At 39.8% G+C, this 288,358-nt stretch overlaps 7 protein-coding genes across 9 annotated transcripts in view; 3 read left to right on the top strand and 4 right to left on the bottom strand.

Annotated features, from left to right (window-relative positions):
- HDAC6 (histone deacetylase 6) overlaps nt 1-37,893 on the top strand; it is a 151,873-nt gene extending 113,980 nt beyond the window's left edge. Inside the window, exons 23-33 of the mRNA XM_070086084.1 lie at nt 1,090-1,272; nt 1,546-1,703; nt 1,891-2,086; nt 2,495-2,616; nt 13,689-13,956; nt 15,946-16,081; nt 19,526-19,725; nt 21,152-21,295; nt 21,547-21,675; nt 33,172-33,265; nt 36,034-37,893. Coding sequence (XP_069942185.1) covers nt 1,090-1,272; nt 1,546-1,703; nt 1,891-2,086; nt 2,495-2,616; nt 13,689-13,956; nt 15,946-16,081; nt 19,526-19,725; nt 21,152-21,295; nt 21,547-21,675; nt 33,172-33,240 — 1,605 coding nt within the window. The 3' untranslated portion in view covers nt 33,241-33,265; nt 36,034-37,893. The remainder of the gene's footprint in view (nt 1-1,089; nt 1,273-1,545; nt 1,704-1,890; nt 2,087-2,494; nt 2,617-13,688; nt 13,957-15,945; nt 16,082-19,525; nt 19,726-21,151; nt 21,296-21,546; nt 21,676-33,171; nt 33,266-36,033) is intronic.
- An 18,202-nt stretch (nt 37,894-56,095) lies between these two features.
- LOC128689309 (arginine/serine-rich protein PNISR) lies at nt 56,096-79,391 on the bottom strand. Its single transcript, XM_070086083.1, has 11 exons — nt 79,192-79,391; nt 78,271-78,367; nt 74,973-75,188; nt 74,474-74,613; nt 67,158-67,382; nt 63,997-64,134; nt 62,549-62,803; nt 61,729-61,831; nt 61,011-61,067; nt 58,441-58,803; nt 56,096-57,711 (listed from the first exon to the last, which is right to left on the bottom strand). The coding sequence occupies exons 1-11, from the start codon at nt 79,378-79,380 to the stop codon at nt 56,813-56,815; spliced, it is 2,682 nt and encodes an 893-aa protein (XP_069942184.1). The 5' UTR covers nt 79,381-79,391; the 3' UTR covers nt 56,096-56,812.
- A 5,627-nt stretch (nt 79,392-85,018) lies between these two features.
- Nucleotides 85,019-90,781, top strand: LOC128689310 (diphthine methyltransferase). 2 transcript variants are annotated; one of them, XM_053777456.2, is made up of 2 exons: nt 85,019-85,255; nt 89,667-90,781. In XM_053777456.2, exon 2 carries the CDS (start codon nt 89,671-89,673, stop codon nt 90,760-90,762), a length of 1,092 nt encoding a protein of 363 aa, XP_053633431.1. In that variant the 5' UTR covers nt 85,019-85,255; nt 89,667-89,670; the 3' UTR covers nt 90,763-90,781. The 2 variants fall into 2 exon arrangements, with proteins under 2 accessions (XP_053633431.1, XP_053633430.1); XM_053777455.2 differs by having other exon boundaries at nt 85,022-85,279.
- Nucleotides 90,782-101,283: 10,502 nt separating this feature from the next.
- LOC128689311 (G2/mitotic-specific cyclin-B3-like) lies at nt 101,284-119,963 on the bottom strand. Of its 2 annotated transcripts, none has more exons than XM_053777457.2 (10): nt 119,868-119,963; nt 117,860-118,104; nt 112,937-113,232; nt 106,293-106,446; nt 105,043-105,135; nt 104,343-104,480; nt 104,052-104,207; nt 103,683-103,857; nt 102,602-102,707; nt 101,284-101,843 (listed from the first exon to the last, which is right to left on the bottom strand). In XM_053777457.2, the coding sequence occupies exons 2-10, from the start codon at nt 118,097-118,099 to the stop codon at nt 101,792-101,794; spliced, it is 1,410 nt and encodes a 469-aa protein (XP_053633432.1). In that variant the 5' UTR covers nt 118,100-118,104; nt 119,868-119,963; the 3' UTR covers nt 101,284-101,791. The 2 variants fall into 2 exon arrangements, with proteins under 2 accessions (XP_053633432.1, XP_053633434.1); XM_053777459.2 differs by lacking the exon at nt 119,868-119,963 and adding an exon at nt 119,695-119,833 and having other exon boundaries at nt 101,640-101,843.
- A 19,653-nt stretch (nt 119,964-139,616) lies between these two features.
- On the bottom strand, nt 139,617-150,541 carry Rpt2 (26S proteasome regulatory subunit Rpt2). The gene is made up of 9 exons (XM_053777460.2): nt 150,404-150,541; nt 147,605-147,758; nt 146,881-147,005; nt 145,991-146,176; nt 142,454-142,553; nt 141,740-141,954; nt 141,326-141,523; nt 140,972-141,181; nt 139,617-139,958 (listed from the first exon to the last, which is right to left on the bottom strand). Exons 1-9 carry the CDS (start codon nt 150,404-150,406, stop codon nt 139,824-139,826), a joined length of 1,326 nt encoding a protein of 441 aa, XP_053633435.1. The 5' UTR covers nt 150,407-150,541; the 3' UTR covers nt 139,617-139,823.
- Nucleotides 150,542-155,725: 5,184 nt separating this feature from the next.
- Pp4-19C (protein phosphatase 19C) lies at nt 155,726-177,854 on the bottom strand. Its single transcript, XM_070086082.1, has 7 exons — nt 177,741-177,854; nt 168,115-168,301; nt 167,819-167,971; nt 166,893-167,066; nt 165,290-165,416; nt 159,754-159,943; nt 155,726-158,821 (listed from the first exon to the last, which is right to left on the bottom strand). Exons 2-7 carry the CDS (start codon nt 168,262-168,264, stop codon nt 158,692-158,694), a joined length of 924 nt encoding a protein of 307 aa, XP_069942183.1. The 5' UTR covers nt 168,265-168,301; nt 177,741-177,854; the 3' UTR covers nt 155,726-158,691.
- Nucleotides 177,855-179,456: 1,602 nt separating this feature from the next.
- Nucleotides 179,457-274,731, top strand: Flo2 (flotillin-2). Its single transcript, XM_070086081.1, has 11 exons — nt 179,457-179,859; nt 243,436-243,530; nt 244,266-244,467; nt 249,377-249,495; nt 254,142-254,255; nt 255,912-256,031; nt 257,483-257,590; nt 258,331-258,444; nt 261,613-261,789; nt 262,262-262,408; nt 263,915-274,731. Exons 1-11 carry the CDS (start codon nt 179,811-179,813, stop codon nt 263,987-263,989), a joined length of 1,320 nt encoding a protein of 439 aa, XP_069942182.1. The 5' UTR covers nt 179,457-179,810; the 3' UTR covers nt 263,990-274,731.
- The last annotated feature ends 13,627 nt before the right edge of the window (nt 274,732-288,358 follow it).

Below are 288,358 nucleotides of genomic sequence, written 5' to 3'. Positions count from 1 at the left end.
TATGTTACTAATGTCAGCTACGGTCTGTATAAGTTGTATCATGTACAGTGGACCCCCGATTAACGATATTTTTTCACTCCAGAAGTATGTTCAGGTGCCAGTACTGACCGAATTTGTTCCCATAAGAAATATTGTGAAGTAGATTAGCCCATTTCAGACCCCCAAACATACACGTAGAAACGCACTTACATAAATACACTTACATAATTGGTCGCATTCGGAGGTAATCGTTATGCGGGGGTCCACTGTACTTATAGAAATAAAAACTATTATTATTATTATTATTATTATTATTATTCAAGGATTATGTATGTATTTATACCCTTGCAGAGGTTTGAGCCTGGTGGTGCCTGTTACTGGTACTGGCCTATGCCGGGCTCACAACAAATATTTTTTTTAATAATGGAAACAAGATAGTTCCCAACAACAACCTGACTTTACGGTGTTATACTTAGTTAATAATCCCAACAGTATCTAGGCTGGACATCTTCCCAAGATGCAGAGTCATGCGAGTGGCTTTCTTTTGTGCATAACAATATTTCATTACACGTAAACTACATTTTTATACAGCCTCTCCTCACTTAGCGACGTACTCGTTTACCGACGCCTCGGACTTATGATGGCCTCTCTGACCCTTATTCATACCTAAATAATGAATATTAGAGCTGATTTCCTCTATTCTGTTTATTTCAATATACAGTACACTACTGTATAAACATTTAAAAATCTACCAGAAATGTTGTAAATGGTACAAAGGTGACATTAAAACAATATTAAAGATGGTTGACACAAACTCACTACCATTATAGTATGCTCCTCACTTAGTGACGAATTCGTTTAACGATGTGGTCTTGGGAACGGAACTCCATTGTTAAGTGAGGAGAGGCTGTATTGCACAAAGAAATAAAATTTGTTTGTTTTACATATAAAATAGTTTAGTCTTTGTTAAAGTCTGCTACAAATTTAGGAAAACTTCAAGATTATAACAAATATAAGTTGCTTACTAATTCATCAATAATGTAACTTTTTTTCGTTTTTAAATTAAAACGTACGATTATTATTACATGCTTAATTTCTTACTTCCCTTAGGCAAGGAAAGCATCAGAATATGAGTTGGAAACTGCACATTCTTCCAAGCACATCAATTTCATGTCAACCCTTAAGGCTAAGAAACCTCAGGAACTCCTGTGCTTGCAGAATAAATTTGAATCTGTTTATCTTCACCGCTGCACCAATGATGCTGCTCTTGTTGCTGCAGGCTCCCTACTTGCGGTAATTTTACAGTCATTATATTTGCTTTAGCCTAGACTATAAAATGCCTAAAGTAGATTCAATGTGTTAATTCTTGATTTAATGAGATCAAATTTGTGTTCTAAACAATACAGCTATAAGACATTTAAAAGTTTATGCTAATGAGGATATTAAAATTTCAACCTGATGGTCATTCAGTGGGCTTATCATGATGAAGAATACTCATTGCAATATTGACTCAGTATAGTGTATTTATGTGTGTTTAATGAGGTAATGCTAAACCTTGGTCATTAGGCCGTGGACAGTGTTGCCTCAGGTGAAAGTCAGCGTGGGGTAGCAGTGGTACGTCCTCCTGGTCACCATGCAGAAAGAAATAAACCATGTGGCTTCTGCTTTTACAACAATGTGGCTATTGCTGCCAAACATGCTATTAGTTCATATGGGCTGCAGAGGTAAGGTGATTTTAACATACCTTAAAGAATCTCAGACTCTTAGGATACAGTAAGTTGTCTGCAGAGCCTTGAGATCACAAGAGATGTATTTATTAAGCTATAAACCACTGAGGAATGCATTACAGTTTTATTTCATTTGTGTGATATTCATTCGTTTAAATAATTTCATGCAATTTGTAACCAACAGAATACTAATCATGGATTGGGATGTTCACCATGGGAATGGAATTCAACATACGTTTGAGGCAGATCCACAGGTCCTCTATATATCAATCCATCGCTATGACAATGGAAAGTTCTTCCCAGCCAGTTGTGATGGAAACTACAATAAAGTAGGCATAAAGGAAGGGAAGGGATACAATGTGAATATCCCATGGAACAAGGTAAAGTGCCACAACACACCCTTTTGATTTGCTGCTCTGTATATTTTAATCATTGTCTTGTAAGATGGATGGATGAGACCTCTGTGTCTGAAAATCTGGGAGAACAAATGTTAATGAATTTGGTACATGTGAGGGGAAAACTATAGATGAGATAGAGGATGTGGAAATGATTAACTGAAAGATGTATGAGGGAACTTTTATAAAGATTGTGGAAGTGTGGGAAATGAAGGAAATGATGTTCATCTGTTTGAGCATGAGTAGTACATCAAGGAAGGGTGCAGGTCCTCATCATTTGTTAGAGAGTACCTTACTGTAGTTACACTGCTCAGCCTTTTAGGGCCATAGAAGTATACTGCATGAAAAGAGTGTTATTTCCTTATTTAATTTTTATTGTTCATATGTTTTTAGAGAGGGATGGGTGATGGTGAATACATGGCAGCCATGCTGGAGGTGGTGCTGCCTATTGCTTATCAGTTCAATCCCCAGCTTGTACTGGTCTCAGCCGGCTTTGATGCTGCTGTTGGCCTTCCTTCCACTACAGACTGGATCCTCTTGCACCACTCACTCTTTTTCCCTCATCAATTCTATGATTCACCTCATCTTTCATGCTGTGATGCTATCTCTGCAACTTCTCTTCAGAATCTGTGTCATCAGCAAAGAGCAGCTGTGACAACTACTTGCATTTACTTCTCTTCAAATGTTTACTGGTCTGCTTTGACTTGCAACATCTGCCACATTGCCCCCCTATCCACCCTGTTGTCTTTTACTTACTATAATTTTTGCACTCTCTTTTATCTGTTATGCAGCCAATTAGGTACCTTACCCTCTTCCATACATTTATTAAACAATTGCACCAACCACTCCAAAACTATATCCCCACCTGTAACTTTTATCTTTATCCCATCTTCAAGATTTATATATATATATATTTTTTAAACTGTAGTGAATTACATATTCCTTATTCTGCACTAGTTTAAAATTCAATTAGGGTTTGAGTAGTTTTTGTTATGTAATAATAAATGCAACTTTTTTTGCTTCTGTATCTCTTCAGTGCTGCAGTTTCTTCTCTCAAATATAATCTGATTATGGCATAGCCTAAGATTTGAGTGTAACAAGTAGTTTGATTTTAAACATAATTGAGAAATGCATTGTTTCTGTTGAACACTGTTAATGCAGCTTGATTGGGGTGAAAAGTGATCGTGAATGACTTCAGATCTAGTATAGAAAAATGAAAAGCTCGTAAGGGGTGGGTAAAAGACACCAAATACTGTAGTTGTCCTCTTAAAAGTACCCTTGAACTCTATATACATCATGTAAGGGGAGTAACACTTGTGGGAAATGCATAATTATAGCATACTGGCTGTGCAAGAGTGATTGCTGGTCAGATCCTGATTAACACATCATAGTGTCATCATGTGGCACAAGAATCGCACTTTATCTGGCTTAACACATTTTATGACTCCCCTCACACTTTTATTAACCCTTTCAGGGTTGGTGCCATACTAGTATGGCTTGCATGCCAGGGTTGGTGCTGTACTAGTACGCATAAATTCTAGCTCCTTCAAATCTAGCGAGAGAAAGCTGGTAGGCCTACATGTGAAAGAATGGGTCTCTGTGGTCAGTGTGCACAGTATAAAAAAAAATCCTGCTGCGCACAGTGCATAATGAGAAGAAAAAACTCCAACCGTGTTTTTGCTTTAAAGCAGCGACCTTGCAGTGTATTTTCGTATGCTATTTATGGTTGTATTCTAGTTTTCCTGGTCTCATTTTATAGAGTGGAAGACATATTTCAAAAATTGAGATGATTTTGATTGGCTTCACAATGAAAAGCACCTTGAAATTGAGCTCAAAGTAGCAGAAATGTTCGAGTTTTGCCAAAGTTCAAAAGTAAACAAATCATGCCACACGTCCAATACATGTCAACTGGTGAGTCTTATATTCTTTCACAAGTGTGCTGATATTATTTATGCCATTTCTACACTAATGCAGTAGTCTGCATAACAGTAAATCTATTGTTTTGTGAGAATAAAAATTGAGAGTGGAAAGCAAATGAAATGTAAGAGAGGCCTGGGGACGTGACTAATGAACAGAAAAAAAAATTATTTTAGTGCCAGGAATGTCTTTCTTGTTTATTCTGGACCGTATTTGGAAATTGGCATCTTTTGAAATTTGTGTGAAATTTTCAAAATTGCCAATTTCTGACCACTTTATTGGATAATTGAAATTGGTAAATGGGTGTTTTTTTTGTACTCATTTGATAGAAAAAATGGAGTTCTAGCAAAATAGTTATGATTTTTGTCAACTTGTGCATTGGAATTGGTCGAAAATAGGGCTCAAAGTGGGCGAAATCGCCGATGCGTAAACATCGTCGAGACCACTAACTTCGCGAGAGCATAATTCCGTAAGTTTTCCATCAAATTTCATACTTTTGGTGTCATTAGGATTAGGAAAAGATTCCCTATCATTTCATAAGATTTTTTTTTTTTTTTCAGAAATAATTTCCATGCATTTTTATAGTCATCTCTCCATAAAACATGAAATATAGTACAATATTTTAGTAGCAATTTGTTGAAAACACTGTCTCTGGAAGTGTGAAGTGTGAATCTACTGTATATTATCCGAGCAGCTAGGATAAACGTTCATATATTTATGGTGTTTGACTGTATGTACTATAAGAATAGATTGAGATGAAGAAAAATTATACTGTAGCTGTGTTTACAGAGAACTATTACAAATCATTATGAGTAGAGTAATCAGCTGCAAAGTCAAGTGGCCTTCAGAAGTGTCTGCACTTTTGAAAGTTGGGTGGGAATTTTGTGACTTGGGTAATCATTTGACCATGATGTCATTGTCCATCTGTAAAGACAGCTTCAGAGCCAGTGTTGGCGAATCGTTTTTCTTCTTCGGTCGCGCTGCCTTGGTGGAGAACAGCTGATGTGTGGAAAAAATCATTATACCCTTTGAAGTCTTTCACTGTAATAAATTTCTCATTATCCTTGCATTTATACAGTTGTCTATACAGTCTCATGGAGAGTTACATTCCTAATGGTCCCACAAAAGTAGAAACTGCAAATAACATAAGATTTAATTCTGCATAATAAGTTTTGTTTCAGATTTGGGTTAATTTTGTATTTCAGAGATATGTTCGTAATATATCTCTGATCTAGTTAATATTGCCAGTCATAAAAAAAATAACAAAAATAAGAGAGATTTGGGTATGGAAAAGACAGTGAGCAAGAAAAACATTGAATACTTGAATCTGTTCACATGTTGCCCATCAGTAAAAATGTAGGTTAATCAAAAGTTGTCATTGTGGAATGTTGCAGTTTTTTATAGTTGACTGTATTTCTGTATATTTAAAATAAAAGGGGTAAAGTTTGTTTTAAATGTACAAAAGTTTAGATATTTGTCATTTCTGCTTCATCTTTTCAGTGTTGATATTAGTGAGTTCATAAACCTGTCAAATACTGTGTTGTAAAATGTGAGGGGAAAATGTGTATACTAATCCTAACATGAACATAACTACAAATTCAAATTTTTATACAGCAGAATGTTGATCATTCATTATTCTGAATTCAAGAAATTCCCAAGAAAACAAAAAGTTAAAATTACCATTATTAGTTTTTTCAATTTGATAAGTACTGTATAGTACCTTGAAATTTGGAAGAGCCAACTGTAGTTTCTGGTGTCACTTCTGTGGTTAACGTGGCTGCTGTTTATACATTTACTTTTCCAAGCTCATTGCAACATGTATGAGAGATCTCTACATAATTATGAAATACTATATTGCTAAAGCCTAGTTAAAATGAGCAAACTTCATAAAAACATTATTTAATTGTAGATGCAGGTACTAATGCAAACAATTATTTATTTTCAAATGTGTTTACATAAACATGTATTATAAGAATTATAGTAAAACCTCCCATTAACAAATTTCAGCAGTTTTAGGCAAAAAAAATATTGGCTGGATAAATATTGGAATTAGCAGACAAAATGGACATAAGTCCATAATTCTGGATTTTATCCTTAGTGATAGTGTCTGGTTGTCATCTGAAGTATTGGACCAAGCTCAGTGACTGAGAAGTTTGTCCTGTATGAGCCATAGTGGCTGTGTCCAGAAGTTGTCTGTGTTCATTGCTCCATGAACCATAGGCCACCCTCACCATTTGTTGTTTGTGCTCGCTCACACATACACTCATCATTCTGTCTCTAATTTTTCCTGAATTTAGATTGTTTTGTGTAACTTTATTAACATATTAAGCAAAATGTAATTAATAATGGCTTCTAAAGCAAATGGTGATGCCAAGAGGAAACGTGGTTCTCAATGTTAAGCAGAAACTTGAACTAATAAAGAAGGTTGAGTCTGGCATGGGTAGGTAAGGAATATGGTGTTAAGAAATGGTGTCTGATGTCCATAGAAGGAAGGATAGACTACTCTTAAGTTTATTGTAGATTCTAGTGGAGCTTTACAGCTCCTATCTTCACTATTAATATTAAACAGCAGTTTACACCCCAATTCTCCATCGTGAAATGGTAAGTAAAATTACTGTAAATTATGTACAGTTCTATAAAACCACTATACAGTACACTACTGTACTGTAATACTACTGGTTACAATACCTATACCTCTTCAAGGGGGGCTCCTTGGCGTGGTGAAGAGGCTCTTGGTCTGAGGAATTAGACCTGTCGGTCTACTTCCTCAGACCGAACCTAATTACCCCCCAATCCCCCGTTCCTATCCCATCCTCCCTTTTTTCCTTTCCTCCTCCTCCTCCCCACCCTTCCCTTTTGCCCTTCCTACCTTTTTTTTTTTTTTTTTTTTCCTTTCCCCACAGGCACGCTAGTTCCTAGGTAGGGGAAAGGGTACCGGGATCCATCCCATTCCATTGAGGTTCTTGGCGGTGGCGTAGCCTGCCGTGGAATCTGGATTGCCTGGGAATGTCCTGATCCCTCTCCGGTATCCCGGAGGGTGGCTTTGGGTGTCTCTCGGGCGACGGGTGTATCTCTGGAAGCCACCTTTCGGATTCTGGGGGTGGTGGCCGAAGGAGGTATGCTTTGTGGCGGATTTCCGGCCGCCCTCTCTTTTGTCCACCGAGGTAGCTCGGCAGATGTGAGGTTGCTATCCCGGATTGCCGGTTTACTGGCATGATGGGTAGGGCATGGCACGGGTTCCATGCTGCATCTGCGCTACTTGCGGTGCTGAGGTCCTCTTGGGCATGGAGGGAGATTTCTGGCCCTTTCATTCCTCCTAGGAACTATCCCTCCCCGGTCCCCCCTTTTTTTATTCTTTTTTTTATTTTTATTTTCTTTTCTTTCTTTATTTTTCTTAAAAACAAAAAGAAAGAAGTAACCTAACCATGGCAGCCCTAGTCCATGAACCTGCTACCCCCGGGCCCCTTCTTGATACTGCACCCCGTTCTGACCCCGCCTCGTCTTTGGACCACTCTTCGGACACTCCTCATGCCTCTGTACCTCTTGCCGGTGCTGTTTCCTCACCCGCTTCAGGTACTGAGGCCTCGACTGACTCCTTCGATTTATCTGACCTTCGCTCTCCTCTGACTATGCTTCCGGCCTCTCCCTCTACAGTGCGGCAATTTTCGAATCGCCGGCCCGTTCCACGTCGGACCAACTCTGGTCCCACGCCTAAATGCCAACGACAATTACCTGCTGATGATACTTCTCCACCTTCTCGTTCTTCTCAGAAAAGATCGACACGTCCTTCACTACCTTTCCACGCTCAGTTTCAGACTGCACAATGGACTAAATTCTTCACTTTACGACCGACTTCCTCTAATGCCTATCGTTCTGACCACAGTATTGGCAAGGCACTCCTACGCCATGTTGGTAAAGATATTTCTTTTCATGCTCTTAAGAGCGGTACGCGCATCATCGCCGTACAGAATGCTACCCAGGCTCATGAGCTTTCTCGTCTTTCCCATATTGATACTGTTCCTGTCACTGTTGAAAAGCATCATTCCCTCAATTCTTGTAGTGGTACCGTCATTCTGCCCCATACCATAGTTCAACAAAATTTCCAGACATGTGGCACTGACATTCTTGAACAGCTGGAACTCCAAGATCTCCCAATCCTCAAGGTAGACACTTACGTTCTTCCTGCCCGCGGGTGGAGACGATACCCTAGCAATGTGGCTCGTTTAACTTTTGACAGCCGTGAACTCCCATCCTCAGTTTATGTAGCAGGACATCGGTTACAAGTTTGAAAGGTGATCCCTACACCGCAACAGTGTAGAAATTGCTGGCGATTTGGCCATCCAGCGAAATATTGCAGATCTATCACCGAATGCCCAGTCTGTGGTGCCGATGACCATTCTAATATGTCTTGCAATCGACCTCCCTCTTGCCTTAATTGTCATGAGGCTCACCCTTCGTACTCTCGCCGTTGTCAAGTCTACTTAAACGAGCGGGAAATCCGTTACCTCAAAGAGGCAGAAGGTCTCCCTTATGCCATGGCAGTTTCTCATCTCCGCCTCCAAGGGAGACTACCTCGTGTTTCTTATTCCCGTGTTTCAAAATGTCCCCCCACTTCTGGTATCCCATCTTCTGCACCCACCTCTGTGGTTACCTCTCCCATAGTCACTCCTGTAGCTAATTCTTTTGCTGTCCTCGGCTCAGACGTCCCTACTTCAACGTCTCAGTCTGATCTCGCTTCTTCGTGTTCTCTCTCACAAGCCTCAGTAGCGACGAGATCTCGTATGACACCTCCTCCCAATCATCCCTCTACTTCTCAAAAGTCAAAAAAAGGTCCGTTAACACCTCCTACCCATCTTCCACCTCCTCATTTTCCCTTCCCTGTCTCTGTACCTGGTTCTCCCCCTCTCACTGGCTCTGTTACAAATGTAGAGGTTCACCCTCCTCCTCATACTGTACCTTCCTCCCCTGTTCCCTCCCAAGTTTCTTCCTCTTCTGCCACCTCCCAGGTTTCTGCCTCTTCTGTCCCCTTCCACGCTTCTCCAGTTCCCTCCGCCCTTTCACCCCCCCCCCTACCTTGGTACAGTCCATTACAGTTCCAATCTTTACTCATCCTCCCCCTACCATTTCCAATATTGTCTCCCATACAACGTCTCTGAATTCTGAAACACTTGAAGCAATCTCTGAATATATTGCAGAGACCAAACCATCAATGGACACTGATCCACCCTCCGCTCCTTCTCTCTCCTCTACTCCATCTGCGCAGCTCCTTTCTTCACAGCACACCGTTCCTTCGCTGCTTGAACGTTTTCCACTGCCTCCGCATGTGGACTTTTCTAACCCCTCTAGTCCGTAGGAACCCTTGCCTGCGGATTTCAGGTATCTTTATCATTGCCAATCATGGCCTATTTACACTGGAATATACGCGGCCTCGGGTAATCGGGGTGAGCTTCAGATGTTACTCTACCAGTTTTCCCCTGTTGGTGTTTGCTTACAAGAACCAAAATTACACTCTGCTGTTATCTCTCCCATCTCAGGCTATAATTTATTGTATTCTTCAGATCCTTTTCCTGATGGGACCTTTAATGAAAGTGCCCTTCTTCTATGCACTGATATTCCGTACCATCAGCTATTTGTTCGTACTTTGCTGCATTACACAGCAGCCCGTATCCACTTGCATAGGTGGTATACGCTCTGTTCTTTATATCTCTCTCCTTCTCGGGCATTATCTATTCCGGATATTGCCTTTCTTGTTTCATCATTACCACCACCGATTCTGTTACTTGGTGATTTTAATGCCCACCATTTCCTCTGGGGGGGTCTCACTGTGATTCCCGTGGCATTCAGTTAGAGGCTTTTCTTGCCACCCACCCCCTCCATGTTTTAAATACAGGTACTCACACCCATTTTGATCCTCGGGCTCACACTCTCTCTTGCATCGATCTCTCAGTCTGCTCCTCCTCCGCCGCATTAGACTTCACTTGGTCTTTTCTTCGGGACTTACATGACAGTGATCATTTCCCAATCATTCTTACTTCCCCTTCATATTCACCACCTCTTCGCATCCCACGCTGGCAATTTGATCAGGAAAATTGGAACCTTTACTCACACCTAACTGTTTTTAGAGAGGTTCCTTCTTCGTCCTCCATCAATGAGCTTTTACACCTCTTCTCATCCTCCGTTTTAACCGCAGCTTCTCATTCTATACCCCAAACTTTAGGCAGGCATTCTCAGAAATGCGTGCCTTGGTGGTCTCCTGCTTGTGCTCGTGCAGTACATTTGAAACGCGCTGCATGGGGCAGGTACCGGTACAATAGAACCACAGAGAGACTTCTTGATTTTAAGCAGAAGCGTGCGATCGCTCACCGTGTCATCCGTGATGCTAAACGCACTTGCTGGCGAGATTATGTCTCCACCATCACCTCTGCTTCCTCTATGAGTGCAGTCTGGAAAAAAGTACGAAAACTGAGTGGTAAATATTCTCCTGACCCGGCTCCTGTTCTGCGGGTTGCCAGTGTTGATATAGCAAACCGTATTTCTCAGGGACTACATCTATGCCCCTCATTTCTTTCCTCAAAGTCTGCCAGAGAGTTAGCACCCTTGGACTTTTCTTCTCTCAGAGAAGAACAGTATAATGTGCCTTTTACACTTCAAGAACTGCCGATCATCGGCAGCTGGGCCCGACGACATTCATATTCGTATGCTACAACATTTACATCAGTCAGCCCTTGCAGTCCTGTTACGCCTGTACAATCTTATTTGGTCACAAGGAGTTCTTCCACAGCTGTGGAAATCCGCCATTGTTCTCCCTTTCCGCAAACCAGGCACTACGGGACATGAAACCTCCCACTATCGTCCCATTGCTCTTACCAGTGCAGTTTGCAGAGTGATGGAACGCCTAGTAAATAGACGTTTAGTGTGGTATTTAGAGACACAACAGTCTCTCCACTCGTCAATATGGCTTTCGTAAGGGACGTTCTACCATAGACCCCTTACTACGCTTGGATACGTATGTTCGTAATGCCTTTGCGAATAACCACTCAGTTATTGCCATATTTTTTGACCTTGAGAAGGCATATGACACAACTTGGAGGTATAATATTTTAGCCCAAGCCCACCCCTTAGGCCTTCGAGGCAATCTACCATCCTTCCTTAAGAACTTTTTTAACTGCCAGGCATTTCCGTGTTCGGGTTAATAATGTGCTCTCCCTGGACTTTATCCAAGCTGAAGGTGTCCCCCAGGGATGTGTTCTGAGCACAACACTTTTTCTCCTTGCTATTAATGATTTGGCCTCTAGTCTTCCATCAAATATTTGGTCATCACTCTGTTGATGACTTCGCTATTGCCTGTGCAGGCGCTGACTGTCACCTTATTACAGTTTCTCTCCAGCATGCAGTCGACTGTGTTTCCAATTGGGCCACCACATGTGGGTTTAAATTTTCCAGCACTAAAACCCACCAAATTACTTTCACTAGACGCTCTGTCATCTCCAATCATCCTTTGTACCTCTATGGCTCCCGTATCCCTGAACGTGATAGTCAAGTTTCTGGGCCTCCTCTTTGATCGTAGGTTATCCTGGAAACCTCACATTACCTCTCTGAAGGCAACTTGTCACAGCCGGCTGAACCTTCTTAAAACCCTTGCTCATCTTTCATGGGGAGCTGATCGTCGAACCCTCCTTCGCCTACATTCCACCCTTATTTTATCGAAACTTGATTATGGTGACCAGATCTATTCAGCGGCATCTCCTGCTACTCTCTCTAGCCTTAACCCCATTCATCACCAAGGATTATGTTTATGCCTTGGTGCTTTTCGCTCTTCCCCTGTCGAGAGCCTCTATGCAGAAGCGAACGTTCCATCCTTATCCGATCGCCGTGATGCCCATTGCCTTCGCTACTATGTACGCTCTCATGATCTCCGCAATCCTTCCATTTATAGAATGGTCACTGATATTAGTAGACATTCTTTATTTGTTCCCCGCCCCTGTTTACTCCGTCCCTTTACTTTTCGCCTTCATTCGCTCTTGTCTTCTCTTCAATTACCACCTTTCTATGTACATGTAGCATCTCACTTTTCCCTACCCCCCTGGGAAGTTCCAGCTGTTCGAGTCTGTTCTTTCTCTCTCCCTTGTTCGAAAGCCCAACTGTCTACGGTCGCTTCCCGCTCTCTTTTTCTTGATCACTTTCACTCTCATTCTCATGCCATTGCTGTGTACACAGATGGCTCTAAGTCTTCTGATGGCGTAGGATTCGCAGCAGTGTTTCCGGACAGCATCGTACAAGGGCATTTACTATCTTCGGCTAGTATTTTTACTGCTGAATTGTATGCCATCCTTACAGCACTTATCCGTATTGCATCTATGCCTGTGTCATCATTTGTGGTTGTCTCAGACTCCCTTAGTGCTTTACAGGCTATACATAAATTTGATACACCTCACCCCTTAGTCCTCCGTATCCAACTTTGGCTACGCCGCATCTTTACCAAGCATAAAGATATTGTTTTTTGTTGGGTCCCTGGTCATGTTGACATACAGGGCAATGAACAGGCAGACACTGCTGTGCGGTCAGCAGTACATGACCTACCAGTTTCATGTAGAGGTATTCCATTTACGGACTATTTTGCTGCAATATCTTCCCACCTTCACACTCATTGGCAACAACGTTGGTCTACTATGCTCGGCAACAAACTTCAATCTATTAAACCGAGTATAGGTTACTGGCCGTCTTCTTATCACCAGTGTCGAGGTTGGGAGACTACTCTCTCTCGTCTTCGCATTGGCCATACTCGTCTTACTCATGGATATCTCATGGAGAGGCGCCCTGCTCCTCTCTGTGAGAATTTCCAAGTTCCATTATCAGTCAGCCACATTCTGTTGGACTGCCCACTTTATCAACGAGCACGCAGAATTTACCTCCGTCGTCGTCTTCGCTCCGCTGCTCTCTCTTTACCTTCCCTTCTCGCTGATGGACCCACCTTTCATCCAGACTCTTTCATTGACTTTTTGACAACAACTGACTTACTTCACAAATTCTGATACCTTCAGCCCTTTCTACTTCAATCTCTTGCTATCCTCTACCCCCGTTCTATCCCCTGCCCCACTGTTTTCTGAACCTACTGATCATCCCTCCTCCCTTCTGCCATCCAATACCCTCGCTTCCTTCCCTACCCTGCAGTGCTGTATAGCCCTTGTGGCTTAGCGCTTCTTTTTGATTATAATAATAATACAATACCCATATTCCTAGTGTCTGGTTGTCCTCTGTATCAGCAGAATAAGTCCACTAAGTTTTGGACAGTTAGCAATATCATACACTCCCTCCCTTCTATTGGTTCATTAATGAGAGGGTTCACTGTATTATAAAAAGTAGAATTGTAAACAATCATATAATTATAATGTTTATAATAATAATAGTTGTCTTTGTAATACTCATTTGTGCTAAATTGTTATCTGTTTACAATAATGTTTTTACCACTGAATATATCATTGCTTAGTTAATCTTAAGTTAATTTTAAGCCTGCCCATAATGCTCTGCATACAAGTGGCTTTGGCATGTTGCACTTTAATAACTGTATTCCTTTGTACTTCTCTGTATCATGTTCAAATAAATAAATAAATAAATAAATAAATAGTTAATGTTATTTCACTGAATTTGTTTACATCAGTGCCAAATAATTTCTCCTAGGATGCAACGTGACACCAGAGTGTTACGGCCACATGACAAGGTTGCTGACGTGCTTAGCTGAGGGTCGCGTTATTGTGGCTTTGGAGGGTGGTTATAATCTGAGTACCATGAGCTACTGCATGACTATGTGTGCCAAGGCTCTGCTTGGAGACCCTCTCATTCCTCTGGCTCAGAATTTAATGCCTTGTACTAGTGCTACAGAAACACTGAGCAGTGTTGTTGATGTACATAGAAAATTTTGGTCAGCACTAAACTTTAAGGTAAGCCATCAGCTTATTGTCATCATTTTGTAAAACTGTGGGATACTTTATACTCAGGACTTGCAGTGTTTGAGACTATGTCAAGATCTATATCAGGAGCAGCTGTAATGTAGCAGGTTATGACTAATATTACCTCATTTGCAGTAGAAGAGAAGGGTGCTGTTGGATGAGGGACAGATGTAATGCATGTAATTATTTTGTAGGTATAGTGAGATAGAGAAAGTTGTTGAGAAAATGAGAGTTTGAAGAATGAGAATGAGGGAGAGTAGAATTAAGTAGAGGGACGGAAATGTATCTAGTAGTAGAGAGGGTTATGCATAAGGTTAATGTATGCATGACAGATTTTTAGCTTCTTGAGGTTGAAACTGACTCCTGTCCATGAAGGTTTGGAGTAAAGGTGGAAGCTGCATCTGACATATGATACATGAATTAGAAACCGAGGGAGGAGAACTGGAGGAATCTTTAAGAGTTCATTTGAACTTTATGCTTAGGAGAATGTAGGTTAGATGAGGATGGACATACCACTGCCACTACCACGAAAGTAACGTAGGTACTTACACCTAAGGGATAGAAGGAAAAAAGCTGGTTGAGTATAGTAGATGATTGAATAGAAGTTAATAACCAATACAACTAGGACTGAAGGTGATGTTGTATATCCAGGTCAATAGATATTACAAGTGTACAAAAATGGTATCAAGCTGTTTTCACAGAGGAAGATATATATCATATGCTTCCTCTCCTTCAGTTGATAGAGTTCATGTTCACAGAGGAAGGTAAATCACTGATGGGAACAGGAGAGATTTTGCTCAGAACAGAAAAGCACTTGCAGGAGATGTGATTTGGGTCATTGCAATTGGTACCTTGTGGGTGAAGTGGTGATAATATTTTGCTAAATGGCCTAAGAGCCAGCATTTAAGAAATTGTTGAATTTGAAAATGTTTAAAGGGTCTAGGAACGACCTGTTAAATAAACTCTTGGGGGAGCTTATGGCAGTCAAAAGTGAGTTTGATGATAATAGAGTTTTGTAACTGGTAGTAAGACAGTGAATATCACTTTCATCTTCTGTTGAATAGTCTGGTGACGAAGGAAGACTGCCCTGCAAATCAGAGATGGGCTTCTTGACAAACTGTGATGATCCCACAGAGATGGGCATGGGGACAAACTGTGATGCTCCTGCAGTCTCCATTGATTTGTCTGATGCTAATCCCAAATTAGAAATTGTGTGTCTTATTTCTTAACTGAAGTCATTCTGTGGCACAAACTACCAGCACAGGAGACACCATTGTTTTCCAGCACTTCAAAAAGTGATTTCAGTATTATTTCCCAATAATAGTTTTTTTTTTTTTAACACATTGGCCATTTCCCACTGAGGCAGTGTGACCCAAAAAGAAAGAAAAAAGAAAAGAAGGAAAAAAACTTACATTCTATAATTTCTTCACTGGCTATGCATCACTGAATGGGCAATTTTTTCTTTATAGTGGTAAGTCTTCATAAAATCATTGTTAACATTATTATGGAAATTTGTCATCAGTGTTGCAATACCTTTCATAAAATCTCTACGTAAGTTGAAGTTATTACTACTAAGGTACGTATAGGAAAGGATGGAGGTAGGGGGTAAAGGAGGTTATGTGTGCAAGGGGCTTGGACATACAGCAGGCATGTGTGAGAATGTTAGGAGTGAGTGGAGACGAATGGTTTTTGGGATGAGCTGTTGAAGTGTGAGCAGGGTAATATTTTGTGAAGGGATTCAGGGAAACTGGTTAGCCGGACTTGAGTCCTGGAGGTGGAGAGTACAGTGCCTGCACTCTGAAGCAGGAGTTTGGGATTTCTACTGTTTAAACTGTTATATCTGCATGCCTCTGGCAACAGTGATAGTGTGAATGATAGTGAAAGTGTTTCTTTGTTGGGTCACCGTGCCTCAGTGGCAGATGATTAATGTGTTAAAAAAAAAAATAGTGTTTTCACAAAAGCATAATACATGTATTGTAGGATGAAGCTAAATCAGCCATGGGTCAAATTTCATCGCCCAGAAGGAATGGAAGTACACCAGCCATCCAACAAGGGGATTACATTACCTCAGCTTCTTCACACTCTTCAAATAAGAGCTCTGAAGGAAAGTGTACAGGTATGAAGAAAGTGAACTTGATTGCTTCATGTGAAATAAATCAACCTAAGCAGATAATATTACTAGTGTTGATATTTAAGTCTACTATAGTACTGTATAAATAATCATAGAATTATATAACTAGAATCTTGTTGGTAGTTTTTTAAATTTTAGAAAAAAATCATGAATAGGCTGTTCTTTTAAACTAGTTGGTCACAAAACATTATCAAAAGCCCCGTCCCCTATCACAAAGACTGGTTGTAAAAAGACACTTATTAAGACATTTATTAATACATTAAATCCACCGAGTGAAATTAATTAATAAATGGTTACTTTGCTGAAAAATATCTTTTTTTAACACCGTGTGTTTGCTCATAACCATTCCTTAACCATCACATGGATTATCATCATCATTTGATGAGAGTAAAGTAGATTCCTACCTTATTGGCCCATATTAGTGAAATTCAATATGTATTTTTTTTTACACCAGCAGTCACTATTTAATCATTACTTCAAACTTAAAATTGTTTCCATCTCATTGTTTTAAATTGTGTTAAGTTGTGATACTGTATTTTTTATATACTATATCAAAACTGTATTCTTCTCTACCTAGTTTATTAACCCTTTGACTGTTTTGGTTGTATATATATGTCTTACGAGCCAGTGTTTCAGACGTATATATACTCAATAATTCTAGCGGCTTCAAATCAAGCGGAAGAAAGCTGGTAGGCTCACATGTGAGAGAAAGGGTCTGTGTGGTCAGTGTGCACCACATAAAAAAAATCCTGCAGCACACAGTGCGTAATGAGAAAAAAAAAATGATCGTTTTTTTGGATTAAAACGCAGACTTTGAGGTGTATTTTTGTATAGTATTTATCGATGTATTTGCGTTTTCATGGTCTTAGCTGATAAAATGGAAAACATATTACAGAAGTAGAGATGATTTTCATTACTTTGACGATGAAAACGACCTTGAAACTGAGCTCAAATTAGCGGAAATGTTCGATTTTTACCAATGTTCAGGAGTAAACAAATCACACCACACGTCCAATACACATCAACTGGGGAGTCTCATATTCTTTCGCTAGTGCACTGATATTATTTATATCATTTTTACAATAATGCAGTTGTCTGCATAACAGTAAATTTTGTATTTTTTTGTATGAATAAAAAGTCAAAATAGAAAGCAATAATAATATAAGAGGGGCCTAGGGATGTGACTAATGAACAGAGGATATGTTATTTTAGTGCCAAGAATGTCTACCTTGTTTATTCTGGACCCTATTTTGAAATTGGCATCTTTTTTAGTTTGCATGAAATTGGCCAAATTGCCAATTTCTGACCACAATATTGGGTAGTCCAAATTGGTAAATGGGAGGTTTCTTGTACTCAGCTGATAGATAAAATGGAGTTCTAAAGAAATAGCTATGAGTTTGGTCAACTGGAACAACGGAATTGGCTGAAAATAGGGCTCAAAGTCGGCGAAATCGCCGATACACGTCGCCGAGACCGCTAACTTCGCGGGAGCGTAATTCCATGAGTTTTCGACCAAATTTCGAACTTTTGGTGTCATTACCATCGGGAAAAGATTCTCGTATCATTTCATAAGAATTTTTTTTTTTTTTTTTTTTTTCCAAAAAAAATTTAGCGACATAGAATGACAGTTTCAGAAAGGGGCCTGAAACAGTCAAAGGGTTAAAACCATATAGAGTGAGCCAATAGAATATTCAGTTTTCTTTTATTCATTGTAACTGACCAAATGACCATATTTACAATTACAACACTGTTATTGCCTTATTAATCTTAAGTTTGCCCAAAATGTTCTGCATATAAAGGGGCTATTCTGCATATAAAGGGGCTATTCTGCATATAAAGGGGCTATTCTGCATATAAAGGGGCTTTGTAACTACTATTATTATTATTATTTGTAACAATTATTATTATTATTATTATTTGTAACAATTATTATTATTATTAAGGTATGGTGACCCAAAACACTTTCACCATCACTTAATCCATCACCATCTTGCCAGAGGCATGCCAACACTACAGCTCAGCTTTTCCCCCGAGACTTAATGCACTGGTCATCGTCCACTGAGGTTGGGTAACAACCTCCCCCCCCCCTCCCCCGTGAAAAAATGAAACACAAAGCACATTCACCATTGTTTATTAAATCACTGTGTGCTGCCATCGCAAGAGCATCCCCACCCCTCCTTCAAAGTGAACATATGGCATTGCACACCTCCAGCACTCAAATTTATATACCTTACTAGTCATATTATTTTGTTCCATCCTCTCTAAATACCCAGACCACCCCAGCAAACCCTTTGCAGCCCTCTAAATTATACTTTTGGTAACCCCACACCTAATCTCCATGCTCCAAATTCTCTGCATAATATTCACACCACACATTGTCCTTAAACACATCTCCCTTGCCTTTAGCCTCCACCTAGCTACAGGACCTCATACCCATATGACAATGTTGGTATTGCTATTCTCTGGTTTATCCATAAGTTCTTTTTTTTTTAGTCATAATAGGTGTTAAATTTAAATTTGCCCAGTTATTCAATATGTTCTTTGAAGCCAAATTCTTTGTTTTTTATATTACATTGCTTGTCATCATTATGTAAGGCTGCTGCCTTCTCTATCTTTTTCTTATGATATATTGCTGAAATTCAGTCACTGCTACTCATTGACCAAATTTTGATAATTCACATCTTAAGAAAAGTGCTTCCTGACACCAGTTTCTTACTAACACTTTCGTGTGAAATATTTACGCAATTATTCCTCATATACGTACACTCACCATATCTACCACATACTTTATTACCCTCACTTACATAAACTGCATCACCCAATCTCACCCATACACTCCTCAGTCTTAATCATCATTAGCTTTTACATTCCACATCTCCTTGTTTCCATTATAGATTCTTTGTAACTTAGCATCACGTGTTCTTCTAGTTGCATATATATGTTGCTTTCTTTATTTTTTCTTGCACATGCCATAACATAATATATAAAGTTTGTAGGTAGTAGGTCGGTAGACAGCAACCATCCTGGAAAGTACACTACTGTCCTGGGAAAATGTGTGAAATGGAAACCTGCAAATGTTTTTATTTCCTCTTATCTCTATGGGGAAGTGGAAAAGAATTCTTCTTTCATAGGCCATGTGTGCCATGAGAGGCAACTAAAATGTCGGAAACAAGGGGATAGTAACCCTGTCTTCTGTATAAATTACTAAATTTAAAAAGAAAAAACTCATTTTAATTTTTAAGTCACCCTGCCTCAGTGGGATATGGCCAGTTTGTTGAACAAAAAAATTAGTTTGCTATACTGTACAGTGCAGTAATCAATTCTATTATTTTTTCATTATACTGTACACTTAAATTCACACTTGTCTTTAAATCATTTAATTTGCACTCTCATTTGGTTGACACTAATTACTTGCTATGTGTTTGCCAGGATTGGAAGAGCTGACTGGCAACTTTAGCCGAGTAAAACTGGATGACGTGGCCACAAGTGTAACAGCAGCCTCTTGTGAAACTAAGCTACCAGGAAATGAGATCACAGAAGAAGACATGGGTGCTGTGGGAGGATCTTCTGGAGTCTCAGCAGGTGGAAACATCACTACTTTCCAGCTGTCTGAATTTGCTACTGGTGAGGTATATACCCAGTGACAATGTATTGGCTTGTAAGGAGTATTTATTTATTAATTTGATGCAGGAAAACAGTGAATGAGAAAGAAAATCCATGGTTTAATTCCCACCAACAATGATTTTTTTTTACCTAAACAGTCGTTTCCCATCATAGTAGGCCAATTCAAAAAAAGGAAACACATTAATTTTCACTCATTCATTTGCTGTCTTGCTATCCCAGCTATATATTCCTATGCTTACCATGTACTCTTTATATTAACCCTTTCAGGGTCCGTGCTTTAGAGCTACGGCTTTACGTTGAGGGTCCAAACCGTAGATCTACACCATGAGCTCAGCTCACTCTGATAAGCTGTGAGTGGTAAATTTGGGCCTAGATATGAGAGAATACGTCTGTGTGGTATGTGTGCACCACATAAAACAAATCCTGCAGCACACAGTGCATAATGAGAGAAACAAAACCGAGACCGTAATTTTCGACTAAAACAACGACTTTGCAGTGTTTTTTGTATGTTTTTTATAGTTGCAGTTGTGATTTCTTGGTCTCATTTGATAGAATGGAAGATATATTACAGAAATAGAGATGATTTTGATTGGTTTTAGTACTGAAAATAGCTTGAAACTGAGCTCAATGTAGCAGAAATGTTAAATTTTTGCCGATGTTCAAGAGTAAACAAATGACCTCGCACATCTAATACATGATAGCTGGTGGGTCTAATATACATTCATAAATGTGGTGATATTATTTATACAATTATTACAATATTGCATAACCGTAAATCTTCTATTTTTTGGTTTGAATAAAAATTCATTGTGAATAAAAAATCAAAATGGAATTCATTTGTAAAGCCTGAAAATGTAACTAATGAACAGAGGAAATGTTAGTTTAGTGCCAGGAATGCCTGCATTGTTTATTCTGGATCCTATTTTGAAATTGGAATATTTTGGACTTTGCAGTAAATTGGCCAAATTACCAATTTCTGATCACTTTATTTTGTAGTTGAAACAGTTGACTTGGTGATTTCTTGTGCTCAGTCGATAGAATAGAAGTAATACTAGTGAAATTGCTAAGATTTTGGTCAACTGGAATAATGTAATTGGCCTAAAATGGGAGTCAAAGTCGGCAAAATCACTGATGCGTAAATATCTCTGACACATCAAAATTCACGAGAGCATAATTTCGCCAATTTTCCATCAAATTTTGTACTTTTTGTTTTATTACCTTCAGAAAAAGATTCTCTACCATTCCATTAGGAAAAATAACAAAATTATTTTTTGAAAATTCTTGGACCCTGGTGCATACTTTGAAATTTGGCCTCTGGACCCTGAAAGGGTTAAAAACCCTAATCTCTCAGCAGAACATGTTGTTAAGGGTTTCCATTTTGCCATAGTGTCTTTATCAGGATTAAAGTTGATAGATGACATTATTCCTCAGCAAATGTTTGCAGTGGTTCCAAGAACATGGTGTCCCCATCTTGAAGAAATTAATCGTGTGCCTAGTAGTGGGTTGAACACTGCTAACCCATGTGAAGAATGTCAAGATTCATCAGAGAACTGGGTCTGTCTTACTTGCTACAAGGTAGGAATGTTTTTCCATAGTACCTTATTTTACTCCTGGACGTAGGATTTTTACACTTAAAGATAATCATAACTTTTCGGGTAAGGAAAGGGTGACTAGATTACCAGTAAGGACAAATTTCCCACAATGCAGGAACTGAAACAATATTTCTAAGTTTATAAACAAGTCTGGTGTAAGTTAGAAATTAAATTAGCTAATGCTCCAGATCACAATAATGAAGCTAGATTTTACCTGTATTTCTCTTTCTATAGGTATTATGTGGAAGGTTTGTGAGAGAGCACATGCTGATGCACAGCTTAACAGAGGAACACAAGATGGTGCTAAGCTATGCTGACCTGTCTGTCTGGTGCTATGCCTGTGATGATTATGTCCACCATCCAGTAAGACAACTGTTAAATGTAGCTTGTAAATCATTGATACAATTTCAGTGAACTGCTTCAGGTTAATAGTTCTCCACTGCAGAAGCAGGTTAATCTGATTAAGACCTATAAATTTAATAATGTGGTTTAGCAGTAGAGTTGGAGGATGTAGTTATTGTAAGTTTTCTTTATCCATCCTATCATATGCCTTTTCTAGATCCATAAATGCAACAAAAATTTCTTTACCTTAAATATTGTTCACTTGTATATCTTCTTTCAACAAACCAGCCGTATCCCACCAAGGCAGGGTGGCCCAAACAAAGAAAAACAAAAGTTTCTCTCTTAAACTTTAGTAATGTATACAAAACAAGGGGTTATTAGTCCCTTGCTCCTGGAATTTTAGTTGCCTCTTACAACACGCATGACTTACGGAGGAAGCATTCTGTTTCATTCCTCCATGGAAAACTTTTTTGTGTGTACACACACACACACACACACCAATAGGTATACTATTTTATTACATAATATGGTACAGAAGATTTAAGAGATACATTGCTGAAACAAAGATGGCACATACAGTACATGAGGTGTGAGAGATGCATGTCTAGTTCATATTGGTACGTGTTTGTCACTGGTTATAATGCGAAAATGAAAATCTCATCCAGCTCCTCAAAGTTGGGGGCGTGTGCCCAAAATACAGCAGCCATTACCCCTCTGAACAGGTGCACTGAGTCGCTGGAACAGAATTTAGCTGCCCTGGGATCCCTAGTTACCCTGATGAGTCTTTTACCTAGCTCCTTAAGGAACTTAGATGCACTCTTTCCCCATGAGCCCCTTGATTGAACTTTGTATAGAAAGAGGTTTAGTTATGAGTAATACGTATTTTAAGAAAGAGGATAAATAAGTAGACAAGATATGATGTAGGGCATAATGACAGCCGTTTGTTGGACTATGTATTGGTAGATAAAAGACTGTTGGGTAGACTTCTGGATGTACATGTTTATAGAGGGGCCACAGATGCATCAGATCACTTTCTAGTAGCTACAGTGAAAGTAAAAGGTAGATGGGATACAAGGAAAATAGAAGCAGCAAGTAAGAGAGAGGTGAAGGTGTATAAACTAAAAGAGGAGGCAGTTAGGGTAAGAGATAAACAACTATTGGAGGATAGATGGGCTAGTGAGTGTAGGCAATGGGGTCGAAGATGTATCGGGTAGGTTTAAGAATGTAGTGTTAGTGTTCAGCAGAAGTTTGTGGTTACAGGAGAGTGGGTGCGGGAGGGAAGAAGAGCGATTGGTGGAATGATGATGTAAAGAGAGTAGTAAGGGAGAAAAAGTTAGCATATGAGAGGTTTTCACAAAGTACAAGTGATACAAGGAGGGAAGACTACAGTGGAACCTCGCCTAACGAACGCATTGCATAACGTTAAATCCGCCTTGCGATACATTTTAACACAAAAATTTTGCGTTGGCTAGCGCTAAAAAACTCCCTCAACACGGTTCGTTCGAGACGCGTCCACGTGCGGCCTGAGCCCACCTCGCTTGTTCCTTGGGTGCCAATGTTTACAAGCCAGCCACCGTGGTCGCTTCCAAGCATACAGTCGGAACATTTCATATTATCACAGCCTTTTTAGTGATTGCACCTGCAAAATAGTCACCATGGGCCCCAAGAAAGCTTCTAGTGCCAACCCTACAGCAAAAAGAGTGAGAATTACTATGGATATGAAGAAAGAGATCATTGCTTAGTGCGTGTCTCCGAGCTGGCCAGGTTGTACACAAAAACCCAATCAACCATCGCTACTATTGTGGCCAAGAAAACGGCAATCAAGGAAGCTGTTCTTGCCAAAGGTGCAACTTTGTTTTCGAAACAGAGATCGCAAGTGATAGAAGATGTTGAGAGACTGTTATTGGTGTGGATAAACGAAAAACAGATAGCAGGAGATAGCATATCTCAAGCAATCATATGTGAAAAGTCTAGGAAGTTGCATGACGATTTAATTAGAAAAATGCCTGCAACTAGTGATGTGAGTGAATTTAAGGCCAGCAAAGGTTGGTTTGAGAGATTTAAGAATCGTAGTGGCATACATAGTGTGATAAGGCATGGTAAGGCTGCCAGTTCGGACCACAAAGCGGCTGAAAAATATGTGCAGGAATTCAAGGAGTACATAGACAGTGAAGGACTGAAACCTGAACAAGTGTTTAATTGTGACGAAACAGGCCTGTTTTGGAAGAAAATGCCAAACAGGACGTACATTACTCAGGAGGAAAAGGCACTCCCAGGACATAAGCCTATGAAAGACAGGCTTACTCTGTTGATGTGTGCCAATGCTAGTGGTGATTGCAAAGTGAAGCCTTTATTGGTGTATCACTCTGAAACTCCCAGTGTGTTCAGGAAAAACAATGTCCTTGAGGCTAATTTGTGTGTGCTGTGGAGGGCAAACAGTAAGGCATGGGTCACTAGGGACTTTTTCTATGACTGGTTACACCATGCATTTGCCCCCACTGTGAAAAATTTCCTAATTGAAAAGAAATTAGACCTTAAGTGCCTCCTGGTATTAGACAATGCTCCTGGTCATCCTTCAGACGTGGCAGAGCGACTTTCTGCAGAAATGAGCTTCATTAAGGTCAAGTTTTTGCCTCCTAATACCACTCCTCTCCTGCAGCCCATGGACCAGCAGGTCATTTCCAACTTCAAGAAACTGTACACAAAAGCTATGTTTGAAAGCTGCTTTGTAGTGACCTCAGACACTCAATTGACTCTAAGAGAGTTTTGGAGAGATCACTTTAGCATCCTCAATTGTGTAAACATTATAGGTAAGGCTTGGGAGGAAGTGACTAAGAGGACCTTGAACTCTGCTTGGAAGAAACTGTGGCCAGAATGTGTAGACAAAAGTGATTTTGAAGGATTTGAGGCTAACCCTGAGAGGCGTATGCCAGTTGAGGAATCCATTGTGGAATTGGGGAAGTCCTTGGGGTTGGAGGTTAGTGGGGAGGATGTGGAAGAGTTGGTGGAGGACAATGAAGAACTAACCACTGATGAGCTGCTAGATCATCTTCAACAGCAAGAGGCCACACCTGAGGAAACTGCTTCGGAGGAGGGGATTGAGAAATTGAGGAAGTTGCCTACTTCAAAGATTAAGGAAATGTGTGCAATGTGGCTTAAAGTGCAAAACTTTTTTGATGAAAATCACCCTCACACAGCTATTGCAAGCAGTGTTGGCAACCTGTACACTGACAATGTTGTGAAACACTTTAGGAATGTCATAAAGGAACGGGAGATACAGGCCTCTATTCAAATTCAAATTCAAAGTTTATTCTCTATAAGGATTACAATGCTGAGTTTACAGAATTTGGTTATTGTGTGGTTTACATGTAGTAAAATAATAATTACAGAGTGTACCACTAGAACACCTAACATGGCTAGGCATTTCGGGCAGACTTAGATTAAATCTTAAGTTTAAAATATTACAAAATTATGAGGTAAGTTGGTATTATGGCTAAGTGACTAAATACTAGTTTGTGAGTTTAGCAATGTGAATGCTTTTGTTTTGGCACTATACATAGTTTCAGTATTGGAGTATCACAGGCCAACTTATGACTAGTTAAGATTCATTATTTTGAGATTGAGATTGATATTTCTGTTTATGGTCAAATGGGTGAGTGAGTGTGTTAACCACCAGGTGGTATGCGTGTAATTAGTTGACAGGGTGTATCAGGGAGATAAGATGTTTTCTGATGGTAGTTTTGAAGGTGATGAATGTGTCTGCAGTTTTAGCATTTTCAGGTAGGGTGTTCCAGATTTTAGGGCCTTTGACATACATTGAATTTTTGTAAAGGTTTAGTCGGAGACGGGGAATGTCAAAGAGATGTTTGTGTCTGGTGTTGTGCCTGTGGGTTCTGTCACAACTATCAAGAAAGCGTTTTAGGTCAAGGTTAATATTGGAATTTAAGGTCCTGTAAATGTAGATTGCACAGTAGTAAGTGTGGATGTACTGAACAGGGAGTAAGTTTAGATCTATGAAGAGTAGGGGGGGGGGGGTGTTGCCAGGGATGGGATTTAGTGATTATTCTTACTGTGGCTTTTTGTTGGGTTATTATTGGGTTTAGGTGTGTTGCTGCAGTTGAACCCCAAGCACAGATAGCATAGGTGAGGTATGGATATATAAGTGAATGGTATAGTGTGAGAAGGGCAGTTTGCGGCACGTAGTATCGTATCTTGGAGAGGATCCCAACTGTTTTGGATACTTTTTTAGTTATGTGTTGGATATGGGTGCTGAAGTTCAGGTTGTTGTCGAGGTATAGGCCTAGGAATTTGCCCTCATTATGCCTGGCAATTAGAGTGTTGTCGATCTTAATGTTAATTTGCGCATCTCCTGCTCTGCTACCAAACATAATGTAGTAGGTTTTGTAAGTGTTAAGCGTAAGTTTATTGGCTGTCATCCAAGTCGATATTTTGATCAGCTCCTCATTAACAATGGTGTTGAGGGTGGCAAGATTAGGGTGAGAGATGACATAAGTCGTGTCGTCAGCAAAGAGAATGGGGTTCAGGTGTTGAGATACGTTTGGAAGATCATTGATGTATATGAGGAAGAGCAAGGGACCAAGGACACTTCCCTGTGGAACTCCAGTATCAAGTGGCTGTGTTGTTGATGCTGTGTCTTTAATGGTGACATACTGATACCTATTAGTAAGGTAAGATTTGAAATATGCAAGCGCATGGCCTCTTATACCATAATGGTCAAGTTTGTGGAGTAGGATGACGTGGTCTACTGTGTCTAAAGCTTTTCTTAGGTCAATAAAAATTCCTAGTGGATATTCCTTATTTTCCAATGCTGTGTAAAGCAGATCTAGCATTTTTATGATTGCATCGTTAGTGCTTTTATTTTTCCCGAATCCAAATTGGCAGGAGTTGAGTATGTTTTGTGCCGTTATAAATGAATATAGTCTCCTGTGCACGAGTTTCTCAAAGATTTTGGATAGCAATGGTAAGTTTGATATTGGCCTATAGTTGTTTAAATCTGTAGGGTCACCACCTTTATGTATTGGTGTAACCCTTGCCGTCTTGAGTAGTTTCGGGAAGGTGCTAGTTTCTAGTGACTTGTTAAAAAGTAATGAGATAGCATGCGAGAGGACATGGGCCGCTCTCTTGTACAATAATGGTGGGACATGAGACAGATTCCCTGAGTTATTTTTAAGTGACTTTATAATCTCGGTGACTTCCGTGGGCTCAGTTGGAGCAAGATAGAAGGAATTTGGGAAATTCCCATCTAGGTAGTCCCCGGCATGGGCATTGGTACGTGGGATTTTATTGGTGAGATTAGAACCTATGGTTGAGAAGAAGTCGTTTATCTTGTTAGCTGTGTCAGTGTCATTAGATTTTTTTCATTTGTTTTTTTTCAGTTTGTGGGTCCCTAGAATCTGAGAGTGTTTTCCAGGTCTTTTTTATATATCCTCTTGTGTCAGTGAATCTACTGGAGTAGTATAGTTGTTTGGCTTTCTTTATTACTTTGGTGAGGACTGATGAATAGTGTTTAAAAATATCTTTGTGTATTAAGCCCTGTCTATATTGCTTTTCATATTGGTGTTTCTTATCAATGGATTTCAGAATGGTGCTGGTTAGCCATGGGCAACCAAGCCGTTTGTTTGTGATCTGTTTCGTTTTTATAGGACAATGTTTGTTGTATAGTCTAGGTAATTTGTTAAGAAAAATGTCTGTCCAGTCATCAATACCATTGGCCTTGGAGAATTCTGTAGGCCAGTCAACAGTCTCTAGGTCAGCTGTGAACTTCCTTATTGAGGCCTCATCATGGAGTCTAAATGAAACTTTGTTGTATTCAAGTGGTGGTTTACTAATGTTTGTCAAGAGGAAGGTAGGGTAGTGGTCTGTAGTGCTATCTGTGATTATCCCTGATTTAAGGGGGGCTAGTATATTGGTCCATATGTGGTCTATTATGGTTGCACTTGTTTCAGTGAGCCTGGTTCGTTTAGTTATTGTTGGTATGAGAAGTGTGTTGTTCATATTGTTGATGAAATCAGTTACAGGCTGATCATCTAGTAGGCCAAGGTTGATGTTGAAGTCTCCAGCTAAGAGAAGGTGGTGCTTATTCATTTGTCTGTTTGTTATTAGTGACTTTAATTTCTCACTGAAATTTGGGATGTTTGTGTGGGGTATCCAGTAAATGGCACCGATTGTTATAGGCGTCTTAAGGTTTTTTACAGTAAAATTAGCAAAAATGTATTCTCCATATTCATCACTAAAGCAAGTGGTGCTAATACAAGATAATTGGTTAGAGTAATAGATTGCAATTATAGGTAGTAGGTTGGTAGACAGCAACCGCCCAGGGAGGTACTACCGTCCTGCCAAGTGAATGTAAAACGAAAGCCTGTAATTGTTTTACATGATGGTAGGATTGCTGGTGTCCTTTTTTCTGTCTCATAAACATGCAAGATTTCAGGTACGTCTTGCTATTTCTACTTACACTTAGGTCACACTACACATACATGTACAAGCACATATATACACACCCCTCTGGGTTTTCTTCTATTTTCTTTCTAGTTCCTATTCTTGTTTATTTCCTCTTATCTCCATGGGGAAGTGGAACAGAATTCTTCCTCCGTAAGCCATGCGTGTTGTAAGAGGCAACTAAAATGCCGGGAGCAAGGGGCTAGTAACCTCTTCTCCTGTATATATTACTAAATGTAAAAGGAGAAACTTTCGTTTTTCCTTTTGGGCCACCCCGCCTCGGTGGGATGCGGCCGGTGTGTTGAAAGAAAGAAGAAATAGATTGCAATACCACCCCCAACTTGGTATGGTCTGCAGTTGTGGATTGCTGTGTATCCTGGTAGATGGTAGATATCTATTGTGTCCTGCTTAAGCCAGGTCTCAGCAAGAATAATGCAGGAGAAGGGCATCTTTAGTGATTCAAGGAGTGCCAGGAGGTCATCATAGTGTTTGCTTAAGGACCTGATGTTGTAGTTAAGTACTGATAGACTTTTAGCATTGTTTAGGATAGTGCTGGCTTGTGATGCTGTGTAGTAAAGGCAGTTACTTTCCAATAGGTTTTGATTGTGTGTCAGATTATGGAGGTTTAGATCAGGGTCAACGTGATCAATCATCTTCTAGGTTTAAATTATGGTTATTTATATCCTGAGTTGTGTGTTTTAGTACTGATATCTGTAGTGGTGGGAAGATATGTTGTGTGACAGAGGTCCAGTGACTCTCAAGCTGGTCCTAGTGGCATTAAAAGAAGGGAAGTAACCCCGGAAAAGGACTTGCCACCTCAAGTCCTAATGGAAGGGGATTCCCCTTCTAAACACTAACACCACCAACACTCTCCCCTCCTCCCATCCCATCAATCATCACCAGATCTTCAATAAAGGTAAGTGTCATGTAACTGTGCATGTCTTCAGTTTGTGTGTATTAAAATTAATATTTCATGTGGTAAAAATTTTTTTTTGTTCATACTTTGGGGTGTCAGGAACGGATTAATTTGATTTCCATTATTTCTTATGGGGAAAATTAATTCAACTAACGATAATTTCACCTAACATTGAGCTCTCAGGAACAGATAAATAGCGTTAGGCGAGGGTCCACTGTATATGGAGAGAAAAAGAAAGGTTGAGAGAGTGGTGAAGCAGTGTAAAAAGAGAGCAAATGAGAGTGGGTGAGATGTTATCAACAAATTTTGTTGAAAATAAGAAGAAGTTTTGGAGCAAGATTAATATGTTCAGGAAGCCTAGGGAACAAATGGATTTGACAGTTAAAAATAGGAGAGGAGAGTTATTAACTGGAGAGTTAGAAGTATTGGAAAGATGGAGGGAATATTTTGAGGAATTGTTAAATGGTGATGAAGATAGGGAAGCTGTGATTTCGTGTATATGGCAAGGAGGAATAACATCTTGTAGGAGTGAGGAAGAGCCAGTTGTGAGTGTGGGGGAAGTTCGTGAAACAGTGGGTAGAATGAAAAGGGGTAAGGCAGCTGGGATTGATGGGATAAAGATAGAAATGTTAAAAGCAGGTGGGGATATAGTTTTGGAGTGGTTGGTGCTATTATTTAATAAATGTATGGAAGAGGGTTAGGTACCAAGGGATTGGCAGAGAGCATGCATAGTTCCTTTGTATAAAAGCAAAGGGGATAAAAGTGTGTGCAAAAATTATAAGGGAATAAGCTTGAGTATACCTGGTAAATTGCATGGGAGAGTTATTCTTGAAAGAATTAAGAGTAAAACGGAGAGTAGGATAGCAGATGAACAAGGAGGCTTTAGGAAAGGTAAGGGGTGTGTAGACCAAGTGTTTACAGTGAAACATATAGGTGAATAGTATTTAGATAAGGGTAAAGAGGTTTTTGTGGCATTTATGGATTTGGAAAAGTCTTGTGACAGGGTGGATAGAGGGGCAATGTGGCAGATGTTGCAGATATATGGTAGAGTAGGTAGGTTACTGAAAGCAGTGAAGAGTTTTTACGAGGATAGTGAGGCTCAGGTTAGGGTATGTAGGAGAGAGGGGGATTATTTCCCAGTAAAAGTAGGCCTTAGATAAGGATGTGTGATGTCACCATGGTTGTTCAATATATTTATAGATGGGGTTGTAAGAGAAGTGAATGCTAGGGTCTTGGCAAGAGGTGTGGAGTTAAAAGATAAAGAATCAAACACAAAGTGGGAGTTGTCACAGTTGCTCTTTGCTGATGACACTGTGCTTTTGGGAGATTCTGAAGAGAAGTTGCAGAGGATGGTGGATGAATTTGGTAGGGTATGTAAAAGAAGAAAATTAAGAGTGAATATAGGAAAGAGTAAGGTTATGAGCATAAAAAGATTAGGTGACGAAAGATTGGATATCAGATTGGAGGGAGAGAGTATGGAGGAGGTGAATGTATTCAGATATTTAGGAGTGGACATGTCAGCAGATGGGTCTATGAAGGATGAGGTGAATCATAGAATTGATGAGGGGGAAAGGGTGAGTGGTGCACTTAGGAGTTTGTGGAGACAAAGAACTTTGTCCATGGAAGCAAAGAGGGGAATGTGTGAGAGTATAGTTGTACCGTACCAACACTCTTGTATGGGTGTGAAGCATGGGTGATGAATGTTTCAACGAGAAGGCTGGAGGCAGTGGAGATGTCATGTCTGAGGGCAATGTGTGGTGTGAATATAATGCAGAAAATTCGTAGTTTGGAAATTAGGAGAAGGTGTGGGATTACCAAAACTATTATCCAGAGGGCTGAGGAGGGGTTGTTGGGGTGGTTCGGACATGTAGAGAGAATGGAATAAAACAGAATGACTTCGAGTGTATAAATCTGTAGTGGAGGGAAGGTGGGGCAGGGGTCGGCCTAGGAAGGGTTGGAAGGACAGGGTAAAGGAGGTTTTGTGTGCGAGGGGCTTGGACTTTCAGCAAGTGTGCGTGAGCGTATTTGATAGGAGTGAATGGAGACAAATGGTTTTTAATACTTGACATGCTGTTGGAGTGTGAGCAAAATAACATTTATGAAGGGATTCAGGGAAACTAGCAGGCAGGACTTGAGTCCTGAGATGGGAAGTACTACAGTGTCTACACTCCGAAGTAGGGGTGTTAATGTTACAGTTTTATGACTGTACTGTAAAGCACCCTTCTGGCAAGACAGTGATGGAGTGAATGATGATGAAATTTTTTCAGGCCACCCTGCCTCGGTGGGAGATGGCCGACTTGTTAAAAAAAAATATATATACTTATGTATGTTTTTTTTGTTTTAACAAGTCGGCCATCTCCCACCGAGGCAGGGTGACCCAAAATGAAAGAAAATCCCCAAAAAGGAAATACTTTCATCATCATTCAACACTTTCACCTCACTCACACATAATCACTGTTTTTGCAGAGTTGCTCAGAATACAACAGTTTAGAAGCATATACGTATAAAGATACACAACATATCCCTCCAAACTGCCAATATCCCAAACCCCTCCTTTAAAGTGCAGGCATTGTACTTCCTATTTCCAGGACTCAAGTCCGGCTATATAAAAATAACTGATTTCCCTGAATTCCTTCACTAAATATTACCCTGCTCACACTCCGACAGCTCGTCAGGTCCCAAATACCACTCGTCTCCATCACTCCTATCTAACACGCTGACGCACGCTTGCTGGAAGTCCAAGCCCCTCGCCCACAAAACCTCCTTTACCCCCTTCCTCCAACCTTTTCGAGGATGACCCCTACCCCGCCTTCCTTCCCCTACAGATTTATACGCTCTCCATGTCATTCTACTTTGATCCATTCTCTCTAAATGACCAAACCCTCTCAACAACCCCTCTTCAGCCCTCTGACTAATACTTTTATTAACCTCACACCTCCTAATTTCCACACTCCGAATTTTCTGCATAATATTTGCACCACACATTGCCCTTAGACAGGACATCTCCACTGCCTCCATCCGCCTCCTCGCTGCTGCATTTACAATCCAAGCTTCACACCCATATAAGAGTATTGGTACTACTATACTTTCATACATTCCCTTCTTTGCCTCCATAGATAATGTTTTTTGTCTCCACATATACCTCAGTGTACCACTCACCTTCATCAATTCTATGATTAACCTCATCCTTCATAAATCCATCCGCTGACACGTCAACTCCCAAATACGTATCTGAAAACATTCACTTCTTCCATACTCCTCCTCCCCAATTTGATATCCAGTTTTTCTTTACCTAAATCATTTGATACCCTCATCACCTTACTCTTTTCAATTTTCACTTTCAACTTTCTACCTTTGTACACACCCCCAAACTAGTCCACTAACCTTTGCCGTGTTTCTTTAGAATCTCCCATAAGCACAGTATCATCAGCAAAAAGTAACTGTGTCAATTCCCATTTTGTATTTGATTCCCCATAATTTAATCCCACCCCTCTCCCAAACACCCTAGCATTTACTTCTTTTACAACCCCATCTATAAATATATTAAACAACCATGGTGACATTACACATCCCTGTCTAAGACCTACTTTTACCCGGAAGTAGTCTCCCTCTCTTCTACACACCCTAACCTGAGCCTCACTATCCTCATAAAAACTCTTTACAGCATTAGCAACTTACTACCTATTCCATATACTTCCAACATATACTTGCATTCATCCTCTTATTGCCCAGTTCCTGGGCTTTTTAATATGCTCTTTTATTAACATCCATAAGATGAATATGAGGTGCACAGTAATGTGCCACTTAAATAGCCAAATCTAATAAAACTAAGCTTCTAGAACTAACAGATTTAGTCTGTACATATTTTCCACTTATAATTTCTGTTTTGATTTTGTCCTGGTAGCAAACCTCTGTACAGTATTTTTGTCTGCTTTTTATTTTGTTAAGTTTACAAGTGTTCATCTATCAGCCCCCAAAAAAGATGGGCAAGAATTTTTAGGAGGTTCGGCCACCTATGGCAAGTTTCTCTCAGGAAAATGTTTTGTAAAGTTCTTTGAATGGTTGTTTTTCAACCATACTTGTAACATGTCTTTGGAGTGACTGTTTTTATTCAAGAATTGATGAACCCCCTCTCTCTTCAGATCTTGGACGAGGCAAAACGTGTAGCTCATCTGGACAAGTTTGGAGAAGATATTCCTGAGTATTCATAAAGATGTTCATTACTAGTGGGAAAAGGTATGGATTTGATATTGTTTAAGTTCGTTAAAATGAAAAATATATATACATATAGATTTCAAGAGATCATATTTGATGAAAATAACTGATACATATTTTGTATGGTTGTCATCAAGAACAGTACTCATTTATTTTTATCTGTTTAGTCATTAGTGTGTGACACTAAATTGCTGAAATAGTATTATTAAAAGTGCTCATTAGTAGATAAAAATCACTAAGCAGTTAACCAAAATAATAGCTATTATCCATTGCTGTTTAACCCGTAAACGGTCCAAACGTATATATACGTTTTATGTGTCATACATTTAACATTGCCACGATAAGCCTGAGTCACCTAGACATGAGAGAATGGGTGTGAGCACTCACTGTGTGCCATATTAAAATAATTGGGGATGCCTGGGTACCATATGCTTTTTTTTTTTTTTTTTTTTTTTTTTTTTTTTTTTTTTTTTTTTTTTTTTTTTTCTCAAAAAAGTTGGGGCAGTATGGTAGTGAACGTATATATACGTTTGGACCGTTTACGGGTTAACAATCAGTGTTTACTGATAAAAAAAATAAAATCATTTTACAGTGATGAACAGTGTTCACGCAACCTAAATTTTCAGAAAATTGTATTGAATGTCCTTATTTTAACCCTTTCATCTGTCCAGAGAATCTTTTTCTGAAAGTAATGACATCAAAAGTATGAAATTTAATGGAATTATGTAGACACAAAGTTAGCAGTCTGGGCAGTTTACACATTAACAATTTTGCCCACTTTGGGTCCTATTTAAGTCAATTCTGTTGCTCCTTTCAACCAAATTCTTAGCTATTTTGCTAATGTACTTTTCATTCTGTCGATTAAGCACAAAAAACTGATAATTTCAGCTATTACAGTTACCTTATAAAGTACCCAACAGTTAATAATTTGGCCAGTTTTACACAAAATTAAAAATACCAATTTAAAAATAGTGCAAAATAAGCAGTGTAGACATTCGTGGCACTAACATTTTCTCTATTCATTAGTCACATCCCCAGGCCTCTCCCATATTACACATTTTGAATTCATAATCACAAAAGCGATAGATTTGCTCCTGTTTCCCAGATAAACAATTATAACCCGGAATGATTGGTTATGATTTATAGCATCCCAGTAATTGAATCAGACTTATTATAAACCATAAAACAGACTGGAGAGTGTAGGGGACCTTAGCCATCCTTGAGAAAATTGGCAAAAAAAAAAAAAAAAAAGCCCAATTTCAAGTTACTTCTAGTCCTGAAACCAATCAAAATTCTCTATTTCAGTAGTATGTAGTATGTCTTCCATTCTGTCAGATGATGCCAAGAAACTGCCAATAAAAACCATAAAAACCATCCTAGAAAACATCATAAATTTGCTCTTCTAAACTAGGTGCATGATCACTTTTGCTTTTCTCAATCATGCACTGTGTGAGGTAGTATTTTTTTTTTTTTTTTAAATCCTGTAACACACTTTTTTTTTTTATACAAGTCGGCCGTCTCCCACCGAGGCAGGGTGACCCAAAAAGAAAGAAAATCCCCAAAAAGAAAATACTTTTATCATCATTCAACACTTTCACCTCACTCACACATAATCACTGTTTTTGCAGAGGTGCTCAGAACACAACAGTTAAGAAGCATATACACGTACGTATAAAGATACACGACATATCCCTCCAAACTGCTAATATACCGAACCCCTCCTTTAGAGTGCAGGCATTGTACTTCCCATTTCCAGGACTCAAGTCCGGCTATATAAAAATAACCGGTTTCCCTAAATCCCTTCACTAAATATTACCCTGCTCACACTCCAACAGATCGTCATGTCCCAAATACCATTCGTCTCCATTCACTCCTATCGAACATGCTCATGCATGCCTGCTGGAAGTCCAAGCCCCTTACCCACAAAACCTCCCTTACCCCTTCCTTCCAACCTTTTCGAGGACGACCCCTACCCCGCCTTCCTTCCCCTACAGATTTATACGCTCTCCATGTCATTCTACTTTGAATCGTTCTCTCTAAATGACCAGACCACCTCAACAACCCCTCTTCAGCCTTCTGACTAATACTTTTATTAACTCCACACCTTCTAATTTCCACACTCCGAATTTTCTGCATAATATTTACACCACACATTGCCCTTAGACAGGACATCTCCACTGCCTCCAATCGCCTCCTCGCTGCTGCATTCACAACCCAAACTTCACACCCATATAAGAGTGTTGGTACTACTATACTTTCATACATTTCCTTCTTTGCCTCTATAGATAATGTCTCCACATATACCTCAACGCACTGCTCACCTTTTTTCCCTCATCAATTCTACGATTAACCTCATCCTTCATAAATCCATCCGCCGACACGTCAACTCCCAGGTATCTGAAAACATTCACTTCTTCCATACTCCTCCTCCCCAATTTGATATCCAATTTTTCTTTATCTAAATCATTTGATACCCTCATCACGTTACTGCACAGCTTATGAGCAAGCCGAGTTCATGATGTAGAATTACACAGGGGGACCTTGGCCTCAATGACACAGTTCTGTGTGACAGCCACTGAAAGGGTAAACTAATGTTTGTTATTCTTTATCTGATATTTAGTCTTGGCCATAAAACTCTAGAGAATTTTCCTTAAGCATTAGAGCTTAATGGAGAGAGAAAATATATGGTTACCCATAACAACACATCAAATTAAAGTTAGTGGATAAATTGAGTACTTGGTTCATATATTTTTATTGATAAAGTAATATAAAAATATTTTTCATTTCAGTGGATCAGGTCAGCATTGTAGCCAGTGTAGTTCAAATACAGCTTACTTTAAACTTCATGTAAATCTTTCATTGTTGACAAAGAAAATTTTACAAAATGTAGCCCTTAAACCGGTGAAGTGTGAAAAGTACATAAGGAGTTACTACAGCAAGCCTTGTGTTATTCTTGATCTGACGGAAAGGATGTCACTTGAAGATATCAAACTACTTAACTTCTACATTGGGAAAAGAATTTTTTTGACTGAAAAGTGTACACTTATAGCTAGGTTAAATATAAATAACACTTTTATACCTTATTTATGTTACAGACAGCCTTATGTAAAATAGCTTTAACGTATGAACTGCAGCTCATGTTTCCTCAGTATGAGTTTGAATTTTCACGTTATCACCATATTATTTACACTAGAGGCATTACATACATTTTTAAATGTTTTAGCCTTTATTGTATAAATTAATAGTTATACAGTGGACCCCCGCCTTGTGATATTAATCCGTTCCTGAGAGCTCATCGTAAGCCAAATTAATTTTCCCATAAGAAATAATGGAAATCAAATTAATCCGTTCCTGACACTCCAGAGTATGAAAAAAAACTTTTTTACCACATGAAATATTAATTTTAATACACACAAGCTGATGAAGACATGCACAATTACTACTCTACTAAGAGAATACATGACACTTGCCTTTATTGAAGATCTGGTGGTGATTGAAGGGATGGGAGGAGGGGAGTGTGTGAAAGTTATTGTTTAGAAGGGGAATCCCCTTCCATTAGGACTTGAGGTAGCAAGTCCTTTTCTGGGGTTACTTCCCTTCTTTTAATGCCACTAGGACCAGCTTGAGAGTCACTGGACCTCTGTCGCACAACAGATCTGTCCATAGAGCTATGTACCTCCCGTTCCTTAAAGACTTTCCTAAAATGGGCCATAACATTGTCATTGTACAGGTTGCCAACACGGCTTGGAGTAGCTGTGTCAGGGTGATTTTCATCCGTAAAGGTTTGCAGTTCAACCCACTTTGCACACATTTCCTTAATCTCTTTTTTCAATTCCATACTAATTCTCGCCCTTTTTATCACAGGGATGGCACTAGAAGCTTTCTTGGGGTCCATGGTGACTTATTTTGCAGCTACAAGCACTAAAAACACTGGGATAATGTGAAATGTACCGAATGTATGCGTAGATGCGACCGCACTGGCTGGCTTGTAAACATTGGCGCTGAGGCCACACGTGGGACGTGTCCCAGACGAATAACGTAAGGCGAGTTTTTTAGCGTGAGGCGAGGCAAAATTTTTGCGTTCAAATGCTTCGTATGGTGGATTTAACGTAACGCGATGCGTTCGTAAGGTGGGGGTCCACTGTATATGTGTATATATATTCACAGGGAAGTGTTAAGCCCATAGAGATCTGAAAGCGCCTGAGGAATGGGATGTACAGTGGACCCCCGGTTAACGATATTTTTTCACTCCATAAGTATGTTCAGGTGCCAGTACTGACTGAATTTATTCCCATAAGGAATATTGTGAAGTAGATTAGTCCATTTCAGACCCCCAAACATACACGTACAAACGCACTTACATAAATACACTTACATAATTGGTCGCATTCGGAGGTAATCGTTATGCGGGGGTCCACTGTAATTAGGAGAGGGGGAGCTCAAATTCCTTAAATTATGTCATCCTGCATCCCATAATTTTTCTTCTGAATTTTGATCTTCCAAAAGAAATCTTTAAGAGCAGTCACTTGTAGATAAAAATATTTTTCTTCAGATACTTAAATACTTGCCAGATAGTTTGGCATATATGTAATACATATTGGTTACAATGGTGTGCATGCACAATGCAAGTTTTTCTTTTTTTTGTGTGTGTGATAAAAAGTATTTTAATTAATATGTCTAGTATGTAGTTCATTATAACTTGCATAACACTAAATGCTTGTAACTATGATAAAATTTAGAACCCCCAAGAATTTTGAGTACTGTAAGATTATTTTTTGTCTGATCTTTGTTTGTTGCTTTTGCACAAAACTAGCAATATTACCATTAAGGCCTGAAATTAGTGACAATTTCAAATGTATTCATATCTAAATCTAGGTAACGTAGTGATTACTAATACCTCAGGTTAGTAATTTACTGCTGTACGTGATTTTTTTTTTTTTTTTTTTTTTTAGCCAACTACTCATTGTATTCATGGGGAAAACGCTAAACTCATAGGCATTGTACAGCATCAGGGGAATATTAAACTTGTACTGCTGGTAGATAGCATTAGTATTGCTCAACTCAAACCAAATGACTAAAACCAAAGGGCAAAAAACAAGCAATTTAATTCACTCTGTTTTCTTATTCAAGAATTATATTTACACTGCATCCTAGAGGTAAATATTTTGTCTAATATATTTTCTTACATTTACTTCTCATGTTATGTACAGTATATTATAAATCATAAGGCCAAGTATTGACAAATATTTGTAACAATGTTACTCATATGTTGCATTTTATCCTTTTTTTTTTTTTTTTTTTATTATTTACTTGAACCAAAAAAAGTTATTGTTTTACCCTAATAATTATTTATTTTATTCACAAAAAAGTGCTAAACCTGTATGGGTCATTCAGCTATTTTACTTTAACCTAAGCTGCTAGTTCAATTGCTGTATAAACTTACTAGGGTCAGCAATTTGTAGACTTAATGTGACAATAGCTGATGTCAAGTGATTTTATACAGATTGAGCTATAAAATAGCTGAATGTAAGTGTGGATCATTCATAACCTATGGTTAATAGACAGATTAGAAATGCTCTCAAATTGAATCACAATAATGTTATTTTGCTCTTTTTAAATAAAATTTTGTTGGGGGGGGGGAAGCAAGTTGTCATAAAAGCCATTAAAAAAAAATGTATTCATTAACTCAAGGTAAAATGACTTGAGACCTAATTTCTTGAATGATACTGACTTATCCATGAATGGTATATGAATACTTTAATATAGTTTTCTCCTGCATATTAAATATTAATTGGGGATATGATCACCAGATTGACTTAACATTCATTTTTATGTAGAGTACTAGTGTCCTACAACTGTCACTGCATTTCACTTAATGTACCACATATTCACTTATGTAGCCTAGGGAGAGGAATTTAGTGCCCTTCACATTATTATTATTATAATCAAAAAAGAAGCGCTAAGCCACAAGGACTATACAGCTCCCTTCACATAAGTGGCAGGTATCGTACGATTCACTTTAACCACCTTTACAGGAAGGAATTGGTCACGATGGTAGCATCTTAGGCTATGGTTTCAAATAAATTAAAAATACATGTATATATTTAATACACACATTGTACTATACAACTATCAGTACTTGCCAAATTAGAACTGTGTTGGCAGTATAAATTGTCCTTTATTTTTTTTTTTTTTTTTTACCGCCTGTTCAGTGATCGTAGTTAACCCTAATACCAGATTCTGTATTTTATTTTTTTTTTTTTTTTTTTTTGGATGTAACAGCTGTCTCCCACCAAGGCAGAGTGATTATGGTATATAAATTAATATTTGGCTTAATACTCAATAATAATATACAGGTCATTTTTAAAAAGTTTATATTATCCATCGTAATTTTCTGTAATTGAAGAAATGCCACATTTACATGGAGTATTTACACATTTACAGATCACATATTTAGCATATATTTTATAAATTAGACACTGATTTTTCTATTTGGATCAAATAGTTTTTGACATTAAAAAAGTAATCCTTATCCAATAATTACTTTATCCAGAATGCAGTTTCAAAAGGTGAAATTCACCCTACCACTATATGATGTGCATTACTTTATTGGCATGAAATAAACACTTACCTGTCTGCCTATTTTTATTTCTCCCCGTGCTACACATTTGCATTATTTCTTTGCGACTATCGATATCTAAATTGTCTGGAGCAAAGAAAGCCCCAAAGTAGAGCCATCTAGTCTGTTCCTTCGCACCAACTTAACTTTACAGAAAGGGTTTGTGGTTAGGTTTAATGCCAATCAACTACACAACGGTCATTAAGGTTGCTTTTCACCAGTCAAGGATACTTTAATCTTAATAGTTATTAAAGTAAACAAAGTATATATACTGACATACACCCCTGCAAGTGTATATACACTTGTGCTTACATATACACTCAGAATATATACAAAGTCTACAGTAAATTTTAATTGACAGCTAAATGAACGTAGGTGTAATACAGTTGACCATCAGATAACACGGTAGTTCCCTTTCTGAAAATGCCTTGTAATAACCCCCCCAAAAAAAAAAGTAATTGTGGGTCAATGTGGTGTGTCAAAGATACTAAATCCACATCTTTGCAACTGTATAGGGGTTTATAAAGGTGGGGTTGGGATGTACATGGGAGGGGTTAAACCAGATGAGATTTAGGGGATTTGGCATGGGGGACCAAACGGTGAATAGGTGGGGGGGAGGGGGCAGGAGCTGGAGATTGTCATTAGGAGGTGGAGGATGCTGGGCAATGGAGGCTGGAAACAAGTTGGTGTGATGGTGACTGTGTGGGTGGCAGTATCCATGACCTGGTATTGGTGGTGTGGATGATAGGTGGGTGGGTAAGTGTGTAGTTGTTTGGATGGCTATGTGACTAGTTGTGTGGATGGCAGGTTAGTGTGGGCCATGAAAGATGTGGTTGTCAGTGGCCTAGTGTGCATGATGTAGATGATGGGCGAGTGAAGTTGTTGGTTAAGAAGGTGGTAATGAGAGTGGTGGGTGACATGTTTGGATTACAAGTCATGCAAGGTATGGACATCAGGTGAGAAAATGGTGATGTTGGGCTGGGAAAGGTGTTACCTTGAGGCAGTAGAGGAATGGTGTAGGCATGTGGCCATGGGGTATATTGTATGGGTAGGTGGGGGAAGGGAAGGGGGGGAAGATTATTATTATTATTATCAAAAAGAAGCGCTAAGCCACAAGGGCTATACAGCGCTGCAGGGCAGGAAAAAAGCAAGGGCATCGGGTGGCAAAAGGGAGATGGATGAGTAATAGGTTACGGATAACAGCGGGCCAGTGGATGGCGAAAGGGTAAAGGGCAGCAAGAGACTGACTAGAAAGGGCTGAGGGGAGTGCGAAAGGTATCATCATCAGAGTTTGTGGAGTAAATCAGTCGTTGTCAAGAAGTCAATGAGAGAGTCAGGATTAAAGGAGGGTCCATCAGCAAGAAGGGAAGGTAAAGAGAGAGTAGTAGAACAAAGACGACGTTTGAGGTAAATTCTGCGTGCTCGTTGATAGAGAGGGCAGTCTAACAGAATGTGGCTAATCGATACTGGAACTTGACACTGCTCACAGAGAGGAACAGGGTGCCTCTCCATGAGATACCCATGAGTAAGACGAGTGTGGCCAATGCGAAGGCGGGAGAGTGGTCTCCCAACCTCGGCACTGATGACAAGAAGACGGCCAGTAACCTATGCTCGGTTTAATAGAATGAAGTTTGTTACCGAGCAGTTGACCAACGTTGTTGCCAACGGGTGTGAAGGTGGGTAGTTATTGCAGCAAAATAGTCCAGAAATGGAACACCTCTATAGGAAGTTGGTAGGTCATGTACTACTGACCACGCAGCAGTGTCTGCCTGTTCATTGCCCTGTATGTCGACATGACCAGGGACCCAACAAAAAATAATATCTTTATGCTTGGTAGAGATACGGCGTAGCCAAAGTTGGATACGGAGAACTAGGGGGTGAGATGTATCAAATTTTCGTATAGCCTGTAGAGCACTAAGGGAGCCTGAGACTACCACAAATGATGACACAGGCATAGATGCGATACGAATAAGTGCTGCAAGAATGGCATACAATTCAGCAGTAAAAATGCTAGCCGAAGATAGTAAATGCCCCCGCACGACGCTGTCCGGAAACACTGCTGCGAATCCGATGCCGTCTGAAGACTTAGAGCCATCTGTGTACACCGATGGCATGAGAATGGGAGTGGAAGTGATCAAGAAAAAGAGACAGGGAAGCCACCGTAGGCAGTTGAGCTTTCGAGCAAGGGAGTGAGAAAGAACAGACCCGAACAGCTGGAACTTCCCAGTGGGGTAGGGAAAAGTGAAATGCTACATGAACATATAAAGGGGGTAACTGAAGGGAAGACGAGCGAATGTAGGCGAAGAGAAAAGGGACGGAGCAAACAGGGGCGGGGAACGAATAAAGAATGTCTACTAATATCGGTGACCATTCTATAAATGGAAGGATTGTGGAGATCGTGAGAGCGTACATAGTAGCGAAGGCAATGGGCATCACAGCGATCAGACAAGGATGGAACATTCGCTAATGCATAGAGGCTCTCAACAGGGGAAGAGCGAAAAGCACGAATGCACAAACGTAATCCTTGGTGATGGATGGGGTTAAGGCTAGAGAGAGTAGCAGGAGAGGCCGCTGAATAAATCTGGTCACCATAATCGAGTTTCGATAAAACGAGGGCTGAATGTAGGTGAAGCAGAGTTCGACGATCAGCTCCCCAGGAAAGATGAGCAAGGGTTTTAAGAAGGTTTAGCCGGCTGTGACAAGTTGCCTTCAGAGAGGTAATGTGAGGTTTCCAGGTTAACCGACGGTCAAAGAGAAGGCCTAGAAACCTGACTGTATCACGTTCGGGGATACGGGAGCCATAGAGATACAAAGGATGATCGGAGATAACAGAGCGTCTAGTGAAAGTAATTTGGTGAGTTTTGGTACTTGATTATTATTATTATTATAATCAAAAAGAAGCGCTATTATTATTATTATAATCAAAAAGAAGCGCTAAGCCACAAGGACTATACAGCGCTGCAGGGCAGGAAGGAAGCGAGGGCATCAGGTGGCAAAAGGGAGATGGATGAGCAACAGGTTACGGATAACAGCGGGGCAGTGGATGGTGAAAGGGTAAAGGGCAGCAAAAGACTGAACCAGAAAGGGCTGAGGGGAGTGTGAAAAGTATCATCAGAGTTTGTGGAGTAAATCAGTCGTTGTCAAGAAGTCAATGAGAGAGTCAGGATTAAAGGAGGGTCCATCAGCAAGAAGGGAAGGTAAAGAGAGAGTAGGAGAACGAAGACGACGTTGGAGGTAAATTCTGCGTGCTCGTTGATAGAGAGGGCAGTCTAACAGAATGTGGCTAATCGATACTGGAACTTGACACTGCTCACAGAGAGGAACAGGGTGCCTCTCCATGAGATACCCATGAGTAAGACGAGTGTGGCCAATGCGAAGGCGGGAGAGAGTGGTCTCCCAACCTCGGCACTGATGACAAGAAGACGGCCAGTAACCTATGCTCGGTTTAATAGAATGAAGTTTGTTACCGAGCAGAGTTGACCAACGTTGTTGCCAACGGGTGCGAAGGTGGGTAGCTATTGCAGCAAAATAGTCTAGAAATGGAACACCTCGATAGGAAATTGGTAGGTCATATACTGCTGACCGCGCAGCAGTGTCTGCCTGTTCATTGCCCTGTACGTCGACATGACCAGGGACCCAACAAAAAACAATATCTTTATGTTTGGTAGAGATACGGCGTAGCCAAAGTTGGATACGGAGAACTAGGGGATGAGATGTATCAAATTTTCGTATAGCCTGTAGAGCACTAAGGGAGTCTGAGACTACTACAAATGATGACACAGGCATAGATGCGATACGAATAAGTGCTGCAAGAATGGCATACAGTTCAGCAGTAAAAATGCTAGCTGAAGATAGTAAATGCCCTCGTACGACGCTGTCCGGAAACACTGCTGCGAATCCGACGCCGTCTGAAGACTTAGAGCCATCTGTGTACACAGCGGTGGCATGAGAATGAGAGTGGAAGTGATCAAGAAAAAGAGAGCGGGAAGCCACCGTAGGCAGTTGAGCTTTCGAGCAAGGGAGTGAGAAAGAACAGACCCGAACAGCTGGAACTTCCCAGGGGGGTAGGGAAAAGTGAGATGCTACATGAACATATAAAGGTGGTAACTGAAGGGAAGACAAGAGTGAAAGTAGGCGAAGAGAAAAGGGACGGAGCAAACAGGGGCGGCGAACGAATAAAGAATGTCTACTAATATCGGTGACCATTCTATAAATGGAAGGATTGTGTAGATCGTGAGAGCGTACATAGTAACGAAGGCAATGGGCATCACGGCGATCAGACAAGGATGGAACATTTGCTTCTGTATAGAGGCTCTCAACAGGGGAAGAGCGAAAAGCACCAAGGCACAAACGTAAGCCTTGGTGATGGATAGAGTTAAGGCTAGAGAGAGTAGCAGGAGAGGCCGCGGAATAAATCTGGTCACCATAATCGAGTTTCGATAAAACGAGGGCTGAATGTAGGCGAAGCAGAGTTCGACGATCAGCTCCCCAGGAAAGATGAGCAAGGGTTTTAAGAAGGTTTAGCCGGCTGTGACAAGTTGCCTTCAGAGAGGTAATGTGAGGTTTCCAGGTTAACCGACGGTCAAAGAGAAGGCCTAGAAACCTGACTGTATCACGTTCGGGGATACGGGAGCCATAGAGATACAAAGGATGATCGGAGATAACAGAGCGTCTAGTGAAAGTAATTTGGTGAGTTTTGGTACTTGAAAATTTAAACCCATGTGTGGTGGCCCAAGTGGAAACACGGTCGACCGCATGCTGGAGAGAAACTGCAATAAGGTGACAGTCAGCGCCTGCACAAGCAATAGCGAAGTCATCAACATAGAGTGATGACCAAATATTGGGTGGAAGAACAGAGGCCAAATCATTTATAGCAAGGAGAAAAAGTGTTGTGCTTAGAACACATCCCTGAGGGACACCTTCAGCTTGGACGAAGTCCGGGGAAAGAACATTATTGACTCGAACACGGAAATGTCTGTCAGTTAAAAAGTTCTTAAGGAAGGATGGTAGATTGCCTCGGAGGCCTAAGGAATGGGCCTGGGCCAAAATATTATACCTCCAAGTTGTGTCATATGCCTTCTCAAGGTCAAAAAATATGGCAATAACTGAGTGATTATTCGCAAAGGCATTACGAACATACGTATCCAAGCGTAGTAAGGGGTCTATGGTAGAACGACCCTTACGAAAGCCATATTGACTAGCGGAGAGACTGTTGTGAGTCTCTAAATACCACATTAAACGTCGATTTACGAGGCGTTCCATCACTTTGCAAACTGCACTTGTAAGAGCGATGGGGCGATAGTGGGAGGCATCATGTCCTGTAGTACCCGGTTTGCGGAAAGGGAGAACAATGGCAGATTTCCACAGCTGGGGAAGAACTCCTTGTGCCCAAATAAGATTGAAGAGGTGTAAGAGGACTACAAGGGCTGACCGATGTAAATGTTGTAACATACGAATATGAATGTCATCAGGCCCAGCTGCCGATGATCGGCAAGCTGAGAGCGTTGCCTCCAGTTCTTGAAGTGTAAAAGGCACATTATACTGTTCTTCTCCGAGAGAAGAAAAGTCCAAGGGTACTAACTCTCTGGCAGACTTTGAGGAAAGAAACGAGGGGCATAGATGGAGCCCTCGGGAAATACGGACCAGATGTGTGCCAAGTTCAATGGCAACGTCGAGAGGGTTTGCTATATCAACACCAGTGACCCGTAGAACAGGAGCCGGGTCAGGAGAGTATTTACCACTCAATTTCCTCACTTTTTTCCAGACTGCACTCATAGAAGAAGCAGAGGTGATGGTGGAAACATAGTCTCGCCAACAAGTGCGTTTAGCTTCACGGATGACACGGCGAGCGATCGCACGCTTCTGCTTAAAATCAACAAGTCTCTCAGCGGTTCTATTGTACCGGTACCTGCCCCATGCAGCACGTTTCAAACGTACTGCACGAGCACAAGCAGGAGACCACCAAGGCACGCACTTCTGAGAATGCCTGCCTGAGGTGTGGGGTATAGAATGAGAAGCTGCGGTATAAACTGATGTCGAGAAGATGTGTAGGAGCTCATCAATGGAGGATGAAGAAGGAACCTCACTAAAAGCAGTGAGGTGTGAGTAAAGATCCCAATTTGCCCGATCAAATTGCCAGCGAGGGCTACGGGAAGGTGGTGAATAGGAAGGAGAAGTAAGAATGATCGGAAAATGATCGCTGTCATGTAAGTCTGGTAGAACAGACCAGGTGAAGTCTAGTGCTGTGGAGGAAGAGCAGACTGATAGATCGATGCAAGAGAGAGTATGAGTACGAGGATCAAAATGGGTGGGAGTACCCGTATTTAAAACATGGAGGGGGTGAGAGGCAAGAAAAGCCTCCAACTGAATGCCACGTGAGTCACAATGAGACCCCCCCCAGAGGAAATGGTGGGCATTAAAATCACCAAGTAACAGAAGTGGTGGTGGTAAGGATGAAACAAGAAAGGCAAAGTCTGGGATAGAAAATGCTCGAGAAGGAGAGAGATATAAAGAACATATTGTAAACCACTTATTCAAGTGGATACGGGCTGCAGTGTAATGCAGCGAGGTATGGACAAATAGTTGACAGTACGGAATATCATTGCGTAGAAGAAGGGCACTTTCATTAAAGGTCCCATCTGAGAAAGGATCCGAAGAATACAATAAATTATAGCCTGAGATAGGTTGGAAAACAGCCGAGTGTAATTTTGGTTCTTGTAAGCAAGCACCAACAGGGGAAAACCTGGAAAGCAACATCTGAAGCTCACCCCGATTACCCCTGAGGCCGCGGATATTCCACTGTAAATAGGCCATGATTGGCGATGAAGAAAATATCAGGAATCTGTAGGTAAAGGCACCTACGGACTAGAGGGGTTAGAAAAGTCAACGTGTGGTGGCATTGGAAGATGTTCAAGTAGCGAAGGAACGGAGCGTTGCGAAGAATGGGGTTGTGAAGATGGAGGAGAGGGAAGAGAAGGAACAGGAAGTGAATCAGTGTCCATTGAAGGTTTAGTCTCTGCAATATATTCTGAAATGGCTTCAAGTGTTTCTGAATTCAAAGATGTATGGGAAACCATATTGGAGATAGGAGGAGGAGGGTGAGTAAAGATTGGGACAGTAATGGACTGTACCAAAGTAGAGGGGGAGGGAAAAGTGTAAGGGACTGGAGATGAAGTGTGGGGGGGGACAGAAGAGGTAGAAACCTGGGAGGTGACAGAAGAGGGAGAAACTTGGGAGGGGACGGGGGTGGAAGGCATAGTACGAGGAGGAGGGTGAATCTCCACACTTGTAATAGAGCCAGAGAGAGGGGAAGAACTAGGTACAGAGACTGGAAAGGTAACGTGTGGAGGTGGAAGAAGGGAAGGAAGGGGCAAAGAAGATTTGAGCAATGTGGATTTTTTGGACTTCTGAGTAGAGGGGCGATTGGTATTAGGTGTCGTACGAGGTCTTGTCGATACTGGGGCTTGTGAGGAAGGACGCGAAGATGTGAGAACAGACTGAGTTGTAGTCGGGACGTCAGAGCCAAGGACAGCAAAAGGATTAGATGTCGTAATGGCTATGGGAGGGGTAACAACAGAGGAGGCTGCAGAAGATGGGACCCCAGAAGTGGGGGGATGTTTGGAAACACGAGAATAAGAAACACGGGGTAGTCTCCCTTGGAGGCGGAGATGAGTAACTGCCATAGCATAAGGGAGACCTTCTGCCTCTTTGAGGCAACGGATTTCACGTTCATTTAAGTAGACCTGGCAACGGCGGGAGTACGAAGGGTGAGCTTCATTACAATTAAGGCAAGATGGAGGTTGACTGCAAGATGTATTAGAATGGTTGTCGGCACCACAGACTGGGCATTCGGCCATAGATCTGCAATATTTCGCTGGGTGACCAAAACGCCAGCAATTTCTACATTGTTGCGGTGTAGGTATCACCTTTCGAACTTGTAACCGATGTCCCGCGACATATACAGAGGACGGGAGTTCTCGGCTGTCAAAAGTTAAACGAGCCACATTGCAAGGGTAACGTCTCCGCCCCCGGGCAGGAAGGACATAAGTGTCTACTTTGAGGATTGGGAGATCCTGGAGTTCCAGCTGTTCAAAAATGTCATTGCCACATGACTGGAAATTCTGTTGGACTATGGTATGGGGCAGAATGACAGTACCACTACAAGAATTGAGAGAAAGATGTTTTTCAATAGTGATAGGAGTAGTATCGATATTCGAAAGGAGAGAAAGATCATGAGCTTGGGTAGCATTCTGGACAGTGACGATGCGCGTACCGCTCTTGAGAGCGTGAAATGAAATATCTCTGCCAACATGACGCAGGAGCGCTTTGGCAATACTATGGTCAGAAAGGTAGGCAGAAGAAGAAGTTGGTCTTAAAGTAAAGAATTTAGTCCATTGTGTGGTCCGAAACTGAGCGTGGAGAGGGAGTGCTTGACGTGTCGGTCGTTTCCGAGTAGAATGGGAAGGTAACGACGGAGCATCATCAGGAGATTGACGTTGGCGTTTAGGAGTAGGACCGGAGTTGGTCCGGCATGAAATGGGTGGGCGATTCGAAAATTGCCGTACCGTAGAGGGAGAAGCCGGAAGCATAGTCAAAGGAGAGCGGAGTTCAGACAAATCGAAGGAGTCAGTCGAAGCCCCGGTACCTGAAGCGGGTGAGGAAACAGCACCAGCAAGAGGTACAGGGGCATCAGGAGTGTCCGAAGAGTGGTCTAAACACAAGGCAGGGTCAGAATGGGGTGCGGTATCAAGAAGGGGCCCGGGGGTAGTGGTTTCATGGACTAGGGCTGCCATGGTTAGGTTACTCCTTTGCTTTTTGTTTTTAAGAAAAAAAAAGAAAGAAGAAAAGAAAATAAAAACAAAAAAAAGAATAAAAAAAGGGGGGAGCGGGGAGGAATAGTTCCCAGGAGGAATGAAAGGGCCGGAAATCTCCCTCCGCGCCCAAGAGGACTCGACACCGCTAGTAGCGCAGATGCAGCATGGAACCCGTGCCATACCCTACCCTTCATGCCAGTAAACCAGCAATCCGGGATAGCAACCTCACATCTGCCGAGCTACCTCGGTGGACAAAAGAGAGGGCGGCCGGATATCCGCCACAAAGCATACCTCCTTCAGCCACCACCCTCGGAATCCGAAAGGTGGCTTCCAGAGATACACCCGTCGCCCAAAAGACACCCAAAGCTACTCCGGGATACCGGAGAGGGATCGGGACATCCCTAGGCAATCCAGATTCCACGGCAAACTACGCCACCGCCAAGAAACCTCAACGGAATGGGATCGACCCCGGTGTCCTTTCCCCTACCTAGGAACTAGCACGCCTGTGGGAGAAATCACGAAGGCTAAAAAGAGGAAGGGCAAAAGGGAGGGGTGAGGAGGAGGAGGAGGAATGGAAAAAGGGGAGGATGGGGAGGATGGGATAGGGGAGGGGAGAATGGGGGGTAATTAGGTTCGGTCTGAGGAAGAAGACCGACAGGGCTAATTCCTCAGACCAAGAGCCTCTTCACCACGCCAAGGAGCCCCCCTTGAAGAGGTTTGGTACTTGAAAATTTAAACCCATGTGTGGTGGCCCAAGTGGAAACACGGTCGACCGCATGCTGGAGAGAAACTGCAAGAAGGTGACAGTCAGCGCCTGCACAAGCAATAGCGAAGTCATCAACATAGAGTGATGACCAAATATTGGGTGGAAGAACAGAGGCCAAATCATTTATAGCAAGGAGAAAAAGTGTTGTGCTTAGAACACATCCCTGAGGGACACCTTCAGCTTGGACGAAGTCCGGGGAAAGAACATTATTGACTCGAACACGGAAATGTCTGTCAGTTAAAAAGTTCTTAAGGAAGGATGGTAGATTGCCTCGGAGGCCTAAGGAATGGGCCTGGGCCAAAATATTATACCTCCAAGTTGTGTCATATGCCTTCTCAAGGTCAAAAAATATGGCAATAACTGAGTGATTATTCGCAAAGGCATTACGAACATACGTATCCAAGCGTAGTAAGGGGTCTATGGTAGAACGACCCTTACAAAAGCCATATTGACTAGTGGAGAGACTGTTGTGAGTCTCTAAATACCACATTAAACGTCGATTTACGAGGCGTTCCATCACTTTGCAAACTGCACTAGTAAGAGCGATGGGGCGATAGTGGGAGGCATCATGTCCTGTAGTACCCGGTTTGCGGAAAGGGAGAACAATGGCAGATTTCCACAGCTGGGGAAGAACTCCTTGTGCCCAAATAAGATTGAAGAGGACTACAAGGGCTGACCGATGTAAATGTTGTAACATACGAATATGAATGTCATCAGGCCCAGCTGCCGATGATCGGCAAGCTGAGAGCGTTGCCTCCAGTTCTTGAAGTGTAAAAGGCACATTATACTGTTCTTCTCCGAGAGAAGAAAAGTCCAAGGGTACTAACTCTCTGGCAGACTTTGAGGAAAGAAACGAGGGGCATAGATGGAGCCCTCGGGAAATACGGACCAGATGTGTGCCAACTTCAATGGCAACGTCGAGAGGGTTTGCTATATCAACACCAGTGACCCGTAGAACAGGAGCCGGGTCAGGAGAGTATTTACCACTCAATTTCCTCACTTTTTTCCAGACTGCACTCATAGAAGAAGCAGAGGTGATGGTGGAAACATAGTCTCGCCAACAAGTGCGTTTAGCTTCACAGATGACACGGCGAGCGATCGCACGCTTCTGCTTAAAATCAACAAGTCTCTCAGCGGTTCTATTGTACCGGTACCTGCCCCATGCAGCACGTTTCAAACGTACTGCACGAGCACAAGCAGGAGACCACCAAGGCACGCACTTCTGAGAATGCCTGCCTGAGGTTTGGGGTATAGAATGAGAAGCTGCGGTATAAACTGATGTCGAGAAGATGTGTAGGAGCTCATCAATGGAGGATGAAGAAGGAACCTCACTAAAAGCAGTGAGGTGTGAGTAAAGATCCCAATTTGCCCGATCAAATTGCCAGCGAGGGCTACGGAAAGGTGGTGAATAGGAAGGAGAAGTAAGAATGATCGGAAAATGATCGCTGTCATGTAAGTCTGGTAGAACAGACCAGGTGAAGTCTAGTGCAGTGGAGGAAGAGCAGACTGATAGATCGATGCAAGAGAGAGTATGAGTACGAGGATCAAAATGGGTGGGAGTACCCGTATTTAAAACATGGAGGGGGTGAGAGGCAAGAAAAGCCTCCAACTGAATGCCACGTGAGTCACAATGAGACCCCCCCCAGAGGCAATGGTGGGCATTAAAATCACCAAGTAACAGAAGTGGTGGTGGTAAGGATGAAACAAGAAAGGCAAAGTCTGGGATAGAAAATGCTCGAGAAGGAGAGAGATATAAAGAACATATTGTAAACCACTTATTCAAGTGGATACGGGCTGCAGTGTAATGCAGCGAGGTATGGACAAATAGTTGACAGTACGGAATATCATTGCGTAGAAGAAGGGCACTTTCATTAAAGGTCCCATCTGAGAAAGGATCCGAAGAATACAATAAATTATAGCCTGAGATAGGTTGGAAAACAGCCGAGTGTAATTTTGGTTCTTGTAAGCAAGCACCAACAGGGGAAAACCTGGAAAGCAACATCTGAAGCTCACCCCGATTACCCCTGAGGCCGCGGATATTCCACTGTAAATAGGCCATGATTGGCGATGAAGAAAATATCAGGAATCTGTAGGTAAAGGCACCTACGGACTAGAGGGGTTAGAAAAGTCAACGTGTGGTGGCATTGGAAGATGTTCAAGTAGCGAAGGAACGGAGCGTTGCGAAGAATGGGGTTGTGAAGATGGAGGAGAGGGAAGAGAAGGAACAGGAAGTGAATCAGTGTCCATTGAAGGTTTAGTCTCTGCAATATATTCTGAAATGGCTTCAAGTGTTTCTGAATTCAAAGATGTATGGGAGACCATATTGGAGATAGGAGGAGGAGGGTGAGTAAAGATTGGGACAGTAATGGACTGTACCAAAGTAGAGGGGGAGGGAAAAGTGTAAGGGACTGGAGATGAAGTGTGGGGGGGGACAGAAGAGGCAAAAACCTGGGAGGTGACAGAAGAGGGAGAAACTTGGGAGGGGACGGGGGTGGAAGGCATAGTACGAGGAGGAGGGTGAATCTCCACACTTGTAATAGAGCCAGAGAGAGGGGAAGAACTAGGTACAGAGACTGGAAAGGTAAAGTGTGGAGGTGGAAGAAGGGAAGGAAGGGGCAAAGAAGATTTGAGCAATGTGGATTTTTTGGACTTCTGAGTAGAGGGGCGATTGGTATTAGGTGTCGTACGAGGTCTTGTCGATACTGGGGCTTGTGAGGAAGGACGCGAAGATGTGAGAACAGACTGAGTTGTAGTCGGGACGTCAGAGCCAAGGACAGCAAAAGGATTAGATGCCGGAGTGGCTCTGGGAGGGGTAACAACAGAGGAGGCTGCACAAGATGGGACCCCAGAAGTGGGAGGGATGTTTTGAAACACAAGAATAAGAAACACGGGGTAGTCTCCCTTGGAGGCGGAGATGAGTAACTGCCATAGCATAAGGGAGACCTTCTGCCTCTTTGAGGCAACGGATTTCACATTCATTTAAGTAGACCTGGCAACGGAGGGAGTACGAAGGGTGAGCTTCATTACAATTAAGGCAAGATGGAGGTTGACTGCAAGATGTATTAGAATGGTCATCGGCACCACAGACTGGGCATTCGGCCATAGATCTGCAATATTTCGCTGGGTGACCAAAACGCCAGCAATTCCTACACTGTTGCAGTGTAGGTATCACCTTTCGAACTTGTAACCGATGTCCCGCGACATATACAGAGGACGGGAGTTCTCAGCTGTCAAAAGTTAAACAAGCCACATTGCAAGGGTAACGTCTCCGCCCACGGGCAGGAAGGACATAAGTGTCTACTTTGAGGATTGGGAGATCCTGGAGTTCCAGCTGTTCAAGAATGTCATTGCCAAATGACTGGAAATTCTGTTGGACTATGGTATGGGGCAGAATGACAGTACCACTACAAGAATTGAGAGAAAGATGTTTTTCAATAGTGATAGTAGTAGTATCGATATTCGAAAGGAGAGAAAGATCATGAGCTTGGGTAGCATTCTGGACAGTGACGATGCGCGTACCGCTCTTGAGAGCATGAAATGAAATATCTCTGCCAACATGACGCAAGAGCGCTTTGCCAATACTATGGTCAGAAAGGTAGGCTGAAGAAGTCTGTCTTAAAGTAAAGAATTTAGTCCATTGTGTGGTCCGAAACTGAGCGTGGAGAGGGAGTGCATGACGTGTCGGTCTTTTCCGAGTAGAATGGGAAGGTAACGAAGGAGCATCATCAGGAGATTGACGTTGGCGTTTAGGAGTAGGACTGGAGTTGGTCCGGTGTGAAATGGGCGGGCAATTCGAAAATTGCCGGACCCTAGAGGGAGAAGCCGGAAGCATAGTCAAAGGAGAGAGGAGTTCAGACAAATCGAAGGAGTCAGTCGAAGCCCCGGTACCTGAAGCGGGTGAGGAAACAGCACCAGCAAGAGGTATAGGGGCATCAGGAGTGTCCGAAGAATGGTCTAAAAACAAGGCAGGGTCAGAATGGGGTGCTGTATCAAGAAGGGGCCTGGGGGTAGTGGGTTCATGGATTGGGTTCTCCATGGTTAGCTTACTCCTTTGCTTTTTGTTTTCAAGAAAAAAAAAAGAAAAGAAAATAAAAAAAAAGAATAAAAAAAGGGGGGAGCGGGGAGGAATAGTTCCCAGGAGGAATGAAAGGGCCGGAAATCTCCCTCCGCGCCCAAGAGGACCTCAGCACCGCTAGTAGTGCAGATGCAGCATGGAACCCGTGCCATACCCTACCCTTCATGCCAGTAAACCAGCAATCCGGGATAGCAACCTCACATCTGCCGAGCTACCTCGGTGGACAAAAGAGAGGGCGGCCGGATATCTGCCACAAAGCATACCTCCTTCGGCCACCACCCCCGGAATCCGAAAGGTGGCTTCCAGAGATACACCCGTCGCCCGAAAGACACCCAAAGCTACTCCAGGGTACCGGAGAGGGATCGGGACATCCCCAGGCGATTCAGATTCCACGGCAAATTACGCCACCGCCAAGAACCTCAACGTAATGGGATGGACCCCGGTATCCTTTCCCCTACCTAGGAACTAGCGCGCCTGTGGGAGAAATCCCAAAGGCCAAAAATAGGAAGGGCAAAAGGGAGGGGTGGGGAGGAGGAGGAGGAAAGGAAAAAGGGGAGGATGGGATAGGGAGGGGGGGATTGGGGGGTAATTAGGTTCGGTCTGAGGAAGGAGACCAACAGGTCTGATTCCTCAGACCAAGAGCCTCTTCACCACAGCAAGGAGCCCCCTTTGAAGAGGAAGGGGGAAAAGAGACTTGATTGGGATGGTGTGGGGTGAAGGCATGTGGCCATGGAGAGGAGTTGCATGGGAGTGTGCATCATTCTTTTCATTGTACAAGCTCTTATCTTTGCCTCATTCCAGCCATAGGCTCATGCCATCTCCACATGTATGCACTCTTATCTCTTGAATTTCTTTGAAATGCCAAGACTTTCATGTTTTTTGTTTCTTTGCAGTTCCAGAATCTTTCTTCTTGGTGCCATAGTCACTATCCCGAGATGGGATGACGAAAAGATCAAAAGTTGATTCACTAACAGAACAAGTATGGTAATGGACATGTACGAATGAAACACTGAGGGAGGCTGTGTACATTATGAAGTACTTTCCTTGAAGACAATGGACTTGCCAAGGCTTACTGTGATACGGAGGGGAAAGAACGCATTTTCTATGTATACCTCACTGCGTAAACCTAGTCTGACGTTGTCTTCATGAAAAATATGCTGTAATTTTGTAACCATGTTTTAGCGAAAACATGTTAACAGACTGCGTATTATCCAATGGTCTACTGTACTTTTAAATTAATTCAATCCTCAATGTAATTACTTAGCATTGATAAATAGCAACATTAGCTACACCAGGTCATTTGAAACACCTGTTTTATTCAGATAAATAAGTGCTAATCCAATTTAAACCTTTGACTGTTTTAGTCGTATACATACGTCTTATGAGCCAGTGTTTTGGACGTATGAATATGCATAAATTCTAGTAGCTTCAAATCAAGCAGGAGAAAGCTGGTAGACCCATTCTCTCACATGTGGGCCTGTGTGGTCAGTGTGCACCACATAAAATCCTGCAGCACAGTGCATAATGAGAAAAAAAAAAGTGACCGTTTTTTTTGGGGGGGGATTAAAACGCCGACTTTGAGGTGTATTTTCGTATGGTATTTATCATTGTATTCTCGTTTTCATGGTCTCCCGTAATGAAATGGAAAACATATTACAGAAATAGAAAAGATTTTGATTCCTTTCACAAAGAAATTGACCTCAAAGTAGGTCAGGAGTAAGCAAATCACACCACACGTCCAATACATGTCAACTGGGGAGTTTAATATTCTTTCACTAGTGCACTGATATTATTTATACCCTTTTTACAATAATACAGTAGTCTGCACAACAGTAAATTTTGTATTTTTTGTATGAAAAAAAAAAATATATTACTATTGCTTTCTAAGAGGGGCCTAGAGATGTGACTAATGAACAGAGGATATGTTATTTTAGTGCCAAGAATGTCTACATTGTTTATTCTGGACCCTATTGTGAAATTGGCAATCTGGCCAATTTCACAATATTGGGTAGTTCAAATTGGTAAATGTGCGGTTTCTTGTACTCAACTGATAAAAAAAAAAATAGTTCTAAAGAAATAGCTATGAGTTTGGTCAACTGGAACAACGGAATTGGCCAAAAACAGGGCTCAAAGTTGGCAAAATCGCTGATACGTACATGTCACCGAGACCGCTAACTTCGCGGGAGCGTAAGTCAGTGATTTTCAACCAAATTTCGTACTTTTGGTGTCATTACCATCGGAAAAAGATTCTCTATCATTTCATAAGAAAAACTATTTTTTTTTTTTTCCAAAAATTTTGTGACAGAATGAGTTTCAGAAAGGGGCTTGCAACAGTCATCGGGTTAAGTCACAAAAATCTTGCAATTCCTACATTAGGTTATTTATGACCTGAAGTTCAAAGATCTGCTTAGTTTTTGATATTTCAGGGTGAAATGATATATTATCAAGGCAATAAAATATTCATCTCAAAAGCAAACCTTTGAGGAAATTACTTTTATACCTTTGCAAACTGGAAATACTTGCCTGAATACTGCTCTGGTTAAAAAAGTGTAACAAACAGGAGTCAAAATACTAAAAATAAAGTCTTAATTTCTTTATTCTAAGCTACATGAGCAAGCTTTTCAATTACAGAACCTGAAAAGTAAAAGGTGACCAATCTTTTGAACATGAGCTATTGATCATGAGAATATATGTGAATGACTAATAAAAAATTTTCCCATACATTCCAGATTCATGTTCAATAGAAAATACAACTTTTTTTTTTCCTGTCCTGGAATAAGAGACTCGTATTGAAAAACAAATATAATAAATTATACAGCTATTTTCATTAGAAAGTACTATTCACAGATGTGACCGATCTTTGGATACACCAGTGTCAAAATATGACATAGGTTGGAACTTCAAACGATGGGCAGTGCAAGGCAGGTGCTGAAAAGGAGAACAAACCATAAAAAATATAAAGCCTATTTTTATAGGTGTAAACTTCATGACATAGGCACTAAGATATGATAGAAATTATAAATGTAATGCATCAATTAAAAATTATCACAACTACTCTCATTCCTCTTTTTTTTTTTTTTAACTTGGATGACTAAAATGCATACCAAACAAATTGAAGTTGCCTGCTTTCTTTCTCTTCGAAATAATTAAATCCTGTCCCCTCACACCGTTGAGAAATTTCACATGGTGGGCGACAGCTGTTGACCTGAAAGTGTACACAGACATCTTCACAGAACACAAACAACTTACCTTGTTGTGGTCTTACCACAGCACTCACGATAGGACCTTCACTTGCCTACGATGACGATCGGGATCTTCTTCTTGACTTCTTCGGAAGTGATATAGAAGAACTTATGGAACGGGAGCGACGACGTTTCTTTGATCTTTTTGGAGTTCTTGACCTGGAGCGAGATCTGGATTGATAGCGATCTCTCCTGTGTGAATAATCTCTGCTCCGACTTCTGCTTCTACTGTATGTGGGAGAGCGCCTTCTACTACTTCTTCCTGATCTACTATCCTCACTCCCATCTCTATAACTTCGTCTATGATCCCTTCCTCGAGACCTACTTCTATGACGGTACCCAGATCGACTCTCATTACTTTTGTCCCTATAATGTTTTTTGTCCCTAGATTTACTACTTTTCCTACCACGAGACCTACTTCTTCGCCTATCTCTAGATCTATCCCTTGACCAGTCCCTTGTTCCATTTTTTCCCCGTGGCTTATCTCTACCTTTAGATCTAGAACGATCCCGGCTGTAGTGCCTACGAGAACTTCTTTCCTCAAATGGACTTAGACTTACATCTCTCTTCCTCTTATAGCTCTCTCTGCTCTTACTTCTACTTCTGTATCTACTATATTCTTCAGAACTTCTACTTCTGCTCCTACTAATCTCTTTACGTTTCTTTTTCTTCTTGTGTTCTCTCTTTTCCTCCCTTTCCCTGCTCCCTGATCTACTCCTTTTTCTTCCCTCTTTTTTCTTTTTTTCCTTTTTGGATTTCCTTCTCTTTTTTTTCCTTCCCTCACTAGAATGAGAGTGATCACTCAAAGATGACTTAGAGTCTTCTTCAGAGTCTACACTATGTACAGATTCCTCATCCCCTTTCTTAGAATCACTTGGGGTGGCACTATCTGGCTGTGTGGAATCTACCTCAGGATCTTGAGGTGGTTCAAATTTCATAGGTTTCACATTACCTGCAAAAATAGCAATAATTAAGATTCCTCATAAATGATAGTGTAAAGGCTGAACAGGTCCAATACAAAAAGTGATTTGATTCATATTTAGCATAGTACAGACTCATTGTAAATAAATTATTTTTTAAGTTACAATTTGTCTATAAACTAAAATTAAAATTTGCCTCTTTCTAAAAACTAAGATTAAAAACTAGTTTCTTTCTTAACTAGGATTAAAACCAAATTTTTGTTAAGAATCAGCCCATTATCACTTCCCAAGTTGATAAATGTCCTGGATGGATTTAAACATCTAGTTACATCTCTATTCATGAAAAAGTTGTGAATTGGTCCTAAATTTTTTATTAACACATTGGTCGTTTCCCACTGAGGCAGGGTAACCCAAAAAAGAAGAAACACTTTCATCATTCAGTCCATCAATGTCTTGCCAGAGGTGCCTATACCACAGCCCTCCTTCAGAGCACAGGCACTGTACTTCCCACCTCCAGCACTCAAGTCTGAGGAACTGGTTTCTCTGAATCCCTTCATAAAGGTTACTCTGCTCACATTCCAACAGCACATCAAGTCATAGAAACCATTTGTCTACACTCACTCCTATCTAACATGCTCCCACATGCTTGCTGGAAGTCCAAGCCCCTTGCACACAAAAAGTCCTTTACTCCCTCCCTCCAACCTTTCCAAGGATGACTCCTACCCCACCTTCTCTCTATTAATTTTATATATCTTACTTACTAGGGCTTAAAGATGGACTGGCATCTTCCTCTGAGTCTTCTTGGGTCTGTGGTTGTTCCCCAAGCCTGTCCCCTTCCCCTTCCTTGCTAGCCCTTCTCTCCTTTGCGCCCTCTGATTCTCCCTCCCCAGCCTCTTTATCATCTTCATCATCTGAATCAGAGTCATTCGTATCAAACTTCTTTTCCCGTTCTGCCATTTCTTCAGCTTGCAAGCGCTGAAGTATATCCCTTTCTGTAGCTTGAAAATCTCTCTGTTTACGTCTGATGATCTGTCGTAATTCCTCGTCACTGTCGCCTCGGTCACTGCTTCCATCACCGTCAGAGCCCTCGCCATCACTGTCACTGTCACTGTAGATGCCAAGCCCTGTAAAATAATTTCTGGTTAAGGTATATTAAAAATACACTAAAGTTACACCTTTATATTATTTTTCTATGTCTCACTGATTTAACATTTGCTCTTAAAACTCATGAAAGCATTAGTTTCAAATCTGATGAAAGAAAATTTTCACAGATTAATTATTGCAAATTTCAGTTGTAGTATTAGGAATCATCAAATCACATGTAAAACTAAGAACAAAATGTGAAATCACAGTGAATTTCTAAACACTACCAAAGTAGTTAATTTTCTACTTTGTCAAAATCTTTTACTACACATTTCCAATTTTTATAAAAAATTAAAATACTATAATTTTGATTTGACTTTCCTCCCTTCATGCATGTTTGGACACTGACTTTTTTAATTATCACATACGGTAGACCCTCATATTACACGGATTTATTTGGCACGTTTTCGTTATTACAGCATTGAAAACTTGCGGCGTAATTTTATGGAACACCTTGTAAAATTAACTTAACACAATTCGGTTTGAGGGAGGGAAAAAATATAGAGCATCGCCCTTGGGATATTTCTCTAGCTCAGGCTGCCGCCTGGCTGTGGGCGAGACCACTGTCTCCGTGGGGCTGCACCGGGCTTCAAGGCAGCAAAGGATCGCTTCACCTTGCTCCTCTGCAGTAATGCGTCAGGTGATTTCAAGTGTAAGCCCATGGTGATTTACTGCTCTAAGAATCCTCGTGCTTTGAAAGGTGTAGATAAAAACACATTACCAGTAATTTAGAGGTCAAACCAGTCAGCATGGATGACAGAGGAAATATTTATTGACTGGTTTAAGCATCACTTTATTCCTGAGGTCAAGTTTTACCTGCACAGCAAGAACCTTGCATTCAAGGCTCTCTCTATTCTTGAAAATTTCCATTCTCATCCAGAAGCTTTGCTGGATGTGACCCCACATGTAAAAGTTGTATTTTTACTTCCAAATACAACACTGGATCGAAGAGTTATTAAAGTCATTAAAGTTTAACTACACAAGTGATGAAAAAAACTAGTTGCATCAATGGACTCTTGACTCCAACTTGGCAGTACCAAGCTTCTGGAATAATGTATTATGTACTGCAGAGTAAAAGAAGCCAGAGATCCATTACAGAATTTATGCACACTCCAATACAACCATTGACTTTAGTACCAGCACCTCAACCATCCACCTCAGCCCAGTAGGGCCACACCATGCATCTCCACTCTCTTCACAATCACTGACATACACCAGCAACCACAATTTAAGGTAAATATTATTATTTCTGTTGCAATTATCTTAAGCAACAAAAACATTATCATTTTTATTTTTGTAAGATCGGGATGTCTAAATAAAAGTTGTTTGGCTTTTGGGGGAATCCCAGGAATGTAACCCTATTTTTCCCATAAGTTCTTCATGAAGTTTATATAACACGGATTTATCTAACACAGCATTTTCAGGAACATAACTACTATATAATATGAGGGGTCTACTGTATCTGCATTCTTGGTAACTAAATACAGTATAATAACTACAGAGCAAGTAATATATTCCTTAAATAAACAATCATAATGTTTTAAATTAAATTTTCATTCTTGAGTCATCAGTTTTCAGCACTGGCATAATATATCAAAAAAAAAAAAGTCTCCAAACACTTCGAAAAGGTTGCCAGGTAATACTGCTTACTAGGTGGTGTTCTGAAGTCTACACAGATTTTCTAGGTCCTCAGCTATTTGTATTCTATACAAGGGTATGAGGCAAAATTCATCATATAGTAATAAGAAATCTGGCTACTACATCATTCTTCAACACCAGGTTATACTGAAATCTGTGTAACCATAACCCATTTCAATCAATGCTTTACAACCAGGTAATTCCTGAAACTTCAATTTACAATTCACAGGAAGAATGCTGCCTTCTTCCAGATATTAAGAAAAGCTTGTAAATGGTTGCAATTATGCAGTAAAATAAAAATTATACAGTAACTTTATAACTACAGCATTTTCTCTGAAGGCACACAACATACACTGATTTTTAAATGGGAGAAGACAGCATAGCTAAATTCAAAAGATGAAGTCTTACAAATTCTGGGACAATGCCTCACCCACAGCATAATCATAGTTTAGAAGTGTGTAAGCAATGCCCAAGGCTCCTTAAAAAGTAAAGGAAAGAGAAAAATAAAGCCACAATATTACAAAACAGAAAAAGGTTGGTTTTAACTTACCAATGCCGCCCGACAAAGAGGCTAGGGCCGAGCTCTTCTTGACCTGAACTGCCGGAGCTTTAGACAAACACAGGAAGTTTAGTGTTGCGGGAGACCCCGGCAGACCAGCCTTACCACACTAAGCAGAGACAAGCTCACCTCTATAAGGGAATTGACTGTTTATTCAGAGGGAAGAGGCCTCCACAACACTCACTACTTGATGTCCATTCCACAACTCAAGGGGTGGTCTTAATGGATCTTACTCACTTGCTTTCTTTTAACTTAACTTCATTGAAGATAAAAACTGATGATACCAATCACAAAGTTGTCTATGGAGTTCAGTACATAGTTCACAAGCCACTATGCTCTGGATACAAATGACCATGTAGACCTCTCACTGAAACCTCTTCCCTTACTTTCTTTTCATCGTAATTTAGTAAAATAACTTAATAAAAAGAAATTAATTATTATATATAAATATATCACTAATACTAAAGCTTTATGAAGTAACTGGGATTGATCATGTGCTTTTCACATTTCAAAAAACAAAAAATAATATTCATAAGTTTCATTATTAATGATACTTTCATTGTTACGATCTATTCATAGAAACTTGAGTTGGCCAATCGAAGGGAAGTTCAAAACTATACGGGTACAAGCTGTCAGCTAGGCTGATGCTTTATTATTTGGATAACGTAACAACTTCCTAACCAGAAACTTAGTTCGGGTAATGATATACCTTTCATACGGGCACGACTTAGCACCTCGGAACACACTTCTTCCATCATGCTGGTTGTCACATCTAACAGAATTTCAGTCATCCAACGTCTCAGCTTCAACATCTGGGAAAAAAAAAAAAAAAAAAAAAGGGCCAATGAAAAGAGCTTCAGTACATCAATTAAATTTTCAAACATGCCAAACACAATAAATTAACAGTTAATTAATTAAAACCTTCAATTGCAGATCCAAGTGTTCAACCACTTTCTTGACTTTTAATCTCTCCATTATCTTGAATGGTATACATTTCAGCAAGTGGCCTGTAATTCATTGCCTCTTGCCTATCTTTCTTAAATACAGGTTCTACATTTGTTGTCTTCCTAATATTCTGAATTTTCCCCACTACTGTATTTGGAAAATTCTAAATTCACAATTATTGCAACTTCAACCATTCCCTGAAACTGAGAGTATTCCACATAATGATAACGATTTGTAATAATACAGTAAAACCTCAATTTAACAGACTTTGGATTTAAAGGTAATATCTGTGGCCGAACATCTGAAAAAAAAAAAAAAAAAAAAAAAGACAGACAGACATCTATTAAATATCCAGGCAGCTTGATAAGATGATTTTTTACTTTCTGTATTTAATAATGAATGTAATTGTTGTGGGGTCTGGATTTAATGGACAAAGTCTTAAATCCAGAATAGTCTATTATTATTACAATCATAGAAAAATCAATTTTCTTATTCAGGTTTAGTGGGAAACTGGCTTTAACAGACCTGCTCCCCATTAGTCCTTTAAATCGAAGGTTTACTAAAATACAACAAGTTCTACACACCATCTCCTGCATTTTCTCTTCCTCTGTCTTAACAGGTTCAGGGGAGGGCACCCTTCTAATGCTTTTACTTTCTTCCTCTTCTTTTTCTCCATCATCATTCTCATCTTCATCCTTTACATCATCCTCATCTTGCATTTCTCCCTGCCCATCCCGAGGTTCAAACCTTGAACGACGTTTTCGTGTCATGCCCAATCCTTGCGTGGACATTTCAGGACTTGCAGAACGGCTATGGTCAGATATGTCACTATCACTGTCCTATGACCAAATACAGAATATTTACATTTATTTACCCATAAAGGAAATTATAGAGAATCAGCTTCAATAATTACAAAATAAATTTAGTAATAAGGCAATTTTACCAATCTAGACAATTATTCAAGAAGGATTAAGGTCAGTATGGCAGTATCAAAGGTGCCAATGGACTTGAAAAAAAATGTTAAAAGGTAATTCTTTTCCTTGAATCAGTTATGCATGATATCCTTCAAAATTAATACTTAGGTGAGGTTTCTAAGTTAGGTTTGATCCAAAAATAAAAGATGTTATATTACAGTCAATGAAAAGAATATACTATCAGTAAAAAATTTTGCCTTGCCGATCTTGCCTATTAGGCAAGATCAGCTTATTAAAAAATCTTGTAGGCAGATTACAGTACAATATACCAGTAATAATAATACTAACCATTAAAAAGTACCCTAAAATCCCCTAAGATTCTAACTAATACCCCTGGAAATATTAAAACCATGCCATTACCTAAGAGATCTAAGCTACAGGCCAATGATTAAAATATGCACCAAACTCAATATCAGGATTCCCAGCAAAGAAGTGTGCTATACAGAATCATCTCAATGACAATTTGTTGAATAAGGAAGGTACAACACCACCTGTCCTGCTGAACCATACACAATTTGCTCTATCTACCAGGCCTATTACTTCCCAAAGACAAACTGATGATTATGGCCTATAAATTACTGAGAGCCATAAATCTGCTACGGAGCACCCTCCACTTCAGGATCTGTCCATTCATCACCAAAGATGTCCCTGTCTTTGTGTTAGGTCTGGAGTTTGGCAAGCCTAATATTACTATCCTTAGGAACATAAAGAGTGCATTGGATATTAAACAGGGCAACCAGTGTATGAAGTCACAGCAGAAAGTAACTGGGAATAACTATAACCATCAATCAAGAAGAGATATGAAGAGTGATATACTATAGTAACTTAAGATTTGACCTATTTCTTCATAACTTCCTTGGTTCAAGATTAATAAGAAAGTTTTATGAATTTATATATTTTTAAGCTACTAATTCTTGGCCTTGCAGCTTTAATACAAAGAACTCTTTAAAGAATGTGGCCATAAGAGAAAAGCCTCAGTACAGCCGTATTTACACATCTTTCATGTCTGACAAAAAAAAAAAAAAAAAAAAAAAAAAAAAAAAAAAAAGTACACTTACAAATTTGCTTTTCCTGGGTATCCGAGGTTTGCCATCATTAGCAAGGTCTTCTTCCAGGATGCGTCTTGCCCTGGCTTCCTCCTCTCTTTTTTGCCTCAATATCTCCTCCTTTTCAGACATCTGCCTCTCTTTTTCTAACTGCAGCAATAACATAACAAAACTTCATAGTTCATACATCAAAACCTTTTTATTTTTAGAAAGACATGTCAAAACACTCAACACAAAACCTAACTTTCTTCAGTTGAACTTAAAAATAAAACAGTATTTCCTTAAAATAGGTATAATACTAACATTCGGTCTTATTAGCTCACAGAGTATTGTAATATAGTTAATTCAGCCTAACCATTATATCCTTTCATACAGAATAGCATACAAGACATTATTATTCTAGATGTAATAGTCCTACCTAAGTATGCATTGAATAAAAGTGTCCTACCAAAAATATTCTTAATTATGTCACAATTATCTCACCTCAATCATTTGTAAACTGTATTCTAGTTTTAAGTTATTTGGCACCATAGCATTTCTTCTTAAATTATTTGTAAGCCTGGTGCTATAAAAAATTACTACAGCCCTGTATTAGTTCTAAATTATTCTGAAATATTTCAAGATTAGGTAGAATTGCCAATCACTGTAAATCCAATACAAAACCAACTTTATATGTACCTGTACATTCCATCTCTTTAATGTACCTGTACATTCCATCTCTAGTTGTCTCAAGTCTGATTCCAGCCAATTTTCAATCAATGGTACACACAGCACATGTAAAACAAATGAGCTGTCTCTTAGTTTCAAATGCAATTTTACTGATTTATCAAGTGAACCAACATTAGAACAATTATTTAAGTCAGTCCTTAACCCTTTGACTGTTTCCGACGTATAAATACGTCTTACGAGCCAATGTTTCTGACGTATTTATACGCATAAATTCTAGCAGCTTCAAATCAAGCAGGAGAAAGCTGCTAGGCCCACATGTGAGAGAATGGGTCTCCATGGTCAGTGTGCACCATATAAAAAAAATCGGTGAGCCAGTGGTGCATTGTGGGAATGCCATTTCAGTTGTCATTTTTCAGCATGTCTAGTGGTAAGAAATATGTGATTCCCCAGCAAATCTGGGACTCTTCTCTTCCCAAGTGATGCTCTAACACAGATGGAAGTGTCAGTGAAGATCAATTTCATGATTTGGAGGAGTTTGAGACCAAAAGCAATGGAGGAGGAGGAGGGGGAGGAGGGGAGGAAGAGGAGGAGGAGGAGGAGGAGGAGGGAAGGAAGAGGAGGAGGAGGAGGAGGAGGAGGAGGGAAGGAAGAGGAGGAGGAGGAGAAGAGGAGGAGGAGGAGGAGGAGGAGGAAGAAGAAGATGTAATAATATTGTTCCCTTGAAGCAAGAAAAAAAAAAGTCCACCCCATGACAGTGACAAGATAAGGGGAGATAACATCTGATAAGAGCTGACTTTGATGAGCGTAAAGGAGGGTAATATTACATGACCATCGCCTCCCTTTGTTTTTGCTGGTACACAAACATTTCTGTCTGTCTATTTGTCTGTCTGTCAAGCTCCCTGTCTGTCCATCTAGCTCTCTGTCTCAGAGAGAGCCACAAGACTGTGTCATCACGTTTACTCACATCTTCAAGCAGAGTATAGCACTTTGTCTGGATTTCTTGGGTTATCCTAGGTAATTTACACTATGTATACTTGTATTTATGTGTACCTGTGAGACAGAGATAGGCAGACAGAAAGAGAGACAGATTGAAAGATATAGAATGAGGGAGAAAGATAATTAGATAGAATGGAGGAGGGGAAGCAGCATCCGACCCCATTGTTTTGACAGGGGTAGGGGTAGTGACTAATGAGACAATATGTCACTTTGACAGCTGCCGACTTCTGACTCAAAACAATTATAAGCCACACACTCGCACACAAGGAGGAGGAGGAGAAGGAGGAGAAGGAGGAGGAGGAGGAGGAGAAGGAGGAGAAGAAGGAGAAGAAGAAGGAGAAGAAGAAGGAGAAGAAGAAGGAGAAGAAGAAGGAGAAGAAGAAGGAGAAGAAGAAGGAGAAGAAGAAGGAGAAGAAGAAGAAGAAGAAGAAGAAGAAGAAGAAGAAGAAGAATTGTTTGTTTGTTTGTTTGTTTGTTTTTGTAAACAAGTTTTGTAAACAATATATTGATAATTATGTTTGTGTGCTTATTGTGTTGTATACAACGAGTGTATATATATACATTGCACCTTACTTTGGTCTCATAGGCCACATAAGTTATGTGAAAAAATAAAATAGTGAAAAAAACAACAAACCTTCAAATACAAGTAAACTAAAGTTTACCGGGTGAGCAGCAGTCGCCGCTGTTGCCATACGCGGCTCATTTTCTGCAAACTTCACGGCTCTATATCTCGGTAAGTACCGATGGCAAAAATTTTTTTTTTGGACTAAAACACTCAGAAAAATAATCTTAACATTTTCATAAGAAAAAATAATTTTTTTTTTTTTGAATATTTGGCGACATAGAATGACAGTTTCAGAGAGGGGCCTGAAACAGTCAAAGGGTTAAATGCTGAATAAGTCTAGGCGAGAGAGCAAGGGGCTAGTAACCCCTTCTCCCATATAAATTACTGAATGTAAAAAGAAGAGTTTAGTTTCTTCTTTTACAGGTCACCCTACTTTGGTGGGAGATGACTGGTGTTAAAAAGTCTAGGCAATAACAGATTTATCATACTATGAATATACAGTGTATTTAGATATCTGGGAGTGGACATGTCAGCAGATGGGTCTATGCAGGACAAGGTGACCACAAGAATACATGAAGGGGAAAAGAAAGATGGGTGGTGCATTGCAGCATTTAACAAAAGAAAAATTTATCTATGGAGGCTAGAGATAGTGGGGATGTTATGTTTGAGAACAATGTCTGGAGTGAATATCATGTATAAAATTTAAAGCAGAGAAATTAGAATTTTGTGTGTGGTCACCAAGGATATAATTCAGACCTGTGAAAGCGTTGTTGAGTACTTTGCAAATGTAGACATGATGAAGAGGGTATAAAAATCTGGGGTGGAAAGCTGGAGTAAAAATTGTCCCAGGAATTGTTAGAGGGAGGGGGCAGAAGAGGCTTTGAGTTTTAGGGGCTTGAACATCTAGCAGGATTACTGAAAACCTGATATTCCAAATACATACCTTTCTCTGCTTTTCCCTCTCCATTTTCTCAAGACCTTCACGGATCCAAGCAGGGAGTTTTTTTCTCTGGGCTGCGTCTAACTGGAAGTCTGCCTCCTTAGCAGCAGCTCGGTCCTGATCCATGGCACCAACCTGGAACTCCCTTCCACGCCTGTCCCTTCCATCATTTCCCATATAGTCACCTTGGGTAGAATCACTTCCCAACATGGGCCATCCATATTCACCCTAACATGAGAAAATTTTACATTAAAATACACATCAGTCATTCTAGGCATTTCAATTAATCTGAATAATTTCTAACTTGGGGAAATATACAAAGGAAATTCAGAGTGATTATCATTACATTTAGAAATAAGGAGACTCAAATAAGCCAATTTTCTATTTTTTTTGTCAAAATCTTTTACTACACATTTTCACACAAAGACTAAGTAAACAAATACCAATTTATCAGCTATATATACACCACAAAATATATCAATCTGAAATCTTTGCAAGTCTCCTTACTGAGCAAAATTCACTCAACTCATATTTATCACTCAACCTTATAAAACTATTCACCATAAAATGCTCGATATATCCACCAAGTAGTGTAGAATAATGCACCTTATCAATCACTGCCTCATTACAACATAACATGTACATAAAAACACAAACTCTCTAGCTAATTATATAAAAAAAAAGGTACCAAACCCTTATGGGTCAAACAATTGGCTAATAGACTTGCAAACAAGCAGGTGGTTCAACAAAATTTTAAGCTACAATACCAATGCTGGAACACTTTACAATTAACTCATAATTTAAAGAGAAAACTTTAGATAACGTTTCCTGGACCATTATCAAGTCTCAAGTGAGAGAAAATGAGGAAAAAAATCAGCAAAGGGATCTTGTGAAGAATTGAGATAACCCAGTTTCAGAGAAGTGAGAAGACTGCCAACAAGTCAATACTAAGTGAATATTAAGAGCATCTGACAATGTATGGGAAAGGGCAAGCATGAACAGAAACAAAACTGGCAGGGCTTAGAATCATGTTAGGAATGCTTTGTAGAGAAGATTTGACAAGGCATCTAGGAATACAAAAAACAGCAGAGTGAGCCATTTATTACTTTTTTTAACTAAAATATGGCCTTTTCAATCCTCCTAAAGCTTATTTATGCCAAAAAGTTGTTTGCTATGTGTTTTATATTCCTATTTTTGTTAGCTACTCACCAATCACTACAAGATGGAATCTGTAATGCCATGGCTTATAACATGACAAAATATATTGTTAATATAAGCATTCTTGAATTCTTCTTTTGTGTTCCTCAAGCCTGTCAGCAAGGGAGCTTCCAATTTCCCCAATATATTACAAAGGTCAAGAGAAGCAGGACAGACAGCAGACAATGAGGTATTGGTGGGAGAAGTATGAACCAGATTGCTAAGATGTGTATTAATTTCATGACATACAAGCTTAATATCCAGAGGACAGTGGGTGTAAATTAGACATACAGAGAAGGCAAAGTACAGAAGTATCATAGGCAAAATGAGTTTAGGAGTAAATGTCTTAAGCATGAGAGTAGTCAGCAGTTATGAAACTGGGAGAATAGCTCAGATTGAACATTAAAATGGTATAAAATACCGACAGGTTGTTAGGTAAGACACACATGCAACAGTTAGGTATTTTATACCATTTTAATGTTCAATCTGTCAGACGCTGCAACACAAGGGTATCTTGGTACAGACCTGCAATCAACTTCGACAACCTCTACTAGTGAGAACGGCTGGATTTGAGAGGGACCTGACCTCCCAACATCTGCGTTCTTACTTCTACTAGTGACCTACGTCTCGCATCCTGGCGCTATATAAGGCTCCATCCTGTCACTTCAACTCCATATTGTTTCAGACTATGAAACAATGCTCTTCTCCAGACTGAGGGACTGACCACCTTAAAACTTTAAGGGTGATGGACTGATTACATCGTCTTCAAGTCTCTTCTGCTTCTATCAACTTTTCTGTACTCGACTGAAGAAGCCTACTGTGTAGGCGAAACGTTTCGAAATAAAGATACCTAACTGTTGCATGTGTGTCTTACCTAACAACGAGAATAGCTCAGACAGACAATGAACTACAATAAACGGAAAATTCAGGCAATAAATTAAAGGCTACAGATGGGCCCTCCACATCTGTGATCCTCAATCTCTTGACCCTGCAGTTTCAATTCTTTCTGCGACATCCAATCTCTTACTGCTTACATTTGCACTTCATTATTTTGTTCTTTTCTATGATTATTTTATATTTTCTATTACAAACTCCTATATCATCCTCTTCAACCCATACAAATCCAACCAAATTCAACTGGAAAATATTCCTTCTCTGCTACATACTCTAACCTGAGCTGCACTCCTTCAACCTTTATAACTTTGAAAAACCTATCTATTTCACAAATTTGCAACACTTGCCAAATCTCTACCCCATTTATCCCATCTTATACTTACAACAAATCCACAAACACCATCTTACTCTTATCTACTTTATATGCTTTAAATTGCAAGCCACCCTGGTCCTCAGTAATTTTACTTCCCCTAGCTTATTCAATAATCTCACAAAAATTTACATGTCACCTCACAGCCTATCATCCCCTAATCAATGTCAATACGTTACTCTGGCTGAAGACCATCAGTGTGTAATGCCAATACTAGAATGGAAAGACGATTATTTGATAGTTAATTGTATAGTCCACTCAAGTGAGTCCCCATTTTGTTTGTACTTCGAAAGTTTTATTGTCTTTATGTATTACTGCATTCACTGGTCACTGTGGTACAGTAAGTTACAACTGGTTAATTTTTGTAAATATTGTTGATAACACTCTAACCTAACCAAGCCTAATCTAAATGGCATGTATCAAGAAATTTGCTTAAAACAATATACAGCATACCTACCAGCAGCATACCTCTAACTGTCTTGTGTTTCACAATTATGACAAGACAAGCACCTCCCAGTATATGAAGAACAAACACACAGAACAATAAACAACTCCTGGGATGTGAAAAAATTGCATACTTTGTAAAACACGTATTTTTTGAAACAAATTCTTGATCTGTCTAGATCATTATGAAGTTGTAATTTGATAAATATCTTGACAAATCAAATATAGTCCCACTGAAAGTTCATTCTGCAGAGCCTCTATTTTCTTCACTACTGCCAGCAGAATGGCATTTACTGTAGCTCCACCTTCATCAATGGTTGCTGTCTACCAAAAACCATTTGCCTCCCTTAGTATTCAATGCCTTTTACCCACTTCCTCCAGTCCTTCCTGGGATGACCCCTATCCCTCCTTCCCTCCACTCCAGATTTATATATACTCTCCTATTCATCTTACTTTTACACCATCCTTTCTGAGTGACCCAACTATCTCAACAACCCCTCCTCAGCCCTCTGAAGACTGAAAGAACCTCACTTAACATACAAAGGTAAAAAATAACAGTATACATAGGCTGTAAGTAAAGTGTGAGTTACATGTAGTGACCTGATGAAAATGCAAGTAAGGTTTTTTGATATGGCATTAGGTAGCCCATGAAGTCACATGGTTTTTATATTAAGAGGTTGGCTGACCTTAGTCTGGGTATCACATATGCCAGTTTTTTTGATATTCAACCAGACTAAGCCCAGCCTACCTCATAACACAGAAATCACATGATCTCATGGGCTACCTGATGCCACCTCAAACTTCACTTACATTTTCATCAGGTCATTACGTGTCACTTAACCCCCCCCCCCCACATGCAACCTATATATACTGTTTTGTACATTAGAAATTATCGAAGTTCCAAGCCTGAAGCATTTTTTAATATTCATGTCCTAGTGTTTACTTATGTAATTTTTTTAAACCACTTTGATGGTATCAATTACAAACGTTTATTTCTGGTAAACCCACACCTTCCTTCCAAGTTCTGACCTCCCCCCATAATATTTACACTACCTTGCCCTTGAAGATGACATGTCCACTGCCTCCAGACTCCTCACTATAAGGTTTAAAATCCATGCTTCCACCCATATAACAGTGTTGGTACCACTATACTCTGGTACATTCCCTTTTTCTTTTTTTTTTAACACATGGATAAAGCTCTTGTTTTTTTTTTTTTTGTTTTTTTTTTCAGAAGCCACTAAATAATTATTAACATTCTAAGTAAATTTATACACAGTGGAACCTTGACTTACGAGTGTCCCAACATACGAGTTTTTTGAGATACGAGCCGTCAATCCGTCAATTTTTTGCTCTGAGTTACAAGCCAACATTTGAGTTACGAGCCAGCTCTCCCCCACTTCCCCCTCAACCCAAAACCTGGACACCTCTCTTGTTTATCTATGATTTCATGCTTTAATTCCATGGAAATCATCCTCTTATTCTTACCAGCACTGTCCTTTACAATTACTTTCTTAGGACCCATGGTTAGAAAAGCAAAATTTGGCCAAATGACTGTCAAAAATGTAAGCAAATCAGGAGAGAACTGTTCCCACAGTGAGGTAAACGGGGCACCGAACTGACTTCGTTCTGAAGCTCTCGTTATAATAATGTATTATTATTATTAATTTAGGGAACTGAAGCTCTGTTATAATTATTATTATTATTATTATTATTATTAATTTAGAGAACTTGAGCACATATCCAGTTACCTACATCAAGAGCCCCTTACCAGCATCAAGGTTCCTTGACACTGGTGAGGGTCTCTTGATCTAGGGAACTGGATATATGCTCGTTCCCTAAATTAATAATGATAATAACGACGGAGCTTCAGTTCTCTAAATTATCAATAATAATAATTATTATTATTGCAATGACAATAGAGCTTGTTCCCTAAAGTAATAGTAATAATAATTATTATAACAATAGAGCTTCAATTCCCTAAATTATCAATAATAATAATATTTATTTTACAATAACAACAGAGCTTCAGTTCCCTAAATTAATAATAATAATAATAATAATTACAGGTAGTAGGTTGGTAGACAGCAACCGCCCAGGGAGGTACTACCGTTCTGCCAAGTGAGTGTAAAACGAAAGCCTGTAATTGTTTTACATGATGGTAGTGGCTAACTGGTCTAGTGGCTAACGCGACGGGCTGGAGTTTTGAGACTCTCTGACCGTGGGTTTAATCCCGGCCGGGGTATGGTTTATGATGGTAGTATTGCTGGTGTCCATTTTTCTGTCTCATAAACATGCAAGGTTTCAGGTACGTCTTGCTACCTCTACTTACACTTAGGTCACACTACATATACATGTACAAGCATATATATACATGCACCCCTCTGGGTTTCTTCTATTTACTTACTAGTTCTTGTTCTTGTTTATTTCCTCTTACCTCCATGGGGAAGTGGAACAGAATTCTTCCTCCGTAAGCTATGCGTTGTAAGAGGTGACTAAAATGCCAGGAGCAAGGGGCTAGTAACCCCTTCTCCTGTACATATTACTAAATGAAAAAGGAGAAACTTTCGTTTTTCCTTTTGGGCCACCCTACCTCCGTGGGATACGGCTGGTGCGTTGAAAGAAATAATAATAATAATGTACATAATACGTACGGAATAATAATTCAGAATCCTGCCGCTAGCTGGCGCAGCTGATGTTTACATCGCTGTCGAAGCAGTTCTCTCCTGATTTACTTACAATTTTGACAGTCATTTCGCCAAATTTTACTTTTCTAACCATGGGTCCTAAGAAAATAAGTGCAAAGGACAGTGCTGAGAAGAAAAAGATGATTTCCATGGAATTAACACGTGAAATCATCAACAAACATATGCAAGGTGCACGAGTTGTGGATTTAGTCAGACAATACCAGCGCAGTACATCTACAATATGTACCCCTCAAAGAAGGTTCCTTGATGTTGGTGAGTGGCCCTTGATTTAGGGAATTGGATCTGTGCTCCAGTTCTCCGAATTAAGCCTGAATGCCTTCCACATCCCCCCCCCCCAGGCGCTGTATAATCCTCCGGGTTTAGCGCTTCCCCCTTGATTATAATAATAATAATAACAACAATAATAATAATAATCTACTATATGTACGATACTAATGCAGCAACAAGAGTCGATAAAGGCTATAGTGCCAGCCAAGGGAGTTACAATAGTGTCTAAGCTGCGGACCTCTGTCCATGAGAAGATGGAGAAGCTACTGCTGACGTGGTCGAGAGAGAAGCAGCTCACAGGAGATACCATATCAGTTATGTTCAGTGGTCAAACAAAACAAACTATCAGTTATGTTCAACGTGTAAGTACATATACACTTTATATAAACGGTTTATTATTTCTTTACATTCTGTAGTATATTATGATTTACTGTGTGCTTATATATAATATTTCCAATGTTTTCCTAAGAAAAATAGTGATGTATTGCAGTTAGCCTCAAAAATACGGTTTTCTCTTACAATAAGAGCACAGGAAGATACTCTCAGTATATACACACAGGAAATGGCGGACACTTTCGCCGCTGCCTCTGCCACTGTATTATGGCCTATTTTATTAATTCTAGAGTATATATCATGTCTCTGTGTTAATTATATTGTTTATTATGTCATATTAGATGAATTGTGATAGACAAATAAGCCATATAGTTGATAATAGTGTCACATTCAAGTGTTTTTTTCTTGGCTCTCCAGAGTTCAGGAACGGATTAATGGCTTTTCAATTAATTTAAACGAGGAAAATTAATTTGATATACATGTACGAGTAAATTGAGTTATGAGCTAGCTCCTGGAATGGATTAAACTCGTAAGTCAAGGTTCCACTGTACTAACATTTATGTACCACTGAAAAAATTTCTCCAGGTTGCCCTATAGAATCCTTTAAACTGGACAAGTTTAAAGTCAACATACTATAATATTGATGAAATAAAATATTACATATGCCTACACAATACACTTGACAATGCAACCAGCTGATAACTTAAATAACTTTGCTATACATTCAAACTCAAGCGCAACGTCAGCTGAGAAGGGGAACTTTTATATTTACCAATAAGGAGTTAAAGACTATGACCTACACTAATGTGTATCAATAACTTCAGAACACAAAACTAAAAAGTTTAAGTGTCTCAGAATCAACTTATAATTTTTCAGCCATTTGTACTCCAATTATTTTAACTTTCATTTTCTTCAGAATACAAAAGATTTAAAATTATTAGTTTTAAACATCAGTGATCATTTTCACCACCAATGATACAAGAGCAGAAGAACGAACACCTAAAGCGCAGTGCTGGACACGAGCAGCAGCATCCAATACGCACCTGCACAGCCATGCCCTGGATGGCTGAAAACTCATTACCATACATGGTATATCCTGCCTGGCTTACGTCTTTTCCGCTATACTGGTGAGCAACGTCTTGGTTGCCAGATGCATTCTGAGAGTACGAGTCTACTGGCCAGCCCCAACCCCAGCCCATCCCAGATTGAGTTGGTGCCCATTCTCCACTCCAGCCTGCCCATGTGTCTCCTGCAAGAAATTTTTTTTAGTTTGCAACTAAAGCATGTGTATGTGCATCAATTTTCTTGCCATTTATACAAAAAAGCTTTAATGTGCTCATAGTATGAACAATTCTCCCCCAAACTTATTAATACATAGAAATTATGGTGCATGTCAACAAACAGGCATAAATTTTAATAAAGCTCCATGGGTCAAATTTGGAATGCTGCCAAAGCATGTTAGACTTCAGCAAACAATACATATACGCAGGCATGAACAAACACCCCTGACATTCATACTAATTTTCTGGCCATTTCCTATCTTTTCTAACTTTAAGCAGAAATATGCCAGGTATACTTAAAAAATAGTCTAGCATATAAAAAAAATACCATTTTGCTGCTCTGTGCAATTTGCAGAAGGTCCTTTATCATCTTCTATCTCCATGTCCATCTCCCCTCCACCTGTGGTAGAATCATCTGCCGAGTGACTTGGTGTAGTGGTGACGGGGGCTGGAGGTTGCTGTGGTGGCTGAACAGGCTCCTCAGGAGCCGTCTCCTTCATCTGAATCCATTGCTTTGCTAGTGCAGCCCAGTCCACTGATGATGCTATTAGCCAAGCAATAATATTAATACTACTGTATGTACTGTATAAAAAAAAATTTGTAATGCCAATTTTAGCACATGTGTATTAGTCACGAGAAATGGGGAAGGAAAAGAACTGTTAGTTCCCTTACTCTAACTTATACAGTACTAAAATTATGTTCATCAATATTTCATAACCCTCTGACACATATCCCACAATGTTCATCAATATTTATGTTCACCAATATTTCTTAACCTTCTGATATATATCTAATAATGGCAAGGTGGGCTCATAGTAAGGCTTAATTTTTTTTTTTTTTTAAATTCCTGCAACTCTCATGTCATCTGCCAAACATATACTCAATCATATGTATACTACAAGGGGTTAGTAACCCCTTCTCCTGTATATATTACTAAAGTCAAAAAGAGAACCTTTTGTTTTTCTTTTTGGGCCACCCTGCTTCAGTGAGATACGACAAGCTTGTCGAAAGATGACGACGTATATTGTTGCCATACAAGATTGAGAGTTACTTGCCTTTTCCTAAAAGAATACACTTACATAAACTCTCTCCAGGTAAACTCCAGGTAATATGACCATTATTATTGTTTCAGTGAGGAGGGGAACCCATAAACAACATTATAATGCTCGGTGTCATTAAACCTATTAATCCCTTACTCTAAATTATACTGTACTGTACTAAAATTATGTTCATCAATGTTTCAAAACCCACTCTCAGACTATCAACTGTATGAAAGGCAATGTGGGCTAGTAACAGAGATGGTTTCTTGAGATGCAATCTAAGTCTTCAGACTGGCCTCAAGGCTTCATTTTAAGGTCTTGGTTTCTGGTGGTCTGATCTGTCTTGGCAAGTTGGATTTTCATCTTATGGAAGTCAGCATGCAGACTGGTTGTTCATAAAAATTTTCAAGACTATTTAATTTCTTTGATTATTATATATCCTTTATTATCCTTCATAATTTGCATGGTTGGCTTAATTGGCAGTGCACTCGGCTCACATGCCTAGTGTCTGTGGTTCAATCCTCGGAATGGGTGGTAACGTTGGGCACGTTTCCCCACGCCTGCTGTCCCTGTTCTCCTAGTAGTAAGTAGGTACATGGATGTTAGCTGACTGTTGTGGGTCACATCCTGAGAAACAAGATTTAAGAACACCACTGGAAATAAGTCCCCCCAATGATGCTCTGACTTTATTGGGTTATCCTAGGTGGCTAACCTTCAGGGTTAAAAATCTCAACAAAATTTTATCTTATACAGCATAGCAGGACTTGGAGAACTGTATCTTCAAATGAAGGTAGAGCTCTCGTACTATTAAATCACAAAATCGGTAGGGTTCGAACCATACCACACTAAGTCTTCCGTACCATTGGAAGCCCTGCTTCCAGTGGTATGGATGACTTAGTGTGGCACTATATAATAGTATTACTAATTATTTGAATGGTAGAGGATGATTCTGTGTGACAAATTAGAACTAGGTTTGTTTGTGAGAGCTGAGGATTTTGAATACAAGTATAATGCTGCTGACTGTGCACAAGTCTGATGTTTATGACTGTGAATAAATAATGCTGGCAAGTTTACAATTGTACAGATAATGATGGTGACTGATCATCTTAACTATTGTAAAAAAAAAAAACTAAAACACTACATAATGTTGCTGCTTCAGGCTCAATTTTTTTTTTTTTTGGTTGGGTAAAGTATACACTTTGATGTATTTATCATTGCTGCTACTGACGATTCCTGAAACGCATGTTTGCCAACAGTTAAACAGTATACAATATACTTATCATAAGGACAGGAACATGCCACATAATTTAAAGAAAGTACCAGTAATAAAAGCAATGTTATTTTCGTATGGTATTTATTGTTGTATTCTAGTTTTCTTGGTATCATTTTATAGAATGGAAGACATATTACTGAAATTGAGATGATTTTGACTGGTTTTACAATGAAAGGTGCCTTGAAATTAAGCTCAAAGTAGCAGAAATGTTCGATTTTTACCAAACTTCAAAAGTAAACAGATCGTGCCAAGCATGCAATACACGTCAACTGGTGAGTCTAATATTCTTTCACAAGTGCACCAATAATATTTATACCATTTTTTACACTAATGCAGTAGTCTGCATAACAGTAAATCTTATATTTTTTGTGAGAATAAAAATTCAAAGTGGAAAGCAAAAGAATATATGAGGGGCCTTGAGACGTGACTAATGACTAGAGGAAATGTCATTTTAGTGCCAGGAATGTCTATCTTGTTTATTCTGGACCCTATTCGGAAATTGGCACCTTTTGAAATTTGTGTGAAATTGGCAAAATTGCTAAATTCTGACCACTGTACTGGATAGTAAAGATTGAGATGCAACATATGAGAATCTTTATTAATGAAGTGTTAAGTAAAAGGACACAAATGCAACTAATGTGACATTTTATTGTGGCAACGTTTTGCTCTCCAGGAGCTTTATCAAGCCATTACAAACAAAACATGGACACAGAGGGTATATATAGGCTTTGAGTGAGGTGTTATACTAGAGGTAGTAGTAGTAGTAGTAATATTAGTTGGAGTATATTAGTTGTAGTAGTAGTAGTAATACAATACAGTAGAACAATCAACTTGCACATGGGTAAAAGGTAGCACAAAAATAAGTTAGACAAATATTGGCAGTTGGATTTGAGAAGGTCTGTTTCAGTGTTCCTCCTCTGTAATGAGCTTGTGTAGTAGTATTAGCAGCAGAGACTATGTGATGGTAGGGTTTACTGTTTTCAGGAGGGTTCTTGCTAAGACCTCACAGATCTTTATCTGTGAGGTCTTAGCAAGAACCCTCCTGGGAGGTCTTAGCAAGCTGCCTTTGTTTAATTTAACTGTGACAAAACATATTAATGCTGATTCAAGGCACTTGTGTCTGTGGAAATTAGGTTCTTTGATCACTAGTCGGGTGTCCCTGAATTTCATTAGATGATGATGAATAAGCATCTCAATCTTCAACTTGTCGGTTTCCAAACCAATTATCACAAAAGCAAAGTCAAAAACGTTTTTTTTATTGTGAAGACAGGATGTGTTTTGAATTAGAACCAAAACAATAATGATGTAGTTACCTTCTTCTGGCTTCATGTTTTGATAGTGTTGAGGCTGCAGGGCCCATGATGCCCACTGTGGGGCACCTGACCACATACTTGTGTCGCCCACCACAACCTGTGAAGTCAACATATAGTTAAGAATAAAGGCATAATACCATGACTGGAACAATACACAAATACCCCACACATATAGTTGCCAAAATTAATTTGAGCCACCAGTCCACCAGCCTGGTCAAGCACTGGACCACAGGGGCGTTGACCCCCAAAATACCCTCCAGGGAGGCAGGCAGGAATCAATTTAGTTATATATTGTACCCAGTGGAATAAAACTATCATTACTGTATCACATATTTATGGGGAACCCATAATCTCACGAGGGCCATAAAACACCTGAGGAATGGGAGACACTCTGGATGATTTAGAATACTTCCAATCACTTCATTTACAAGGGGAAGGAATCTACAAGTCCTTGAATCAAGAGCACTTTGCCAAAATCAAGGCATCTCATTTGAAGGTTACTATACCCTAACAATCTTCATTACATTCAAGAGGAGCGCTAAATCCGCAGGGATTATAGAGGACCAAGAATGGCAGGGATTCAGATTCAAAGTAGGGTAGATCCAGTTCCTTGTATCAAGAGCCCCTCACTAGCATCAAGAAGCCACCCTCGTGGAAATATTTTAACCCTAACAAAAGATCAACACATTAATAACAAATAAATTATCAACCATAAATAATATCAACAAATAATCATAATCACTACAAATCTATATTTCCTTTAATAAATTATTACAAGTGCCTCCATCACACACACATTCGTGGTTACTGAGTATTTAAGAACAAAACTATACTGCAAATACAAGACTATGGCAACCATGGCCTCAAGAGCCCAGTATATTTCTGGGTTTGCCATGGCTGCCTGACTCCTCCCTCACACACCTTGTGTAAACTTCCTCCAGCTGGAAGACTCACCAGCAGCTTCAAGTGAATAATGCCAGGTTGATCTCTGTATCTCAAGTGTGAGATAAAGTGTCCCAAGGCAGTAATATGAGGCGCCTGGCCCCACCTTGTCTCACTCGTGCAGCACAATGGCGACTGGTGGCGGCTGCTGTATAGACGCAGCAACATCACACACCAGACGCCGCCATCACCCTCACTTAACATAAGAACATCTCTGATGCTTTAATAAAACTCTTTACTCATACAATATTTTACTTAGTATTAAATTCCGGGTCCGCTCTGTTCGATTTGTTAATGCTAAACTCTGGAAATTTTAACTAATAAAGATTTAACAAGGTTTTTTTTTAAGAAATTCTGTAGGTCTACTTAGCCTCACAGTCTACACTGTAGCGAATACTTTTGTATATCAGTTTACTTAAATACAGCAGTCATTCACCCAGGATATTGTGTACACAACACGAAATGTGAAGAAATATTCATTAACAAACTAATTCCGCTAAGTACTTTCCAAAACCTAGAATTGTGAAGTGATTAGAAAGAAGAAAGAGAGAGCAAGGTCTGTGTTTCTCACAGGTGTTGTTTCCCTTCATGTAAGGCGACCATATCCTCAAGGTCACCTACTCGAGGTTCACTCCACATCTACTTCACTTTTCTGCCAGTTCTTTCCACCTCAGCTTGCTTAAATTATTTTTTATTTCTTATTGAGTAAGACTAATTGTCTACCATACTTTCAGCTCCTCGTCAGTTTTCCGAATTCTCATTTTTTCAAAATTTCTAAACTATATAAGTATATAGTAAGTTTATTCGGGTATAGGTACATATGATGATAAATTAGACACATGTGCAACTCTTGGGTATCTTTATTGAGGAAACGTTTCGCCACACAGTGGCTTCATCAGTCCATACATAGGAGAAACTTGAAGAACAGGAGGAGAATGAGGTAATAAGTCCCTCATTCTCCTCCTGTTCTTCAAGTTTCTCCTATGTATGGACTGATGAAGCCACTGTGTGGCGAAACGTTTCCTCAATAAAGATACCCAAGAGTTGCACATGTGTCTAATTTATCAACATGTCGGTTCTCTGAACCATTCATCTACAAATAGGTACATATAAATAGTTACATCATTTATCATACATAGCAGTAAATGTGTAGATAACCCATGACAAGGTGAATTATCTTCTATTGGGGCCCTTGTAATATCTTACTAAAACCTTAAAGTTAAAACAGTTCAGTAACTCAACTATGTGAAAATCAGCTACAGTGAAGGGAGATATACTAGAAATAAGGTAAATCAGTTATTTATATTAACTTAAAGAATGAATCAGATCACAGTATGTTATCTGTACAAGAACTCATTTCAGCAGAGCCTTCAACACAGGAGGGATGTGGGTGGCCTTACTGTTATGTACAAGGCCAATATTGTCAAAGTACCACACTTGGATCCACTTCGAGGACAGCGTGAAACAAGCTTTTATGCCACAAGACGGGCAGAAAGCAGCAACTTCACTCTGGCTGTAACCTTCTCCAGAACATCACTCCATCTGAGATCATATATACCCAGGATGACTCGAGTATGGAACACATTCGTACAGCATAATGATGTCAACGAGATAAAGTCAGTTGATCAAATGAAAATGCTGGCCCACAGATGGCTCCAACTTCATCCTGTTTCCTACTTGTATGTCTCATAATAATAAAAATGCTTTCAAATGAGCTGATGTAGGTAACAGCTCTTAGCTTGCCAATAAAGTTAGGAATCCTTAACCTGTAAATAGCTTGTCAATAAAGCTAGGGATCCTTAACCTTGTCAAACTCTGTGTAAAAAAAAAAAAAAAAAAAACTCTCCTCCCTTGCTATCGCTACATTCATTAGGTACCTCTTGGCTCTTCCTGAACTGTGTACGAATGGTATATAATACCGACAAGATGAGATTAAGACACATGTGCAACATCTGGGTATCTTTATTGTAGACGTTTCGCCATCCAGTGGCTTTATCAATACAAATTCTAGGACATAACTTGAAGACAGTAGAACTATGTACAGAAGATGAGGTAATCAGTCCCTCAACCTAGGAGTAGGTGCGAAGAGCACCATGCTCTTCGCACCTACTCCTAGGTTGAGGGACTGATTACCTCATCTTCTGTACATAGTTCTACTGTCTTCAAGTTATGTCCTAGAATTTGTATTGATAAAGCCACTGGATGGCGAAACGTCTACAATAAAGATACCCAGATGTTGCACATGTGTCTTAATCTCTTCCTGAACTGGCTCATGCTATGGCTATGGCAGGTTTTTGACATGTGCTGGCAGCCCGTTACATGTTGTACGATAAAAACGTGTCAGAAGCCTGACCACCTGTTGTGGGTACACAGTGAGGTGTCCTCACACAGTGTCCGTGGTTCGATCCCCGGCAGGGGTGGAAACATTGAGTGTTTTCTTACACTTACTGTCCCCGTTCACCTAGGAAGTAATTGGGTACCTGGGTGTTAGTCGACTGGTGTGAGTCGCCTCTTGGGGGACAAGACTGAAGGACCCAAATGATGCACTGCCTTTCTTGGTTTATCCTGGGTGGCTAACCCTCCGAGGTCAAAAATCGACCTTTTTTTCTCTCTCTCCCTTTTCCTCTAGTTCTACAATTGCTCCGGTTCCCAGCCTTGACAAACTTGGCAGCAAGATATTCTGGACACTACTTGTGAGCAATTTTATAAACGTTATTAACTTCACTATTGTTCCAGTCACGGCATTGTGCCTTTTTGTTATTTATTTACTCTTTCTTCAACATTCAGCATATCCAGTTGTTGTAATTCATCCTGACCTACATGTTCTTTTGGACCCAACTACAGCATGAATCTCACCATTATGTTCTGGGTGATTTGTAATCTATCTTTCAGTTTTTTTAAAGGCAAGAGTAATTTATATGGTATAGTAGAAGATGAAGACAGAGTCCTGGCAGCCTCAGTAGGTAGACACTGTGCTTGTCTGTAGAGGTAATTTGGTGGCCTTGTGGCCTGGTGGCTAAACCTCCCGCTTCACACACGGAGGGCCCGGGTTCGATTCCCGGCGGGTGGAAACATTTCGACACGTTTCCTTACACCTGTTGTCCTGTTCACCTAGCAGCAAATAGGTACCTGGGTGTTAGTCGACTGGTGTGGGTCGCATCCTGGGGGACAAGATTAAGGACCCCAATGGAAATAAGTTAGACAGTCCTCGATGACGCACTGACTTTCTTGGGTTATCCTGGGTGGCTAACCCTCCGGGGTTAAAAATCCGAACGAAATCTTATCTTATCTTATCAAGCCTGGCATTTGCTTTCTTTACTACACAGTTCCTTATCAGTTCTGACATGGTTGGGTCAAAGGGGATTCCCAGATATTTCACTAATGTCTAGTGTCATGGGGTCCCCACGACACTGGACATTAGAATTATTTACCCTTTTCAGTTTATTTTCAGTGCTGAAGAGTATGCCTTCATGAATATAAGTCACAATGACCTTAGTGGGCTATCTTAGGCTATTTTTTTTTCCATAATTTATTAGTAAACCATTGTTAAAGGTGAAAAATTGTCTGAGGCATAAATAAACACCTTTGTGATACGCTGATGGTTTCTGACTTAGTACCTCTACGACTCTGGACTCTTCAATTTATTCTCCTTGATTATCGAAGCTTAATTATTTGTCATCTACGTTAATACTCGATTCTTACATTTTCTTCTAATGATGATAAAACCTAATAACTTATGTTAAGTTCTAAACACATCAAAACAATTATAAAGCAAAGTAACATGGATATAACTTCTATGAGTAGCTGCTCAGATGTATACAATATTATACAAGCTAAGTAAGGTTTCCTAAGTAACACCCATCACGTAGAGGTTTTAAGAGGCTTTCTTTAGATTAGTTAACCCTAATGAGTAATTGTTTCTGTTGGACTCCTTAATTTCCATTGAGTTTCCTGATAAACTCCATCACAGGATGGTTTTGTTGTTACATTCCATCACAGGATGGTTTTGTTGTTATATTCCATCACAGGATGGTTTTGTTGTTACATTCCATCACAGGATGGTTTTGTTGTTATACTCCATCACAAAGAATAAAAAGTACAGTACTGTGACTGTAATACACAATAACCTGCACATAGGAGACACACTTACGTTACTCTAACTTAATCATGATGGGTGACGAAATATAACATGAAAAGCATAAAAAGTTCCTCCCTGGACACCGGGAGACAGAGTTAGATACAGAGTAAACTGGAACTTGTTCCTTAATCCACTAACAAGAACAAAGAGAAGGAGAACATAATCTAGAACAATGTCTCAGTGCCCAAACAATTATTATTTTTATCATCATGGGAGCGCTAAATCCATAGGAATTCTGAAGCGCCTGTTGAAGGGAGGGGATGGAAGGCATTTAGAGTTATTTTAGGGAATTAGAGCACAGATCCAGTTCCCTAGATCAAGTGCTTCTGACTAACATCAAGGAACCAACCCCTTAGGGGTCCAAACATTCAACCTTCCATGGGAACCCTACAGGATATGGCAAAACATTTCATTTGGTCCCCCGTGGCCTGGTGGCAAAAGTTCTCGCTTCATGCGATGAGGGTCCGGGTTCGATTCCCAGCGTAGGGGTGTTTCCTTACACCGGTTGTCTATGTTCACCCATCAGTAAAGTGGGAACCTGGGTGTTAATGAACTGGTGTGAGTCGCATCCTGGGACAAAACTGACCTAATTTGCGGGAAATGCTCAGCATAACAAGCGACTTTCTATATAGTAGTATGTCACTGATGTCAGCTATGGTCTGTATACCTTGTACATGTACTGGTAGTAAATAAAGATATTGTTATTATATTATTATTGTTAATGATAAAATATCTAAAAATCTTGAGACAACCTACACTTTGTACTTACTGGATAAATGAATCAATCTTGAGACAGCCCTATAACGATTAATGTTTTAAGTGGTAGAAAGATACTTCAGTGTATTTCAGACTATAACTCCATAGTGTATTGCGTTTATTAGCTCCATGAAGAAATTATAAAATATGAAATGATTGTAATATATTTTTGTGTGTGTGATGTAATTCAAAGTTTATTCTCTATAAGGATTACAATGCTGAGTTTACAGAAATTTGGTTATTGTGTGGTTTACATGTAGTAAAATAGTGATTACAGAGTGTACCACTAGAACGCTTAGCATGGCTAGGCATTTCGGGCTCATTGTGCTCATTGGTGTCTGATAAAGACCCATTATGACCTATGTAATCTGTGCACCCACAGTTCACAGGATGAGCTGCAGGTGCACAAAAAACTAGCCACTCAGGCTACACAACTGACTAAAGCAGAACATTTTATTTCCAATGAGAATGACGGCCTTCAGTGTCAGCCTCAGTGAGTGAAGCTTCTGGCTCTGCTGGTGTATAGGCCTGGGAACCACCTGACCTTGGGGCTTCTGCACTGATATCTCGCCCCACCTTGTCTTAACCATCAGTAACGAAAAATTCCGTTTTCTTTTCGTAGGATATTTGTCATCATCATCATCAATCTTCTGGGCAATTGGTCGGAGTCATTCACAAGCTTCTAGGCCATCAGAAAGCCTGCATTTGTTGATTCAAGTGCAGTTGTATGGGCTTCTGGCTCTTACCTGGAGAGGGTTTCGGGGTTCAACTCCCCCTCGGTCCGGTCTGAGACCAGGCGGATCAGGCTCTGATCAACCAGAGTTTAGGCAAGGTGTCCGCCTAACCTAATTAGGAATTGCATGTTACCATTTCTCTTTCAGAGGAAACTCTTTGCTTGATGATTCACGCCCATAATTGAGTAACATTTCTGCCTGACCTGGGAGACTCAGCTCCATAAGGCGTACGCTGCAGTTACCCTAAATATCCCTAACAACATCAACACTGCAACTTTTAATATTGTTGTCCTGAAGAAATATTTTATAAACTGGTTTTCCCTTGCTGCCTCACTGTTCTATTGGGACGTCAGAGATCCTTGTGTTTGTTCTGTGAGGAGAATTTTCACTTGGGAAGAGACAGTCACTGGTCCGAGTGAGTTGCGAGTCTTCCTCTTGTGTAAGGATCATTATCATGTTATAATTATTATTGGTAATATTCCCGGGATAGAACCCCATTAACATTACATATTTACTACAACAAATCCATAAGAGGCAACACATATATTGTGAAGCTGTTGTTTATCAACATAGCCATAAGAACAATAGTATACCTGGAGAGGGTTTCGGGGGTCAGCGCCCCCGCGGCCCGGTCTGTGACCAGGCCTCATGGTGGATCACAGACCGGGCCGCGGGGGCGTTGACCCCCCTGAAACCCTCTCCAGGTATACTATTGTTCTTATGGCTATGTTGATAAACAACAGCTTCACAATAGATGTGTTGCCTCTTATGGATTTGTTGTAAATATGTAATGTTAATGGGATTCTGTCCCGGGAATATTACCAACAATAGTAGTAATAGTAATAAAAATAATAGTAAACATTTTTTTATTAACACATCAGCCATTTCCTACTGAGGCAGAATGACTAAAAAGAAGAAACACTTTCATCATCATTCATTCCATCACTGTCTTGCGAGAGGCATGCCTACACTACAGTTAAAAAACTGCGACATATGAAGACCCCTCCTTCAGAGTGAAGACATTGTACTACCCACCTCCAGGACTTAAGTCCAGCTAACCAGTTTCTCTGAATCCTTCCTTAACCCTTAAATGGTCCAAACGTATATATACATTTTTTCAACATCTGAAAGTATGTAAAAAATGTAGATCTTCTTTTTTGTTTTACATTTGAAAACCTGTAAAAAAAAAAACTTTTATCTACATTATTTTTTGTTATATTTGAAAATATGTAAAAAATAGTAGATCTACTTTTGTAGCACTATGAATTTGAACGTTGATCTGTTTGGACCGTTTAAGGGTTAAATGTTGCTTTGCTTACACTCCAACAGCACATCAAGTCATGAAAACCATTCATCTCTACTCACTCCTATCTAACATGTTCATGCAAGCTTGCTGGAAGTCCAAGCCCCTCACACACAAAACCTCCTTTACCCTCTCCCTCCAACCTTTCCTAGGACGACCCCTACCCCACCTTTCTTCTACTACAGATTTATATGCCCTCCAAGTCATTCTACTTTGTTCCATCTTAAATGTCTGAACTGCCTCAACAACCCCCTCCTCTGCCCTCTGGATAATACATGTAGAAACCCCACACCTCCTTCTAATTTCCAAGTTATAGATTCTCTGCATTATATTCACTCCACACTGCCCTTGGACACGACATCTCCACTACTTCCAGCCTTCTTCTTGTTGCAACATTCTCTACCCATGCTTCACACCCATGTAAGGGCATTGGTACCACTATACTCTCATACATAATAAATCATAACAATAATGATGCGATTCGGCGGTGGTGGGCCACTGGTCTCTGGTCATAACTTTACCACCAGCAACTCTCACCCTGACCGCCTCACTACCTTTCATTATTTAACCGAACTGAACCTAGAATAAATATTGACAGATGAAGTGACGAAAGACAGTGAGTGGTCGTACATAGGGTCACTGTTTTATATACTGGTCCATGTGGGTTTAGGGTTGGGGAGTGGGTGGTGTGTGAAGTATGTCAGTGTCCCCATAACACCTCACTTCAAGACATAACCTATTACCTGCTAGTTGCTATTACTTACCTCGTTTTCTCTTTTATAAAAGAATTTGGACTATCAAACATTCTTAACCAACTGATAATTGACTTACTGTATGTCCTATGTTCTACAATATATGTACAGTTCGGGTGAGATATAAGCGACTATTGGCAGAAAGGTGGGCTAGTGCAAAGATGAGTAGTGGGGGAGTTGAAGAGGGTTGGAATAGTTTTAAAAATGCAGTATTAGAATGTGGGGCAGAAGTGTGTGGTTATAGGAGGGTGGGGGTAGGAGGAAAGAGGAGTGATTGGTGGAATGATGAAGTAAAGGGTGTGATACAAGAGAAAAAGGTAGCTTATGAGAGGTTTTTACAAAGCAGAAGTGTTAAAAGAAGAGCAGAGTATATGGAGAGTAAAAGAAAGGTGAAGAGAGTGGTGAGAGAGTGCAAAAGGAGAGCAGATGAAAGAGTGGGAGAGGCACTGTCAAGAAATTTTAATGAAAATAAGAAAAAATTTTGGAGTGAGTTAAACAAGTTAAGAAAGCCTAGGGAAAGTATGGATTTGTCAGTTAAAAACAGAGTAGGGGAGTTAGTAGATGGGGAGATGGAGGTATTAGGTAGATGGCGAGAATATTTTGAGGAACTTTTAAATGTTAAGGAAGAAACAGAGGCAGTAATTTCATGCACTGGTCAGGGAGTTATACCATCTTTTAGGAGTGAAGAAGAGCAGAATGTAAGTGTGGGGGAGGTACGTGAGGCATTACGTAAAATGAAAGGGGGTAAAGCAGCTGGAACTGATGGGATCATGACAGAAATGTTAAAAGCAGGGGGGGATATAGTGTTGGAGTGGTTGGTACTTTTGTTTAATAAATGGATGAAAGAGGGGAAGGTACCTAGGGATTGGCGGAGAGCATGTATAGTCCCTTTATATAAAGGGAAAGGGGACAAAAGAGACTGTAAAAATTATAGAGGAATAAGTTTACTGAGTATACCAGGAAAAGTGTACGGTAGGGTTATAATTGAAAGAATTAGAGGTAAGACAGAATGTAGGATTGCAGATGAGCAAGGAGGTTTCAGAGTGGGTAGGGGATGTGTAGATCAAGTATTTACATTGAAGCATATATGTGAACAGTATTTAGATAAAGGTAGGGAAGTTTTTATTGCATTTATGGATTTAGAAAAGGCATATGATAGAGTGGATAGAGGAGCAATGTGGCAGATGTTGCAAGTATATGGAATAGGTGGTAAGTTATTAAATGCTGTAAAGAGTTTTTATGAGGATAGTGAGGCTCAGGTTAGGGTGTGTAGAAGAGAGGGAGACTACTTCCCGGTAAAAGTAGGTCTTAGACAGGGATATGTAATGTCACCATGGTTGTTTAATATATTTATAGATGGGGTTGTAAAGGAAGTAAATGCTAGGGTGTTCGGGAGAGGGGTGGGATTAAATTTTGGGGAATCGAATTCAAAATGGGAATTGACACAGTTACTTTTTGCTGATGATACTGTGCTTATGAGAGATTCTAAAAAAAAATTGCAAAGGTTAGTGGATGAGTTTGGGAATGTGTGTAAAGGTAGAAAGTTGAAAGTGAACATAGAAAAGAGTAAGGTGATGAGGGTGTCAAATGATTTAGATAAAGAAAAATTGGATATCAAATTGGGGAGGAGGAGTATGGAAGAAGTGAATGTTTTCAGATACTTGGGAGTTGACGTGTCGGCGGATGGATTTATGAAGGATGAGGTTAATCATAGAATTGATGAGGGAAAAAAGGTGAGTGGTGCGTTGAGGTATATGTGGAGTCAAAAAACGTTATCTATGGAGGCAAAGAAGGGAATGTATGAAAGTATAGTAGTACCAACACTCTTATATGGGTGTGAAGCTTGGGTGGTAAATGCAGCAGCGAGGAGATGGTTGGAGGCAGTGGAGATGTCCTGTTTAAGGGCAATGTGTGATGTAAATATTATGCAGAAAATTCGGAGTGTGGAAATTAGGAAAAGGTGTGGAGTTAATAAAAGTATTAGTCAGAGGGCAGAGTGGGGTTGTTGAGGTGGTTTGGTCATTTAGAGAGAATGGATCAAAGTAGAATGACATGGAAAGCATATAAATCTATAGGGGAAGGAAGGCGGGGTAGGGGTCGTCCTCGAAAGGGTTGGAGAGAGGGGGTAAAGGAGGTTTTGTGGGCAAGGGGCTTGGACTTCCAGCAAGCGTGCGTGAGCATGTTAGATAGGAGTGAATGGAGACGAATGGTACTTGGGACCTGACGATCTGTTGGAGTGTGAGCAGGGTAATATTTAGTGAATGGATTTAGGGAAACCGGTTATTTTCATATAGTTGGACTTGAGTCCTGGAAATGGGAAGTACAATGCCTGCACTTTAAAGGAGGGGTTTGGGATATTGGCATTTTGGAGGGATATGTTGTGTATCTTTATATGTGTATGCTTCTAGACTGTTGTATTCTGAGCACCTCTGCAAAAACAGTGATAATGTGCGAGTGTGGTGAAAGTGTTGAATGATGATGAAAGTATTTTCTTTTTGGGGATTTTCTTTCTTTTTTTTGGGTCACCCTGCCTCGGTGGGAGACGGCCAACTTGTCGAAAAAAAAAAAAAATTTATGTTCCTTTTTGAGGCAGGGGAGAGTGGTAGAAAGAAAGTAAAAACCTTACACTTTTGCCTCAGCCTAATACATTGTTTACTATATCTTATAAATCAATAAGCTATACAATAGTTTGGCTGGAGATGTAGTTCATAAAATAGTTAAGAAATTGATGGCTGTTTTATCTTTCAAGTCAATTCAGTGTTTGTTTTCAGAATCATGACTTTTGAAGTGAAAAAGTTGTTCTCCTGGGACACTCAATACAGTGCTGATTCAGTCGAATTTTGTCCTGTGGACCCATATCAAGATTACCTTGCAGTAGGCACCTACCAGCTGGCAGACCAAGAACAGAGTTTCGAGATATGTGAACAAGAGACTGTGAAATCAAACCTACTGTCCAGTGATGTGCCAAAGAAAAGACTGGGGCGCCTTTATCTGAAGAAAATGATAAATGAGAAAGACTTAGTATTGGTTCAGCAGATTGATATGCCTGCTATTCTAGATATGAAATGGTGTCATCACAAGATACATGGTTACCCAATACTTGCCATTGCAAATGCTTCAGGTCAGTTAATTTTGTACAAGTTAGAAACTGTTAATGATGGAGCAGTAAAGTTAAAATTTTGGATTAAATACTCAATAAATGAGGAAGACACCCTTGCTCTGTCACTAGATTGGTCAACGGGGAAAATTCACTGTGAAAATCCATCAATTTCAGTTAGTGATTCAAAAGGGAAAATTAGCATGTTGCAGCTTCAAAATCAAGAACTGATACTCCAGGAAAGATTTGTAGCTCATGAGTTTGAAGCATGGATCACTGCTTTTGATTATTGGAATCCGAACATAATTTATACAGGGGGCGATGACTGTAAGTTTCGGGGATTTGATGCAAGAGTCAATCCGGCCACTCCTGTATTCACTAGCAGGGCACACAATGCAGGCGTAACAAGTATTCATAGAAATGCAAATTCTGAGTATTTTCTAGCAAGTGGGAGTTACGATGAAAATGTGTGTTTATGGGACACTAGGCAGTTAAAATCTGCATGCTCAGCAACATCCCTTGGTGGTGGAATATGGCGTCTGAAATGGGAACCACATGGTAGAGATCTATTACTGGCTGCTTGCATGCATAATGGATTCCACATCACAGATACTTCCATCTCTAACATACAAATTGTTGCTTCCTTCACAGAACATGAGAGCCTGGCTTATGGGGTGGATTGGTGGCCAGGTTCAACAGGTTTAAGTAATATCATTGCTTCAGCATCCTTTTATGATCATTTACTTTGTTTGTGGAAATTTGTAGTGTAATAAAAATTTCTTTGTTACAGGTGTAGTTTTTGATTAAGACTTAAAATTAAAGGTTCTCTGTTAAGTTTGTATAATTTTACCAGAAAAATTATATACCTGGGTATTTTTACTGCAGGCAGTGTGTTGAGTCCAGCTTGTCAGCTTTCTAGCCTGTTACTATCAGTACTGGGAGATGGCTTGGATGTAACTTTTAGGCAATAGCAATTTCACGAGCCTTTCATATACGTACGTAATGTGTTTCACTCATAGGATGCCCCAAGATTTTGTTTACTACAGACAGTGTACAAACAAGATGGCTGCAACTACGGAGGTACCATCATGGATAGAGACATGTTTAAATGTAACATGGCTCTGAACATTAAAATGGTATGAAATACCGACAGGTTGTTAGGTAAGCCACATATGCAACAGTAAGGTATCTTTATTTCGAAACGTTTCGCCTACACAGTAGGCTTCTTCAGTCGAGTACAGAAAAGTTGATAGAAGCAGAAGAGACTTGAAGACGATGTAATCAGTCCATCACCCTTAAAGTTTTGAGGTGGTCAGACCCTCAGTCTGGAGAAGAGCCTACTGTGTAGGCGAAACGTTTCGAAATAAAGATACCTAACTGTTGCATATGTGGCTTACCTAACAACCTGTCGGTATTTTATACCACTTTAATGTTCAATCTGTCAGACACTGCAACACAAGGGTATCTTGGTACAGACCTGAAATCAACTTCGACAACCTCTACTAGTGAGAACGGCTGGATTTGAGAGGGACCTGACCTCACAACATCTGCGTTCTACTAGTGACCTACGTCTCACCTCCTGGCGCTATATAAGGCTCCATCCTGTCACTTCTACTCCATATTGTTTCAGACTACGGAACAATGCTCTTCTCCAGACTGAGGGACTGACCACCTCAAAACTTTAAGGGTGATGGACTGATTACATCGTCTTCAAGTCTCTTCTGCTTCTATCAACTTTTCTGTACTCGACTGAAGAAGCCTACTGTGTAGGCGAAACGTTTCGAAATAAAGATACCTAACTGTTGCATATGTGGCTTACCTAACAACATGGCTCTGGCATGTCTTGTCTGTATAGCACCATATAGCAGCCTCCATAGCAACTGGTGTAAAGTTCCGATATCGCCTTCCCCTCACTCTGATAAGCTCAGTTCATGGCCAGTCTTGGTGTGGTAGACATGCACACAATTGAGCAGTGTGTTCTTAATTAAATCGTGTTGGACTATGGGTTCATTCAAGGTTACGTGCTTAAATTTCAGAAAACGGTTTATTGTTGCAGCGCCCTCAACGAGTACAAAACAGAAGATGGTGAGATAACTGGAGAAAATAGGCATATTGGTAAATGTCCATGGGGGCAGCTGCCCTGCAATGACTGAGGAAACGTGCAGGATGTGTGTAACAAATTGCTTAACTCACCAAGTATTTATGATGCGGTATGTTGAATATCTCTCAATGTACTGCCAGAATTACATTTGCCTACATTGTATATTGTCTGTAGTAAACAATAACTCGGGGCCTCCTACCTACCCAAGTAGGTACACCCTCCAGGTCTACAGGTATCTATGGTAGTGTAGTACCATAGATACCTGTCATACTCTTTCCTTTCACTGAGTTAGGCATTTCTTTTAAAACTTCATAAAATTCCATGAATGCAGTGTCCATATCCCAACAAATAGAGACAACTTTTTTCCTATGATTAATATTGAACAGGATTTTATTTAGCAAACTTTCACAAAAAAGCACAATATTAGAATTGTTCTTTTAGGCAATATTACCCATATTGAAAATAAAATTACTGTACGCAAATACAATGAAACGTTTCATTAACGGACCAATAGGAAGAAGGGGGTGTACAATAATGCCACACAAATCCTGAATTATGAAATTAATATTTCATGATCGTCTAGTTGTCTTCTGAAGTAGTGGACTTAGTGTCCAGTTGTCCTCTGCATCAGTGAACTAAGAACATGGGTATTGTAACCTGTAGTACTACAGTACGGTTGTCACCTTGTATCCGTGGGTGATACGTTTCAAGACCTACTGCTGATACACAAAATCATGGATAGTAATAAACCCCTATACAGTGAACCCCCGGATTATGACATTAATCCATTCCAGAGAGCGTGTCTTATACTGAATCTGCCGTAATCCAAATTAATTTTCCCCATAAGAAATAATGGAAATCCAATTACGTAATCAGTTCCAGACACCCAAAAGTATTAAACGGAATATTTTTTTACATGAAATATACATTTCTCTACACAGAAAACAATGAGACATGCAGAATAAATAATAAAATGACACCTTTATTGAAGACTTATTGAGTGATGAGACGGGAGAGGAGAGGATAGAGTTGTACAAGTGTTTGGAAGGGGATTCCCCTTGCATAGAGACTTCAGGTACCAAGTCCTTATCTGGGGTTACTTCCCTTCTTTGTTTTGTAATGCCACTAGGACCAGCTTCAGTCACTGGACACTTGTCACACAAAATATCTGTCCAGAGCTGTTTCTGGCATCTCTTAAGATTTCCCTAAAATGGGACACAAAATTATCATTGTAGATGTTGCCAGCACAGCCTGCAACAGCTGTGTCAGGGTGATGTTCATCCATAAATATTTGCACAAAGCAGGAACACTGCAGCAGGCCTGTTGGCCCATACTAGGCAGGTCCTTCACAAACCATCCCACTAACAGAATCGTATTTGCCCAACCCAATTTTCAATGCTTCCCAAGCAATAAACTGATAATTCTATTCACTCATGTACAAGTCCTAATCAAACCAAATCGTGTGTGTGGGGAAGTACCGTGGCTGGTGTGTGGGGAAGTACCCTCTACCACCACCACTTTTGTATCTTTCTACAAACTTTTTCTTGAATTCTATAGCGTTTCTTGCCCCCTTTACCACAGGGCTGGCACTAGAAGCTTTCTTTGGGCCCATGGTGGCTTATTTAGCAGTTACAAGCACTAAAAACAATGGAATACAAAATGTATCGCAAGTACGTGTGGAATCGTCCTCACTGGCTTGTAAACAATGGCACACTAGCTGTACATGGAGTGTCTGGGCTGCTCATGCCACGTGGACACGTTCGGGACGAATGACTAACCGAGTTCCGTCATTAACCGAGCCAATATTTTGATGCAAAAATGTTAATCTGATTTTTACGTAATCCGATGTCGTAATCTGGGGGTCCACTGTATACAAGCCGATTTTTGTTTATATACATACCTACAATGAAGTTTAATCGATAAATTATGTGAAAGACATTACGATGTTGATGGTTGGGGAGTGCTGATAGTGGACATGGTTCGGTTTTCAACCATTGGAAAAACATTGATAGGAAGTCTGTTCTTTCTTGTCAGCTTGTCAAACACTTGCTGGAAAGGTTCAAATGCTTCTATCATTATATGGGATGACTTTAATGCTGCGTTCCATCATAGGATTGTAATCAGTGATTTTTTCTCCTGGAATTTTCCATTTAATATTTTTGGGTCATGGTAAACCTCGGGTAACAAACTGTGGATAAGAGGTTCAGCTGTATTGTATATTAATTTTTTTAGTACGCTACATAATTGCTAAAGTGGGTAAAAATGTTATGGAGGGAGTAGTAGGTAAATTTGGGGTGCCAGGGGTAAACGTCAATGGGGAGCCTTTAATTGAGCTATGTGTAGAAAGAGATTTGGTAATAAGTAATACATATTTTATGAAAAAGAGGATAAATAAATATACAAGGTATGATGTAGCACGTAATGAAAGTAGTTTATTAGATTATGTATTGGTGGATAAAAGATTGATGGGTAGGCTCCAGGATGTACATGTTTATAGAGGGGCAACTGATATATTGGATCATTATTTAGTTGTCGCTAGAGTTAGAGTAAGAGGTAGATGGGAAAAGAGGAAGGTGGCAACAACAAGTAAGAGGGAGGTGAAAGTGTATAAACTAAGGGAGGAGGAAGTTCGGGTGAGATATAAGCGACTATTGGCAGAAAGGTATAGCCCTTGTGGCTTAGCGCTTCTTTTTGATTATAATAATAATAATAATAGGCAGAAAGGTGGGCTAGTGCAAAGATGAGTAGTGGGAGGGGTTGAAGAGGGTTGGAATAGTTTTAAAAATGCAGTATTAGAATGTGGGGCAGAAGTTTGTGGTTATAGGAGGGTGGGGGCAGGAGGAAAGAGGAGTGATTGGTGGAATGATGAAGTAAAGGGTGTGATAAAAGAGAAAAAGGTAGCTTATGAGAGGTTTTTACAAAGCAGAAGTGTTATAAGAAGAGCAGAGTATATGGAGAGTAAAAGAAAGGTAAAGAGAGTGCAAAAGGAGAGCAGATGATAGAGTGGGAGAGGCACTGTCAAGAAATTTTAATGAAAATAAGAAAAATTTTGGAGTGAGTTAAACAAGTTAAGAAAGCCTAGGGAAAGTATGGATTTGTCAGTTAAAAACAGAGTAGGGGAGTTAGTAGATGGGGAGATGGAGGTATTAGGTAGATGGCGAGAATATTTTGAGGAACTTTTAAATGTTAAGGAAGAAACAGAGGCAGTAATTTCATGCACTGGTCAGGGAGGTATACGATCTTTTAGGAGTGAAGAAGAGCAGAATGTAAGTGTGGGGGAGGTACGTGAGGCATTACGTAAAATGAAAGGGGGTAAAGCAGCTGGAACTGATGAGATCATGACAGAAATGTTAAAAGCAGGGGGGGGATATAGTGTTGGAGTGGTTGGTACTTTTGTTTAACCCTTTCAGGGTCCGTCCCGTAGATCTACGGCTTTACGGTGAGTGTCCAAACCGTAGATCTACGCCATGAGCTCAGCTCACTCTGATAAACTGTGAGTGGTACATTTGGGCCTAGATATGAGAGAATACATCTATGTGGTATGTGTGCACCACATAAAACAGATCCTGCAGCACACTGTGTATAATGAGAGAAAAAAACTGAAATCATGATTTTTCGATTAAAACAGCAACTTTGCAGTGTTTTTTCGTATGTTTTTTAAAGTTGTATTTGCGATTTCTTGGTCTCATTTGATAGAATGGAAGACATATTACAGAAATAGAGATGATTTTGATTGGTTTTAGCACTGGAAATGGCTTGAAACTGAGCTCAAAGTAGCAGAAATGTTAAATTTTTGCCGATATTCAAGAGTAAACAAACGACCTCACACGTCTAATACACGCCAGCTGGTGGGTCTAATATACATTCACAAATATGGTGATGATATTTATACAATTATTACAGTATTGCATAACAGTAAATCTTCTATTTTTTGGTGTGAATAAAAATTCATTATGTGAATAAAAAATCAAAATGGAATTTATTTGTAAAGCCTCAAAACATAACTAATGAACAGAGGAAATGTTAGTTTAGTGCCAGGAATGCCTACATTGTTTATTCTGGACCCTATTTTGAAATTGGAATATTTTGAACTTTGTGTTAAATTGGCCAAATTAACAATTTCCGATCACTTTATTTTGTAGTTGAAACAGTTGACTTGGCGATTTCTTGTGCTCAATCGATAGAATGGAAGTAATACTAGTGAAATAGCTAAGAATTTGGTTGATTGGAATAATGTAATTGGCCTAAAATGGGAGTCAAAGTCGGCAAAATCGCCGATTCGTAAATATCGCTGACACATCAAAATTCGCGAGAGCATAATTTCGTCAATTTTCCACCAAATTTCGTACTTTTTGTTTTATTACCTTCACAAAAAGATTCTCTACGATTTCATAAGAAAAAATAACAATTTTTTTTTTTGAAAATTCTTGGACACTGGTGCGTGACTCCAGATTTGGGCCTTGGACCCTGAAAGGGTTAATAAATGTATGAAAGAGGGGAAGGTACCTAGGGATTGGCAGAGAGCATGTATAGTCCCTTTATATAAAGGGAAAGGGGACAAAAGAGACTGTAAAAATTATAGAGGAATAAGTTTACTGAGTATACCAGGAAAAGTGTACGGTAGGGTTATAATTGAAAGAATTAGAGGTAAGACAGAATGTAGGATTGCGGATGAGCAAGGAGGTTTCAGAGTGGGTAGGGATTGTGTAGATCAAGTGTTTACATTGAAGCATATATGTGAACAGTATTTAGATAAAGGTAGGGAAGTTTTTATTGCAATTATGGATTTAGAAAAGGCATATGATAGAGTGGATAGAGGAGCAATGTGGCAGATGTTGCAAGTATATGGAATAGGTGGTAAGTTATTAAATGCTGTAAAGAGTTTTTATGAGGATAGCGAGGCACAGGTTAGGGTGTGTAGAAGAGAGGGAGACTACTTCCCGGTAAAAGTAGGTCTTAGACAGGGATGTGTAATGTCACCATGGTTGTTTAATATATTTATAGGTGGGGTTGTAAAGGAAGTAAATGCTAGGGTGTTCGGGAGAGGGGTGGGATTAAATTTTGGGGAATCAAATTCAAAATGGGAATTGACACAGTTACTTTTTGCTGATGATACTGTGCTTATGGGAGATTCTAAAGAAAAATTGCAAAGGTTAGTGGATGAGTTTGGGAATGTGTGTAAAGGTAGAAAGTTGAAAGTGAACATAGAAAAGAGTAAGGTGATGAGGGTGTCAAATGATTTAGATAAAGAAAAATTGGATATCAAATTGGGGAGGAGGAGTATGGAAGAAGTGAATGTTTTCAGATACTTGGGAGTTGACGTGTCGGCGGATGGATTTATGAAGGATGAGGTTAATCATAGAATTGATGAGGGAAAAAAGGTGAGTGGTGCGTTGAGGTATATGTGGAGTCAAAAAACGTTATCTATGGAGGCAAAGAAGGGAATGTATGAAAGTATAGTAGTACCAACACTCTTATATGGGTGTGAAGCTTGGGTGGTATATGCAGCAGCGAGGAGACGGTTGGAGGCAGTGGAGATGTCCTGTTTAAGGGCAATGTGTGGTGTAAATATTATGCAGAAAATTCTGAAAAGGTGTGGAGTTAATAAAAGTATTAGTCAGAGGGCAGAAGAGGGGTTGTTGAGGTGGTTTGGTCATTTAGAGAGAATGGATCAAAGTAGAATGACATGGAAAGCATATAAATCTATAGGGGAAGGAAGGCGGGGTAGGGGTCGTCCTCGAAAGGGTTGGAGAGAGAGGGTAAGGAGGTTTTGTGGGCAAGGAGCTTGGACTTCCAGCAAGCGTGCATGAGCGTGTTAGATAGGAGTGAATGGAGACGCATGGTACTTGGGACCTGACGATCTGTTGGTGTGAGCAGGGTAATATTTAGTGAATGGATTCAGGGAAACCGGTTATTTTCATATAGTCGGACTTGAGTCCTGGAAATGGGAAGTACAATGCCTGCACTTTAAAGGAGGGGTTTGGGATATTGGCAGTTTGGAGGGATATGTTGTGTATCTTTATATGTGTATGCTTCTAAACTGCTGTATTCTGAGCACCTCTGCAAAAACAGTGATAATGTGCGAGTGTGGTGAAAGTGTTGAATGATGATGAAAGTATTTTCTTTTTGGGGATTTTCTTTCTTTTTTTGGTCACCCTGCCTCGGTGGGAGACTGCCGCTGTTGAGAAGAGAGAGAGAGAGAGAGAGAGAGAGAGAGAGAGAGAGAGAGAGAGAGAGAGAGAGAGAGAGAGAGAGAGAGAGAGAGAGAGAGAGAGAGAGAGAGAGAGAGAGAGAGAGAGAGAGAGAGAGAGAGAGAGAGAGAGAGAACATAATTTAGTAATTTTACCTACCTTTTCGTGGAGAGACGAGGTGTAAACTGCCATGACCAGCAGTGGCAAGTCAGAAAAACATTTATTCCTAGTCAGAACTGAAAAGCTCTTATTTGTCAACTTTGAACAAACATTGGAGTTATATTACCGGACTGTATATTTAGGGAAAGTGCTAGACCCACAGGGGTCATACAGCACCTAAGAAATGAGAGCTAGGCAGAGTCAATCCAAGGAAATGGAGAAGTCAATTCCTCGGACTCCCCTCTGCCCCCTTCCTCTTTCCCAATTATTACATTCATAGGTCAGTGCTAAATCCATAGGAGTCATACAGCACCTGGGGATAATGACAGGCATTCAGGTTTTATTCAAGGTAAGCACAGGTCCAAAAGCACAAATGAAACTATTATTATCACACTATTTTATTTCAAGACATTATACATGCAGTATAATACAGTAATTTGAAGCCCATAATATGCACAGCATTTTGGGTAAACATAAAAAAATTAAATTCTTAATGACAAATTGTTAAAGGCTGAGTTTTAATTTATGAAAATACTATACAATAATAGATTAGTTTCCAATTAAAGTTTAAAATGATAGAAAGTAATTACAATTTTATGTGCAACAATAGTTCCCACCTCCAAAACTAGTCTGGCTTACCAGTCTCTGAAATTCATTCATAAAGGCTATATTGTTTACACTCCAGTATAACAAGTATGAAGAAATACTTCTCTTCTCCATTCTAATATGTTAAATCTCTCTACCCCTTACATCCTTCCTGGGATGTCCCATATATGACCTTCCGGCCACACCAACAGTATATGTACTTCGTAATCTTGTCCCATCCTTTCTAAATGGCTAAATCAGCTCACCCCTCCACTTTTATTCTATACATAATATTCACAGTACACTGACCTTAAACTAGACATCTTCACTGCTGCCTGACTGCAACATTAAAAAAAAAAAAACTTGCCTCACACTTATGTTTATACCTCTACACACTGGTACATAGTGCTTAACACTCAAAAAATAAAAAAGGTAGGAGGGGAGGGGGGAACACTACACATAGGGAATAGAAAGTATACCATTGAAGGCTTTCAAGAGTTTTCCTACTTCCAGCCCAGCCCTGGGCCAGCTCATCTGGTGCATAGTCAGGCTTGATTCAAGGAAGTGGAAGATAGGTCCAGTTTCTTGTACCAAGCCCCTTAATAGCTTTAAGGAACCTCCTTTTGAGAGGATTCTGCACAAAAATATCTTTAGATAATTATTATTATATTCTCAGGAAAATATTAAGTATCTGATTTAGAATGTTGCTCTAATTTGGTTTTAGTTTTTCCATACTCCTCCCACCGTGTATGTCAAGGAATTTCAGTGTTAAAAAATGTCGACCACAGATTTACCTATAATGTTTAAACGTGTCAAAATATAAAAGTGGTAGTACAACAGCAGCCATGAAAACATAACTGCCAATTTTTAACAGGAAGCTTTGTCTAGGTTGTAGCAAAGCTACAACCCATAACAGTAACATCCATGTACCTACAGTACACAAGATAGATCACCCCTCAAGGGAGATTCCTAGATACCAGTGAGGCGCTCTTGATCCAAGGAGTTTGATCTGTCGTCCTCCTTTGATCAATCCTAATTACCCATTATTCTCTACATGCTGTATGACTTAATAGATTTAGTAACCTCCTTCCCTATTATAAAAATGTGAAAATGGTCAGCTGGTGTATGAAGAGTTCAGAAAAAGAATCGAAATTTAATTTTATATTAACTTAACCCGTAAACGGTCCATGCAGGTCTATGTTCGCATGCATAGCGCTCCAAAAGTAGATCAGTTTTTTTTACACGTTTTCAAATGTACAAAAAAAAAAAAAAAAAAAAAAAATTACATACTTTCAAATGTTGAATAAACATTTATATACGTTTGGACCATTTATGGGTTAAGGGATAATTTCAGTTCAGGCAAATACAAGCAGGCCCCACTTTACAGTGTTTCACTAATACGTACAGCATTTTTCAGTTATACCCATTCTTCATTTATTCAGACGACCTACAATAAATATATTCACCACTCACTATAATCTTAGGACAGAAATATTTTGAGGTAAGTACATAATGTGTATAATGTGCGTATATGCCATTTTTAGGCCTAGCTCTTGCTCATTTAATAAGTGATAGTGTCAACACGAAATCAGGTTTTTTATATGCATATGAAAGTAAAAAAAAAAAAATTCACTTTACAGCAGTAGCCCAGAACCTAAACTGCTGTATAAGCGGGGCCTGCCTATGCTATTTTCATTTATGGCAACATTGTAAATCAGATTTATCCCTAAGTCAGTCACAGGTTCAACAAGTACTTTGCTCACCAAAAAGTACCGTCTTTGTAATCGTATACAAATTTGTTTAACTAATTTACATTTGAATCTGAAGTCTAGTACTATGTCATTTTTGTTAGCTAGTATATTTCAGCAAATTTATCAAAATAAAGAATTTTATATAATTTTTATTGACTTTTTAAGCGAGAAGTTGGGCACTAGAAGACCTCAATACAACATTATAAGTAAGGGAACTGATGTTTACAAATTATGATGCATTATTTTTTTAGCAATCTCCATGGTTATCTTTAATGCTTCTTACATGTACACATTTTTGCTAAGCATTTTTATTACCAAAAGCATTACCATCATTATACCCATCTAGATTAATGTTATCTCTATTGCAGCTTATCTATCTGTTTTAAGGATTATTTACCCAATTCTCAAGTTTAAACCATGCCATTACTACAAAGTTTGCAAGTCACTGGGGATGATTATCCCCAGAACAATTAACAGGTACAAACAGGTAAATCAAATACTGTGTAACTGTGAATGTTTGTCTTTTAATACATTTTTAATCCAGTGATCAACACATTACAAAAAGTATTATCTTCAGGACAAGTCTTACGCTAGACGGATATCATAAATGGGTCATGAGTACAGTAAAAGTATTTTTGTAAAAATGAGCAATGAGTTTTAAGACCTTATATAATACCTTAACTACATATATTTACAGTATATCTACAACATTCACTCAGTCGCCAACACTGAATAAAAAGAATGGATACCATGAATTGGTACAGAAAAAACTAAAAGATGTGATATGCATCTGTTGCTTAATCATAACAGCTTAAGTTAAGAGTGAGAACATCATGTCACCATGAGAACAATCACAAAATACATAATCTGTACTTATGATCACAAAACTGTCTCCTGTGGTCTAGTACCACTCAAGTCAGTAATGTGATAATATGGCTTTAAGCCAGTTTTTGTCAACACTTAAAAAAGAAATATTTGTACACAATCTCCAGCAGGTTCCATATATCTTACCTTAGAATTCTAGCTTCTCTGGAATGGGGATTTTTGCCACTTCAAAGAAGACTCTGTAAATTAAATATATCTTCATGTATAATATGCCAATCAATTACTGATATGTTAAAGGACCTAGTATAAAATGCAAGAAATTTTAATTATTGCTTGTTGGAATAGAAAGTGTTATATATATATTTTTTTTTTTTTTGCATTACAACAGTATATAGGATAGTCTGTAGTTATGTTAAAGAATATTTTTTTTTTTAACACACTGGCCTCCCACCCAACCTTGGATGCCCCCTTAAAAAAAAAAAAAAACATTCACTCATACTATCACTGTCTTACCACAGGCACACAGGAGGTACTTCCCACCTCCAGGACTTAAGTCTGGCTAACCGTTTCTTTGAATCCCTTCAGAAAAAAGAATATACAGTGGACCCCCGACTTACGCTGGCCTCAACCTACGATAAAACTGACTTGCAATGCTTGTCAGCGTACAAATTTGACCCTGACCTACTTTGAAAAACTTGACTATGCACAATATATATTGTGCATGTATCCTTTTTGTGTGCAGGAAAATGCATATTTCATGTGGTAAAAAATTTTTTTTTAATGCTTTTGGGTGTCTTGAACAAATTAATTTGATTTCCATTATTTCTTATGGAGAAAATTAATTCGACTTACGATGTGCTCTCTGGAACGGATTAATATCGTAAGTCGGGGGTCCACTGTACTATAGTTTTTGCTTGGGGATAGACCATCTTTAGTGGGATGTTATTTAAAATGGAAGAAAAAGTATACATGTCAAAAAATCTAATAAACAACTTACTTGTGTGAGTATTTATTCCTGATAGTCTTCAAGTGTTCTTTGGGTGGCTGGCAAATCATGCTATGGAGTAAATGAACCGTATGGTACAGATCCTGCATTTGATATCCTGCAACAATATTAAAGACAGCTAGAAAAAATTAATTTGTGCCCCACCAAATCACTGCTTATATGTAAGTGCTATATGTGCACTTAGCATTAAATATCCAGCCTCACTTCAGATGAACTGTGGATAAATCTTTTTATATTATATGCCTTTCTATGGAAGCTAGCAAATGGCAATTTGCTAGTGTGGAAATAAAGATACCACCTGCCTGGATTAGTAAGCAATGTGTGCTAAGCATAAGGATGGCATTAAAACATTCAAGGCCCTCCATAGCCCTATAACAGTGAGAAAGTACAAGGGAGGCACAAGGACGCATAATCAGTATCTAAGGAAAGGGCAATATGGAGGTAAAGAGAATGGGTAATGCCACCTCATTCAAGTTAGATTACTTATCCATTCAAAATTCTGTCTAATCCTAACCTTACTGATTTTTTAAAAATGTTAGCCAATCGCATTCTTACAGTAAAAATATCCATTTACTATGATAAATCCACTTTACATAATTATTAGCCTTTGGAGTCTCTCAATAGTCATAACTTAAAATGAATGTAGTTAGACCTTCATAATGCATTCCAAAATTTTTCATCTCCTATGTGTATTCTCTTAAAGGGGTTTGCTTTTGAAGGGCTCTTGATTAAAAATATTGCAGCCACTCTCTCCTGTGGATTAAATCTGATTCCCTCTCATTTCCTAGGTGCTATATACCCCCTACAGTTATAGTTGTTTACCTGTCTGAAATGGTGGAACTGGCATGGTGATACTGACAAGTTTGTATATAAAAAAAAATACATATGCACTGATGAAGACATTTAATAAGGAAGCATTCTGCCATGAAAGAAGCCGTGCATGGCAAAAAGTTTTCTTAACAAGCTTCTTGAACAGTGCTTAAGTGTCTTTTACCTACAGTTCTTCACTATAAAACAAAATTATAATCTGCCTGGATGAAGCTTTTATTACATGTCAAGTAGTTGTTCGAACCTGAGTAATATTGTAATGTGGGGGTCCAAGTGGGCTCTCCTTTAATGATTCTGGTTAGCAGAAGAGCAGCAGCTGCAAGAGCAGAATCTGCCAAATCTACCAGTTCATAATCCATTAAACTCATCTCTAAGATGTAGCGAGTAAACGTAAGGTCCTCCATGTTCACCTTGGCACACTGCAATGAATTAAAAATTAACCACAAAGAAAGTCCCAACTATAACAAGAAATCAAATTAGTCATTACAAAATCCGAATATTTACAAAACCCAGTCTTATACAGTATACCACATTGTAAATTTAGAAAGTTACTTCTGTATGTTTTTAATTTTTACCTCTGATAAAACTAAAATTATCTTCTGGAAAAACATACCCTGGCATATCTTCGTAAAAATCTATAGGAAAGCGGAATTCCCAAGTCAAAGCCGACCACTTTAAGAATCTTTATCTCCATAGATATTAGCTCCTTCCTCTTATACGCATCATCACAGATGTACAGGAAGTCATCAACATAGGGTGGGGTCCTTTCCTGTGAAATACAGGACATTTTATATATAAATTATTTACTGGGAAAATATGTTGCTCAAGATATAATGTAGAGTATTGTAAACAATAACCAACAATATATTTTTAAGATCCAAAATAGTATCTGTTAGTAACTTACATCAAATTTACAAGCAATGAACATGGCTGTTGATCCAATTAATTGCAGGACATCACGCTTTATTACAACTCTGGACAGGTATAGATCCACTAATTTTACAGCAAGGTAAAGGGTTTCATGATTCAGTTCAAATGATTCCTGAAGAGAAAAATAAACATTTGTTAACTCACCAAAAAATAATGAACTTATTTAATACACACAAACATGACTGTACTATTTGATTTAGCAGGAAAAGGGGGAAGGACTATGTTCCCACTTCTAAATTTTCAACTGAATGTGAAATAGTCCTGTTATACTTATTCTGGAATACCAGTCTACATCTAATGTCAGTCACTTCATTCCACTTTTGTTTTAGAAGTTAAAGAAAGGTTTCTAAATACATTACCCACCAAAGCCACTATCAGCAAACCCATCCACATGTAAAGACACTTACCATGAATTTCTAATTTAACTAACTTCCACCAACCACCTGCAGCACTGACTTCTGTTTTTCTAACACTATTTCATGAAAAGGCAAGTTAACCCTAAATAGAAAACCATACATTATTAGTCATTCCCAAGCTATATTTCTAGAATAGTACAAATATAACAGTTCAAATTATTCACAAAACTGCAAGATTTCCACTTCCAGCGCACAAATGCAACTAACCAGTTTGCCTGAATCTCTTCTTAGATATTACCTTGCTTACACTCCACCTACCTGAACCTCAACCATCCAGTCAATCAAGATTGCTCTCATGCTCCGAGATACATCTGGTTGTCGTTCAATATACTTGTCAATCTGAAAGTTTTTCTGAAAAATATAAAAAATAAATAAATACATAAATTAAAATAAAAAAAATATATAATTTTTTACCTAAGATGCTGGCTGTCTCCCACTAAGGCAGGGTGACATATGTATAAAAAGTATCTTATTGTAACTTCAGTAAGAGTAATAAACTTATCACCTCTGTCTTACTCAAAAACTGCAGGAAACCAAACATTAGTCAAGCAAACTTTAAACACATTTAAAAAAATATCAAGCTTTACTCCTTTCACACTGATATTTTTTTTTAACACGATGGCCATCTCCAAATATCTGAACACATTCACTTCTTCTATACTTTCTCTCCAAATATCTGAACACATTCACTTCTTCCATACTTTCTCATTCCAATGTGATATCCAATTTTTCCTTACCCAACTCGTTTGATCTCCTCCCTCATCACCTTACTCTTATCTATGTTCACTTTCAACTTTCTTCCTTTACACACCCTCCCAAACTCTTCCAGTAACCTCTGCGACTTTTGTTCAGCATCTCCCAAAAGCACAATATCAGCAGCAAAAAGTAACTGTCAACTCCCATTTTGTATTTCAATCTGCATAATTTAATCCCACCCTTCTCCAACACTTTGGCATTTACTTCCTTAACAACCCCATCTATAAATATGTTAAACAACCATGGTGCCATTACTCATCCCTGTCTAAGACCTACTTTTACTGGAAAGTAATCTCCCTATCTCCTACACATCCTAACCTGAACCTCACTATCTTTATGAAAACTCTTTACAGCATTTAATGACTTGCTATTTATTTCATACACTTGCAACCTGTCACATTGCTCCCCTATCCACCTTATCATATGTCCTTTCTCAATCCATAAAAGCAACAAAAGCTTCCCTACCTTTAACTAAATATTTTCACTTATATCTGCCTCCATTTCGTCCTCTTCATTTAACAAAGATGAAGCTGTTAGAGTACAAGTGGGTAGTGTGTAATGCAATTAGCAGCAGCACAAGCATCTGCCAATCACTGTGCCAAACAACCCACTCTGATCTCAAGATCTACTAATATTACTATTAGTACACAAATTTTAATGTTGAATATTTGTTTAAAAACTATTTAAAATTTATAAAATAGTCACTAATACGTATACCCTGCAGCCCTTACCCTATCTTACAATATGCTTACTTCTCTTTCTTTGTAGTAAATGAAAATATCAGAAGCATAAATGGAGATGGCAAAAGGGTCGCCCACCATCTCCTCATCATAATCTTCCACCCCATCTGGCAACCGAGGCTTCTCTTCCACTTTATTTAATAATGAAGATCTTGTTATCAGTGGGCTGGGGATATCAGTAAAGTATGATTACAGTAAACATTGGAGAACATACAGAGAAGGATGACTAAAATGATTCACTGTATAAGGAATCTCCCAAATGAAGACAGACTTAGATCCTTGAATCTTCATTATTTTGAGAGACGAAGAATGAGAGGAGATATCAAAGCGTACAAGTGGATGATGGGCATAAACAAAGGTGATATTAATGAAATACTGAGGATATCGACTCGGGTAAGAACCAGGAATAATGGAGTTAAGTTGGATAAATTTATTTGAAAAGGACATAGGCAAGTACTGGTTTTCAAACAGAGTGGTCAATGCATGGAACAATCTTCCAAGTAGGGTAATTGAGGCTAGGACCCTGGGTAGCTTTAAGAAGAGATTGGACAGATAAGAGTGGGACAGGCTGAGTTTGATTGGTGTCGTGAGTACGGGAGTAAATTCTTGGGTAGCTTTGGAAAGGGGTGGTTTTGATAAGAAACTGCCTTGTATGGATCAGTAGGCCTTCTTCAGTGTTCCTCTATTCTTATATTCTTACATGAAATTTAATATAATGCAATATAATATGCATTAATTAATAAAGCTTACTCATGAAATGTCAATTAGAGCAATTTAGAAAACATATTTTATTAACCCTTTGACTGTCCCAACCCCAAATCCTGAGGTGTCTCCTGGTGTCGAATTTTTTTTTGGGGTGGGGGGGAACATGAAATGATAGAGAATCTTTTCCTGATGGTAATGAAATTTGATCGCAAACTTAAAGAATTACGATCTCGCGAAGTTAGCGGCTGTGGCGATATTTATGAATTGGCGATTTCGCCCACTTTGAGCCCTATTTTCGGTTAATTCCATTGTTCCAATTGACCAAACTCTCAGCTATTTCTTTAGAACTCCATTTGTTCTATCGACTGAGTACAAGAAATCGCCCATTTACTGATTTCAACTACCCAATAACGTGGTCAGAAATTTGCAATTTGACCAATTTCACACAAATTAAAAAATATGCCAATTTCAAGAAAGGGTCCAGAATGAACAATGCAGATATTCCTAGCTCTAAAATAAAATTTTCTTTCTTCATCAGTCACATCTCCAGGCCCCTCTGATATTACTCTTGCTTTCTATTTTGGATTTTTATTCAAACAAAAAATAGAAGGTTTACTGTTATGCAGACTACTGCAATATTGTAATAATTGTATAAATAATGTCAACTCATTCATGACTGCATATTAGAATGGTTGGACAATTATTGGGCAATGATAATGAGGTTAATCATAGAATTGATGAGGGAAAAAAGGCGAGTGGTGCTTTGAGGAATATGTGGAGTCAAAAAACGTTATCTATGGAGGCAAAGAAGGGATGTATGAAAGTATAGTAGTACCAACACTCTTATATGGGTGTGAAGCTTGGGTTGTGAATGTAGCATCAAGGAGGAGGTTAGAGACAGTGGAGATGTCCTGTAAGGGCAATGTGTGGTGTAAATATTATGCAGAAAATTCAGAGTGTGGAAATTAGGAGAAGGTGTGGAGTATATAAAAGTATTAGTCAGAGGGCTGAAGAGGGATTGTTGAGGTGGTTTGGTCATTTAGAGAGAATGGATCAAAGTAGAATGACATGGAGAGCATTTAAATCTGTAGGAGAAGGAAAGCGGGGTAGGGGTCATCCTCGAAAAGGTTGGAAGGAAGGGGTAAGGGAGGTTTTGTGGGTGAGGGGCTTGGACTTCCAGCAGGTGTGCATGAGCGTGTTCGATAGGAGTGAATAGAGACGAATGGTATTTGGGACCTGACGATCTGTTGTAGTGTGAGCAGGGTAATATTTAGTGAAGGGATTCAGGGAAACCAGTTATTTTTATATAGCCGGACTCGAGTCCTGGAAATGGGAAGTACAATGCCTGCACTCTAAAGAAGGGGTTTGGGATATTAGCAGTTTGGAGGAATATGTTGTTTATTTTTATTATTATCACACTGGCCGATTCCCACCAAGGCAGGGTGGCCCGAAAAAGAAAAACTTTCACCATCATTCACTCCATCACTGTCTTGCCAGAAGGTTGCTTTACACTACAGTTTTTAAACTGCAACATTAACACCCCTCCTTGTAAACTGTTGTGTTCTGAGCACCTCTGCAAAAACAGTGATTATGTGTGAGTGAGGTGAAAGTGTTGAATGATGATGAAAGTATTTTCTTTTTGGGAATTTTCTTTCTTTTTAGGTCACCCTGCCTCGGTGGGAGACAGCCGACTTGTTGGAGGAAAAAAAAAAAAAAAAGTAAAGGTTTGCAAGAAGACTCGTTCCAGGGCTAAGGCAAATACCCTATAAAGAACGGTTAAGGAAAATTGACCTGACAACACTGGAGGACAGGAGGGTTAGGGGAGACATCATAACGACATACAAAATACTGCAATGAATTGACAAGGTGGACTGACAGGATGTTCCAGAGATGGGACACAGAAACAAAGGGTCACAATTGGAAGTTGAGGACTCGTCTGAGTCAAAGGGATGTCAGGAATTATTTCTTAAACAGAGTTGTCAGGAAGTGGAACAGTTTGGCAAGTGATATAATGGAGGCAGGAACCATACATAGTTTTAAGACAAGGTATGATAAAGCTCATGAAGCAGGAAGAGAGGATCCAGTAGCAATCAGTGAAGAGGCGGGGGCTAGTTCTGACTTGACCCCTGCAACCACATATAGGCGAGTACGTATGTACGCACACACGCACACACACAGTAAGCAAGCTCATGAGACTTCTTATCACTCGCGTCAAGTTCCTAGATAGAATGTAATAGCTAGTAAGTTCATACAAGTGCAATGAAGGAAGCTTATGAAAGTAAACCATTATTCTTGAATGAAAAAGCCATAATTACAGATTCACTGGCATTTTTTCCATCTCTAACCCATTTATGTCTTGAGAAACCACAATGCTTGCACAGAGCATGCACCGCTCAATGGTCACCCACTCTTTGAACACATGCAATTACATAGTATCTAGATTGTTCTACAAATACACTTGCTACTTTTGGGACATGCAGAGCAGGGACCTTGTTTATCAAATATTTTTGCCTATATACAGTGGAACCTTGGTTTTCGTATGCCCTGGTTTTCATAGGACTCAGTTTTCGATGACTTTTTGTCTAAATTTTGTCCGTTTTCATACATCTGCTTGGTTTTCGTAGAGTCGACAATGGTCTGTACCAAATGAGTCTGATTGCCCATGCCCACACAAAGCATCCCATGCATTCTGACTCAGTCTGGCGTTGTTTCTCATTGAGTGAACATTACCGCGCGTCAACTCCCAAGTATCTGAAAACATTCACTTCTTCCATACTCCTCCTCCCCAATTTGATATCCAATTTTTCTTTATCTAAATCATTTGACACCCTCATCACCTTACTCTTTTCTATGTTCACTTTCAACTTTCTACCTTTACACACATTCCCAAACTCATCCACTAACCTTTGCAATTTTTCTTTAGAATCTCCCATAAGCACAGTATCATCAGCAAAAAGTAACTGTGTCAATTCCCATTTTGAATTTGATTCCCCATAATTTAATCCCACCCCTCTCCCAAACACCCTAGCATTTACTTCCTTTACAACCCCATCTATAAATATATTAAACAACCATGGTGACATTACACATCCCTGTCTAAGACCTACTTTTACCGGGAAGTAGTCTCCCTCTCTTCTACACACCCTAACCTGAGCCTCACTATCCTCATAAAAACTCTTTACAGCATTTAATAACTTACCACCTATTCCATATACTTGCAACATCTGCCACATTGCTCCTCTATCCACTCTATCATATGCCTTTTCTAAATCCATAAATGCAATAAAAACTTCCCTATCTTTATCTAAATACTGTTCACATATATGCTTCAATGTAAACACCTGATCTACACATCCCCTACCCACTCTAAAACCTCCTTGCTCATCCGCAATCCTACATTCTGTCTTACCTCTAATTCTTTCAATTATAACCCTACCGTACACTTTTCCTGGTATACTCAGTAAGCTTATTCCTCTATAATTTTTACAGTCTCTTTTGTCCCCTTTCCCTTTATATAAAGGGACTATACATGCTCTCTGCCAATCCCTAGGTACCTTCCCCTCTTTCATACATTTATTAAACAAAAGTACCAACCACTCCAACACTATATCCCCCCCTGCTTTTAACATTTCTGTCATGATCCCATCAGTTCCAGCTGCTTTACCCCCTTTCATTTTACGTAATGCCTCACGTACCTCCCCCACACTTACATTCTGCTCTTCTTCACTCCTAAAAGATGGTATACCTCCCTGACCAGTGCATGAAATTACTGCCTCTGTTTCTTCCTTAACATTTAAAAGTTCCTCAAAATATTCTCGCCATCTTCCCAATACCTCCATCTCCCCATCTACTAACTCCCCTACTCTGTTTTTAACTGACAAATCCATATTTTCCCTAGGCTTTCTTAACTTGTTTAACTCACTCCAAAATTTTTTCTTATTTTCATTAAAATTTCTTGACAGTGCCTCTCCCACTCTATCATCTGCTCTCCTTTTGCACTCTCTCACCACTCTCTTTACCTTTCTTTTACTCTCCATATACTCTGCTCTTCTTATAACACTTCTGCTTTGTAAAAACCTCTCATAAGCTACCTTTTTCTCTTTTATCACACCCTTTACTTCATCATTCCACCAATCACTCCTCTTTCCTCCTGCCCCCACCCTCCTATAACCACAAACTTCTGCCCCACATTCTAATACTGCATTTTTAAAACTATTCCAACCCTCTTCAACCCCGGGTTCGGATAATGTTTTGTAATAATCCATTGTTTTTTTGTGTTTGTTGAGTGCGACTGCTAAATAAGCCACCATGGGGCCAAAGAAAGTTCTGAGTGCCAGCCCTTAGATAAAGAAAGCGAGACACACGATAGAATTCAAGAAAGAACTCGTACCAAAGTACAAAAATGGCGTACGCGTGGCCGATCTCGCCAGGATGTATGGGAGGTCTGCATCAACGATCAGTTCCATCCTGGTGAAGAAAAAAGAAATCAAGGAAGCTGATGTTGCGAAAGGGGTAAATGTGCTAACGAAACAGAGATCGCAAACAATCAAAGATGTTGAGAAGTTGCTGCTGGTGTGGATCAACAAAAAACAGCTAGCGGGAGATAGTGTTTTGGTGGAAGAGTTGGTGGACGACCACAGGGAAGAGAACCACTGAAGAGCTGCAAGACCTTCAGCTGGAACAGCAACAGACTGCAGCTGAGGAAATTACTTCAGAGGAGGAGGAAGACAGAGGGAAGAATGTGCCTTCTTCAGTGATTAAGGACATGTTTGCAAAGTTGAATGAGGTGCAAAATTTTGTGGGGAAATATCACCGTAACAAAGCTGTTGCAAGCCATGTCTGCAACATGTCCCATTTTAGACAAATCTTAAAGAGATACCAAAAACAGACCTCTCTGGACAGTTTTTTTGTGAGACAGGGTGCAGTGACTCAAGGTGGTCCTAGTGCCAGTAAGAGACAAAGAAGGGAAGTAACCCCAGATGGGGCCTTGATACCTGAAGTTCTAATGGGGGGGAGGGGATTCCCCTTCCAAACAATAACCTCTCCTCCTCCTTGCCGTGTTCCATACGCCAACAAGAATCTTCAGTAAAGGTAAAAGTGATGTTAAATGTTCATATATCCATTTCATTAGTCATTTATATTTATTTCTCATTATTTTCTGTATGTAAAACTATAATTATTCTCTATAAAATGTATTTTTTAATATTTTTTTTGGTATTTGGAATGGATTAATTGAATTTACATTATTTCTTATGGGAAATACTGCTTCAGTTTTTGTACAATTCGGTTTTCATTAGACATTGTGGAACGAATTAATCACGAAAACCGAGGTTCCACTGTACTTCACCAGCTATGCTGATGAAAATTATAAAGTTTACATTTTTTGTGGTATAAATAAAAGCTTCATAAAATATTCAATAGCTAAGGATACACAAATTAAGTTACAATATCTAATTCTAGAATTTGATTTTCCCAGCAAGAAATAAACAAGATAAATCAAATTTGGATGGGGAGGCTTTACAATTATGGGCTTCACAAAAATGCAGATTCCCAAAGAGAATGAAGCATCTCTCATACTGAACCATATAAGCACACATGCATCTGTACCCAAGAGAAAGTTTCACACTGCAAGAGTTTAATTAAGTTCAACTTCAACACCCAAATACCACTGCTATAAACAGCAGTTTCTGCTTAAAGAGAAAGTGATTACCAAGTATGAAAAGCATTATGTGGTAAAGGAAATATAGTACAGTATATAAATTCTATAGCAACTGCAATTCTAGGATTCCATGTCTCCTATGACTTTAAACAAGGTATAGGTTTATCTAAACTGATAACAGGTTATCTGTAGCATTTCTGTGAACTTAATTTTTAGTAGGCAATAGAAATGCAACAAATTTACACAATGACACTTCCTAGAGCAGTGATCTGAAGCACTTTAGAGACTGTACCTTCCTTCAGAGGCTGTCACATAGGCAGCAGAATCGTCAAGATCAGTCTTGGGGATCTCCTGGAGAAAATCTCTCTCTAGCGAGCTGGGAAGCGTGTCACAGAATGATGCCACCTTTGTCTGATCAGCTTTGATGACAGGAAGTTCAGGTGCAGCTATTTTAATAGATAATGGTTGAACAGCATTTTTAATGGGTTGTTTGGCCACCTTGTGCAGAGATACTGTGGATCCTGAGCGCACCAGCCTTCCCTTCTGTGTTGAGATCTTCTTACCATCATTAATCTTTTTCTCAATTGCCTGTCAGTGAATGTCAAAAGATTAAAATAAATTTACATTAGTCTATACAGCATGAATTAGTCAGCTTAAGGTCCTAATGCGCACAATAGTTATAAAGGGGTGGGAAAGTTAAAAGTGTGGCAGTAATGTTAAATTGAAAAAATGGTATTAATTTTTAAATATACAAATTGTACTTAGAAAAAAAAATGTATTAGAGGAATGGGTTATAGTGCAGTGTTTATGCACCTGAGAGATTCAGGGAAACCAGCTAGTCGGAGTCCTAGAGGTGTGAAGTACAGGAGTGGGGATATTACAGTTTGGAGGCATCTGAAATGAAGTATTGGCATGCCTCTGGCAAGACAGTGATGGAATGAGTAATGGTGAATGTTTCTTCTTTTACCTCAGTGGGAGACTGTCAGTGTTTAAAAAAAAAAAAAAAAACTACTGTACTACTTTGACAAGGTTTTTCATACATACATACATTTTTTTTTTTTTTTTCAACAAGTCGGCCGTCTCCTACCGAGGCAGGGTGACCCAAAAAAGAAAGAAAATCCCCAAAAAGAAAATACTTTCATCATCATTCAACACTTTCACCACACTCGCACATTATCACTGTTTTTGCAGAGGTGCTCAGAATACAACAGTCTAGAAGCATACACATATAAAGATACACAACATATCCCTCCAAACTGCCAATATCCCAAACCCCTCCTTTAAAGTGCAGGCATTGTACTTCCCATTTCCAGGACTCAAGTCCGACTATATGAAAATAACCGGTTTCCCTGAATCCCTTCACTAAATATTACCCTGCTCACACTCCAACAGATCGTCAGGTCCCAAGTATCATTCGTCTCCATTCACTCCTATCTAACACGCTCATGCACGCTTGCTGGAAGTCCAAGCCCCTCGCCCACAAAACCTCCTTTACCCCCTCTTTCCAACCCTTTCGAGGACGACCCCTACCCCTCTTTCCTTCCCCTATAGATTTATATGCTTTCCATGTCATTCTACTTTGATCCATTCTCTCTAAATGACTAAACCACCTCAACAACCCCTCTTCTGCCCTCTGACTAATGCTTTTATTAACTCCACACCTTCTCCTAATTTCCACACTCCGAATTTTCTGCATAATATTTACACCACACATTGCCCTTAGACAGGACATCTCCATTGCCTCCAACCGTCTCCTCGCTGCTGCATTTACCACCCAAGCTTCACATCCATATAAGAGTGTTGGTACTACTATACTTTCATACATTCCCTTCTTTGCCTCCATAGATAACGTTTTTTGACTCCACATATACCTCAACGCACCACTCACCTTTTTTCCCTCATCAATTCTATGATTAACCTCATCCTTCATAAATCCATCCGCCGACACGTCAACTCCCAAGTATCTGAAAACATTCACTTCTTCCATACTCCTCCTCCCCAATTTGATATCCAATTTTTCTTTATCTAAATCATTTGATACCCTCATCACCTTACTCATTTCTATGTTCACTTTCAACTTTCTACCTTTACACACATTCTCAAACTCATCCACTAACCTTTGCAATTTTTCTTTAGAATCTCCCATAAGCACAGTATCATCAGCAAAAAGTAACTGTGTCAATTCCCATTTTGAATTTGATTCCCCATAATTTAATCCCACCCCTCTCCCGAACACCCTAGCATTTACTTCTTTTACAACCCCATCTATAAATATATTAAACAACCATGGTGACATTACACATCCCTGTCTAAGACCTACTTTTACCGGGAAGTATTCTCCCTCTCTTCTACACACCCTAACCTGAGCCTCACTATCCTCATAATATAGATGTAGTACATAAACAATACAATGGGACATGATGAATGAAACATTAACAGCATAACACTTACCTTTATTGGCGATTCTTCTTAGTGTATGGAAGACTGGAGGAGGAGAGAGATTTAATTATTTACAGTTTGGAAGGGGAATCCCCTTCCATCAACACCTCAGGTACCAATTGCTTTTCTGGGGTTACCTCTCTTCTCTGTTTCTTAATGCCACTAGGACCAGCTTTAGAGTCACTGGAGTCCTGTCTCGCAAAATAACTGTCCAGAGAGCTCTGTTTCTGGCGTCTCTTTAACACTTCCCTAAAATGGGCCAAGACTTCGTCACTGTACATGTTGCCAACATGGCTTGCAACAGCCTTGTCAGGGTGATGTTTCTCCATAAATCTTTCCATCTTACCCCACATTTCAAAAATCTCCTTAATTTCTGAAGAAGGCAACTTCTTCCATCTCTCTTCCTCCTCCTCTGCAGCAAGATTCTGAGCTGCGATCTGTTGGTCTTCCTGCTGAAGCTCTTGCAGCTCCTCAGTGGTGAGCTCTTCGTTGTGGTCTTCCACCAACTCTTCCACATCCTCCAAACTCACATCCAACCCCATGGAACTCCCCAGTGCCACAATAGATTTAACAACAGACATAGGCTCATCAGGGTCAGCCCCAAACCCTTCAAAATCCCTCTTGTGGACACAATCTGGTCACAATTTTCTCCAAGCAGAGTTCAAAGTCCTGGTAGTCACTCCCTCCCAAACCTTACCTATAAGGCTTATGCAGTGGAGGATGCTGAAGTGTTCTCTCCAAAAATCTCTTAGGGTCAAGTGAGTGTCTGAGGTCACATTCAAGCACCTTTGAAACATTGCTTTGGTGTATTTTTTTTTAAAGTTTGCAATGACCTGCTGGTCCATGGGCTGGAGGAGAGGAGTGGTATTCGGGGGCAAGAACTTTACTGTGATGAACCCAAACTCCTCGAAAATTAGGTCATCCAAGTTTGGAGGATGAGCAGGTGCATTGTCCATTACTAACAGGCACTTGAGATCCAATTTCTTTTCCAGGAGGTAATTCTTCACACTAGGGCTAAACACTTCATTGAACCACTCGACGAAAATTTCCCTCGTGACCCATGCCTTACTATTAGATTTCCTCCCCTCAAGGAAGGTTCCTTGATGTTGGTGAGGGGCTCTTGATTTAGGGAATTGGATCTGTGCTCCAGTTCCCCGAATTAAGCCTGAATGCCTTCCACATCCCCCCCCCCCAGGCGCTGTATAATCCTCCGGGTTTAGCGCTTCCCCCTTGATTATAATAATAATAATATTAGATTTCCAAAACACACACAATTTACTCTTCATAACATTGTTTTTCCTGAACTCTCTGGGATTTTCAGAATGGTACACTAGCAACAGCTTCATTCTGAAATCCCCACTAGCATTAGCACAGAACATGAGCATCAGCCTGTCTTTCATAGGTTTGTGTCCTGGCAGTGCCTTTTCCTCCTGAGTAATGTAGGTCCTCTTTGGCATTTTCTTCCAAAAGAGGCCTGTTTCGTCACAATTGAACACTTGTTCAGGTTTCAGTCCTTCAGCCTCTATGTACTCCTTGAATTCCTGCACATATTTTTCAGCCACTTTGTGGTCCAAACTGGCAGCCTCATCATGCCTTACCACATTGTGTATGCCACTACGGTTCTTAAATCTCTCAAACCAACCTTTGCTGGCCTTAAATTCACTCACATCACCACTAGTTACAGGCAATTTCTTTACCAGATCGTCGTGCAACTGCCTAGCCTTTTCACAAATAATCGACATCATAAGACTATCTCTTGCTGATTGTTTCTTGTTTATCCACACCAATAATAACTTAACCTCTTCGAGTACTGGTGATCTCATTTTTGTCAGCATATTTACCCCCTTTACAACAACAGCGTCCTTGATTTCCTTTTTCTTGGCCACGATGGAAGCTATGGTTGTATGGGGTTTGTTATACATCCTGGCCAGTTCGGCCATACATACGCCACTTTCATATTGTTCAATGATGTTTTTTCTTAAATTCAATCTTATTTCTCACCTTCTTTACCAAAGGCTTGGCACTTGGAGCTTTCTTTGGAGCCATGGTAGCTTATTTAGTAGTTGCAAGCACTAAAATGAATGGAATACGATGCGAGTACGCATCCCGGACGAATGACTATTCGCAAGTCAATCTACGATTAGCGAGCCAATGTTTTGACGAAAATATCGTTATGATTTCCGAAAATTAAGACTATCGAGCCCTACGATTATCGAGGGACCACTGTAATTGTTATACCATGTATTTTTTTTTCGACTGAACGGCCATTTCCTATCAAGGTAGGGTGACCCAAAGAAAAGATGTTAATCAATCATCTTTGCAGAGGTGTGCTGACAATCAGATTACCCTCTGGAGGCACTGCCCTTCCCACTTCCAGGACTAAGTTCAGTTAACCAGCTACCTTGAATCCCTTCACAAATCTAATTTAAACATATAAAAATATGAAATCATAAATTACATGACTACACATTTTGTGAATACAAATATAGTAAACCGTTCATGTAACAGACTAAAGGGGCAGGGGGGGGGTTATCCAAGTGTCCTTTATCAGAAAAATGCTAGAAAATAATAATAATAATAATAATCATAATAATAATAAAGATAGGTGCTCTACTGTATATCTAAAATTGTGCTGTACACACCATTTAGTTATATTGCACTAAACTTTGAAATTAATAGTAATGCAAATTATACAGCAGACTTTGCACATTATTTAAAAAGTCCATTATATCGAGGGTTTACTGTATATGCATCAACACAACAGACAAGGTCTTACATTTGTAAGATCACCAAAAGCAGACCTCTTTTTGGTGACCTTCTCTTCCTCAGGAGCACCTTCAGCCTTACGTTTCAGCCTTAGCACTTTATTTGTAGTATCACGGAGAAAGCTTGAGCTGGGTTTTCCAGGTAATGGTGGACGATTGGAGTTCTCATTGTGAATCTTCACAACTTGTACTTTCTTGTTCACTTGGTTTCGAGTTGTTAAGCCTCGGGTATTTGGACGTGAGGCCATCATACAGCCTGCAGGAATACAAAGTATTAAATTAATGTATGTGTATTTTTTTTTTGCAGTAAAACAGAAACACTACCTGTGCAGGATGTAGTTCAGTCATGCAAAATCATTAAGTAGTGGTATATGAACTGCAATTAAACTATCTTGGTTTAAAATCTACACACTACATAACCTACTGAAGTTACACTGAGTAGGAGGCAGTGTAAAATAAATCCAGTGAATAGCCATATACTACCAAGGTGGTCTCCCCCCCCCCCAAAAAAAAAATCATTCAGTGGCTGTCTTACCAAAATTGTGCAGACATCACAATTCAAATGATTATGAATTACAACATTTTTTACTGTTACTTCAGAGTGCAGGTATTGTACTTCACAGGTCCAGGACTAAAGTCCAGCTATCCAGTTTTCCCTGAATCCCCTCATACTGTTACCATACTCATCCCCTCATACTGTTACCATACTCATCCCCTCATACTGTTACCATACTCATCCCCTCATACTGTTACCTTACTCATCCCCTCATACTGTTACCATACTCATCCCCTCATACTGGTCCCATACTCATCCCCTCATACTGTTACCACTCATCCCCTCCCTCATACTGTTACCATACTCATCCCCTCATACTGTTACCATACTCATCCCCTCATACTGTTACCATACTCATCCCCTCATACTGTTACCATACTCATCCCCTCATACTGTTACCATACTCATCCCCTCATACTGTTACCATACTCATCCCCTCATACTGTTACCATACTCATCCCCTCATACTGTTACCATACTCATCCCCTCATACTGTTACCATACTCATCCCCTCATACTGTTACCATACTCATACTTCCATGTAAAGCCATCAAAATTACTTTTCTCCACTCGCTGTTTATAGGCTTTTTAAGATGAAGAAGCTGCCGGTGCATTTGATATTTTTTTTAGTTTAAATACACTTAATTCTATAGCTATATTATGGTATAGTACACAACAACCTGAGTCAGGAAGCCCTGACTGTTGTTTGATTATCTTGGATTAAGTTTTAAATAATTCAGAGATGAAAATACACACGCAAACACTTTCAAAGATATTTTGCCTTGAAAATTTTCGGTTGTGAGGCCGAAAATTTGGATGTTGAAGAATGTGAAGACTGAAATTGAGACATGTGCAACATCTGGGTATCTTTATTGTAGACGTTTCGCCATCCAGTGGCTTTATCAATACAAATTCCAGGACATAACTTGAAGACAGGAGAACTATGTACAGAAGGTGAGGTAATCAGTCCCTGAACCTAGCAGTAGGTGCCAAGAGCACCATAGATAACTATGGTGCTCTTCACACCTACTGCTAGGTTGAGGGATTGATTACCTTGTCTTTTGTATATATATTTCTATAGTCTTCACAATGTGTCCTTGTATTGTATTTATAAAGCCAGTGGATGAGGAGACTTCTACAATCAAATATAATAAGATATTATACACGTGTTTAATTCTTCTTGTCCATATTGTATATCATTCATATATAATACTACACAACTTGTTATTCTAGACTATATATAAGACAGAGGTGAAGCCTCAAGTGTGAGTATTAGTGTGGAGGACTCACGGTGTTGTGCAGAGTGAGAAATATTGTAATAATTAACCAGGAGAGTAAGACTTGGCTGCCACACGTAAATAAACAGCAGGTCGTTGGTTCACTACCACCTTCTTATTCTTATATTTCACACCACTCTACACTCTTCCTCCCTCTTGATCACTAGCCATCACCGTACACTCTACCTTGTTGCTCATCCACACCCTCGTCAAAATTAAAAGCGCGGCCTCCTTTGTGATTAATAAGCTCAATAATAAAATGTAGAGGACATCAGCACTTCAAATTTGGTGATGCTGGCACAAGGTTGTCGCTGATTGGTGGAGCGGCGGCGCTCTCCACCAATCACGATGTTTCCTCACACACGTTCAAAGTTTCTACTTTTGTTTTATATTTTATTGGAAAATATTACTACTCACTTGTATATATAATAAACTCATTAATAAAACTAAGAAAAATAGAAGCACTAAATACATGGTATTTAATATTTAAATGTATCTTTAAATGCGATTGTGTAAAGTTTTGTTAAATGCCTCTTATGGCCGCCTCTTAATTTACTTTATTATACAACTTTTATTTGTTTTCTGCAGTATATAAAATATAATTTACATGTAATAAAATGTTGTTAATAACAGAAGACAGCCACTAGCGCTGTGCATTACTACATTATTCTCTCTCACATATCTTTACTGACACTTAAAATGTCTTAAATAATGTACTATAATATCGCCAAGTTAATGTTTTGTAAACATACTATAAATATATTAAAGTAGACTGTAAAAACTTTATCATAATTGACAGTCCATTGTGGTGCTCACCTCACCTCTGTATACTGTACTTATACCAATTATTATTATCAACCCCTCAAGGAAGGTTCCTTGATGTTGGTGAGGGGCTCTTGATTTAGGGAATTGGATGTGCTCCAGTTCCCCGAATTAAGCCTGAATGCCTTCCACCCCCCCCCCAGGCGCTGTATAATCCTCCGGGTTTAGCGCTTCCCCCTTGATTATAATAATAATAATAATTATTATCAACAACCAAGCGCTAAACCCACAAAGGTCATACAGTCATACAGCACTGACAGTTGCACCAAGATATAATTGTTTATCTAATTTATCTATCACACATGATGGATTTTACATCACATTTCCACATTTCATTACATGATTGATTCTCAAAAAAAAAAAAATCAGTTTTTGCATTAACATCATAGGGAGCGCTAAACCCTTAGAGGTCATAGAGCGTCAAAAAATTTAATAAATTCTTCATAAAAAAAAAGAAATATTTATTCGTACATTGGCATAAGCATACTCTTTTTATGTTTTTTTTTTTTTCAACAAGTCATTTTATTATTAACATTATATAAACGGCAGTGTGCAGATAACATTAATACCTCCAGTTAGTTCAACTGGTCTGTTATAATTATACAGTGTCCTGTGGCTAGATCGGTAGCGCACTCGCCTCACACAGAGGTCCGGGGATCGAATCTCCGGTACGGCTGGCGAACATTAGGACGTGTTTCTTTAAGACACCTGTTGTCCATTTTCACCCATCAGTATAAGATACGTACCTGGGTGTTAGTAGACTGGTGTGGGTCGCATCCTGGGACAGAACTGACATAATTTGCCCGAAATGCTCAGCATAACAAGCGGATTTCTACATAGTATGTCATTAATAATAATATATTTATTTACTACAAGTACATGTGCAAGGATTAGGTCAGTTTTGTCCCAGGATGCGACCCACACCAGTCCACTAACACCCAGGTACCTATTTTGGGGACAGGGACAGCAGGTGTCTTACGGAAACACGTCCCTAATGTTTTCCAGCCTTACCGGAGGGGATTCGAACCCCGGACCTCGGTGTGTGAGCTGAGTGCGCTAGTGATCGAGCTACGGGACTATATACTGTACCTTGATATAGTGTATATACCTTGTACATGTACTTGTAGAAATAAAGAAATTATTATTATTAATACATTCATTGAGGAAGCGCTAAACTCTCAGGGGTCATACAGCTCCAGGGGTATGAGAGGCAATCAAGGTTCAAGGAGAGAGGGTAGTTCCATTTAATTTAATCAAGAGACCTTCCGGGCATCAAGACACCTCCCTGGAAAGTTACAACAAGTTTAGTTTCCCGTAAAAAACCCTCAAGGAAGGTTCCTTGATGTTGGTGAGGGGCTCTTGATTTAGGGAATTGGATCTGTGCTCCAGTTCCCCGAATTAAGCCTGAATGCCTTCCACATCCCCCCCCAGGCGCTGTATAATCCTCCGGGTTTAGCGCTTCCCCCTTGATTATATAATAATAATTCCCGTAAAAAATAAGAAGGAAGGAGGACTGCAGCAGGCCTACTGGCCTATACTAGGCAAGTCTAATCACACCATTCATTGTAATAAAGTTGGTAGAATTACCGACAATATGTAAAGTAAAAGGACACAAGTGCAACTAATGTGACATTTTATTGTGGCAACGTTTCGCTCTCCAGGAGCTTTATCAAGCCAATGGCTTGATAAAGCTCCTTGTGTCCTTTTACTTTACACACCATTCATGTACTTATCTAAGCTATTTGTAAAGTTGCACAAGGTTTTAGCTTCAATGACGTTACCCGGGAGTGTGTTCCACTCATCCACAATTCTGTTACCAAACCAATGTTTTCCTCTGTCCTTAAATATAAATTTTTCCAACCTTGACTCCATTGCTGCAAGTTGTCTTGGTTAAATATTTTTAGCATGTTATTTACATCCCTTTTATTCCTCTTCCTAGGTAACTTACACATATGTTACTATGTATGATAATTTGTGTATTATTATTATTATTATAATCAAGGGGGAAGCGCTAAACCCAGAGGATTATACAGTGCCTGGGGGGGGGGTGATGTGGAAGTCATTCAGGCTTAATTCGGGGAACTGGAACACAGATCCAATTCCCTAAATCAAGAGCCCCTCACCAACATCAAAGAACCTTCCTTGAGGGGATAATTTGTGTAAATATTTATGTGTACCTAATTAAACTTACACCTCAGTCATATCTCCTAATTCTTTGCACTTTTTCCGCTGCTATGTTGCACACGATAACTGATTAACACTCTGGTAACTATTAACTTACTTAGGTGAACATGGGACAGCAGTTTTATGGTGATATTATTGCCCATACTGCTCCTGGCCTCGATAATAAACTTGGGTGTTCAGTGTGCTGAATGCTCTTACCCCTGAGCTATGCCTCACTTTGTTATGATTTTGTATTTCAAACAGCTTTATTATAACCACAATGAAAGCGCTAAACCCTTAAAGGTCATACACCGCTGCATCATAGCAGGAGATAACTATGTTAACATAGCCATTACATACAATGGTTTTCCTCTCTTACTCCATCAGAGGATGGTTTTCCTCTCATCCCCTTATTATATTCATGTGGAGGTTTTAAATTAGTTCATACAACACCTGGGGTAATGAAAGATAATCAGGTTCTATCCAAAGAAATGGATGTCTAATTCCTTGGATCAAGAGCCCTCATTGGAATAATGGCACCTTCCCACAAGGGTTCTGATTCAGTAGGTGGTATGCCACTAGGTGGATTGGCAACTTTGAGACCCACTTGGTCTTTTTGTGCAGGATTTAAGGTATTATTACATTCATGGATGAGCGGTAAACCTGCTGAGGTTGTACAGCAAGCACCTAGGGAGAATGGGAGGCATTTGAGTTTGATTCAAAGGGGAGCACGGGTCCAATTCCTTGAATCAACAGCCCCTCACTGGCTGCAAGGACCTCTTCTTGATTCAGGACAGTTGTTCCTCTATAGTGTAGTTAAATTTATCCACTGTGCCATCCAAGCAAGGCTACAAGGTCATCATTCTGATCTTCCTACAGTCTTCAAGATGGCAACTCTTGGTCACTGCATAGCACATTTAGTATACCAAACCAGGTGAATTATATTATAGCCCACAAAGGTAATACAGCACCTGGAGAAGATGTGATTGCGTATTATTATAATCCTAACTTAGCGCTAAACCCACAAGTCATACAGCGCTGCAGGGTAGGGTGTGGTAAAGGTTTAATATGCTTGATCAGAGACTAGTGAGGGTGGAGAGTATAAGAGGTACAGTTAGTAAGGGCAATGTGAGGTGCTGAAGGAAGTATAATCATAGTTTGTGTAATAGATCAGTTGCTGTCAAGAAGTCAAAGAGGGAGTCTGAGGTGGGGCCATCAGTGAGGAGGGAAGGTAAAGTAAGGGTGTTAGACCAGTGATGATGTTGGAGGAAAATTCTGCGTGCTTGCTGGTAGATAGGACAGTCTCCTAATCCTAAACATGGCTTGATAGAATATAATTTGTTATGAATCAACTCAGACCATTCTTGTTGCCAAGTTACAAAGGTGGCAAGAGATTACAGCAAAATAAGTCTGAGAATGGAATACCCCTATATAAAATGTGAAGGTCATGTACTGTTGACTGCGCAAGAGTCCGCCTGCTCATTGCCGTGAACATCCACATGACCAGGGACCCAGCAGCAAGCAATGTCTTTGTTTCTGCTAGAAATGCGATGCAACCAAAGTTGTATACAAAGAATTTAGGGATGAGGTGAATTAAATTTTTTTTATAGCCTGCAAAACACTAAAGGAGTCTGAAAGTACCACAAATGTTGAAGTAGGCTTGGATGTAATACACATAATTACTAGTGAGAATTGCCGTGAAAATGCTAGCCGAGTCTAATAAATGACCTCACACAACACTGTCTGGGAACACTGCTGCAAACCCAACACTGTCAGAGAATTTAGAACAATCACTGTAAACTGCAATGGCCTAAGAATGAGACTGGAAGTGGTTAAGAAAAAGGGAGGTACTATTTGAGTTTTCACGCATAGCAGTGGGGAAGAACGGACTTGAACTGTCAAAACCTCCCAAGGGAGATGAGAAAACTTAGATGTTAGGTGAGCATATGAAGGGGTCAATTAAAGAGAAACCAAGAGCGAGTGAATACGAAAAGGTATGGAGTAAACAGGGGCAGCAATCCAATAACAGACCTCTACCAACTTCCGTTACCATCCTGTATATAGAAGGATCATGAAGGTCGTGAGTGGACAAAATATCAGAGGCAATGGGAATTCGCCTCTACATATAAGCTGTTGACAGGGAATGGGAGGCATACAGATTTAATATTATTACAATTAAAACTAAGTGCTAAACCCACAAGGGTCATGCAGTGTTGTACAGGTTTGATAAAAAAGGAGGATTATTGTTACAATCAAAACCAAGTGCTTAACAAGGGGAAGATAAATCAAATTCCTTGGACGAAGAGCTCCTCACCTGCATCAAGGCACCTTCCTTGAGAGGGAGGTTTTTCAATAAAACTAGGTAAAGTTCATGAGAACCTGCTACCACAGTGGCCTAGTCATGGATCTCACAGGTGCAATAGCTCATGTCAACACATGTACCGAGGCAAGGGGAGGAGGGCTATTATTATTATTAGTTACTCTCACTGGGAGTACTAAACCCATGAATCAAACACCTGGGAAACATTAGGCAATCAAGCTCGATCTAAAGGAAATGGAGGATAGGTCCACTTCCTTGGATCATGAACCCCTCCCTTGATGGGGCTGCTGTACAACAGGAATGAAGTCTGAACCTATTTTGAATGGTTGTTGCCAGTGAAGGAATGTCTCAGTGTCAGAAAAGGATTTTATATAAAGAATTAGTCCTATCCTCCCCTTCCTTGGATTAAACCCAATTACCTCCAGCTCTCCAAGAACTGTATGACCCCCATGGGTTCAATGATACTCCACTGAATGTAATAATAAAGGACTGCTGTTTTTGGCAAGGTCTTCTGGAGAGGCTCACAAGTTAGTCTCTATCACACCTGCAGTTTAAGGGAATTTCAAGCCAGTACAGAGGCTGTATATTATATTCATAAAGCACTAAACCCATTTGGATACCCGGAAGGTTCAGCCCTTCAAGAGTGTTATCAGAACTGGGGAATAATTAGATGCTCTACTGCATTTCTTTTCACAAAAAAAAGTGCCAAACCCACGTACATCTTTAAGTACTCAATATTATTTAAATATATCATTTTGTGTCCACTGCCCAGCCTGGCAAGGTTCAGCTGAAAACCATACTGTTGTGTACTCTAGTAAACAGTATTTGAGTAGTCTTACATATACCGTCCCTAATAATGGTTTGCAAGTTAGACCTGGAGCAAATGATAGAAACGATGTGTCCTAGAATAAGGCATGCTGCAACAATTTTACAATTAAACTACACAACTACCACTAGCATAGTCAAGTCAGGTTAATAATATCCTTATTAATAAGGCTTTTGTTATGATCATCATTATAGTATGTATAATTTTCACTGGCTTAATATTTTAATATTGTAAGTAACTTTAGTAAAAATTATAAATCAGTTCAGTAACAGTTTTATATTACTAAGCAATTAGTATAGTAATAGTAGTAAGAGCCGTGTAATAATTTAGCTACTTGTGGCATTGTCCAAGTATATGTCATCGCCCCTGCGCCAGGTAACCAGGGTTTGCTCATGGGCGAGACATATGTAGCAAGTCAGTCAGGTTCCTACACTCTTGTGGGTTAGAGGTCTCCTGCTCTGCCTAGCTTCATTTGTGGGAGGCATGTTTGTTCTTATTCATATTTTGGCTTCGGAGACAGTTTGGAGTGGGAGTATTTGTGCCTTTAGTCTCCTGACATACTGGCTTCTGTTACTCTGCAAGCTGGTGCCTGAGCAGGAAGTGTCTGTACACTTCCTGAAATACTGACCTCTGTTCCTTCTCCATACCAGGTTTTTTGACTCCCTGGTGTGCCACACCTGCTCTCTTTTCTTCAACTGTGTGAACTTCTACCAAGAACTGTTACCTAAGTAACAGCTTCCATTACATAAGAACATAAGAAAGGAGGAACACTGCAGCAGGCCTGTTGGCCCATACTTGGCAGGTCCATTACAATCCATCCCACTAACAAAACATTTGCCCAACTCAATTTTCAATGCCACCCAAGAAATAAGCTCTGATAACTCTATCCGCTCTCACATGCAACTCCCACTCAAATCCAACCCCTCTCACTCATGTATTTATCCAACCTATATTGGAAACTACCCAAGGTTTTAGCCTCAATAAAACAACTAGGTAGACTGTTCCACTCATAACTACCCTATTTCCAAACCAATACTTTCCTACATCCCTTCTAAATCTAAACTTGTCCAATTTGAATCCATTACTGTGGGTTCTCTCCTGGAGAGAGATCTTCAAGACCTTGCTAATATCCCCTTTATTAATACCCATCTTCCACTTATACACTTCGATCATGTCTCCCCTCATTCTTCGTCTAACAAGTGAATGTAATTTAAGGGTCTTCAATCTTTCTTCATAAGGAAGATTTCTAATGCTATGTATTTAGTCATTCTATGCTGAATGTTTTCTAACGAATTTATGTCCATTCTGTAATATGGAGACCAGAAATGAGCTGCATAATCTAGGTGAGGCCTTACTAAAGATGTATAAAGCTGAAGTATAACCACTGGACTTCTGTTGTTTACACTTCTTGATATATATCCCAGCAATCTATTTGCCTTATTACGCATGCTTAGGCACTGCTGTCTTGGTTTAAGGTTGCTGCTTACCATAACCCCCAAATCCTTCTCGCATTCTATACGGCTAAGTTCAACATTATTAAGCTGGTAGGTGCTAGGGTTATGGACATTTCCGAGCTTTAGAACTTTACATTTATCTACATTGAACTGCATCTGCCACTTTTCTGACCACGAACTGAGTTTTTCTAAATCCTCCTGAAGTTGAGACATCAACGTCTGAATCGATTATCCTACCTATCTTCGTGTCATCAGCAAATTTGCTTATGTCACTAGTAATTCCCTCGTCAAGGTCGTTTATATATATAATAAACAACAATGGGCCTAAAACTGATCCCTGCAGAACGCCACTTGTTACAGATCCCCACTCAGATTTAACCCCATTTATGCACACTCTCTGCTTCCTATTAGTGAGCCATGACTCGATCCATGACAGCATTTTTCCCCCAATGCCATGAGCAGCCACTTTCTTCAAAAGTCTCTGATGTGGTACTCTATCAAAAGCCTTACTAAAATCCAAATAAACAACATCGAATTCTTTATCCTGATCAACGACCTCAAAAGCTTTGCTGAAGAAGGTTAATAAATTAGTTAGGCAGGAATGGCCCCTGGTGAAACCATGTTGAGTATCATTAATCAAATTATGCCTATCGAGATGGCTTCTTAAATTATCAGCTATAATTGACTAGTAATTTGCCTACAATTGAGGTAAGGCTTATTGGGCGGTAATTTGACGGTAACTACTTGTCCCCTGCTTTAAAAATAGGAATTACATTAGCCATCTTCCATATATTAGGCACTACACCTGTTTGAAGAGATAAATTAAAAATATTAGTTAAAGGTTCAGAGTTCCACTTTACACTCTTTAAGAATCCTTGAAAAAAGTTCATCAGGGCCCGGGGATTTATTTTGCTTTAACCAGTCTATCTGTTTGATAACCATTTTGCTAGTGATTGTGATACTTCATAATTTATCATCTTCAAGCCCACTATAAAAATTAATTACTGGGATATTGTCAGTGTCTTCCTGAGTGAAAACAGAGAGAAAATGATTATTAAGAATAGAGCACATTTCATTCTCCTTGTCAGTGAGATGCCCAGAGCTATTTTTAAGGGGACCTATCTTATCTCTAACTTTTGTTCTATAAACCTGGAAAAAACTTTTTGGGTTAGTTTTCGAATCCCTAGCAACTTTAATTTCATAGTCCCGAGCCTGGTCACAGACTGGGCCGCGAGGGGTGTTGACCCCCAAAACCCTCTCCAGGTATTCTCCTTGAATGGTGGGGGTCAGAGAAATGTGCGATCCATGAATGGTGGGGTCAAAGAGATGTGTGATCCATGAATGGTGGGGTCAAAGAAATGTGTGATCCATGAATGGTGGGGTCAAAGGAATGTGTGATCCATGAATGGTGGGGTCAAAGAAATGTGTGATCCATGAATGGTGGGGCCAAAGAAATGTGTGATCCATGAATGGTGGGGCCAAAGAAATGTGTGATCCATGAATGGTGGGGTCAAAGAAATGTGTGATCCATGAATGGTTGGGTCAAAGAAATGTGTGATCCTTGAATGGTGGGGTCAAGGGATGGTGATCCAATTCATGTCTGTATGTATAACTCACTGCGATTGTGATCAGATATGAACATGTAATTAGTTCATTACTATTGTAACTTGTTCAGCTATCAAAGCCTTTCGACACAGTCCCTGCACCCATTATGTACTTCTGTAATCTTTTCACTGACACTCGCGAGTTGGGGATGGGGTACATAACAAAGATATTGAACTAATAAAACTTGAGAAACAATGGGCTTAGTGTAGGGTGGTCTGAAGAATGGTGGAGGCTCGACTGTCTGATATCCTCAGTACACTCGAGCATCTTAACTCATCACCGGTGTGAGTGATTAGTCTCCGGAAATGATGGTGTCAAAAACCGGTGGTCACAGGGAACGGTGGTTGCAGGGAATGGTGATCGCAGGCAACTGTGGCCGCAGGGAACGGTGGTCTCAAGGAACTGTGGTCTCGAGGAACGGTGATCGCAGGAAACGGTGGAACTTGATCCTAGGTTTTGTAACTCAACAATAAGTCACCTTCTTGTCTTGCAGGATGAATCCGTGTATTTCCTTCAAATACTTTTTATCATTTTCTTTCTTTTTTTTGTAAAGCTTGGGTTTCTGTGTCTTGTCTACTGCACTACCCAGGTCTATAAGATGTGCTATGTAATTTTGCCCTCTCTTTCTAATCATGATATTTGATTCTGTTATGTCATTATGGGCAAAATCGGTCTTATGGAAATCTTTTAGTGCTTCCTTAGCTGCTTTATATGCCTTCAGGCAATCTTCCAAAGAATTCTTCAATATAAATTTTGAGAAAGTTATCCCGGTGCAATATGACATCACGATAGCCAAAGGTTCATAAATTATTCCATAAAGTTTGGGAACTCCACCAGCACCATCAACTTTCAGGAGAGCTCTGGCTTCCTTCACAGCTTCTTCCACATAAATGTCACCGAAGAACTCCTTGACGACGACGGTGGTTGTGGAACCATCTTTTTGTTTTAAGATAGCTTTGGAAGTTTCTCCACATCCCCCTCTTCCAAGTCTTTTCTTGATATCCAGGCTGCTCCAGGATAATACAGGGATGACAGTGTCACTGGTGGATCCACCTGTTTTTGTCTCACTGTCTGGGGGGCAGAAATTCTCTGCAAGTTCAGTACTGTCCTGGAGGAGAGTCACATCCAATTTTGGCTTTTTCGAAGGTGAGGTGAGAGGTGATGTGGAGCGAGGTCTCTTGAAGTTTGCACTGACATAGCTGGCTATATCATTTAACGTCTCGAGTGAGTCCTTCATAAAAAGTTGAGTCTCACTGTCAGCTTCTTGTCCGTCAGCAGTCTTAGCGAAGAAATCTTCTTCTCTTCCTTCCACTTTTGCCATTGAAGAAACAATTGTTGCTTCAGGAAAAACTCAAGTAGAAATCTCAAGAAACACTGAGTACTTTCCTAAAATAGATGGGTTGACCAAATATATTGCTAATACACTTGATGACCAACAGTATATTTTGCACACGGGACGTCCAATAATATACTTGATACACGAGATTACCGATAATATATTCCAAAAACGGGATGTCTAATATTATAGTAATAGAAGGGATGACCAATAATATAGTTAATACAGAAGATTACCTATAATATATTCCAAAGACGGGATGACTAATATTATAGTTAATAGAAGGGATGACCAATAATATAGTTAATACACAAGATAACCAATAATATATTCCAAAGACTGGATGACCAATATTATAGTAACAGAAGGGATGACCAATAATATAGTTAATACACAAGATTACCGATAATATATTCCAAAGACTGGATGACGAATATTGTAGTAATAGAAGGGATGACCAATAATATAGTTAATACACAAGATTACCAATAACATATTTCCAAGACGGGATGACCAATATTATAGTTAATAGAAGGGATAATTAATAATATAATAGAAAGATGATCATATAATATAGCTAGAGTGAGGAAAGTAAGTGGTTCACTATTACAAAAGAGGCCATATGTTATGTTGGTGAGTTATGTTTGTATGTTAGGTGAGTTATGTTTGTATGGTAGGTGAGTAAAGTTTGTATGGTAGGTGAGTTGTTTGTATCCTAAGTGAGTTATTTGTATGGTAGGTGAGTTGTTTGAATGGTAGGTGAGTTGTTTGTATCCTAAGTGAGTTATTTGTATGGTAGGTGAGTTGTTTGAATGGTAGGTGAGTTGTTTGTATGGTAGATAAGTTGTGTTTGTATAGTAGGTGAGTTCTGTTTGAATGGTAGGCGAGTTATGCTTGTATGGTAGGCAAGTTATATTTGTATGGTAGGTGAATTATGTTTGTATGGTAGGCAAGTTATGTTTGTATGGTAGGCGAGTTATATTTGTATGGTAGGTGAGTTATGTTTGTATGGTAGGCGAGTTATATTTGTATGGTAGGTGAATTATGTTTGTATGGTAGGCGAGTTATATTTGTATGGTAGGTGAATTATGTTTGTATGGTAGGCGAGTTATATTTGTATGGTAGGTGAATTATGTTTGTATGGTAGGCGAGTTATGTTTGTAAGGTAGGCGAGTTATATTTGTATGGTAGGTGAGTTATGTTTGTATGGTAGGTGAGTTATATTTGTATGGTAGGTGAGTTATGTTTGTATGGTAGGTGAGTTATGTTTGTATGGTAGGTGAGTTATGTTTGTATGGAAGGTGAGTTATATTTGTATGGTAGTTGAGTTATACTTGTATAATAGGTGAGATATGTTTGTATAGTAGGAGAGTTATACAGTGGTCCCCCGCTTTTCGTAGTTCCCGGCAATCGTAAATTTCGCCATTCATAGGGGTATTTTCGTATAAACATGGACTCACTTTTCATAGGTTGATTCGCGAGTCGTAGTTCGTCCGGGATGCGTACCCACGGCGTGAGCCGGGGCGGCAGCCAGTCTGGCATTGTTTACCAGTGAGCAAAGGTCCCCTCACGTGCTCCAGCAAAATATTTCATAATTATATATATATATTTTTTTTTTATCACACTGGCCGATTCCCACCAAGGCAGGGTGGCCCGAAAAAGAAAAACTTTCACCATCATTCACTCCATCACTGTCTTGCCAGAAGGGTGCTTTACACTACAGATTTTAAACTGCAACATTAACACCCCTCCTTCAGAGTGCAGGCACTGTACTTCCCATCTCCAGGACTCAAGTCCGGCCTGCCGGTTTCCCTGAACCCCTTCATAAATGTTACTCTGCTCACACTCCAACAGCACGTCAAGTATTAAAAACCATTCGTCTCCATTCACTCCTATCAAACACGCTCATGCGCGCCTGCTGGAAGTCCAAGCCCCTTGAACACAAAACCTCCTTTACCCCCTCCCTCCAACCTTTCCTAGGCCGACCCCTACCCCGCCTTCCTTCCACTACAGACTGATACACTCTTGAAGTCATTCTGTTTCGCTCCATTCTCTCTACATGTCAGAACCACCTCAACAACCCTTCCTCAGCCCTCTGGACAACAGTTTTGGTAATCCCGCACCTCCTCCTAACTTCCAAACTACGAATTCTCTGCATTATATTCACACCACACATTGCCCTCAGACATGACATCTCCACTGCCTCCAGCCCTCTCCTCGCTGCAACATTCATCACCCATGCTTCACACCCATATAAGAGTGTTGGTAAAACTATACTCTCATACATTCCCCTCTTTGCCTCCAAGGACAAAGTTCTTTGTCTCCACAGACTCCTAAGTGCACCACTCACCCTTTTCCCCTCATCAATTCTATGATTCACCTCATCATTCATAGACCCATCCGCTGACACGTCCACTCCCAAATATCTGAATACATTCACCTCCTCCATACTCTCTCCCTCCAATCTGATATCCAATCTTTCATCACCTAATATTTTTGTTATCCTCATAACCTTACTCTTTCCTGTATTCACTTTTAATTTTCTTCTCTTGCACACCTTACCAAATTCATCCACCAATCTCTGCAACTTCTCTTCAGAATCTCCCAAGAGCACAGTGTCATCAGCAAAGAGCAATAGTGACAACTCCCACTTTATGTGTGATTCTTTATCTTTTAACTCCACGCCTCTTGTCAAGACCCTCGCATTTACTTCTCTTACAACCCCATCTATAAATATATTAAACAACCACGGTGACATCACACATCCTTGTCTAAGGCCTACTTTTACTGGGAAATAATTTCCCTCTTTCCTATGTACTCTAACTTGAGCCTCACTATCCTCATAAAAACTCTTCACTGCTCTCAGTAACCTACCTCCTACACCATACACCTGCAACATCTGCCACATTGCCCCCCTACCCACCCTGTCATACGCCTTTTCCAAATCCATAAATGCCACAAAAACCTCTTTAGCCTTATCTAAATACTGTTCACTTATATGTTTCACTGTAAACACCTGGTCCACACACCCCCTACCTTTCCTAAAGCCTCCTTGTTCATCTGCTATCCTATTCTCCGTCTTACTTTTAATTCTTTCAATAATAACTCTACCATACACTTTACCAGGTATACTCAACAGACTTATCCTCCTATAATTTTTGCACTCTCTTTTGTCCCCTTTGCCTTTATACAAAGGAACTATGCATGCTCTCTGCCAATCCCTAGGTACCTTACCCTCTTCCATACATTTATTAAATAATTGCACCAACCACTCCAAAACTATATCCCCACCTGCTTTTAACATTTCTATCTTTATCCCAGCAATCCCGGCTGCCTTACCCCCTTTCATTTTACCTACTGCCTCACAAACTTCCCCCCCACTCACAACTGGCTCTTCCTCACTCCTACAAGATGTTATTCCTCCTTGCCCTATACACGAAATCACAGCTTCCCTATCTTCATCAACATTTAACAATTCCTCAAAATATTCCCTCCATCTTCCCAATACCTCTAACTCTCCATTTAATAACTCTCCTCTCCTATTTTTTACTGACAAATCCATTTGTTCTCTAGGCTTCCTTAACTTGTTAATCTCACTCCAAAACTTTTTCTTATTTTCAACAAAATAATATTCCATTTATTTTAGTGCTTGCAAGTACTAAATAAGCTACCATGGCTCCAAAGAAAGCTCCTAGTGCCAAGCCTGTGGTAAAGAAGGTGAGAAATCCAATTGAATTTAAGAAAACCATCATTGAACAATATGAAAGTGGTACAAGTGTGGCCGAACTGTCCAGGATGTATAAGAAACCCTACCGAACCTTATGTTCCATAGTGGCTAAGAAAAAGGAAATCAAGGACGCTGTTGTTGCAAAGGGGGTAACTATGCTGACAAAAATGAGATCACCAGTACTCGAAGAGGTTGAGAAGTTATTACTGGTGTGGATAAATGAGAAACAATTAGCAGGAGATACTCTTATGACTTAGATTATTTGTCAAAAGGCTAGGCAGTTGCATGAAGATTTAGTAAAGAAATTGCCTGCAAATAGTGGTGATGTGGATGAATTTAAGGCCAGCAAAGGCTGGTTTGAGAGATTTAAGAACCGTACTGGCATACACAGTGTGGTAAGGCATGGTGAGGCTGCCAGTTCGGACCACAAGGCGGCTGAAAAATATGTGCATGAATTCCAGGAGTACATAGAGGCTGAAGGACTGAAACCTGAACAAGTGTTCAATTGTGATGAAACAGGCCTCTTTTGGAAGAAAATGCCAAAGAGGACCTTCATTACACAAGAGGAAAAGGCAATGCCAGGACACAAGCCTATGAAAGACAGGCTGACGCTAATGTTCTGTGCTAATGCTAGTTGGGATTTCAAAGTGAAGCCATTACTAGTGTACCATTCTGAAAATCCCAGAGTGTTCAGGAAAAACAATGTTATGAAGAGTAAATTGTGTGTGTTTTGGAAATCTAATAGTAAGGCATGGGTCACGAGGGAAATTTTTGTTGAGTGGTTCAATGAAGTGTTTGGCCCTAGTGTGAAGGAGTATCTCCTGGAAAAGAAATTGAATCTCAAGTGCCTGTTAGTAATGGACAATGCACCTGCTCATCCTCCAAACTTGGATAACCTAATTTTCGAGGAGTTTGGGTTCATCACAGTAAAGTTCTTGCCCCCGAATACCACTCCTCTCCTCCAGCCCATGAACCACCAGGTCATTGCAAACTTTAAACAACTCTACACAAAAGCAATGTTTCACAGGTGATTGACTATGACCACAGACTCACTTGACCCTAAGGGAATTTTGGAGAGAACACTTTAGCATCCTCCACTGCATAACCCTTATAGGTATGGCTTGGGAGGGAGTGACTACCAGGACTTTGAACTCTGCCTGGAGAAAATTGTGGCCAGATTGTGTCCACAAGAGGGATTTTGAAGGGTTTGGGACTGACCCTGATGAGCCTATGTCTGTTGTAAAATCAATTGTGGCACTGGGGAGTTCCATGGGGTTGGACGTGAGTTTGGAGGATGTGGAAGAATTGGTGGAAGACCACAACGAAGAGCTCACCACTGAGGAGCTGCAAGAGCTTCAGCAGGAAGAGCAACACATCGCAGCTCAGAATCTTGCTGCAGAGGAGGAAGAAGAGAGATGGAAGAAGGTGCCTTCTTCAGAAATTAAAGAGATTTTTACTATGTGGGGTAAGATGGAAAGCTTTATGGAGAAACATCACCCTAACAAGGTTGTTGCAAGCCAGGTTGGCAACATGTACAGTGACAAAGTCTTGGGCCATTTTAAGGAAGTTTTAAAGAGATGCCAGAAACAGAGCTCTCTCCACAGTTATTTTGCGAGACAGGACTCCAGTGACTCTCAAGGTGGTCCTAGTGTCATTAAGAAACAGAGAAGACAAGCAACCCCAGAAAAGCAATTGGTACCTGAGGTGTTGCTGGAAGGGGATTCCCCTTCCAAACTATAAACAATCCACTCTCTCTCCTCCTCCAGTCTCCCATACACTAAGAAGAATCTCCAATAAAGGTAAGTGTTATGCTGTTAATGTTTCATTCATCATTTCCCATTGTACTGTTTATGTACTACATGTATATTTCATGTAAAAATTTTTTTTGTTTTAATACTTCTGGGTGTCAGGAACGGATTAATTGTATTTACATTATTTCTTATGGGGAAAATTGATTCGTAAATCGTAGATTTCGTTTAGAGTAACGGCTCCAGGAACGGATTAATTACGAAAAACGAGGGACCACTGTACTTGTATGGTGAGGAACCGACATACTGTACTAAATATACTCTTTTTCCACAGTCAACACCACAAATATGTCGATGCAGTGCAAGTGGTGACCTGCCTTATGTAAGTACAGTGGACCCTCGACCAACGATGGCATCGATTAACGATAAATCCGACTAGCAATACATTTTAACGCAAAATTTTTGCCTCGACTAGCGCTAAAAAACTCGACCAACACTATTTGTTCCGCCAGACGTGTCCTCTTCTGACCAGTGTTTACAAGCCAGCCAGCCACCGCGGTCGCTTCCAAGCATACAATCGGAACATTTCATGTTATCACAGCCTTTTTAGTGATTGCACCTGCAAAATAAGTCACCATGGGCCCCAAGAAATCTTCTAGTGCCAACCCTACAGCAAAAAGGGTGAGAATTACTATGGATATGAAGAAAGAGATCATTGCTAAGTATGAAAGTGGAGTGCGTGTCTCCGAGCTGGCCAGGTTGTACACAAAACCCCAATCAACCATCGCTACTATTGTGGGCAAGAAAACGGCAATCAAGGAAGCTGTTCTTGCCAAAGGTGCAACTATGTTTTCGAAACTGAGATTGCAAGTACTCGAAGATGTTGAGAGACTGTTATTGGTGTGGATAAACGAAAAACAGATAGCAGGAGACAGCATCTCTCAAGCGATCATATGTGAAAAGGCTAGTAAGTTGCATGACGATTTAATGAAAAAAAATGCCAGCAACTAGTGGTGATGTGAGTGAATTTAAGGCCAGCAAAGGTTGGTTTGAGAGATTTAAAGGGAAGGGAAGTTTTTTTATTTATTTTTTTTTTTTATTATCACACTGGCCGATTCCCACCAAGGCAGGGTGGCCCGAAAAAGAAAAACTTTCACCATCATTCACTCCATCACTGTCTTGCCAGAAGGGTGCTTTACACTACAGTTTTTAAACTGCAACATTAACAGTTTAAAAACTGTAGTGTAAAGCACCCTTCTGGCAAGACAGTGATGGAGTGAATGATGGTGAAAGTTTTTCTTTTTCGGGCCACCCTGCCTTGGTGGGAATCGGCCAGTGTGATAATAAAAAAAAAAAAATAAATAAACTTCCCTTCCCTTTAAATCTCTCAAACCAACCTTTGCTGGCCTTAAATTCACTCACATCACCACTAGTTGCAGGCCACCTCAAGTCCTAATGGAAGGGGATTCCACTTCTAAACACTAAGACCATCTACACTCTCCCCTCCTCCCATTCCAACAATCATCACCAGATCTTCAATAAAGGTAAGTGTCATGTAACTGTGCATGTCTTCTTCAGTTTGTGTGTATTAAAATTAATATTTCATGTGGTAAAAACAATTTTTTTTTTATACTTTGGGGTGTCCTACACGGATTAATTTGATTTCCATTATTTCTTATGGGGAAAATTAACTTGACTAACGATAATTTTGACTAACGATGAGCTCTCAGGAACGGATTAATAGCGTTAGTTGAGGGTCCACTGTACATGTTGTCATTTACTCTGTCACAGATAATAGTACATTCGTATCTTATCAGAACGCTTGTAAAAAAAAAAAATTCCTCATTTATACTGTTAGTGAGACTTACTGTCTATAAATTAGTCATTTTTAGGTGTACTTTACTGAAACATTTTTTCTCCATCTTAAGTTAAATATTGATGAAACTCGGTGTAGCCGAGGTAAGTTTTTTATAACTTGATAAGAGTATGTATGGTTTTTGTTTTCTTTGCTCTTATTACATTCTAGTCATACTGTTATTATCTATTCCTTCAAGTGTGTTCAAAAGACCTAGAATTTTACATTTAATTTTTTTTTTTTAACAAGTCGGCCGTCTCCCACCGAAAATTATGAACTTAATTGGTTTACAGTCTATGGATATAAAGGAAGTATACAGCAAGTCCTCACTCAACATCGTTGACAGGTTCTTGGAAACTGTCTCTAAGTGAAATGACGTATAACAAAATCAATTTTACCATAGGTTAATATAAACAAAAACTTCGTTTTGTTTCTAATGTCACACTTTTTTTTTTTGAGTGAGACCAGATATCAAGGGTGGACAGTGCACCTTTAGCACTCATTGCAACAGGGTTAAATTAAGGAATAAATGTCTGAAAAGCGAAAATTGTAAGGAGCATCTAATATCACCATGCAGTTCAAAAATAAACAATAATAAATATGGCAGGCTCGCTGAGCACTTTCATACCGCATCATTTACTGTCATGCATTTGTATAATTATCATTTACTTTACAAATTTTTATTTTCCAATAATTTGTATTCACTTTATTCGTTTGATTTTTATTATCATTGTTATAATGAAATGAAGTTATTTGAGGACCTGCTGTACTTTATTGTTACACAAACCATTAACAGGCCTCCTGTCGAGTTTGAGATGGGCTCCTGATCTGATGGGTTTGAGATGGGATTCTGATCTGATGGATTTGAGATGGGATCCTGATCTGACAGGTTTGTCATGTAACACCTTCCAATCTTATTCCAGAATGAAGGACTTATGTAGCTGAGAAACTGAATACAATTTCAAGACTTCTGAATGTGCTAAAAACACTAACACAAATATCTCCAAGTATAACATAACTTAGTTAACTATCCATACATTATCGAGGAAAGATATCAGCCTCACATGTACTCATAATTTGTCAAAATACCAAAATCTCTAACAGAAAAGGATGAGAAATGTGGTCAGTTATCATACTTATACTGGTGTTAAATTACCAAATTAGATAATGTAAGTTAACAACGATCTGTTGGAGCGTGAGCAGGGTAATATTTAGTGAAGGGATTCAGGGAAACCGGTTATTTTCATATAGTCGGACTTGAGTCCTGGAAATGGGAAGTACAATGCCTGCACTTTAAAGGAGGGGTTTGGGATATTGGCAGTTTGGAGGGATATGTTATGTATCTTTATACGTATATGCTTCTAAACTGTTGTATTCTGAGCACCTCTGCAAAAACAGTGATAATGTGTGAGTGTGGTGAAAGTGTTGAATGATAATGAAAGTATTTTCTTTTTGGGGATTTTCTTTCTTTTTTTGGGTCACCCTGCCTCGGTGGGAGACGGCCGACTTGTTGAAAAAAAAAAAAAAAGTTAACAGAGAAGTTAAAATGTAAATTACATTCATAAGAACCACTAAATCCATAAGAGGTTATACACTGCCTGGGAAATAGGAAGAGCAGGGAAAAAGGGTAGTAACACCTTCAAATTCTAGAATCAAGAGTCCTTTACAAGCATCAAAGTACTTTACCTGAAGAGATAAAATGTCTTTGCACTAAATACATTTAACCATACTCTCAGTCTTTCAACTGATTTAACCATGTTACACTACCAGTGTTTTTCTAATAGACTTATAAAAAGCAGTTCAAATACTGTGCAACTATTTAGAAAAGCTAAGTGTATGAAGAGCATAAATGTACACATGCAAGAAGACCAACTATGTATACTATGAAATGTGTTATTATTAGTCACAAATAGAGCACTTAATTTGTATGGAATTTAACAATATGATAAATGGGTGTTTGAAGCCTCTGTGAAAGATTTTTAAGTTTTGATATATTCCCTGTTATCCATCCTATTTGTTGAGGGAAAAGGTTATAATGAAGTAAGTTTCAAAAACAAAATGATATAAATTCAAACAAAATTTTAAACACAATTTTATTTGTCATTCATTTTCTAAAAATGATTCCTCAAAACATATTTTGTTGCATATAATTAGTTCAATAAAGTTTTTAATACAATGCTGAACTAAAAATATATAAAATCACTAAGAGGTAAACCTATATTATTTAATTTAGTAGACATTAAACATTAACCGAGAAAGATTATCTGACCACCCTCTCAGGAATACCTAAAGATATAATCCCTCTGGTGTTCCTTCCTTCTTTCTATACAAAACATTCTCTTTGGATTTCTTGAAGTCCTCACTGGTGACTTTCATTCGTCGTTCTCGTAATGCCATCAATCCAGCCTCTGTGCAAATTGCCTGTATTTTAAATAAAAAAAAGACAACATAAGTTTAAACAGCTTAATACAAATGTTTTAGAAGTGCACAATACAAAGATTTCTATACAAGCTTTGCTACTTCCTACAGATAAATGTACAGATTGCATATTGATTTTTTTTTTTTTTTAACAAACTGCCATCTCCCCACCAGGGCAGGGTGACCCAAATAAAAGAAGGAACACTTTCACCATCATTTACTCCAGCACTGTCTTGCCAGAGGGGAACCAGTACTAAAGGTCAAATCTGCAAATATTTTTACCCTTCCTTCAGAGTGCAAGTACTGTACTTCCCATCTCCAGCATTCAGATCCAGCTAACCAGTTTCCCTGAATTCTTTCATGTTACTTTGCTCACACTCAAACAGTACATGGTCATAAAAACCACTTGCCTACACTCATTCCTATCTAACATACTCACATACCCTTGCTGGATGTGTAAGCCCTTCACACAAAACCTTCTGTATCCTCCCTCCCTCCAACTTTTCCTAGGATGGCCCCTACCTGGCCTTCCCTCCATTACAAATTTATAAGTCCTCCAAGTCATCCTATTTTGTTCCATTCTCTCTAAATGTCCAAACCACCTTAACAACCCCTCTTCAGCCTGTGGGATAATACTTTTAGTAATCTTACACTTCCTTCTAATCTCCAAGCTATGAATTCTCTGCATAATATTCACACCACACACTGCCCTAAGACCTCCAGCCTCCTTTTTGCTACATTTAAAACCAATGCTTTATACCCATGTAAGCACTGGTACCAATATATTTAGACACATTTCCCTTTTGCCTTCATGGATAAAAGTGTTGGTTGTAAAAACATTTTATTCGAACTCACGTTGCCGAATGATTACGGAGCTGGCATTGCTAATTGCACATCATGAGGCATAAATAGTTCATGTGATATAGATACAGAACAAGAATAAGAAAACCTGAATTCATTTATAAAGATGTAATAGCATAATAATTAGTAAAAGTGCTCCTGTATATATACCATACCTTAATATCAGCTCCTGACAAGTCATCCTTGGCCATTATGAGTTCATCTAGGTTAACATCTCCAGCTAATGTCATGCGTGAAGTGTGAATCTGGAAGATGCGTCGCTTTGTCTTCTCATCAGGCAGTGGGAACTCTATCTTTCTGTCAATTCTACCCGGCCGGATTAAAGCTGGATCTAAAGTTTCAATACGGTTTGTTGCCATGATTACCTATAAAAAGAGTCAAATATAATAAGCCTTAGGTATGCTGTGATTCAAATTTAAACTATTACAAACTTTTAATTATAAAAAGTTTATTACAACCTTATAAAGAGGATTTAGGAAATACATTTATTGCTGATTAATGTACTGTACCTTGACATCACCTCGAGAATCAAAACCATCAAGCTGGTTCAAGAGCTCCAACATGGTACGCTGAATCTCTCTCTCACCACCAGAATTGGAATCATATCTCTTAGTCCCTATAGCATCAATCTCATCAATGAAAACAATACTAGGAGCATGTTCTTCTGCAACTCTGAACAGCTCCCGAACTAATTTGGGACCATCACCCTAAGTAAAGTGAATAATGGTAGTAAAATATGAGAAGCAATACATTAAATGTCAAGTATTTTAATCAATATACTCAGACCAGAATATTTTTGCATTTCATAGGTTAAAACATTTGATAATGTAGCAGTCATAACTAAAATATAATTACTATTCAAGATACCTAAAAATTTACAAATTCTTATTGTTTATTTATGAATGAATTAAGGAAATACTTACTAAATATTTTTGAATAAGTTCAGAACCTACAACCCTAAGAAAAGTAGCACTGGTTTGGTTAGCCACAGCCTTGGCTAAGAGTGTCTTTCCAGTGCCTGGCTGGCCATAAAGGATGACTCCCTTGGGAGGTTTGATACCCATCTCCTCATAGTATTCCGGGTGAGTGAGGGGAAGTTCTACAGATTCTTTTATCTCTTGAATTTGTGTATCCAAACCTATCAAAAATTCAATTAGTCTTAAAATTACCTTTCATGTAAAGTATACTTTACAGTCCTAGCCAATTTATTTTTTGCAAAATCTTCACCATACAAGATTCATATGGAAAACATTGCTAACACAGATAAGGTACAAAGATGTGTATTAGCAGGATACACACTGAAGTCTCCATATGTTTTAGTAGGCATGTTAGAGTAAATTTTGTTTTAGTTAAATTTACAACTTCTGAAGTACCAGAGACCTATTAAATTAGGATCAGTAATTTGAGATAAAAATTAGCACACTGTGAAAGTAACAAAATTATGCACTGGTAAAAAATTTTTCATGTGTAATTTATATATATAAAAAAAAGTGAACAAAAAAAAAATTAATATTCAGGGAACTATGTATGTATAAGCCTAAAGATTATAGAATAGTATATATACTGCCAGCAAGTGGTCACTAAAATTTCCAACACTAAAAAAAACTCAGTGATACTATACATGCACAAAAACTTACCTCCAATATCTGCATATGTTTCTTGAGGAGCCTTTTCTAGCTTCATGACTGTAACCATAGGATCTGTGTCATCACTCAAAACTCCAACAACAGCATGTACCTATAAAGCAGAATTAATCTCATTCTTGATTCATAATTTTTTAAGTAACTTTCCTATAGTGTTATTATTTTCTTATATGATTTGGAAAACTTTCCAAAATCCATATAACATTTTAATTTGATCCAAGTGACAATTATTTTTTAAATTTGATTACTGAACATTCATATCACTGCATGCTCAGGCAGAAAATGAACAGTGAACTGCTACAGCCCAACTCTTGTTATTATGTCAGATATATTACCAACATGGCTAATCGTAATTTGAAGAAATATACAGTACTGTACAATACATGCATGTCCTTGCTCCCAGGCAAATAACATATAGCATTTCATAAGATACTACACAATTCTGGCAACTTCTTTTTACATGTCTACAAAAATAAAAACCAACAAAATACCATAATAATATTTACAAAACTTTAAAGTAAATACTGCAAGACAAGCACCCTTACAAAAACTACCAAAGTATTTCCCATATCATAAGGCTAATGTTAACAGAGAATAAAGTAAAGCTAAAGGGATACTAGGACATTTTTCTTCACAAGAGGAAGGGTATTTTTTTTATCAACGTCAGCTGTCTCTCACCAAGGCAGGGTAACCCAACAAGAAAATACTTTCATCATTCAACACTTTCACCTCACTCATTCATAATCACTGTTTTGGCAGAGGTGCTCAGAACACAATAGTTTAGAAGCATATATAAAGAAATATAACATATCCCTCCAAACTGTCAATATCCCAAACCCCTCCTTTAAAGTGCAGGCATTCTACTTCCCATTTCCAGTACTCAAGTCTGGCTATATAAAAATAACCGGTTTCCCTGAATCCCTTCACTAAATATTACCCTGCTCACACTCCAACAGTTCATCAGGTTTCAAAAAACATTCGTCTCCATTCACTCATATCTAACACACTCACTCATGCATGCTTGCTGGAAGTCCAAGCCCCTCGCCCACAAAACCTCCTTTACGCCCTCCCTCCAAACTTTTTGAGGATGACCCCTACTCCACCTTCCATTGTCTACAGATTTATATGCTCTCCATGTCATTCCACTTTGATCCATTCTCTCTAAATGACCAAACCACCTCAACAACCCCTCTTCTGCCCTCTGACTAATACTTTTATTAACTCTACACCTTCCCCTAATTTCCACACTCCGAATTCTCTGCATAATATTTACACCACACACTGCCCTTAAACAGAACATCTCCGCTGCCTCCAACCGCCTCCTCGCTGCAGCATTTACAACCCAAGCTTCACACCCACATAAGAGTGTTGGTACCACTATACTTTCATACATTCTCTTCCTTGCCTCCATAGATGACATTTTTGTCTCCACATATACCTCAACACACCACTCACCTTTTTCCTTCATTAATTCTATGGTTAACCTCATCCTTCATAAACCTATCTGCTGACACGTCAACTCCCAAATATCTGAAAGCATTCACTTCTTCCATACTCCCTCTCTCCAATGTGATATCCAATTTTTCTTTATGTAAATCATTTGATACCCTCATCACCTTACTCTTATCTACGTTCACTTTCAACTTTCTATCTTTACACACCCTCCCAAACTCGTCCACTAACCTTCGTAACTTTGTTTTAGAATCTCCCATAAGCACAGTATCATCAGCAAAAAGTAACTGTCACAACTCCCATTTTGTATTTGATTCCCCATAATTTAATCCCACCCCCTCCCCAACACCTTAGCATTTACTTCTTTTACAACCCCATCTATAAATATATTAAACAACCATGGTGACATTACACATCCCTGTCTAAAACCTACTTTTATCAGGAAGTAATCTCCCTCTCTCCTACACACCCTAACCTGAGCCTCACTATCCTCATAAAAACTCTTTACAGCATTTAGAAACTTACTACCTATTCCATATACTACTTGCAACATCTGCCACATTGCTCTCCTATCCACTCAATCATATGCCTTTTCTAAATCCATAAATGCAATGAAAACTTCCCTACTTTCATCTAAATACTGTTCACATATATGCTTCAATGTAAAAACTTGATCTACACATCCCCTACCCACTCTAAAGCCTCCTTGCTCATCTGCAATCCTACTCTCTGTCTTACCTCTAATTCTTTCAAAAATAACCCTACGGTACACTTTTCCTGGTATACTCAGTAAACTTGTTCCCCTATAATCTTTACAATCTCTAATGTCCCCCTTCCCTTTATATAAAGGAACTATCCATGCTCCCTGCCAATCCCTAGGTACCTTCCCCTCTTCCACACATTTATTAAACAAAAATACCAACCACTCCAACACTATATCCTCACCTTGCTTTTAACATTTCTGTAATGATCCCATCAGTTCCAGCTGCTTTACCCCCTTTCATTCTACGTAATGCCTCACGTACCTCCCCCACACTCACAAGAGGATGTAATAAATGCTTCAAACACTGGAAACTTTAAAACATTACATGATGAACAAGTTATTGAAAACAGGACACTACAAGCACAGCTCTGCTTCTGTAGCTACTAATAGGTAATTACAAATACTGTAGGTACCTAATTACCAGCATCACAGCACCTCCCTTGAAGGGAATAATCCAGGATAAGCCAAAACATCATATTTTTAATTTCCAATCTGTGCTTATTGTGACTTGTTCCGGATGTGATATTGAAACCTCTTTCTGTCTTGAGAAGACAATTTTTCTATATAAGCTTTCTTAAGTCAGCATGCTCAAGAAAATTTGTAGGGTACATAAAGTATAGCACTATCAAATTAAGATTTTTCAACCCACTGTGCCATTTTTTTTACACATTTTTGCACTACTGTATGCTACTGAATCATTAACATGTAAACTGGAGACATTTGATCTTATGCTGCACATTTCCTCTCAGGTATTTTCTCGGAACCGAGCACAGACAAAGTTATGAAAAACTGAATATGAAAACACATTTTACAAATAAGATGAACTTGCCATTGTGAAAATGTCTGCCATGCAAGAAAAAGTTTCAGATGAGATGAACTCGCCACAGCTAAAATTTTTGCCAAAACAAGAAAAATTTAAGTTTTGGTTTGCAAGTATCTGTATTTGTCATTCTTTTAAGTATTAGTTTCTTTTTAAATGATGTAAATAAACTGAAGTATTAAAAAACTGAAAATACTCACCCAATAATTAGTATTCCTTCTCAATTGGAATTATATTACAAAAGTATACTTAAAGCAGAATTAGATACTTCAGTAAAAAATAGTTTTAATTTATTTTTAGTATACTGGTACACACTATAGTACTGTACAGCAGTCCAAATTTGTTATTTATTAGCTATAAACTATGGCACAGTTTTAGAGACAATAAAAACCTACTCAGGAATAAGATTATACTGGCCTAGGGCTAGGCTGCAACTGCAGATCCCTCAAAACTGGGCACAGGTATATACATGCTTATACTGCAACATGGTACTTACTTTATGGTTTAGCAACACAGAGCACCCAGGCTCAAGCTGATCTTTATCAACAAAGGACAGGATGGAGACATAATGCTCTGAGCCCACACTTGTTGAGACGATGGCATGGTTATCATCGATAATCTCTTCTAGGGTTCCTACACTCATGGGAGTCCCTCTCAAATCATCAACCTTGCTTCTTTCCTCCTGAAATTTAAAAAAAAAAAAAAAAAAAAAAAAAGTCTCTCTGAAATGCAACTTATAATATGCTGCTTTTCTAGCAAGTGATGGTGTAAAGAAATAGTTTCTCAACAAAGATAAAAGTAAATAATACAGGATGTTTCAAAAAGGGTGGAACATAGAGTTTCAAATGACCACTGCTAAATGCCTCCCCCAGTGTACCAACAGCCTCTAGCCCCAGTCGTTTGAAAGATGGCGATCCCACAACACAAGGTGTTTTGTGTTCTGCAGTTCAGCAAGACTGAATCCGTAATTGTGGTGCAGTGTTCATTTCAAACTGGGTCCATTTTTTGAAACACCCTGTATATAGCCATAAAACACTCAGTTTAAATGAAATAATACAGTGGACCCCCACTTAACGATCACCTCCCAATGCGACCAATTATGTAAGTGTATTTATGTAAGTGCGTTTGTACGTGTATGTTTGGGGGTCTGAAATGGACTAATCTACTTCACAATATTCCTTATGGGAACAAATTCGGTCAGTACTGGCACCTGAACTTACTTCTGGAATGAAAAAATATCGTTAACCGGGGATCCACTGTAATTCATATCAATAAGAATGTCTAACAAAATTGCAGAAAATACAAATTATAATTCCAATATGCATTTTACCCATTGTTTGGTTTAAAAGTCTTAAGAGAACTAGCTCAAGACTTTATATCACTTGCCTCCTGTTTCTCCTCTTGAGGCCTAAGAGTTTCTTGGTTACGAATAAATTCCTCCTCCATCAGAAGGTAGTCCTTGATTCGTTCAAGTTTCAACATCTTGAGGCGGCAACGAGTATGTGGTGTTACTGTAATAATGTTGGTAGAATTACCAACAATATGTAAAGTAAAAGGACACAAGCGCAACTAATGTGACATTTTATTGTGGCAACGTTTCGCTCTCCAGGAGCTTTGTCAAGCCGTTACAAACAGTACATGGACACAGACAGTATATATAGGCTCAGAGTGAGGTGCAATACTAGTGGTAGTTGTAGTAGTAGCAGTAATACAATATGGTAGAACAATTAACTCGCACATGAGTAAAAAGATATAAAAGCTATTACTACTTGGGTAACATGCACAAATGTTTTGGCAGTGATTAGGGATTAAATGCACAGTATATATGTTGGGTTAAAAATTATAAATGTACAACTGCCTATAGTTCCTAATAAACTAATACTGTACTAAGACTAATTGCAAATTATATAAGGAAATGTGTACAAAATTTTTTATAATGTCAAACCTAATTACAGTATCTGCAATTTTTTCAACCTATATTTAAAAGCCTGAAATCAATTTAGTATCCATTATTTTACTTAGGAGCCAAGACCAATATGACCTACACATTACTTTTATAAGCAAAGTTTTTTTTAACATTCACGTGCATGTCACTGATGTTACTACTCACCAAGAGGCAGTTTGTTAGCAGCATCTGGTCCTTTCATCTTCCTCTTCTTCTTCCCAACACGGGTGGGCACTGGAGGCTCGTATTTCTTCTTCTTGTCTTTTTTGTCATCTCCCCCCTGCCCACCTCCCCCTGAACTATTACTCTGGCTCTGACCCTAAAAAAAGAAAACCAAGTCCTGTAATTAGCCTAGGGTTAATTTTCAGTTTATACAAAAAGTGGGGTAAGACAACATACAGTGGACCCCCGCATAACGATCAGCTCCCAACTCGACCAATTATGTAAGTGTATTTTTGTAAGTGCTTTTGTAGGTGTATTTTTAGGGGTCTGAAACAGACTAATCTAATTCACAATATTTCTTATGGGAACAAATTCGGTCTATAACGGCACCCAAACAGACTTCTGGATTGAAATAATATCGTTATGCGGGGGTCCACTGTATTATGGGATATTTTGCATTCAAATGACAATGAAGGATGATAAAAATGTCAAAAGTTTTTGGAGGCAGACTTCAGTGTTTGAACATTCACCACACAAACAATAGGACCAGAGTTCAATTCCCAGTCTGGGTGAGACTTATAAGAAAGATTTACACCTGTTGCCCCTGTTCACCTACTAAGACACTTATGAGTTTGCAGGTCATAATCTTGGAAAGGACCTAAAATACCCCAATAGAATAAATCACATTTGTAGGCTTCTAAGGTTAATAAAAAAATATCAGCATCTTGAAAGAAAAAATATTTAGATATTCAATATTAATAGTTATATGGAACTGATACTGATGATGGCAGTAATGATGGTAAAGGTGAATAGCAATACAGTAATAAAAAATGTGATTACTTTCATGGTGTTGATACAATATATATTTCATTAGTCAGTCATAAACAATAATACTGAATTTTACATTTCATCTACAGATGCATTTAAGTGATTTGGCAATGTTTATAAAGCAAATGCACATACTGTGCATTATTATTGCTAGGGATGGGATGATACCAAAATGCCTGCAATACGGATACCCACTTTTAGGCCAATACAGATGCCATTAAAAATTTGCTGATATCCACCCATATTGATACTATTAAAATTAGCCAATACTGATACTAAATTTTAGGCCAATACCCACCAGAATTTATACAATTGCTTTTTATAGAAACTTCTGTGTAAATTAACCTAGAATAACCCAATAATGATAAAACTCATTCACAATATTTCTGTTATGTTCCTACAGTGCACTCACCCTGTAAACTAGTAATGAGACAATACCAATATTTTTGCCGTTACAGATACAGCACTATAATTTTGACTTGTACCAATACCGTCAAATTTTTGATACTCACCAATACAAATACCAGAAAAAAAATGGCTAATACCCACAGATGCCAATACATGTACTTAATTTTTTACCAGTACTGACACTAACATCAGTCAAATGCCTCAAAATGCCCTGGCATGCAAGTGTACCCATCAACATGCTTTATATGCATTCACACATTGTAACCTATGCAAAGAAATAAAATTTGTTATTTTTTTTTTTTTTAATATTGAAGCTTTGGCACATCTGATGCATCAACAGACTACATTTGAGTACATAATGATTATAACCATTTATAAGAAACTTTTAGACCTGCCAGAAGGATTAAAGTCAACCTTAATGGATTTTTATATCAAGTTGTTCAGTCTCCATTGTGCAGCTGTACTGATCTATAACATCTTGTAAGTCAGAGCAAAACCTGTGCTTACTATATTAATACAGCACCTAAATATAGCCTCCTAAATAAAGGACCCCAATGGAAATAAGTCACTCTTTTGGGTTATCCTAGGTTCTTTATACATATGCTGCTATGTATGACAATCTGTATAACTGTATTTGTGTATACTTAATTCCTCCTTGGCCAGAGGGCTTCGGTTATGCAAAATGGTTAAGATAAGATTTGGTTCAGATTTTTAACCCCGAAGAGTTAGCCACCCAGGATAACCCAAGAAAGTCAGTGCGTCATTGAGGACTGTCTGACTTATTTCCATTGGGGGTCTCAATCTTGTCCCCCAGGATGCAACCCACACCAGTCCACTAACACCCAGGTACCTATTTGCTGCTAGGTGAACAGGACAACAGGTGTAAGGAAACGCACTGAAATTTTTCTACCCTGTCGGGAACTAAACCCGGGCCCTCCGTATGTGAAGCAACAGCTTTGCCAGCCAGGCCACAGGGCCACAACCAAAATTTTTAGAGAGGTGGACAGGTAAGCCAGTGGAAGGCCTCAGTCAGATGACCAAAAGCTCCAGCTGTGGGTCATCATATGGTTAAGACCCAGGTCAGGAAAAACACTTGTTCTGTTTCCTGACAAAAATTACCTAACCTGACCTGACCTCGGATATGCTTCTACAGGCACATCAGAGCAAAATAAGTTTATTTAGATAAAGGTACACATAAATACAGTTACACAGTTATCATACATAATAACATGGGTAAATTACCCATCAGGATAGCCCATAGTCAGTGACTTATTTTCATTGGGGTTCTTACATCTTTTATTTAAAGCCTAGTCGCTTCGACTTTTCTGGGTTATCCTGAGTGATTTACGTTTACATTACTATACAAGACAATTACAACCATCCAAAAATTGTGTAAACTTGTACCTAAATAAAAACAAGCCATCGAAAAAAAAATCCAATTATTGTATGTTACGCTTCTCAATAACAACCAGAAGGCAGTCATATATGCATACAAGTATTTTATAACATAGTTATGAGCCTTAATTCCCTGTATTATACGAGAAAAACAGCATAAGAAAGACCTACCATAATGACCCACTGTCTTAGTGTTGACAACTGCACACACCGTCGACTTCACCGCCTCTCCATACATCATATATCTCTATTGTTAATATATATTATATCTCTCAGATTATTATTTTCTTAAATGACATTGAAAGCGTACTTAAAATTCCTTAGATGTTAATTTGCATCTTTAATGTGAATGAGAATGATGAAAGTCGATCTTCCATCACTCTTCACAAAACTGCTCTTAAAACTAATGATAATTCGTTTTAGTTTTTAGAAATTATTATTACATTCACGGGGAAGCACTAAACCCGTAGGGAGGACAGGTCCAATTCCTTAGATTAAGAGCCCTCAGCAGCATAAAAGACCCTCCAGTGATGGGTTAGTTTAATGTAGGTTAGTTTAATATGTTAGTTTAATATAGGTTAGTTTAATAAAGGTTAGTTTAATATAGGTTAGTTTAATAAAGGTTAGTTTAATAAAGGTTAGTTTAATAAAGGTTAGTTTAATATAGGTTAGTTTAATATAGGTTAGTTTAATATGTTAGCTTAATAAAGGTTAGTTTAATAAAGGTTAGTTTAATAAAGGTTAGTTTAATATAGGTTAGTTTAATAAAGGTTAGTTTAATAAAAGTTTAATAAAGGTTAGTTTAATATAGGTTAGTTTAATATAGGTTAGTTTAATATAGGTTAGTTTAATATAGGTTAGTTTAATAAAGGTTAGTTTAATAAAGGTTAGTTTAATATAGGTTAGTTTAATATAGATTAGTTTAATATTGGTTAGTTTAATATAGGTTAGTTTAATATAGGTTAGTTTAATATAGGTTAGTTTAATATAGGTTAGTTTAATAAAGGTTAGTTTAATATAGGTTAGTTTAATATAGATTAGTTTAATATAGGTTAGTTTAATATAGGTTAGTTTAATATAGGTTAGTTTAATATAGGTTAGTTTAATATAGGTTAGTATAATACAGGATAGTTTAATATAGGTTAGTTTAACTGAACGAGGGCCATTAAGGTGACAAGTCATTTGAACACTAACAATCAAGCATAATTCAATCCTTAAAATAGGGGCAGAAACTACATTTCTCAATGACCACATTGGAAATGTTGCCTAACTTTTTTGGGTTATCCCAGGTAATTTACACTATGTATGATAATTGTACTTATGTGTACCTGTACCTAAATCAACTTACTAGAAAACTGTATATGCAATAAGAGATTCACACCTGTTTATTGTATATAGCCTGTGATTTTTCTAAATAATTCTATTACGAATCTATGATAAAATAGAGTAACCATAGTCATACAAAGTTAAATTAGGCTTTCCTTGATCACATCTACTCCTGTAACCACAATTAGATGAGTACAACATTTTGGCAATTGCCAATTTTATTGCTTAGGTTAGGTAAGGTTCATTAGGAAATAGGACAGTGTTTCCTGACGGGGGTCTTAAGGTGATGACCTGCCGTTGGAGCTTTTGGTCATCCGACCGAGGCCTTCCGCTGGCTTACTGGTCCACCCCTTTAAAAATTTTGGTTTTAGTTATAACCATCTGTTTATTAATTGTATTGCTCATTGCAAAATGTATTGTCATGTACCAAAGCAGTTTTTTCTTTCTCATTTTTATCCAATATTCTTGGAAGTTCTAGAGTATCATATTTCACCATTCTTTGTAATTTATATACAGTGGACCCTCGACTAACGCTATTAATCAGTTCCTGAGAGCTCATCGTTAGTCAAAATTATCGTTAGTCAAGTTAATTTTTCCCATAAGAAATAATGGAAATCAAATTAATCCGTTCCTGACACCCCAAAGTGTGAACAAAAAAAATTTTTACCACATGAAATATTAATTTTAATACACACAAACTGAAGACATGCACAGTTACATGACACTTACCTTTATTGAAGATCTGGTGATGATTGATGGGATGGGAGGAGGGGAGTGTTGATGGTCTTAGTGTTTAGAAGGGGAATCCCCTTCCATTAGGACTTGAGGTGGCAAGTCCTTTTCCAGGGTTACTTCCCTTCCCTTTAAATCTCTCAAACCAACATTTGCTGGCCTTAAATTCACTCACATCACCACTAGTTGCTGGCATTTTTTAATTAAATCGCCTTGCAACTTCCTAGCCTTTTCACTTATGATCGCTTGAGAGATGCTATCTCCTGCTATCTGTTTTTCGTTTATCCACACCAATAACAGTCTCTCAACATCTTCGAGTACTTGCGATCTCAGTTTCGAAAACATAGTTGCACCTTTGGCAAGAACAGCTTCCTTGATTGCCGTTTTCTTGCCCACAATAGTAGCGATGGTTGATTGGGGTTTTGTGTACAACCTGGCCAGCTCGGAGACACGCACTCCACTTTCATACTTAGCAATGATCTCTTTCTTCATATCCATAGTAATTCTCACCCTTTTTGCTGTAGAGTTGGCACTAGAAGCTTTCTTAGGGCCCATGGTGACTTATTTTGCAGGTGCAATCACTAGAAAGGCTGTGATAATATGAAATGTTCCGATTGTATGCTTGGAAGCGACCGTGGTGGCTGGCTGGCTTGTAAACACTGGCCAGAAGTGGATGCGTCTCAGACGGAACGAATAGCGTTGGTCGAGTTTTTTAGCGCTAGTCGAGGCAAAATTTTTGCGTTAAAATGTATCGCTAGTCGGATTTATTGTTAATCGATGCCATCGTTGGTCGAGGGTCCACTGTATTGGGCTTACTAAACTAGAGTTTCTTGAGGACAAGCAACATTCTCCTTACTTGGAACTTTGTAATCTTGATGTATAACATTTGTTAATTAAAACTTATATTAATTCCCATACAAATATTGTTGTGGGGTGAGTGGGAAACTGATTCATTTTATACTTTATACAATTCTTAATATCTTCAACTGGGCTTTCCCTCACAACAGTCAAGTACACTTTTATAATTCACAGTTTTCCTGCTCACTGCATAGTTTTACTATGTAAGTTCTTTTTTTACAGGGCAATCTTTATGTACTTGTATTACAATGATCATGGAATCCTATTATTAACAAACTTTTTTAACTGTGGCCCCTGAGATGCCTTAATGTGGTAGAACTAGTGGCACAAGAAATTAGAAACACTCCTTCCCTTCATCATGGTGAAGCACTATGCTGATTGGGGTCAGTGTTTGGGGAATGGATAGTAGTCAAGTTTGATTATTATTAGAATCAAGCTATGCACTAAACCCACCAAAGTCATAGTGTTGAGTCAGGTTTGAACTGAATGGGTGGGCAGTTCCAATACCTTGGATCAAAAGTTCAACATCAAATCACTCCCTTTAATGACCCTTCCTTCCCTGGAGTGTACCTGTAGAAAGTTGAAAGTGAACATAGAAAAGAATAAGGTGATGAGGATATCAAATGATTTAGATAAAGAAAAATTGGATATCAAATTGGGGAGGAGGAGTATGGAAGAAGTGAATGTTTTCAGATACTTGGGAGTTGACGTGTCAGCGGATGGATTTATGAAGGATAAGGTTAATCATAGAATTGATGAAGGAAAAAAGGTGAGTGGTGCATTGAGGTATATGTGGAGTCAAAAAACGTTATATACATTCCCTTCTTTGCCTCCATAGATAAGTATAGTAGTACCAACACTCTTATATGGGTGTGAAGCTTGGGTTGTGAATGCAGCAGCGAGGAGGCGGTTGGAGGCAATGGAGATGTCCTGTCTAAGGGCAATGTGTGGTGTAAATATTATGCAGAAAATTCAGAGTGTGGAAATTAGAAGGTGTGGAGTTAATGAAAGTATTAGTCAGAGGGCTGAAGAGGGGTTGTTGAGGTGGTTTGGTCATTTAGAGAGAATGGATCAAAGTAGAATGACATGGAGAGCATTTAAATCTGTAGAAGGAAGGCGGGGTAGGGGTCGTCCTCGAAAAGGTTGGAAGGGAGGTTTTGTGGGCGAGGGGCTTGGACTTCCAGCAGGCGTGCATGAGCGTGTTCGATAGGAGTGAATGGAGACAAATGGTATTTGGGACTTGACGATCTGTTGGAGTGTGAGCAGGGTAATATTTAGTGAAGGGATTCAGGGAAACCGGTTATTTTTATATAGCCGGACTAGTCCTGGAAATGGGAAGTACAATGCCTGCACTCTAAAGGAGGGGTTTTGGGATATTAGCAGTTTGGAGGGATATGTTGTGTATCTTTATACGTATATGCTTCTAAACTGTTGTGTTCTGAGCACCTCTGCAAAAACAGTGATTACGTGTGAGTGAGGTGAAAGTGTTGAATGATAATGAAAGTGTTTTCTTTTTGGGGATTTTCTTTCTTTTTGGGTCACCCTGCCTCGGTGGGAGACGGCCGACTTGTTGAAAAAAAAAAAAAAAAAAATACCCAAGGTGCTTCATAAATCTTACACATTTATTGTTACAATGCTATTAGGGATTTTAATGCTTCCCCACAAACATTGTACACTGCAAGTCTTGCATCTTGTAACCTGTCCTGGTCAGATTCCAGAGTACAGTTATACCCCACTTTACGTCATTTCGGCCTACACCAAATTCACCTTTATGCCACTTTTCTAGAGTAAATTTCAGTTCAGTAAACATCATTGTGTCTGACTTTACATTACTCAGCAATGTCACCTATCATAATTTGTGTTCATTATTCTTGAAAAAATGACTAAAATGTGTTTTTAGTGTTCTTTAAGGTTTAATAATAGTTACATTCTTTCACGAGTTATTTATGCTAGTTTTACATTGCCGTCATTATAAGGCATTTTTAAGAATTGTGTCCGGTTCACATCATAGCTCTTGGAACCAATTAATGATGATGTAGGGCAGATTATTATTATTATAATCAAGGGGGAAGCGCTAAACCCGGAGGATTATACAGCACCTGGGGGGGGGGGATGTGGAAGGCATCCAGGCTTAATTCGGGGAACTGGAGCACAGATCCAATTCCCTAAATCAAGAGCCCCTCACCAACATCAAGGAACCTTCCTTGAGGGGATGATGTAGGGCAGAGTATGACTGTACTGTATTTTTATAAAAACACATTTCCTTGCATAAGCTCACAGTCTCCACTGCTGTAAACACTGAACGTGCAAGCACTTTATTTAAATTTTTAAAGTTTTTGTATTATAACTAAGCACTACACTCGTAGGGTTATACAGTGCTGCTAAAGGTTTCATAACTTGCAGAGTAAGTAATTGCAGGTTTTGTGCTGCCATTCTTGATTCAAGAAATTGCAGTTATCCTCCCTTTTCTTGAACCAAACCTGGTCACCCACATTTCCCAGGCAGTGCATGACCCATTCAAGTCAGATCCAACAAAATGAGTCTTCTTTATAAAACAGACTGAATAAAAGACTCGAAGAAAATAAATGTTTATTTATTCTACACAATGCAAATATTGATGACTCCTGTAAGAGAATATACTGTATTTAACTTTTACAAGGAAACTAACCTTGATTTACTAACATATACATACATAAATATGCATTCAAGAGTTGCAAGGACCATGGCTAATAAAATGGTAGTTCTGAGAATTTGAAAATGAACAGGAGCCCTTATGAACAATGGTAAATATAATCTTGTATTCCACATTCTCCACCAAGTTTGATACATGCTGAACACTAAGAACTTGCACAATGTAAAAAATCCTGATGCAATATTTACAGTCTATCTCATATCCTTAGTAATGAGAGCCAACAGGCTTTCACAAATGGGACATGTCAGCATTCACTTCCTTTGTACAATACATAACATCCAAATACTGGGTTATATTACAGAATGCCTGAGCCATGTACCCTGGGCATCCAGTCTAGAGCTATAGTATTACAGAAGATCCCACAACTGAACCTCCAGCAGCAACGATATTCTAATGGTCATACTTTCGTCTATGTCTATCTACGTTCTATGTCTCATTTTCTACACAAACCCAAAAAGCTCAACACTTCACCTAATGATTGCAATAAACATTGAATCCATAGCAAATATGGCATAAAATGTAAACTTGTATCAGCTCATCTTTCCTACATGCCTGGCACCTATATCCTCAGCACTTTGAAACCTTCCCAGTCACAATTTATGCATCTATACTGTTTATCTACAAAATGCTCAATTTTCTTGTTTAACTTGTGCTTTAAACAAAGCTTTGCTGCTACATGCTAGCAGTCATATTTCTTTACAAATATTAACACACCTTCCATTATAATGTTATGGCTGAATGTTATTTGAACTATTACAAGTAGTGTATGAGGTTGATGCAAAAATATGGATCAGTATAATGAGTAAGGTTTAGCTGTGCCTTGCAAGATGGAAAAAAAAAAAAAAAATTTTTACTGTATTTTGTTGTAAATATTTTTTACACAATTTAGCAAAAAAATTAAATGTATCTTTTTTTTTTTTGGCCAGTGACAATTATTTTCACAAAAGCTGCTTGGTTATTCAGCTTATCAGTTACAAAGACTACCATAATCTAGTTGGAGGTAAAACATTAGATTTACAAATACAAGTACAGAGGACCTTTTCGTAAGTCGTACACATGTTGTGAGGATGGATTCTCTCCTCCATTTGTAAAATATAATGTTAACCGAAATTAAACATATTATCGTTAACGTATTCATTATTACATTACTAGTATTGAATACATAAAAATAATTAAAACTCCAGCTTCATCATCACACTGCAATTGTATTTTATATTACTTCAGTAACATAGTTTTAAGAGGTAATAGTTTTCTGCTGCAAGTTTTGCTTTCATCTATTGTCTCCCATTTGCACAAGACTAATGTGCTACTGATGATATATAACACTCGATGTTTTGAACAGTACAGTACTCAGTTTTTATGATTCAACTAACTCATTTTTTCATACGTTTGTAAACCAAGTTACTACTGTACATTTTTTAAATCTATAAAATGCAAATTAGTTTCTATGCAAGAGGAAGTGTTTTATAAAAAACTGTGTTAATCACATTAAGAAGTGATAAAATTATTATATTTACCAGATATACAAATGTATTTAGATTTTGCCTTCCTATTTACTTTTAAATGATCTCTTCAATCCCTCTCCTGAACAAAACATTACTATACTGATGTACGTGGAATGGTTCAGCTGTACGTGCTTCACATCTTGAGGGTTGCACGTTACAATGTTGAATAAATGATGGGTATTAATTAGGATGAACAATGAGATGCTTCATTTACAGATGAAGATTATTATGAAGTGATTACAGCAGATAAATATTCCCATATAACCACATGGTTAACATAAAGGAACTCTCACAGGAGGTTCTTATGAAGTACACGTAGATATCATGTAACCATATGGTTAATATAAAGAGGAACTCCGAGGTTCCCACGAGGTCAATAAAAGTTTGATACTTGTACAGCATTTCACTAACTTCAGTGACTACAAACATTAACAACCCTATTACTATACTTGTCCAGCAAGTTACCTTACCAAATTTGTGTTCTGTTTTCATAAGCTATTCTGTAATTTGTAATAGCATCAAGTTGCAAGGAAAAGTATAAAGCTTAAGAATAAGTTATTAAATTTTTGTATTTCCAAGAACTGACAAGGGTAAGCAGGGCAACTTCACAAAATTTGCCACCAGTCTAACCAGGCTATGTCAAGCCTTAGGTCTTGGTAGGCCTCTCCAGTGTAAGTCATAGTATGTCTTCTGACTTTGACACCATGACACAACCCACAGCTAAACAAATTTTTACCATGGCCAGGTGCTTATGGATATACTGTCATGCTTATTAATGATCTCTGTTAACTGTAGGACTATTATAACATCTTTTATGAAATCAAAATATATTAATGCAGAGGTTCTGCCTATATCAGCATAAATACTATGCTGAATACTAACAATTTCATTTTCCAGGTCGAATGACAATATGGAACCCACAATATATGACAGTGGTATTTAATCAAATCTTACACTGCTCCACAAACAATTACACATGTACTTATGAAATTTTGTTGAAAAAAATTCCTAAGAGGACTAGGATAATGTAAATATACCAATAATATCTCAAACAAGGCACATCTAACCAAAACTCAATTTACCACTGGAACATCTATATTTCAATGAATATTTTACATCAAACATTATGAAACTCTAGAACTCCCAATGCTTGGGTTTTGGCTTCTTGTGTCTACATACAAGTATATTTATCTGGCATATTCTCAAAATCCAATCTTTCTTTAGTATCTTCTAACTTGCAAAGCCTAAATATAATTTAGATATAATTTATGTAATAATGACCACACACTGACCCATATACAAAAAATATTCTGCAACACACCACAACTTTCATATTTAATAACATCCTAGAGGAAATAGTCTGCTTGAGGTTTTTTTGCTGGGATTCCTCTACTCTCTTGTGGAGCCGCTTCAAATATGGTGAAATCTCGTTTAAGATTTTCATCAAGTTCCAAAATAGCAGCTACATTCCCACACCTTTGAAAATGTAAATAGATGTCAGTTACAATTTAAAAAAATATTAGTGCTGTACTATGTATATTAAATTTTGAAGAAAACACAATCAGAGAGTTTTAAGTAGGTAGGCCTTATACTGTAATATACCTAAACTGGTATAAAACTGAAGGTCGTGAAATTTTTTCATGCTCCTATAATTCAATTGTATACAAGAAAAGTATCAAAATTAATAAAATCATTTCCCTTCTATACTGTACATACTAAAAATCATAAATAGTAAGAAACAAGAAAACTTAAAAAAAAAAAAAAAAAAAAAAAAAAAAAAAAAACTAAATACAGAATGATCCAAATACATATTAACCCTGCTAACTTTTAAAAAAGTTTATTCCCTATCATTTTCTTCAACTAGGCATTAATGAGAAGACAATTCTCTTTGCTTTATGTTAAAACATAAACCAAATATAGCTGTAGCATCTGAAGATGTGTCTCTCTCACACTTTTTTCCCCTCTCATTATTTACTACCAGCTAGTGCTACTTTTTGACCCTGAACTTTCATATCTCTTTTTGTCTCTGGCTTTGAAATACAACTTTTTTCTTTTAACACACCGGCTGTATCCCACCGAAGCAGGGTGGCCTAAAGAGAAAAAGGAAAGTTTCTCTTTATAAATTTAGTAATGTATACAGAAGGGGTTATTAGCCCCTTGCTCCTGGCATTTTAGTCACCTCTTATGACACGCATATCTTACAGAGAAAGATTTAAATACAACTTTTAAAAAATTATAGAAAGCACACAGAAATATTAATAAATCAACCCTCTTATATAAATGGAGCATTATCAAAATAGTGGACTAGTCTAGTTAAAAAAACAACTACCTCACACTGTAGCAAAACCTCCTAATATATAAAAATATTTTATATTAAATTATTTTTTATATTCATTTATTTGACTTACCTATAGCAATAATTTGGTGCAGACCAGACAGTTAAAACTGTGTTATTAAAATGCCATTTATAGCCTTCCATGACTAATTGATGAGCACGGCATATCATATCAATGCCATTAGTGTCGTTGAACTGTGCTACTACATCAGACCCAAAAAGATAGCCAGCACCTCTTGGACTCACACCCCACCCTTGAGTATCTGTGAGAAGAACAAAGCGTTTTAATAATTACTACTACTACTACTACTACTACTACTACTAATGAGCGTGTTCCATAGGAGTGAATGGAGACGAATGGTATTTGGGACCTGACGATCTGTTGGGATTCAGGGAAACCAGTTATTTTTATATAGCAGGACTTGAGTCCTGGAAATGGGAAGTACAATGCCTGCACTCTAAAGGAGGGGTTTGGGATATTAGCAGTTTTGAGGGATATGTTGTGTATCTTTATACGTATATGCTTCTAAACTGTTGTGTTCTGAGCACCTCTGCAAAAACAGTGATCATGTGTGAGTGATGTGAAAGTGTTGAATGATTATGAAAGTATTTTCTTTTTGGGGATTTTCTTTCTTTTTTGGGTCACCCTGCCTCGGTGGGAGACGGCCGGCTTGTGAAAAAAAAAAAAACTACTACTAATTTTTTTTCTTTTTTTCAACAAGTCGGTCGTCTCCCACCGAGGCAGGGTGACCCAAAAAAGAAAGAAAATCCCCAAAAAGAAAATACTTTCATCACCATTCAACACTTTCACCTCACTCACACATAATCATATAATATTCATATAATATATAATAATCATATAATATTTAGGGGAAGCACTAAACTCATAGGGGCCATACAATGATTGGAGAATGGGAGGCAATCAAACATAATTCAAGGAAAGTGAAGAATGAAGGAACCTCCCTTGAGTGAATTAAATATGAACATCACAAGAAATCAAATACTCAAGAGATACTAATAGGGCAGACAGAGCTAAAATGTGTGAGAGGCACTTGGAGGCACATCTGGTTGGAAAGGAAAATGGAGTATATATAATAATAATAAAAATAATATTAATAGAAAGGGAGGGTGTGTAAAGGTAGAAAGTTGAAAGTGAACATAGATAAGAGTAAAGTGGTGAGGGTATCAAATGATTTAGATAAAGAAAAATTGGATATCACACTGGAAAGAGGGAGTATGGAAGAAGTGAATGTTTTCAGCTATTTGGTAGTTGACATGTCAGCAGATGGGTTTATGAAGGATGAGGTTAACCATAGAATTGATGAAAGAAAAAAGGTGAGTGGTGCGTTGAGCTATATGTGGAGACTATTAAACGTTATCTATGAAGGCAAAAAAGGGAATGTATGAAAATATAGTGGTACCAGCTACCCATCAACCTTTTATCCACCAATACATAATCTAATTAACTACTTTCATTACGTGCTACATCATACCTTGTATATTTATTTATTCTCATTTTCATAAAATATGTATTACTTATTACCAAATCTCTTTCTACACATAGCTCAATTAACGGCTCCCCATTTACATTTACCCCTGGCACCCCAAATTTACCTACTACTCCCTCCATAACATTTTTACCCACTTTAGCATTGAAATCCCCAACCACCATTACTCTCACACTTGATTCAAAACTCCCCACGCATTCACTCAACATTTCCCAAAATCTCTCTCTCTCCTCTACACTTCTCTTCTCCAGGTGCATACACGCTTATTATAACCCACTTTTCACATCCAATCTTTATTTTACTCCACATAATCCTTGAATTAATACATTTATAGTCCCTCTTTTCCTGCCATAGCTTATCCTTCAACATTATTGCTACTCCTTCTTTAGCTCTAACTCTATTTGAAACCCCTGACCTAATCCCATTTATTCCTCTCCACTGAAACTCTCCCACCCCCTTCAGCTTTGTTTCACTTAAAGCCAGGACATCCAGCTTCTTCTCATTCATAACATCCACAATCATCTCTTTCTTATCATCTGCACAACATCCACGCACATTCAGACTTCCCACTTTGACAATTTTCTTCTTCTTATTCTTTTTAGTAATCTTTACAGGAAAAGGGGTTACTAGCCCATTGTTCCCGGCATTTTAGTTGACTTTTACAACACGCATGGCTTACGGAGGAAAGATTCTTATTCCACTTCCCCATGGATATAAAAGGAAAAGTAATAAGACCAAGAACTATTAAGATAAAATCAAAGAAAACTCAGATGAGTGTGTATAAATAAATGTGTACATGTATGTGTAGTGTGACCTAAGTGTACATATATCTTTATATATGCTTCTAAACTGTTGTATCTGGGCACCTCTGCAAAAACAGTGATTATGTATCGGTGAGGTGAAAGTGTTGAATGATGATGAAAGTATTTTCTTTCTTTTTGGGTCACCCTGCCTCGGTGGGAGACAACCGACTTGTTGAGAAAAAATAAAAAAGTGATAGAGGCAAACACCATACATAGTTTCAAGAGCAGGTACAATAGGGCCCACAAGGCTAGGAAGGAGTGAATTTGGCAAGCAGAAAATTGAGAGGTGGCCACGAGCAAAAATTCAATCCCTGCAACCAGGATGACCTAAAGAAAATATAGTCACTCATTCAGAAGCTGCCTTTCCAGAAGGGCCCAAACTTTACAGTCCAATGTTGACCTGAGCTCCATTTTAAAAGTACTGGCACTATTTCTCAAGCTTAAAATCTCATGGTTTTATCAACTCACATAATATATATTACACTGTACTCCAGCACTTCCAATCTCATGGACTACTATTTTTTTTTTTTCAACAAGTCGGCCGTCTCCCACCGAGGCAGGGTGACCCAAAAAAAAAAGAAAATCCCCAGAGAGAGAATACTTTCATCATCATTCAACACTTTCACCTCACTCACACATAATCACTGTTTTTGCAGAAGTGCCCAGAATACAACAGTTTAGAAGTATATACGTATAAAAATACACAATACTATATCCCTCCAAACTGCCAATATCCCAAACCCCTCCTTTAGAGTGCAGGCATTGTACTTCCCATTTCCAGGACTCAAGTCCGGTTATATAAAATAACAGGTTTCCCTGAATTCCTTCACTAAATATTACCCTGCTCACACTCCAACAGCTCGTCAGGTCCCAAATACCATTTGTCTCCATTCACTCCTATCTAACACGATCACGCATGCTTGCTGGAAGTCCAAACCCCTTGCCCACAACACCTCCTTTACCCCCCTCCCTCCAACCTTTTCGAGGACGACCCCCTACCCCGCCTTCCTTCCCCTACAGATTTATACGCTCTCCATGTCATTCTACTTTGATCCATTCTCTCTAAATTACCAAACCACCTCAACAAACCCTCTTCAGCCCTTTGACTAATACTTTTATTAACTCCACACCTTTCCCTAATTTCCACACTCCGAATTTTCTGCATAATATTTACAAAACACACATTGCTCTTAGACATGACATCTCCACTGCCTCCAACCGCCTCCTAGCTGCAGCATTTACAACCCAAGCTTCACACCCATATAAGAGTGTTGGTACTACTATAGTACTTTCATACATTCCCTTCTTTGCCCCCATAGATAACATTTTTTGCCTCCACATATACCTCAATGCACCACTCACCTTTTTTCCTTCATTAATTCTATGATTAACCTCATCCTTCATAAATCCATCCGCTGACACGTCAACTCCCAAATATCTGAAAACATTCACTTCTTCCATACTTCTCCTCCCCAATTTGATATCCAATTTTTCTTTATCTAAATCATTTGATACTCTCATCACCTTACTCTTTTATATGTTCACTTTCAACTTTCTACCTTTACACACACCCAAATTCGTCCACTAACCTTTGCAATTTTTCTTTAGAATCTCCCATAGGCACAGTATCATCAGCAAAAAGTAACTGTGTCAATTCCCATTTTGAATTTGATTCCCCATAATTTAATCCCACCCCTCTCTCGAACACCCTAGCATTTACTTCTTTTACAACCCCATCTATAAATATATTAAACAACCATGGTGACATTACACATCCCTGTCTAAGACCTACTTTTACCGAGAAGTAGTCTCCCTCTCTTCTACACACCCTAACCTGAGCCTCACTATCCTCATAAAAACTCTTTACAGCATTTAGTAACTTACCACCTATTCCATATACTACTTGCAACATCTGCCACATTGCTTCCCTATCCACTCTATCATATGCCTTTTCTAAATCTGTAAGTGCAATAAAAACTTCCCTACCTTCATCTAAATACAGTGGACCCCCGCTTAACGATCACCTCCAAATGCGACCAATTATGTAAGTGTATTTATGTAAGTGCGTTTGTACGTGTATGTTTGGGGGTCTGAAATGGACTAATCTACTTCACAATATTCCTTATGGGAAAAAATTCGGTCAGTACTGGCACCTGAACATACTACTGGAATGAAAAAAGTTCGTTAACCGGGGGTCCACTGTACTGCTCACATATATGGACTAATTGCCTAACCTTATTCTGATCTAACATGAATATCTGAATATCTGAGCTCTTTTCTACCCCCTTCCAAACCACTTTTCCCTATCTTATGATAGGAAGACCCCTTCTGCTTGTTTCATTATATCTTTCATACCAACAAAGTCTTGAATTTCTTCATACCTTATTCTCCACAAATACCATGCATGAATCAAGATATTTCCACTGCGACTAATTGCCTTTTTGCAACATTATAAGTCCAGCATGATAAAATTCCACTTTTTATACCCAATGAGAATTTTACTTCCACGTATGCCTAAACAATCTGACATCTTAGTTTTTTTTTTTTCTCCTATCAATCTTGTGATTTTACATATCCTCTGTAAAACCATTTACTGATACATCCACTCTCAAATGCTATTCAACTTCATTCTGACCACTGACCTTTCATTTACCTTGCTGTTTTCTCTGTCTACTCTTAGCTTTCTTTTACAGACCTTTCTAAACTGCTCTACAAACTGCTGAAGCTGGTCTTCTGTATCTCTAAATTGCTGTACTATCTACAAATATCAAATGAGACACCCCACCCCCAACATACACAGACAATATCCAACATTAGCTTTTAGAACTGAAGCTCCACAACATATTAGCACCCACTCTTCTTATATTTGTCAATATACAGATTTAACAACCAAGATGACTACATCCTTGTCTAAGACTCTCTTAAAAGAGAAGACCAATCACCCTCTTTCCTATACATATTAACATCTTCTTTACTTTCTTTACTATTGCCATATTCATAGAAGGCACTAAACTCATAAGGTTCATTCAGAACCTGGGGAATGGGAGGTAGTCAGGTTTTATCTTAGGGGAAGATAACTAATGCCTGGAATCAAGAGTCTTTTAACATCAAGGTACTCCCCCACCCCTTAAAAACTATTTGCACATACTTTTTATTATTTTCACTTCTTCTATACACAATTCTGGCTCTCCACTCACAATAATATATTGTCAACTGAGTGCAGAATATACATAGTTAAAAACTAAATACAGTAAATGTACTATAATGTTATGTTGTGTTACTGATGGCATAGCTTTACCTTCAGGATCAGACCATAAGAGATCACACATGGGTCCATCATGAGGTACTTCTTGCTTTCGGTCAATGGTGCGAATTTGATCTAAGGTTTGTATACTCGGTGATAAACCACCATGGACACAAAATATCTGTTGAAGATACAAGAAATATAAAATATAGGAGCATAATATGCAAGTAAACAACGTGCATGCAACTGCAAACTCAAAAAAGAAAAATATCTTCCTACATACACACAGAGAGGGAGGGGAGAAAAAGGAAAGAGATGAAAGAAAAAGAAATTAAGAGAAAGATAAAATAGAAGAGAAAGACAGCACTTAAAAAGATATAATAAACAAGAAGAAACCAAGCACAGTGACAGATTTTGTTTCAAAGAAAAATGCAAAATAACTATAAAAAAAAAGTCCTAAAGGAAAAATGTCACCAGTGGATTACCACGAGGGTCAGTGCTTGTCCAAATATGCGTCTAATCTAAATAAATGACTTGCCAGAAGGAATATAAGAAAGAGAAAGAAAGAGAGAGAAAGTATAACAAAGGTGGTGTATAAATCTGAGATGGAAGGTAGAAAAAGTAGGGGTCATCCCGGAACAGTTGGGAGGGGGTAAAGGTTTTAGGGGTTTGAGCATCCGGAAGGCTTGTATGACCATGTTAGATAGGAGTGAAAAGAGACATGGTCTGGAATAAACACGCCTCATCTTGGATGTGGGAAGGACAGTGTATGCACTCTGATGAAACATCTACCTTGTGTGTTCCAGAGGTCATAACCTCTGCTGCCCAGTTCCAGATCAGGCCTCCTGATGGCTGGCCTGATCAAACAGGTTGTTGGTGTTTATCACATGTAGTCCTACATGTACACCACAACCTGGATGATTAGGAACTTATCCAGTTCTGTCTTGAAGACTGCCAGGGGGTCTGTTGGGAATCCCCTTATGTATGAAGAGTGCTGAAGTCTCGATTTCTTCACACTTAAGTTATTTTTTCATTTACTCGTGGCATGTTAGATTGGATTGAGTGGCATCAAGTGGGTTTTTTATGGACATGCTGCTGGAGTGTGAGCAAGGTAACTTTTATGAAGGGGTTGAAAGAAATTGGGTAACCAGAGTCTTGGAGGTGGGAAGGGCAGTGCCTGCACTCTGAAGGAGGGGTGGAGATATTGCAGTCAGAGGGATAATCTGATTGTGATGTCAGTAAGTTGACAGCAGTTGAGTAAATGTTGGTTCATGTGTTTTCTGTTTTCTTTGAGTTGCCCTGTCTTGGTAGGAGATAGCTGTTAAGCTATTAAAAATTATTTTATTTTAGGAGGGAAGGAGACTATTTTCCAGAGTAAGTACGGCATGGAGAGGGAGGCATGTCACCAAGACTGTTTAACGTTTATAGATGGGGTTAAAAAACAAGTGAATACTAAAGTGTTGAGGAAGGGTGTGAGATTATAATATATTGGATCTAATGGAAAGTGGGAATTGCCACAGTACATAAGAACAAAAGTACAGTACAATGTTTTACACATCAAAGAGCATGGGTTGCAGATTATAAAGATTTTCAGTACAATAAAGCAATAATTTCACTCCAAAATATCTAACACAAAATTATCTGCTTGAGCACTCACCTTTCCATCAATAATAGCTGATAAGGAGAGGTAATCAAAAATTTCCGTGCAATACCGCCAAACTGTGATAGAACCATATTTTCTTAAACATTCATCATAAAAGCCATAAACTTGAGTAATCTGTCTTGATTCGTGATTACCTCTGATCAGTGTTATTCTGTCAGGATACCGTACCTAAAAGAGCAACAAATGCAAGTCATATAAAATATTTTCTTTACATAACACATTATTAATGTTGCAGCTTTCCACATGTGAAAAGACAGCTAGAGAATCAGTGAGTGTGAATGTATTTCCTTCTTTGGGGTTACTGCTGCCTTGGTTTGAAATGGTTATGTTGAAAAATTATACACAGTACTCTATACTGTATCAATGTTAATTTATCACATCTACCTGATAAGATACAACAGTACTTTAGATGCACCCTGATTTCTGATGTTAATCATGGAACCATACATTAATGCAAACAAGTACAATACTCTCATTGTTGAATGTGTATTTGTAAAATAACGACCAGCTAGCGAGGCTAGAGTGATTGGCTACACTTACAGTGTACCCCACCTCTACCCTGCTTATATATAACAACCAAAGGATTACGTGCAGCCTTATATTTTTACTTTAAATTCCTAAATATACTATATCTATTGCCTACAAAGGAACATGCTAAGGATACAGTACGTATACAAAATTAAGGAATTTTTGTTATAATTACAGGAGAGTCACAGACAAAATGGTTCTCACCAATTCCAGCTTGATATTTTGGCAAAGCTAGGTAGTGGTGCCAAAGAGGCCTACACTATATTCAGTCAACCCCTACTAATGTCAAGAACAAAAAAAAAAAAAAAAAAAAAAAAAAAAAAAAAAAAAAAAAAAAAAAAAAAAAAAAAACTATTTTCCTTTTAATATTTACAACATAAGAGTGTGCTTACCTTTAATGCTAAAAGAAGCAGGAAAGTCTCTACACTATAGAAACCTCTGTCGACAAAATCTCCCATAAAAAGATAATTTGTATCCGGTACGTCTCCTCCAACCTTGAACAATTCCTTGAGATCATAAAACTGGCCATGAATATCCCCACATACCTGAAATGTTAAAAAAAAATGTGTGAAATTTTAAGGGATAGCTACTGAACATAAAATATGTAAAGGGGGCAAACACTGAGGAAAGGACAGAGAAACCATACCAAAAAAAAAAAAAGTTCAAATTTTTTTTTTTTTAAACTTACTGTAACAGGGGAGTCAACTCTTTGTACATTGCTTTCTTCTACAAGTATTTCCCTGGCTTTGGCACAGAGGGCTTTAACCTCTGCCTCTTTGATGACCTCACATCGTCGCAGCTGTTCAATTTGCCGGTCAAGGTCACTGCAGTCTCCCATTGCGTCCTTTCCACCAGGAGGTTATGTTTAGTTTTGTCTGCAAACAACAAAAATAACTGTATTTTACAAATGTATTTCATTCCAAGAAATAATTAGAATTTCACTGCAGTTGTTTAGAGAAAATAAATCGATAAGTTCTCAAGGCTAACTTATGTAAAATTAAAACAATTATCAATTACAATATGGTACAGTATAGTATTCAACGATACAAAACTGGAGCCCTTGCCAAATACCAAATCATCTTCACCCTGGTTTAAATTATGCTACTTTAAATTTTCATTACTTGTTAGGACCACTGTATGTGCATATACATAATACCACAGTCACAAGTTAAAAACAAATTTGTAAAACCACATGCCAACTTAGTCTGAAGAAGGCAGGATTTTGGGAATACAGGAAAATATCTTACAATCACAACACAATCTCAGCTATCTACCATGATTACCATTACTAGTCTACCATGAACTGAGGTAGGAAAACAGCTCTTAGCCTGTAAATGTGATTTGTGTACAGTACTACCCCTTATTGAGCCATCAAATTGAGGGTTTACCATTTTACAGTACAAATGCCTAATCTACTGTAAGAATTTTTGTGCTCTAAGAACACAAAGTGCAGGAAAGTGGATGCCTTTATGCTCATGAAGGGCTCATGGTCCATGGCAATGGAGGCACCCTGATACTCAAAGAAGGTGATCCAACTGATCTGAACAACTATAACTTATATCAAACTTGCCCTTACTTTCTAAAATAAAATAAAAAAAAAACTCCAACGACTTTACTCCTACCTTATATCCAACAACATACATAGCCCCTGCCAGTTTGGGTTTAGACCAAAAAAAAGGACAAATGATGCCATTATACAAATGCTTGAACTAATATATACAACCCTCGATAAAAACGAATTTCGTCTGGGGCTCTTCATTGACCTATGGAAAGCATTTGATACAGTGGACCACAATCTCCTGCACTTAAAATTAAATCATTATGGCATCAAGAGGACATTCCCTCGATTACCTAAAATCTTAACGATAGACACCAGTATGAATACGCAAATGGAGTCAATTCCACTATCTAGCTTGTAGCTATTGGAGTGCCCCAGGGTAATGTCCTAGGCCCACTCCTCGTCCTCATCTACATCAATGATCTCCCCAATGCATCTCAACTCCTTAAACCACTTCTATTCACAGATGACACTAGTTATGTCTATTCCCACTCAAACCCAGCTATTCTTAGAGACATTGTAAACAAGCTGCTAAAAATATATACTTGGATGATGACCAACAAACTCACTCTCAACACAGACAAAACATACTTCATGCTGTTTGGAAACAGAGCCTTAAATATCCAACTTAATATATTGATAAACGGTTCCCCTATCACAAGACACACTGGGTAAATTTCTAGGTCTTCTCTTTGACTGTAATCTTAAATTTCATTCCTACATCCAGCATATCTCAGAAAATTTTCAAATCAGTAGGCATCCTTTCTAAGATACAATACTATTATGTACCCCAAATGACACTCCTTACCCTATACCACTCTTTAACCCGTAAACGGTCCAAACGTATATATATGTTTTTTCAACATTTGAAAGTATGTAAAATAAGTAGATCTTCTTTTTGTTTTTCTACATTTGAAAATGTGTAAAAAACTCTGATCTACTTTTTTTTTTGTTATATTTGAAAATATGTAAAAAAAACTTAGATTTACTTTTGTAGCACTACACATGTGAACGTAGATCTGCTTGGACCGTTTACGGGTTAATATATCCCTACCTCACCTATGGTATATGTGCCTGGGGATCAACCACAGACAACCACCTTAAAGCTTTAATAATAACCCAACAAAAAGCTGCTGTGCAGATGATTACCAGCTCCTGTGCTAGACATCACACCCCACCACTTTTCAAAAGCCTGAACTTACTAAATATATGAGACATACACTCATTATTGTGCCTACTACATACACAAAACATTAAACTCCAACATAAACCCTCCACTTAAACTTCTCCTTGGTAGCTACAAAAGAATACAGTCACAATACAAGGCATAAGGCACTCTTTGACATCCCCTGTGTCAGTCTCACACTTTACAAAAATGCAATGCACATAAAGGGCCCGAAGATCTGGAATTCACTACCTGAACCGATAAAGGATCCCCTGACTACTTATAAATTTAGGACTTTGCTTAAAAATCATCTCATCTCTCAATACTAACCAAACCAACCAAAACAACTTCTAATCAGTTTGAAGCAACTCTACCATATATTATATGACCTCTAGTCTATTAAACACCTGCCAATCCATGAAATATTACTGTTTGAACCATTATTTGTAATTTTGTTTTTATTATGTGCAACTTCAAGATTATTATTCTTATAAACCTCCACCCTGACTACCTTGTATTAGTATTAAGATTAAATAAAGAGTTTAATAGAAGTTAACCCACTGTTATGGAATGTCTACTTCAACAACTTTCTTCATCTTATCCCAGAATCCCATGCATATGCAGACAACTGTACACTGACATTCACTTATCCAAGAGAAGAAATGCGAGCTGCTCTAAGCTACATCAATCACCAGCAAAGAGCTATATCAGCTTGAGGAAATAGATGGCAAGTAACATTTGCACCTGAATAAAACACAAATGATGATGGTCTCTAGGCACCATGATGGTAATGCTGGTGCAGTAGTAAGGATGAATGGGAGGGTGTTGGCACCTGAAGAAGAAGTTGATATCCTTGGGGTGAAATTTGACTCCAAACTAACCATGAAGAACCATGTTGTAAATCTTGCAAACAAGGCAGCCAGGAAGCTTACAGCACTTCGCCGTATCTCGCATCTGCTTGACAGTAGGGCTTGCAAGATTCTATACGAGGCACAAGTACGCTCACACCTTGAGTATGCTCCACTTTCTTGGTTTGCCTGTCCCCCTCTCATCTGCAACTGCTTGACAGAGTAGAGAACAGAGCAAGACGTCTCATCTCTCACCTGGACCCATCCTGGATAGACCTGTCATTTCAGCAGAGCCTTCAACACAGGAGGAATGTGGGTGGCCTTACTGTTATGTACAAGGCCAATATTGTCAAAGTACCACACTTGGATCCACTTCAAGGACAGCGAGAAACAAGCTTTTATGCCACAAGACGGGCAGAAAGCAGCAACTTCACTCTGGCTGTACCCTTCTCCAGAACATCACTCCATCTGAGATCATACGACTCTAGTATGGAACACATTTGTACAGCATAATGATGTCAACGAGATAAAGTCAGTTGATCAAATGAAAATGCTGGCCCACAGATGGCTCCAACTTCATCCTGTTCCATACTTGTATGTCTCATAACAATAAAAGTGCTTTCAAATGAGCTGATGTAGGTAACAGCTCTTAGCTTGCCAATAAAGTTAGGAATCCTTAACCTGTAAATAGCTTGTCAATAAAGCTAGGGACCCTTAACCTAACCTTGTCAAACCCTGTGTAAAAAAAAAAAAAAAAAAATTATCTTGTCTAGATTCAAGTACGTAGCTATTATGTACTAGAATTAGTCTGCCCAAAATGCCCTGGCACGACAGTGGCTTTCTTTGTACTTAGCAAACCAAAACTGTAATTACACACTGTAACCTTTACAAAGAAATAAAATCTTTATCTTTTATCTTCCTCTAATTAAACAATTATTTCCCCAATTCCCAAGCATTACATAACCCTTATTAGTTTAATGCTTCTCCAGGAATATAATATGTAATTATAATACAAAAATGAAGCTAAAAGTGCAGACTCGAAAGCATGTCAGAAAACTTGTAAATGCTCTCCAAGCTTTATTGTTAAATTTTTACCACATTATTTAATAGTTCTCCAGAAAGGTAAGGTGACCTAAAAAAAATGTATTCACCATTATTTAGTAGCTTTCTTGTTTAAAGCATTCAGAAAACACAACTCAGATGATCTTACGAAGAGAAACATCACCACCCCTCTGAAGTGTCTCCAGGCCTCAAATCTGGCTATTCAGTTTACCTGATTACAATAATGTTACCCTGCTCACAGTCCAGCAGCATGTCAAACCCTAACACTTCTACTGGTTGCTGAAGCCTCTACTACTTAGAACCTCATTCACCACCTCCCTCCAACCCTTCCTTGTCTTCCTATTCTGCTCCATCCTTTATAAATGGCATCCCATGACAACTTTTCCATTGGTTCAAATTATTGTATTCAGTAACTGTTGTTAACCCTACAGCATCTAATTTTTGTACTCCAAATTTCCTGCAAAATATTTATGCCACATGCTGCTTTAAAACATGACATTTCCAGTATCCTCCTCACTGCAATATTTCAAGATGCCTGCCTCCCTCCTCTCCCAATCAGAGGAAGGATAGTTCTACCTGTTGTGGTGAAAGTAGTAATGTAATAAGTGTTTCATGACATCCCTTAATATATAAAAGAAATACTAATTTAACCTCTTAACTATGGCATACCCAGAAATAAAAATTTCTGTGTGTAGTATGTGTATACATGTACGTATGAGGGAAGGGGAGCAAGATTTTGAAAGTGCATTTTTTATTATTATTTATTATTTATTATCACACTGGCCGATTCCCATCACTGTCTTGCCAGAAGGGTGCTTTACACTACAGTTTTTAAACTGCAACATTAACACACCTCCTTCAGAGTGCAGGCACTGTACTTCCCATCTCCAGGACTCAAGTCCGGCCTGCCGGTTTCCCTGAACCCCTTCATAAATGTTACTTTGCTCACACTCCAACAGCACGTCAAGTATTAAAAACCATTCGTCTCCATTCACTCCTATCAAACACGCTCACGCACGCCTGCTGGAAGTCCAAGCCCCTCGCACACAAAACCTCCTTTACCCCCTCCCTCAAACCTTTCCTAGGCCGACCCCTACCCCGCCTTCCTTCCACTACAGACTGATACACTCTTGAAGTCATTCTGTTTCGCTCCATTCTCTCTACATGTCCGAACCACCTCAACAACCCTTCCTCAGCCCTCTGGACAACAGTTTTGGTAATCCCGCACCTCCTCCTAACTTCCAAACTACGAATTCTCTGCGTTATATTCACACCACACATTGCCCTCAGACATGACATCTCCACTGCCTCCAGCCTTCTCCTCGCTGCAACATACTATACTCTCATACATTCCCCTCTTTGCCTCCAAGGACAAAGTTCTTTGTCTCCACAGACTCCTAAGTGCACCACTCACCCTTTTCCCCTCATCAATTCTATGATTCACCTCATCCTTCATAGACCCATCCGCTGACACGTCCACTCCCAAATATCTGAATACATTCACCTCCTCCATACTCTCTCCCTCCAATCTGATATCCAATCTTTCATCACCTAATATTTTTGTTATCCTCATAACCTTACTCTTTCCTGTATTCACTTTTAATTTTCTTCTTTTGCACACCCTACCAAATTCATCCACCAATCTCCGCAACTTCTCTTCAGTATCTCCCAAGAGCAGTGTCATCAGCAAAGAGCAACTGTGACAACTCCCACTTTATGTGTGATTCTTTATCTTTTAACTCCACGCCTCTTCTCAAGACCCTCGCATTTACTTCTCTTACAACCCCATCTATAAATATATTAAACAACCACAGTGACATCACACATCCTTGTCTTAGGCCTACTTTTACTGGGAAATAATTTCCCTCTTTCCTATGTACTCTAACTTGAGCCTCACTATCCTCGTAAAAACTCTTCACTGCTTTCAGTAACCTACCTCCTACACCATACACCTGCAACATCTGCCACATTGCCCCCCTATCCACCCTGTCATACGCCTTTTCCAAATCCATAAATGCCACAAAGACCTCTTTAGCCTTATCTAAATACTGTTCACTTATATGTTTCACTGTAAACACCTGGTCCACACATCCCCCTACCTTTCCTAAAGCCTCCTTGTTCATCTGCTATCCTATTCTCAGTCTTACTTTTAATTCTTTCAATAATAACTCTACCATACACTTTACCAGGTATACTCAACAGACTTATCCCTCTATAATTTTTGCACTCTCTTTTGTCCCCTTTGCCTTTATACAAAGGAACTATGCATGCTCTCTGCCAATCCCTAGGTACCTTACCCTCTTCCATACATTTATTAAATAATTGCACCAACCACTCCAAAACTATATCCCCACCTGCTTTTAACATTTCTATCTTTATCCCATCAATCCCGGCTGCCTTATCCCCTTTCATTTTACCTACTGCCTCACGAACTTCCCCCACACTCAAAACTGGCTCTTCCTCACTCCTACAAGATGTTATTCCTCCTTGCCCTATACACGAAATCACAGCTTCCCTATCTTCATCAACATTTAACAATTCCTCAAAATATTCCCTCCATCTTCCCAATACCTCTAACTCTCCATTTAATAATTCTCCTCTCCTATTTTTAACTGACAAATCCATTTGTTCTCTAGGCTTCCTTAACTTGTTAATCTCACTCCAAAGCTTTTTCTTATTTTCAACAAAATTTGTTGATAACATCTCACCCACTCTCTCATTTGCTCTCTTTTTACATTGCTTCACCACTCTCTTAACCTCTCTCTTTTTCTCCATATACTCTTCCCTCCTTGCATCACTTCTACTTTGTAAAAACTTCTCATATGCTAACTTTTTCTACCTTACTACTCTCTTCACATCATCATTCCACCAATCGCTCCTCTTCCCTCCCGCACCCACTTTCCTGTAACCACAAACTTCTGCTGAACACTCTAACACTACATTTTTAAACCTACCCCATACATCTTCGACCCCATTGCCTATGCTCTCATTAGCCCATCTATCCTCCAATAGCTGTTTATATCTTTCCCTAACTGCCTCCTCTTTTAGTTTATAAACCTTCACCTCTCTCTTCCCTGATGCTTCTATTCTTCTTGTATCCCATCTACCTTTTACTCTCAGTGTAGCTACAACTAGAAAGTGATCTGATATATCTGTGGCTCCTCTATAAACATGTACATCCTGAAGTCTACTCAACAGTCTTTTATCTACCAATACATAATCCAACAAACTACTGTCATTTCGCCCTACATCATATCTTGTATACTTATTTATCCTCTTTTTCTTAAAATATGTATTACCTATAACTAAACCCCTTTCTATACAAAGTTCAACCAAAGGGTTCCCATTATCATTTACACCTGGCACCCCAAACTTACCTACCACACCCTCTCTAAAAGTTTCTCCTACTTTAGCATTCAGGTCCCCTACCACAATTACTCTCTCACTTGGTTCAAAGGCTCCTATACATTCAGTTAACATCTCCCAAAATCTCTCTCTCTCCTCTGCATTCCTCTCTTCTCCAGGTGCATACACGCTTATTATGACCCACTTCTCGCATCCAACCTTTACTTTAATCCACATAATTCTTGCATTTACACATTCATTTCTCTTTTCTCCTTCCATAACTGATCATTCAACATTACTGCTACCCCTTCCTTTGCTCTAACTCTCTCAGATACTTCAGATTTAATCCCATTTATTTCCCCCCACCGAAACTCTCCTACCCCCTTCAGCTTTGTTTCGCTTAGGGCCAGGACATCCAACTTCTTTTCATTCATAACATCAGCAATCATCTGTTTCTTGTCATCTGCACTACATCCACGCACATTCAAGCATCCCAGTTTTATAAGTTTTTCTTCTTCTCTTTTTTAGTAAATGTCTACAGGAGAAGGGATTACTAGCCCATTGCTCCCGGCATTTTAGTCGCCTCATACGACACGCATGGCTTACGGAGGAAAGATTCTTTTCCACTTCCCCATGGACAATAGAAGAAATAAAGAAGAACAAGAGCTATGTAGAAAAAGGAGAAAAACCTAGATGTATGTATATATATATGCATGTGCATGTCTGTGAAGTGTGACCAAAGTGTAAGTTGGAGTAGCAAGACATCCCTGTTATCTAGCGTGTTTATGAGACAGAAAAAGACACCAGCAATCCTACCATCATGCAAAACAGTTACAGGTTTCTGTTTCACAGTCATCTGGCAGGACGGTAGTACTTCCCTGGGTGGTTGCTGTCTACCAACCTACTACCTACATGGCCATACACAACTGTAGAACAGACCAGCAAGGGGGAGGAAAAGCTATATACTCCACAAATCAACTGGAATGCATCGATAAATCCTGCACAAGGGATGAACATGGAGAATATATCATAGCCAAATTTAAATCAAAAGATTGCTTCATGGTGTAATACTACCCAAAACATGGAAGTAAGTAATATTGTTTGACTGCAATTTAAAAATAAAAAGAAACGATACTTACACTTAATTTTCTCACAAACGTCCAGCTCTACAAAACTGAAGCTAAACAAAACTTGGGTAGGTGTGTGAGCAGCGTGCCACAGCTGGCACAAGCTGCGGTGAGAGGTACATGATAATATATACCTGGAAGGTGCTTGAGGGCTTGGTCCCAAATCTGCACACTGCCATAACAACATACTGGAGTGAGAGATATGGGAGGAAGTGTAAAATAAACCCAGTGAGGAGCAGGGGTGTGGTGGGGACAATAAGGGAACACTGTATCAACATCCGGGGTCCCAGACTTTTCAATATCTTACCAGAAGATATCAGAAACACTGCTGGAACACGTGTTGAAGCCTTCAAGAGGAAACTAGACAAGTATCTTCACCAGGTGCCAGATCAACCAGGCTGTGATGGATATGTAGGGCAGCGGGCCTCCAGCAACAACAGCCTGGTTAACCAGGCGAGCACCAGACGAGCCTGGCCCATGGTCGGGCTCAGAGAGTAGATATACTCTCAAAATTCTTCAAAAGTATATCAAAGGTATATGAAAGCTGTAGCACAGCTCAGCTGGCACAAGCTGTGGCACAGCTCAGCTGGCACAAGCTGTGGCACAGCTCAGCTGGCGCAAGCTGTGGCACAGCTCAGCTGGCACAAGCTGTGGCACAGCTCCAGCAGCCAGAGCACAGAACTGTGCAGCTACTGGGTCCACACTGCAGGATTAATATTATTATAATCATGGAGGAGCGCCAAACCCGTAGGGATTATACAGCGCCTGTAGGGAGGATGGAAGGTATTCAGGCTCGGTTCAGGGAACTGGTGCACAGATCCAATTCCCTGGATCAAGAGCCCGTCAGCAGTGTCAAAGAACCTGCCATGATGGGAGGCTGAAGGTTCATAACACAAGGGCACCATAATGCAAATATATAATAATACTTCTTTATTGAGTTATCCTACGTTAATAATGTATCCTGCATGGCTAAAATAATGCGCTTAATTAGAAGAATGTAAAAATTCCCAATAGTAACCTGTAAAACCACGTGTATATTTAAGTTGAATAAAAGCTTACTCAGTGATATTTGCATCAAGGGCAAGATAAGCTGAGCTACCCACAATACTGCTCTCCAGCACACATATCTCCTCTCCCACACCAATAATCTCCTCACTTATAACACATACACACTACAATAACACACAGGTTGGGTATATAGGCTCTCACCTTGCAATATACTTCAATAATATACAAATTTCTGCTGGAAGCGTTTTCCCTTGTAGCTTCGCAAGTTTCTTCTGTCAAAACACTGAAAGAGGATCTAAAAAATCTAAATTGTAATTCTTTTAACCTATTCTTTTATTAAATAACGCCTTTTAAAATGTGTATTATTTTTTCGCTTCATAGATTTTAAAACACAACTATTTTATAGTATATTATTCTCTTTATCTAATTTTACATAACTATAGTCTTTACAGTGACTATTAAGCACTGCATCTTTCCAAAGATAAGATTATTGTAAATAAATTGCTTATGAAAGTGTTTATATCTACAAAAAAAATATTAATTTATAAGCATCCAGCGCTTAGTAATGTTAAAAAATACAGTCACGAGAAATTTTAGGAAATCAGGGCGAGTTAAATAATTTTTACAAGATTCAAAGTTTGGTAAAACACCAGTTGGAACTCTCAATTTAATTGGTTATTTTATTGTTTGTAGACTATTTATTACTTCCGAAACAAGTTAATTCATTATCTGACGAATTAACGAAGCAAAGGGTGAAGTAGGAAGAATTTGTGGTCAGTATGTAGTCTAGATCCTGTTCAGAACTCGCGCAATATATTATGCAAAATGTATAGACGTTCTGAATATCCTGACATTATTATTATTATTATAATCAAGGGGGAAGCGAATATCCTGACAGCAATTGTTATTTCTTGTGTAAATTTTGTTTTAGGAGGTATTAGCAAAAATAATATATTTATTTTGGCACGAGCAACACGTCAGACAACAGCTAGTACGGTGTCGTGTCATGCGTCTGGCGTCACACCAAGACGCATCGAATGTAAGCCAAGATGGGTTATTTCCATATCTACTCCCGGCGGAGTAAGGTTACCTTGATGTTGCTCTGGGGGGTCAGTAACCCCGTGGCCCGGTCCATGGCCAAGTTTCCCACTGGATCAGGGCCTGATCAACCAAGCTGTTACTGCTGGCCACATGTAATACAACGTACGAACCACAGCCTGGCTGGTCAGGCACTATCCTACATTAGGTTAGGTTGTCAGGCTTCCTTAGGGTATGTTACTTTTTACTGTTTCCACAAAATAAAGCCACCTTACCCACCTAATATGGGACATTTCAAGCAAATTATCGATATCCCAGAAAAGGTCCTGAAGTCAATAATGACTTGTATCGCTTCTTCTGTGAATACAGTACCTGGAGTTTACCTGGAGAGAGTTCCGGGGGTCAACGCCCCCGCGGCCCGGTCTGTAACCAAGCCTCCTGGTGGATCAGAGCCTGATCAACCAGGCTGTTGCTGCTGGCTGCACCAATAACATTATTAGAATAAATGTTAAATTATTTTTTGAAAAGTTTATAAAATATGAGTGTTGAGTGAAGGCGAGAGAGAGGGAGGGAGGGAGAGAGAGAGAGAGAGAGAGAGAGAGAGAGAGAGAGAGAGAGAGAGAGAGAGAGAGAGAGAGAGAGAGAGAGAGAGAGAGAGAGAGAGAGAGTGAGATAGTGAGAGATGGTGAGACAGAGAGAGATATATATAGTGGAAGAAAGAGACAGTGAGAGATAGTGAGAGACAGATATAGTGGGAGAGACAGAAACAGTGAAAGTGAGAGAGAGAGAGAGAGAGAGAGAGAGAGAGAGAGAGAGAGAGAGAGAGAGAGAGAGAGAGAGAGAGAGAGAGAGCGTGGCTGGTGGTAGAGGGTTGGCAGTAGTTGTCTTGTACTGGGTGTAGTGTGATGTTGCTGGAACCTTTCCCACTTCCTCTCTAACTCTTAACATAACTCGTCTATTTCCTCTGGCTGTTTACAATAGTTTTCAGTGTGTTAGAGGCCTCACAGTTCCCGGCGCATGTGTAATGTCCGCCAAATGATGTTAAACCAGAGAGGGAGGTGGAATTTATAAGATTGGCGCGCAGTACATAAGCCAGGGCGTCGTCTGCATGTTTACATAGAACAGTCAAGTCCTATATTTTGACTCTTATATTGTTACTTTGGTGACCTCTTGACCCAGTGTGGCCCTGGGCTCCTTGTGGCTGTGACCTCCCAGCACCAGCAGTCAGGAAATATGGGAAATATACACACAGTGGGACCCAACGAAGCCCTCGTCGTTTCAGGTTCGTCTGAATGTGTGAAATTTCTAGCTTGTAGCATCCCACAAACTTTTAAAAATGATATAAGTGGACAGGAATGAAGGGTCATGGCTGGAGTAGTAACGCCTTCGGTTCCATCCCAGGAGGAGTGGAAACTTGATGATGAGACTGAAGGAACACTAGGACACCAGTGGAAATAAGTCACTTTGACTTTTTGTTGGGTTATCCTGAGTAATTTACACATGTTACTGTGTATGATAATTTGTGTAATTGTGTTTGTGTAGCTAAATAAACTTAATTGCGTATTGGTCCATCATGCTAGGCAGGGCTAACACTCCCACTCACACTCGTATACATGTCCAGCCAATATTCATAATTACCCAAAATTCTGGCCCCAGTGACGCTGCCTGGGGGTTCATAATATATTTTTGATGATACTCCATTCAATCGCAAAATTTCCTGTCTGGTAATGAAATCCGCATGTTATCCTTACACCTGTTGCCTGTGCTCACCTATAGTAGTAAATAAATACTTGGGTATTAGAGTGTTCTGGGTCATCTTTGGGGTAACAAGAATAAAGGATCTATATGGAAATAAGCCACAATAACTGGCTTTTCTCTATCCTGGGTTACTAATTTGAATAAAATCTACGTGGGAGCATGTTATGTATCGTGCATGATTAAGGTGTGCAATTTAGAAGGGTGTTATATTACCAGAGAAGGCATTATATACATACAGTGTGTTAAAAGGTACGTACGTAATGAGGTGTTATAAATGTGGGGAAGGTGTAATATACACAGGGAAGGTGTACTTGGTGTTATGTTCGTGTGGAAGATATTAAATACGTGTGGAAGGCATAATGTACGTTGGAAAGGTGTTATGTACACGAAGAATAAATAGACTTTTATTTCCACAAGATAAAATAAATTGTTGTACGAGATGGTGGCAGGTGCAGTGTCCATTGATAATAAAGTTGCCGTGTTCGTGAAGTGTAATTCTTCATCGGAGACACTTGTTCACTGGTGATATTTCACCCAGTTGTTATTTAGTATTATTAGATACTGATCAAGACGATTGAGTGATTACATTTAAAAGGATCTTGCAGGTAATTTGAGGTCTGTATCGTCCTGTATAGTTGAGGTTAATTAAAGTTGGCAGTGGGGTGTAGAAAGCAATTAGATAAACTAAAATGTAATCAAGGCATGAATTCAAGTTGAACTTTCCTGAAGCAATAATGCTGTGGTACCAGCCTCGTGATATTTAATTTTTTTTTGGAGGGGGGGGGGAGGATTAGAAAGTAAATTGCAACAGGTCAAACTTTCCCTGAAGCTGGCAAACAATTTACACATAAAAAAAATCGGTTTTGCTAAACCAGGTTTTGATGCTCATTTCATTTATCTATATTTTTTTTGTAGAAATAGATAATCTATTTTCCTCAATCTACAGGTGGGCAGGTCTTTAAAATACAGGAGAAAATGTAGGGTTAAAAACAATACTGCAAAAACATACCTTAACCTAACCAAAAGTAAGCAAACGTAACCCAACTTAACTTAATGCCATGTAAGCTATTGCTTGAGTAATTCCTGGGATTCTGTGATTGGTGAGGAAGTCACGCGCTGCTGATTGGTAAAAAAAAAACGTCATGCGATCAAAATATTGCAAGGGATGCCAGAATCCAATTTCGTCGTTTCCAGATAAAAAAAATGCAGATTGAAAGTGGAAAATAAATAAGAAAACAAAATAGGCATTGAATCAAATAGCTTATCAAATGATCAGCATAAAACAACTGAATATCACCTAAATTAAACCGCCTGTTGCTGCGTAATCAGAGAAAGGCATCCTACAGCCCAGAGCCTCCCTTCCCTCTATCTGAGTACACACAGTAGTAGTAAGTTTTTGTTACGGATCTGCGTTGATGATTTTAAGCGAATCGAAAGAACTAATTCCTGAAATGCTATGGGCTTGTTGATCCCAGCACACGTACTCCAGCGGTAGCTTAATCAACAGTGGTCATCATTTAACAAAAGACCTACGTCAAGGGACGTTTTTCCCTGATAAAGAAACCTGTAGCAGAATTTTATTAGTGTGCATGCAGCCTATAAATTCGACGACTTCATTGTTAAAAATAATTTCAAAAAACGCAAAAGACGCTACGACTGATAAGGTGTAGGGCATAATTAATTTTCATACGTACATTCTGGTTGTCCAGCTGGCTCACCGACCGCTGCAGCAGAGGGGCGGCAACCAGGAAAATTTCCGATGAACTGTTGTTGTTGTTGTTTTATAAGGGTTGACGAGTTCCCTGTCATTAACATCATAACGTATAGTGACTTTTTGAGATTACGTAGGTTATGGAGGTGTAGCCGTGTAGTTAGTACATTGATGAGGGATTTTTTCGAGTTTGTCCAGGAAAAATTGTGCTCGCCTACATACGTAGTTGCAAGGGTTGAGTCTCAGCTCCTGGCCTCGGACCTTTGTTGGCTGCTGCTGGTTTCACTTTGGCTGCGTGAGCCCTGTCATACCTATCCTTAAAGCTATGCTTGGGTTCTGCCTCTACCACTTCGCTGTCTACTTCGTTCCAATTCCTGACCACTCTAAAGCTAAAGAAGTATTTCCTAACTTCTTTGTGATTCATCTTGCTGTATAGTCCTTGTGGTTTAGCGCTTCTTTTTTATTATAATAATAATAATGTGATTCATCTTGTCTTTTAACTTGCAGCTGTGACCTCGTTTACCCGAGTCTCAACTCTGACTCCCGCCCACCCTGTGAATTCCTAAATATTGAGTACACCGTAATCTGTCACCTCTGGTCCTTCTATCCTCTAGTGTCGTCAGGTTTAGCTCCTCTAGCTTCTTATAGTTCATATCCCTCGGTTCTGAGACGGGAGTTTACCTGGACTGAGACTAGTTTCGTTGCAAACCTTTGCACTTTTTCAACTTTTTTTACATGCTTTACTAGATACGGATTCCATACTTTCATTGCATGCTCCAAGATGGGCCTGACATATTGATGTGTGCCTCTGGTGGCGCTCTCGCTTCACACGGCGAGGGCCTGGGTTCGATTCCCAGCCAGAGTAGAAACATTGGACGTGTTTCTTTCCACCTGTTGTCTATGTTTCCCATCAGTAAAATGGGTACCTGGGTGTTAGTCGACTGGTGTGGGTCGCATCCTGGGACACTGACCTAATTTGCCCGAAATGCGGAGCATAACAAGGGGCTTTCTGTATAGTAGTATGTCATTGTTGTCAGCTAGGACTGTATACCTTGTACATGTACTTGTAGTAAATAAAGATATTATATTATTATTAAATACTCAGAACTCGCCCCGAGGTCTTATTTATCTTTTGTAGCCTTTGTCCCCAGAGCCTGTACACTGTTTCCGGACGTCTTTGCCCCTCTCCGATTTTCATAACTTGGCAAATACTCGAGTTAAATTCCAATACCCACTTGTCAGACCAATCCTGCAGCTTGTCCAGAGTCATTTGTAGTTTTTCCTGGTGTTGTTTGTATTCATTAGTTTCACATCTGCGAACAGGGACATCTCTGAATCGATTTACTCTCTCATGTCGTTTACATACACAAGAAAAATTACTAGTCCAAGTACCCATGAGGAACTCCTTTAGTCACACTCTTCCATTCCGACACCTCTCTGACAGTAACTTGTTGCCTCCTTCCCGTTAAATATTCCTTGATCTACTGGAGTGCTTTCCCTGTAATTCCTGTCTGTTCCTTAAACTTTTATGACAGTACTGTATCGAACACCTTGCAATCCAAAAGTCTACCCCACCCTTGTCTGTCCATTTTTTAAATATTGGGCACTGTGTGACTCATACGGGTTTAGTACTAGCTTTGGCCTGTAATTCAGTGCCACCTGTCCCATTTTTTTAAATATTGGGTGCTGTGACCATAAGGGTTTAGTACTAACCTTTATTAAAATTAAATATTGCGACTACATAAAATGTTTTCCTGACTCCTGGCAGTTGCTCTGTTTCAATCTATTTCAAGATCGCTGCTTGTGGTTCACAGTTCCTCTGCTCCCTCTTGCAGTACCACTGGAAAGATGACTGGTCCCGTGGCCTTCGAGGTATCTAATTCACTCTGTATTTTCTTCACCTCACTTCCCATTGTCTGCATTATGTCTAGTACTCCTTGGAGCACTTTTTGACTGTGGTAATGTTTCTGATTCCACGGAGTATGCCTTTCTAAATATTTTGCTCAGCTCCTCACAAACTTGCTGGTCATTCTTAGTGAGCTCATTCCTTTCTTCAGCCTTATTACCTGGTCTTTAATAGTTATCTTCCTTCTGATGTGGCTATGCATTAACTTTGATTCATATTTGGCATTTGATTGTACGTCATTCTCAAATTGCCTGTGTTAGTTACCATTTTGTCCTAGGCACATGTCGATTAGACACTAGGCCTGTTGTATTTGCGAGTGTGTGTGTGTGTGTGTGTGTGTGTGTGTGTGTGTGTGTGTGTGTGTGTGTGTGTGTGTGTGTGTGTGTGTGTGTGTGTGTGTGTGTGTGTTTTGTTTACTCAGTTGTGGTTGCAGGGGTCTATTCACAGCTCTTGGCCCCGCCTCTTCACTGGCCGCTATTAGGTCACACTTCCTGCTCCGTGAGCTTTATCATACCTCTTCTTAAAACTATGTATGGATCCTGCCTCTACTACATCACTTCTCAGACTTCCACTTCCTGACAACTCTGTGACTGAAAAAAATACTTCCTAACATCCCTGTGATTCATCTGAGTCTTCAACTTCCAACTGTGACCCCTTGTTGTTTTGTCCCATCTCTGGAACATCCTGTCTCTGTCCACCTTGTCGACTCCTCTCAGTATTTTAACGACTTATAAAACTTTGTCTAGCTTCCTTACATGCTGGGCTAGGTGAGAATTCCAAACTGGCATTGCATACTCCAATATGGGCCTAACGTACACAGTGTACAGGGTCCTGAACGAGTCCTTATTAAGACGTCGGAATGCTGTTCTTAGGTTTGCTAGGCGCCCATATGCTGCAACAGTTATTTGGTTGATGTGCGCCTCCGGAGGTGTGTGTGCTCGTACGCGATGTTAACATGTGTACTGATCTGTGTGGTTTAGAAAGACACGTAAGCAAACACTATAACATATTTATGAGAAAACGTTTCGGTCCTGGGACCTTGATCACTTCTAACATGCAGAGGTAGAAAGACATTATATATATAGGCGGAGAGTGAGGTGTGACGCACGTGACCTGAGGAATGTCATAAGAACATAAGAATGGAGGAACACTGTAGAAGACCTACTGGCCCATGCGAGGCAGGTCCTTATCAAAACAACCTCTGTTTTTCAATGTTTTTGAAATTTTGTAGTTTCCAGTGTTGCGTTCTATAGTGTCGGTGACGGCGATTAGTGAGGCTTCTAGGCACCGTCGGCGTCTGAGGTCTGGTTCGGTGAGAACGAGTTGTGCCTCATTCCAGTTCATCAAATGCCCCGTGGAGTCTCTGTGGACACATGCGTACCTTCCATCGTCTCTGTTAAGAGGCATTTCGATGCTCATTCAGGCGGACTGCAAGATCTCTGCCTGTCTCGCCTACATATTTCTTGGGACAGAACCCACAGGGGATAGTGTAGACGCCTGCAGCACCAACCCAACAACACAGGAGTCACATGATTTCATCGTCTACCCGTCCTCATCATAGGTAGAGGTTGTTTTGATAAGGACCTGCCTCGCATGGGCCAGTAGGCCTTCCACAGTGTTCCTCCATTCTTATGTTCTTATGACATTCCTCAGGTCACGTGCGTCACACCTCACTCTCCGCCTATATATATAATGCCTTTCTACCTCTGTATGTTAGAAGTGATCAAGGTCTCAGGACCGAAACGTTTTCTAATAAATATGTTATAGTGTTTGCTTACGTGTCTTTCTAAACCAACTTGTCGGTATTTATTACCAAGGTTTATACCACTGATCTGTGTGTTTGCAGGACTTGAGTCTTGACTCCTGGACCGGCAGTTTGAGTTTCGTCGCTGGGCCTTACTAGTGTCTTGACACTTGAGCCTATTATACCTACGCATAAAGCTGTATGTGGAGTTTGTCTACACTACTTAAACATTCAGTTCATTCCGCTGTAAAAGTACTTCTTTACATCTCTGATTCACATGCGTTTTAAGTTCGTGTATTTCTGTCAAACACGTCAAGAAATTAGAGAAAGTGCAAAGGTTTGCAACAAGGCTGGTTCTAGAGCTAAGGGGAATGTCCTATGAAGAAAGGTTAAGGGAAATCGGTCTGATGACACTGGAGGACAGGAGGGCCAGGGGAGATATGATAACGACATACAAAATACTGCGTGGAATAAACAAGGGGGACAGAGACAGGATGTTCCAGAGATGGGACACAGAAACAAGGGGTCACAGTTGGAAGCTGAAGACTCAGATGAGTCAGAGGGAGTATTTCTTCATCCACAGAGTTGTTAGGAAGTGGAATAGTCTGGCAAGCGATGTAGTGGAGGCAGAAACTATACGTAGTTTTAAGACGAGTAGTTTTAAGTTCGTGTATTTCTGTCAAACACGTCAAGAAATTAGAGAAAGTGCAAAGGTTTGCAACAAGGCTGGTTCTAGAGCTAAGGGGAATGTCCTATGAAGAAAGGTTAAGGGAAATCGGTCTGATGACACTGGAGGACAGGAGGGCCAGGGGAGATATGATAACGACATACAAAATACTGCGTGGAATAAACAAGGGGGACAGAGACAGGATGTTCCAGAGATGGGACACAGAAACAAGGGGTCACAGTTGGAAGCTGAAGACTCAGATGAGTCAGAGGGAGTATTTCTTCATCCACAGAGTTGTTAGGAAGTGGAATAGTCTGGCAAGCGATGTAGTGGAGGCAGAAACTATACGTAGTTTTAAGACGAGTAGTTTTAAGTTCGTGTATTTCTGTCAAACACGTCAAGAAATTAGAGAAAGTGCAAAGGTTTGCAACAAGGCTGGTTCTAGAGCTAAGGGGAATGTCCTATGAAGAAAGGTTAAGGGAAATCGGTCTGATGACACTGGAGGACAGGAGGGCCAGGGGAGATATGATAACGACATACAAAATACTGCGTGGAATAAACAAGGGGGACAGAGACAGGATGTTCCAGAGATGGGACACAGAAACAAGGGGTCACAGTTGGAAGCTGAAGACTCAGATGAGTCAGAGGGAGTATTTCTTCATCCACAGAGTTGTTAGGAAGTGGAATAGTCTGGCAAGCGATGTAGTGGAGGCAGAAACTATACGTAGTTTTAAGACGAGGTTTGATAAAGCTCATGGAGCAGGGAGGGAGGACCCAGTAGCGGTTAGTGAAGAAGCGGGACCAGGAGCTGAGTCTCGACCCCTGCAACCACAGTTGGAATAGCCAGGGGCCCCTCTGCATCTACTCCGACTTAACTGCTAGTTAGGCTGGTATAGAGGAAATGCAAGACGTGGATGTGTAATGAACGCCAAATAAATTGTAACGCCAAATAAATTGCTCCTGATCCTCGCATCTCAGTCTGTCCCCATCCGTTCGATCCATTGTTCAGAGAATCTTTTTGTTTGTCATGTCCTCCGCTTTCCCAAGGTCGTCAGGTTCAGTTTCTTTAGTCTCTCGGCCTCTCTCCTCAAATTGTATCAACTAGACAACGTAAGACAAGTATAACTTGGCAGCAAAATACTGGAACTAATCTTTGAAAGTTCCGAATAAGCTGATGCTGCATGCTCTAAGATGGGTTGTACTCAATTGTGGTTGCAGGGGTAGAGACTCAGTTCCTGGCCCCGCCTCTTCGCTGAACGCTACTGTATCCTCCCTCTCTGCTCTATGAGCTTTATCATACCTCATCTTAAAGCTATGTATGGTTCCTGCCTCCACTACCTCACTTGCTAGACTATTCCACTTCCTGACAACTCTGTGACTGAAGAAATACTTCCTAACATCTGACATATGTTGTGTACAGAGACCTAAAGAATTTTTTATTAAACGTTCCTGAAAGCTATTCCGAGTGTTATGACCGACCGCCTGACGGTATACGTTACTTACTAGTTGATGAATTTAACGCGTGCAATACATGGTCATCTTTAGTACCAAAACGTTTCATTTATGCGGGTTCTGGTTAGCAGTAATCTGAAACCAGGACAACGGTATACCTGGAGAGAGTTCCGGGGGTCAACACCCCCACGGCCCGGTCTGTGACCAGGCCTCATGGCGGATCAGGGCCTGATCAACCAGGCTGTTACTGTTGGCGGCACGCAACCTGACGTATGAACCAGAGCCCGGCTGGTCAGGTACCGACTTTAGGTGCCTGTCCAGTGCCTTCTTGAAGACAGCCAGGGGTCTATTGGTGGTGACGTGTACTTAGCTCTGTGAAGACCTGTTTGCGCGCTCTCTACGAATTGAAGCAAGATGCCCTCCATCGAGCAACTTTACCAACAGCTTAAGGAAGAATTGAGGATGGCGAAGATGGAGACTCGGCGACTGACTGAGGAAAACAAGAAGATTCGTAGTAGTCCTCCTGTTTTGAGTCCTCAGGTCGAGAAGGGAAACTGGTCAGTGGCTGGACAGCAGGGAACGAAGTTGACGATCAAGAAGACGAATGGAAAGGTAGAAACGATGAAGAAGAAAGAGACTGCCGTGGAAACTGTTGTGGAAACATCTAATACATTCTCAGTGCTACCCGACGAATGTGAGTCGACTACTGGGAACATCACGACGAACGACACCAAGGAAGGTAAGAATATTGTTGTTGTTGGGGATAGCCAAGTTAGGTATATGGATAGGGCGTTCTGCTTGAAGGACAGGAGTAGGAGACAGAGAGTTTGCTTTCCTGGGGCTGGGATGGAGGATATTGTTAGCCGTCTGGATGACATCATGAGAGGTAATGGGAGCAATCCTATTATCTGTCTCAGTGCTGGAGGCAACGATGTTGGCAGACGTAGGAGTGAAGACCTGATTAGCAGGTATAGGTCAGCAATAGAAATAATTAGGAGTAAGGGTGGGAACCCTGTCATATGTGGTATTTTGCCAAGGAGGGGAGTTAGAAATGAATGGTTGTCCAGGGCAATTGGTGTCAATTGCTGGCTGGACAAATACTGTAAGGAAAATGCAGTAACATTCATTGACAACTGGGACCTCTTCTATGGCAGAAATGACATGTATGCCAGGGATGGGGTTCACTTATCTAGGTCTGGGGTGGTAGCACTGGGAACTGCAGTGGAGGGAGCAGTTAGGACTTTAAACTAGGAATAGTTAGTGGTATGGGTTTTGGCAGGAAAACAGTGAAGTCCCAGTGTAGTAATATGAGTTCTAGGGGAACTAGTAATAAGCAGAACGAGGTAGATATTGAAAAGCCAGGGACTTTGGGTGATAAGGACAGTAATAGGTTTAGTAGAAAAACAGAAATGAGCAGGAAGGGCAAAGAGAAAGGGGAGAGTTTCAATGTTTATTATGTTAATTGCCGTAGTGCTAGGAATAAGATGGACGAGTTGAGATTAGTTGCTAGTGCAGGTTACATTGATGTATTTGCCTTAACTGAGACGTGGTTTAATTCAAAAAGTCGGGACATGCCTGCGGAATGTCATATTCAGGGTTTTAAATTGTTCCAAGTAGATAGAAGTATCGGGAAGGGGGGTGGGGTGGCATTGTATGTCCGAGATCGCTTGAACTGTTGCATAAAAACGGGTATTAAGTCTGAAGTAACACATACAGAGTCTGTTAGGTAAGACACATATGCAACAGTTAGGTATCTTTATTTCGAAACGTTTCGCCTACACAGTAGGCTTCTTCAGTCGAGTACAGAAAAGTTGATAGAAGCAGAAGATATTGAAGACGATGTAATCAGTCCATCACCCTTAAAGTTTTGTGGTGGTCAGTCCCTCAGTCTGGAGAAGAGCATTGTTCCATAGTATGAAACAATATTGTTTCATACTATGGAACAATGCTCTTCTCCAGACTGAGGGACTGACCACCACAAAACTTTAAGGGTGATGGACTGATTACATCGTCTTCAATATCTTCTGCTTCTATCAACTTTTCTGTACTCGACTGAAGAAGCCTACTGTGTAGGCGAAACGTTTCGAAATAAAGATACCTAACTGTTGCATATGTGTCTTACCTAACAACCTGTCGGTATTTTATACCATTTTAATGTTCACATACAGAGTCTGTTTGGATAGAATTTTCAGAGGGGCATGAAAAACTGATTTTAGGAGTGATATACCGTCCCCCAAACTTAGATAGGGACCAAGGGAGACTACTATGGGAGGAAATTGTTAAGGCCACAAGGCACGATAATGTAGTAATTCTAGGAGACTTTAACTTTAGTCATATTGATTGGAATTTCTTGACTGGTGAAGCAGGCGGAGGCGGGGTCATAGTGGTACCATCCACTAGTGGATGGTACCACTATGACCCCGCCTCTGCCTGCTTCACCTCACCTCACTACAGTATATAAGCCACGTCTACGGCCCTATGCTGTACATTCTACAAGATTGATGGACTGAACACATCGACTCCAGGTTGAGGGACTGATTACCTCATACTCCTCCTCTCCTTACCCCTTCCTCTTTGTATTGGACTGATGAAGCCACTGTGTGGCGAAACGTTTCCTGAATAAAGATTCCCATATGCTGCATAAGTGTCTCAATCTTCAACTTGTCGGTTTTTCAAACCATTCATCACAGTTGCACTTGAATGGTGACGTGTACTTAGCTCAGTGGTGACGTGTACTTAGCTCAGTGGTGACGTGTACTTAGCTCTGTGAAGACCTGTTTGTGTGCTCTCTGTGAATCTGTACCAGGATGCCCTCTCTTGAGCAACTTTACCAGCAGCTGAGAGAAGAGCTCAGAGTTGCTAAGATGGAGATACGGCGATTAACGGAGGAGAACAAGAGGATTCGTAGTAATCCTTCTGTTGTGAGTCCCCAGGTTAAGAGGGGAGCTTGGTCAGTGGCCGGGCAACATGGAACCAAGCTGAAGATCAAGAAAACGGTTGGAGAGGCAGAAACAACGAGAAACCAGAAGACTACCGTGGAAACTTCCAACTCATTCTCGGTGCTACCTGACGAATGTGAGTGTTCTACTGGGAATGCCACAACGAGCACCAAAGAAGCATTGGCAGACGTGAGTAAGACATCCCTAGAAACCCCAACGAAGACCATCGAGAACCTCTTGACGAATTCTACAAGTGGTGTAATGCTACCTGGCGAATGTGAGTCGACTACTCGGAGCATCACGACGGACGACGCCAAGGAAGGTAAAAACATTGTTGTTGTTGGGGATAGCCAGATTAGGTACATGGATAGGGCATTCTGTTTGAAGGATAGGAGTAGGAGGCAGAGAGTGTGTTTTCCTGGGGCTGGGATGAAGGATATTGTTAGCCGTCTGGATGACATCATGAGAGGTAATGGGAGCAATCCTATTATCTGTCTCAGTGCTGGAGGCAACGATGTTGGCAGACGTAGGAGTGAGGACCTGATTAGCAGGTATAGGTCAGCAATAGAGATAATTAGGAGGAAGGGTGGGAAACCTGTCATATGTGGCATTTTGCCAAGGAGAGGAGTTGGAAATGAATGGTTGTCCAGAGCAATTGGTGTCAATTGCTGGCTAGACAAATACTGTAAGGAAAATGCGGTAACATTCATTGACAACTGGGACCTCTTCTATGGCAGAAATGACATGTATGCCAGGGATGGGGTTCACTTATCTAGGTGTGGGGTGGGAGCACTGGCCAACGCAGTGGAGGGAGCTGTTAGGTCTTTAAACTAGGAATAGTTAGTGGTATGGGTTTTGGCGGGAAAACTGTGAAGTCGCAGGGTAGTAACATGAGTACTAGGAGAACTAGTAATAGGCAAAATGAGGTGGATATTGGAAAGCCAGTGGCACTAATTGACAAGGACAGTAATAGGTTTAGTGGAATAATAGAAAGGAGCAGGAAGGGTAAAGAGAGAGGAGGGTCATTAAAAATTTATTACACAAATAGTCGCAGTGCTAGGAATAAGATGGACGAGTTGAGACTAGTTGCTAGTGCAGGTAACATAGATGTATTTGCCATTACTGAGACGTGGTTTAATTCAAAAAGTCGGGACATGCCTGCAGAATGTCACATTCAGGGTTTTAAATTGTTCCAAGTAGATAGAAGTATCGGGAAGGGGGGTGGGGTGGCATTGTATGTCCGAGATCGCTTGAACTGTTGCATAAAAACGGGTATTAAGTCTGAAGTAACACATACAGAGTCTGTTTGGATAGAATTTTCAGAGGGGCATGAAAAATTAATTTTAGGTGTGATATACCGTCCCCCAAATTTAGATAGGGACCAAGGGAGACTACTATGGGAGGAAATTGTTAGGGCCACAAGGCACGATAATGTAGTAATTCTAGGAGACTTTAACTTTAGTCATATTGATTGGAATTTCTTGACTGGGAATTTAGAATCATACGATTTCTTAGAAGTAGTTCAGGATTGTTTTTTGAAGCAGTTTGTGACAGAACCTACAAGGGGAAATAACCTGCTTGACTTAGTTCTGGCAAACAATGAATCCCTTGTTAATAATTTAGAAGTTTCAGAGGAACTGGGTGCTAGCGACCACAAATCAATTACATTTAGAATTGAATGGAAGTATGATAGTAGGGATAACTCAGTAACAGTCCCAGATTTTCGCTTAGCAGATTACGATGGGCTTAGAGAACACTTATCATCTGTTGACTGGGGTAACGAAGAGAGCTATCAATATGACAGTTTTCTGAACACAATACATGCTGCTCAAAGAACGTTTATCCCTTATAAGGAAATTAGATCAAATAGAAATGACCCAAAATGGATGAATAATAGGCTGAAATATCTACTAGGGCATAAGAAAGGAATTTATAGGCGTATCAAAAGAGGCGAGGGTCATCTTATGAATCAGTATATTGACATTAAGAGGGACATTAAAAAGGGGATAAGAAAAGCTAAAAGGGACTATGAAATTAAAGTTGCTAGGGATTCTAAAACTAATCCAAAAAGTTTTTTCCAGGTATATAGAACAAAAGTCAGAGATAAGATAGGTCCCCTTAAAAATAACTATGGGCATCTTACTGACAAAGAGAATGAAATGTGCTCGATTTTAAATAATTATTTTCTCTCGGTTTTTACACAGGAAGACACTAATAATATTCCGGTAATTAATTTTTATAGTGGATCAGAAGAAGATAAATTATGTAACATCACAGTCACTAGTGAAATGGTTGTGAAGCAGATAGACCGACTGAAGCAAAATAAGTCACCGGGTCCTGATGAGGTTTTTTCAAGGGTTCTTAAGGAATGCAAAATGGAAGTCTGTGAACCATTAACTAATATTTTTAATTTATCTCTTCAAACAGGTGTAGTGTCTGATATGTGGAAGATGGCTAATGTAATTCCTATTTTTAAAACAGGGGACAAGTCGTTACCGTCAAATTACCGCCCAATAAGCCTGACCTCAATTGTAGGCAAGTTGCTAGAGTCAATTATAGCTGAGATTATAAGAAGCCATCTCGATAAGCATAGCTTGATTAATGATACTCAGCATGGATTCACAAGAGGCCGGTCTTGTCTAACTAATTTATTAACTTTCTTCAGTAAAGCTTTTGAGGCTGTTGACCACGATAAAGAATTTGATATTGTTTACTTAGATTTTAGTAAGGCATTTGATAGAGTTCCGCACCAAAGACTGTTGAAGAAAGTAGCAGCTCATGGCATTGGGGGAAGGGTGCTCTCGTGGATCGAGTCATGGCTCACAGACAGGAAGCAGAGAGTGTCCATAAATGGGGTTAAATCCGAGTGGGGATCAGTAACAAGTGGCGTTCCACAGGGATCAGTCTTGGGCCCGTTGTTGTTTATAATATATATCAATGATCTTGATGAAGGAATTGCTAGTGATATGAGCAAATTCGCCGATGACACGAAGATAGGTAGGATAATTGATTCAAACGTAGATGTTAGGGAACTTCAGGAGGATTTAGACAAACTCTACTCTTGGTCAGAAAAGTGGCAGATGCAGTTCAATGTAGATAAATGCAAGGTTCTGAAGCTCGGGAGTGTCCATAACCCTAGCACTTATAAGTTAAATAATGTAGAACTTAGCCATACAGATTGCGAAAAGGACTTGGGGGTTATGGTAAGCAGCAACCTTAAACCAAGACAGCAATGCCTAAGCGTACGTAATAAGGCAAATAGATTACTGGGATTTATATCAAGAAGTGTAAGCAACAGAAGTCCAGAGGAAATGGTATGGTGATACCGACAAGATGTGGAAAAAGACACTTATGTACAGTTCAGGACATTTATTAAAGGAAACGTTTCGCCACGAGTGGCTTCTTCAGTCCTAATACAGAGAAAACTAAGAAAACACACATATATATAGTGGTGGGAGTCAGGTGAGGTGAAGCGTGGGTAGAGGTGGTAATAGTAGTAGTAGTAGTAATGGAACTAAGGAGGTGAGGTTAGAGAGGGACCTGCTGGCATCAAGTAACACCAGTTCCCAGGATGGGTAATATCCTCTTGCTTAGTAATTTTGAAATACTGTAACTACCGGATTTTTGCTTTATAGTGTTACTGACAGAAATTAGTGCAGCTTCAATGCATTTTCTCCGTCTTAAGTCGTCTTCTTTAATAACTAGTTTAGCTTCATTGAATTTCATGAGGTGTCCAACATCGTCTCTATGTTGAACACATGCGTTTTTGCGGTCATCGTTTCTGCAAGCATTTTTGTGTTCTGCTATTCTAATGTCCAGAGTTCTGGCTGTTTCCCCTACATATACTTTGTCACACCCCCCACATGGTATAGTGTAGATTCCTGCACTTGTGCCAGAATCATGCTTGGGTTTTTGTATCAGGTTCCTAATAGTAGTTGAAGAGCTGGTAGATATTTTAGCCTACAGAATTTCCAGTCCGCAGTTCCTCGAAGAAGAATGTACATACATCACCAACTCTTTTAGTTCACTACATTTTCCCCTACACTTCATACGTGACTGCAGGAAACGTGCAACACGTATCCTCAGCAAGACCAACACCTATGAAATTGAAGAAAAGCCTCCAAGTTACATCGTTTTACCGGTCAGCAACGTTGCCACTAATTTTTCAAAAATGTTTGACAGAAAACTGGCTAAAATATCTACCAGCTCTTCAACTACTATTAGGAACCTGATACAAAAACCCAAGCATGATTCTGGCACAAGTGCAGGAATCTACACTATACCATGTGGGGGGTGTGACAAAGTATATGTAGGGGAAACAGCCAGAACTCTGGACATTAGAATAGCAGAACACAAAAATGCTTGCAGAAACGATGACCGCAAAAACGCATGTGTTCAACATAGAGACGATGTTGGACACCTCATGAAATTCAATGAAGCTAAACTAGTTATTAAAGAAGACGACTTAAGACGGAGAAAATGCATTGAAGCTGCACTAATTTCTGTCAGTAACACTATAAAGCAAAAATCCGGTAGTTACAGTATTTCAAAATTACTAAGCAAGAGGATATTACCCATCCTGGGAACTGGTGTTACTTGATGCCAGCAGGTCCCTCTCTAACCTCACCTCCTTAGTTCCATTACTACTACTACTACTATTACCACCTCTACCCACGCTTCACCTCACCTGACTCCCACCACTATATATATGTGTGTTTTCTTAGTTTTCTCTGTATTAGGACTGAAGAAGCCACTCGTGGCGAAACGTTTCCTTTAATAAATGTCCTGAACTGTACCTTTTTAATAAATGTCCTGAATGCCTAAGCGTACATAAGCAAATAGATTACTGGGATTTTATCAAGAAGTGTAAGCACAGAAGTCCAGAGGTCATACTGCAGCTTTATACATCATTAGTAAGGCCTCACCTAGATTATGCAGCTCAATTCTGGTCTCCATATTACAGAATGGACATAAATTCGTTAGAAAACATTCAGCGCAGGATGACTAAATTAATACATAGCATTAGAAATCTTCCTTATGAAGAAAGATTGAAGACTCTTAAGTTACATTCACTTGTTAGACGAAGAATGAGGGGAGACCTGATCGAACTGTATAAGTGGAAGATAGGTATTAATAAAGGGGATATTAAAAAGGTTTTGAGGATATTTCTCCAAGAGAGAACCCGCAGTAATGGATTTAAATTAGATAAGTTTAGATTTAGAAAGGACATAGGAAAGTATTGGTTTGGAAATAGGGTAGTTGATGAGTGGAACAGTCTACCTAGTTGGGTTATTGAGGCTGGGACTTTGGGTAGTTTCAAATTTAGGTTGGATAAGTACATGAGTGGGAGGGGTTGGATTTGAGTGGGACTTTCACATCAGAGCTTATTTCTTGGGTGGCATTGAAAATTGGGTTGGGCAAACATTAAAATGGTATAAAATACCGACAGGTTGTTAGGTAAGACACATATGCAACAGTTAGGTATCTTTATTGTGAAACGTTTCGCCTACACAGTAGGCTTCTTCAGTCAAGTACAGAAAAGTTGATAGAAGTGGGATGAATTGTAAAGGACCTGCCTAGTATGGGCCAACAGGCCTCCTGCAGTGTTCCTCCTTTCTTATGTTCTTATGTAATCCCCTCTCCTATGTATGCTGGGAGGCAGTTGAACAGTCTTGGGCCCCTGTGTTCGCAATAAAGCTAACTGAATCCTTGGCTTCATATCAAGAAGTATAAATAATAAACAAAATAAATAATAATAGTAATAATAATAATAATAATAATAATAATAATAATAATAATAGTGTCCGGGGTCCAAAACTTCAACTGCCTCCCAGCCTACGTAAGGGGGATTACCAATAGACCCCTGGCTGTCTTTAAGAAGGCACTGGACAGGCACCTAAAGTTAGTACCTGACCAACCGGGTTGTGGTTCGTATGTCAGCTTGCGTGCTGCCAGTAGTAACAGCCTGGCTGATCAGACCCTGATCCTGGAGGTTACCTGGAGGTTATTCCGGGGATCAACGCCCCCGCTGCCCGGTCCATGACCAGGCCTCCCGATCCACCGTGAGGCCTGTCGTCAGACCGAGCCGCGGGGGCGTTGACCCCCGAAACCCTCTGCAGGTAAACTCCGGGTTGTTCTTTAACTCTATATATCTTTGGTTAGGCCTCATTTAGATTATGTTGCACAGTTTTGGTCACCGTATTACAGAATGGATATAAATGCTCTGGAAAACGTACAAAGGAGGATGACAAAGTTGAACCCGTGTATCAGAAATATTCCCTATGAGGATAGACTGAGGGTCCTAAATCTGCACTCTCTAGAAAGACGTAGAATTAGGGGAGATATAATTGAGGTGTGTAAATGGAAAACAGGAATAAATAATGGGGATGTAAATAGCGTGCTGAAAATATCTAGCCAAGACAGGACTCGCAGCAATGGTTTCAAGTTGGAAAAATTCAGATTCAGGAAGGATATAGGAAAGCACTGGTTTGATAATAGAGTTGTGGATGAGTGGAACAAACTCCCGAGTTCCGTCATAGAAGCTAAAACGTTGTGTAGTTTTAAAAATAGGTTAGATAAATACATGAGTGAGTGTGAGGTGTACCTGACTAGCTTGTGCTAGTACGTCTGATGCTGTGCTCCTTCCTTAAGTGGATGTGACCTGGACCTGACTAGGTTGGGTCAGTGGCATGGACCGGTAGGCAATTTGGACGTGCCTCGCATGGGCCAGTAGGCCTGCTGCAGTGTTCCTTCTTTCTTATGTTCTTATATTCTTGCACAGTAGATTTCTTCGGTCGAATATAACACTAGAGGCAATAGTAGTAATTTTGAGTGATCAGTCCCTCGTCATTAAGCAGAGGTAGGTTGGTTGGACAGAAGGGTTTCAAGACTGTCGCCTTCACGAGGGTCATAAAGCTGTACCCAAGCTGTTCACCCCCGGCCAAGACCTTCACGAGGGTCATAAAGCTGTACCCAAGCTGTTCACCACCAGCCAAGACCTTTACGAGGGTCATAAAGCTGTACCCAAGACTTGCCTCCCTTCTCCTCTCCTCGGTGTATATAGAGCAGACGTATGTATATATAATGTTCTCCAAGACCGGAGTCCTGGCACGGGTCTTGATCTTGCGATGACCCGTCTAGCTAGAGCAGACGAACGAACGAAAGTTCAGGTAAGATCCCAAATGGGATGAGCGGGGAAGACGAGACAGACGAAGAATAGTGCTGGAGAGGAGTGTTCTTAGTCGTAGAAATAGAGCCAGGGCTTAACCCAGCAGCGAAGGCGATCGTGGGACAGATATTGAGAAGAGAAATTCAGGCTCTTCTGTTGGGACTCCGGTGGGGTGAGCGGGGAGGAAGGGACATGCGACGTTTAGCGCTAGAGGAATGTAGAACTGGGCCATGTCTTAACCCAAAAGCTAAAGCGAATGTGGGTCAGAGAATTGTACCTGTCATAGAAGGTACCTATCAGCAAATCCAAGGTTATTTGTAAATAGGGTTAGGAGCAGGATCATGCAAGGAGTAGAAAAGGTTGTGTTGGTTTGTGGGTCTGCGAATGTCTTCGTCAAGGAAAGAGGTCCAGTAGTCGTGTCGTGTCTCAAGTTTGTCTGTCTGTCTGTCACTGAGCGCCTTCCAGTACAGATTCAGCGCAGGGATGTCTAATTGGGCATGGAGAGACTCGCTTGTGGCGAAGTCCTCCCATCTGACATCAAGCACCCAGCGCAGCGCCTTGTTCTGGACACGCTGCAGTTTAAGTATGTTAAGATAAGATAAGATAAGATTTCGTTCGGATTTTTAGCCCCGGAGGGTTAGCCACCCAGGATAACCCAAGAAAGTCAGTGCGTCATCGAGGACTGTCTAACTTATTTCCATTGGGGTCCTTTTAATCTTGTCCCCCAGGATGCGACCCACACCAGTCGACTAACACCCAGGTACCTATTTGCTGCTAGGTGAACAGGGACAACAGGTGTAAGGAAACGTGTCGAAATGTTTCCACCCGCCGGGAATCGAACCCGGGCCCTCCGTGTGTGAAGCGGGAGCTTTAGCCACCAGGCCACCGGGCCTGGAGGCTAGAGGAGAGTAAGTTATCAGAGGACGTATTAGGGATTTGTAGAGGTGTAGTTTGGTGCGTTGAGAGGCATGTCTCAGCTTGTAGAGGCCCGCAAGGGCCTTACTAGCTATTGCATGCCTTGAGTGAATGTGTCCGTGTAAACGAAGAAGGTAGTCAAGATTAACGCCAAGGACAGTGACAGATTGTATGATGGGGATGTAAGTGCGGGTGTTAGCTGTTCTGAGCTCGACAGGTAATGGAGGATCACGTTTCCTGTAGTTAAAATACGTAATGCTGGATTTAGCTGCATTGGTTTTGATCCTCCATTTTTGTTCCCAGATGGCTATCCTGTCGACCTCATTTTGTGCTTTGTGTGTGTGTATCTATATTGGCATGAGTGATAAGTTGTGTAATGTCGTCTGCATAGGCTAGTGTGATGGAGTTGTGGTATACAGGTGTTGGAATGTCGTTAGTGTATAAAATGTAGAGGGTAGGGGAGAGGACATATCCCTGGGGTACTCCGGCATTTAGTGTGAAGTAGTCAGAGTAACAGCCTTGGAATTTGATTCTCATGGTACGGCCGTCTAGGAAGTTGCAGAGGAGTTTACGAGTATTGAGAGGCAGGTTGAAGTTAGTGCAGAGTTTGTACTTGAGCCCTTCGTGCCAGCCAGTGTCAAAGGCTTTCTCGACGTCTTTTGCAACCAGGGCTGTCCTGTTTCTTTGTTTTGTGTTGATGTGGATATAATTGAGAATGATGTTAATGGCATCCTGTGTGGATCTGTGTGTTCTGAAGCCAAACTGGCCATCAGAAAGTAGAGAATTGTGTTCCAGGTATCTGCGAAGGCGATGATTGATGAGTTTTTCAGAGAGTTTTCCTAAAGTTTCAAGGAGGCTGATAGGGCGATAGTTTCTAGGATCAGAGTGGTCTTTATTGGGTTTAGGAAGGAGGATAGCAGTAGCAGCTTTGAAGAAGGAAGGGAAGTATCCAGAGGCAAGGGAGGCATTGAGGAGGTTTGTGTAATGAGTGAAATATTGAAATTCCAGTACGACTCTGTGTTTAGTGAACCACTAATCGGTCTGAGGATCGACGACCCAAATGATTTCTTCATGAATGAGCCTCAAAACTCCATAAATGTATGCCAGATTTCCGACATTACCCTAACTCCGATAGATTTCGAAAAAACCATTGACAACATGCCTATGCACTCAGCCCCGGGCCCAGACTCGTGGAACTCTGTTTTCATTAAGAACTGCAAGAAACCCCTCTCGCGTGCCCTAAGTACACTATGGAGGAGGAGCTTGGACATGGGTGAAATTCCACAGTCGCTTAAAACAACGGATATAGCCCCACTCCATAAAGGTGGCAGCAAAGCATTAGCTAAGAACTATAGACCAATAGCTCTGACGTCCCACATCATAAAAATCTTTGAAAGAGTGCTAAGAAGCAGGATTGCAAATCACCTGGATTCCTAAAATCTGCACAATCCAGGGCAACATGGGTTCAGGGCAGGTCGCTCCTGCCTCTCACAACTACTGGATCACTATGACATGGCCTTGGATGCACTGGAAGAAAATCAGAATGCAGATGTAATATACACAGACTTTGCAAAAGCATTTGACAAATGCGATCATGGCATAATAGCCCATAAAATACGTGCTAAAGGAATAACTGGGAAAGTGGGGAGATGGATCTTCAACTTCCTAACAAATCGAACACAAAGAGTAGTGGTCAACAGAGTTAAATCGGAGGCTGCCATAGTGAAGAGCTCTGTTCCACAAGGCACAGTACTCGCCCCCATCTTATTTCTTATCTTCATATCAGACATAAACAGAGATATACACCACAGCACCGTATCATCCTTTGCGGATGATACTAGGATCTGCATGAGGCTGTCATCTGCTGAGGACGCGGTTAACCTCCAAGAAGATATAAACAAAGTTTTCCAGTGGGCAACGGTAAACAATATGATGTTCAATGAGGACAAATTCCAACTACTCCGTTATGGAAAACTGGAGGAGATAATAACTAGAACAGAGTATACTACTGACTCCGGCCATACAATAGAGCGGAAAAATAATGTAAGGGACCTGGGAGTAGTAATGTCTGAGGATCTCACTTTCAAGGATCACAACAGTGCCACGATCGCACGTGCAAAGAAAATGATAGGATGGATAATGAGAACTTTCAAAACGAGAGATGCCAAGCCCATGATCCTTTTCAAATCACTTGTTCTCTCTAGGCTGGAATACTGCTGTACATTAACATCTCCATTCAAAGCAGGTGAAATCGCAGATCTAGAGAGTGTACAGAGATCCTTTACTGCACGTTCTGTCAAGCACCTTAACTACTGGGAACGCTTGGAAGCACTTGACTTGTACTCGTTGGAACGCAGGAGGGAGAGATATATCATAATCTACACTTGGAAAATCTTGGAAGGAATGGTCCCAAATCTGCACACAGAAATCACTCCCTACGAAAGTAAAAGACTGGGCAGGCGATGCAAAATGCCCCCAATAAAAAGTAGGGTCGCCATTGGTACACTAAGAGAAAACACCATAAGTGTCCGGGGCCCAAAACTGTTCAACAGCCTCCCATCAAGCATTAGGGGAATTGCCAATAAACCCCTGGCTGCCTTCAAGAGCGAGCTGGACAGATACCTAAAGTCAGTGCCGGATCAGCCGGGCTGTGGCTCGTACGTTGGACTGCGTGCGGCCAGCAGTAACAGCCTAGTTGATCAGGCCCTGATCCATCGGGAGGCCTGGTCATGGACCGGGCCGCGGGGGCGTTGATCCCCGGAATAACCTCCAGGTAACCTCCAGGTAGTAATGATAGTCAAGAAGGTGTTTCAGGATAATATGGTTTAGGCCAGAGGCACCAGGGGCCTTGGGAGGAAGGTGTCTGAGGAGAGTTTTAACATCTGTGTTGTTGAAAGGAGTGTCAAGTTCTTGGGAGGAGGTAAGAGAGTCCAGATGGATGTGGCTGTCTGGTGTTGTTTCGTGTGTGTGTGTGTGTGTGTGTGTGTGTGTGTGTGTGTGTGTGTGTGTGTGTGTGTGTGTGTGTGTGTGTGTGTGTGTGTGTGTGTGTGTAGTGTTCCAGTGTTCTATGTTCTGAATGTGTTGAATAGAGCAGACGTATGTAGCCTGACCTTATATACTGAGCAGATGTGAAGTGTATCAGTTGGAGGTGAAGTTACAGGCGACGTGGCCCGCTAGTGGAAGTAGATCAAGCTAAACAGTTGTTAACCAAGGGGTAGTAGAAGACTTCCCCTGTACCAAGAAACCATAATGTTACTGTGTCGTACCAGTATATTGATGCTATGCATTATCGACGTGTATGATGTCAGAGGTGTTACAACAGGTGATGCCAGTTGACACTATGATTATACTCAACAGAAGGCCCACCTCGTCTCGTTATCGAGTTGAGTACTACTTTGCTTATTTTCATTGGTGCTGGTGTAGCATTAGGTTGAACCAGGAGCTATAACTCGATTCCTTTAAACACAGCCAGATAAGTACTAGCATTACCGGGAAGTGTGGCATTAGTGTTACTCAGGGCTAAGAAACAGCAGTCACCACCATTACACTATTGGTGGACCATGACTCCAGTCAGTAGCCACGTCTCCCTCAGTCCCCCTTCCCCTCACATTTCCTTTCTTATCTTTCCTCGTATTTCCCCTCGCTCTTTACCTTTTCTCATTTCTTACGGTCTCTTCTCTCTACTCCCATATTGTTCTCCATGCCCCCATTGTCACTACCCATTAAGAAATTTAATTAGCTCGTGTATGAAACCCATTTAGGTGTCCCGTGGTCCCCGGCAAGGATGGAAACATTAGTAAATGTTTCTTTAATAAGACACCTGTTATCCATGTTCACCTTTCAGTAAAATAGGTACCTGGGTGTTAGTTAACTGGTGTGGGTCGCATCCTGGTTACAAAATTGGCCTAATTTGCCCGAAATGCTGCGCATAACAATAGACTTTTCTCTATAGTAGTGTCATGGATGTCAACTTGGCCTGTATACCTTGTACATGTACTTGTATAAATAAAGATTATTATTATTATTATTATTATTATTATTATTATTATTATTATTATTATTGTGGCTTAGCGCTTCTTTTTTATTATAATAATAATTATTATTATTATTATTATTATTATTATTATTATTATTATTATTACTATGTGATAAGAATATAACACGGAAACATGCACAGCTGAACAAAAGCTATGTAACTGTTATATATAATCGGGCAGAAGCTGACTGTTTATCTAACTTCGCTAAATTAATGAAGTCTCCCCGAATGGCGAACAAGTACCATGAAGCAGTTGCCTGAATTTTTTCTTCCTCTTGAGATTTTCGTTTATTACCCGAGACCTCAAGCGATCATCTTCAGGTTTTCACCGGTGGTGTACTGTAACCAGGGGAACCTGGAGGTTATTCCGGGTATCAACGCCCCCGCGGCCCGGTCCATGACCAGGCCTCCCGATGGATCAGGGCCTGATCAACTAGGCTGTTACTGCTGGCCGCACGCAGTCCAACGTACGAGCCACAGCCCGGCTGATCCGGCACTGACTTTAGGTATCTCTCCAGCTCTCTCTTGAAGGCAGCCAGGGGTTTATTGGCAATTCCCCTAATGCTTGATGGGAGGCTGTTGAACAGTTTTGGGCCCCGGACACTTATGGTGTTTTCTCTTAGTGTGCCAATGGCGCCCCTACTTTTTATTGGGGGCATTTTGCATTGCCTGCCCAGTCTTTTACTTTCGTAGGGAGTGATTTCTCTGTGCAGATTTGGGACCATTCCTTCCAAGATTTTCCAAGTGTAAATTATGATATATCTCTCCCTCCTGCGTTCCAACGAGTACAAGTCAAGTGCTTCCAAGCGTTCCCAGTAGTTAAGGTGCTTGACAGAACTTATACGTGCAGTAAAGGATCTCTGTACACTCTAGATCTGCGATTTCACCTGCCTTGAATGGAGATGTTAATGTACAGGAGTATTCCAGCCTAGAGAGAACAAGTGATTTGAAAAGGATCATCAGTGGCTTGGCATCTCTCGTTTTGAAAGTTCTCATTATCCATCCTATCATTTTCTTTGCACGTGCGATCGTGACACTGTTGTGATCCTTGAAAGTGAGATCCTCAGACATTACTACTCCCAGGTCCCTTACATTATTTTTCCGCTCTATTGTATGGCCGGAGTCAGTAGTATATTCTGTTCTAGTTATTATCTCCTCCAGTTTTCCATAACGGAGTAGTTGGAATTTGTCCTCATTGAACATCATACTGTTTACCGTTGCCCACTGGAAAACTTTGTTTATATCTTCTTGGAGGTTAACCGCGTCCTCAGCAGATGACAGCCTCATGCAGATCCTAGTATCATCCGCAAAGGATGATACGGTGCTGTGGTGTATATCTCTGTCTATGTCTGATATGAGGATAAGGAATAAGATGGGGGCGAGTACTATGCCTTGTGTAACAGAGCTCTTCACTATGGCAGCCTCCGATTTAACTCTGTTGACCACTACTCTTTGTGTTCGATTTGTTAGGAAGTTGAAGATCCATCTCCCCACTTTCCCAGTTATTCCTATAGCACGTATTTTATGGGCTATTACGCCATGATCGCATTTGTCAAATGCAATTATTGGCATGTTCGGATGGCCTTTCGTAAAAAAAACCTCACCTAAATAATTACACCAGATGATATACTGTACATTCCGTACATGAAGTTTATACAGTAAGTTCCGAATATACGCCTAGCAATTCCAGCGACATCTAATTAAGCTTTAAAACTGTATAAAAAATGTGCATTGATCCAAGCTATACTAAGACTAGATAGTATAATGGCCTCCCAAAGCGACTCAGAGTAACTACCTGTAAAACTCACAATAAAAATAAGGATCTCCTTTAGGAGCTGTTGGAGTTATATAACGGAGATCAGATTTTGATTTCATATATAATTAAAATATATGATATTGCAGTTTTAAGAGAGGAGTGCTGGAACCTGTGTAGAAGCCTTCATGAGGAAATTAGATCATTACCTCCGCGGTATGCCAAATCAGACAGGTTGTGATGGGTATGTGAGCCGGCGGGCCGCCAGCTGCAACAGCCTTGTCGACCAGGCAGTCAGCAGGGAGACCTGGCCCTGGGCCAGGCCGGGCCGCGGAAGTAGGAAAACTCCTGAAACTGGTTTCAAGCAAATCACAGGGAATCGGGGGGGGGGGGGGCAGGTAGGTACGTATTTATAGTGTAGCCTCTACAACGTTACAATTTTCACTTACCTGGTCAGACGAAAGGTGTTGAAAATAATAATCTTGAGAGCAACAGTGATAGGAATTTGGAAATAGTGACAGGGATAACGGTTACGTACTAAATACCACAGTTGCGTGGGGTGTTATGGTAGGTAGGATTATATATAGATACAGTAAAAACACTCACGTCATTCGTTACAGTTGCATCAAGAGGGAAGTGTACCTTCCTAGGCCGCTAAGCATAGAGTAATGAACCATACCACGGGTGGGGATAGATCCCGCGATCAGAGAGTCTCAAAACTCCAGACCGTCGCGTTAGCCACTGGACCAGCTAGCCACAATAAGATTCGTCCAACTAGGACTAGGTATATTTCTACACCATTACGATTTCGTGAGTCATGATAGGCTTAATGGCCTAGGGTGGCAGTAGCCTTTGAATGAACAAGGCCGAATACCAGAGTTGCCAGCAGTTATGTGACAATTTCATTATATATTCTATACCCATGGCGTGGGAGGCACCTAGTGGGCCCAGGGAAGGGAGGGGTTCCAGCAATTTGTATGATAACGTTATACTCCACATCCTTCTTTATATCCATTATGTGGACCACACTAGCCCAGCGACCTGGCATCTCAGCTCAGTTTCTGTAATGCAGCTTAGGTCTACCGACTTATCTGGGGGTCTGCCTATAGTTTCTTAGTGTGAGTGAAGTAAGAGTTTATTTATGATGTTCAGGCTTGTTGTCGCGAGACTAATGCATGTATTCTTGGGTACATGTGCAGTTTAAATTGTCGAGAATTATTGCAAAAATGTTTACATGTCGATACATGTATTTAGATATAGTATAGCCCATCATTCCTCCCTCTTTTTCTTCGCTGGCCAGCGCTATACGATGCTGGAGATATCTTCATAAAAATTAATTTTTCTTGTGCATGGGATAGGTCATTCAGAGAGATGGTACGGTAATTCCAGCTCTCCTGGAAAGAAACTTTTGAAGCTCCTGTAGACCCTTTAATGTAATACCTGATATCCTCATTAACGCTCAGTTGAAAGGTTACATTGCTGTGTGTGAAATCCACTTTGTGTAACACGAACATTTTCCTACTATGTAACTATCATATAGATCATATAGAATAAGGTAGCAGCACGCTGCTGATGTATCCAGTTTTTTATATAAAAAAACGCACAAAAAATAGTGAAAATATTAAAAGGCACAAAATGAGTCCAGTGGGTTAAGATCAAGCAGTTGAAGGGCATAGTTTATAGCCAGGTGTTTGCTAATTAAGGATGTTTAGTCATTGTAAGACTGTCCTGTGTTGTGTAGTAGCTTCGTGTTTTTCTCTGGGAATGAGGCGCTAGAGGTCTTGCTGGGTATTGTGGATATGAGCAGCAGGGAAATGGGGGGAGGGGAGCATGAAGAGCGGAACCAGGGTCAAGGAAACCAGGACCAGGGGAAGCAGGATAATGTTTAGGGGGGTAGGATAAGTTAAAATGGAACTTGGTGTGGATGTTTGTCGGCGTTGAGTTGTGTGCTGGGTTATTATGACAGTGCAGTTAAAGGAATGTGCTGGGCACCACGATGCCAGTTATGTGCAAGTGCCAACTCTATAAGGACATTGTTAACAGTTGAAACACATTATGCCAAATTATGAAGTATTAGATATGCTTAAGGAAAAATAATTTTTTTTTTCCGCGCAAGATAGGAGTAATTAATTACCTACCAGATAAGAGTATGGAAGCTGATTTTATTACAGCTGGCGTGATCTGGCATGTGCTTGCTCGATCAGAGAGTTCGTGCAGTTTCAGCACCTTCGATCTGTCACCGCGACCACGGCTGACATCTTGTATGGTACAGTAGACCAACACAATACATGTGAAACCTTTAGTATAGAATTTTTTTCGCCCACACAGTGGTCTTTATCAAGTCGCACAATGAATAAAGCTTCAGGCCATTGGATACCAAACTTCTACCATACTTGTCAGCATTACCTGCCATACCACATCAAGCAAAATTTAACGATCACATATTCCTGAGTCTCCCCATTGTTGTGCCTGGTTAAATATAGCTACGTTTATATTATGTAACGTACGCTGTATAATGTTATGTAACGTACGCTGTATAATGTTCTGTAACGTACGCTATATAATGTATGTAACGTACGCTGTATAATATTATGTAACGTACGCTGTATAATATTATGTAACGTACGCTGTATAATGTTCTGTAACGTACGCTGTATAATATTATGTAACGTACGCTGTATAATGTTATGTAACGTACGCTGTATAATATTATGTAACGTACGCTGTATAATGTTCTGTAACGTACGCTGTATAATATTATGTAACGTACGCAGTATAATATTATGTAACGTACGCTGTATAATATTATGTAACGTACGCTGTATAATGTTATGTAACGTACGCTGTATAATGTTCTGTAACGTACGCTATATAATGTTATGTAACGTACGCTGTATAATGTTATGTAACGTACGCTGTATAATGTTCTGTAACGTACGCTGTATAATATTCTGTAACGTACGCTATATAATGTTATGTAACGTACGCTGTATAATGTTATGTAACGTACACTGTATAATATTATGTAACGTACGCTATATAATGTTATGTAACGTACGCTATATAATGTTATGTAACGTACGCTATATAATGTTATGTAACGTACGCTATATAATGTTACGTAACATACGCTGTATAATGTTATGTAACGTACGCTATATAATGTTAAGTAACATACGCTGTATAATGTTACGTAACATACGCTGTATAATGTTACGTAACATACGCTGTATAATGTTACGTAACATACGCTGTATAATGTTACGTAACATACGCTGTATAATGTTACGTAACATACGCTGTATAATGTTACGTAACATACGCTGTATAATGTTATGTAACGTACGCTGTATAATGTTATGTAACATACGCTATATAATGTTACGTAACATACGCTGTATAATGTTACGTAACATACGCTGTATAATGTTATGTAACGTACGCTATATAATGTTACGTAACATACGCTGTATAATGTTACGTAACATACGCTGTATAATGTTACGTAACGTACGCTATATAATGTTACGTAACATACGCTGTATAATGTTACGTAACGTACGCTATATAATGTTACGTAACATACGCTGTATAATGTTACGTAACATACGCTGTATAATGTTACGTAACATACGCTGTATAATGAGTAAGAAAGCTAATGGTGTAAATTGAGGATTGAATATTATAATGGTATATAATACCGATAAGTAGATGAGTAAGACTCGTGCAACAAAGTTGTTGATGTTCTCTGTACACGTGTCTTACTCATCAAGATGTCCTCTGTACACGTGTCTTACTCATCAAGATGTCCTCTGTACACGTGTCTTACTCATCAAGATGTCCTCTGTACACGTGTCTTACTCATCAAGATGTCCTCTGTACACGTGTCTTACTCATCAAGATGTCCTCTGTACACGTGTCTTACTCATCAAGATGTCCTCTGTACACGTGTCTTACTCATCAAGATGTCCTCTGTACACGTGTCTTACTCATCAAGATGTCCTCTGTACACGTGTCTTACTCATCAAGATGTCCTCTGTACACGTGTCTTACTCATCAAGATGTCCTCTGTACACGTGTCTTACTCATCAAGATGTCCTCTGTACACGTGTCTTACTCATCAAGATGTCCTCTGTACACGTGTCTTACTCATCAAGATGTTCTCTGTACACGTGTCTTACTCATCAAGATGTCCTCTGTACACGTGTCTTACTCATCAAGATGTCCTCTGTACACGTGTCTTACTCATCAAGATGTCCTCTGTACACGTGTCTTACTCATCAAGATGTCCTCTGTACACGTGTCTTACTCATCAAGATGTCCTCTGTACACGTGTCTTACTCATCAAGATGTTCTCTGTACACGTGTCTTACTCATCAAGATGTTCTCTGTACACGTGTCTTACTCATCAAGATGTCCTCTGTACACGTGTCTTACTCATCAAGATGTCCTCTGTACACGTGTCTTACTCATCAAGATGTTCTCTGTACACGTGTCTTACTCATCAAGATGTCCTCTGTACACGTGTCTTACTCATCAAGATGTTCTCTGTACACGTGTCTTACTCATCAAGATGTTCTCTGTACACGTGTCTTACTCATCAAGATGTCCTCTGTACACGTGTCTTACTCATCAAGTCCTCTGTACACGTGTCTTACTCATCAAGATGTCCTCTGTACACGTGTCTTACTCATCAAGATGTCCTCTGTACACGTGTCTTACTCATCAAGTCCTCTGTACACGTGTCTTACTCATCAAGATGTCCTCTGTACACGTGTCTTACTCATCAAGATGTCCTCTGTACACGTGTCTTACTCATCAAGATGTCCTCTGTACACGTGTCTTACTCATCAAGATGTCCTCTGTACACGTGTCTTACTCATCAAGATGTCCTCTGTACACGTGTCTTACTCATCAAGATGTCCTCTGTACACGTGTCTTACTCATCAAGTCCTCTGTACACGTGTCTTACTCATCAAGATGTCCTCTGTACACGTGTCTTACTCATCAAGATGTCCTCTGTACACGTGTCTTACTCATCAAGATGTCCTCTGTACACGTGTCTTACTCATCAAGATGTCCTCTGTACACGTGTCTTACTCATCAAGATGTCCTCTGTACACGTGTCTTACTCATCAAGTCCTCTGTACACGTGTCTTACTCATCAAGATGTCCTCTGTACACGTGTCTTACTCATCAAGATGTCCTCTGTACACGTGTCTTACTCATCAAGATGTCCTCTGTACACGTGTCTTACTTATCAAGATGTCCTCTGTACACGTGTCTTACTCATCAAGATGTCCTCTGTACACGTGTCTTACTCATCAAGTCCTCTGTACACGTGTCTTACTCATCAAGATGTCCTCTGTACACGTGTCTTACTCATCAAGATGTCCTCTGTACACGTGTCTTACTCATCAAGATGTCCTCTGTACACGTGTCTTACTCATCAAGATGTCCTCTGTACACGTGTCTTACTCATCAAGATGTCCTCTGTACACGTGTCTTACTCATCAAGATGTCCTCTGTACACGTGTCTTACTCATCAAGATGTCCTCTGTACACGTGTCTTACTCATCAAGATGTTCTCTGTACACGTGTCTTACTCATCAAGATGTCCTCTGTACACGTGTCTTACTCATCAAGATGTCCTCTGTACACGTGTCTTACTCATCAAGATGTCCTCTGTACACGTGTCTTACTCATCAAGATGTCCTCTGTACACGTGTCTTACTCATCAAGATGTCCTCTGTACACGTGTCTTACTCATCAAGATGTTCTCTGTACACGTGTCTTACTCATCAAGATGTTCTCTGTACACGTGTCTTACTCATCAAGATGTCCTCTGTACACGTGTCTTACTCATCAAGATGTCCTCTGTACACGTGTCTTACTCATCAAGATGTTCTCTGTACACGTGTCTTACTCATCAAGATGTCCTCTGTACACGTGTCTTACTCATCAAGATGTTCTCTGTACACGTGTCTTACTCATCAAGATGTTCTCTGTACACGTGTCTTACTCATCAAGATGTCCTCTGTACACGTGTCTTACTCATCAAGTCCTCTGTACACGTGTCTTACTCATCAAGATGTCCTCTGTACACGTGTCTTACTCATCAAGATGTCCTCTGTACACGTGTCTTACTCATCAAGTCCTCTGTACACGTGTCTTACTCATCAAGATGTCCTCTGTACACGTGTCTTACTCATCAAGATGTCCTCTGTACACGTGTCTTACTCATCAAGATGTCCTCTGTACACGTGTCTTACTCATCAAGATGTCCTCTGTACACGTGTCTTACTCATCAAGATGTCCTCTGTACACGTGTCTTACTCATCAAGATGTCCTCTGTACACGTGTCTTACTCATCAAGTCCTCTGTACACGTGTCTTACTCATCAAGATGTCCTCTGTACACGTGTCTTACTCATCAAGATGTCCTCTGTACACGTGTCTTACTCATCAAGATGTCCTCTGTACACGTGTCTTACTCATCAAGATGTCCTCTGTACACGTGTCTTACTCATCAAGATGTCCTCTGTACACGTGTCTTACTCATCAAGTCCTCTGTACACGTGTCTTACTCATCAAGATGTCCTCTGTACACGTGTCTTACTCATCAAGATGTCCTCTGTACACGTGTCTTACTCATCAAGATGTCCTCTGTACACGTGTCTTACTCATCAAGATGTCCTCTGTACACGTGTCTTACTCATCAAGATGTCCTCTGTACACGTGTCTTACTCATCAAGTCCTCTGTACACGTGTCTTACTCATCAAGATGTCCTCTGTACACGTGTCTTACTCATCAAGATGTCCTCTGTACACGTGTCTTACTCATCAAGATGTCCTCTGTACACGTGTCTTACTCATCAAGATGTCCTCTGTACACGTGTCTTACTCATCAAGATGTTCTCTGTACACGTGTCTTACTCATCAAGATGTCCTCTGTACACGTGTCTTACTCATCAAGTCCTCTGTACACGTGTCTTACTCATCAAGATGTCCTCTGTACACGTGTCTTACTCATCAAGATGTCCTCTGTACACGTGTCTTACTCATCAAGATGTCCTCTGTACACGTGTCTTACTCATCAAGATGTCCTCTGTACACGTGTCTTACTCATCAAGATGTCCTCTGTACACGTGTCTTACTCATCAAGATGTCCTCTGTACACGTGTCTTACTCATCAAGTCCTCTGTACACGTGTCTTACTCATCAAGATGTCCTCTGTACACGTGTCTTACTCATCAAGATGTCCTCTGTACACGTGTCTTACTCATCAAGATGTCCTCTGTACACGTGTCTTACTCATCAAGATGTCCTCTGTACACGTGTCTTACTCATCAAGATGTCCTCTGTACACGTGTCTTACTCATCAAGATGTCCTCTGTACACGTGTCTTACTCATCAAGTCCTCTGTACACGTGTCTTACTCATCAAGATGTCCTCTGTACACGTGTCTTGCTCATCAAGATGTCCTCTGTACACGTGTCTTACTCATCAAGATGTCCTCTGTACACGTGTCTTACTCATCAAGATGTCCTCTGTACACGTGTCTTACTCATCAAGTCCTCTGTACACGTGTCTTACTCATCAAGATGTCCTCTGTACACGTGTCTTGCTCATCAAGATGTCCTCTGTACACGTGTCTTACTCATCAAGATGTCCTCTGTACACGTGTCTTACTCATCAAGATGTCCTCTGTACACGTGTCTTCCTCATCAAGATCTCTGTACACGTGTCTTACTCATCAAGATGTCCTCTGTACACGTGTCTTACTCATCAAGATGTCCTCTGTACACGTGCCTTACTCATCAAGATGTCCTCTGTACACGAGTCTTACTCATCAAGATGTCCTATGTACACGTGTCGTACTCATCAAGATCTCTGTACACGTGTCTTACTCATCAAGATGCCCTCTGTATACGTGTCTTACTCATCAAGATGTCTTCTGTACACGTGTCTTACTCATCTACTTGTTAGTATTGTCTACCGTTATTATATTCATACTGTCCAACACTTTAGGCTTGCTACAGTGCCTCGCAATTATTACATTCTTGCGTCTACTATTGGACCCGCCTCTTCACTTTTTTCGCATCCCGATCTCCTAGGTGTGTGAGATTACATGTGTGTAATTACATCGTTGTTTCCTATCCACAATAAGAACATAAGAAAGAAGGAACACTGCAGTAGGCCTACTGGCCCATGCGAGGCAGGTCCAAGTCTCCTACCGGCTTAAGCCAATGCACCCAACCTAGTCAGGTCAGATCACATTCACTTAAGGAAGGAACACGGCAACTGACCCAGTGGCACAAGCTAATCAGGTCCAATTCACACCCACCCACACCCACTCATGTATTTATCTAACCTATTTTTAAAACTACACAACGTTTTAGCCTCTATAACTGTAATTGGGAGTTTGTTCCACTCATCCACAATTCTATTACCAAACCAGTGCTTTCCTATATCCTTCCTGAATCTGAATTTTTCCAACTTATGTTCTTATTGCTACGAGTCCTGTCTAGGCTAAATATTTTCAGCACGCTATTTACATCCCCTTTATTCCTGTTTTCCATTTATACACCTCAATCATATTCCCCCTAATTCTTCGTCTTTCTAGAGAGTGCAGATTCAGGGCCCTCAGTCTATCCTCATTGGGAAGGTTTCTGATACACGGGGTCAATTTTGTCATCCTCCTTTGTACGTTTTCCATAGCATTTATATCCATTCTGTAATACGGTGACCAAAACTGTGCAACATAATCTAAATGAGGTCTAACCAAAGATATATAGAGTTGAAGAGCAACCTGAGGACTCCTATTATTTATGCTTCTTGATATGAAGCCAAGGATTCTGTTAGCTTTATTGCGAACACTTATGCACTGTTGTCTTGGTTTCAGAGTACTTCTTACCAGAACTCCTAAGTCTTTTTCGCAATCCGTAATATTAAGATCTACATTATTTAGCTTACATGTGACATGGTTATTGTTCTGTCCAACGTTTAGAACTTTGCACAACTTTAGAATAATGTTTAGTTTGTCATATAAGGTAAACTATCTTTTTTCTTTTTACAGTTGTGGTCGCTTGTTCTCCCTGTGGGACTTTTCTTGGATCCATTATGTCCCTTTGTCACTTTGCCTGACTTTTTGGGTTATCCTGGGTTGTCTACACGTATGCTGCTATGTATGATATTCTATGTAACTTTTTTTGTGTATACCTGAATACACTTACCCTGTAATCTTTTGGCCACTACCGTCAGTGTGGGCAATGGGGTGTATTTTAAAATTAATAAAGTAATTTGTGGTCCCTGTTGACGGTGCTTAGAATCTTTATGCATTTCTTGTCATTTTCACTCCGACAATGGAATTCAGCGCCAGTAAACCAGTAGTTATTGTTGCTATTGCCTGCGTCAGTGGCGTCGTAAGGGGGGGCGGGCCCCCGGGTGACACCATTTAGGGGGTGACACTATAGAGCCTCTAAAGAAGGTGACACTAATGCACAAAACAGTGCTGCACCAACATAAGAGAAAAATCCTTCGTTTCTATATAGCTTATTATATGATTACAGAGTACAAATAGGCCTATACGTATAGGGAAAATCATTGATTTTGATAATATGATAGATGATTTTGCAGGATTGAAGGCAAAGAAATGAGAGATCAGATTCATTGAAATGTTACCTGTACTCAAGGTCAAATCGGAACTATAGCGTTTCTCTTATATTGCAGTGTTTTACTTTATTTTAGCCCTTGTGGCTTAGCGCTTCTTTTTGATTATAATAATAATAATAATTTACTTTATTTTTCAAGTTTTTACTTTATTTTTTGCATTGTTGAAGATGAATAAATGTAAGATCTGTTGGCTGTACTCAAAGTGGTATTTGAGTTTGTTTCTTCAATGTTATTGCGATTATTTCCTTTATCATTAATGAAGTTGAGAAGTATTCTCCTGTTCAGTTTATGGCCCTTAAACATTCTCATTGCTAAACATTAGTCACTGATCATGCAGTAGTCAAGTAACTGGAGTTTACTTCCACCATTCTGCCACCCTTGGATTTCATAGGGTTGACACCAAAGATGCCGCCCCGGGTTACACCAACCCTAGCGACGCCACTGCTGCAAGTCTTTGAGTCTGTGTTCGTACACACCACCGTTCCCAGCTCCATGACGATGGTGTCTCGTAGCCTCTTCCCCGACAAAGGTCCAACACTTGTATTGAGCGTGTCATATACACAAATTGAATAACACTCAGCAGGTGAACTTGTTTGAGAGATAAAAAAATTGATTTAATGTGATTATCATGGAGGCATATTGTAGTATATGTTTGAAGGTATTCATAACGCACCACTATCGTTTTCTATAACTGAAGTTCAATCTTGGGAGGCTGGAGACAATTTAGAGTCCGTACACCTTACTTTTAGTGAGCTTTGAAAGTTTTTCTACTCTGAGCCCAGCATTGGGCCAGGCTCGTCTGGTTCTTGTCAGGTCAACCAGGCTGTTGCTGCTGGTGGCCCACTGACCCACATATCTATCACAGCCAAGTTGATCTGACACCTGGTGAAGATGCTTGCTTGTCCTACTTGTCCAGTTTCCTCTGAAGATACTACATTGTCCCAGCAGTGTTTCTGATATCTTCAGGTAAGATGTTCAATAGCCTGGGGCCACGGACGTTAATACAGTATCCCCTTATTTTGCCAACTGCGCCCCTGCTTTTCACTGGGATTATTTTTTCACTTTCTCCCATATCCTCACTCCAGGATCTTATGGCAGTGTACAGATTTGAGACAAGTCCCTCAGATACTTTACAGGTGTATATTATCATGTATATGTCTCTCTCTCCTCCGCTTCTGTAAGTACGTATTTAAGACCTTAGAGCGTTACCAGTAGTTAAAATGCTTTATTCTTTATTGGTTTTATGTTGGCCGTAAACGATCTCTGTATCTGGGTGCCAATGTTTTTTCCTAGCAAGAATTGGGTACCTGAGGTTTACACAACTGTTACAGGTGACATCCTGAGGGGTTACAGTAGTATGTCTTAGGGCTGGACTTTGAAGTGAGGTGAGCTGGATAATAATTCTTAGCCTATATATTCAAAGTTGTAAAAAGAATTACATGCATGTTGGCTGGTCCTTCTTACCACTAGTCTCTCCCCCCTCCCCTCCTGCGGCCTCCACAGATGCTCTGTTATACGCATTGGCGTATAACAGATGTTTCGATTTTTTTCTGTTCAAGAGCCCGATCTTGGGCCAGGTTCCCCTGGTGCTTGCTTGGTTAACTGTTGATATTGTGAATTAATTTTGTCATCTTAACTACTTGATCTGACATCTGGTGAAGATGCTTGTCTAGTTTCCTCTTTAAGACTTCTACACTTGTCCCTGATGCTGGTGAGTGGATCTTGTTCCAAGGAACTGAACTTATCCTCCCCATCCCTGGATTGAATCTGATTGCCTTCCCAGACGCAGTATAAACCCTACGGGTTTAGCGTATCCTACATATTAAAAAAAAATACCCCTCTTCCTTGTCAAACTATCTTAGTATCTTGCGCGTCGTAATATTTCTTCCCCCGCCCTTCTCTATTTTTTTCTTCAGATTACCAAATTCATTTCTTCCATTTTCTCCTCAGTGCATGTCTTAAGTTCACAGGGACTAGTCGAGTTGCAAACCTTCGGACTTTTTGTGTGTATCTGCACGTGTTTTATCTAGCGAGACTTAAGTTGATGCTGCATACTCTGTGATTTATCATATATACGTTGTGTATATAATGAATAATTCTTTGTTTAAGTCTCTGAATGTATTATTACTGTGAGGCGTGAGGGGGATATTGGTGCTGGTAGTGATTGTGCTCGTAGTGATGGTGCTGCTAAGTGTTCTGTGTTGGAGTGTTGAAGTAGTCTGGCCCAATTCCTCGACTCCCGCCATCATATTGATTTTTGCCCCCTTGTCGCCACTTGCCACAGCTTGTCCACGCCCATGCTGGCTCGCCACGCCCCCATGGAACGTTTGTAGCAGGGTAGTTCTAACTTCTAGCGTTGAATTCTAAATTTTCTTACACATTGTATACGAATTTACAACTAACACACAAATTAAAAATAAAAACTTAGTGTTTCGGTCGTCCTGGACAATTATCACTCGCTGCTATTAAGTGGCCAAGGACGGACCGAAATGTCGCCCAGTTTCTGTTTCCAAGTTGTAGATAAATTGTGGATAAATTCGCAATATACATTAATAACAGATAAAGTAATAATGACCTAAGTTAGTTTACCGATGATACAAACACAGGCAGACAAATAATTTCTTAGGCGTGTGCCAGGGAACTCCAGGATGACTTGGATACGCTGAAGCTGTGATCAGAAAAGTGACAGTTTACTGTGGGCAAATATAAGGTCCCAATCCTGGGAAAAGAAAATCACTCCACCCATCAACTAAACGATATAAAGTCAGCTGGTTTCCAACAACAACAGCCTGGTTGAACAGGCAACCAGCAGTACTGCTTGACCCCAGGCCGAGCTGCAAGAGTAGAAAAACTCGAAACTGGTCACATGTATATCACAGTTATGAATTATCAAATCTAATGAGAGAAGCGGTCAGTTATGGTTACTATAAATCTGAGACTAAAAGCAAAGATTTCTCGGCTAATATAAAGAAGTGATAATATTAATTAAAGTCCCAGGGTTCTGTTACAACTCTATAATATACTTAGTAAGGCTTTATTTTGATTTTGCGGCGCAGTTCTAGTCTCCATTTTACAAGGCGGACATAGGTGCGCTTAGAAAGTACAGAGTAGGATGGCGATAAATTAAAAGCACTGAGCCTACACTCAGTAGAATTATGGAGGACATGATTTAAAGAGTAAAGAAGGGAAATAGGAACAAATGAAAGGGATAAATAAAATATCTTTAACTTTGATGAGTTCCGAGAGCTTTTCTATTCTCAGAGCCCGGCCTTTGGCCAGGCTCGTCTGGTGATTGCCTGGTCAACTAGGCTGTTGCTGCTGGTGGTCCGCTGACTTGTATCAATCACAGCCTGGTTGATCTGGTACCTGGTGAAGATATCTGTTCAGTTTCCTCCTGAAGACTTCTACACTTGTCCCAGTAGTGTTTCTGATATCTTATAGTAAGATGTTGATTAGTCTAGTGGCACGGACGTTGATAGTGATCCCTTATTGTGCCCACCACACCCCTGCTTTACACCGGATTTATTTAGCGCAAGCGATTTGAAAAGCGTCACCATTGACATTATTTCCCCTCATTCTCCACCCCGTCATCCTCCTGGCTGTCGTGACCTTGGTCTTATTGTGTTCTTTGAAAGAAAGGTCACCTGACATAATTCCCAAGTGTTTTACGTGTTCCTTTCGTATTGTTTGGTGATCCTCTTATGTTTTGTATACAGTATCCCTTTTGAGTTCTTCATTCTTTCCATACCTAAACAGCTGTAGCTTTTCACCATTGAACGTCATGTTATTCTCCACTTCCCACTGGAAAACACTGCTTATATCTTCCTATAATTTTTCATTGTTTTTTTTTATCGAAGTTACTTTCATGCTTATTTTAGTGTCATCTGCAAATGATACAAAACGGTGACGGTGTTTTTTTTATCTGTGTCTGCTATGGAGATAAACAGCAGAGGTGCCAGGACATTGCCTTAGGGAACTAATTTTTTTTTTTTAACCTCGTTGATGCCGGATTTTGCTTTGTTTACTATTACTCTTTTGTGTTGTGTGTGTTAGGAACCTGAAAATCCATCTGCCTACATCACCCGTAATGCCTGTGGCCCTCGTTTTGTGTGCAGTTACCTCATCGCATTTGTCAAACGCCTTTGCAAAATCTGTGTATAACACATTTGCATTTTGGTTTTCTCCAACACTTCGGTAATTCTGTTGTAGTGGTTGACGATCGTCCAGTTGTAAAACCGTGCTGGTTTGGGTTATGCAGATTGTGCTGTTTCATGAACTTTGTAATTTAACATCTCATCACTCTTTAGAAGATTTTTATGAAATGGGAAGTTAGGGCTACTGGTCTGTAATTTTTAGCTAGGGCTCTACTAACTCCCTTGTGCAAAGGAGCTCTTTCTGCACTTTTTAAGGTCTCTGGTATTTCACTTAGATCTAGCCTCTCTCTCCAAAGAGTACTGAGGGCTCGTGTCCTCAGGAGGGCCATGAGTGCAATTCAAAAATAGTTTCAGCATCCATGGCCCAAGACTATACATATTACTAGCAGATTAGAAATATTGCCGGAACGAAGATTCGAAGTTTTCAAGAAGCTGGAGAGCGTCCTTCTTAAAGTGCCGGATCAGCCGGGTTGTGGCGGCTATATGGGTCAGTGGGTTGTTAGCACAGTCTGGTTGAGCAGGCGGTTAACGGGGTAGCTGGACCTCAGGCCGGGTTGCAGGTTTGGGCCCTCTAAAAAGGTCACAGGTAAATCGCAGTCTTGCTAATACAGGTGGGGGCGAGTGGGAAAACATTTCAGACATTCTTGGAAGAGAGTCTTGTCTTTATTGTCTAACATGGCTTGTAGCACATTCTTTGCCATTCATAAACGTACGTTTTCTTAGGAGGATGGGATGCAAGTGGATTACTCTATTTAGGCGAGGTTCTAAGCCCATAATGCTTATGCAGTTCACAGGGAATGGGAAGCAATTAGGTTCGATCCAAGAAAGAAGAGATCAAGTCCAATTCCTTGGATTAAGAGCCCCAGTTCAGCGTCTTGAGGGAAGCATGTAGGTAGACATTGGCTAGTTGTGACCGACTCAGTGTTCTACTACACACTCAGTCTCTCTTGAATCACCTTTTGTTAAAAGGTACAAAACTATTCCAACATTGACACATTTTGTAGATGAATCATTGAGTGGCTTATCATATGATTACGACTCGCTTCATGAAATTTTCTTTGGTAATTAGATTTACAACTGGCTGGAATTATGAGGCCTGGTCTCAGACCGGGCCGCGGGGGCGTTGACCCCCGGAACTCTCTCCAGGTAAACTCCAGGTTAACTAGGTCTACTAAAGGTGTGAGTGGACCGTTTTATTCATTTGAGAATTGTTGGTGGAATGTTTTGATGATTTTTGTGATGTCACAGATAAAAAAAAAACATACAGTAAAATAGTGGCCAAACATCAGAGCTTGGTCTTCGCCAGCACAAGTGAGCACACATATACAGGACATACAAGATATTCAGAGTTGCTGACAGTGTAGACAAAGGCTGATTGATACACAGGAAGGAACAGAACAACGGGGCATAGATGGAAGCTGAACAGTCATAAACCATATGAAGCAGTCGAGTGTAAGGCTTGTCAGCGTGTCCAGTGATCTGTACTCGCCTAATTGTGGTTGCAGGGGTCGAGACTCAGCTGTGTCAGGGAGGTACTGAAGAGGAGACATAAATGTAATTACATAGAATTTTAGCCCACGCAGTGAGTTTTATCAGGACATAAATAGATTTGTTTGTGACTTGATAAAGCCCACTGCCTGGGCAAAATGTCGTCAATAAAGGTTCCACATAATTGCAGGTGTGTCTCCTTAATTAACGTAGTGTTGGTATCATATAGCAGGTATGGAAGACGAACACCAGACACGGATTTAAAAGTAAGATTTAACGCAAAACAGAGGCTAGGAACCAACTGCCCCTGTTTCTGGAAGATTAAGTGGTGGTGGGTCCAGGAATGGAAGTTGATCTTCGCAGGTATTACTCTAGTCCTTTAGCTACGAATACGTAAATACACGAGAGTAGACCACACCCACTTTAATTATCGTAATAGTTTCATGGTGAAGCTGAAGAAGACAGCCACCGGCTGTACCACCATGAACGCACCGCTCTCCTTCCATTAGTGAAGCAACGTTGGCTTTGCTTAGTACTACTTCGAAATTACGATGTCTGTTTTTTTTTTCATTGTTTTAAATAGTAGTAGATTGTAATACAGTACATCATAATGTAAATTGTTCCATTGTAATACCATATTTCATTGTTGTAAATAGTACTAAACTGTAATACATTTTGTAAATTGTTTTAAATTGTTACATTGTAATACTGTCGTCTTTATTAACTAATTCAATAGTGTAATAAATCTCTACTAGACTTATCAAAACCATGTAACATTACCTGATATAATATTCAATTCTCCTGTATTCACTGTAACTCATCTAATGACCATATGTACTATGTATTATTGCCTTAGTATTCTTAAGTTAATCTTTAAGTTTGCCCAAAGTGCTCTGCATACAGAGGGGCTTTTGGCATGTACACCCTACTATTATATTCCTCTGTACAACCATGTAATTTGTCAAAATAAAAATCTTAATCTTAATCTTACTTGGGTGACCGCCTGGGAAAACAAAATGCCGCTGGTATTCATATACTGTTTCATCCTTTGTAGACGATGCTGGAATTTGTAAGAAAGTGGCATCCATAGAAGACACTGTGAGCCTCCATGCTGATATAAACCAAGTCTTAAAGTGCGCCACTGACAGCAGTATGATGTTTGAGGACAAATTTCAGTTATTACGTCACGGAAGAACAGATAAAATAAATAAAAACGCTGGAGTACAAGACAAACTCAAACCACTCAGTAGAACGTAAGTCTAATGTGAAAGATCTGTGAGGGATAATGTCAGAAAATCTTTCTTTTAAGGAGCACAACAATGTTGTTATTGTAACTGTAAAGAAAATTGTAGGTTGGATAACTAGAACCTTTAGAACAGATGTAAAGACAGTGATGATGCTCTGCAGGTCACTTATTCTTCCTAGGCTGGAATATTGTTGTGTACTAACGGCCCCCTACAAGGCAGGAAAAACTCCTAAGCTGGAAAATGTACAGATAATCTTCACAGCTCACATCAACTCTGTCAAGCATCTAAATTACCGGGAGCGTTTGAAGTTCCTAGAACTGTACTCCTTAGAATGTAGGTGAGCAAGATACATCATAATCTACACCTGGATGATGCTGGAGGGATTGTCAATGGTATGTCACGTATGTAAGTAGGAAACTGTTGCCTAGCGTCACTACATAGGAATATGACGCTTAAGATTGAGTCGCTGAAAGGTCAACGACGCTGACCTATGTTCACGCATTCTGCGCATATGCAAGACACTAAATGCACAATGCCTGCGGCTGCTGCGGGCGACCCAGGGGCAGTTAGGATATAGACTTCGAGCCCATAGGATACGGCTGGCAGACGTCACCACAATATACCTAATCAAAACCGGGCAGATCAATTGTGTATTTCTCCAGCGCCTCTGGGACGTTCCTCGAACCCACGTACAACAATTGGTCTCTTAGCTGGATCGCTAGCGCACTCAGCTCACACACACAGGTCTGGGGTTCGAATCTCCTCCTGTAATACACAAATAACCCGCACAAAGTATTGAAGAGGACAGGAGGAACAAGAGATAAAGTAGACACCAGGAACATCTGTAGAGGGAGGAGAGGTATGAACGAGATTAGTGCGAAGAGTATTAGTCTGGCGGAAAGTAAGTTTGATGTCTAAGGAACGGAGATAGTTGTTGGGATTAGAAAGACACTCTCCGTTCCTTAGACATCAAACTTACTTTCCGCCAGACTAATACTCTTCGCACTAATCTCGTTCATACCTCTCCTCCCTCAACAGATGTTCCTGGTGTCTACTCTATTTCTTGTTCCTCCTGTCCTCTTCAATACTTTGGAGAAACTGGTAGATCTCTTTCTGACAGACTTGGGAAGCACACAAATAGTGTTAGGCTTGCCGACACTAACAGTGCTCTTTTCTGTCACGTCAGAGATCACAGCCATCCTATTGACTGGTCTTCTTCTAAAACTGTCTTCCCTACTTCCAACTTTAACAGTCGCAGTCTGGTTGAATCCTCCCTAATACACAATTTTCCTTGTATGAATCTTAGTCATGGCTTCGTCTCTGTAGATGCCTTCCCCTCCCACTACATTGCAAAATGCTCCTAACTTCAGAACACTCGTGACCTAACCTGATTCCTCCTTTTTCTTCTTCTCCCTCTTCCCATTTTCCTCTTTCCTTTGAAATCCCAGTACGACTCTGTGTTTAGTGAACCACTAATCGGTCTGAGGATCGACGACCCAAATGATTTCTTCATGAATGAGCCTCAAAACTCCATAAATGTATGCCAGATTTCCGACATTACCCTAACTCCTATAGATTTCGAAAAAGCCATTGACAACATGCCTATGCACTCAGCCCCGGGCCCAGACTCGTGGAACTGTTTTCATTAAGAACTGCAAGAAACCCCTCTCGCGTGCCCTAAGTACACTATGGAGGAGGAGCTTGGACATGGGTGAAATTCCACAGTCACTTAAAACAACGGATATAGCCCCACTCCATAAAGGTGGCAGCAAAGCATTAGCTAAGAACTGTAGACCAATAGCTCTGACGTCCCACATCATAAAAATCTTTGAAAGAATGCTAAGAAGCAGGATTGCAAATCACCTGGATTCCCAAAATCTGCACAATCCAGGGCAACACGGGTTCAGGGCAGGTCGCTCCTGCCTCTCACAACTACTGGATCACTATGGCATGGCCTTGGATGCACTGGAAGAAAATCAGAATGCAGATGTAATATACACAGACTTTGCAAAAGTATTTGACAAATGCGATCATGGCGTAATAGCCCATAAAATACGTGCTAAAGGAATAACTGGGAAAGTGGGGAGATGGATCTTCAACTTCCTAACAAATCGAACACAAAGAGTAGTGGTCAACAGAGTTAAATCGGAGGCTGCCATAGTGAAGAGCTCTGTTCCACAAGGCACAGTACTCGCCCCCATCTTATTCCTTATCCTCATATCAGACATAAACAGAGATATACACCACAGCACCGTATCATCCTTTGCGGATGATACTAGGATCTGCATGAGGCTGTCATCTGCTGAGGACGCGGTTAACCTCCAAGAAGATATAAACAAAGTTTTCCAGTGGGCAACTGTAAACAATATGATATTCAATGAGGACAAATTCCAACTACTCCGTTATGGAAAACTGGAGGAGATAATAACTAGAACAGAGTATACTACTGACTCCGGCCATACAATAGAGCGGAAAAATAATGTAAGGGACCTGGGAGTAGTAATGTCTGAGGATCTCACTTTCAAGGATCACAACAGTGCCACGATCGCACGTGCAAAGAAAATGATAGGATGGATAATGAGAACTTTCAAAACGAGAGATGCCAAGCCCATGATGATCCTTTTCAAATCACTTGTTCTCTCTAGGCTGGAATACTGCTGTACATTAACATCTCCATTCAAAGCAGGTGAAATCGCAGATCTAGAGAGTGTACAGAGATCCCTTACTGCACGTATAAGTTCTGTCAAGCACCTTAACTACTGGGAACGCTTGGAAGCACTTGACTTGTACTCGTTGGAACGCAGGAGGGAGAGATATATCATAATCTACACTTGGAAAATCTTGGAAGGAATGGTCCCAAATCTGCACAGAGAAATCACTCCCTACGAAAGTAAAAGACTGGGCAGGCGATGCAAAATGCCCCCAATAAAAAGTAGGGGCGCCATTGGTACACTAAGGGAAAACACCATAAGTGTCCGGGGCCTAAAACTGTTCAACAGCCTCCCATCAAGCATTAGGGGAATTGCCAATAAACCCCTGGCTGCCTTGACGAGAGAGCTGGACAGATACCTAAAGTCAGTGCCGGATCAGCCGGGCTGTGGCTCGTACGTTGGACTGCGTGCGGCCAGCAGTAACAGCCTAGTTGATCAGACCCTGATCCATCGGGAGGCCTGGTCATGGACCGGGCCGCGGGGGCGTTGATCCCCGGAATAACCTCCAGGTAACCTCCCCCCTCGGTGTTCTTGCTCTTACCCTCTGTGGGCACCAGCTCCCTTGTGGGCACCAGCTCCCTTGTGGGCACCAGCTCCCTTGTGGGCACCAGCTCCCTTGTGGGCACCAGCTCCCTTGTGGGCACCAGCTCCCTTGTGGGCACCAGCTCCCTTGTGGGCACCAGCTCCCTTGCAGTGCTCCTCTTTCTTAATATTTGACTGGTCCCTCCTACTCTTACTACCTCCCCACTACTACTTCCTTCCACCTCCACTACTACTTCCTTCCACCTCCACTACTACTTCCTTCCACCTCCACTACTACTTCCTTCCACCTCCACTACTACTTCCTTCCACCTCCACTACTACTTCCTTCCACCTCCACTACTACTTCCTTCCACCTCCACTACTACTTCCTTCCACCTCCACTACTACTTCCTTCCACCTCCACTACTACTTCCTTCCACCTCCACTACTACTACCACCTCCTGCCTATATATACCCATCCTGCTCTCCTTTTCGTTAGTGTGACTTTGTAAATGGTCCAAGTCGGACCGAAACGTCGTCGTAAGCTCCTCTCTTCTATGTGCGGGTTATTTGTGTATTGTTCCAGTCACGGTATTGTGCCTTTTTGTTATTTATTTAGTTACTCCTCCGGTAAGGCTGGAAAACATTAGGGACGTGTTTCCATTAGACATCTGCTGTCCCTGTCCCTGTTCACTCATCAGTTCAAAATGGGTACCTGGGTGATAGTAGACTGGTGTGGGTCGCATCCTGGGATAGAAGTGACCTAATTTTCCCGAAATGCTCAGCATAGCAAGCGGCTTTCTATATAGTAGTATGCCATTGATGTCAGCTAGGCCTGTATACCTTCTACTTATCCTTGTAGTAAATAAAGATATTATTATTACTATTATTATTATTATTATTATTATTATTATTATTATTATTATTATTATTCTTTCTTTCAACACACCGGCCGTATCCCACCGAGGTTGGGTGGCCCAAAAGGAAAAACGAAAGTTTCTCCTTTCAAATTTAGCAATATATACAGGAGAAGGGGTTACCAGCCCCTTGCTCCCGGCATTTCAGTCGCCTCTTACGACACGCATGGCTTACGGAGGAAGAATTCTGTTCCACTTTCCCATGGAACTATTATTATTATTATTATTATTATTATTATTATTATTATTATTATTATTATTATTATTATTATTATTATTCAAAAAACCTGTTCACCGTAATTATTACTCATGTACACAAGAGGCTAGGCAGACGGTGTAGGATACCTCCAATGAAAACCAGGGGAGAGATGAGTACACTGAGAGAAACTCACTGTTAAGGGATGACTCCACTCAGAAGGGAGATTAACAACAAACCCCTAGCTGTCTTCAGGAGGGAATTCAATAAATTCTTCAAAATAGTTCCTGATCAGCCGGGTTGTGATGCATACACTGGACTGCGGGCGGCGGGCACTAATATCGTGATCGGTCAGGCCAGTAACCAGGAGGCCTGGTGTGGGTCTGGGCTGCGGGGGTTAACTTCAGGTTAAATATTCATCAAGTTGCAACAATGGATTAGTTAATGTAAACAACCGGCGCCTCCTTGAAGAGTGTAAACACTTTTGTATAGATAAGTAAATGTACTGTACCTCTGGTAAATAGTCTCAAGTGTTTGACTAAACGTATCACGGGTGTGTGAACCTGTAATAATTTTTAGCTTTCGTAAATTAATGAAGGGTCTGTGTATATATTTTGTAAAATAAGATTTGTTAGGATTTTTAACACGGTGGATTATCAACCCAGGATAACCCAAGAAAGTTAGTGCTCCATCGAGGAATGTCTGTCTTATTTCTATTGGGGTCCTTCAGTCTTGTCTCCCAGGATGCAACCCACACCAGTCGATTAGGACAGGTACCTGCTTACTGCTAAGTGAACAGGGACAACAGGTATAAGGAAACATGCCCAAAGTTTCCACCCATGTCGGGGAGTGAACCACGGACACTTGTGTGAGGCGAGGGCCTTGCTAAAAGTTTCCACCCATGTCGGGGAGTGAACCACGGACACTGTGAGGCGAGGGCCTTGCTAAAAGAGGCACAGTACGGTCCTGTACATATCAGAGGTGTGTGTGTGTGTGTGTGTGTGTGTGTGTGTGTGTGTGTGTGTGTGTGTGTGTGTGTGTGTGTGTGTGTGTGTGTATGTGTATGTGTATGTGTGTATATGTGTGTGTGTGTGTGTGTGCGTGTGTATATATATGTGTGTGCGTGTGTGTGTGTGTGTAATCTGAGTAAACATTTCACCATTTGAACATATTCAAATATATTTCACAGTTAATCAGATATATTAAGCAAGTTTAAACATACATCTTTAATGGGTCTGAAAAAGATGTTATCAGCGGGTTTAAGCAGAAGTTTAGGAATTTAAACACGTTTATAAGAGGTTTAAACATTCATGATAGGTTTAAACGGCCTTTTATATCGAGTTAAAGTACATTTATAGCCAGTTTAAAATGTATCTCTAAACTATTTAAAAGTCTTCAGGGAGTACAAATAAACGTCTAACACGAGTTAAAGTGTAGTCAACGAGTATAAACAGTCTTAATCAATGGGTTTGTACATACATATTCAACGGGTTTAAACACTTCCAGCGAGTGTGAAATTGCTTATTCAATGAGTGTGGACTAATGTATTCAGTTGGAAATGAAGGCGGTATATAAGTAGTGGAGGAAAGTTACCTAGTGATCTCTGCATAAAATACTCTTGTATTAGACTTATTTTAATTGAAAGATTTCAGGGGATAAGTTCTACGCCTTAATTACCTATTATTACTGGGAATCATCCAGGTAAACTCTGGCGAACTTCAGGACTTTTATACCTCAATATGTCTGAATTTTTTTTCCTGGCCAAACCCGGGACTTTGAGCCGGCTAATTTGATGACTTTCTGTGGCTCGGTTGGTAACGCTCTTGCCTCACAAACTGAGTGCCCCTGGTTCAGTCCTCGGAATGGGTGGAAACGTTTCCTTACTCCTGCTGTCCTTGTTCACCTATCAGTAAATAGATACCTGGGTGTTAGTCGACTGGTGTAGGTGGCATCCTGGGGGACAAAACTGAAGAATCACAGTGGAAATAAGGCAGACAGTTTTTGACGATGCACTGACTTCTTTTGGGTTATCCTGGGTTGCTAACCCTCCAGGTTAAAAATGCGAACAAATCTTATCATAACACAAGAAAACTCCGGACCTCCTCCACGGCTTGCACATACGTGTCTTAATTATATAAGTATGATATACAAAGCTTTATCAAATTTAACATAATGAAGCTCCTGAATTAGCCAAGCCTCGTTAATTAACAAAAAAAGTAGGTGAAGTATGGCGTAGCTTACAAGTACAGTACGAGTCTTTATCAATTATTATTTATCAATTAGGACGTGTTTCCTTAAGACACCTACTGTCCAGTGTTCCCCTATCAGTAAATGGATACCTGGGTGTTAGTTGACTGGTGTGGGTGGCATCCTGGGCACGAAATTGATCTAGTAGTAGTATGTCATTGATGTCAAAATTGACCTAGTAGTAGTGTCATTGATGTCAAAATTGATCTAGTAGTATGTCATTGATGTCAAAATTGACCTAGTAGTAGTGTCATTGATGTCAAAATTGATCTAGTAGTAGTATGTCATTGATGTCAAAATTGACCTAGTAGTAGTGTCATTGATGTCAAAATTGATCTAGTAGTAGTATGTCATTGATGTCAAAATTGACCTAGTAGTAGTGTCATTGATGTCAAAATTGATCTAGTAGTATGTCATTGATGTCAAAATTGATCTAGTAGTAGTATGTCATTGATGTCAAAATTGACCTAGTAGTAGTGTCATTGATGTCAAAATTGATCTAGTAGTAGTATGTCATTGATGTCAAAATTGACCTAGTAATAGTGTCATTGATGTCAAAATTGATCTAGTAGTATGTCATTGATGTCAAAATTGACCTAGTAGTAGTGTCATTGATGTCAAAATTGATCTAGTAGTAGTGTATCATTGATGTCAAAATTGATCTAGTAGTAGTATGTCATTGATGTCAAAATTGACCTAGTAGTAGTGTCATTGATGTCAAAATTGATCTAGTAGTATGTCATTGATGTCAAAATTGACCTAGTAGTGTCATTGATGTCAAAATTGATCTAGTAGTAGTATATCATTGATGTCAAAATTGATCTAGTAGTAGTATGTCATTGATGTCAAAATTGACCTAGTAGTAGTATGTCATTGATGTCAAAATTGATCTAGTAGTAGTATGTCATTGATGTCAAAATTGACCTAGTAGTAGTGTCATTGATGTCAAAATTGATGTAGTAGTAGTGTCATTGATGTCAAAATTGACCTAGTAGTAGTGTCATTGATGTCAAAATTGATGTAGTAGTAGTGTCATTGATGTCAAAATTGACCTAGTAGTAGTGTCATTGATGTCAAAATTGATGTAGTAGTAGTGTCATTGATGTCAAAATTGACCTAGTAGTAGTGTCATTGATGTCAAAATTGATGTAGTAGTGTCATTGATGTCAAAATTGACCTAGTAGTAGTGTCATTGATGTCAAAATTGATGTAGTAGTAGTGTCATTGATGTCAAAATTGACCTAGTAGTAGTGTCATTGATGTCAAAATTGATGTAGTAGTAGTGTCATTGATGTCAAAATTGACCTAGTAGTAGTGTCATTGATGTCAAAATTGATGTAGTAGTAGTGTCATTGATGTCAAAATTGACCTAGTAGTAGTGTCATTGATGTCAAAATTGATCTAATAGTAGTGTCATTGATGTCAAAGTTGATGTAGTAGTAGTGTCATTGATGTCAAAATTTATGTAGTAGTAGTGTCATTGATGTCAAAATTGATGTAGTAGTAGTGTCATTGATGTCAAAATTGATGTAGTAGTAGTGTCATTAATGTCAAAATTGATCTAGTAGTAGTGTCATTGATGTCAAAATTGATGTAGTAGTAGTGTCATTGATGTCAAAATTGATGTAGTAGTAGTATGTCATTGATGTCAAAATTGACGTAGTAGTAGTGTGTCACTGATGTCAGCTAGGTCTGTGATGTCAGCTAGGTCTGTATATCTTGTACTTGTAGAAATATAGATAAAAGTCATCCATGACGCTGGTGCCAGATACTTTGATTCTCACTTTTTTTTTTTAATTTTTATATATTACAAAATTATCAAAGTCTTGTTCGCAGAATGATTAGTCTTGATTAATCGAATATTTTGTTTACCTAGAAGTTTACTACAGATCCTAAAATATCTAGGATTTGGCAGATGGAGAGGGGATGGCGGGAGTGGTCCTGGCTAGGAGGAGGGTACACGTATTGAGCTGATGACGTCACTAATGCCAAACATTGTCGTCACACAACAAATAATGACGTCATTGCCAAACCATGGTGTCATTATATCCTTTTCCCTTCAAGGGTAATTTCATTTCTCAAGAATTATCCTTCCTTTCCTTGGATCAGTCCTCGTTCCCTCCCATTCAACAGGAGACGACTGAGTTTAGCACTTCCCCTTAAATATGAAAATTAAGCCTCACCATGGTGATGAAAATATGCAACTTAGAGCCGTCAGTAATAGACTCGAATAAATTTAGATTTAGAAAGAATTTGGGAAAGCGGCTTTGCACTGGTTGTGGACAGGTGGAATAAATTCCCTAGCAGGTTTGCTCATTTAATTATCTCATATATGCAGTTCCTCTTACGTAATGAGATATGGCAGGGAAAACAGATATTGTTCGTATAATAAGTACAGTATTATATAGAATATGGTAGCCGCACACTACTGGTATGCTCACATTTGTTCAATGAAATAATCTCTTCAGGGTTGAGGGAAGCGACCTGAACTCAGAGGCGAGGATTTTTTGAATAAAAATTTGATAGGTTATACCATCACATGGTGTGAGTATCCTGGTATATATGTGAGCGTGAGACGAGGGAGAGAGATTGGGCATGAGGGAAGAGGGGGAGAGGAGGGTAGATGCTGTGAATGAGGGGAATGTGCAAGGAAAATAGAGGCTGGAAATGAGGGAAGGGCAGAGGCTAGAAATGAGGGGAGGGCAGAGGCTGTAAATGAGGGGAGGGCAGAGGCTGGAAATGAGGGGAGGGCAGAGGCTAGAAATGAGGGGAGGGCAGAGGCTAGAAATGAGGGGAGGGCAGAGGCTAGAAATGAGGGGAGGGCAGAGGCTAGAAATGAGGGAAGGGCAGAGGCTGGAAATGAGGGGAGGGCAGAGGCTAGAAATGAGGGGAGGGCAGAGGCTAGAAATGAGGGGAGGGCAGAGGCTAGAAATGAGGGGAGGGCAGAGGCTGGAAATGAGGGGAAGTAAATGGAGGGTGGGGTAGTGTATATTGAACTTCAGTGGTATGTTGAACTAAAGCTATGTTGTAGATGATACATTTATTGATGCTGGACGAGAAGGAAGGACGGGGAGAGAAAGAGTGAAATAAAATTAGAGATGCGGAGATGGATAATGGGAGACAAAAGGAGCGGTATGGGAAGATGGTGATAGGAAAGAGGAAAAGAGAAAGACAGGTCACCAAGAGGAAAAACTGCACCACAAGGATGGTATATTCAATCAAGATTTGGTAGTTGCGTGTTGTCATGTGGTGGAGCAGTCTGCGTGTTTTATATAATATATATATATATATATATATATATATATATATATATATATATATATATATATATATATATATATATATAATAATATATATATATATATATAAATAATATATATATATATATATATATATATATATATATATATATATATATATATATATATATATATATATACCTGGAGTTTACCTGGAGAGAGTTTCGGGGGTCAACGCCCCCGCGGCCCGGTCTGTGACCAGGCCTCCTGGTGGATCAGCGCCTGATCAACCAGGCTGTTGCTGCTGGCTGCACGCAAACCAACGTACGAGCCACAGCCCGGCTGATCAGGAACTGACTTTAGGTGCTTGTCCAGTGCCAGCTTGAAGACTGCCAGGGGTCTGTTGGTAATCCCCCTTATGTGTGCTGGGAGGCAGTTGAACAGTCTCGGTCCCCTGACACTTATTGTATGGTCTCTTAACGTGCTAGTGACACCCCTGCTTTTCATTGGGGGGATGGTGCATCGTCTGCCAAGTCTTTTGCTTTCGTAGTGAGTGATTTTCGTGTGCAAGTTCGGTACTAGTCCCTCTAGGATTTTCCAGGTGTATATAATCATGTATCTCTCCCTCCTGCGTTCCAGGGAATACAGGTTTAGAAACCTCAAGCGCTCCCAGTAATTGAGGTGTTTTATCTCCGTTATGCGCGCCGTGAAAGTTCTCTGTACATTTTCTAGGTCGGCAATTTCACCTGCCTTGAAAGGTGCTGTTAGAGTGCAGCAATATTCCAGCCTAGATAGAACAAGTGACCTGAAGAGTGTCATCATGGGCTTGGCCTCCCTAGTTTTGAAGGTTCTCATTATCCATCCTGTCATTTTTCTAGCAGATGCGATTGATACAATGTTATGGTCCTTGAAGGTGAGATCCTCCGACATAATCACTCCCAGGTCTTTGACGTTGGTGTTTCGCTCTATTTTGTGGCCAGAATTTGTTTTGTACTCTGATGAAGATTTAATTTCCTCATGTTTACCATATCTGAGTAATTGAAATTTCTCATCGTTGAACTTCATATTGTTTTCTGCAGCCCACTGAAAGATTTGGTTGATGTCCGCCTGGAGCCTTGCAGTGTCTGCAATGGAAGACACTGTCATGCAGATTCGGGTGTCATCTGCAAAGGAAGACACGGTGCTGTGGCTGACATCCTTGTCTATGTCGGATATGAGGATGAGGAACAAGATGGGAGCTAGTACTGTGCCTTGTGGAACAGAGCTTTTCACCGTAGCTGCCTCGGACTTTACTCTGTTGACGACTACTCTCTGTGTTCTGTTAGTGAGGAAATTATAGATCCATCGACCAACTTTTCCGTTATTCCTTTAGCGCGCATTTTGTGCGCTATTACGCCATGGTCACACTTGTCGAAGGCTTTTGCAAAGTCTGTATATATTACATCTGCATTCTTTTTGTCTTCTAGTGCATTTAGGACCTTGTCGTAGTGATCCAGTAGTTGAGACAGACAGGAGCGACCTGTTCTAAACCCATGTTGCCCTGGGTTGTGTAACTGATGGGTTTCTAGATGGGTGGTGATCTTGCTTCTTAGGACCCTTTCAAAGATTTTTATGATATGGGATGTTAGTGCTATTGGTCTGTAGTTCTTTGCTGTTGCTTTACTGCCCCCTTTGTGGAGTGGGGCTATGTCTGTTGTTTTTAGTAACTGAGGGACGACCCCCGTGTCCATGCTCCCTCTCCATAGGATGGAAAAGGCTCGTGATAGGGGCTTCTTGCAGTTCTTGATGAACACAGAGTTCCATGAGTCTGGCCCTGGGGCAGAGTGCATGGGCATGTCATTTATCGCCTGTTCGAAGTCATTTGGCGTCAGGATAACATCGGATAGGCTTGTGTTAATCAAATTTTGTGGCTCTCTCATAAAAAATTCATTTTGATCTTCGACTCTCAGTCTGGTTAGCGGCTTGCTAAAAACTGAGTCATATTGGGACTTGAGTAGCTCACTCATTTCCTTGCTGTCATCTGTGTAGGACCCATCTTGTTTAAGTAGGGGCCCAATACTGGACGTTGTTCTCGATTTTGATTTGGCATAGGAGAAGAAATACTTTGGGTTTCTTTCGATTTCATTTATGGCTTTTAGTTCTTCCCGCGATTCCTGACTCCTAAAGGATTCTTTTAGCTTAAGTTCGATGCTTGCTATTTCTCTGACCAGTGTCTCCCTGCGCATTTCTGATATATTGACCTCTTTTAGCCGCTCTGTTATTCTTTTCCGTCGCCTGTAAAGGGAGCGCCTGTCTCTTTCTATTTTACATCTACTCCTCCTTTTTCTTAGAGGAATAAGCCTTGTGCATACATCGAGTGCCACCGAGTTAATCTGTTCTAGGCATAAGTTTGGGTCTGTGTTGCTTAGTATATCTTCCCAGCTTATATCGGTTAGGACTTGGTTTACTTGGTCCCACTTTATGTTTTTGTTATTGAAGTTGAATTTGGTGAATGCTCCCTCGTGACTAGTCTCATTTTGTCGGTCTGGGGCTCCACGCATACATGTCTGAACCTCAATTATGTTGTGATCTGAGTATATTGTTTTTGATATGGTGACATTTCTTATCAGATCATCATTGTTAGTGAAGATGAGGTCTAGTGTATTCTCCAGTCTAGTAGGCTCTATTATTTGCTGGTTTAAATTGAATTTTGTGCAGAGATTTAAAAGCTCGTGTGAGTGTGAGTTTTCATCAGAGCTGCCTCCTGGTGTTATTACTGCAACAATATTATTTGCTATATTCCTCCATTTTAGGTGCCTTAAGTTGAAATCCCCCAGGAGCAAGATGTTGGGTGCAGGAGCTGGAAGATTTTCCAGACAGTGGTCAATTTTTAACAGCTGTTCCTGGAATTGCTGGGATGTTGCATCCGGAGGCTTGTAGACTACCACAATGACTAGGTTTTGGTTCTCGACCTTTACTGCTAAAACTTCCACTACGTCATTTGAGGCATTAAGCAGTTCTGTGCAAACAAGTGACTCTGCAATGTACAGGCCAACCCCCCCCCCTTTTGCCTGTTCACTCTGTCACATCTGTATAGGTTGTAACCTGGGATCCATATTTCGTTGTCCAAGTGATCCTTTATGTGGGTCTCAGTGAAAGCCGCGAACATTGCCTTTGCCTCTGCAAGCAGTCCACGGATGAAAGGTATTTTGTTGTTTATTGCTGGCTTTAGACCCTGTATATTTGCAAAGAAGAATGTTATCGGACTGGTGGTATTGTTGGTACTGGGGGGGGATTTTTTTTCCGGCATTAGTATCTGTATCTGTTGGTTTGGAGTGGAGGCCATCGACTGTGGTTCCACTCCAGGAATGACTGGATTTGGTGTACGATTTCTGCCATTTCCTGCCAGTTTTTTTTCCTTCCTGGCACTAAAAAACCTCTCCCTCTTGAGTGGCTGTGGCTACCCAGGTTTTCCCATGGCCTGGATGTTTTGTATCTTTTTGTCCCCTTTAGATGGTATGCCTGGCAATTTAAGTTATAGCACAGTCTTTCCTGTACTGAAGAGGTACACATTTCAGGGTGAAAAAGCTTACAGGAAGGGAGTTTGCATTTTCCTGTTGTCATATGGGCATGACATTTTCTAGGGTGGTCATAGTTGCATGTCCCATCTGTTTTTCCAGATTTCCCATGCCAGCAGATACCAAGTGCATAGTATGTGCACAGGCTTGGTTTCCGTTTGCCTTGGGTTTCTGTGACTGTATTCCCTGTTGGTGCATGTTTCCCTGTCTTATTCCTATCCTCCTTAGCACCAACAATGGAGCTCCCACCAGTTGTTTTTGGTAATTTATCCTCACTATTGCTATTGGAGTCCTCTTGTTTGCTATTTCCTGCGGTATTTCTGGTTTGCAATATTGGTTTTATCTTATCTTTGACTACACTTGTTTCCCTACTATGGCTCCTGTCCTCTATGAGGTCATTTATATGTATTCCTTCCTGCGTATAATTCCCGACTACCTGGACAAAATCTCCAGCTTCACCATTACTGTCTCCCAGGACAATATCTCCAACTTCACCATTTCTGTCTCCCAGGACAGCACCTCCAGCTTCACCATTACTGTCTCCCAGGACAGCACTATCAGCCCCACATTTACTGACTACCAGGACATCACCTCCAGCCTTACAGTTTGTGACTACATGGCCAGTATCAAGGGCAGTACCATTCAGCCCGGACTTTTTATGTTCCCATCTGTTGTAGAAAGCTTCCAGGTTTTCTATGAAAGCAGCTTTGATGTTATCCTCTTTTAATACCCTTGTGATTTTAGTCCACAGATTTTCCTCATTTGGGCATACCCAAAAACACTTCTCTGTTTTAATACTGCTTGTAGCTAGTTCTGGGATATCTGCACAAGGAGCGTGACACCAATTTCCACAAAAATGACAATTTATCCATGTGGTAGCCCGTTTGTTTGACTGACCACAGACTACACACAGCTTCATAATGATTTGAATGGTTGATTTACTGCAAGTCTACTAGCAACCTCTTGAATATTATATTAATAACCTTAAATGAAGCTCTAGCTATTTGTATTTCTGTTTCTAACTCTTTTTGTATATTGGACAGCTTACCGTCACGTTCCTGATTTTTAATGTTTGTGTTTATAAGGGCGCCTACAAACCCATCCGTTTACAGTCTGCTTTATTGTCCAACGAAACTGTTTGAAACCAGTCCCGGGTTCGGACCAGTCAAGGGTTCGGACCAGTCGATCTGCTCTGATCAGTGGGTCACTTATTTAAAACATACAATAAGATAAGATCACAGTAAACAGGTGATTTCAGAATATGCAAAACAACCACTGTGAAAGAATAGAGAAATTCCAAGCGCTTTCGTGACTACTCACATTATCAAGGAACAATGAAAGTAAAGCATCAAAGGAAGGTATATAAAGGGGTAGCCCACACCTCACTATCAGATCCCACAACACCCGACGCGAGACAGCAGGCCTGCCGGCCCAACTAGACAGGTCCTTCACACAACCCACCAACAAACTATTCTACCCAAGAAATAAGAAATTTAAAAAATTATTATTTGTCCAATGTATTATTAAATTCTTCCCAAATTCTATTAATTATAAATGGATCTAATTTATATAAACCAAAGAAAATATTCATATTATTGTCAAAACTGCTTTTTATGAAACAAGATTCAATTATATTCTATTCTTTCACAATGGTTGTTTTGCATATATATATATATATATATATATATATATATATATATATATATATATATATATATATATATATATATATATATATATATATATATATTGTGTGTGTGTGTGTGTGTGTGTTGCCGAATAGGTAAAAGTTGTAATTTTGGCTTAAACAGCAACACTTTTCTTGCCGAATAAGGCAAGCGAGAATTTGTGTATGCAATAATTTCGCAAAAATCATTCTGAACCAAACGAAAAAAGAATATATTTCATTGTGTTTGTTTATTATTAAATTGTTGTAAACTTATCTAAAATATATTTAGTTGGATTAGGCTAAATTAAATTGTGCTTGTTATAATAAGGTTATGTAAATTTTCTAAGGTTCTTTTGGTACAAAATTATTAATTTTTACATTAATTAACATAAATGAAAAAAATATATCTTTAAACGTATAAGAGGAAATTTTGGAAAGGACTTAATTTTAAATGAGTTCTTGCTAATTGACTAATTTTACCTATTCGGCACGTTATATATAAGGGGTGGTAGGAAAAATTTTTCAAACAGCCTCAGGGAGAACCTTGAGTTTTCCCTGAAGCAAGTTTATTAATTTCTCTGAGGATGAGGGTCCCCAGGACAGTTCCAGAGGTGGTACCTCCCTATATTTTCTATAGCTGGAATGGGGGCCCTCATCCTCAGAGAAGACAATAAACGTACCTCAGGGAAAACTCAAGGTTCTCCCCGGAGCTGTTTGAATATTTTCTTCTCTTACCACCCCGTATATTTTATTTTCTATGTGAACATTTATTAATAAACAGAATACATTTACAGAAAAAAACAAACATGAATGCAATGGTACAATGTATCAAAGATCATGAATTTCCTCCAGCTCCTCCGAGGCTGGACGCGAGCCAAGTATGCAGCAAGTATTTCCCCTCTGGATGGCCACGCTGAGGCGCTGGAACATGAAAGTGGCTGCCCTTGGGTCCCTGGTGGTGTCGATGAGTCTGGAACCCAATTCTTTAAGGAAACGTGTGGCATTTTTTTCCCCATGATCCCCAGGTCTCTGATCCCACTGGGACAAATTTATACTGTTGGCTTATGTCCCTGTACTTGCTGATTTTGTACTCCTCCCTGTGGTCAGTAGTTCCTCCCAGTCGCCCAACACTGTGATGGATATAGGTGTCAGCCAGTGTGGACACACAGGTATAATCCCATGCTAAGAGCTTGCTATTCTTCCAAGGATAGATGGTGATCCTGTCGGGGCAGTTTGATGGGTTGTGGGTATTGTTGGCTGCTAGTGATCGGGGCTCCCTCTCGGTTGGGCATCCAGCTGTAGCAAGGGTTCTCTTTATGATGTCGTTGAACTCATTGTGTCTTGCATGCCAGCCCTTGGTTTTGGAACAGTTAAGACCATGTAGACCATATTGGTCTGCCTGCGCTTCGCCGCAAATACACGTATATTCTGTGTGAATTGGGGCAGCAAGGCGCAAAGCCACTGCAATACGGAGGGTCTTAGGGTCGAGTCGCGTTCCCATTGCCGATATGAGAACTGTTTGGAGGAAGTCCCCGGAGTGAGGTGCGCTCAGCCTGGAGACGGGCAGTCTCCCTATCTGATGTTGCAGCCCTGAGCATGTTGGCAAGCACCTTTTCAGCGATCGGGCCATCCCAGCTTGACTGTGAGCCAGTACTGTGAGCCAGTACTTCCCTTGAAGATGGACAGTGGTTGCAAGCCTGGAAGTGAGGCTTGCAACCACTGTCCATCTTCAAGGGAAAGATTCAATACAGAGTCATATTCCTTGAGTTTTGGACTGCTGAAGGCTGGGGAGCATCTCAGAAAGTAGGTAAGTTTTGGGATTGACAGGCACCTGGTGAGTAGGTAGAAGGCATCATGCGTGTCAATGTCTTTCATCCTGCTTTCCATCGTCCGGAGGTCTGAGACTTTTTTCTAGGATCAGATCGATGGCATTGGACCCAAGAGGAGTACCAAGGAGAGTGCTATTGGCTGGATCAACGGTTCGTGCTCCTGGTAAAACGGCGCTAATATTCTGGATCATCTGTCGATTGGTAGAAACTATTTCACATTTGGTGGGGTTTAAAGAAAGGCCCAGGCTTTCTCCCATGTCTTTACACACACACACACACACACACACACACACACACACACACACACACACACACACACACACACACACACACACACACACACACACACACACACACACACGTATATGTGTGTGTGTGTGTGTGTGAGACTTCGTCAATGCGATTAGGTAATATAATACAGAAGGGGTACTGGTGAGGGCGTGGTATAAAAGGGGTAAGAGAGGAGGGCGAGGGGAGAGAGTGGGCTTCCTTGCTGAGGGAAGATTTAGACAGGGTGGGTGTATCGACAAAAAGTGAGTGGAGATACAAGGGAGGATTGGGGTACCGGGAAGATCCACATATGTACTCATAACTTACTATCACATGATCTCTGGCACCTAGTGGTTCCCCCCTTTAAAAAAAAAAAAAGGGTACTTCTTCGTATATCGGTGACCGATTTAGAGATTTTATTTACTTTCACACCGCAGCCTGGAGCCAGACTTTTCTGCATACTGTTTGTTCAACAGCGTTATTGTTGTTGGCGACCCAATGGCCCACATCCATCACAGCCTAGTTGATCTGCCACGCGGCGGAGCAAATATCCAAGTTCCTCTTGAAAACTTCTATACTTGTTCCCGCTTAGCTATGATTGTAATAATTGTTCCGGTAGATGACTATGGTGATGGCAGGGATGGCGAGGCAGGGGTGCAGGACTAGAAGTCTACACGGTGCTTACCTGTTGATAGTTCTAAAGATCATGGCCCCCGCGGCCCGTTCTCAGACCAGACCTCCAGTATATCAGTACACAAGGAGGGCACCGTCGAGTACTGTAATTTAAACTGCACTTCATCCCCAAGCAATTTTCCTTCTTGAGTTCCACCCCTTGTTTTACTTACCAGCACACTACTAATATAGCCAATTTGGTTTTTTATAAAGATTTTACATTTTTTATATTATTTTTTTTATATTAAACATTTAAAATAACTCAGAACGTAAGTCAAATGTAAGACACCTTAGTGGGGAAGTAGAAAGGTGAGTAAACAGGGAAGTGGATAAAGAGAGGTGGATAAACGAGGCGCGTAAACCGGAGTGAGGAAGAGCTGGGTAGCAAAGTACCTCGGGGCAATAAATTAGTGAGGCCACGTCAAGTTAAGGTTCTGTCTAAAGCACATTGATTTATTGAGCGACCTTTCCCTTCCACATACTATTACACACACGCCCAGCGAAGAGGTGGGGCCAGGAGCTCTGAATCAACCCCTGCAACCACAAAAAAAGGTGAGTGTACACACACACACAGCGAAGCGAGGAGGCGAGGCCAAGAGCTGTAAATCGACCCTTGCAACCACAAATAGGTAAGTGTGCACACACACAATGGCCAGAAGTTACCGGAGATTTGAAGAACTGATAAGACTGAAAACTTGATTTCAGAGATTACGAAGCAGGTATTGTAATGTAATGTCGGGAGAGAGGCAAGTAATAATGGAAGTGATATAGTATATAATGAGCACCAAACAATAGTAAGACAAAATAGAATAATGACTCACATACTGGAAACAATTGAAGAGAGAGAGAGAGAGAGAGAGAGAAAAGGAAGCAGCAGCAGCAAAGCTAAATGTCAGTCATTAGGAGATTAGCTGGGAAAACTAGACTCTCCATGGAGAATCAGAAACATGGAGAACAAAATATACTCCAGGTAAGAAGCCCTAAAGAATTTTGAGCCAACGTGTGAAATAAACAATAATAGTGAAGGAAAGGTGATGGTTTTCACAACTACGGTGAATAAGATAGTTAAAATTAGTTAAATTACCCTGAGGAACCCCTGTGGAAATAAATCACATTGTTTGACTGTTGAATTATATTAGGTTAAATCTACGTAATCTTCTATATGCAATAAGTTCACAGTAAACAGGTAAATGCAGAACAACCACTGTGAAAAGAATATTGAACGTCCAAGCGCTTTCGTGATTTCTCACATTATCACATTGTTAATGTGAGAAATCACGAAAGCGCTTGGAAGTTCACTATTCTTTTCAGTGGTTGTTCTGCATAATGTTCTATATGTGTGCCAATAACATCTGCGTAACTTCAAAATCAATACTCAAATAAAAACTTGGCCACGTCCTTTCTTTTCCTACTGTGAGTGGCGTCATTCAGCAGGGAGACGCTAGTATATTCTGGGAAGGAGCGAGCAGCAGGTGGAGGGAGGCTACCGAGGGGGGGGGGGTAAATGAGAGGGTCTGGTAGTAGAGTGGGAGGCGAGGTGATAGAGACTAGTCACTGGACACGTTTACTCTCTCACCACCACCTACTTGGTCTCCCCATTTACAGGTCCACACTTCCTGCAGGTCCTCCTCTACTCCTTCCTCTTTTACAAGGCTTCCTCACACTTTTTTTTTTTTTGGGGGGGTGGAGTATCCTAGGTAATTTATACTATGTATGATAATTGTGCCTGTGCCTACAAGACCTACCTTTTGCAGGACCTACCTTTTACAGGACCTACTTCTTGGTCTCTCTCCTTCCGTGCAGCAGCATGGGGAAGTCTTAACAAGTGAGCAGTATTGTGGAGCTTATGTCGCAAGTCTTATCTTCTGGTGATAATACTAATGAGAGAGAGTGAAAGAATGAGAGGATGAGAAATGTGGGTAGAGTAGAGGTAGGTAGAATTGCAATAGATAATTGAATTCAAAGGATTTAATAAAGAAAAGATAACGAGAGGGGGAAGGTAGGTAGACGGAAAGGAGAAAAGGTATGTAGAGAAATAAGGGAGGGGGAATGAAGGAAGAGGACTGTGAGGGGAAGGTAATTGCATACACATTCATACATGCTTACCTATTTTTTGTACCCTCCTATTTGTGGTTGCAAAGGTTGAATCTTGCTTCTGACCCTGCCTCTCTGTTGGCCTCTGCTAGAATTCCTTTCTCCTGGTGGTGTTTCTTAGTGGTTCCACTGCTTTGTGCACCCACCGTTTTTTCCTGAATCTTCTTAATCAACTTCTTGCCTTTGCTCTTCTTTTCCCAACCTCTTCCTCTTGCTCCTTTTTTCCCAACCTCTTCCCCCTTGCTTCTCTTTTCCCAACTTCTTCCCCTTGCTCCTCTTTTCCCAACTTCTTCCCCTTGCTCCTCTTTTCCCAACTTCTTCCCCTTGCTACTCTTTTCCCAATCTCTCCCCTGCTATCTTTTGCTTCCCCTCTCCATCCCCCATGGCCCTATCTCACTCCAAGTGCCAGATGCATTTTAATATGGACAAATACAAAGTCATAAGCCTGGAGAAAGATAATTATCACGACATTTAGTAGTTCAATTGAATGTCATAAATATTTCTTTAGATCATAGATTAATTAATGACTAATTATCCATGGAAGCAAAGAGGGGTATATATGAAAGTATAGTTATATCAATGCTCTTGTGTGAGTGTGAAGCATGGGTGGTGAATATTTCAACAAAGAGAAGACTGGAGGCAGTGGAAATGTCATGTCCGAGGGCAGTGTGTGGTGTGATAATGCAGAGAATCCGTAGTCTGGAGATTAGGAGGTGCAGGATTACCAAAACTATTATCCAGAAGGCTGAGGAGGGGTTATTAAGGTGGTTCAGACATATAGAGAGGATGGAACAAAATAGAATGACTTAGAGTGTATAAATCTGTAGTGGAGGGAAGGCGGGGTAGGGGTTGGCCTAGGAAAGGTTCGAGGGAGGGGGTAAAGGAGGTTTTGTGTGTGAGGGGCTTGGACTTCCAACAAGCATGCTTGAGCATGTTAGATAGGAGCGAATGGAGACAAATGGTTTTTAGGATTTTATGTGGTGTTGGAGTGTGAGCAAGGTAGCATTTATGAACTTATTCAGGGAAACTGGCAGGCTGGACTTGTGTCCTGAAGATGGGAAGTACAGTGGACCCCCGCATAACGATTACCTCCGAATGCGACCAATTATGTAAGTGTATTTATGTAAGTGCGTTTGTACGTGTATGTTTGGGGGTCTGAAATGGACTAATCTACTTCACAATATTCCTTATGGGAACAAATTCGGTCAGTACTGGCACCTGAACATACTTCTGGAGTGAAAAAATATCGTTAACCGGGGGTCCACTGTACAGTGCCTGCACTCTGAAGGAGGGGTGTTGATGTTGCAGTTGTATAACTATAGTGTAAGCACGCCTCTAAGACAGTGATGGAGTGAATAACAATGAAAGTTTTTCTTTTTCGGGCCTCCATGCCTTGGTGGGAAGCAGCTGATGTGATAATAAAAAAAAAATTGAGAGATTTTAGATTTTTGCCCTATTAAAAGAAGTAATTTATAGCCTTGTATCGTAGTGGTTGGATGTTTTGACACACAATCAGAAGTTCTTGGGTCGGACCCTAGCAGTAAATAGATATATACATGTATACTCAAACGGACATTAGTAACATTGATTATTAGGTTATCCTAGGTTAAATCAACTTTATTTATTATATAGTGTGTACGAGTGCCCATAACAGTTGCTTCTTTTTTTTATTTCATAAATCAGTTTTACAGGCTAAGAGCTGTAATCCAACTATAGCTTATTTCGAAGCCTCATCCCTATCTGAGGTATACTACCACTCCCAAGGATGTAGGCTAACACCCAGTTACTTGCTTGCTGCTAGATGAACAAGGGCAGCAGGTGTAAGAAAACATGCCCAACATTTCCACCCGTACCGGGGATCCAACAACGGACACTCAGTGTGTGAGCTGAGTGTGCTACCAACTGAGCTGTGCGACACCCTTCAAGACCATTATAAAAAATTATTAATATTCTGAGGTTACTAATTCAAATAAAGATTTTCTTTTCTTTTGCACACCTACATCATGAGCAGGAGGATAATAAAAACAGTCACTGAAAGTGTCTAAAATAGAGGTGGGAAAACAATTCTGAACCAGCCTGTGATTTTCATTTTAAATGGAGGTGACAAAGATTACATAGCTCTTAAAAAGTAATGTTTACAGAAGGGTGTTAAATATTATATAAATATGTTTAATTTATAATTGTGTATAATGCCTGAAGGGTTCGTGGTTGGGAAGTGTAGATTGATGGTATTGAAAGAAATATAAACAAACATGTAAAGATGTAATATTGCTCTTGATTCTTGTTATGTTTGATTGATGTGTTTGGTTTTTCACTTTTGCAGGAGGCTGTTGTGGGGCCACAACCAAAAAGACTATTGTGGGTGGGTGGGCGTGGGCATGGTGGTTTGTCACAGATGTCCAGCGGCTCTCCCTTGAGGTGTGTGGACCTTTATCTTCAAATTTTTAGAGCATGGTTTTAACCCTCAAACTGTCCAAACATAGATCTATGTTCACTCACGTAGTGCTCCAAACGTAGATCAACATTTTTTTACATAAGAAAGCATGTAAAATCAAAAGTAGATCTACGTTCAGAGTGCTACACGAGTGAATGTAGATCTAAATTTGGACAGTTTAAGGGTTAGTCTAATGGTTATCTTACTGTAGTCTTTTTTTTTTCTGTCATGAAGATATAAGATTACAATATTAATAATGAAAAATCTTCTACTTACACTTAACTTTACATTTGTGTGTATTTTTTAATGGTTCTTCTTCCTTAATACAGTATTACCTTTTCATTTTATAAGACTCAGTCCTATACTGGGCCATAGGAACCACTAAGCCATAACTTTTTTAGAGCCTTATTTTGCCTATTGTATACCCCCTCTCAAGATGGGTTTAACAAATTGTCAAAAACCCGAACCTCAATAAACAAATGTTTTTCTGTTTATTACTTACCATTATCAAGTTAATGGCTGATAATGTATATAAATTTAATCATAAGCAAAAGGATTCATTTTCTAACACAAAAATGGCATCTTTTCTTTATTGCCAAGGTAGACTAAAAATTACAAAAGTTTGTTCTAGTTTTCTTTGCTAATGTTACTTGTCTAGATCTCACATGGGGTGCCACATACATTCCTCTTGTAAACTTCATATGTTGCTTTGTTTGCAGGTGATTACATTAAATCCACGATGTGAGAATGTGGAGACATCACTAGGTGTCCAAGTTACTGTCACAGGGGTGGCCCAGGTGAAAGTTATGAAAGAGGAAAAGGTGCTTAAGATTGCCTCTGAGCAGTTCTTGGGCATGAGTATAGATGACATCAAGGGCACCATACTCATGACATTGGAGGGTCACCTCAGAGCAATTCTTGGTAAGTTTGAATTTATAGTACAGTGCAACCTCTACTTATAAGTTTAATCCATTCCGTGACCTTGCTCACATCTGGATTTGCTCGTTTGCAGAGTCAGCTTTCCTTATTTAAATTAAATGAAATGGAATTAATTCGTTCCAGTGGAATTCCAGGCACAACAAAATACTTCAATAATTTCCCTAATATCAACTCTACAGCTTATTTATCTATCACAATTCATCCAATATGACATAATAAACAATATTATTAACATAGAAACATGATATACACACTAGAATAAATAAAATACATGTCATTACACATTTGGCTAGTGGTGGTGACATTGGCCATTGTTGTTGTTGGGGTTTATAGGGCTGCCACAGTGGCCATTCCTGCTCCTGACTACATGTGTAGAGAACCTAGGATAACCTAAAAAAGTCAGAGTGACTTATAATTGCTGCACTCTTAATGCTACACTTAATTACTGCACTCTTAATGCTACACTTAATTGCTACACTCTTAATGCTACACTTAATTGCTACACGCTTAATGCTACACTTAATTGCTACACTCTTAATACTGCACTTTGTCACTGACTCCTGCTATAGTATTTTACATATTGTGCAAATGGTACACTGGTACTACCTGGCCAAGTCCTTAACCCTCCACCTAGTTTGTTTATCTATGATTTCCTGCTTTAATTAATTCCATGGAAATCATCCTTTTTGTCCTTTCGCAAAATAACATAAGGAAAACATGAAAATTCCCTTCACCGTGAGTGGAGTGGACTGAGCATTGTTTTGATACATACTGCAATCTCGTGGTGGCGTTTGGAAACTTACTTATAGTATAGCAGTGATATTCATTGCGCGGCTCATGAGCCGCTATTAATAACAAGATATGCAGGCTAATATTACCATGTCTAATTTTTCTCATTTACTATATTGCACTAGCAGCTCAGTACTACTTAATTTAGTTGAGTTATGCTAACTTGCAGTAGCTGCGGCTCTCTCAATCAATGTGTTTAACCGAAGTGGCTCTCTTGCAAAAATTAGTGAATAACACAGTAGTATAGGGTACAACAAGGTCTGCCACTGCTGTTTCATGTTGTCTGCCATTGCTGCTTAATGATGTCCGCCAATGCTGTTTCATGTTGTCTGCCACTGCTGCTTCATGTTGTCTGCCACTGCTGCTTCATGTTTCCTGCCACTGCTACCTCGTGATGTCTGCTCCCACTTTTGCTAGTGTGTTGAAGACCTTTCCAATATGTGAAGGTTGAGAGGGGCAGTTCCAATTAAACAGGTATTGGACGGTGATGTCATTTGTTTACTCTTGAATATCGCCAAAGAATCAAACATTTCTACTACTTTGAGCTCAATTTCAAGGCACTTTTCGTCATGAAACCAATCAAAATCATATCTATTTCTGTAGTATATCTTCTATTCTATCAAAGGAGACCAAGAAAACGAGAATACAACCATAAAAATCATACAAAAATATACCGCTAATGGCTGAGAGGTGAACTCCGTTATTTATGGTCTGATTTCTTTCATTTTTGGTGTACATTAAAAAGCATCTTTCCATCATGCACTGCCCAAGTTTGAATAAGATAGCCCAACAAACAACTGAGATCCAGTTCCCTAGATCAAGAGCAAGAGCCCCTCACAAGCATCAAGGAACCTCCCTTGAGGCCCGCTTGCATCTGGAAATTTTGCTCGCGTCTAGAAGCAAAAAATCGACCGAGCGACTGCTTGTATCTGGAAAAACTCGTATGTGGATGCGCTTGTAAGTAGAGGTTCCACTGTACATCTTAGTTCTGTCTTAGTGTGAGCAAGGTAATATTTTGTGAAGAAATTTAGGAAAACTGGTTAACTGGACTTAAATCCTGGAGGTGGGAAGCACAGTGTCTGCACTCTTGCCTCTGGCAAGACAGTGATAGCGTGAGTGACGGTGAAAGTGTTTCTTTTTCGGGTCACTCAACCATGGTGGGAAACAGCCAGCGTGTTAAAAAATTTACAAAAGACCATATTACTATTTGAAAGGTTTTGATTCGTTTTTATTTGATTTGATAGGCATTGTGTTCATACACAGTGGGAATACTTACACAAATGATGATGACTGAAACTTATGTGAAGGAATGCAGAGAAAAGGGGCTGACTTTTAATTTTTTATTTTACCATCCATCTGTCTGTTTTCTACAAGTAGGTTACAGTTATTCCTGTTGGAGTTTATAGCACTTAGGGATGATAGGGACTTAAATTACAGTGTCAAGATTTGACTAGTAAACATGTTTGAGTGCAAATTGCATTTACTGTACTGTATGGTATATCAAATGCTTCAGTTTAGAGAGTTGAGGCTTATTTATTTATTTGAATTTCAGTCACTAGGTAGGAGGTATTGCTCTGTTCTACATTTAGGGCATTACCAGCTTCCATAGTAGGTTGGTGTACATTGTTTAGGGAAGAGAGTGAGTGCTTTGGCATAAATATTCCTGTAATTTAAAGCATCAATCTTGGCTTAAAGTTAAAGAATGGAGTGTGATACATTATTCCTTGAGGGAAATGGAATATAGTGATTTTGGGAGATAAGATAAGATAAGATTTCGTTCGGATTTTTAACCCCGGGAGGTTAGCCACCCAGGATAACCCAAGAAAGTCAGTGCGTCATCGAGGACTGTCTAACTTATTTCCATTGGGGTCCTTAATCTTGTCCCCCAGGACGCGACCCACACCAGTCGACTAACACCCAGGTACCTATTTGCTGCTAGGTGAACAGGACAACAGGTGTAAGGAAACGTGTCGAAATGTTTCCACCCGCCGGGAATCGAACCCGGGCCCTCCGTGTGCGAAGCGGGAGCTTTAGCCACCAGGCACCGGGAGGGATAATTTCCCATGATGCAGGGAAGCCATGCTTTTGTCTTGGTGTGGATTCTATGTCTAATTCATTTGGATGTCATTTGCATATATTAAGATACATTTGTGAAAAGGCTTATCCTTGCACAGAAGTGTAAGGGCTGGTTTCAGATCGAAAGGATACCAACTTGAAATAGGGCAGAGATATTTTATTTTTAGAGATTTTTCTAGGGAAGGGTAGGCCCCCCTATATCCTCCGGTCTATTTTATGGGGTTTTACTAGGTCTGCTTCAGTTATTGGGATGGCCTAACCATGGTCACTCATCTTGTTTATATTCTATTATCCAAGAAATAGGACAAGACTTTCAATTTTTTTGTGTGTTGTATTCAAAATGGAGGGCAAGTGTTATAAAGGAGAGGCCAGGGAACATGATCAGTGAACAGAGGAAAGATTGCTTTAGTGGCTGGAATACCTACATTGTATATCTTGAACTATTTTTAACTTGGAATTTGTTGAATTTTATGTAAAATTGTCTCACAAAATCATAATGACATGATTACAAACAAGCCATACCATAGGCAGGTATAGAACCCACGATCAGAGAGTCATAAAAACCAGAGTTTTATGTAAAATTGTCCATATTACTAATTTACCTGCACTTTATAGAGTAGTTTGATAGTTGAATAGGCAGTTTCTTTGACTCACTCAATAGAACAGAAGGCATACTAGCAAAATAACTAGAAATTAGATCATATTGAGTATGGAAATGTCTTAAAATAGGACTCAGATTTGGCAAAAGGCAAAATCACCAGTGCATAAATTGCACCCAGACTACTATTTTGCACCTGGGTAAGCCCATAAGTTTTCCATTAAAATTTGCATGTTTGGTGTCATTACCTCCAGAAAAAAATGCTATACCATTTCAGAATACACCTACCATCCGACTTACGACCGAGTTCGGTTCCGAGAAACCGGTCGTAAGTCGAAATGGTCGTAAGTCGAACTTTACTACTGAATATCAACAAAACTTTTTTGTAATGACTTTATTTTATTGTTTTATTTTGGTATTTCATGTTTTACTTTACTTTTTATGCTGTTAGTACTGTATTTTATACTGTAAGGTTTAGGATAAACACTGTGTACAGCACAAATAGTTGTTTATTTCCCAGAAATTTGGCATAAAAAACACGGTCGTAAGTCAAGTGGTCGTAAGTCGAGCAGGTCGTAAGTCGGATGGTAGGTGTATATCTTTATTCTTTCAACAAACTGGCTGTATCCCACCAAGGCAGGGTGGCCTAAAAAGAAAAACAAAAGTTTCTCTTTTTAACTTTAGTAATGTATACAGGAAAAGGGGTTACAAGCCCCTTGCTCCTGATATATTAGTTGCTCTTAGGACACGCATGGCTTACAGAGGAAGAATTCTCTTTCACTTCCCCATGGAGATATATGTATGTATGTATGTTCTCCATAGGGAAGTGGAACAGAATTCTTCCTCCATAAGCCATGCAGGTTGTAAGAGGCGACTAAAATGCCGGGAGTAAGGGGCCAGTAACCCCTTCTCCTGTATACATTAATAAATTTAAAAAGATAAACTTTCATTTTTCTTTTTAGGTCACCCTGCCTGGTGGGATATGGCAGGTTTGTTGAAAAAAATGCATGTATGTATGTACAGGAGGGCCCCGCTTTATAACGCTTTGTTTTACGATGTTTTGCTAATTGCTAAAACAGTGGTTTTCAATGTACGTACGTATATCCTTTCTTCATATATTCAGACTTCTTACAGTAAATATATTCACCACTCACTGTAAACTAAGTAATATGTGTACGATATATGCATATTTTAAAGTAATATGTGTACTGTATATGCATATTTTAGGCCTAGCTCTATTACTCAATATATGATAGTGTAAACATGTTATCAGGCTTTTATATGCATTTGAAAGTGAAAAAAGTCTATGATTCACTTTGCAGCACTTTTCACTTTACAGCAGTAGCCCAGAACCTAACCTACTGTATAAGTGGGGCCCTCCTGTAATTGATTATGGAGAATTTCCTCTATCCATTTCTATTTCCACAGCTACATTGACAGTTGAAGAGGTTTACCAAGATCGAGACCAGTTTGCTCAGCTTGTCCGAGAAGTTGCTGGCATGGATGTGGGCAGGATGGGTATTGAAATACTCTCTTTTACCATTAAAGTAAGTCATAATTTAGTCATATAGACGTACAGGACCTTTGCTAATAATACTCTATAGGTAGTAGGTTGGTAGACAGCAACCACCCAGGGAAGTACTATCGTCCTGCCAAGTGAGTGTAAAACGAAAGCCTGTAATTGTTTTACATGATGGTAGGATTGCTGGTGTCTTTTGTCTGTCTCATAAATATGCAAGATTACAGGTATGTCTTGCTACTCTACTTACACTTAGGTCACACTACACATACATGTACACGTTTATTTATCCACACTCATCTAAGTTTTCTTTGATTTTATCTTAATAGTTCTTGGTCTTATTACTTTTCCTTTTATATTCATGGGGAAGTGGAATAAGAATTTTTCCTCCGTAAGCCATGCGTGTTGTAAAAGTCAACTAAAATGCCGGGAACAATGGGCTAGTAACCCCTTTTCCTGTAAAGATTACTAAAAAGAATAATAAGAAGAAAATTGTCAAAGTGGGAAGTCTGAATGTGTGTGGATGTTGTGCAAATGATAAGAAAGAGATGATTGTGGATGTTATGAATGAGAAGAAGCTGGATGTCCTGGCTTTAAGTGAGACAAAGCTGAAGGGGGTGAGAGAGTTTCAATGGAGAGGAATAAATGGGATTAGGTCAGGGGTTTCAAACAGAGTTAGAGCTAAAGAAGGAGTAGCAATAATGTTGAAGGATAAGCTATGGGAGGAAAAGAGGGACTATAAATGTATAAATTCAAGGATTATGTGGAGTAAAATAAAGATTGGATGTGAAAAGTGGGTTATAGTAAGCGTGTATGCACCTGGAGAAGAGAGAAGTGTAGAGGAGAGAGAGATTTTGGGAAATGTTGAGTGAATGCATGGGGAGTTTTGAATCAAGTGTGAGAGTAATGGTGGTTGGGGATTTCAATGCTAAAGTGGGTAAAAATGTTATGGAGGGAGTAGTAGGTAAATTTGGTGTGCCAGGGGTAAATGTAAATGGGGAGCCTTTAATTGAGCTATGTGTAGAAAGAGATTTGGTAATAAGTAATACATATTTTATGAAAAAGAGGATAAATCAATATACAAGGTATGATGTAGCAAGTAATGAAAATAGTTTGTTAGATTAAGTATTGTGGATAAAAGGTTGATGGGTAGGCTCCAGGATGTACATGTTTATAGAGGGGCAACTGATATATCGGATCATTATTTAGTTGTAGCTACAGTTAGAGTAAGAGGTAGATGGGAAAAGAGGAAGGTGGCAACAACAAGTAAGAGGGAGGTGAAAGTGTATAAACTAAGGGAGGAGGAAGTTCGGGTGAGATATAAGCAACTATTGGCAGAAAGGTGGGCTAGTGCAAAGATGAGTAGTGGGGGGGGGGATTGAAGAGGGTTGGAATAGTTCTAAAAATGCAGTATTAGAATGTGGGGCAGAAGTTTGTGGTTATAGGAGGGTGGGTGCAGTAGGAAAGAGGAGTGATTGGTGGAATGATGAAGTAAAGGGCGTGATAAAAGAGAAAAAGGTAGCTTATGAGAGGTTTTTACAAAGCAGAAGTGTTGTAAGAAGAGCAGAGTATATGGAGAGTAAAAGAAAGGTAAAGAGAGTGGTGTGAGAGTGCAAAAGGAGAGCAGATGATAGAGTGGGAGAGGCACTGTCAAGAAATTTTAATGAAAATAAGAAAAAATTTTGGAGTGAGTTAAACAAGTTAAGAAAGCCTAGGGAAAGTATGGATTTGTCAGTTAAAAACGGAGTAGGGGAGTTAGTAGATGGGGAGAGGGAGGTATTAGGTAGATGGCGAGAATATTTTGAGGAACTTTTAAATGTTGAGGAAGAAAGGGAGGCGGTAATTTCATGCACTGGCCAGGGAGGTATACCATCTTTTAGGAGTGAAGAGCAGAATGTAAGTGTGGGGGAAGTACGTGAGGCATTACATAGAATGAAAGGGAGTAAAGCAGCTGGAACTGATGGGGTCATGACAGAAATGTTAAAAGCAAGGGGGGATATAGTGTTGGAGTGGTTGGTACTTTTGTTTAATAAATGTATGAAAGAGGGGAAGGTACCTAGGGATTGGCAGAGAGCATGTATAGTCCCTTTATATAAAGGGAAAGGGGACAAAAGAGATTGTAAAAATTATAGAGGAATAAGTTTACTGAGTATACCAGGAAAAGTATACGGTAGGGTTATAATTGAAAGAATTAGAGGTAAGACAGAATGTAGGATGGCGGATGAGCAAGGAGGTTTCAGAGTGGGTAGGGAATGTGTAGATCAAGTGTTTACATTGAAGCATATATGTGAACAGTATTTAGATAAAGGTAAGGAAGTTTTTATTGCATTTATGGATTTAGAAAAGGCATATGATAGAGTGGATAGAGGAGCAATGTGGCAGATGTTGCAAGTATATGGAATAGATGGTAAGTTACTAAATGCTGTAAAGAGTTTTTATGAGGATAGTGAGGCTCAGGTTAGGGTGTGTAGAAGAGAGGGAGATTACTTCCTGGTAAAAGTAGGTCTTAGACAGGGATGTGTAATGTCACCATGGTTGTTTAATATATTTATAGATGGGGTTGTAAAAGAAGTAAATGCTAGGGTGTTGGGGAGAGGGGTGGGATTAAATTATGGGGAATCAAATTCAAAATGGGAATTGACACAGTTCCTTCTTGCTGATGATACTGTGCTTATGGGAGATTCTAAAGAAAAATTGCAAAGGTTAGTGGATGAGTTTGGGAATGTGTGTTAAGGTAGAAAGTTGAAAGTGAACATAGAAAAGAGTAAGGTGATGAGGGTATCAAATGGTTTAGATAAAGAAGAATTGGATATCAAATTGGGGAGGAGAAGTATGGAAGAAGTGAATGTTTTCAGATACTTGGGAGTTGACGTGTCGGCGGATGGATTTTTGAAGGATGAGGGTAATCACAGAATTGATGAAGGAAAAAAGGTGAGTGGTGCGTTGAGGTATATGTGGAGTCAAAAAACGTTATCTATGGAGGCAAAGAAGGGAATGTATGAAAGTATAGTAGTACCAACACTCTTATATGGATGTGAAGCTTGGGTGGTAAATGCAGCAGCGAGGAGACGGTTGGAGGCAGTGGAGATGTCCTTTCTAAGGGCAATGTGTGGTGTAAATATGCAGAAAATTCGGAGTGTGGAAATTAGGAAAAGGTGTGGAGTTAATAAAAGTATTAGTCAGAGGGCAGAAGAGGGGTTGTTGAGGTGGTTTGGTCATTTAGAGAGAATAGATCAAAGTAGAATGACATGGAAAACATATAAATCTATAGGGGAAGGAAGGCGGGGTAGGGGTCGTCCTCGAAAGGGTTCGAGAGAGGGGGGTAAAGGAGGTTTTGTGAGCGAGGGGCTTGGACTTCCAGCAAGCGTGCGTGAGCGTGTTAGATAGGAGTGAATGGAGACGAATGGTACTTGGGACCTGACGATCTGTTGGAGTGTGAGCAGGGTAATATTTAGTGAAGGGATTCAGGGAAACTGGTTATTTTCATATAGTCGGACTTGAGTCCTGGAAATGGGAAGTACAATGCCTGCACTTTAAAGGAGGGGTTTTGGATATTGGCAGTTTGGAGGGATATGTTGTTTATCTTTATACGTATATGCTTCTAAACTGTTGTATTCTGAGCACCTCTGCAAAAACAGTGATAATGTGTGAGTGTGGTGAAAGTGTTGAATGATGATAAAAGTATTTTCTTTTTGGGGATTTTCTTTCTTTTTTTTGGGTCACCCTGCCTCGGTGGGAAACGGCCGACTTGTTGAAAAAAAAAAAGTTCTTTAATAATAAAATTCTTAGTAATAGAGGAGATAAGACCAAAATCCAGATAAGTGCAATAGGTATGTATATTGAGTTATACTTGATACAAGTTATGTAGCTTACTTGAATATTATCTCAAGTGGATTTTGAGGCTGGAGCAACGTCACACACTCACTACCAATCATCACCATCCTTGCCATTACCACCACCCTCACCATCACTCACTATCACCACACTCACCATCATAACCCTCACTATCTCCCTTACCACCACTATCACCTAAAACTCTTGCCATCATCCTTTCCATCCACTGCCTTTCTCATCACCACCACCCTCCTCATCCCCATCCCCCCCTCCCATCCCTATTACCTTCCCCATCACCACCACACTAGGCCATGGGGTAGTTGTCCCCAGAAGCATCTTTCAAGTATCACTATCCTTGCCACCACCCTCATCCTCGACACCACCACCTCCGCTACTCTCACTCTTCACTATCACCATGTCAGTGCTTGCCACTATCATACATTAATTTGTAATAATTTTTAACAAGGTCTCTTAATACATTTTAGAATTTTCACTAGTTCATCAAGTTTAGGTAAGTCGGACAAAAAATATTTTACCACTTTGACTCTCCAATACACTTTATAATCTTTTAATTTTATTATTCTGCAGTTCATTGAATCATTGATAATGTTCTCATATACTGAATTTGATGTATTTTATTTAAATAAGAATATCTCTGTGCCTCTGGCAAGACAGTGATAGTGCGAATGATGGTGAAAGGAGACGACCAGTGTGTTAAAAAAATAATTGTGATTATATTGACCTATATGGGATGTATAAGAACTGCACTTGATAGGCTGTTAACATTTTTCTTAGTAGACTGAGTAATATAGTGGTGTAATGAAAATACTTGCCATACAGGATGTGTATGACCGTGTGGAGTACTTGTCATCTTTGGGCAAGTCTCAGACAGCAGCCGTCAAGAGAGATGCAGACATAGGTGTAGCTCAGGCCAACAGGGATGCCGGTATTAGGGTAAGTTTACCACACTCAAAAATTGACACGACAGTGTTATTTCATTTTTCATTGTTACTCCTTTTTTTTTCCTATATTCAGGTAAAAAATACTAAGAAGGGCTTTGGAAAGAAAATTAAGCCTATAGTACTCGCCCCCATCTTATTCCTTATCCTCATATCAGACATAAACAGAGATATACACCACAGCACCGTATCATCCTTTGCGGATGATACTAGGATCTGCATGAGGCTGTCATCTGCTGAGGACGCGGTTAACCTCCAAGAAGATATAAACAAAGTTTTCCAGTGGGCAACGGTAAACAATATGATGTTCAATGAGGACAAATTCCAACTACTCCGTTATGGAAAACTGGAGGAGATAATAACTAGAACAGAGTATACTACTGACTCCGGCCATACAATAGAGCGGAAAAATAATGTACGGGACCTGGGAGTAGTAATGTCTGAGGATCTCACTTTCAAGGATCACAACAGTGCCACGATCGCACGTGCAAAGAAAATGATAGGATGGATAATGAGAACTTTCAAAACGAGAGATGCCAAGCCCATGATGATCCTTTTCAAATCACTTGTTCTCTCTAGGCTGGAATACTGCTGTACATTAACATCTCCATACAAAGCAGGTGAAATCACAGATCTAGAGACTATAGTTGGTGATATATCCCCCTCCCCCTTTTAATTTTTGTGTGCACTTCTACTCTGGGAAAAAGTAATTCATATTGTACGTATATCATGTAAGATGATGAGCAAACAAGCTCAAACTTTTGACTTCTTCTGACTCGCAAACTTCTTGTTTGTGTAGCATTTGATGCCCATAATATATTTTTTATTTTTATCTTGATAAATGTTGTACAATGTTTTAATGAGGTCTACCTTGGCATGCCCTGTTTGAAGTACAGTGGGGCCAGTAGGCCTGCTGCAGTGTTCCTTCTTTCTTATGTTCTTATGAACCTCAGTATGCGACCTTGATTCATTCCAGAAGGCTGTTCAAGTGCCGCTCCGTTTGAGTATCGAACAAGTTCTTCCCAAACAATTTTCTGTTTGGTTGGCTGTTACCACTAATCGTTGTAGGCCCCATGGTGATTTATTTATACAAGTAATACAAAAAACACCAAAAAATGCGAGGAAACACGAAATAATTTACAGCAAAGTGCTGGCAGGTCGTATTTGTTTGGTCGAGTGCTGAGCTTTGTTCGAATAGGGAGCGGATTGTATAGTGAGATTCCACTGTATTGTTCTTCCTAAATTTGAGTTGACTGGCACACTTTCAATCATCCAACATTAGATGAAACCTGTATACCAGACATAAGGAAAATAAATAAAAATAAAATTATTGTATTAAAGTCTCTACTACTGGGTTTTTGAATTATTGAAATATATTGAATTTAAGCCTAGGGAGAAGTATTATACAGAGTCAAGAGTATCATTGTGCATCAGGTTAATAATATTTTGTATACATCATTTAAAGTTTTTAAAAATATATTTTTGTTTGATGATATAAATGATGAAATTGCTGTGTTGTTGAAAGTAGTAAGGCTAAGATTGTCTTTTTCTATTTCATTACCACATTGGTTTTATTTCCATTTTGTCCTAAAGCACTCATTATATTAGCTTTATTATTTGATGAATAATGCTTTTAATTACTTAAATATAGGAAGCTGAGTCCGAAAAAACTGCAATGGACGTGAAGTACAACACTGACACAAAGATTGAAGATAATGCCAGAATGTACAAACTCCAAAAGGCCCAGTTTGACAGAGAAATTAACACTGCGGTAAGTGTGTAAAACTTTTATTGCTATTGCAAAAGTCTTATAAGGTTTCAAGGCTCATAGAATTATATTTTTTATTTGAGGTTACTGTCTAGATGACGGTTTTGAGGGTGATTATTTTATAACTAAATGTGAGGCAAAAAACGTTATCTATGAAGGCAAAGAAGGGAATGTATGAAAGTATAGTAGTACCAACACTCTTATATTGGTGTGAAGCTTGGATGGTAAATGCAGCAGCGAGGAGACGGTTGGAGGCAGTGGAGATGTCCTGTTTAAGGGCAATGTGTGGTGTAAATATTATACAGAAAATTCAGAGTGTGGAAATTAGGAAAAGGTGTGGAGTTAATAAAAGTATTAGTCAGAAGGCAGAAGAGGGGTTGTTGAGGTGGTTTGGTCATTTAGAGAGAATGGATCAAAGTAGAATGACATGGAAAGCATATAAATCTATAGGGGAAGGAAGGCGGGGTAGGGGTCGTCCTCGAAAGGGTTGGAGAGAGGGGGTAAAGGAGGTTTTGTGGGCAAGGGGTTTGGACTTCCAGCAAGCGTGCGTGAGCGTGTTAGATAGGAGTGATTGGAGATGAATGGTACTTGGGACCTGACGATATGTTGGAGTGTGAGCAGGGTAATATTTAGTGAAGGGATTCAGGGAAACCGGTTATTTTCATATAGTCGGACTTGAGTCCTGGAAATGGGAAGTACAATGCCTGCACTTTAAAGGAGGGGTTTGGGATATTGGCAGTTTGGAGGGATATGTTGTGTATCTTTATATGTGTATGCTTCTAAACTGTTGTATTCTGAGCACCTCTGCAAAAACAGTGATAATGTGCGAGTGTGGTGAAAGTGTTGAATGATGATGAAAGTATTTTCTTTTTGGGGATTTTCTTTCTTTTTTTTGGGTCACCCTGCCTTGGTGGGAGACAACCGACTTGTTGAAAAAAAAAAAAAAAGCGAGGCATGCCAGATAAACATGTACAGGTTCTATATTAATATTTGAAAATGGCTAAAGTTTCAAGTTACAAATCTTCACTGAATGTTGCAAGTCTTTCCCATTGTTTGAATTTCCAGGACATGTATCAGAAAAGTTTTATTGATTAAAAAAATTTTTTTTTTAATGTCCTTCATTAAGTGGGTTGAGTGGTTGGTGTTTGGTGGAGCAAAGTAGACTAGGACTCAGTGCCCTCCTGGAATGGCAACTAAGAGTGAGTGAGGCTCAATGTTTTTTTATAATCACCCTTCCTGGGTGGAAAATGGCCAATGAGTTTCATTACCTGGACTGTGAAAATTTTTCAAAATGCACAAAAGGTTAAGAGGAACTTCCAAAGTGTGATATCTCACTGTATTTACGTAGTCACTTCAAGTAGACAGAACATGAAATTTTAAACTGAGATTTTTATGTAAATATTAATTTTTTGAATTACAGTATATAATACTTATTAATTTGTTAATTATTTCAGAAAGCAGAAGCCCAGCTAGCTTATGAACTCCAGTCAGCAAAAACACGACAGAAAATCAGAAATGAAGAGATTGCTATTGAAGTTGTGGAGAGGAGAAAGCAGATTGAGGTAACCATTGTATATGAACTGTAGTTTTCTGTTCATCAGTCATGCTCTGTTCCGGTTTAAGTTAAGTTTATTACATTCTCTCAGATGGGATTATAAAATTGTGACTGTCTTATGAAATATATACAATATATGAAACTAGATGATTAAAGTTTGAACACCAGTATATAAATGGAGGAATATTTCTAGTTTAGATAATTCATTTCATTGGTAATTTTCACATTGTCTCACCATTTGCTGGTCTGTTATAAATATACTGAATACTGTATATTTATTAAGATTGTCATTAATTTATTATTATAATACTGTAAACTGTTACATATCACACTTAATTGTACCTCTGTCTTGTTCTGCTTTTTTAGTTGCTGCTATGTATATATTTATTATTTATATTTGTTAGAACAGAATTCTTATTTTTCAGTGGAAGCAAGTCATGACATCATGTAAAATATTTCAGTAGATGTTTAAAGTGCTACACTTCTAAAAGTCTCTGTCATATAAATGTGGCCTAAATTTTATGGAATGGTATTTATGAGGCTGCCTGCCTTTCAGAAAAAAAATTTTCATAGGGAGAAAGTTGTCAGATCTGAAATTAATAAGTACTGGTAGCTTTGTCTAGTAATGTTTTGCAAGACTCGTCTAAATTAAATCTCATAATCGACCCTATAATTAATTTGTTGATAAAACTTTTGTCTATTGATAATGCTGCATTAAAAATTATACACTATTTATTCCTGATCTAGGTTGAGGAGCAAGAAATAAAGCGCAAAGAGAAAGAGTTAATAGCAACTGTACGCCTACCTGCTGAAGCTGAGAGTTACCGTGTGGAAACTATAGCACAAGGTAGACGTACACAGGTAAGATTATAAATCTTCAGTGAAAAATGTTGCACAGTACAGATATATTTAGGTATGATACAAGTCTTATTTATTTACTACTTGGGTTTTCTTCTATCAGTGGAAACCACTATAAAAGGATAGACACAATCAGGGAAAATTAGAATTACATTATGTAAATAGCAGCAGGTAAGATGGGAGTTACTATGAGGAAGCCATCATAGTTCAGCACAAAATTTAGAACAATTAATATGAGAACTTAATCAATGTACTGATGTATTTTACTTACACAGTACTGTATATCAACCGCCCAGGGAGGTACTACCGTCCTGCCAAGTGAGTGTAAAACAGAAGCCTGTACGTACTTGTTTTACATGATGGTAGATTGCTGGTGTCTTTCCTCTGTCTCAAAAACATGCAAGATTTCAGGTACGTCTTGCTACTTCTACTTGTACACTTAAGTCACACTATACATACATGTACAAGCATATATATACACACCCCTCTGGGTTTTCTTCTGTTTTCTTACTAGTTCTTGTTCTTGTTTATTTCCTCTTATCTCCATGGGGAAGTGGAACAGAATTCTTCCTCCGTAAGCCATGCATGTTGTAAGAGGCAACTAAAATGCCGGGAGCAAGGGGCAAGTAACTCCTTCTCCTGTATAAATTACTAAAAAGAGAAATTTTCGTTTTTCTTTTTGGGCCACCCTGCCTCGGTGGGATATGGCTGGTTTGTTGAAAGAAGAAGAAAGTACTGTATATAGCAAAATAATTTTGGTCTTTCTAATCATAAAATTTAAAATAATTGGAAACTTCCATTCATGATACTGTGCAAAACAAAGTACAGTTAACCCTCTCATTAACGGATTTTGGCAATTTCAGACAAAAAAATTAGCTGGACAAATGTTTTAATTGGACAAAATGGACAAAAGTCCGCAGTTCCACATTTTGTTTGTAGTGATAGTGCCCAGTTGTCTTCCGAAGTATCAGGCCAAATCTGTTAACTCCAACGTTTGTCTGGTATGGGCCAAAGTGACCACAACCAGGACTTACCCATTTTCGTTGTTCTCTTGTATAGGCCATCCATCCCAGTTTATTGTTTCTGCTCACTCATACATACACTCATTATTCAGTCTCTAATTTTCCTTAGATTGTAGTAATATAGTAAATGCAGTTAGCAATGGCTTCAAAAGCAAAGGTGGTGGTGCCAAGAAAAAAAATTTTTCTGTGTTAGGAAGAAATTTGAGTCTGGTGACTCATTGGCACTGATATTTACATTAATGGAGCTTTACAGCTCCTCTGAGTCAGATTTATTCTGAGTCAGATTTATTCTGTTAGTGATGACTTAGAATGAGTCATCACTAACAGTCACAGCAGTTTACACCTCATCTCTCCTCCACAAAATGGTAAGCAAATTTACTGTAAATTATGTAAAGCACCATAAAATTACTATACAGTGCAGTACCTGTAGTACTACTACAGGTTACTGGTTGTCTTCTGCATCAGCAGACCAAGTCTTCTATTTCAGAAGACAACTTGACAATCATGAAATAATAATTTCATAATTTGAGAGTTGCAGACAATCAGCATTATCATACACCCCCTCCTCCTATTAGTTCAGTAATGAGCTTTTATTGTATTATAAAGTGTGGGTGGGGATGTTGTGGTTAGAGGGTAATCTGATTGTGATGTCAGTACATCTCTGGAAAGATGGTATCTGAATGTATAATGATGAATGCATTTTCTTTGGGTCACCCTGCCTTGTTGGAAGATGGCCTGTGAGTTGAAAATGTAGAAAACATATCTTTACACTGTATCAGATTGAGGTAGCAAGGCATAGGGCTGATTGCCAGTAGCATATAAGAGTAAATGAACTATTCACTTTTTTTATAACAATTGATGTGGAGGTCTTTTCAACTAGTTTATGAATTGGTGAAAATATTGCTGTGGATAGTATGCTGGTGTGATAGTATGAGTTTACTGTAATATTATTTGAGTGTAGGTGGTGTCCTCAAAAACCTGTATAGGTATATATTTAACATAAATTTCACTATAGAATAAATACATTAAGAGTAAACCCTCATAATGACACCCATCTTTGAGATTAATAGCAAATATCTTCAGGGGAGGGGTTTGGGATATTGGCAGTTTGGAGGGGTATATTGTGTATTTTTATATGTATATACTTCTAAACTGTTGTATTTTGGGCACCTCTGCTAAAACAGTGATTATGTGTGAGTGAGGTGAAAGTGTTGAATGATGATGAAAGTATTTTCTTTTTGGGGATTTTCTTTCTTTTTGGGTCACCCTGCCTCCGTGGGAGACGGCCGACTTGTTGAAAAAAAAAAAAAATCTTAGTGTTTTGCTCCAGAGCTGTGGTGGCTATGTAAACCAGTGTAGCCTTGTAAGAGAAATCGTGTAGTTTTTTTGCATTTTGTCCCTTTTGAAATAGTACAATTTATCCTAGCAAATGAGGCCTAAAGGGCATCATGTGGTGAGGATTGTGGTAATGCAAAGGCTAAAAGAAAGACTATTACTTAAGACACCAAAATGGCCAAATTATGTTGGCATGATGCTCAGGAGAAACCAGGTACAGTCACAAGAGGTCTTGCTTTTTTCTATACAAAAATGTTTACCATTCATGCTAAATATGATAGTGACAAAGTGCTCACAATGTAAATCTTGACTTCTGCCATAGGCTAACTCGCACCCTTAGTAATTTGGTGTAGGCATTGAAAGACTTCTCATTGTTTGACTAGAGTACCAAAATCAACAAAATATACCTCTTAACTTGTTGGTTATTCTGGTATTATAACTACATTGATGGCGTATTGCTGAGAAACATTTTCCCAACTCATGAGAATAATGTTAATTAAAAACAAAGAGAACAGTTTGAGTGATGTAAAATATGCAATACAATGTCATTAATAAATAATAGTGTGTGGAAAAACTGGCCAGAAACTGTCAGTGACTCCATGGATCCAGACATACTGGTTGAGTCATGGACCTCACCAGGAATACTGGATTTAAATACAGTAGTGTGGCTGATGTATCTATATCCAATTCATATCTACTGGCAAGTACTTCCTCACTCCATAAATGTGTAAAATAGGGAATTGTTGATCAAGATAATGATGTATTCATAATGATGTATTATTTCCCATTTACTTATTCAATTACTTGGTTGTAGACCGTGGAAGCAGCCAGGGCTGAAGCTGAGAGGATAAGACGCATTGGAGAGGCAGAGGCTTATAGTGTGGAGGCAGTTGGTAAGGCAGAGGCTGAGAGCATGAAGCTGAAGGCTTTGGCTTATAAACAGTATGGAGAAGCTGCGATTATGTCGATGGTATTGGATAGCCTACCTCAGGTATAGAACTTAGTTACATTGTATGCATTTTTTTAATGAATGACATTCATATTAGTGAATATATTGATACTAATTTATGTCTAGACAGATTAGTTAAATTTAATATTCGTTTGAAGTTGATGTAATTAGTCCTTACTATTGAACTTTCAGTGAGGTCATCTGTGACTTGTCTTAAGGCAATGCAGCAGTAATTTTAATTTTGTATTAATATTCTGTAATATCAGCATGCTCTTGCAACTTCCATCCTGCTTATTCCATCCTGCTTATTGAATATACTTTGTATTCTTCAAAGAAAACTTAAGAAATCTGAGCCTTAAATATTGCGTGGGTATTATGTGCATATCCTGTATTATTATATTGTAGTTGTCTCAAAACTCATTTCTGTTACACTGAGTTTGTGCTATATTGCAGTTACAAGTACATACCTCTAGGTTTATTAAAATAAAAATTAACTATTTTTATTAATGTTCAGATTGCTGCTGAAATTGCAGCCCCATTGGCAAAGACCGAGGAAATTGTGATGGTTGGTGGAGGGGATACCATGAGTAATGCTATAACAAAGTTATGTGGTGAGCTTCCCCCTGCTGTCCATGCTCTTACTGGTGTTGACCTCTCACAGGTAATTGTCAAGAGTTTTTTGCATTGACTGCAGTCAAATTAAAAGTATTTAAAAATTTAAATAATTATAAATAGAATAAAAATTACATTCAGGTTAAATAACTTAATGTGGATTTTTTTTTTCTTCTTTTTTTTGCATCGATGAATAGCCAAGAATATCTTCTGAGTTTAAAATGTAGCTATAGATATTAAAGGTCTAGGACGGTAAAAAAAAAGTCAGGGAGGATTAAAGACTGAGTATATGATTAGTTCATTGCAAGGAAACAATGATTGCATTTGTTGAGAGATACTGCATTATTCTGTGGGTCTTCAGATTATGGTATGTTTTGTGTGTGTGCATTAAAGAGATGGTATCGGAATTTCTGTACTAGGAGGGCCTTGGGGATGGCTATCCGGATGAAGTGGGGCTAGGAGACTTGTTTTGAGGTAGCAGTATTAATATTACTAGTATTCTTATTATTACTTAGAGGGCTAAAGCTCCCCAAGCTTCCCTTGGTGCTGCCACGGATACAGTAATTTGAAATGAAGAATTGTATTGTATGGGTGGAAGGAGTATGGGAGATCCCAAGAAGGGTTAGAGAGAAGGTGCAAAGGAGGTTTAGCATGGTGGGGGCTTGGGTATCCAGCAGGCATGGGTGAGCAGATTTGAGTCCTGGAAATGGGAAGTACAATGCCTGCACTTTAAAGGAGGGGTTTGGGATATTGGCAGTTGGGAGGCACTTTTGAACTGTCATATCTGAGCACCTCTGCAAAGACAGTGATTATGTATGAGTGAGGTGAAAGTGTTGAATGATGAAAGTATTTTCTTTTTGGGTCACCCTGCCTCGGTAGGAGATGACCGATGTGTTGAAAAAAAAAGTGTAGACAAGTGATTTTTAGAATTTGATGAAGTGTGTGCAGGGCAATATTTATACAGGGATTTGGGAGAAACTGGTTAGTCTCACTTAGGCTCTGAAGATGATAATTAGTGCTTACACTCTCCATGATGGGTGGGAATGTTGCCTTCACAGTGTCATTAGGATTATGATATCTGCACATTTCTGAGAAGACAGCAACTGAATGAATAATGGTGATTGTGTTTCCTTTTGGTTACCCTACCTTACTGGAAGACTGTTTATGTGTTAAGAAGAAACTGCATTGGTTATGAATACAATAGTTGGAATATTATAGATAGATGGAAACTGTAATGTATAGTATTTGTTGTGAGATGATATATGTATTTATTATTTCTGTTGTGTCTGAGTGCCTCTGCAAAGGCAGTAATTATGTGTGAATGATGGTGAAAGTGTTGAATGATGATGAAAGTTTTTTCATTCTTTTTGGGTCACCCGGCCTCAGTGGGAAATGACCGTGTTAAAAAATATATTACGTATTTACTTTAAAACCGCTTGTATATTTATTTTGTCATTGTATTACTTGGTGAATAAATTTTAAGATAAATTACTTGATAGGAATAGATGGGTAGTTAACTGTGAATAGTTATTAATGGGAGGAATTGTGTTTGCAGATGCTATCAGCACTTCCAGGAGCCAAAGTCACACAGTCGACGGTTCAGCAACGAGTCGCACCCACTGCTGTTTAACAGCATCAACAGATGCATAAACTTAGTGCCAGCAATGAGGAGACAGAAGTCAGACTGTCTTGAAAGACATTGTGGAAATCACATTTCATTCTTGTATTTTAATGTTTATTGAAATTACACTGTATCATAACAATAAGATGCTGTTCTCAAGATAAACACAAACATTTTGAAAGTCATACGAGGATGTGCACATTCATTATTAAATAGGTCACTTTAATGCAATCATGTCTTTTCTGCCCATTATTGAGATGCCAGATGATTTTCAAAGTACTGTATTTTTATAAGACTCTTTAAGGGAAATAAACTTTTTTAAGGAAGTCCAATTTTTATGTGTTTACCTTGTTTAAATGCTGTATGATCAGTTAGCTTCAAGAGATTATAAAGTTTATTTGAATGTTTTATGTAGGAATAGTTAATGCAAATACAGTAAAACCTTGATATAACGAACTTCCTATATAATGCATTTCAGATATACTGTAAAGGACAAAATATTTGGAAGGACAAATGTTCGACACAATGAACTAAGTCTGCTGCATGAAGGTTTTGTCTGTTAGTAGTAGTGTGTGTCTGGTACACTCCCCATTCAATGGACCAAGTCATCTGCATCAAGTTTTTGTTCACAGTATCTCTATTCTCCCCGTACAACAGACCAAGACCACTGCATCAAGTTATGGTCCATAATGTGTGTGTGTGTCGAGTAGGCTATCCATACAACAGACCATATTCACTGCATTGAACATTTTGATTCAATAGAGTTTTGTTGAAACTGACACCACATTTTCTGTATGAGTCAGTTATATCAGGGTTTCACTGTAGCTCATTATAGTTTAGTAAATATTTCAAAGTATTAAATTTTACCATTAGCCATTACCTGAAAAAAGCTGTTATTTTATTTTCTGTATTTTGTTAATGAAGAAATTATAACTTATATTCTGTTTACTTTAGAAAATATATTTTTATGTATGGTTTATGTTTCACTCCTTAGTTCATTGATTTGTCTTGTACATGATAACACCTCATTTAGATCTGATGTTGGCATTGCAATTCTTAGATGTCCTATATGTTTGTTCTCATCAGTGTCATATAGGCCGTTGGCCTAGTCATATAAAGGATGATAATTAAAATCCTCTATCCGAGGAATTACACGTTTAATTTTAAGTCTCCTGTCATTCTTTTAATTGATATAAAGTTATAGCTAAATTTGTAGTAGAATTATATATTTATCTGAAGTCAGACTGCGCTTTGTAATTTTTTATTAATATGAAGTGTGAAATCATTACAAACTTGTATATTAGGTTATCAATGAGGGGGAAATTCAATGAAAATAAGACACTCAGTTGTTGCTCTGTGTGTTAACTCATTTCCTGCTGACTCCCTCTTACTCTTTGTCAGTATACAGAAAAATATATGCTCTCATACTTCAGACAGTCTTGTATTTATTTTAGATAGTGTTTCTTCAGTTTAGTGTTAAAAACTTCAAAAATAGATATATTTCTTAGAAAAAAGAACACGGTATATTGTTATCGTTCCTAAAAACTTAGAGGAAAATGTTAGGATATTTTAGCACAGACAAAGAAATAATCAGAATTTAACTTAGCTACTGCATATGCATTTATTGGTTGTTACAAAGCACCAAATTCCGTACCTTATTAGGAATACGGGAAAATTTATTGACAGATATTCCATAATTTTAAATTAATTGCCAAGTGAAATATGAAAGTACATAACCATGGTGGGTGTTTAATATAAAGGATCTGTAAAGAAGTAGATTGTCCATCATGTGATGTTTTTTTTTAATTTACTAGCATACGATTCCTCACTAACTACAATAAACTCATGTTAAAGATAAAGTAAACTAGAAAAATTTTCCAAGCATATCATGAGAGGGAATTAAAGTTAGTTTCATGATGGTATGACACCTGTTGCTGTGAGACAGAATCACTTTAAATGGTACTTCATAAAATTAGAAATAAGGTAATAAATGTGAGTGCAATACTCAAGAAGTGTAGCTGACTAGTGTTAGGTTAGTAGCAGATGACTGATCACCTCACAGCTGCCTCACTAGGTTAGTAGCAGATGACTGATCACCTCACAGCTGCCTCACTAGGTTAGTAGCAGATGACTGATCACCTCACAGCTGCCTCACCTTCATCTTTGCCATCTACCTGAATTAATAATGTGGCAAATGCAGCAGCTGCTTCATTATCATCATGGTCATCTACTGCTTCAGATTCTGTATTCCTAGAGCATCCACCATCTCTCATATGTGACACATATTTGTTTAGCCAAGAGAACTCTTGGCTTTCACTGCCAGCTGTTGTATGCTTTTTATATACTTGTACACATTGTATAATTACTTGACTTTGTTATTTTATTACTAGATTTTGTTTGTGTATGCTGTACATGTGCTAGGTTTATGTTCAGAATAATGAGGTGTATTTACTCTGTTTATTACTTTCTGTAAATAAAAAATACCCATTAGTGCTTCTTGAAAGAATGTGTGTCAGAGAACATATAAGTGAAACACTGAATTGATTGAAATTTAAAACTAATTACAGTCATTTATTATTCATATGCATTTTGAAAACTTTTTGCATTCTTCTGTGCTGCTAAATCTTTTTGTATTAATTTATTAGGAGTACAGTTTTACAATCCAGTGCATTGTATCACCCAGTAGTGATACTTTAAGTAATGGAGATGATTAGTGTTAATTCTTCCTTTCAATGAAATTACGTTTACCTGGAGAGAGTTTACCTGGAGAGAGTTTCGGGGGTCAACGCCCCCGCGGCCCGGTCTGTGACCAGGCCTCCTTAGGTCAGTGTCCCAGGATGCGACCCACACCAGTCGACTAACACCCAGGTACCCATTTTACTGATGGGGAACATAGACAACAGGTGGAAAGAAATACGTCCAATGTTTCTACTCTGGCTGGGAATCGAACCCAGGCCCTCACCGTGTGAAGCGAGAGCGTTAACCACCAGGCCACGTAAGTGGTAATTCAATCAGTATCAGGATGCTAGAGATTTGGTGTGGAAATACCCATGAATATTAATTTACAATTACCATCCGGAGATTTTAATGTGCATGGAGCAAATATTCCATAAGTCATTGTAAATCAGTCATGATGTTGGGCTGCTAAGGAACTTCACTTGTTATGTAATCTAGATAATAATTTGAAATAAGAGCAAATCCTGTACAGCTAGTGAGCACAACACTTTTTCTGCTTGCTATAAATGATTTGGCCTCTTCTTCCATCCAATATTTGGTCATCCCTCTGTTGATGACTCCGTTATTGCTTGTGCAGGCGCTGACTGTCACCTCATTACAGTTTCTCTCCAGCATGTGGTCAACTGTGTTTCCCGTTAGGCCACTACGCATGGGTTTAAATTTTCCACTGCTAAAACTCACCAAATTACTTTCGCTAGATGCTCTGTCATCTCCGATCATCCTTTGTACCTCTGTGGCTCACGTATCCCTGAACGTGATATGGTCAGATTTCTAGGCCTTCTCTTTGACCGTAGGTTATCCTGGAAACCTCACGTTACCTCCCTGAAGGCAACTTGTCACAGCCGGCTGAACCTTCTTAAAACCCATGCTCATCTTTCATGGGGAGCTGATCGTCGAACTCTCCTTCGCCTACATTCAGCCCTCATTTTATCGAAACTCGATTATGGTGACCAGATCTATTCAGCGGCCTCTCCTGTTACTCTCTCTAGCCTTAATCCCATCCATCACCAGGGATTACGTTTATGCCTTGGTGCTTTTCGCTCTCCCTGTTGAGAGCCTCTATGCTGAAGCGAATATTCCATCCTTGTCCGATCGCCGTGATGCCCATTGCCTTCGCTACTAATTTCATTCTCATGATCTTCGTAACCTTTACATATATAGAATAGTCACCAATGTCAGTAGACATTCTTTATTTGTTCGTCGCCCCTGTTTACTCTGTCCCTTTTCTCTTTGCCTCCATTTGCTCTTGTCTTCCCTTCAGTTACCACCTTTCTATGTTCATGTAGCATCTCACTTTTCCCTACCCCCCTGGGAAGTTCCAGCTATTCAAGTCTGTTCTTTCTCACTCCCTTACGCGAAAGCCCAACTGCCTACAGTAGCTTCCCGCTCTCTTTTTCTTGACCACTTCCGCTCTCATTCTCATGCCATCGCTGTATACACAGATGGCTCTAAATCTTCTGACAGCGTCGGATTCGCAGCAGTGTTTCCGGACAGTGTCATGCATGGGCATTTATTATCCTCAGCTAGCATTTTTACTGCTGAATTGTATGCTATTCTCGTAACATTTATCCGTATTGCATCTATGCCTGTGTCACCATTTGTGGTTGTTTCAGACTCCATTAGTGCTTTACAGGCTATACAAAAATTTGTAATAAAGTTGGTAGAATTACCGACAATATGTAAAGTAAAAGGACACAAGTGCAACTAATGTGACATTTTATTGTGGCAACATTTCGCTCTCCAGGAGCTAATGGCTTGATAAAGCTCCTGGAGAGCGAAACGTTGCCACAATAAAATGTCACATTAGTTGCACTTGTGTCCTTTTACTTTATGCAAAAATTTGATACACCTCATCCCCTAGTTCTCCGTATCCAACTTTGGTTACGCCGTATCTCTACCAAGCATAAAGATATTGTTTTTGTTGGGTCCCTGGTCATGTTGACGTACAGGGCAACGAATAGGCAGACACTGCTGTGTGGTCAGCAGTACATGACCTTCCAGTTTCATATAGAGGTGTTCCATTCATGGACTATTTTGCTGTAATTGCTACCCACCTTCACACCCGTTGGCAACAACATTGGTCTGTTCTGCTCAATAACAAACTTCATTCTATTAAACCGAGTCTAGGTTACTGGCCATCTTCTTGTCATCAGTGTCGAGGTTGGGAGATCACTCTCTCCCGTCTTCGCATTGGCCACACTCGTCTTACTCACGGGTATCTCATGGAGAGGCGCCCTGTTCCTCTCTGTGGGCATTGTCAGGTTCCAGTATCTGTTAGCCACATTCTGTTGGACTGCCCACTCTATCAACGAGCACGCAGAATTTACCTCCAACGTTGTCTCCGCTCTGCTGCTCTCTCTTTACCTTCCCTTCTTGCTGACGGACCCTCCTTTAATCCGGACTCTCTCATTGACTTTTTGACAACTGATTTACTCCACAAACTCTGATGATGATGCCTTTAGCACTCCCCACAGCCCTTTCTACCTCAATCTCATGCTACCCTCTACCCCTGCACTATCCACTGCCCTGCTGTCCTCCATAACCTACTAATCATCCCTCTCCCTTTTGCCACCCAATACAGTGGACCCCCGCTTAACGATCACTTCCCAATGCGACCAATTATGTAAGTGTATTTATGTAAGTGCGTTTGTACGTGTATGTTTGGGGGTCTGAAATGGACTAATCTACTTCACAATATTCCTTATGGGAACAAATTCGGTCAGTACTGGCACCTGAACATACTTCTGGAATGAAAAAATATCGTTAACCGGGGGTCCACTGTACTGTCACTTCCTTCCCTGCCCTGCTGCCCTGTATGTCCCTTGTGGTTTAGCGCTTATTTTATAATAATAATAATAATAATAATAATAATAATGTACAGTTAGTTATTACTATTGTTGTGTTCAGTAACTGCTAATGTTTACAGTTTTGTATATTTTGTATTGTGCAAGCCTCACTGACTATGTAATGGACAGGGTACAATACTATTGTTTTTATGCTTGTACTCGTAGATTTTTATATGGCACTATTTTATTGAAAGATATGTCAAACTTGATTACAAGGTTTGTCTTTCATAAGTTTATAATTTCACCATATTGAACTGCAGAGGCAAGATGTAGTTCAATTTTTTTTTTATTTTATTATCACACTGGCCGAAAAAGAAAAACTTTCACCATCATTCACTCCATCACCCTTCTGGCAAGACAGTGATGGAGTGAATGATGGTGAAAGTTTTTCTTTTTCGGGTCACCCTGCCTTGGTGGGAATCGGCCAGTGTGATAATAAACTAAAAAAAAAAATTGAACTACATCTTGCCTCTGTATTATATCATGTAAATTCAAGGTAGAAATAAAAAAAAAATCACATTGCTTGGTAGAAGATTGGTTGGTATATTATATCAACCATTTTGAAAGTTGTATATTATATTAACCATTTTGACAATATAATTAGAAAGTACTATAGGCATTTGTTTTTTCTTTCAGTGACATTGTTTTTAACATTGCTTCTACAGGTCACTTTGTGTTCTGCTAAACTAGCCTTAAAATATAATTTTTTCATGCCACATTTTGTTCCCCAATCTTTATTATTGTATTGTGCTCATATTTTCCCCTCTCATGAACAACCTGCATTATTTTCATGCTATAGTTTTGTATTTTGAGGTTCCAGCAAAGCATCCATGGCAGTACGTGACAAAATTTGGTGGGTTGCTCAATTTGGAATCAAACAAAGTTTGCCAGTTCCAACATTGTTCAGTATTGTTACAATCTCGATAAAACAATCTCGCCTCTATCCAGTGGAATTGTTATTACCAGCAGCAAGCTGCTTCATCATGACTCAAGAAATCATAACAACATGATTGAAAACAAACCACAGAACAGGTGGGTTTGAAACCATGGCAAGTGAGTGGTAAAACTCCAGGTCTGGAGTTGTACCACTTGCTCTCCATGGGTTCAAGCCTCACCATTTACTGGTTTGTTTATAATAGTGTTATTATGATTTCACAAGTCATTATGGTGGCTGTGAGGGAACTTGAGCTAGAGTTTGCCACAGCCATGCTGGCAGGAGATTCATCTGTGAAAACTTGCATTTGTGGTTGCAGTGGTGGCCTATGCTAACCTCCCTATGGTGTATAAATATACCTAGTTGGATGAATCTTCTTATAGCCAGCTGGCCCAGTGGCTTACACACTGGCCTGGAGTTTTTTATGACTCACTCGCCGTGGGTTCAAACCCCACCCATACCCTGGTTTATTAGCTCCTTCCTGTTAGTTAAATTTAGGGTTTACCATATAAGTGATATAATATACTCTTGCTCATTTGCTAATGAGGTTACTGGTTTCCTATAATGCAATGCTGCTTACAGTGCCTGCAAAAGAAATTGTCGATGCAGTAGATATAGTCAACTTTATACTGTTTTACAAATGCAATATTAGTTAATAATAGAAGGGGAAATGGAAGAAAAAACTTGTCACTTTCTTTCTTGTAATCTAATGTTGGCTTGTTCAACCTTGAGCTTGAATTACTTGTTGAATTCTTAAAATAATCACTGTTGATTGTGATCCAGTGTCCTCGTGCCAGGGCTAGAACAGAAGCTTTCTCTTTCATAATACACTTACAGGTTCCCATTACGGTCACTGGTAACCAAATAATGTATAAGTTGTCAAACCAGCCAACAAGAAAGTTCAAAATAAAGGATGAGCGGATGAATTTGTAGCCTCCCACAGAAACGTGTGAGCTGCCTGCTGTACAATCAGCCTTGGTATCATTGTACAAGAGAAAACAATGAAACACTGGAATTCATCAATGTTTTTGCAGTATGAGCGTGATGATTTCTTTGCCGGCACTAGTATTGAGGGTAGTATGCAACATTGAATGTCACTGTTTGCTACTGTTTTTTCTATAATTTTCATTCTTTCCTGGTCGGCTTAGCCTCATATTTGTAAGTTAGTTATTTATATATTCATGAAAACAGGAATTTCAGTGTATGCATAAGTCAAAATAAAACTTATTTGTTGCATCTCTTGATATAAATAACATACATGCACATAGTGTTTCTTGGCATAAATTTTCTTATGTTTTCTCTACAAGCACTATTTATGTTGGTTTTGGTTGGTTAGATTATTATCAATAATGAATTGTCATCATTTTGGGTAATGTAGCCATTGGAACATAAAACAATAAATTGAAAAATTGTATTTATAGTGCTGTATGTATGTTACTAAAGTCTGGATGAATGGTTTGTGCAATTTTTTTTTTACTTATCAGATCATATATGTATGTTGAAATTCCTGCGTATAATGAATAAGTATGAAACTAGCTTAGGAATCTGATGTTGAGCTGCTTCCCTTCCCTTCCCTTCCCCTCCAATGAAGGTGGCAAATGGAGTATTAATGATTATGCAAGCAAATGGCAAATATTTTACTTGTGTGATAACTAAATCAACACTCAGTACTGTATTCTTGGCTTTGTCTTAAATGTTTCTGTATGGATTTAATACTTCAAGTTAAAGAAATGGTTGGTAACTGGATTATAAAGGAAGACTATTTTGTGTTGCCATGCTTTGTGTTCATGGGAACAACTTAAAATGCTTCAGCTAGGTAGGTTATATATTTTTGTTTATTTTTTATGATACAAAGTTAATATGGCCCTTTGTTTTTATCCATTAATATATTTAAATAAATTTTAGATATGTGACAGCTGAAATTAATTACTTATCAAGGTCAGCCATTGTTTGAGATCACATAGGCAAGGACTGTATGTTCCCACTTACAGGATAAGCACGGATTCAAGTTTCAGTACAAAGTTTATATTAGTCAAAAATATGTCATAAGATGTTATCCTAGATGAAGGAGCTTAGTTATTAAGAGAATTAATCTCTAACAAATGAGTAATATTTGTTTTAGCTAGTCACATACAACTTTGCTTTGCATATGGTGTATGATTGCCTACAAAACATAACTGTATTCATTGACCTTAGTTGTAACAAAAGGTATGTTCTGATAAATTATAATTTGCTGATGTTACTAGTATTGTATATGGTTAATATTTTATGATGGGTATTAGTGATTGGACTAATGTAACTGTTGATAATATCTGAAGTCAGATCCAAATTGGGTACTGTCGACAGTGGTGAAGAAATAATATACCTTGCAGATCAAGCTTTTTATTAGAACACCCTTTTGCTGTGTAGAACTTTATCAGTTTGATGAGTCTCTATACAGAGTAAAACACTGTCACAATAATAGCTCATTCTGCAATGTGTTTGTCTTCAGTAAATTAAGCTGTAGAAAGGGTTGCTTCTTTTAGTTATAAAATGCTGATGTGACTACATCAGGCAAACTCCTTATGTCTTGGAGAACTGGAAGTCTCTCATGCTTCTTGAAATAGCAAAAGATGATAAGCATTTACTTTTCAAGTTAGTGTAGAAAGTATGGAATCTCTCTGACAAATCTCACCAGTGCCTGTGCAAGTTCCAGTAGTTGACATTGTATTCACTGTTATCACTACTTGTAAACATTTCCAAACTACACTTGCCAGTATTCATGTGACAGTGCTTCAATATGCAAACTGAATTACACTTCAGTCTTATTTATGGCACATATGTATTGCTACATTTCATACATTTATCTTTTAATGTATATTTTACAAGTATAAAGATTCTTAAATATTACACACAAAAAATATTTGACACTTGTCTTTGGATCTTGAACACATTTTTCTTGTAATGGTGGACAAATTTGTAACTTATTTATTGTAAGTGAAACTCCTGTAGTTAACATTCAGGTATTCACAGCAGCTCAAAAGCCATATTATTAGGTAACAATTTTCTATTGTCTTCAGCAGCTGACATTCTGTCAGATTTAAATTATGCTTTCTAGAATGATCCTTCATTTTCTTAACATATATTTTAGTACAGTATATTATAATTTTAGAATTTTTATTGATTTAAGGTGGAAGGAGTCAGTATTTCTGCATATGAATATTTACATTTCTCACAAACTCATCGTTGGTGCCTTCCCATATTATGGGATTAAAAAAATTCTCTAATCCAGAAAATGCTACTTTTTCACTTTATAAATAGTCTACAAATAACTAGATGCCAGTAAGCTAGTTCTGCAAGTGAGAGAATGTGTAACTATCTCTTCACTAGGATGACATTAGATGTTATCACCATTCATGACTGAGACAGTTGCCCATATTCTGAAGCAGCATTTCAAAGTGCTTTAAAATGTTCTATGTATATATGTATGTTTGTTTATGCCTATAGTTGCTGTTTCATATACAGCAGAGGTAATAATTAGCATGTCAAAACTTTAAAACCATGTAAATTTATATTATGTGTACTACTGGCTATAAATATAGGATGCTAAATGACATTGCCACTCAGTCTTTTAGAAAAATACCCATACCATAGTTTTGGGATGAAGGTTTAGTTCATTGAACTACACTGTTTTGTGTAACTTCAGATATTTACAGATTTAATAACATACATATAGCCTTCATTATGTAAGCATGAGTGATGCTCTCAGGTACTTGCTTATTCATTGTCCCTTTCCCTTCAGCACCATGTATTATTAGGTATTACAGAAAAATAAAGTCTTTTGCAAAGACATTTTCCTGGCAAAAGGCTTCACTAGCCATGTGTTGGTTAGGATCCAGGTCTAAATATTGTATGTCTGTAGTTATTACTGTTTGTATGCAACTATAAGCAGAAAAATACTCTTGACAGCTTCTCAGAAAGCATATGAAGAGATTGATGATTCTGATACTTCATATATAGTTTATGATTTTTTTTTTCTTATAAGAAAGTGGTGCAAGAAGTTTAAAAAAAAAATTGTAGGAAGACATGATACTGTGTATTAATTGCATGGCCTCTTAGCACCCCCCAAAAAAAATATGGAAGTTGATGAAAACTTTCCCAATTTGATTTTTAAGAGGATTTAATCATGTATCCTTTCACATGTCATTATTTTCCATGTATCTATTCATGGTATTAAACAGAATCACCAGAAAGAAGTTTTACTACATGTCAAATACCAGTAAAGAACTTACAAATGTTAGCTTTGTCTTGTTGATTGTGACAGCCGTCTTATAAAATATATTCTTTGTATAATATTAACATAGAGGAAAATATATGATATTAGTGTAATGAACTCTGATCAGTATAGCAAAAACCTACAGAAGTAGAGACTGAAATGAGAGATACATATTTTGTCTTTCAACTCCATCCTCTGAAGAGAACCTCAGTTTCCCTCACCCTGTTTCCCTTCTGTCTTTACATGGATTTTTTAATGTAAGCTAGGCAGATAAAGTATCTCCACACCACTGACAGGACTGTAGTGATGGTACACCATCACATCAGCCTTAACTCATGCTGCTGGACTGTTGTCATCCCTCACTGACAAGATTTCACAGACTGTGCTGTGGACATCCAAGTACAATTAGAACTACAACACCTCCCAATCACCCAAGTTGAAACATATACTTGGCCAGCTCACAGAGACAGAGACAATACCCAATCAGTACAACTGAACTGACATTTAATTTTTATGAAACCCTCTCCTCCTTATATATAGCAGGTCTCAGCTCATGCCATTGAGGGAACTTGAACCTCTCTTAAGCAAGGTGCCTTGATGCTCATGAGGGGCTCTTCATCCAAGGAACTGAACTGTCCTCACCTTGGATTGAACATGAATGCCTCCCATTCTCTGTTTTCTATATATGATCCATAAGGGTTTGGAGGTTTCCCCTAATTAACACAAATGTGGCGATTTGGCCGCCCCAACAAAATACTGCAGATCGCTGCTGCTTTTCTGTTCATGTCTGTCCCTTGCTTTCTGTGTTTTTCTGTTTTTATGCTTCATAGTTTCTGCTTTGTTACATTTCTGGTTAAGCCAAATGATTTCTTTGCCTTTGTTGTTTCCACATCTGGGTATGAAGTTCTCTGTCTCCTGGCATTATCCAGTCACATACACCATCATCTCATCTGCTGACTTTACTTCCAATTACTTATTGCATTGAGGAATTAATTTAACCCCTCAAAATTTCCTCTACCAGTTCTACAGAGTATTTGATGCTGATTTTCCTGAATCCCTTCACAAACTATTACGTGCAACATCTGGGTATCTTTATTGTAGACGTTTCGCCATCCAGTGGCTTTATCAATACAAATTCCAGGACATAACTTGAAGACAGTAGAACTATGTACAGAAGATGAGGTAATCAGTCCCTCAACCTAGGAGTAGGTGCGAACAGCACCATAGTCGTGGAGATTCTGAAGCAGAAGAAAGAATCCTGGCGCTTATATAGTAACGTCAGGTGAAGCAGACGAGGGCAAATTCACTGGTGGGCGGGATTCCCCAGTGGAAGTAGGTCCTTCCCAAAGAGATGGGTTAGTTGTAGTAGTAGTAGTTGTCGTAGTTGTGAAGGTTATGTACATGTCCTCAGAATTAAGATTCCATGATGTTGCAGTGTCTGACAAGTTGTGTACGAATGGTATACAATAAAGATACCCAGATGTTGCACATGTGTCTTACTCTCATCTTGTCGGTATTATATACCATTCGTACACAACTTGTCAGACACTGCAACATCATGGAATCTTAATTCTGAGGACATGTACATAACCTTCACAACTACGACAACTACTACTACTACAACTAACCCATCTCTTTGGGAAGGACCTACTTCCACTGGGGAATCCCGCCCACCAGTGAATTTGCCCTCGTCTGCTTCACCTGACGTTACTATATAAGCGCCAGGATTCTTTCTTCTGCTTCAGAATCTCCACGACTATGGTGCTGTTCGCACCTACTCCTAGGTTGAGGGACTGATTACCTCATCTTCTGTACATAGTTCTACTGTCTTCAAGTTATGTCCTGGAATTTGTATTGATAAAGCCACTGGATGGCGAAACGTCTACAATAAAGATACCCAGATGTTGCACATGTGTCTTACTCTCATCTTGTCGGTATTATATACCATTCGTACACAACTTGTCAGACACTGCAACATCATGGAATCTTAATTCTGAGGACATGTACATAACCTTCACAACTACGACAACTACTACTACTACAACTAACCCATCTCTTTGGGAAGGACCTACTTCCACTGGGGAATCCCGCCCACCAGTGAATTTGCCCTCGTCCACTGGGCCTCTTCAAGGGGGGCTCCTTGGCGTGGTGAAGAGGCTCTTGGTCTGAGGAATTAGCCCTGTCGGTCTTCTTCCTCAGACCGAACCTAATTACCCCCCATTCTCCCCTCCCCTATCCCATCCTCCCCATCCTCCCCTTTTTCCTTTCCTCCTCCTCCTCCTCACCCCTCCCTTTTGCCCTTCCTCTTTTTAGCCTTCGTGATTTCTCCCACAGGCGCGCTAGTTCCTAGGTAGGGGAAAGGACACCGGGGTCCATCCCATTCCGTTGAGGTTTCTTGGCGGTGGCGTAGTTTGCCGTGGAATCTGGATTGCCTAGGGATGTCCCGATCCCTCTCCGGTATCCCGGAGTAGCTTTGGGTGTCTTTTGGGCGACGGGTGTATCTCTGGAAGCCACCTTTCGGATTCCGGGGGTGGTGGCTGAAGGAGGTATGCTTTGTGGCGGATATCCGGCCGCCCTCTCTTTTGTCCACCGAGGTAGCTCGGCAGATGTGAGGTTGCTATCCCAGATTGCTGGTTTACTGGCATGAAGGGTAGGGTATGGCACGGGTTCCATGCTGCATCTGCGTTACTAGCGGTGTCGAGTCCTCTTGGGCGCGGAGGGAGATTTCTGGCCCTTTCATTCCTCCTAGGAACTATCCCTCCCCGGTCCCCCCTTTTTTTTTCTTTTTTTTATTTTTATTTTCTTTTCTTCTTTCTTTTTTTTTCTTAAAAACAAAAAGAAAGAAGTAACCTAACCATGGCAGCCCTAGTCCATGAACCTGGTACCCCCGGGCCCCTTCTTGATACCGCACCCCGTTCTGACCCCGCCTCGTCTTTGGACCACTCTTCAGACATTCCTCATGCCTCTGTACCTATTGCCGGTGCTGTTTCCTCACCCGCTTCAGGTACTGAGGCCTCGACTGACTCCTTCGATTTATCAGACCTTCGCTCTCCTCTGACTATGCTTCCGGCCTCTCCCTCTACGGTGCGGCAATTTTCAAATCGCCGACCCGTTCCACGTCGGACCAACTCTGGTCCCACGCCTAAACGTCAACGACAATTACCTGCTGATGATACTTCTCCACCTTCACCTTCTCGTTCTTCTCAGAAACGATCGACACGTCCTTCACTACCTTTCCACGCTCAGTTTCAGACTGAACAGTGGACTAAATTCTTCACTTTACGACCAACTTCCTCTACTGCCTATCTTTCTGACCATAGTATTGGCAAGGCACTCCTACGCCATGTTGGTAAAGATATTTCTTTTCATGCTCTTAAGAGCGGTACGCGCATCATTACCGTACAGAATGCTACCCAGGCTCGTGAGCTCTCTCGTCTTTCCCATATAGATACTGTTCCTGTCACCCTTGAAAAACATCATTCCCTCAATTCTTGTAGTGGTACCGTTATTCTGCCCCATACCATAGTTCAACAAAATTTCCAGACATGTGGCACCGACATTCTAGAACAGCTGGAACTCCAAGATCTCCCAATCCTCAAGGTAGACACTTACGTTCTTCCTGCCCGTGGGCGGAGACGATACCCTAGCAATGTGGCTCGTTTAACTTTTGACAGCCGAGAACTCCCATCCTCCGTTTATATAGCAGGACATCGGTTACAAGTTCGAAAGGTGATCCCTACACCACAACAGTGTAGAAATTGCTGGCGATTTGGCCATCCAGCGAAATATTGCAGATCTATCGCCGAATGCCCAGTCTGTGGTGCCGATGACCATTCTAATACGTCTTGCAATCGATCTCCCTCTTGCCTTAACTGTCATGAGGCTCACCCTTCGTACTCTCGCCGCTGTCAGGTCTATTTAAACGAGCGGGAAATCCGTTACCTCAAAGAGACAGAAGGTCTCCCTTATGCCATGGCAGTTTCTCATCTCCGCCTCCAAGGGAGACTCCCACGTGTTTCTTATTCCCGTGTTTCAAAACGTCCCCCCACTTCTGGTATCCCATCTTCTACACCCACCTCTGTGGTTACCTCTCCCATAATCACTCCTGTATCTAATCCTTTTGCTGTCCTCGGCTCAGACGTCCCTACTTCAACGCCTCAGTCTAATCTCGCTTCTTCGAGTTCTCTCTTACAAGCCTCCGTATCGACGAGACCTCGTACGACACCTCTTCCCAATCGTCCCTCTACTTCTCAAAAGTCAAAAAAAGGTCCGGTAACACCTCCTACCCATCTTCCACCTCCTCATTTTACCCTCCCTGTCTCTGTCCCTAGTTCTTCCCCTCTCACTGGCTCAGTTACAAGTGCAGAGGTTCACCCTCCTCCTCGTAATGTACCTTCCTCCCCTGTTCCCTCCCAAGTTCCTTCCTCTTCTGCCACCTCCCAGGTTCCTGTCTCTTCTGTCCCCTGCCACGCTTCTCCAGTTCCCTCCACCCTTTCGCCCCCCCCTACCTTGGTACAGTCCAATACAGTTCCAATCTTTACTCATCCTCCCCCTACCATTCCCAATATTGTCTCCCATACGACATCTCTGAATTCCGAAACACTTGAAGCAATCTCTGAATATATTGCAGAGACCAAACCATCAATGGACACTGATCCACCTTCCGCTCTTTCTCTCTCCTCTGCTCCATCTGCGCAACTCCTTTCTTCACAGCGCACCGTTCCTTCGCTGCTTGAACATTTTCCACTGCCTCCGCATGTGGACTTTTCTAACCCTTCTAGTCCGTAGGAACCCTTACCTGCGGATTTCAAGTATCTTTATCATTGCCAATCATGGCCTTTTTACAGTGGAATATACGCGGCCTCAGGGGTAATCGGGGTGAGCTTCAGATGTTACTCTCCCAGTTTGCCCCTGTTGGTGTTTGCTTACAGGAACCAAAATTACACTCTGCTGTTATTTCTCACATCTCAGGCTATAATTTATTGTATTCTTCAGATCCTTTTCCTGATGGGACCTTTAATGAAAGTGCCCTTCTTCTCCGCACTGATATTCCGTACCATCAGCTATTTATTCATACTTCGCTGCATTACACAGCAGCCCGTATCCACTTACATAGGTGGTATACGCTCTGTTCTTTATATCTCTCTCCTTCTCGGGCATTATCTATTCCGGATTTTGCCTTCCTTGTTTCGTCATTACCGCCACCGATTCTGTTACTTGGTGATTTTAATGCCCACCATTTCCTCTGGGGAGGGTCTCACTGTGATTCCCGTGGAATTCAGTTAGAGGCTTTTCTTGCCACCCACCCCCTCCATGTTTTAAATACAGGTACTCACACCCATTTTGATCCTCGGACTCATACTCTCTCTTGCATCGATCTCTCAGTTTGCTCTTCCTCCGCCGCATTAGACTTTACTTGGTCTGTTCTCCCGGACTTACATGACAGTGATCATTTCCCAATCATTCTTACTTCCCCTTCATATACGCCACCTCTTCGCACCCCACGCTGGCAATTTAATCGGGCAAATTGGAACCTTTACTCACACCTGACTGTTTTTAAAGAGGTTCCTTCTTCGTCCTCCATCGATGAGCTTTTACACCTCTTCTCGTCCTCCGTTTTCACCGCAGCTTCTCATTCTATACCCCAAACTTCGGGCAGGCATTCTCAGAAATGCGTGCCTTGGTGGTCTCCTGCTTGTGCTCGTGCAGTACGTTTGAAACGCGCTGCATGGGGCAGGTACCGGTACAATAGAACCACAGAGCGACTCCTTGATTTTAAACAGAAGCGTGCGATCGCTCGCCGTGTCATCCGTGACGCTAAACGCACTTGCTGGCGAGATTATGTCTCCACCATCACCTCTGCTTCCTCTATGAGTGCAGTCTGGAAAAAAGTACGAAAACTGAGTGGTAAATATTCTCCTGACCCGGCTCCTGTTCTGCGGGTTGCCGGTGTTGATATAGCAAACCCACTAGATGTTGCCAATGAAATTGGCAATCATCTGGTCCGTATTTCTCAGGGACTCCATCTATGCCCCTCATTTCTTTCCTCAAAGTCTGCCAGAGAGTTAGCACCCTTGGACTTTTCTTCTCTCAGAGAAGAACAGTATAATGTGCCTTTTACACTTCAAGAACTGGAGGCAACACTCTCAGCTTGTCGATCATCGGCAGCTGGGCCCGACGACATTCATATTCGTATGCTACAACATTTACATCAGTCAGCCCTTGCAGTCCTATTACGCCTTTACAATCTTATTTGGTCACAAGGAGTTCTTCCACAGCTGTGGAAATCCGCCATTGTTCTCCCTTTCCGCAAACCAGGCACTACGGGACATGAAACCTCCCACTATCGTCCCATTGCTCTTACCAGTGCAGTTTGCAAAGTAATGGAACGTCTAGTAAATAGACGTTTAGTGTGGTATTTAGAGACACACAACAGTCTCTCCACTCGTCAATATGGCTTTCGTAAGGGACGTTCTACCATAGACCCCTTACTGCGCTTGGATACGTATGTTCGTAATGCCTTTGCGAATAACCACTCAGTTATTGCCATATTTTTTGACCTTGAGAAGGCATATGACACAACTTGGAGGTATAATATTTTAGCCCAAGCCCACTCCTTAGGCCTTCGAGGCAATCTACCATCCTTCCTTAAGAACTTTTTAACTGACAGGCATTTCCGTGTTCGGGTTAATAATGTGCTCTCCCCGGACTTTGTCCAAGCTGAAGGTGTCCCCCAGGGATGTGTTCTGAGCACAACACTTTTTCTCCTTGCTATTAATGATTTGGCCTCTAGTCTTCCATCAAATATTTGGTCATCACTCTATGTTGATGACTTCGCTATTGCCTGTGCAGGCGCTGACTGTCACCTCCTTACAGTTTCTCTCCAGCATGCAGTCGACCGTGTTTCCAATTGGGCCACCACACATGGGTTTAAATTTTCCAGCACTAAAACCCACCAAATCACTTTCACTAGACGCTCTGTCATCTCTGATCATCCTTTGTACCTCTATGGCTCACGTATCCCTGAACGTGATACAGTCAAGTTTCTGGGCCTCCTCTTTGATCGTAGGTTATCCTGGAAACCTCACATTACCTCTCTGAAGGCAACTTGTCACAGCCGGCTGAACCTTCTTAAAACCCTTGCTCATCTTTCGTGGGGAGCTGATCGTCGAACCCTCCTTCACCTACATTCCACCCTTATTTTATCGAAACTTGATTATGGTGACCAGATCTATTCAGCGGCATCTCCTGCTACTCTCTCTAGCCTCAACCCCATTCATCACCAAGGATTACGTTTATGCCTTGGTGCTTTTCGCTCTTCCCCTGTCGAAAGCCTCTATGCAGAAGCGAACGTTCCATCCTTATCCGATCGCCGTGATGCCCATTGCCTGCGCTACTATGTACGCTCTCATGATCTCCGCAATCCTTCCATTTATAGAATGGTCACTGATATTAGTAGACATTCTTTATTTGTTCGCCGCCCCTGCTTACTCCGTCCCTTCTCTCTTCGCCTTCATTCGCTCTTGTCTTCTCTTCAACTACCACCTTTCTATGTACATGTAGCATCTCACTTTTCCCTACCCCCCTGGGAAGTTCCAGCTGTTCGAGTCTGTTCTTTCTCCCTCCCTTGCTCGAAAGCCCAACTGTCTACGGTCGCTTCCCGCTCTCTTTTTCTTGACCACTTTCACTCTCATTCTCATGCCATTGCTGTGTACACAGATGGCTCTAAGTCTTCTGACGGCGTAGGATTCGCAGCAGTGTTTCCGGACAGCGTCGTACAAGGGCATTTACTATCTTCAGCTAGTATTTTTACTGCTGAATTATATGCCATCCTTACAGCACTTATCCGTATTGCATCTATGCCTGTGTCATCATTTGTGGTTGTCTCAGACTCCCTTAGTGCTTTACAGGCTATACAAAAATTTGATACACCTCACCCCTTAGTCCTCCGTATCCAACTTTGGCTACGCCGCATCTTTACTAAGCATAAAGATATTGTTTTTTGTTGGGTCCCTGGTCATGTTGACGTACAGGGCAATGAACAGGCAGACACTGCTGCGCGGTCAGCAGTACATGACCTACCAGTTTCCTATAGAGGTATTCCATGTACGGACTATTTTGCTGTAATATCTTCCCACCTTCACACCCGTTGGCAACAACGTTGGTCTACTATGCTCGGCAACAAACTTCAGTCTATTAAACCGAGTATAGGTTACTGGCCGTCTTCTTATCACCAGTGTCGAGGTTGGGAGACTACTCTCTCCCGTCTTCGCATTGGCCATACTCGTCTTACTCATGGATATCTCATGGAGAGGCGTCTTGCTCCTCTCTGTGAGAATTGCCAAGCTCCATTATCAGTCAGCCACATTCTGTTGGACTGCCCACTTTATCAACGAGCACGCAGAATTTACCTCTGTCGTCGTCTTCGCCCCGCTGCTCTCTCTTTACCTTCCCTTCTCGCTGATGGACCCACCTTTCATCCGGACTCTCTCATTGACTTTTTGACAACGACTGACTTACTTCACAAATTCTGATACTTTCAGCCCTTTCTACTTGTATCTCTTGCTACCCTCTACCCCCGTACTATCCCCTGCCCCGCTGTTTTCTGTAACCTGCTGATCATCCCCCCTCCCTTCTGCCATCCAATTCCCTTGCTTCCTTCCCTACCCTGCAGCGCTGTATAGCCCTTGTGGCTTAGCGCTTCTTTTTGATTATAATAATAATAATACTTCCACTGGGGAATCCCGCCCACCAGTGAATTTGCCCTCGTCTGCTTCACCTGACGTTACTATATAAGCGCCAGGATTCTTTCTTCTGCTTCAGAATCTCCACGACTATGGTGCTGTTCGCACCTACTCCTAGGTTGAAGGACTGATTACCTCATCTTCTGTACATAGTTCTACTGTCTTCAAGTTATGTCCTGGAATTTGTATTGATAAAGCCACTGGATGGCGAAACGTCTACAATAAAGATACCCAGATGTTGCACATGTGTCTTACTCTCATCTTGTCGGTATTATATACCATTCGTACACACAAACTATTACCTTGGTCAGAATCCAACAGCTCGTCAAGTTACAAAAAACATTCGTCTCCCTTCCTATCTAACATGCCTACTGTATGTCCAAGCCCCTTGCACACAAAACCACCTATATACATATGTAATATATATTTTTTAACAAGTTGGCCGTCTCCCACTGAGGCAGGGTGACCCAAAAAGAAAGAAAATCCCCAAAAAGAAAACACTTTCATCATCATTCAACACTTTCACCTCACTCACACATAATCACTGTTTTTCCAGAGGTGCTCAGAACACAACAGTTTAGAAACGCATACGTATAAAGATACACAACATATCCCTCCAAACTGCCAATATCCCAAACCCCTCCTTTAAAGTGCAAGCATTATACTTCCCATTTCCAGGACTCAAGTCCAGCTATATAAAAATAACCGGTTTCCCTGAATCCCTTTACTAGATATTACCTTGCTTACACTCCAAGAGCTCGTCAGGTCCTAAATACAGTTCGTCTCCATTCACTCCTATCTAACATACTCACGCACGCTTGCTGGAAGTCCAAGCCCCTCGCCCACAAAACCTCCTTTACCCCCTCCCTCCAACCTTTGCGAGGACGACCCCTACCCTGCCTTCCTTCCCCTGTAGATTTACACGCTCGCCATGTCATTCTACTTTGATCCATTATCTCTAAATGACCAAACCACCTCAACAACTTCTCTTCAGCCTTCTGACTAATACTTTTATTAACTCCATGCTTTCTCCTAATTCCCACACTCCGAATTTTCTGCATATTTACACCACACATTGCCCTTAGACAGGACATCTCCACTGCCTCCAACCGTCTCCTCGCTACAGCATTTACAACCCAAGCTTCACACCCATATATATGAGTGTTGGTACCACTATAATTTCATACATTCCCTTCTTTGCCTCCATAGATAACATTTTTTGTCTCCACATATACCTCAACGCACCATCGCCTTTTTTCCTTCATCAATTCTGTGATTAACCTCATCCTTCATAAATCCGTCCACTGACATGTCAACTCCCAAATATCTGAAAACTTTCACTTCTTCCATACTACTACTCTCCAATTTGATATCTAATTTTTCTTTATCATTTGATACCCTCATCACCTTACTCTTTTCTATGTTCACTTTCAACTTTCTACCTTTATACACTCTTCCAAACTCTTCCACTAACCTTTGCAATTTTTCCGTAGACTAACCCGTAAGCACAGTATCATCAGCAAAAAGTAACTGTGTCAATTCCCATTTTGTATTTGATTCCCCATTATTTAATCCCACCCCTCTCCCGAACACCCTAGCATTTACTTTTTACAACCCCCATCTATAAATATATTAAACAACCATGGTAACATTACACATCCCTGTCTAAGACCTACTTTTACCGGGAAGTAGTCTCCCTCTCTTCTACACACCCTAACCTGAGCCTCACTATCCTCATAAAAACTCTTTACAGCATTTAGTAACTTACTACCTATTCCATATACTTGCAACATCTGCCATATTGCTCTGCTATCCACTGTATCATATGCCTTTTCTAAATCCATAAATGCAGTGAAAACTTCTCTACCTTTATCTAAATACTGTTCACATATATGCTTCAATGTAAACACTTGATCTACACATCCCCTACCCACTCTGAAACCTCCTTGTTCATCTGCAGTCCTACAGTCTGTCTTACCTCTAATTCTTTCAATAATAAATGTACCATACAATTTTCCTGGTATACTTGGTAAACTAATTCCTCTATAATTTTTACAATCTCTTTTGTCCCTCTTCCCTTTATATAAAGAAACTATACATGCTCTCTGCCAATCCCTAGGTAGGTACCTTCCCCTCTTTCATACATATATTAAACAAAAATACCAACCACTTTAACACTATATCCCTCCCTGCTTTTAACATTTGTCATGATCCTGTCAGTTCCATCATATATATTTTGTATATATTATTTCTCTATCTATCTATCAGCTGTATAGCCCTTGTGGCTTAGCGCTTCTTTTTTATTATAATAATAATAATAAATATCTATCTATCTATCTATCTTTAACATGATGACACAGTTTTTCCTAACCACTTCATCAACTTAGTACTCCATGTCGCCAGATTCCTATGTGGGTTCAAGTTCTCCCAATCTATTTCTTTGTGGTTCAAACCATCCTTGATAAGTAGCCCTGTTTTGTTCCTATGTGCTCTAATAGCTGCCTCTGCTATGATGTCAACCATTGCTTTGTTGTCTTCGTATTCCTCTCTTGGTCATCTGTTAGGTGGCAGGTTGTAAATCACCGCCAAACTACTCAAGGTTCCCCAATCTTAACCAAACTTTGTCAGCGCTGTATAGCCCTTGTGGCTTAGCGCTTCTTTTTGATTATAATAATAATAATAATAATTAACCAAACTTACTGTATAGTTTGCTACATGTCTATCACCTGATACCTTCCTAGGAATATGGCACCTGATATAATTTCAGCCAGCTTTGTTTCTGTGAGAGCTATGGCATCTGGAGTTACCTCTGCTATTCATTCTTCAATTCATTGCTATTGTTCAAAAATTTATCTGCATTTGTGTAGGTGGCCCGGTGGTCTGGTGGCTAAAGCTCCCGCTTCACACACGGAGGGCCCGGGTTCGATTCCCGGCGGGTGGAAATTCCGACACGTTTCCTTACACCTATTGTCCTGTTCACCTAGCAGCAAATAGGTACCTGGGTGTTAGTCGACTGGTGTGGGTCGCATCCTGGGGGACAAGATTAAGGACCCCAATGGAAATAAGTTAGACAGTCCTGGATGACACACTGACTTTCTTGGGTTATCCTGGGTGGCTAACCCTCCGGGGTTAAAAATCCGAACGAAATCTTATCTTATCTTATCTTGCACTCGGCTTTTTTTTTCCTGACACAGTACAAACCTGTATAAGTCGTTCACCCCGAGGTTTCTTGATGCTAGTAAGGGGCTTCTAATCTAAGGAATTGGATTTATGCTCCAGTTTGCTCCATTTCCCCAGGCTTTGTATGACCCCTATGGGTTTAGTGCTCACATGAAATTAATACTAATAGACTTTCTGCATGTTTATCTGACAGGTGTGTGTGTGTATATACTTGCCTACATGTACTTGCAGGAGTCAGTTAACAGCTCTTGGCCCTGCCTCTTCAATGGTTGCTACTAGGTTCCCTATCTTCTGTCTTTGAGAGCCTCATTGTACCTCTTCTTGAAGTTTCTTAAAGCTATGTGTGGATTCTGCCTCTGCTACTTCACTTTCCAGGTTGTACCATTTCCTAAGGCTGAAGAAATATATCCTAACATTCCTATACCTGGAGTTTACCTGGAGAGAGTTCCGAGGGTCAACGCCCCTGCGGCCCAGTCTGTGACCAGGCCTCCTGGTGGATCAGAGCCTGATCAACCAGGCTGTTACGGCTGGCTGCATGCAATCCAACGTACGAGCCACAGCCCGGCTGGTCAGGTACCGACTTTAGGTGCTTGTCCAGTGCCAGCTTGAAGACTGCCAGGGGTCTATTGGTAATCCCCCTTATGTATGCTGAGAGGCAGTTGAACAGTCTCGGGCCCCTGACACTTATTTTATTGTCTCTTAACGTGCTAGTGACACCCCTGCTTTTCATTGGGGGGATGTTGCATCGTCTGCCAAGTCTTTTGCTTTCGTTGTGAGTGATTTTCGTGTGCAAGTTCGGTACTAGTCCCTCTAGAATTTTTCAGGTGTATATAATCATGTATCTCTCCCGCCTGCGTTCCAGGGAGTACAGGTTCAGGAACTTCAAGCGCTCCCAGTAATTGAGGTGTTTTATCTCCGTTATGCACGCTGTGAAGGTTCTCTATACATTTTCTAGGTCAGCAATTTCACCTGCCTTGAAAGGTGCTGTTAGTGTGCAGCAATATTCCAGCCTAGATAGAACAAGCGACCTGAAGAGTGTCATCATGGGCTTGGCATCCCTAGTTCTGAAGGTTCTCATTATCCATCCTGTCATTTTTCTAGCAGCTGCGATTGATATAATGTTATGGTCCTTGAAGGTGAGATCCTCCGACATGATCACTCCCGGGTCTTTGACGTTGGTTTTTTGCTCTATTTTGTGGCCGGAATTTGTTTTGTACTCTGATGAAGTTTTAATTTCCTCGTGTTTACCATATCGGAGAAATTAAAATTTCTCATCATTGAACTTCATATTGTTTTCTGCAGCCCATTGAAATATTTGGTTGATGTCCGCCTGGAGCCTTGCAGTGTCTGCAATGGAAGACACTGTCATTCAGATTCGGGTGTCATCTGCAAAGGAATGACTCATCTGAGTTTTCTACTTCTAGTTGTGCCCTTGTGTTCCAGGTTCCCATCTCTCAAACAATCTGTCTCTATTCACCCCGTGCTGTATAATCCTCCGGGTTTAGCGCTTCCCCCTTGATTATAATAATAATAATAATCTATTCACCCCGTCAATTCCTCTCAATATTTTATACTTTATTATCACATTACTCCCTTGTCCTGTCCTCCAGTGTCATCAGGCTGAGTTCCGTTAACCTCTCCTCATAGAACATACTCCTTAGCTCTGGGACTTGTTGCAGTGTG

The sequence above is a fragment of the Cherax quadricarinatus genome, chromosome 18 (assembly GCF_038502225.1).
Source record: "Cherax quadricarinatus isolate ZL_2023a chromosome 18, ASM3850222v1, whole genome shotgun sequence".
Lineage (NCBI taxonomy): Eukaryota > Metazoa > Arthropoda > Malacostraca > Decapoda > Parastacidae > Cherax > Cherax quadricarinatus.
The sequence above is the reverse complement of the archived record's forward strand: the minus strand, read 5'-3'. Positions and strand labels throughout refer to the sequence as shown.

Excerpts from the sequence above, each read along its gene's own strand:
- Rpt2 (XM_053777460.2), bottom strand. Across the intron at positions 147,006-147,604 it reads TGCTAACAAACTGCCTCTTG|TAACACCACATACTCGTTGC; the intron begins GTGAGTAGTAAC and ends ACATTATTACAG. Across the intron at positions 141,182-141,325 it reads ATTCTCGAGGTGATGTCAAG|GTAATCATGGCAACAAACCG; the intron begins GTACAGTACATT and ends CTCTTTTTATAG.
- Pp4-19C (XM_070086082.1), bottom strand. The coding sequence starts at position 168,264 with ATGGGAGACTGCAGTGACCTTGACCGGCAAATTGAACAGCTGCGACGA. Across the intron at positions 165,417-166,892 it reads CAGCTATTATTGATGGAAAG|ATATTTTGTGTCCATGGTGG; the intron begins GTGAGTGCTCAA and ends TATCTTCAACAG. Across the intron at positions 159,944-165,289 it reads CTTATGGTCTGATCCTGAAG|ATACTCAAGGGTGGGGTGTG; the intron begins GTAAAGCTATGC and ends TTCTTCTCACAG.
- LOC128689311 (XM_053777457.2), bottom strand. The coding sequence starts at position 118,099 with ATGATGGCCTCACGTCCAAATACCCGAGGCTTAACAACTCGAAACCAA. Across the intron at positions 103,858-104,051 it reads TTTTACGAAGATATGCCAGG|TGTGCCAAGGTGAACATGGA; the intron begins GTATGTTTTTCC and ends AATTCATTGCAG. Across the intron at positions 101,844-102,601 it reads AGGAATAAATACTCACACAA|AGTCTTCTTTGAAGTGGCAA; the intron begins GTAAGTTGTTTA and ends TTTAATTTACAG.
- Flo2 (XM_070086081.1), top strand. The coding sequence starts at position 179,811 with ATGGGAAATATACACACAGTGGGACCCAACGAAGCCCTCGTCGTTTCA. Across the intron at positions 244,468-249,376 it reads TCACCTCAGAGCAATTCTTG|CTACATTGACAGTTGAAGAG; the intron begins GTAAGTTTGAAT and ends CTATTTCCACAG. Across the intron at positions 249,496-254,141 it reads TACTCTCTTTTACCATTAAA|GATGTGTATGACCGTGTGGA; the intron begins GTAAGTCATAAT and ends CTTGCCATACAG.
- LOC128689309 (XM_070086083.1), bottom strand. The coding sequence starts at position 79,380 with ATGTTGCTGCGTCTATACAGCAGCCGCCACCAGTCGCCATTGTGCTGC. Across the intron at positions 61,832-62,548 it reads AAGAGAAAATGCAGGAGATG|ATGTTGAAGCTGAGACGTTG; the intron begins GTGTGTAGAACT and ends TTTTTTTCCCAG. Across the intron at positions 58,804-61,010 it reads CTCTTTGTCGGGCGGCATTG|GGCTTGGCATCTACAGTGAC; the intron begins GTAAGTTAAAAC and ends ATTATTTTACAG.
- LOC128689310 (XM_053777456.2), top strand. The coding sequence starts at position 89,671 with ATGACTTTTGAAGTGAAAAAGTTGTTCTCCTGGGACACTCAATACAGT.